Source organism: Oryctolagus cuniculus, chromosome 18, assembly GCF_051225735.1.
Source record: "Oryctolagus cuniculus isolate XC-2025 breed Fujian yellow rabbit chromosome 18, ASM5122573v1, whole genome shotgun sequence".
NCBI classification, from domain to species: Eukaryota; Metazoa; Chordata; class Mammalia; order Lagomorpha; family Leporidae; genus Oryctolagus; species Oryctolagus cuniculus.
In genome coordinates, this window is record NC_142884.1 from 44,076,545 (window position 1) to 44,280,628 (window position 204,084).

Sequence of the window (204,084 nt, forward strand, 5' to 3'; positions counted from 1 at the left end):
TCTTACGACCGCTACCGAGACTCCAGTTAACCCAGTGAGAGAGCTGCGAGCCCAGGAAAGGCTCAAGGAAGGAAGGCTCTCAAACCACGTCAAAAACCGGAACAAACTTGGTTATGATCAACAAGGGAGCGGGGCAGTTAAACATTTAGTGTTCTCGGTACCCCAGATCAGTTCCCTTTTAACTTATTTCCCCCCAAAACCCCAAAGGGCTGCTGAGAATTTTTCAGCAAAGCTGCCTGTAGTGTGGTGTGCAGTGCAGTGGGCTGCAATGCACAGTAGGGTCTGATTTACTGTTAGAGGAGGGACCCATGAACTATGTAGATGGATCTAGAACTGGCCCGCATTTATTGTTTTGAGTAGTGATGACCCGAAAACACAATCCACGAGAACCACTAGGATGGTGGTGGGGCCGGGGCAGGGTTCCCTTGGGCACGGACCCTGAAGCACAGGTTAGAGTGGAGGTTGGGAGGTGATCCTAAGCAGGGGGGTAGGGAAGTGCGACCACCATGCAGAAAAGCCAGTGGAGTAAGGGGATGCGTGAGCTGACTCCATGGAAATTACAGCCATCCCAGCATCCCAGTGGGAGGCCCTGGAAGACCCTGTGTGCTGGAGGTCTTGGAGCTGAGGAGCTGGCCATTGATGTGCCAGTGCCCATCTGGCAGTGGCTGGAGACTGTTTCTGTGGGAATCAACACACACACAAGCACTCCCCGTCTGTGCTCAGGGTCAGCACAATCCTCCTACTGGGGGAAGCCCTCAGGCCGTCATGGGAAATACAGCAACAGGAAATGCTACGTGTGTGCGCGAGGCCCAGGCACTGCAGCCTATGTTACATTATCAGTCACTCGGAGAATTCGAATCAAGTAGATCCTCTCGCTAAGAAAAAAAAAAAAAAGCCGTCTTTGGGGATTTATGCTATCTATAGAAAAATTTTATCTTGTCTCAGCATGCTGGAAGACGAATTCGGGATGGTTGGGCCCAGCTAGGAAATTGCCAGCATCAGATGATCTTGTAGAAGACAATATAGGCCAGCGCCGCAGCTCACTGGGCTAATCCTCCGCCTTGCGGCGCCAGCACCCCGGCTTCTAGTCCCAGTCGGGGCACCAGATTCTGTCCCGGTTGCCCCTCTTCCAGGCCAGCTCTCTGCTGTGGCCAGGGAGTGCAGTGGAGGATGGCCCAAGTGCTTGGGCCCTGCACCCCATGGGAGACCAGGATAAGTACCTGGCTCCTGCCATCGGATCAGCGCGGTGCGCCGGCCGGCAGCAGCGGCCATTGGAGGGTGAACCAACGGCAAAGGAAGACCTTTCTGTCTCTCTCTCTCTCTCTCACTGTCCACTCTGCCTGTCAAAAAAAAAAAAAAAAAAAAAAAAAGACAATACTGTGAGCTCTCTTGGTAGACTGCATGGTTAATACTAAAACACCATGCTCTTGATGAAGGAATGGAGGACTTTCATAGCAAGACTCAGAGAAGTGAGCAGGGAGATGCAGGTGCTGGTGTGGCAGGTGTATAATGAACTTATTGCTATGAAAGTGTGCCAGAGAGAGACCTCGAGACTACAGAGCTATCTCCCCCACTCCGGTAGACTGGCAAGGCTGATTCAATACTGGCAAGGCCACCTAAAGTTTCTATGGCAACAACACAGCCGCCCATTTGATTTTAGAGTCCGTCTGCATAGCGTCAACTTCAGTGGGTGTAAAAGGTTATACGGTAAACATTCTTTCCTGTGCCTCGCTGCCAGTCATCTGGAATCCCTCCAGAAGCAGCAGCTACCATCTGGTCACGGGGAAAGGAGCCATCATTGAGGCAGCAGCCGCGATTTCTGTGATGGAACAAAGGCAACCACATCAAACCAGCAAGTACGGCGCACCCCACCCCTGCTCCAGGGGAAGAAGGGCGCCTTTTGGTTTCCTGGAGAGATTTACGGGGTGGCACAGACCTTGCAGGTTGTACCTGTTAGAACCTGTTAGGCCAGTGAGGCCGAAACCCCCAAACCCAGTGAAACCCATATGGGATAAGGCAGGCAGCTAGGCTAGCACCATGGAGCTGGAAGTCACAAGCCACCCCCCACCCCTGTCCCCGTCGTTCTATCATTCTACTTGTCCATCAAACTGCCCCCTCCCAGGATGCATCTCTTTCACCTGGGACCTGGCGGGGGGGGGGGGGGGAATGCCATGTAGGTAGGTAGCCATGCCCCCTTCTCTTCTGACCTCATAAAAGAGGGCCACAGCTGGGAAGACCTCTCTCTGCAGATCAGGATAGGAGAAGGTGTGGGCGCTTATGCTCAGGTGTGTTTGTGTGTGTGTGTGTCTGCTTTTTCACCTTCTGAATACCATTTATTTTATATATGCCAGCATGAAGAATTCCTCTCTCCATGCATGGCAAGGGTATGGAATAAAAATTAAGTCCCCTAGTCCTGGTCGGGGCGCTGGATTCTGTCCCGGTTGCCCCTCTTCCAGGCCAGCTCTCTGCTTTGGCCCGGGAGGGCAGTGGAGGATGGCCCAAGTGCTTGGGCCCTGCACCCCATGGGAGACCAGGATAAGTACCTGGCTCCTGCCATCGGATCAGCGTGGTGCGCCAGCCACAGCGGCGGCCATTGGAGGGTGAACCAACGGCAAAAGGGGGACCTTTCTCTCTGTCTCTCTCTCTCTCACTGTCCACTCTGCCTGTCAAAAAAAAAAAAAATTAAATCCCACTCCCCCCACTTCAAAACTGGGTGCAGACGGAGAACCTCCAGGCCGGTGGGATGCTTACGGCCAGGCAAAGCCCACACCCGGGACATTCCAAACTGCTAAGCCAGTGCACCAAGGAGCCTCTCTGCACCTCCCCCCAACCTTCTCGGGGTCCGCGTGGCCTCCTGCCCCTCCCCCAGCAAGCTGCTTGAGAGGGGACTCTGCCTGCTGCCCACGCCAGAGGAAGCCTGGCTTCAAATCCCTGTCCTCTGCCCGGCCAGCCCGAGCCTTCACTCTCTTTACCCCGATTCTGTCGCCCGGAAATAAAATCTTTTCTCCACACCTTCTTAGAACGCTAAAACTCCTAAAATCCACAGTACCACGTGTGGTTTCTCGTTGTGGTGAATGAAACATCCCTGTGGTCGGGTTACATAGAAAATGCCTAGTGACCCATTGGTTGGGATGGCAGCAAGAAGTTCCTGGTCCGGCACACCCTGGCGCGCTGGAGAGGCAGCAGTCTGGCCTGATCCCTCAGTAAGGTTGGCAGGGTGGCTACCATATAACTCTCGAAGATAAGACTCCTGTGATTTTTTTTTTTGGGGGGGGGGTGTATTTATTTATTTGAAACAGAGAGAGACAGAGGGAGACATACACACACACAGAGGTATTTTCCATCTGCTGGTTCAAATGGCCACTATAGCCAGGTCTGGTTCAGACCAAAGTCAAGAGCCAGGGGCTTCTTCCGGGTTTCCCACGTTGGGGCAGGGGCTCAAACACTTGGGCCATCTTGCTCTGCCTTCCAGGAGCATTAGCAGGGAGCTGGATCAGAAGTGGAGCAGCTGGGACTTGAACCAGCACTGGAATATGGGATGCGGGCACTGCAAACAGTGGTTTAATCCACAGTGCCACAGCGCTGGTCCCAAGAATTCTCTGATTTTTGTTTCTCAAGAGGACCTGCAGAGCTAGGGGCCAGTGTATGTTCCCTCAGGCCCTGGGTCACGGGACTCAAGATGTAGGAGATGGAACCGTGGCTCTGATTTTTTCAGCGCCAGGAATCTGTCTCAGGAAGTCAGGCCAAGGGGCTGGCGCTGTACTGTAGTAGGATAAGCGTGCAGAGCCAGTACCCCAAATGGGCACCGGTTCGAGTGCCAGGTGCTCCTCTTCCCATCCAGATCTGTTTATGGCCTGGGAAAGCATTAAAAGATGGCCCAAGTGCTTGGGCCTCTGCACCCACGGGGGAGACCTGGAAGAAGCTCCTGGCTCCTGGCTTCGGATCGCCCAGCTCCAGCCATAGTGGCCACTTGGAGAGTGAACCAGTGGATGGAAGACCTCTCTCTCTCTGCCTCTCCTTCTCTCTGTCTGTAGCTCTACCTCTCAAACAAATAATAAAAAAAATTTTTTTTAAAGAAAGGCTAGAAACATACTAGGAACTGATCCCATTTCTTGAGTAATTGAACTAAGTTATGGCATAAACAGAACAATCACCATCCACGATTCAGCTTCTCTATGGTCTGCCAGTGCTCGTGCTTCTTTATCATCTTTTTTTTTTTAAGATTGATTTATTTATTTGAAAGTCAGAGTTACACAGAGAGAAAGAGAGGCAGAGAGAGGCAGGTCTTCTATTGCTGGTTCACTCCCCAGATGGCTGCAACGGCCAGAGCTGGGCCGATCCAAAGCCTGGAGCCAGGAGCTTCCTCCAGGTCTCCCACATGGGTGCAGGGGCCCAAGGACTTGGGCCATTCTCCACTGCTTTCCCAGGCCATAGCAGAGAGCTGGGTCGGAAGTGGAGCAGCTGGGACCAGCACCAGCGCCCATATGGGATGCTGGCATTGCAGGTGGCGGCTTTACCTGCTACACCACAGCGCCGGCCCCAGTCGTCTGTTGTAACTTCCCCCAAGAACCACCATCAAGTCCCCAAGGCCTACCTGAGGGCCAAGGAGTTCTGGCTTTTGGTTGGGAATATGAGAGCGTTTCTTGTGTGTGACAACTTTGATAATTCTGACCAAAATGATTTAGGGGGAAAGGTGCACCCAGGATTGAAAAGACAGATGATGGACATGTGGTATGTGATTTAGGTCCTTCAAGAAGTTGATAGGAAGAGGAGATTTGAAGTATAAGAAATTTCTTGGTGGGGTAGAGGAGCAGCCTGGCATTGTGGCATAGCAGGTAAAACCCCTGGCTTCAACACCGTATCCCATATGGGTGCCAGTTTGTATCCTGGCTCCTCCACTTACGATCCAGCTCCCTGCTAACGGGCTGAGAAACACAGTGGAAGATGGCCCAAGTGCTTGGGCCCCTGCCATGGATGTAGGAGACCTGGATAAAGCTCCTGGCTTCAGCCTGGCCCTGTGGCCATCTGGGGAGTGAACTAGCAGATGAAAGCTCGCTCTCTGTTTCTCCCTCTCTCTCTGTAACTCTTTCAAAATAAATAAATACAGTTTTAAAAAGCATTTCTGGGGAAAATGCCTGTGAGGGCAAATGGAGAGGGAAGAGAGCAAGCTGCAGACACAGGTAATGAGAAACGCAGATTGAGCCTGGTGATTGGCAGGAACCCTACTTTTACTCACCCCCAGGACCAGTGTGTGCTGTGCCTTCCTGCTTAGCCAGCTCAGGGGCCTCCTCTCCAAGAATCCCCAGCCCCTGACCCTCCTAAGAGCTGCCCATTCCCCACCAGCCAGGGTTACAAGGCCCAGGACCTCTCGGCTCTCTACCCCACAGCCCAGTCTTTCACCTGCTGTAGGCAAATGACATTACAGGCTGCTTGGCTGAGGGCCGGAAAAGGCAGCCCTGAGAAGCCTCTGCAGGTGTCCCCAGGGAGGAGCCAGGGCTAGAGCTCTTTATGGGACCTTCCTTCCCAAGTTTCTCCCTAGTGGCCTTGGGAGATGGGGCAGTAGGCAAAGAAGTGTTTGTGTGACTGGGACTCAGTACATGTTCCTATCCCTGTTTTTTTTAATTATTAATTTATTTGAAAGGCAGAATGAGAGAGAGGGAGATAGAGAGATCTTCTATCCACTGGTACATTCTTCAAATACCTGCAACAGCTGGGGCTGAGTCAGGTCAGGAGCCAGGGTCTCCTACATTGAGTGGCAGGAACACAAATACTTGGACCATCATCTGTCTCTCGGGTGCATTAGCAGGAAGCTGGATCAGAAGCAGAGGAGCTGGGATTTGATCCCAGGCACCCCAGTATGGGATATGGGTGTCCCAAGGGGAAGATTAACCTGCTGTGCCACACTGCCCAACCTTGACTCTCCCAAAGGATTCAAGTATTATTGGTCCCATTGCATAAATTAGGAAGCTCAGGTCCTGAAAAACAAAGTATCTGACTCAAGTTGGCTGGATTGCACAATTGCTGTCTGGAGTTAAGTCTGTTTATAGACAGGTGAGTATTCCATAATCACTTGTTCAAAAAAGTGCCTGTCTTACCACACCCAAGTAGAGACAGATGCTGTCCTCTATGCACCATTTCCAAAGCCTTGGTTTGGGGGCAGGGAGAGTGTGGAAAAGACCAAAGGACAAGCAGCAAAGTGTTTGGAAGATAAGATCCATCACTGGCCACCATGCTCACGGTCAAGGCAGGAGATAAGTGGTATCCACGCAAGAGGTTGTTCCTGCAGCCCAGAGCCCCAGCTCACCCTGGAGCGGGGTTGCTATTCCGCCTTCCACCGTCTCCACGTCTCCACGTTCTCTCAGTCAGAGACATGCAGCTCAGCAGGTGCGTGGGGAGCACCTGCTAGAAATGTTCAGTAGTTACTCAGTTACTCGGTGTCCTTGCTGCCCTGCGGGGGTTGGGGAGAGCAGGTGCAGAGCCATCCGGGGTCTGGGCTCAGTCAAGGAGGTTCGTTTCTCTTTCTGCTCTGGAAGATGTTCACATTCAGATTTGGTGTGTATTACCAAGTCCCTTCTTTAGGCTGAGGAGACCTCGGTGGAAACAGCAGTGTCCACTTCTTCCCACTGATGCTCACTGGACTCCAAACCGTGGACCTGTTGGCCTGGTATACTGGTGGAGAGCTAATGGGCAAAGATCCTGGAACAAATCTGCCCTTTCCCAGTCCTGCTGCTCAAACTCTTGCTGAGTCTGGACCACCTCTGGGAGAGGGGGGTCCAGAGGCGGCCATGCTCAGCTGAGTTAGTCCCAGGAAACTGGCTTGCTCTCAGCACCTGCCCCTTAGAAAGGGACTCCCAAGTGACCACAGGCCGGCTGGGTTCAGGTGCCGAGCATCTACACAAGCATTCTGCTAGACCTCAGGGTACTTCCACAGGCATGGGAAAGGTGATGAGGGCACCCCCTTGCCTAATGCCTCCCACATTGTGCCTAATGGGACAAGAAGCAACAAGGGAAGTTGGGGAACAGGCCCTGAGCCTCAGTCTACTCCAAAAGATTGGGTTTGGTGCTGACTTGGCTGTTTGTGAGAGACCCAGTGACAAATTGCAGAGGTCTGGGTTGCCCATGAAGAGGCCCACAACTGAAAAAGAACTTTGGAGACTAGGGTTGCCAGCCTTTAGATACCCCACCAAAATGATTTTCTTGGAGCACACACAGGAGCCCCACAATTGTCGCTTGTCTTTTTTTTTTTTTTTTAGATTTTTTTATTTATTTGGAAGACAATGTTAGAGAGGCAGAGGCAGAGAGAGGTCTTCCATCCTCTGGTTCACTCCCCAGTTGGCTGCAACAGCTGGAGCTGGGCCAATCCAAAGCCAGGAGCCAGAAGCCAGAAGCCTTTTCTGGGTCTCTCATGCAGGTGCAGGGGCTCAAGGACTTGGGCCATCCTTCGTTACTTTCCCCGGCCATAGCAGAGAGCTGGATCCAAGGTGGAGCAGCCGGGACTCACCCATATCGCGCCCATATGGGATGCCAGCACTGCAGGTAGAGGCTCTACCTGCTACACCACAGCACCGACCTCTGCTGCACACCTCTAACAAGGCAGTGAACTCACAGAGCATCTGGACAGTAGGCACTTTTCTAAGACAGGCTTTTGAGTTCAAGTCATTTGCAAGATACTGGTTTGCAGTGAACTAACAATGATTTGTGGAGACTAATGGCCTATATAGATATCAAGCTTTTTGATTCCTAGTAAAAGTCAGGATTGAAAACAAATTAATGGATATATACACCATGGAGAACTACCAGTGGTATAAAAAAATGAAATTCTATCATTTGCAACAAAATGGATGAATCTGGAAAACATCACACTTAGTGAAATAAGCCAGATCCAAAAATACAATATGTTCTCCCTGATCTGTGGTAACTAAAAGAGTGCCTAAAAGGTATTCCATGGATGTGAAATTAACACTTCAGGATGCAATGACTTTGAACAGCACTTGTCTAGACTGCTGGGGAATAGGGTTTTTTCCCCCATACAATTTGTTGAACTCTTTACTTAGTATAATTGTGTATGTGTAAGGTTAATTAAAAATAGATCTTAATAAAAAATAAGAATGGGATTAGGAGAGGGAAGAAGAAAAGGGGTGGGAGCGAGAGTGGGAGGGCTGGTACAGTGGCAACAATCACTATAGGCCTAAAGTTGCACTTATGAAAAGCATGAAGTTGTTAAATAACAAAAGGTTTCTGGGGGAAAAACCCGAATTCAATGCTGAAATTTCTACATGGCTCTATTTTTACTTTGGTTTTCTGTTGATGAGAATGAGGAAGCACACTGTCCTTTACTAAGTTTAACTTTCTTCTCTGCTGGACAGATTTTAAAAAATAACTTTTTATTTAGTGATGCAGAGAGAGGAGGTGGGAGGTGGGGGAGAGGACTCTCTTTCATCCACAGGTTCACTCCCAAAATGCCTACAAGAAGTGGGCCGGGCCAGGTGGGGCCTGGGAGCCGGGAACTCAGTCTAGGTCTCCCACATGAGTGGCAGGGAACCAGTCACTTGAGTCATCACTGCTGCCTCCCAGGATGCACATTAGCAGGCACTTGGAATTGGAAGTGGAGCTGCAACTCAAACCCAGGCACTCCAATGTGGCATGTGGGCGTCCCAAACAGCATCTTAACTGCTAGGTCAAATGCCCACTCCATGTGCGATAGATTTTAAAGAACCAAGAGAATTAGGCCAGCGCCACAGCTCACTAGGTTAATCCTCCGCCTTGTGGCGCCGGCACACCAGGTTCTAGTCCCGGTCAGGGTGCCGGATTCTGTCCCGGTTGCCCCTCTTCCAGGCCAGCTCTCTGCTGTGGCCCGGGAGTGCAGTGGAGGATGGCCCAAGTGCTTGGGCCCTGCACCCCATGGGAGACCAGGAAAAGTACCTGGCTCCTGCCATCGGATCAGCGTGGTGCGCCGGCTGCAGCGTGCCGGCCGCGGCGACCATTGGAGGGTGAACCAACAGCAAGGGAAGACCTTTCTCTCTGTCTCTCTCTCTCTCACTGTCCACTCTGCCTGTCAAAAAAAAAAAAAAAGTCCATTTTAGCTAAGGTATTTTCTTTTCTTAAAGGAGTTCATTTTCTAGAACAGTTTTGGGTTGATAGCAAAATTAGGAGGAAGGCACAGAGATTTCCCACATCCCCCCAGCCCCAACCCATGCACGGCCTCTCCAGGTATCGACAGCCCTGGCCAGTGTGGTACTTTGTTGGAGCTGAAGAACACGCGTGACACATCGTCACCCATGGCCGTCGTTGACGCCAGGGTTCACAGTGCTGTGCCTTCCAGGGAGGCGGCCAAACGTGCAGTGACACACAGCCACCACCGCAGCCTCACACAGAGTGGTTTCATCGCTCTGAAAATCTTCATCGAGTAAAGGTTTCTGAACTATTTTTTTCTTGCTCATCCCACAGTAGGAGAAGCAGCAGGAATCTGTTTTTAATCTCATCTAAATATTCATTTTTTCCCATCTACATTGTATGCCCTACATTCCTGATTACCTCATCTCCAATCACTCAAGAAATTGCATGCCTATTTTGTGCAAGGCCCTGGACTAGCGCTGGGGATACAGTGATGTGTGAAAATGGGCCTACAGGGGAGGTTATTCACCTGGGGAGATGGGCAATTTTGTAACTGTACACAATGAAACTGAAGATCACAATTGCAATTTTGACTTGGGCTTTGAAGCAAAGGAACACAGCACATGCTGTCTCAAAGGAGAATTGTCCCTGACTTCAGGGAGCCCTGGGAAGAAGTGACGCTTGCATTTCCTGGCTTCTGCGGTGGGAGCTGGGGCCTAGGCTGAGGCTTGAGGCCCCATGGAGGATGGCTGAAGGGTGGAGTGTAGAGGTGAGAGAAGATGAGGCTGGAGGCTGGGGACATCTTGCAGCCCAGCAAAGATTTTTTTTTTTAAGAATTATTTATTTGAAAGTCAGAATTACAGAGAGAGGGAGAGACAGAGAGATATTCCATCCACTGGTTCACTCCCCAGATGGCCACAATGGGTAGGGAAGGGCCAAGCCAAAGTCAGGAGTTAGGAGCTTCTTCCAGGTCTCCCATGTGGGTGGCAGGGACCCAAGCACTTGGGCATCTTCTGCTGCTTTTCTCAGGCCATTAGCAGGGAGCTGAGTCAGAAATGGAGCAGCTGGGACTCGAACTGGTGCCCATATGGAATGCCAACCAGCATTGCAGGTGGCAGCCTTTTTTTTTTTTTTTTCTAATTCATTTGAGAGGCAGAGACTGAGTAGGAGTGGAAGAGGGGAGTGGAGATGGAGCAATCCCATCCACTGGCTTACTCTCCAAATGCCTGCAATGGGCAAGGCTGAGCCAGGCTGAAGCCCAGGAGCCAGGAGCCAGAAACTCCATCCGGGTCTCCCACGACATGGCAGGGATCCAACCATTTGAGCCCTCACCTGCTACCTCCCAGGGTACACATTAGGAGGAAGCTGGAATGGAGCAAAGCTGGGACTCTGACCCAGGCACTGCGCTATGGGATGCAGGTGTCCAAGTAAGCAGCTGCTGCCTTTTTTTTTTTTTCCAAAGATTTGTTTATTTGGAAGGCAGAGTTACAGAGAGGCAGAGACAGACAGAGAGGTCTTCCATCTGCTGGTTCACTCCCCAGATGGCTGCAATGACCAGAGCTGTGCCGATCCAAAGCCAGGAGCCAGGAGATTCTTCCGGGTCTCCACATGGGTGCAGGGGCCCAAGCACTTGGGCTACCTTCTACTGCTTTCCCAGGCCACAGCAGAGAGTGGATCAGAAGTGGAGCAGCTGGGATTCACCAGCACCCATATGAGATGTTGGCACTGCAGGCGACGGCTTTACCCACTATGCCACAGCACCGGCCACCAAGTAAGCTTCTTAACCACTAAACCATCCACCTCCAGGCATGGTTTTGATCTCTACCCAAAGAGAAAAGGAAGCCATTGAAAGGTTTTCAGCAAGAGTGTGACATAACCTGCAGCTCTATAGTGGGGGATGGGCAGGGTGGGGGCGTGTTGCTGTGGATTCCTTCTGAGAGGAGGAGCATGGTGAGGGAGGCGCAGAGTCACCACACAGATCCCGGGAGCCGGGAGCCGGTGATAGTGGGCCAGTGGGCCACAGGCGAGCAGCCCACAGACTGCTACAGCAGCTTAAATAGCCAAGGCAGCCAATCTGGTCAAGGGGCGGTCTATGCCCTAACCAATCACAGCCTGTTGCCAGGCAGTTTCCGAAGCCATCCCATCACAGCCTGTTGCCAGGCAGGCTCCATAGCCATGTGGTTTCTGAAGTCATCCAATCACAGCCTGTTGCCAGGCAGGCTCCATAGCCATGTGGTTTCTGAAGCCATCCAATCACAGCCTGTTGCCAGGCAGGCTCTGTTGCCAGTGGCCATCTTGGCATGGCCTTCTCATACCACCACATTTCCCCCTTTTCGTTTATTTTTGAGCAACAGGAGGCATGATTCTTGGCCATACTATTGTTGACCCCGTTTTCATGTGGTCTCTGTAAGTGGCTGTGCCTGTCTTAGGTTGTCCCCCAGAGGATCTTACCCGTCATTGACTAACCAGCGCTCAAAACAGGAGACCACAGGAGTGCTTGCTCAGATAGGGGGAGGAATGAGGAACAATGGTAATCAGGAATGGCATGACCGCACACAGGCTGTGGGCCATTCGAGTGGCTGACCAGAGCTAGTGGGGTATAAAGCAGTAGCAGATGTGGCTATGGGCAGTTTCTCAGGGTAGGATCATAGGGCAGGTGCATCTGCTAACAAGGCGGATTCTCAGTCTTGTTCAGCTGGTTCTGGTTGACTGTCAGTTGCAAGCTTGATGTTTCCAGCTGGTACCCAAATGGGCTGGTCCGCATTCTCTGGAAAGACACAAGCATATCCTTGGCCCTTGGTTAGCAGAGGGTGTGGTCCTTTTCATTCTCCTGTCAGGGGGTCTTTCCACCTAGCCACAGGGGCTGGGGTCTGGGATGGGAAGGATCCCAGTGTTTATAAGCTGGGCTGATCCCTTAGGAATCAAAAGTAAGAAAATTGATAGTGAAAAGGACCTCAGTCAAAGCAAGCCATGGGTCTGGGGGCATATGATTTTTTTTTTTTTTTTGACAGGCAGAGTGGACAGTGAGAGAGAGAGACAGAGAGAAAGGTCTTCCTTTTGCCGTTGGTTCACCCTCCAATGGCCGCCGCGGCTGGCGCACCGTGCTGATCCCAAGCCAGGAGCCAGGTGCTTCTCCTGGTCTCCCATGGGGTGCAGGGCCCAAGCACTTGGACAATCCTCCACTGCACTCCCTGGCCACAGCAGAGAGCTGGCCTGGAAGAGGGGCAACCGGGACAGAATCCGGCGCCCCGACCGGGACTAGAACCCGGTGTGCCGGCGCCGCAAGGTGGAGGATTAGCCTAGTGAGCTGCAGCGCCGGTGCATATGATTGTTTTTCTGTCTTTGTAAGAGATCTTTAATTGTCCTATGAGTTCTTTCAATGATTGCCTGTCCCTGTGGGTTGTATGGGATACCTGTGGCAGACTGTACGTTCCAGGACCTCAGGAAGGAATTAAATTCCTGTGATGTATACGCTGGCCCGTTATCAGTCTTTATGGTCCAGGGGACACCAAGGACCAGCATGGCTGACTTAACCGCCTTTATCACATTTCTAGCCTTTTCTCCAGATTGGGCTGTTGCAAATACAGCCTTTGAATAAGTATCTACCACCACATGGACAAACTTAAGTTTACCAAAGGAGTTCATATGGGTGACGTCCACTTGCCAGAGCTTATTAGGAACAAGGCCTCGCGGGTTCACTGCTGCTTGTTGCAGTGGGCCTATGGGATGAGGGGTGCACAATTCTTGCAAGAGTGCAGTAGGTGTTTACATTGGCTCATTGTTAGCTTCGGGAAAAGCAATTTTATGTTGCTTGCTGACACATGAAATTTTTGGTGTAGAATACGGGCTTGTTCTAGGTGTTCAGTGGAAGCCATGTTGCAGGAGATAAGACGATCAGCCTTTTTGTTGCCTTGGAAAATAAAGCCAAGTAACCCAATATGTGATCTTACATGTGAGATATACCATGGGTATTTTCTGTTCTCAGCTCTTCAAGTGTTGTGAACATCTGGTCAATTGGCTTATTGGTCAGTTTAAAAACTGCAAAAGGGATCGTCTTTGCTACCTGTACTGAGTATTTGCTGTCCAAAAATATATTTACCGGCCCATCCTGGCTAAGGAGTAGAACCTTGACTATTGCTCTTATTTCTCCCAACTGCACTGATCCCCTGTGGGGTTCTACATGGATCTTATTTTTTTTCTGTTGAGGATTTGATCACTATTCCAAACAGTGACTTGTTGGCATCCAAAAATGCACACAGTGCCATGGGTATAGGTTGATTAGCGGGGAAAGCATGTTTTGGATAGTCTATTTCCAAGGTTTATAACGTCTGGAGTAGCCTGTCTACTGGCAGGTGATTGTCAACCTGTCCTGGGAAATGTATCATTAAAGTTTGAAAGAGCATGCTATTCTGCATCATTGTGGACAGTTCTAATTGCGATAGGGGTAGGACCACTATGTCTGGCTCTGTGTTAAATATCTTATTGGCATAATATCTTAATTTAAGTCCCATCATAAGGATGGCATCTACTTTGTTAACTATTAGATATGGTTATGCCAATAGAGGCACCTGAGGTTTTTAAATTTGACAACTGGGTGTTGATCTTTTCTATAGTGGATTTGATTTGGCTGCTGGTGTCAATGTGATTTTTGAAGAAGTGCTGTTCCCCTTAGTAAATCAAATAGCGGTCTAAGCTCTGCAGGTGTTAGGGGAAGGAAGGGCTTCAGCCAATTGTCCACATAGTTGCTGAAGTTCATTAACTGAGTATTTATGCTTGACTTTTAGGTTTGGGCCCATTGGAGATACATGGGAGGAGATTTGATAACTCAAGAACTGAAAGGGAGGAAAATGTTGTACCTTTTCTGTGGCAATAGACAAACCCAGGAATTGTAAAGTTCTTACTGTCTCACTTAGGCCTTCAGAGTTGCCGCATTCTCATGAGCAAGTAAGATATCATCCACATAATGTATGACCAAGCACTGATCTTTAAGTGTGCTGGTCGCATGAGAAACGTATCTTTGGCAAATGGCAGGACTATTTTTCATGCCTTGTGGGAGTACTGTCCACTGAAATCTTTTTGCGGGGAGCTGGAAATTGGGCTCCCACACTGTGAAGGTGAAGTAGGCCTTATCCTCCTCCGTGATGGGAATAGAAAAGAAGCAATCTTTGATATCAATGGTAACTATGTGGTATCCGTTAGGAATGGCCCCTGGATGGGGAATGCCAGCCTGGAATGTTCCCATCTTTTTTATGATTTTGTTGATGGCTCTCAAATCCTGTAGTAGCCTATATTTTCCCTGTTTCTTTGGTATCACAAAATGGGTGTGTTGTGAGGGCTAGTGGAGGGCCCTATGTGTCCCTTTTCCAATTGTTCCTGTTCCAATTCTCTAAGGATGCCAAGTTTGGGTTGTAATATTGGCCACTGCTCTACCCAGATGTTTCCTATTTTTCCCATTCAATGGGGATTGGGTCTGGCTTTTGTATGAGGTAAGCAGTGTCCTCTAGAACTGGGGGTGAATCTTACTTGTAGGCTCTCCATTAAAGCTGTTGGCTCGTGGAGATTTGTGATCCGTAGTGAGGACTGCTTGCATTTGTGAGAGCACATCTCTCTCCCATAAGGTTATGGAAACCTCAGCAATTAGTGAAAAGATGGTTCCCATATCTCCATTGTCATCTCACCACATTACAGGCGTGATGACCTTATTAGCCAATTTTAATCCTCCAACACCTTGGAGGTCAGGCCCAGGCGCTGGCTTCCAATGTTACATTTTTCTTGCATTCCCAGCTTTTAAGACAGTGGCATCTGCCCCTATATCAATTAAACCCACAAAGACAATGTCATCTAAATAGAGGGTCAATTTTGGCCTCAGATTGAAGATAGGCACCGACCAGTTAATGGTGGTGTGACTCCCTCTTACTTGCTGGACTGAGGGCCGCCCTGCTGGGAGTTTAAAGGCTTGGCCTTGCAACCCTTTGCCCAATGAAAGCCTTTTTTACATCTGGGACACAGCGTTTTGGCCTTGCCCCATCTGTCAGCGTTTGGGCAGTTTTGCCATAGGTGTCTGGATTCCTGACATCCCCAACAAACCAGAGGGTCATTAGACTTCCTTGTGTTCAGTTTGTTAATGGCCGCAGTTAGGGCTTGTATGGGTGTATCAGCAGGGTTTACCTCCTTTGTAGCTACTATGCATTTAGAAATGTCTTCATTTTGGACTGGGGCGATTATAGCTTTTGCCTTTTTGGTAGCACCTTCCCACGCTAATTGTTTGACCAGATTGTCTTGATCAGGGCCAAGCGGTAATCTTTTCTCTACTGCCTCCAAGACTCTGGCAAGGAAATCGGGGAACTATTTGCCTGGGCCTTGAGCTAGGTTTCTAAAGAGCTGACTATAATTAGAAGGATTTATATTTTTTAAGGCTCTAAATGCCAAATATCTGACCTGATCAAAATAGGCAACTACTCCAACGCAGGCCTGTTCATGAGGACATATGTAGGTGCCGTAGTCTGTAAGCACATCAAAGGTTACTGCAATTCATAGGCAGCATTAGTCCTCACCACGGTTTCAGCCTCTTCCTCGTAGGAGGCTTTCCACTGTGAGAACTGTGGTCTCAACAAACATGCTTTGAGCTGTGCAACCCAGTCAAAATGAGTTTGAAGGCTTGCTGCCCATTGTGTGAGCACTTGTTCAAAGTAGGAGAGTCAGGACCTGACTCTTGAGAAGCCTTTTTTAGCATAGTGAGGTCATTTATGGGCGTTGGAATCCAGGGTCTGAATTCTGCATCCACTTCTACATTAACAGCAAATATGCAGGTGGGATGGGGTCTAGCGACTGCCCTGAGAGCCTGGGGTACCCGGGGACCGCCACAAATGTAGGGATCCTCACTGGGTGCGGATGGGATGACCTCTCACGAGTTATTGCCTCGAGGTCATCTAAATTCATCCTACGGATATTTGGGGGGTGACTGACTAGGCACTGCTACGTTGTCTGCTGTCACGTCATTTTCACTGTCAGAGCTCTCTCTCCCTAAGTCATCAACTGTTGCCTGCGAGGCAGTGGCCTGGAGTGTCAGGCTCTTAGCACTCACAGATTCATTATGTTTGGTAATCTGTGTGGGTTTCTGAGAGGGGGGTATCTTTTCCATGTTTGAGCGCTTAAGAGCAGTATGCCACACCAACTCTAGCCAAAGGAAAGACACTCACAGCACTGCTGCCATAACAAAGCAAATTCCTAGCACCTCAGTGGCTGATGATATTCTGCAGGGGTTCCCTACGTTAGAGGAACAGACAGTGGTGTATCAGATCATAGTATGTCCTGTGCTTAGTGGGGGACTTCCTTGATTCGTTAGGTCAAGGCCGTATGCCCACACGGTGTCTCCGGAGCGTCACCTCTCTCGAGTGAGGGAAGATGACTTGGTTCCGAATTCTGGGATGATCAGTCCCTTATGTGAATTCGCCAGGAGAACCAAAAGTAAAAGGAGGAGCCGAGAAGTGGCATTACGCTTCTGGGCGGTGTGTGCCTAACCTGGGGGCACTTTGACGGAGGACAAGGACGAGGAAAGGGGCATAGGAGGGGGTTCTGTGCTCACCCTCACAGAATCTAACAGCACACAAAACACCGAGGGGCCTACTTGCCGAAATCCAGGGGGACCTTGTGGAGTCCAACATGCTGTCTCTCTCTCAGTTACATTGGGCACCAGATGTTGAGGTGGATTCCTTCTGAGAGGAGGAGCATGGTGGGGGCAAGAGGCGCAGAGTCACCACACAGATCCCGGGAGCCGGGAGCCGGTGATAGTGGGCCAATGGGCCAGAGGCAAGCAGCCCACAGACTCGTTTATTTCAGTTGCTACAGCAGCTTAAATAGCCAAGGCAGCCAATCTGGTCAAGGGGCGGTCTATGCCCTAACCAATCACAGCCTGTTGCCAGGCAGTTTTCGAAGCCATCCCATCACAGCCTGTTGCCAGTCAGGCTCCGTTGCCAGCAGCCATCTTGGCATGGCCTTCTCATTCCACCACAGGGGCGGAGACACCCGAAGCCATGCGGTCAAGGGAAGTGGAGAGAGCACCTCAGAGAAGGGAGGCGGCAGGCCCTCAGCGGCCAGAGGAGACGTCTAGGAAGCAAAAAACCCACCAACACATAGACTCGATCTTCAAGAGGATCACGCAAAGACTGCGCATGCATTTAAAAAATTTTTTGCACCAAAATAAAATTACTTTTGAACTCCATTTTTCACAAACCTTTCATTTTTAAAAAAGGTTTTCTGTTCATTTTTATTTATTTGTAAGAGTGAGAGCTAGAGAGAAATCTTCTGGTCTTCTGGTTCAGTCCCCAAATGCCTGAAACTGTCAGGCTGGTCCAGGCCTAAGCCAGGAGCCAGGAATTCCATCTGGGTCTCCTACGTGGGTGGCAGGGGCCCAAGTACTCGAGCCATCACCTGCTGGCTCCCAGGGGTGCACTGGTAGGAAGCAGAAGCACATGCAGAACCGTCTGGAACTGCACTCTGACACGGGACCGGGCATCCCAAGTGGCGTCCCAACCACTGTGCCGAACTTTCTGACAGACAAGACCCTGGTATCTGGCGGCTCCAAGGTTTCCTTGCACCTATCGTCGGTCATGGGGAGGCCCCAGCCTCTGTAAGCCAATCACACCTCTGTTATGCCAGTTAATGTTATTTCCTTTATTAGACAGTCGGTCTAAAGGGTAGGGTCGCCAAAGAGCAAGGTTTTCTCCCATACACAGTGACCTGATAGCTATGCACCTAGGCGGACGTGAAGTCAGCATCACCATTCAACATAGTCCTCTGCTTCCTTGGAAAAGCCACAGGACCCCGCCCCTCTCCCGGGCAGGCCACGCCCACGCCGCTTCCACGCTTGCGCGCTCCCCGCGCCAGCCCCGCCCTCACCGCCGACGCGCGGCGCGCGTGCGCGCTGCCTCACCATGTGTGCTCGGGCCGTCAGGCGGCCCAGCTGAGCGGGGACCATCAGCAGCCCCCGGGGCGATACGACGGTACCGCCAGTCCCGCAGTCTCCGCCGCGTGCTGCTGCCCTCCTCTCTGTGGCTGTCCCCGCAGTGCACGTCGCCATGGGCAAGAGCCGAACCAAACGCTTCAAGCGACCTCAGTTCTCCCCCACCGGCGACTGTCAGGCCGAGGCGGCGGCGGCGAACGGAACTGCAGACGAGGAGGACGACGGGCCGGCGGCGGAGCTGCTGGAAAAAGTGAGGCGGGGGCTCCGCGGGGCGGCGGGGGCGGGCGCGGGCGGCCCCCCGCGGCCCCGGGGGCGCGTGCGCACTGGGCCACCTCTAACCTCCTCGTCCGCGTCCCACAGCTCCAGCACCCGAGCGCTGAGGTCCGCGAGTGCGCGTGCGCGGGCCTGGCCCGGCTGGTGCAGCAGCGGCCGGCGCTCCCGGGCCTGGCGCGCCGGGATGCGGTGCGTCGGCTCGGGCCGCTGCTGCTGGACCGCAGTCTGGCGGTCAGGGAGACGGCGGCCGGCGCGCTGAGGTGAGCCGGGAGGACGGGTGCGGGACTTTGTCGCGTGCTGTGCGTTTCGTTGCAAGGGGCTGGGGAGGGCGGAGAACCTGGCGGCGGTCTCCCGTCTGCGGGTGTGCGGGCGGGCGGGCGGGGAGGACCGACCCCGGGACTCTCTGGCCCCACGCAAGTCCCTGCGGGTGCTGCTAGACGTCCTGCCCCGCAAACCGGCGCACTTTGCTATGCTCTCCAGGAAGCTTCCTTAGGGCCCCGTGGTTGGATGATCTCTTCCACCCAGGGGTTGTAGATGCGAGGGCTCTACACGGAACAAACAACACAGCCCGGTCTTCCCAGAAGCTCTGTTGATGCGGAGACGGAAAACTAGAACAAGGTCAAGCGTGATGTTAGATAGTGAGAAGCGCTAGGCAAGCCAAGAGGGTGCTGGGCTGGGGGTGCTCTGTAGATGGCAGTGGTGAATTCAGCCTTGCAGGATGGGGAGCCAGGCGTGGGAGTATGGAGCAAGAGGGTTCCCCGCAGAGAAGTGAGACAGCGAAGGGCGTGGCGTGGCTACAGAACTGAGGGTTAGGAGAAGGGTTAGGAGATGAGGCTGGGGAGGGATAGTAGGGTGGGGTGGGGTTTATTCTAAGAAAGGGAGAGACCTCATCCATTTACCTTTGGAAGAGGCCATTCTCTTGGTTGTGCAGAGAATGGACTGTAGAGGGGGCAAGAGTAGAAGTTAGTACTTGTAGTTCTTGTGTTTACGTTGTGCTCACTGATGTCAGCGTGCTCTGGGCATGGGGTCGTGAGTAACAGAGACTTCCAGGGACTCTCCAAGACCGCCGAAGCAGACAGGCGTTCGCCAGCTACTGCGCTGACCAGCCAGTAGCAACCACACAGGTGCTCCAGGATTCGGGGGAGACAGACCTGAGCAGTGATGTTAGAGTTGAGGTCCGAGGAACGAGGGGCACTGACCGCTTTATGGGGACGGGGTGGACATCCCTCCCCGGCGAGGAGACACGCGCACTGTGAGCTCCTGAAGACGTGGGAGCGGCCTGACTTCTCTGCACGCTCTTCCTGCCTGGCCGTGGCTCAGGAGTGTCTTCCAGTGAAGCTTAGCCAGGGCTGAGTCAGGGCGTGTCCTCCTCAGGGGCCTCCCCTCACCGCCCTTAGCGTGTTGATGGCAGGGCAGGGTCCCTCCGTTTAGGATGTGAAGTGGGTGCCGTCGTCTTCCCTGGCCCATCCCTGTAGCCGTGTGCCTGTGTGCTTAGACCTGAGAAGCACGTGGCTGCGTGACAGTCACCTGCTCGCATCTGGTAGGACAAGGATCAGGAGCGGTGGGAAGCTCTGGATTGGTTCTGTCGCATGTGACAGAAATGGCAAACCGTGTCTCCTGGGAAACCTTAGGTCTAATGAAAGGAGAAGTAAATGTGAGTGTGGGATAGCGTTTTATGACGTGTGACTGAAAATAAAACGTGATCGAAACTTCTTGCCTAGAAATCTGAGTGCCTGTGGAGGTTTTGAAGTTTGTGACGACATGGTGACGAAGGATATCATGACTCCGCTGGTTGCGCTTCTGAAAGAGGTAGGCGCTCTCGGGGCGCGTGCATTTAGCTGAGTGCCTGGGGTGCCTGTGTCCCGCCTCGGGGTGCCTGCCTGGCTTTCCTTCCCAGCTTCCTGCTGACGCAGACTGTAGAGGGCAGTGATGACGGCTCGGGTGATCTGGTTCCTGCCGCCCACTTGGGAGACCTGGGTGGAGGTCCTGGCTCCTGGCTCCAGACCTGGCCCAGCCTCAGCCTCAGCATTTGGGGAGTGAACCAGTGGATGGGAGCTCTTTCTCTCAGATGCTCTGCTTCTCAAATAAAACAATGAATAAAAATTAAATGTTGCATTTAGGATGCAAACTTGGGTAGCTTTGAAAAAAGCACTGGTGTTACTTTTCTTCCCTTAAAGCATCCTGTGGAATTTAATTTCTTTTCTTGGAAACAGTGAACTACTCTGTGAGTGATAATTTATTCATCCTCTGTTCCTTTATTTATATGATAGTTAGAAGTGACCTTCCTAAAGCCCTGCAGACTTTTGTAGACCTTTAATTTCATACAGTGACAATAACTAGTAGTTACTGATTGCTTGTTTATGTGGCAGCTACTGCTTTTCTGTTTTGCAAATTACTTACTTTCATCCTCAGAGCAGTCCTGTGAGCAGGCTTGTTCCCATTTCACAGATGGGGAAGCTGGACACAGACATTCCGCACTTGAAGGCTGCCTGCAGTTCTCGACTGGATGTCATGCCAGTCTTCTGCATACCTCATTCAGGGGTTACGCAGTGCTCTCTCTGCTTCCCTGTTCTGTACTGACGGGTAATTTACAGTTAAGCCTGTAAAAAGCATGTCCAGTGTTGAGTGGAGGCATGGTTCTCAGCAGGTCGTGATTTTGCCCAGACGTTAGCCAATGTTTGGAGACATTTTTGGTTGTTACAGGAGGTAAGAACTGTGGCTTGCATGCCGTGGGTTCAGGCCAGGGACACTGCTGACTATCCTGCTACGCACAGGACACCCCCACAACCAAGAATTGTGCAGGCCCCAGTGTCGGTAGTCCCTAGAGTGAGAAGCCGCGCTGCGGAGGGTCCCGGGGACTGTCCTAGAAGGGCAGTACTGCAGCGCTGCTGGGAGCACTGACTCGGAGCCAGGATGCCTGCCCTTGAAGCCCAGCTGTGTGCATTCTCGCTGCACCCTTCAGCAACCAGGGTGCCCCCTGTGCCTGCCTTCCCTCAGGGATGAGAGTTTGTCTCAGGTTTGCTGTGGGGATTACTGACTTACTATGTGTAACACACTTACAATTGTGCCTGACAAGGCACTGTATAAATTTTAGCTCTTACACTTTATCTTTCTTTGCCTTCTTTGTCTTTTATCTCATTAGGTCAAATGTTTTGTCCAAAATGTTTTGTATTGATTTTGTACTTTCATGTAAAATGTGAATTGCTTTATCTCGAATTTTCACGGTGACTCGGGGAAACCTTCTCTGTATTTCTTGCCAGAAGGCAAGCAGGGTTGTGGGAATTGTTCAGCTTCTGAAAACTTGATGGGCTTGTTAACCACTATAATTGCTGATGTTTAGTTTTTTTGACTCTTCAGTATCATTAGCCTTTTTGTTTAATTATTCTTTGCTAATCATGATGTTTGGTTACAGTGTAGTGCTGGACTGGATTCAAATGAAATTTCGCCACAGGAGAAAAAAGATCAGAACAGAAATTCTGTTGAGAACATAGCCAATGAGGCGGTGAACGTGCTGTGGAATATATGGTAAGATGCTTGCCAAGCACAGCTCCTGCTACAGCGCTGCCCAGGCTGCTGCTTTCTGTTCAGCTGTGTAGTGGTCTCTGTTCTCCTGGGGAGGCCTGTCTCAGTGAGGGTGGTAGTTGGTAGGAGGTAGTATCAGGTGACCTGGGGTGAACCATCTTTGAGGCCCCTTCCTCATAGTTTCGTTCCTTTTTAAAGACAGTTCTTTCCAGTTATTGCCACTGATAAAAATATGATGGATCATACCATTAACACCTCCTGTTCCTGCTTTGTCCCCCACACCGTCCACATACCTAGGCAGCAGTTGTCTTAAACCTTGTTAAACCCCGGTGCAGTAGCAGCCTTGGTTTGGCACTGGAATGAGACAAGGACCACAGGTCTTGGCTGGTACTGATTCCCCTTCCCTGGCTGTTATCATTGGGGTGGGCAGTGGGTGCCCAAGGTGAGGTCCATTGACCCTAGTAGGAAGGAGGCCACTCTCCTTTCCTGATTGTAGCAGTGGTGAGGGGGGAGTGGCTAGAAACATGACCTGGATTTACTTTTTTCCGTCTCATTTTATGTCCCACAGTCGTAGCACGATTCCAGCATGAGTCCTCATTTTCAGTCAGTGGTTATAGTGGCTGATGGCAGAGCGCAGGTGTCCCTAGAATACAGGATTGTGTTGGATCCTGTAAAGCTGCCTCCCGGCCAGTCTGCACCTGCCTGTGCTTGCATCGTGGGCTGGTGGACGCCTTCCACCAGCTGTGCCGGAGAGACCCTCTGTGGAGAAGTGGGATCTGAGCAGACTGCTGGGTGCTGTGCACCACATACCTTAATTGGGTCCATTGGCAAATTTTGGAAATTAAAAAAAAATTATTTGGAAACAGTCCTAACCTAATATATTTCCAAGATGATTTCTCTTTCCTGAATGCCTATGAGTCTTACATTTTTGTTTCATACTTGATAATTCAAACTACCTTCACATATGTATGTCTGGGCTGTTTCAGTGCCGCATTAACAGATTGCAGAAAGTGTTTTTCTTCAGGTAACAAACTGAATAATTGGGTCAGATCTGTTAGCTGTTAGTGCCCATGTGTGTATGCAGTATGGATGGAGAGACACCTTTCTCTAGAAACATGATGCAGTTACCATAGTTACTGTGTGTGCTAGTTAATAACTGACGGCTTGCTTAGTCTTATTAAAAGAAAGTGTGATTTCAAAAAGAATTATTGTAGTGATCTCTCTGCAAACTGTAAATCCTCCTTGATGAGATGACAGTTGCAGTCAGGGAGGAATGAATAACATGTTTTATTTCCTCTTGCACTTTGTGTGGTAAGTCTAGAGACTGTTTGTCCTAACTTTACCGTGCTGTTTCGGCACAGTGAAGAGAGCAGGAGGCTGGACCCAGGGAGCCCAGGTGCACTGGGCCTGCCTCTGCCTCTAACAGATGGTCTGATCTCCTCGTGGGCCACCTCACCCTTGGGGCCTGGGTGTTCTCATCTGTAAAATGGGGAGTTGAATTAACTGATTTCTAAGAGTTCTTCCCACTCTACCCCCTTCTACGGGGAAACGCATACGGTATAGATTGCCTTAAAGGCCCCCCATGATAGGAATAAGTTAAAGAAAGCCGGTTATCACATGTGCAGTGGCTGTGAATGGGCGTTCGTTTCTTCATCTATAGGCATGGTGGGTGTTTGACTCCAGCTCTTTGGTTCTGTAAAGCCTAATTTGTTTTTGTCATGGATTCCTGTGATTGATTTCCTAATGTTAAAATGTGACTAGTAAAACTCTTTTTCCCCCCTTCAATTTAGTGAATGCAGTAGTAGAGCAGTATCTATATTCAACAAAGAAGGGTGTTTGGAGATTGTATTAAAGTATTTAAGTAGATTTCCCACCAATGTTGACCTGGCTATCTCAGTAGGTAAGTGAAGAAAAAGTGATGATTTATTAAGTATGTGTAGTCTTATTCAAAAATTGTTATTCAGATCTAGTATGTTAATTCTACAGAAATGGTTTTTTTTTCTCATTGTATATATGAATTTAGCCAAGGAGTTCTGTTTGTTCTGAATCCTTTTCGGTCTGACTGGTACTTTTCCTCACTCAGAATTTTCCTGCTTTTTGCTCTGAAAGGCAGAAAGGTAGCAATGTGAGGATATGTGGTTTCCAATCTATTACCATTCTTAGAATCTTGTGTTAATTTTTGATGTTTTCATTTTCATTTAAATATTAACACACAGCTACCAGGCCTTTGAGCCAGTTAATTGGAAGCTAATTGTACTTAAACGACTTGTACTGTTTTCTTACACTTCCATCAGAAAACTGATACCTTCAGTTTTTTGGAAGAAGAGAAGTGATTGAAATTTCACTTAGGCCTGTGTCCTCCCCATGGGAGGCATGGGAAGCAGGGACCTGCAGCTGAGCTGCCCTGGCTCCCTGGTCGTTTCTGGACGAGGGCAGGAAGCCTCTGAGACCCTTCGCTCGCCAGGCAGGAGGCAACGGTCTAGAGGGCGGGCAGCTTGGCAGAATTCTGGGCGAGAGCAGAGGAATCCGATGAAAAACATTTCTAGCCCTCGTGACGGCAGCCATCCGGCTGTCCTTTCACTTAACTGTGCGTCTCCCCGGCAAGGCAGGGACGCCTTCTTCCTACTAATGCTTCTCTTGGCTCCAGTGGAGACTTGCAGGAGAAGAGAAAGGTGGGAGAAACAGCTGAATAAGTACCACTGGGAAAAACTGAAAAATCAGCTTCAAAATTTGGTCTTGGAGGAGGAGTGTGAATAAATGGGGATTTTAAAAACACTTCAGCTGTTTTTAGGAAATTGGTATGTGACTTTCGGGACAATTTTTATTATAATAGAATTTTCAGGAAAGTTAATTTGTAGTTTTTACAAGGAAACATTCTATTTTTGTTCCTTTAGTCTTGTAGATTCAGTTGTCTAGTTTTTTTCCTCTAATGAACTTTTTTGAAATCAGAATAAAATCATTTTGCATTGTTCAGTAGTATTTATCTTTTTGCTTTTAGCTAGGTTCATGATCTTTTTAAACAAGTGCTGTCATTTCTATTTTGAAAGTTCAGTACAATTAATTTAATAAGATCCCATCCTATATGTATTAAGAGTTTTTTTTTCTGAATTTGCATTGTCTTTATGGTAGCAATCACAGTTTATCTTGCCTTTTTGCTAAAGTAAATATTTGATTTTAAAAAAACTTAACACATTTGTTGTATGTGTGTATATTTACAAATATGTGGATTTGTATGCAGATGTATTTTGGAAACCAAATTAGATGACAGCAATAGCATGTATTTTGGCTAATTTGGATGGGCATGATCTTTTTCATCTGGAAAGAAATGGATTTATATGGAATAAAATACCTCAGGAAAACAAATTTGGGCTTGCTCCTCTGTGTTTCAAATATCTCTTCTGTCAGACTTTTCAGACAATCCTAAGTGTATACTACTAGTTAATTAATTTTTATATATAGATTGTTATCCATTGTCTTGTTTTAATGCTAGGGAAGGAAGTTTATTGCTACATGGATCATATGTCTATTAATATTTTATCCATCCCTTAATTTGTTCATTATATATGTATATATATTTTTTAAAGATTTGTTTATTTATTTGAAAGACAGAGTTATAGAGAGGCAGAGGCAGAGAGAGTGAGAGAGATCTTCTGTCCTCTGGTTCACTCCCCAAATGGCCGCAGTCCAATGGAGCTGGACTGATCCGAAGACAGGAGCTTCTTCTGGGTCTCCCACATGGATGCAGGGGCCCAAGGACTTCGGCCATCTTCTGCTGCTTTCCCAGGCCATAGCAGAGAGTTGGATTGGAAGTGGAGCAGCCAGATCTTGAACCAGCACCCATATGGGATGCTGGCACTGCAGGTGGCGGCTTTACCCGCTATGCCACTGCACAGGCCCCTCATTTTTTATATTTTCATATAAAATACCCTTTTTCCTTAAAGAATTTTATTGTTTCACCAGGAATAGCCCCAAATTTTGTGATTGTGATGAATTGAATTTAAAGGAAGCTAGAATTTCACCAGCCTGGCTTGTTGTTGGCAACAGAACTAAGAGTTTATTTAGTCCGGGGACTGCCATTTGCAGTGGGTCCAGGACAGGTGTGTTAATTGACGGTAAACCTTTATAAATATTCACTGTGTGCCGGCGCCGCGGCTCACTAGGCTAATCCTCCGCCTTGTGGCACCGGCACACCGGGTTCTAGTCCCGGTCGGGGCGCCGGATTCTGTCCCAGTTGCCCCTCTTCCAGGCCAGCTCTCTGCTGTGGCCCGGGAGTGCAGTGGCAGTGGAGAATGGCCCAAGTGCTTGGGCCCTGCACCCCATGGGAGACCAGGATAAGTACCTGGCTTCTGCCATCCGATCAGTGCGGTGCGCTGGCTGCAGCGCACCGGCCGCAGCTGCCATTGGAGGGTGAACCAACAGCAAAGGAAGACCTTTCTCTCTGTCTCATTCACTGTCCACTCTGCCTGTCAATAAATAAATAAATATTCGCTGTAATCCAACACTGGCACAGTATCTAAGAGCCTGTTAAGTGGTATTTATAAAAGCACAGTTGTGTAGGGAAATAGAATTTTAAAAAGAGAAGGGAGAAAAGCAGTGAAGGTCTGGGAAGTCTCCTGTGCGTGCACCATTGTGGAGGTGTAGCCCTACATCCTCCTAGGGCGACCTGTTCACAGCAGGTGTGAAGATGCAGATTGTTAGGGAGCTATGTTGGTATAAGTGACCCTGGGCAGAAGCCTTGTTTCTGAGTGTTTGGTTTTTGTCTTGTAGCATATTGTTTGCAGACAGTGACCGAAGATAATCCTGAGCTATTGCAGTCTTTCAATGCCACGGCCTTGCACGTGCTGGAATCTGTAATGATTGCCCCCGTCAGTTCCATGGAGTACCTTCTGTTAAAGACACTGGTGGCAGGTAATGGATAGACGTGGGGGGCACAGTTTATTTGTTGCTTCATGTGACCACCTACATCAGGGTGTCTGTGCCTGTGTCTATTCTGACGTTTGTAATGTTTAAGTGGAGACCTTTAATTCAAACAGTTGTCCATAGTTATGAAGCCTGCTAGAAGAGAGCTGTTTTCAATTGAACAAACTACTATTATCTGATAAAGAAATGCTGCGGTCAGGAGCCCCTCTTTTTATGAACCAGTGAGTTCAAAAATTGAGTGTGGGCATCTGAGACCCAACTGCTTGTTTTACCATAAGCTCTTTGCCCCCAACTCTCCTCCTCAGAGTCTCTGAGCACAGAAATGGGAAAGGATCTGACCATCTCTCATGTGAGCAGTATGTGCTTTATGTACTGCTGATGCATTGTTCTCTTACCTTTTGGCTTTTCAGAGGTAAGTTCTTTTGAAAGATTTTTAATTTTTTTATGAGGATATTTTTAATGCAATCTCATTTTTTGTTGGTTGTCTCAAGGTGGAGCCAGGCCAAAGCCAAGAGCCAGGAGCTTCATCCAGGTCTCCCACATAGGTGGCAGGGACCTAAGCACTTGGACTGTTTTCTTCTGCTTTCCCAGGCACATTAGCAGGGAGCTGGATTGCACATGAACTTGTGCCCATATGGGATGCCAGTGCTGTAGGTGGCAGCTTTATCTACTAGGCCACAATGTCCCCCCTCCCCCCTTTTAAGGTTTATTTATTTGAAAGGCAGAATGACAGGGAGAAAGAGGGAGAGATTCCCCCATAGTTGCCAAGGCCAGGGCTGGGCCAGGCCAAAGCCAGGAGCCAGGAACTCCATCTAGGACTCTCATGTGGGTGGCAGGAACCCAGAGATTTGGCCCATCTTCCACTGCCTTCCCAGGCCCACCAGCAGGGAGCTGGATCAGAAGTGGAGCAAGGGGACTTGAATTGGCAATCCAGTAGCTCAAGCTGCTGCACTACAACACTGGCCCCAATTTTTTTTTTTTTAATTTAAGGTTTATTTATTTATTTTTATTTACTTGAAAGACAGTTAAAGAGAGAGGTAGAGAGAGAGAGAGAGTTCTGGGTCTTCCATCCGCTGGTTCACTCCCCAGCTGCGCCAATCCAAAGTCAGGAGCCAGGAGCTTCTTCCGGCTCTCCATGCGGGTGCAGGGGCTCAAGGACTTGGGCCATATATCCCAGGTCATAGCAGAGAGCTGGATCGGAAGTAAAGCAGCTGGGACTAGAACTGGTGCCCATTTGGGATGCTGGTGCTTCAGGCCAAGGTGTTAACCCACTGCGCCACAGTGCCAGCCCCCCAATTTTTGTTTTTAATTGTGGTAAAATACACATGAAATTTGCCATCTTAATCACTTCTGTATGTAGAGTTCGGCGGTGTAAAGTATGTTCACGTTGTCCTACAGCAAATCTCCAGAACCTTTTTCTCCTTATACAACTGAAACTGTACCTATTTAACAACAGCTTTTCCCACATGGTCACGTTTTCCCCTCCTAGACCCTGGCAACCACTGGTCAACTTTATGAATTTGACTGCTTTAAATATGTAAGTGGATTCAAGCACTCTTTTTGTCACTGGCTAATTTCAGGTCACAAGATTCATCCATGAAGTCGCATGTGTCAGGATCTCCTTTTTAATACTGTCTGTCTGTGCGGCATTTTGTTCTCCTTTTGGCCGTTGTGATTAATGCTGCCGGGGACGCAGCTGTAATGCAGTCAGGTGTCTGCTTCAGTCCTGGGTACGCACCCAGGAGGTGTTTTCACTTTGGCAGCCCCCCTCTTTTTTTTTTTTTTTTTTTTTTTTTAATTAACCGGACTACTTAGTGGTAGCTCCTGTTCTATTTTGATAGGCAAAAAGCCACGATCTACACTCTCGTTTGTGTACGAGGCCTTGGGATTTTAGGACATTCCACTTCACTCTTGGAATATAAGCTGCCGAGGAGACCAGCTTAGGTTAAGATGAAAGGAAGCGAAGCTACGCCGTCATCTTGAAAGAAACTTGAGCAGTCTTCTCTTGGTCTGCCGATAGGTAGTGCATCAGAGAAAGAGGTGATTGTGAGGGGCTGTAACGAGGAGCACGGCCCCTGTGTAATGCTTTTTCAGGCTTAAAAAATGAACAAAGGCAGTAGGGTTGAGATGTTTTGAAACTGCACCTGAGCTTAAGGAACCAGTCCTGTGGAAGCCGTTCTTGAGATGAGATAAGATTTCACGGACAGTTCCTTTGTCCTTCTCCATTTTTCCCAGGCACAGTTTGGAACCTAAAGGATATCATTCCATCCAAGAGTCAGGCAGAAATCATAAATGCCATCCTGAAAATCTTATCCGAAGTTTTGGAAATGGATTCCGGTGAAACGGTTGTTCAGATGAAGGAGGCTGAAATTCAGAGGTTAAAAACAGCTGCAGAGACTGAGGAGCTCCTAGAGAATGCGAATGGTGGTGATTTCATTGAAGACGATGACATGGAAGAAATTCCCCATAAAAGAAAAGTCAGAAGGAAAACTTTCATTTCAGATTTACTTCCAGTAAGTTGGTTTGATGCTCTCAGACGTGGATTAATACAGCTGTTTTCTTCCCACAGGTATCATTATCTTAATAGGAAAATGTTAGAATTAACTACGAAGTGAATTTCAGTAAAAAGCAGTGGTGATTTCCCCATTGACTCTTATAACGTTAGAAATATACTCCCAACAGGTTTAAAAAAAAAAAAAAACTGCTGTGTAAAATGAAACATTTTGGAGACAATTTTTCTTTTAAAGATTTATTTATTTATTTGAAAGTCAGAGTTACACAGAGAGAGGAGAGGCAGAGAGAGAGAGAGGTCTTCCATCCGCTGGTTCACTCCCCAATTGGCCACAACAGGCCAGAGCTGCGCTGATCTGAAGCTAGGAGTCAGGATGCTTCCTCCAGGTCTCCAATGCGTGTGCAGGAGCCCAAGAACTTGGACCATCTTCTACTGCTTTCCCAGACCATAGCAGAGAGCTGGCTCGCAAGTGGAGCAGCCAGGACTTGAACTGGCACCCGTATGGGATACTGGCACTGCAGGCGGCAGCTTTATCTGCTACACCATAGCGCCAGCCCCGGAGACAATTTCAAATATAAAATAGGCCACCCGCCAGCGCCGTGGCTCAATAGGCTAATCCTCCACCTTGCAGCGCCGGCACACCGGGTTCTAGTCCCGGTCGGGGCGCCGGATTCTGTCCCGGTTGCCCCTCTTCCAGGCCAGCTCTCTGCTATGGCCAGGGAGTGCAGTGGAGGATGGCCCAGGTGCTTGGGCCCTGCACCCCATGGGAGACCAGTAAAAGCACCTGGCTCCTGGCTCCTGCCATCGGATCAGCGCGGTGCGCCTGCTGCAGCGGCGGCCATTGGAGGGTGAACCAACGGCAAAGGAAGACCTTTCTCTCTCTGTCTCTCTCTCTCACTGTCCACTCTGCCTGTCAAAATTCTAGAGCACTACAGAAGTATATGGTTATCTTCCTAACTTTTATGTCTTGCTTCATTCTACACCATCTCCTAGATTGTCTTCAAACTGAAGGAGAATGTACTTTGCATGCTTCTCTTAGCATTCAGCCTCACCAGAGTGGCATGGGAAGCCAAACCTCCACTTACCCACCACTGCTGGGCAGAAGAGGTTGGGTGATGTGGTCTGATGTTTGTTGGGGTGCAGTTGAGCAGTCTTGGATTTGGGATTCATTCAGCTGAGACATCAACAGAGATGGTGCCATCCTCAGGGAGAGCATTTCCCCCAAGGAGGAGAGAAAACAAAGACACAAAGGACAGTGAGTTGGGCTTTACTCACCGGTATGTTACCTGCGCTCCTGCTGTGTGCCAGGTGTTGTGCTGGTTGCACATACAGAAAGGTGGTTAAGATGCATTTCCTGACATCAGAGAAGTCAGATATGCATCTGGCTGTCCCACCCATGCTGAGAACCGTGGTGGGGCTGTGTACAGCTTTCCAAGGGAGATGCCTCTGTAGGGTGGGCACATGTGTTTCATCCTTGATGGGAGAGCAAAGGGAGAGGCCGTCTCAGGCGTCTGGGACAGGACACCTGTGCTGTCATAAATGATGAAGGAAGAAGCAGGAAAGCAGCTGGCGTGGCTGAGCAGTCTCACTCCGGCTGGCGTGGCTGAGCAGTCTCAGACGGCTGCACCCAGGCGAACAGAGAGCCTGGCGGGGGAGGCAAGTCAGGAGGCTGCTGCAGAAAGGTGGTGACGAAGCCTGAGCTGGGAGAGTGGTTTGCGTCCTCCACAGTTCCGTAGGTGGCTTCTCCTGCTCGTAGAAAGTGAACTGAACCGGGGAGCACTCCTGAGTCTGTCTGCTAAGAGTTTTGATAGATTTGTGCCCAGTAAGAATTAGTTAACTGGAATATAACTGAACATAAGTACTCAGGTAACAGTATTACCACGTTTTGCATTCTTGATGTCTTGTGAAGCCTAAATTGGTGGTGGTTTAAGGAAACCATGATTTTTGTAGCATGAACCAGTGTGAATCTAGACACAGAACATGGTGTTAAGTGCTGGGGTGAATATAGAAATGAGAAGACCATCCTGTCAAGTTGCTTGCAGACCAAAAAATGGCTTAACAGTCATGGCACTTCCTTTCTGACCCAGAGAATGAGCAGAATGTATCATCAATAAAATGACACGGAGGAAGGCATTTCTGTGCACCCTGTTCTCTCAAAGGGATGTTGATAGAAAACTCTAGCAGCAGCAGCTGCTCAGATACTGTGGGAAGGTGAGTGGTCAGGGCCGTGCCGGGTCTCGTGGCCCTGTGTGGAAAGCAGGGATGGAATAGTCGGTGCTTCGCAGGCTGCTTTCCCGCTGTTCATTGGAACTGCCACGGCTGTGCTTTGTTTGACCTGTCCACTCCATATTCTCGTTGGAGCAGAGATGGGAATTACAGTAAGGCTGTTGGGGAACTCTGAAGGATTAAAAAATTCTGTTTTTTTATTTTTGATAGATTTTATTTATTTGAAAGAGTTACAGAGAGAGGTCGAGACAGCTCTTCGATCTGTTGGTTCACCCCACAAATGGCCACAGTAGCTGGAGATGAGCCATTCCAAAGCAGGAGCCAAGGGCTTCTTCCAGGTCCCCCACATGGGTGGAGGGGCCCAAGGACTTTGGCCATCCTCATTTGCTTTCCCAGGCACGTGAACAGGGAGCTGGATTGAAAGTGTAGCAACCAGGACTCTAACCACACCCATATGGGATGCCGGTGGTGCAGGCCAGGGCTTTAACCCAGTGCGCCATAGAGCTGGCCCCAGGAAATCCTCTTTGAGAATAGGCAAGTGATGTTCTTGTGGTTATGCCCATCTCCTACCTGGCTTCCAAAGGGAGTAGGCAGAGGTTGAGGCTCAGTTCTTACCAAGGTTAGGATAGAAGTGCCACTGTTTAGAAACTCTGCATAGTTAAGAGTTAGATGGAGATGTATTTTCTGAAGCAGTTTTTTTTTTTTTTATTTACTTATTTATTTGAAAGGCAGAGAGAGAGAGAGAACAATCTTCCATCTGCTGGTTCACTCCCCAAATGGTCGCAATGGCTGAGGCTGGGCCAAGCCAAAGCTAGGAGTCAGGAACTTCTGGGTCTCCCATGTGGGTGCAGAGAAAACCTTGGGGACTTGGGCCAACTTCTGCTGCTTTCTCAGGCACATTATGGAGCTGATCAGAAGTGAAGCAGCGGGAACTCAAACCTAGTGCCCATATGGGATGCTAGAACAGCAGGTGGAGGCTGAACCTTCTCTGCCACAGCACCAGCCCCCTGAAGTGTTATTTAAAAATGGAATTTTAGTGCTTATACAATGAAGTGCTTTATCATAGCAAAAACTTATTTTTTCAAGTCTCAACTTATGGGAGTGGACTGGATCATTAACATGCCGACAGTCAGCCAGCAGTGGTGAGTGCCAGTGAGTGCCAGGCGGTGTGCCTGTCTGTGCCAGGAATACAGATCTATAGTCAGCTGCAGTCTCGCACACTGTCCACTGGCTTTTGCAAGTGGCCCTTAGAATCAAAGCCCTTAATTGCATTATTTAACTGAAGCCACTCATGAGAAAGTAGAGTATCCCCTATCCAGATTCCACAGTTGTCACTTAGGAAATGGTGCTCTGTTTTACGTCATCTGTTTCCTGCTCACTCACCTTTCTACTTACTATTTTGAAACAAATCTTAGATATGATAACATGTCACCTAGATTGGTTCTTTATGTCAGCTTGACAATGATAAGCAGGGAAATGTTCTGAGCAGGATAGTTACATAAAGAAGTGGAACCTGATTTCACAGTTTCTTTTAAGCTGGGTCTTCAGACATTTTAAGAGCATGAGAACTCAGTGATGCGTCTTATTTATTAGCTTGAGTCTACTCTATTAAAGATGAATATAGTTGGATCCCACATAGACACAAAACATGGGAGAGCTATATTTTTTAAGTATATTCCTTATTTTAAAGATTTTATTTATTTAAGAGGTAGAGTTACAGACAGGGAGACAGAGAAAAAGGTATTTCATCTGCTGGTTCACTCCCCAAATGGCCACAGTGGCCAGAGCTGGGCCGATCCGAAGCCAGAAGCCAGGAGCTTCTTCCAGGTCTCCTATGCAGGTTCTGGGGCCCAAGGATTTGGACCATTTTTGACTGCTTTCCAGGCCATCACAGAGAGCTGGATCAGAAGAGGAACAGCCAGGACTTGAACTGGCAGCCATATGGGATACTGGCACTGCAAGCAACAATTTTACCCGGTACACCACAGCACCAGCCCCAAAATATATATTTATAGTAATATATATTTATAGTATATATATTTATATATTTTATATATATTTATTTTATATATTTATATATATTTCTAGTAATAAATATAATACAAACCTAGAAAATTCTGAGTTGTATCTATTAAATCAGCAGTTTACTTTTTTTTTTTTTTTTTAAGATTTTGTTTATTTATTTGAGAAGGTACAAGGAGGGAGAAACAGAGAGAAAGGTCTTCCATCCCTGGTTCACTCCCCAAATGGCCACAATGGCTGGAGCTGGGCCGATCTGTAGCCAGGAGCTTCTTCCAGGTCTGCCACGTTGGGGTAGGGGACCAAGCATTTGGACCCTCTTCTGCTTTCCCAGGCCATGGCAGAGAGCTGGATTGAAAGAAGAGCAGCTGGGACTAGAACTGGTGCCTATATGGGATGCCGGTGCAGGCATCCGGATGCAGGCAGAGGCTTAGCTCACTACTTACACTGCTGGCCCCAGCAATTGACTTTTCAAAGTAGCATAATTTAAAGTTGTAGTTGAACTGTTGGATAATGAAATTGTTGGTGAAATTGTAAATGAATATGAACATCTTGGAAAGGAAAATAGGACAATTACAGGACCTACAAACCTGTTTTTAGCCTTTGATCCAGTAAACCTAACAAAGTAAAATATCCAAGTGTCGTCATCTCTCGATATGAGTTCCTAGACCCCTGTGGATACCAAAATCTGAGGCTGAAGTCCCTTACGTAAAATGACACAGTATTGGATGTAACCTGTGTCCACCCTTCTGTATACTTTGTCATCTCAGGACTATTTATGATACTTGATCCAGTGTAGACACTATGTAAATACTTCCTTTACTGTACTAGGGAATCATGACAAGAGACAATAAGAGACAACCTGCACCTGGTCAGTACAGGCCCAGTGGTTTTTTTTTTTTTTTTTTTTTTTTTTACCAAATGTTTTCCATCCTCAGTCGGTTGGATCTTGGAATGTGGAACCCATGGATATGGAAAGCTGACCGTAATTTTTAAATTGTAATTTGTTCATTTGGTGGGATATAATGTAGCCATTAAAAAGAAAATACAGAATTTTGGAAACATTTAGATAATACACTGTGTTTTTAGCTTATGACTATTTTGGAAGATCAGTGTGACTATTTCACTTTTTTAATAGGTATTTTGAGAATTAAGGTGATAGAAGTATATACAACCCATTTTAAGAAATGTTAATAAAGTTAAGTTCATTTCTCATTTTCAGAGAAAAATACCCCTTTCTTCCTTCAGTCTTGTAGAATTCCTTTTTTTTTTTTGACAGTGGGAAAGAGAGACAGAGTTATAGATAGTGAGAGAGAGACAGAGAGAAAAGTCTTCCTTCCATTGGTTCACTCCCCTAATGCCTGCCACAGCCGGCGCTGCACCGATCCCAAGCCAGGAGCCAGGTGCTTTCTCCCAGTCTCCCATGTGGGTGCAGGGGCCCAAGCACTTGGGCCATCCTCCACTGCCCTCCCGGGCCACAGCAGAGAGCTGGACTGGAAGAGGAGCAACCGGGACTAGTACCTGGCGCCCCAACCGGGACTAGAACCCAGGGTGCCGGTGCTGCAGGTGGAGGATTAGCCAAGTGAGTCATGGTGCCGTCCTGTAGAATTGCTTTAAGAAGCTGCTGCCTGCTGTTCAACCAGGCAAGCTTGGGTGGTCATATGAGGTCTCAGTAGTAGTGTTGGCTAATGCTGTCTTTGCAAGAGGATGGCTAAGCATCTAAAAGCAGGTTCATTGTGTTTAAGTGCCTGGTGTTTTAATCTTAGTGTGCTGAGTTGCTTCTTAATACCTTGGGTTAAGTTTCAGGGTGAATTCAGTTCAGGATTCCTGAATATCTGCCGGTTCTTTGCAGCTAACTAAGCAACACTTAGAGAATAGCCATGCAGATAGATGGCACTCTAGTTAACCGGCACGCGGCACCGTGCCAAGAGCGCTAGAAAGCTTGTTTGTGCTTCTAGCAGTGTACGACTTTTCTTCCACCTTCCCCACCGCCTGTGATGCATTCTAACCAGAAACATCTTCCAGTAGGCTTTAAAGAAATTCACACACATTTTCTGAAACAAAGCCGTTTGCTTTTTCTTTTAGCCCACTGACAAGGAGCTGAGAGAGACCATAGCGTTGCTGACAGCTCAGCAGACTGCCCTGGAAATTATCGTCAACATGTGCTGCACTGAAGGTTTGTCCCCACTTTACATTTGGACATTTTCCTCTGGGGTCTAGAGGGCTGCTCCCCTGGGGAGTCTCAGCCATGTTGAAGGTCAGTGTGGTTTGCCCTCTTCCCAGATCCCTCCGATGACGAATGGGAAGAGCTCTCTAGCAGTGACGAAAGCGATGCCTTCATGGAAAGTTCCTTCAGTGAGTGCGGTGGGCAGCTGCTGTCTCCACTCTGCCTCTCCCATGAGGTTCACACCGCGCTCACCAACTACCTCATCCCCAAGAAGGTACTCTCTGTACTAGGCTCGATATGGAACATGGGAAGGGCTTAAGACAGCTATTTGTTCTCTCTGTAAAATATCACACTTGCAGTTATAGGTGATGGTAAGATCTGGGTCACAAAACAGAACCAGCAGTCCTAGAAATAGGCTGAGGAGGCCTTCTGTCTTGGTGAAACCTAGCTATTTCACTCACGAGTAATGTGCTGACATTTCATAAGGAAAGCATGCTGAAGGTGATAACTCGGTGCTGCCTTTTTTGATCTAGGTTTTTGAGAAAACTGCCTTTCCCAACAGCGTTGCAGTCGACATATGTTCCAGGAGCCCCTCGTGGAAACCTTTGATCAGAAAGTAAGAAATTTTCTGTTGTCAAAACCATCTGTTGTTATGTTGTCGTGTGAACTGACAGGCCATGCAGAAGAAGATAGCAATACCTCCCTAGAGCCAGGGACCCTGACCCTGGGAAAGTGTGTGCATGGGCCAGTGGGGTACCTGCACGAGAACGCCCCTGGGTCCTGTCTCCGGAGAAGCGTGTGCACGGCCAGTGGGATACTGCATGAGAATGTGGTAGTGTGCTTCACAGTTTCCCCAGCCTAGAAGCAACTAGGGTGTGCCTGAGAGAGAAAATGCACAGAAAACTTTTGCCACAGTCATACAGTAGAACAATACAGCAGTGGAAAGAATCTGAAATGGAACTATTCACAACCTGGATGAAACTCAGTGTTGAACAGAAAAGGCAACATACAAAAGAATATACACACTGTGATTGCATATTTAGAGTTTGCAGCCAGGCAGCACAAAACTGTTTTGTTCAGGGATATATACATAGGTAGTAAACCTATGCAGAAGGGGAAGGAAGGGCGTACCATACAGGTTAGGGTCGAGGCTGCCTGTAGGCATCAGGGAGTAGGGATAAAAAGAATACGAGAGCTGTGAGGTCTCAGCAGTGTTTATTTCTTATCCAGCTCCATGAGTGCTTGCTCTATAAATTATTTTTGTTACACTTGCAAAGAGTTCTTTTAAAAGTTCAGGGAAAATGCAAATTATGAAAAAAACTAAGCATGGATTTTAAAAATTTTGTACACCAAAATACACCCATTTTTAAAAAGAAGACGTTTCTTTATTTGAGAGTAGAGCCACAGAGAGAAAGAGACAAAAATTTTCTATTCACTGGTTCACTCCCCTAAATGACTGCAATGGCCAGACTGGCTCAGGCCAAAGCCAAGAGCCAGGAACTACATCCTGGTCTCCCACGTGGGTGGCAGGGTCCAAAAAAACCTGGGTCAGAAACGGAGTAGCCAGGAGTCAAGTGGTGTCAGAATCAGCAACTTAATGCCCTGAGCTGCAAGGCCAGCCCCTAAACCTATCTCTAAATCCATTTTCCATGAACTTTTTAAGGTATCCTCATAGGTATATATGTGTGTGTCATATTTCACAATGAAAGATAACCTTAAAGATGCTACCTTGCATAGAAATTTTTCTAAAGCACACTCTCTTGACTTATGAGTGAGTTGTGCATCAGGGGCTTAGAGTACGCAAGCACTTGGTAGATTAATAGCTTGCTGTATGATTATTTGATACCTGCTGTGGACCCCCTGTACTTCCAGATGTTCCCAGTCAGAACCTGAGGCTTAGGTTAAAAGTTAATACTGGGGTGGGGGCCGGTGCCGCAGCTCACTAGGCTAATCCTCTGCCTTGCGGCGCCGGCACACCGGGTTCTAGTCCCGGTCAGGGCGCCGGATTCTGTCCCGGTTGCCCCTCTTCCAGGCCAGCTCTCTGCTGTGGCCCGGGAGTGCAGTGGAGGATGGCCCAAGTGCTTGGGCCCTGTACCCCATGGGAGACCAGGAGAAGCACCCGGCTCCTGCCTTCGGATCAACGCGGTGCGCCGGCCGCAGTGGCCATTGGAGGGTGAACCAACGGCAAAAGGAAGACCTTTCTCTGTCTCTCTCTCTCACCGTCCACTCTGCCTGTCAGAAAAAAAAAAGCTAATACTGGGGCTTAGTGGTAAAGCCATCGCCTGCAGTGCTGGCATCCCATATGGGCGCCGATGCAAGTCCAGGCTGCTGCACTTGTGATCCAGTTCTCTGCTATGGCCTGGGAAAGCAGTAGAGGGTGGCCCAAATTCTTGGGCCCCTCCCTGCACCAATGTGGGAGACCTGGAAGAAGCTCCTGGCTCCTGGCTTTGAATGGGCCCAGCTCTGGCCTCTGCAGCCATTTGGGGAGTGAACCAGTGAATGGATGATCTCTCTCTGCATCTGCCTCTGCCTTTCTGTAACTCTACCTTTCCAATAAATGAATCTTTAAAAAAATAAAGTTAATACTGAATTCTGATGGGGAGCTCTTTCACTTCCCTTCCAGAATGAACACTGTGCAGTGGAGAGCCCTTGTGTGTCTCCAGAGTCTCCTGTCGCTCCTGGACGTGGACCACCTGGGAGGAGCTCCAGCCCTTCAGACGCTGGCACAGCATCTGTCACAGCTGATTTTTGCTCAGCCAGGTAAATGCTGGAGCTTATTGTAAAAGACTGTTAGGACGGGGCAGCACACTGAAGGGCAGGAACTTGGATTTTGCCACTGGGTAACGATTATCATCCAGTCTGCAGAAACCTTTCCCAGACACTAACAACCATGTATAAGGATGCTTCAAGAAGTTTGTGGAAAGAGGATTTAATAGATGATTCATTTAGGTGCAAAAAAATTTGAGACCCCTGTATATGAGCAGTCTTAAATGTTCATAAAAAATGCATAATATGAAAAAAAATTCATGACTTTAAAAATTGTTTGCAGCAAAACAAATTTTTAATTCTATTTTAAGTTTATTTATTCATTTATTTGAAAGGTAGAGTTACAGAGAGAGGGAGACACAGAAAAAGAGATCTTCCATCTACTGATTAACTCCCTAAAAGGCTGCAACAGCTCAGGCAAGGCCAGTCCAAAGCCAGGAGCCAAGAATTCCATCCGAGTCTCCCACATGGATGGAGTGCCATCTTCTGCTGCTTTCCCAGGAGCATTAGCAGGGAGCTAGATCGGAAGTGGAGCAGCTGGGACTCAAACTGGTGCCCATATAGATGCCAGTGAGCAGGCAGTGGCTAAATCCACTGTACCACAATGCTGGCCCCTTCCACAGCTTTTCGAAGTACCTATGTATTTATAGTTGTGAATGATACAGTCAAAAAAAGGTATGCAGGGTAGGTGTTCAGCACAGCAGTTAATACACCACTTGGAGGCCGGCGCCGCGGCTCACTAGGCTAATCCTCCGCCTAGTGGCGCCGGCAGCCCGGGTTCTAGTCCTGATCGGGGCGCCGGATTCTGTCCCGGTTGCTCTTCTTCCAGGCCAGCTCTCTGCTGTGGCCAGGGAGTGCAGTGGAGGATGGCCCAAGTGCTTGGGCCCTGCACCCCATGGGAGACCAGGAGAAGCACCTGGCTCCTGCCATCGGATCAGCGCAGTGCACCGGCTGCAGCGCGCTGGCCGTGGCGGCCATTGGAGGGTGAACCAACGGCAAAGGAAGACCTTTCTCTCTGTCTCTCTCACTGTCCACTCTGCCTTTCAAAAAAAAAAAAAAAATACACCACTTGGGATTCCTGTATCCTGTGTTATATTTGGGTTGGATTCTCATCTCTGCTCCCAATTCCAGCCTCTTGGGTGGCAGCAGATGATGGCTTAAGTAGTTGGCTTCCTGTCACCCACATGGAAGACCCAAGTTGAGTTCCTGGCTTCAGAGTGGCCCAGTCATGGCTGTTGCAAGCATTTAACAAACATACTGGTGGAAGGGAGATATTTATTATCTGTCTCTCTGCCTTTCAAAAAACAAAACAGATATGCCAGAAGAGTTTTTTTTTTTTTTTTTTTATTAAAATTGTATCCAATTATGTCAAGCCAATCAGGGCTGAATCATAAATATCATAAAGTCTTCATTCAGATGTTTGGTAGTTCTCTGTTTGGGTAATACAAATATGTGATAGAAAATTCAAGTTATATTAGAGGACATAAACTGAAAAACTACCCACCCAGTTCCTCTCCTAGAGTTAAATCACTATTGTACTAGTTTTCTTCCAGAAAGAATCTCTGGGTGTGAGAGGTGTGGGGTGTGTGTGTGTGTGTGTGTGTATCTGTCTGTCTGTCTGTAAGGAACGTGGCAGGATGCCTCACAATTTTACCCCTTGCTTTTGTCTTATGTGTATCTTTCTTCAACTACCTTCACATGGTAGGAGCCAAATCTCTTGAAAGTCACAAGTCTCTGACACAGATTAATTTCACTTGCACACAAAACACTTAAGAGAAATATGTTATTGGGCTTGGTGTTGTGGCGTAGCAGATAAAGCTGCAGCCTACAACACCAGCATCCCACATGGGTGCCAGTTTGAGACCCGGCTGCTCCACTTCTGATCCAGCTCCCTGCTGATGTGCTTGGAAAAGCATTGGAGTTTGACCCAAGTGTTTGGTCCCCTGCCACCCATCTGGGAGATCTGGAAGAAGCTCCTGACTTCTGGCTTCGGCCTGGCCCAGCCCCAGCCGTTGCTGCCATGTGGGGAGTGAACCAACAAATGGAACACATTGCTCTCTCTCTAACTCTGCTTTTTGAATAAAATAAATCAAATCTTAAAAAAAAAAAAAAAAAGTTACAGGGAGAGGAGACAGAGATATCTCCCATCCACTGGTTCACTCCCTCAAATGGCCACAATGCCTAGGATGGGACCAAGCCAAAGCCAGGTGCCAGGAGATTCATCTGGCTCTTCCACATGGGTGGCAGGGGCCCAAGGACCTGGGCCATCTTTTGCTGCTTTCCCAGGCCATTATCAGGGAGCTGAATTGTAAGTGGAGTAGTTGGGACATGAACTGGCACCCATATGGGATGCCAACATTATAGGCAGAAGCTTTACGTACTACGCCGCAACACCTGCCCTGCCGATCTTTTTAAGTGATCTGGCTTTACAGGATTTGATACATGTTCTTCTAACGTATTTTTCATAATTCATATGGTAGAATACCATTTAACCTGATTGAATTAAATTAAGAGCACTCAAACCAAAAACAACAGAGTGAGGATGAGCATTTGGCCTAGGAGTTAAGATTCTGAGTTGGGACACTTAGATCTCTTATCAGAATGCTGATGGTTGAGTCCCGGCTCTACTGTCCATTCCAGCTTCCTGGCGATAGGGGGAGGCAGTTGTAGTGGCTCAAGTACTTAGGTTCCTTCCCAGTGTGGGTGACCAAGATTCAGATCCCAGCCTTTGGTTTCAGCCTAGCCTGTGTCTAGCTACCTTGGGGAGTGAGTCAGCAGGTGGAAGCTCCCTGTCTCTTTCTGTCTCTCAAAAATATAAATATTTAAGATAGAGACTGAGAGAGAAGAGAAAGAAATATCTTGTATAGGAAAATTCTCTGTTACTCTGCATGTATTCCTGGGGTGAGACTGATTATGAGAATCTGCTCTTCTGTCAGCAGTTCAGATGGAGAATCTTTGAAAAGTTTGCTTTCTCCATTAACTTTAGAACCTCATGAGCAAATATCTAACTCTAGTGTCATATACACTGTATCCGGAGTATCCATATGTATCTTTGCTAACTGTTTACCATTTATCCTTCTCAGACACAACATTAAATCCAAGAACTAAACTCTTAGAGGTTCTAAAATTGTCACTGTCATTTTTTTTTTACTCAGTAAATAAATGTTCAGAAACCCATATTTGGCTGTTGACCTGCCTCTTCCACCCATCTGCACTGGTCAGTTCAGAGGTGTTTCCAGGCGCCCCAGGCTGTGTGTGTGTTCATTGGCTAGGATGGTCACATGAAAGCCATGCCTAAGAGAGGGCATGGTCAGGATAGGAGCAGCGCTGGCCTCATTGCATCCTAGGCCAGGACTGGACAAGCACAGGAGTACACAGGTGGCTGCTCTAGACTGAGCTGGCCAGTTGACAACTGCAGTTTCTGGTTTCTTTCCCAGTCTTCTTAGAAATCTGGAAGAAATCTGCATGATAGGAACACAGGAGCTTTCCCCTACATCTGGCCTCTGGCTCCCATCAGCCCAGCAAGACGTCCATAGGGTGGGGCAGGGGAGAGCTGCTATTGCTCATCCCCACTTCCATCCTCCCACTCCTGGGGGGAGGCAGGGAGCAGAGCCAAGTCAGGCAGTCCACAGCCAGCACCCCTGGGGAGCAGGGCCTGCCCACGTGACTTACTGCCTCCAGCACCTGCCCAGCCATGAGTTATCGCTGTCAGCCCGAGTTCTTTACAAGTTGCCATCTCTTGCTTCTGAGCTGTTTCTCTGTAAGTCTAATCAAGGTACTTCAGCCCTGTCTGTCCACAGCCAGCAGTGGGGAGAGTTTATTTGACTTGAAATTAATGCACATGCTGTGTGCCTGTACTACAGGGAAAACACTTGGGTCTGTTTCCCCCATTCAGCTGCCTGTGTGTGGGCCCTGAGGTTTGCACATTCATTAAAGACCCCAAGAAAGGTCGTGCCACACTGAGCACCAGAGAAATACTGGGTAGTTTTGAATTGTGGGAAAATGTAACCAACTGTTTTGATTTTAAATTGATTTCAGTTTTGTGGCTATTTTTGACATAATCTTTCTGTTAAATCCAGAAATGTGACAAGATGCAAGATTAAGAGCACATTCCTGTGTCCTGAGAGCCATGATGTTGTTTTTATAGATACCAAGGATACCCAGGGGACAAGACACTGTTAGAACAGCAGGGTGTTTTGTTTGTTTGTCTTTAAGGTTTATTTATTTATTTGAGAGACAGAGTTACAGAGAGAGGGAGAGACAGAGAGTCTTCTGTCTGCTGGTTCACTCTCCAAACAGCCACAACAGCCAGAGCTAGATCCAAAGCCAGGAACCAGGATTCTTCTGGGTCTCCCATGCGGATGCAGGGGTCCAAGCACTTGGGCCATCTTCCACTGCTTTCCCAGGCACATAAGCAGGGAGCTGGATCAGAATTGGAGCAGCTGGGACTCGAACTGCTGCCCATACGGAATGCCGGCACCACAGGCAGAAGATTAACCTACCAAGCCACAGCGCCAGCCCCCACCAGCAGTCTTAAATTCATTCATCTGATGGTGTGGACTCTCTTGCCTCCAGGGATTTGTAATTTGAATTGACCTTCCACATGCATTAGGCTTGCATTGCAAATGATAGGAGAAAAGTTGTTACAGAGAAAGAAGGGTATTAAAATGCTCCTGGACTGTCCCCGTTGATCAGGACCCTTCCTCGTATCCTGTGTGTGGCTTTTGTGCCTGTCACTGGCATTCGGAAAAAGCGAGACGGGAAGCATATCAAAAAGTATTACAGAGCCGGCGCCGTGGCTCAATAGGCTAATCCTCCACCTTGCGGCGCCGGCACACCGGGTTCTAGTCCCGGTTGGGGCGCCGGATTCTGTCCCGGTTGCCCCTCTTCCAGACCAGCTCTCTGCTATGGCCAGGGAGTGCAGTGGAGGATGGCCCAGGTGCTTGGGCCCTGCACCCCATGGGAGACCAGGAAAAGCACCTGGATCCTGGCTCCTGCCATCGGATCAGCGCGGTGCGCCGGCTGCAGCGGCGGCCATTGGAGGGTGAACCAACGGCAAAAAGGAAGACCTTTCTCTCTCTGTCTCTCTCTCTCACTGTCCACTCTGCCTGTCAAAAATTAAAAAAAAAAAAAAAAAAAGTATTACAGCCGTTGCTTATTTTAGGTTAACAGTAAATTTTCTTACAAGAAGGAAATTTTGATAAAGGATAATTGCTGATCCAGTATTTAGAGATGATTTTCTAATACAGTCCGAAACATTAGGATATATTGAGTAACATAGTCCGAGTTCTACAAAGTGTGGCCTGTGACTGGAGAATTTGGTGGGGAGGATGGGGTTAATGGCTTTCCTGTGTCACCGTGTTTGAGAGGGAAATGACTGAGGATCATACAGCCCTGTCCAACTTGTTTACATTTTAATGCCAAAACGCAATTCTAAATCATTATGAAATTTAGTATGCTTTCTGTGTATGTGAGGATGCATCAACACGTGGGTGCATGCTCACCTGCTGTCATTGTTTAGGGGCAGTCAAGTCCCCCAACCTTCCCGTTGGGGTGTCTACCTCCAGCCAAGCTTCCACTGCTGTTGAGGGGGACTGGAGAGTCACCTCCTGAGGTGAGGGCTGAGTCAACCCTGTCGTACTCTTCCCAGATTGTGACATCTGAGCTGTGGCCAGAAGGGAAAGGGGCCCTCATGCGAGGACACTGAGCTGGAGGGAGGCAGGAAGAAAGGGACCGAGCTGAGAGCAGGAACTGAGAATATACAGGACCCTTGAGTTCTGACCTTGATCTGTCTGGCCCTGGTCAGCTGCTGAAGCCTGAATTGGGTCTCTCACTTGGGCACTTCTACTTCCTGGCTTCTGTCCAGGTGCCAGAACCACAGTTTGTTTTTAAGGTTTATTTATGGGGCCGGCGCTGTGGTGTAGCTGGTGAAGCCGCTTGCCTGCAGTGCCAGCAATCCATATAGGCACCAGTTTGAGTCCCGGCTGCTCCACTTCCAATTCAGCTCCCTGCTAATGTATCTGGGAAAGTAGTAAAAGATGGCCCAAGTCCTTGGGCCCCTGCACCCACATGGGAGACTTGGAGGAAGCTCCTGGCTTTGGATCGGCACAGCTGCAGCTGTTGCAACCAACTGGAGAGTCAACCAGTGGATGGAAGATCTCTCTGCCTCTCCATCTCTCTGTGTGTAACTCCAACTTCCAAATAAATTTGAAAGGCAGTTAGAGAGAGATCCTCCATCTGCTGATTCACTCTCCAAATGTCTCCAACAGCCAGGTCTGGCCAAGACTGAAGCCAGGAGCCCTAAGCTTCTTCCAGTTCTCCCACGTTGGTGCAGGGGCCCAAACACTTGGGCCATCTTCCGCTGCTTTCCCAGACACATTAACAGGGAGCTGGATCAGAAGTGGAGCAGCCAGGACTCAAACCGGTGCCCATATGAGGTGCCAGCAGTGCAGGCAGTGGCTTAACCTGCTATACCACAGTGCTGTCCCCAAAGAACCACAGTTTTTGATCAGTGAGCTGTGCCTATCAGTGATCCGAGAGTTGAGAAATTAGCCATCTCAAAACTTACCCAAAAAAATGGAATTAAAAGATAGTGCTTGGGAATGGCATGGTAGTATAGCAGATAAAGCTGCTGCCTATGACATTGGCATCCCCTGTGGGCACTGGTTCATGCCCTGGCTTCTCCACTTCAATCCAACTCCTTGCTAATGGCCTGGGAAAAGCTGTGGAAGATGGCCCAAGTGATTGGGCCCTTAGCACCTGCCTGGGAAACCCAAATGATACTCCTGGCTCTTTGGTTGAACCCGACCCAGCCTTGGCTGTTGTAGCCATCTGGAGAGTAAACCATTGGATGGAAGATTGATTTATCTCTGACTTTCAAATAAATTAATTTTTTTAAGAATTATGTATTTTATTTGAAAGAGTTACACAGAGAGAAGAGAGGCGGGGGGGGGGGGGTCTTCCATCCGATGGTTCACTCCCCAGTTGGGTGCAATGGCCAGAGCTGCGCCAATCTGAAGCCAGAAGCCAGGTGCTTTTTCCGGGTGCAGGGGCCCAAGAACCTGGGCCATCTTCTACTGCTTTCCCAGGCCATAGCCCAGAGCTGGATCAGAAGTGGAGCAGCCAGGTATTGAACCAGTGTCCATATGGATGCCAGCGCTTCAGGCTAGGGCATTAACCTGCTGCTCCACAGCGCCAGCCCCTAAATAAATAAATCTTTAAAAAGGAAGAAAAAAAAAAAGATAATGCTGGTGAGAGCCAGTGTTGTGTTGCTGCAGATGAGGCTGCTGTTGTAACACCAGCATCCTATATTATTATATCAGATTGCTGTTTCAGGTCCTGCCTGCTTTGCTTCAGATCCAGCTCCCTGCTAATGTGCCTGGGAAGGGAGTGGAAGATGGCCCAAGTACTTGGGCCCCTTGCTACCCATGTGGGAGACTAGGATGGAGTTCCTGACTCCTGGCTTCAGCTTGGCCCAGATGTGGCTATTGCAGTCATCTAGGGAGTGAACCAATGTGTAGAAAGTCAGTCTGTTTCTGTCTGCCTTTAAAATAAATAAATAAATCTTTACAAAAAATTTACCTTGTGGGGCTGGCGATGTGGTGTAGCAGGTGAGGCCACTGCCTGCAATGCCGGCATCTCATCTGGGCACGGGTTCGAGTCCCAGCTGCTCCACTTCCGATCCAGCTGTCTGCTGTGGCCTTGGAAGGCAATAGAAGATGGGCCAAGTCCTTGGGCCCCTGCACGCATGTGAGAGACCCAGAATAAGCTCCTGGCTCCTGGCTTTGGATCAGCCCAGCTCCGGCCCTTGCAGCTGTTTGGGGAGTGAACCAGGAGAGAGAGGTCGTCCATCCACTGATTCACTCCCCAAATGGCCACAACTGCTGGGGCTGGGCTGGCTGATCTGAAGCCAGGAGCTAGGAGCTTTCTCAGATCCCTCTACTGCTTTTCCCAGGCCATTAGCAGGGAGCTGGATTGGAAATGGAGCAACTGGGACTGGAACTGGCACCCACATGGGATGCTGGTGCTGCAGGTGAGGCCTAACTACTCTACCACAGTGCCAGCTGCCTCCCCCCAGCCTTTTTTAAAAGAGTGATTTATTTGAAAGGCAGAGTGACAGGGAGAGACAGAAAAAGAAGTCAACCTACTGGTTCATTCTCCAAGTGGCTACAATGGCCAGGGCTGAAACCAGGAACTTGGAACTCCTTCTGGGTCTCCCATGTGGGCTGTAGGGACCCAAGCATTTCAGCCATCTTACACTGCTTTCCAATGCGTACTGCAGAGAGCTGGAGTGGAAGTGGAGCAGCTCCAGCTCAAAAATACTCGCTTCTACAAACTTTGAAGATCCCGTGTTCATACTGTTACATCAGGGATAACAAGAAAGTTTTCATTAGAATCTCTTTGTTGGCTTAATCAAGTTTTATGTGCATTCCAAACGCTTTTTATCTTTGTCTCCATCGAAGACTATTGGTTTTCCAGACATCAGCTTTTCAGCAATGTTATGTTTTCAAATTGAAGCACGTCTGTTGTTTTGCTCCAAGTTTTTAAATTATGTATGAGTCTCCATTTCTCCAGTGTTTAGAAATTAGAAAGGTCTTTCTTGTTGCAGTTCCGATGGTAGTGTCCCATTCTGGGATATATTTCCCGTTCCCTATCAGAATACTGAAAATAAACATGCAGAAGTCACCGAAATGTGATCTGCTTGATGTCCTCTGTGCCAGGCCTGTTACAGCCCTTCTGCTGTCAGAATTGGTGCAGGGGGAGGGGGTGGCATTGGCACCTCCTCCCTTGTGTAGTTCTTTTGACATTTACTTAGTTTCTTTGACAATACCACATCCATTGACCTTTTGCTGAGAGTTTGGCAAAAAGGCACAGTGGTTTGGAGTCCTTTCCAAAATTGGGATAAATGACCAGAAATGTGAACTAAGTAAAAAGTAAAAATTGCCCAATTTTTTGCCTTTGGGGAAAATCTGGCACATAATGAGAAATGTTAGTATAGGTTAGCTTTTGAACCTCAGGCAATGGTTGATTCCTAAGAAGGAAGGGCAGAAAGCCCTTCTGAAATATGTTTTGTTGGTATTGAGTTCATTCTTTCTAATATAATTTGGCTTAAATCTTTTTTTTTTCTGAGCATTATTATTTTTTATTTATTTATTTATTTTTAGCTTTATTTAAGTTATAAAAGTTTCAAATATTTCACATGCAGATTTAGGAACATAGTTGGCTTAATCAAGTTTATGTGCAATTTGTGAATTTTTGGACTGCATTTAGAGCTTTAACCAAATACCACATTTCAGGGCCAAAGCGATAACTTTTTTTTAGATTTATTTTATTTATGTGTAAGTCAGAATTACAGAGAGAGGGGTAGAAACAGAGAGAGAAATCCATCTTCCATCACTGGTTTACTCCCCAAATGGCTGCAACAGGTAGAATTGGACTAAGTTGAAGCCAGGATCCAGGAGCTTCTTCCTGGTCTCTACCTGGGTGCAAAGGTCCAAGCACTTAGGCCATTCCCTGCTGAAGATTTATTTATTTACTTGAAACTCAGAGTTACACAGAGAGAAGAGAGGCGGAGAAGAGAGAGAGAGGTCTTTCATCTGCTGGTTCACTCCCCAGTTGGCTGCAACAGCTGGACCTGTGCCGATCCGAAGCCAGGAGCTTCTTCCGGTCTCCCACATGGGCGCAGGGGCCCAAGGACTTGGGCCATCTTCTACTGCTTTCCCAGGCCATAGCAGAGAGCTGGATTGGAAGTGGAACAGCCAGGACTAGAACCAGCGCCCACATGGGATGCCGGCACTTCAGACCAAGGCATTAACCTGCTGCACCACGGCTCTGGTCCCACTTCACACCAATTTTTTAAAAAGATTTATTTTAATTATTTGGAAGACAAAATGATAGAAAGCTTCATCTGCTGAGTCACTCCCCAAGTAACTGGAGTAACTGGGGCTGCAATGTGTCAAAGCCAAGAGCCAGGAACTCCATCCAGACTCCCATGTGGATGGTAGGGACCCAGGTTCTTGGGCTGTCTTTTGGTGCTTTCCCAGGTACATTAGCAAGGAGTTAACTCAGAAGCAGAGCAGCTGGGACTCAAATCAGTGCTCCTATATGGGACAGTAGCTTAACCCACTGTACCATAAGATCAGCCCCTCGCACCAATTTTTGAGTGTTTGTTAATTACCAGGCTTCATAAAAGGCATTTTTTACCGCATCTTCCTGATGCAGAGATTGAGATGTAAAGAGGTCAAAGAACCTCTTCAAAGTCGTTCATTCTTTCAGCACCTATTTATCGGGCATCACTTCATATCACATGCTGTTCCAGATCCTAGGGATGCAGGTGTGAATCGGATGGGCAGGGTCACTATGTTCACGGAGCTTGCATTCTAATGCAAGTAAATAGTTTACACTGTTTTGGCTATGAAGAAAAAATACAGGAAGCAGGGTTTTTGTTTTGTTTTTAAGGTTTATTTATTAGACAGGAGAGACAGAGAGAGAGGTCTTCCTCTCCAACCACAATGGCTGGAGCTGTGCCAATCTAAAGCCAGGAGCCAGGAGCTTCTTCTGGATATTCCACACAGGTGCAGGAGTCCAAGGACTTGGGCCATCTTCCACTGCTTTCCCAGGTGCACTAGTAGGGAGCTGGATTGGAAATGGAGCAGTAGGGACTCAAACCCATGCCCATATGGGATGCCAGAGCTGCAAGCGGTAGCTTTACCTGCTACACCCCAGCGCTAGCCCCAGAGAACAGGTGTTTACCCTCGCAGTTAAGATTCCCACATCCCACATCGCAGTGCCTGGTTTCATTTCTGGCTCCGGTTCCTGATTCCAGCTTCTTGCTCATGCAGACTCTGAAAGGCAGCGGGTGGTTGGATTCCTGCCACCCACGTGCAAGAACTAGATTGTATTCTCGTCTCCTGGTTTTGGCTTTAGCCCAGCCCCTGCTGTTGCAAGCATTTGGGCAGTGAGCCAGTGGATGGCTCTCTTGCTCTGTCAGCCTCTCAAATAAAAATAAATGTCAGAAAACTTTTTTTCAGGATTTATTGTATTTATTTGAAAGGTAGAGTTACAGAGAGAGAAGGAGAGATTTGGAGAGAGAGAGAGAGTGCACGTGTGCTTTTATCCACTGATTCACTCCCTAAATGGCTACAATAGCCCGGGCTGGGCCAGGCCAAAACCAGGAGTCAGGTCTCCCACATGGGTGCAGTGGCCCAAGGACTTGGGCCATCTTCCATTGCTTTCCCAGGCACATTAGCAGGGAGCTGGATTAGAAGTAGAGTAGCCAGAACTCGAACTGGAGCTCATGTGGGATGCTAGCATTTGCAGGTGGCAGCTTAACCTGTTACACCACAATACAGCCCCCAGAAACACTTTTTAAAAGAAAAGAAAGAATGGTATGAGATGCTATGTTAAGTTAGTATGGAAAGACCTCTCTGAGGAGTTAATATTGTAGCAGAGACTAAAATGAATTTAGGGGTTGGGAGCATTGTGGTGCAGTGTGTTAAGCTGCTGCTTAGGTTGCCCTTGTCTCATATTCGAGTCCCTGGGATTGAGTCCTGCCTTGACTTGCATTCCAGACTCCTGCTCAAGTACATGGCAGGCTGCAGGTGATCACTTAAGTACTTGGGTTCTGCTACCCACATGAGAGACATGGATTCAGTTCCTGGCTCCTGGCTTTGACCTGGCCCAGTTCCAGCTGTTGTGAGCATTTGGGGAATAAACCAGCAAATGTAGATCTTTTGTATTTCCCTCTCTCTGTCACTCTGCTTTTCAAATAAGTAAATAAAACTTCTAAAAAAAAAAAAATTAAGTGAGATGGGGTAATGTCAGATGCAGGATTCCATCCCAGGTCTGCCTGATCCTAAAGACTTCTTACCTGTTTTGTGGCAAATACAGGGACACTTTGCTTTGATATATAATATACAAGTATATCTGAAAATGAGAAAGCCAAAAAGTATGAGTCTTAATTAGGTTTGTGCAGAAGCTGCCCCTCTTGCACCAAACAATCTAAGAAGAAGGGATCAGTGTACAGGCTTTGGGCGCAGAGGTTAGGATGCTGTGTGGGATCCCTGCGTCCCGTAACAGAGTGCCTGGACGAGTCCCAGCTGCACTCTGAGTCCAGCTTCCTGTTGTGTATCCTGGGAGGCAGCAGGTGATGGATCAAATATCTGAATCCTTACTCCCCACAGAAGAGACCCAGACTGAATGCTGGACTCCTGGCTTCAGCCTCGCCCAGCCCTTGATATTGGGAGCATTTGGGAAGCAAGCCAGTGGATAGACGATCTCTCTGTTTCTTTCTCTGTTTCTCTTTCTAAATAAAATTAAAACAGACCTACTCCAGTGTCCTTCCATGACAAGTCAGGGCAGGAAGCCAAGATATCTGTTGCTGTTTAATGAATTGTGGCTCAAAATAATAACAATCATTATTTATTTATTATTTCCCACGGATTCCCTGGGTCAGGAGTTCAGACAAGGTGCAGTGGAGATGTTTGTCTCTCTTCCACACTGTCTAGGGCTGTGGAAACACTAGAGGGAGTTTTGCTGCCTTGTTTTCCCCCGGGGATATTTGCAGGATTCAGTGGAGGCATTTTGGGTTGTTGCAAATTGGAGGTTGCTGCTGGCACTAGGAGGGTAGAGATCAGGGATGCTACTTAACATCCAGGGCCCGCGCTGTGGCTCAGCAGGTTAAAGCCCCAGCCTGCAGCACCGACATCCCACGTGGGCTCTGGTTCGAGTCCCGGCTGCTCCACTTCTGATTGAGCTCCCTGCTAATGTGCCTGGGAAAGCAGCAGAGAGATCATACAAGTCTTTGGGCCCCTGCACCCACATGGGAGACCCAGTTGAAGCTCTTGGCTTCGGATCAGCTCACCTCCAGCTGTTGCAGCCATTTGCAGAGTGAACCAGTGGATGGAAGACCTTTCTCTCTGTCTATCCCTCTCTCTGTAACTCTTTCAAACAAATAAAATAAATTTTAAAAACAAAACAAAATGCAACATCCTGCCATGCTGAGGAAACTCCTGCACACCCACAGCAAATAAGGAGCTGTTCCAGACTGCTGATGTTGCTGAGGTTGAGAAGTGCAGGTTTAGGTCCTGTGGGCAAGCTCAGAGGCCGGGAGCTGGGATCGTCTGAATCTTGCTCGCTGGCATGTTTGACAGCCCTGAGGTTGTCGGGCACAGCACCCACAAGTGACCTCTGCTTCCTCGTAATGTGATGGCTGGATTCCAGAAACAGCACACAGAAGTCGGGTAGAAGTCCTGCTGCCTTTCCTGACCCCTCCTGTCAGTCACTTCCTGTGTCTGGTTGAAGAAGTCACAAAAGTCCCACCTAGGTTCACCGAGTGGAGAAATAGACTCCACAGCTTCATGGGAAGTGGCAGATGGCTGTAGCTATTTTTGGAATGTATGCTCCAGCACACCAAGGGAATTGCTTTCCCTCCCAGTAAAAAGGGTTAGGGAGCCTACACACCTGAATGACCATAATCCTTAGGTGTGGCAGTATTGGCGTAGTTGTTCATTGCTGCTGTTCTGTTTGTCCAGTTGGAAAGAAAGGTCAGAGAAGAATGAAGATGTACAAGCGTGAGAAGGGAAAATTGGGTCAGTGAGAAGCACAGAGAGGCAGCATGGCCCAGCCCTCCACACGCAACTGTTCTTGGACTTGGGACTGACAAGGAAACGCTAACTTAGGAGGTGGATGACTGCCCAGCACCATGGCGGAGGCAGTAGGCCTGCCCAGCACCGTGGTGGAGCTCTGCGAAAGGCTGAATTCCCTCTGGAGCCAGCTCAGTGTTGTCACGTGCCGAAGCACGCGTCAAGTGGAGACTGTCTGCTGCCCTGCCGAGACCCTGCCGCCGCGGTCTTCATACACGAGATACGGGGGCTAGGAGACAGTTGGGCATAAGCACGAAAGGTTTTTATCAATAGCATACGCTGACATTTAGCATGTTTTGATTCTCGTGATTCTTTTTCTGCAAAACAGCTTGTGATGAAGCAGGAGAAATCTTAGATTTCATGTCTCTGTTTTGTGGTAACTCCTTGTGTTTCAGATTTTGCCAAGCATGCTGACTTCCTAGAAGCCGTCAGTAGTGCCTTGAGGGCACTTTTACAAACGATGGCCTCCAAGAACATTTCTCAGGTAAGATTTTTTTAAATTTTTATGTGAGACTGGCAAAGATTCTGTATTGTGGAGGCAAAATTCATTACTTAGCTTTTTAAAAAGTCTTTATTACTAGAATAATGTATCATCTTTGTAAGAAAGTAACAGAAGTGCGTAACATTTCTCCCTCTTCCTTTCCATCAGCAACATGGTTTTTTTCATTCATAGAATTGTTGTGATGTGTGTGTGGTCAATAATTTATTTCAGGAATTTGTAGTCATCCCCTCCTGATCCTCCACAGTGGTCCACCTATACCTGATAAAGCCCTTACCTTACCACTTCTGTTACCTTTTTTTTTTTTTTTTTTTAAGATTTATTTATTTTGTTTGAAAGAGTTACATAGAGAAGGAGAGGCAGAGAGAAAGAGGTCTTCCATCCGCTGGTTCACTCTCCAGTTGACCGCAATGGCTGGAGCTGTGCCAATCCGAAGCCAGGAGCCAAGAGCTTCTTCCAGGTCTCCCACGCGGGTGTAGGGGCCATCTTCTACTGCTTTCCCAGGCTGTAGCAGAGAGCTGGATCGGAATTGGAGCAGCCAGGACTCAAACCGGTGCCCATATGGGATGCTGGCACTGCAGGCAGTGGCTTTACTCGCTGTGCCACAGCACCGGCCTCCCCGTTACTTTTTCATAAGGACATTTTCAAACTTTGCTCAGAGCAGAAGTTCTTGATGCAGTGAATCCACATGCACTATCACTGAACCTCAGCAGTGTGGCAGCGTCTCCTCATTCCTGTTTCATTCTTCTCTGCATTTCTGTCTCCTGGATCCTATTAAAACAGATAAGGACAAGTGTGTGGAGCAGTGGTTAAATTGCCACTTGGGATGCAGGCATGCCATGTCAGAGTGCCTGGTTTGGCTTCCTGCTAAGCACACCCAGCAGGCACCAGCCAACGGCTCAAATACTAGGATCCCTGCTGTCCACATGGGAGACTCAGATGGACTTGCAGGCTCCTGACTGAAGTCTAGCCTAGCTCTGGCTGTTGCAGGTATTTGGGAAGTGAACTAGCAAATGTAAAATCTCTCCAACTGTCTGTCCTCTCTCTCACAGCCTTTGAAGTAAAATGAAAACAATTAAACAAAATATTTTGAGAAGCAAATCATATTATTTTGCCCATAAATATTATATTTTATAATATACTTTATATATATATATGTGATAAAATTAATTTTGGGGGGAAGATTTATTTGTTACAGAGAGGGACAGGCTGAGGCAGAGAGAGGGAGAGAAGTCTTCCATCTATTGATTCACTCCCCAGATGGCCACAACAGCCAGAGCTGAACTGATCTGAAGCCAGGAGCCAGGAGCTTCTTCCACCTGTCCCATTTGGGTACAGGGGCCCAAGGACTTGGGTCATTGTCCACTACTTTCCCAGGAGCATTAGGAAGCTGAACTGGAAGTTAAGCAGCTGGGACTCGAATTGGCATCCATATGAGATGCTGGTGCTGTAGGCAGTGGCTTTGTCCACTCTGCCTCTCAAATACATTTTTAAAAAAGTATTCAAATTGTCTTAAAAAAAATTTTTGTCAAATCAGGATTTGAGCAAGGTTCACACATGACTTTTGATTGCTATTTTGTTTTTTTATTTTTAATAGATTTATTTATTTATTTATTTGAAAGGCAGAGTTATACAGGGTGGGAGGTATGGGGGTTGACAGAGATTTTCTATTCTCTGACTCACTCTCTAAATGGCCACAACAGCTTGGACTGGGCTGGGCTGAAGCCAGGAGTCAGAGCTTTTTCCTGGTCTCCTACATGGTACAGGCCCCAAGCACTTTGGCCGTCTTCCGCTGCTTCTCTTAGCCAGCTGAGCAGGGAGCTGGTCAGAGTAGAGCGGCCAGCACTTGTACTGGCGCCCATATTGGGTGCTGGTGTCGCAGGCAGTGAGTGCCTTTACCAGGCCTGCCGCAGTGCTGGCCCTAATATTTTAGTTTCTTAAATCTTCTTAATAGCTTGCTTGAGGTGTTTTTTTTGTTTTGTTTTGTTTTTTTTTTTAAAGATTGATTTATTTATTTGAAGGGTAGCGTTACAGAGGCAGAGGCGGGACGGGATGGAGGTAGGGATCTTCCTTCCATGGGTTCACTCCCCAGATGGCCACAACGGCCAGAGCTGCACCGATCCAAAGACAGGAGCTGGAAGCTACTTCCAGGTCTCCCACACGGGTACAGGGGCCCAAGGACTTGGGCCATCCTCTACTGCTTTCACAGGCCACAGCAGAGAGCTGGATCAGAAGTGGAGCAGCCGGGACTCGAACTGGTACCGATGTGGGATGCTGGCACTGCAGGCTGGACTTTTACTCGCTACACCACAGTGCAGGCCCTGCTTTCTTGAGTTTTGATTCACAATAGTGGCTTTAGTTCACTCACAGATTCTTAAAACCTCAGAGTCTGTAACATTTTCCTTCTCTGCTGTTCTTCCCTTTACCCTTTGTTCATTGAAGAAGTGTCATTTTGTTTTCTAAAATGTTCCCTACGATCAGATTTGGTTAGTCCGTCATTGAAAATGTTGTTTGTTTAGCATGTTACTACGTCCCATGTTTCCTGCAAGCTGAGAATTACATCTACAGCCTTAATCATAATTTTTTGGCAAGAAACTCCGTACCACTATATGTATTTCTTTTGTATCATAAACCATAAAATAGTGATTTAGAGGTTAATTAGTTGGTTCACGTGGTTTTAGCAGCCAGTGATTATGGTTCCCTAGATCCATCATTTCATTAGGGGGTTACAGAGTAGAGATAATTCCAATTTTGTCTTTCCTTTTAAACATTTATTTATTTGAAATTCAGAGTTATACAGAGATAAGGAGAGGCAGAGAGAGAGAGAGGTCCTCCATCTGCTGGTTCACTCCCCAATTGGCCACAAGGGTCGGAGCTGAGCCAATTTGAAGCCAGGAGCCAGGAGCTTCTTCCAGGTCTTCCACGTGGGCGCAGGGGCCCAAGAACTTGGGCCATCCTCCACCGCTCTCCCAGGCGGTAGCAGAGAGCTGGACTGGAAGTGGAGCATCCGGGACTTGAACCAGCGCACACATGGGATGCTGGCACTGCAGGCAGTGGCTTTACCCATGACGCCACAATGCTGGCCCCTTTTACCTGTATTGGCTGTGAATCTGTAAATGTGAATTTTCATCAATTTTTAGTAGCTTTGAAATAGAGATCATGCAAAAAAAGATAGGGTAGGTTTATGCTTGTTCTCTGATTATTTTTTCCAGGACAGTGAACTGTTGTCCTAGCACTCCCTGAACATGACCAGCAAGGTTTTCTTTTTCAGTATCATTATGCACTCGGTTTCAGAGTGTGTGCTCATATTCTCGGATGCAAAAATCATCCCACCTTAGACAGTAGAAATTGCTGTAATTGGTTCCTATATCTCTTTGACAGAACCCCACATCAAAACTCTAGGTTGTTTTTGTTTATCATTTGAAAAGTAGAGAGAGATAGAGAGATAGATAAAGGGAAGAGTTCTTATCCACTAGTTCACAACCCAAAAACCCACCCCAGGGCTTTTTGTTTATTTGTTTTTGCTTCCAGACACAGAAAGATGTCCCAAGCTCCACTTGTACTTTCCATGCTTAAAACCTAGAATGAGTTGTTTATCCAGGAAGGCCTGATTTCTTTCACAAAAAAATTGAATATTGAAGTACTTAAAACTTCCTACCATGTTGTCATCACTTCTAAACCTTTTAATTAAAATATCTGAAGAAATATGTAATTCTTAGGAAGAGGAAAATAAACCATAAGTTCATATTGATATTTCCAGCTTAAATAGATATGGTGTTTTTACTTTTAATTATATTTTATATCTTTTGTGTGCTGCAGTGTAGCTTCTTATTGAAATTAAAATTATATTCTTTATCCTACAGAATGAATTTAATAGTTTGAAAATATAATTTTAGCACTATTGCATGTAGTATAAGGTTTCTTTGTGATTGTCTTGATTTTAATATATCCCGTTAGGGTTGTGCAAATTACTATTTTTTTTTCTTTTTCTTTCTTTCTTTTTTTTTTTTTTTTTTTGACAGGCAGAGTGGACAGTGAGAGAGAGAGAGACAGAGAGAAAGGTCTTCCTTTTCCATTGGTTCACCCCCCAATGGCTGCTGTGGCCAGTGTGCTGCGGCCGGCGTACCACGCTGATCCCAAGCCAGGAGCCAGGTGCTTCTCCTGGTCTCCCATGGGGTGCAGGGCCCAAGCACCTGGGCCATCCTCCACTGCACTCCCGGGCCACAGCAGAGAGCTGGCCTGGAAGAGGGGCAACTGGGACAGAATCCGGCGCCCCAACCGGGACTAGAACCTGGGGTGCCGGCGCCGGCCACAAATTACTATTTCTTAAAGTTACCTGAAGAAATGCACTGCACACTTATTATAAAGTATCAGTTTGGGCTTTTTTTTTTTAAAGATTATTTTATTTATTTGAAAGAATTACAGGGAGAGGTAGAGACAGAGACAGAGAGGCCTTCTATCCACTGGTTCACACCCCAGACGGCTGCAATGGCCAGAGTGGAGCCGATCTGAAGTCAGGAGCCAGGAGCTTCTTCCAGGTCTCCCACATAGTTCAGGTGCCCAAGGACTTGGGCCATCCTCCACTGCTTTCCCAGGCCATAACAGAGAGCTGGATCAGAAGTGGAGCATCTGGGACTAGAACCAGCACCCATGTGGGATGCTGGTGCTTCAGGCTAGGGCTTTAACCCACTGCACCACAGCACCGGCCCTTAATTTTACTTTTTAATCACATAAAATAATTACACAGAGTTAAAACTGTGAAAAAAAGATAATTCAAAAAAAATTGGTAAATCCATATAATGGAATATTATTAAGTCTTTAAAAAGGAATGGAATTCTGATACATGGTATAGCATAGAAAAACCTAGAAGATGTTTATCATCAGATAAGTAAATCAGTCACAAAAAAACAACTGTAGTGAGAGTACACTTATGGGAGGTATCTGGAGGAGATAAATTCAGAGAAAGAAGAACAGTGGTTACCAGCAGGAGGGAGCCATTGTTTAGTGGGTACAGCTTCATTTGGGGAAGATGATAAAGGTCTAGAAATGGATAGTGATGGTCATATAATAATGTGAATATACCTCATGTTACTGAACTGTAACTTGAAGATGATTAAAATTGGTTGTGGCACAGTGCATTGGGTTATTCCACTGCCTGCCATGCGGGCATCCCATATCAGTGCTGGTTCAAGTCCCAGCTGCTTCACTTCCAGTCCAGTTCTCTGCTAATGTGCTTGGAAAAGCCGTGGATAATGACCCAAGTGCTTGGGTCCCTTACACTCAGGAGACTTGGATGGAGTTCCAGGCTGCTGACTGCGACCTGGCCCAGCCCTAACTGTTATGGGCATTTGGAGAGTAAACCAGCAGATGGAAAATCTCTCCGTCTCTGTCTCTTTGCCTTTCAAATAAATAAATAAATAAATACTTTTAAGATGATTAAAATGGGCCAGCGCCATGGCTCACTAGGCTAATCTTCCACCTAGCGGCGCCGGCACACCGGGTTCTAGTCCCGGTCGGGGCGCCGGATTCTGTCCCGGTTGCCCCTCTTCCAGGCCAGCTCTCTGCTGTGGCCCGGGAGTGCAGTGGAGGATGGCCCAGGTGCTTGGGCCCTGCACCCCATGGGAGACCAGGAGAAGCACCTGGCTCCTGGCTTGGGATCAGCGTGGTACGCCGGCCGCAGCACACTGGCCACAGCAGCCATTGGGGGGTGAACCAATGGAAAAGGAAGACCTTTCTCTCTGTCTCTCTCTCTCACTGTCCACTCTGCCTGTCCAAAAAAAAACATGATTAAAATGTTAGACTTTATATTTTTATCACCACCACAACCAAAAAAAAAAAACCTCCCCAGAATCAGAGAAGTTGGTTTGTTTGTTCCCATTCTTTCATTTCTACTATATTGCCAATCATCCTTCTTAAATATTTTCTATTTGAGGATGTGGAAATACATATTTGTTTATTCTTAAAAAGTATATATTTGTATTTCATCTTATTTTTAATGTTTGTTTACTCATTGGAAAGGCAGAGACTATCCCCTGGTTTAGTCCAAATGCCTGAAACAACCAGGGCCGGGCCAGGCTGAAGCCAGCAACCTGGAGCTCCATCCAGGTCTCCCGTGTGGGTGGCAGGGACCCAAATACTTGAGCCATTATGTGCAGACTTCCAGGAAACCGGACTGAAAGCAGAGTAGCTGGGCTAGAACCAGGCACTCTGATACTGGAGGTGTGGGGTGTGGGGCGTCCCAAGTGATAGCTTAACCTGTTGTGCCACAGAGCTCACCCTTCACTCCTTTTCTTAAAAGTGGTGCTTCTGCACCTTGCTTTTCTTTTTTCCATTATTGATCATTAGAGCACGTGAAGATTTTTCTCATTTCTTCTTTCAGCTTCATCACACTGTATTGTGTAGATGTTGCGTATTTGTTCAACCTGCCTGCTATTGATGGATATTTGGATTGTTTCCAGTCTTTTCTTATTACAGATAGGATATCTTTTTCATGTTGTTTTGTATTTTTGTCTCTGTGTCTTAGGAAGAGAGTCCTGGAGGGGGCTTGCTGGCTCAGAGAATGAATGGGTTTGTAATTTTCTAAGTATTGCAGTGGTCTTATCCTTAAGGTATGAGCCATTTTGCATCCCCACCAGTGGAGTTTGGAAGTACCTGTTTTGCCACAGCCTAGCCAGCAGAGTCTGTTGTCAGATTTCTTCCTGGTATGTGAGGGCGTGTTCCAGGGCCACACCCTGACCTGAAGCAGAAGCCTTGAGGAGGGGCCAACCTGTCCTCCAGGCGGATCTGGTGCAAGCTGATGGTTCAGGCCATTCTCCCTCCTTTGTACAGTGCTGCAGTTATCAACGTATTATTTGGCTGCACCACCCACTTTTGGGTGGGTCGTGCTCTCCCCCTGGGGCACCCCTCGCCCTGTGCAGTTGTTCTCACTAGCCCTGTCACAGTTCTGGGTGACTCCGACCCACATCTAGGGGACCCTCCAGTGGCTTGCCCTTGCAGATCTTAGCCTTTCTTTTCTTCACTGATCTTGTCTTTCTTCTCTACCTCGTCCCTGCACCTGCAGAGCAGTGCTCCCCCAACTGCTGTGCTCTAGGGTTTCAGGGGAATGTCTTAGATTTCTTACTGTTAAATGTAGTAGGTGTTTCATATAAATATGTACTCATTGTTACTTAAAAATCTTTGTATATTAGAGATTTTTTTTTTAAGAACATAAGTTTGGGCCGGAGTGTCTACAAGATGAGAATGCTAATAGTGCCTGGCTGCCCCATGGCTGTGGGGAGGATCAGAAAGCCCTCTACTGTAGATCCAGTGGACTGGATCAGTTAATGGTAACTCAATCAAAAAGCTGTCATATCTATATCAGTTTGAAAGGCCGAGTTACAGAAGGGCAGAGGGAGAGAGAAAGTCTTCCATCTGCTGGTTCACTCCCCAAATGGCCGCAACGGCAGAAGCTGCACTGGTCTGAAGTGAGGAGCCAGGAGCTTCTTCCGGGTCTCCCATGTGGATGCAGGGACCCAAGGACTTGTGCTATCTCCCAGTGCTTCCCCAGGCCAAGCAGAGAGCTGGATCAGAAGTGGAGCAGCCAGGAATCAAACCAGCACTCATATGGGATACTGGCACTGCAGGCAGCGGTTCCCCAAAAAATTGATATATAAAGATTGGAAATTTAAGACTGGAAATTCCCAGGATAGCTGTATAGCGGCTGTGAGCATAGACTGTCAGAGCTGGAAGAACCCTGGCTCTCATAGTGCTTTCTGGGGAGGGGAAGTCTACAGCTTGACCTGCTGAGTGACAGCATGGAGACTGGGCGTACAACTTTTCTGCCTTGCTTCCTCTTTACCTAGTGGGCTTGTGCACCCCAGACAGCTCCTGTGAATTGCTCTGGTAGAAACGCAACATGGTGGTGTGGTCCCCGGCAGCCGCGGCCTGGCCAGGAGGAATCCTGTCATTTGTGCAGTTTTTGTCATTAGAGTGTTTTCTGAGATACCTGGCACATTAGCTGTTAGCTGGTTGGCAGTAGTAGAGCAGATGATTCAGAAAGGAGTTCAATGATTTGGAGCTGTTCAGTTTTTGGTTTTTTTTGTTTGTTTGTTTGTTTGTTTTTTTACAAATGATGGTATTTAATGCTTAGTGAGTGTTTTATGTGCATTTCTCAGTCCCCATGGCAACTCTGAGATGCATACATTCATCATCCTCATGTTACTGATGGAAAACTGGGAACATGGTTGGATTAAGTTCTGCTGGGTTCCTGAGTGGCACCAAGTGCGCTAGAATTGGGACCAGGGTGACGGACTTCAGATCAAGCCCTTCCCCACTGCGCCACACTGCTTCTTGCTGGAGATAGCCTGGGAACACAATACTTACATTCTCTGAGGACACCTGCACCAAAAATGTGTGCTCAAACCCCTTAAACCCAGAATTAACACTCCACAGCAGAAGCACTGCACCAGGGGACTTCAGAAAGTTCATGGAAATTCATATTTTAATTCAGTTTTTCCATGTGAAGTCAAGATGTAATGATTTTAACAGTCTTTAGTAATTATCCATTTGTTCTTAGGGTTTGAGGAACATATGCTTGTACTACCTTATATATGCTCAGCCAATTTTTATTATAGCTACATGACCCCATTTACGTTTGTATCGAGTCGTTTGCAAATGAAACTCTAAGGACAGGAAGTCCCTTGTAGAGAGGAGCAGGGCTCCTCTTAATCCAGAGTTGCTGGCTGTCTTTGGTATGATTAGAAAACATAACTTCCTGCCAGCGGTGAATGCCACTCTTAGAATTGTGCACTCTCCAGACCTGCAGAAGAGGTTCTGTCAGTCCTGTCTGCACTCGCTCCTGCAGTGGAGTTGAAGGCTGCTGACGCTGTGCTCTCTCTCTCAGTGCATGACTCCTGAGCAGCTGATGACACTGTGCAGAGCGGGCGTCCACAGCAGTAATACGGGGGTTAGAGTGAACGTCGTGAGCATCTTGGGAATCACTGGCAGCGTCCTAGCCAAAGAAGATGGAACACTCGAAACGCTAAAGGTAAACCAATTTGCTTCCAGCCTGTAATGTTGAGTGAGCAGAAGGGAGGGAAAAGTAACCATTGGTACAGGATTTTTAAAAATTTATGTGGACAGCGGGCGCTGGTGCGGCCCGGGCGGTCGTGTGCGCCGAGATGTTTCAGAGCATTGTCAAGAACGTCTGGACGCCCATGAGGCCCTACTACACGCAGGTCTACCAGGAGATCTGGATGGGCATTGGGGCTCATGAGCTTCATCGTGTACAAGATCCGGAGCGCCGATAAAAGAAGCAAAACGATGAAAGGTTCCAGCGCTGCCCACGGCCATCACTAGCCAGCTGTGCTGGGGGTGTGAGAGGACGCGTCCACCCGCTGCGGTCGCCGTAGCTCGCCCGCGCCCCGGCTGCCCTGTGGCATGAATAAAGCATCTGTGAGCTGCGCCAAAAAAAAAATAAATAAATAAATAAAAAATTTCTGTGGACATATGAGAAGAAATGTCAAGAAGTCACTTATTAAGTTCTGTTACTAGACTGTGTCCTTTGGCTTAATCTGTCTGCTTGTATTAGATATGTATTTGAAAAGTTGAGCTATGTTTTGCCTTTTAACTTGACAGATAATTTTTCAAGAACAAATAATTTGTCTTCAGTGAAAGACCAAATGTGAAATTTTAAAAGATGACCATTGCCTTTGCTATTGCATAAAAAGCACACCTGTTGGGGCCAGCACTGTGGTATAGTAGACTAAGCCTCTGCCTGCGGCACCCCTGTGGGCACCAATTCATGTTCTGGCTGCTCCTATTCCGATCCAGCTCTTTGCTTATGGCCTGGGAAAGCAATGGAAGAGGGCTCAAATGCTTGGGCCCCTGCACCTGCGTGGGAGATCCAGAAAAAGCTCCTGTCTCCTGGCTTCGAATTGGCTCAGCTCCAGTCATTGCAGCCATCTGGGGAGTCAACCAGTGGATGGAAGGCCTTTCTCTTTGTCTCTATAACTCTACCTCTCAAATAAATCAACAAATCTTAAATATATAGATATCTATTATATTCTCCTGCTTACAAGGAGTAATCTATCCAGTTTTCCTTACATAGGAGATAAATTCTGAAAATACCACACCATCAGTTCTGTTATCACTCCATACATTTTAAGTAGTAACTCATACTGCCAATACAAAAGGAATCCACTTGACATATTTGCTTTAGCACTTTTTAAAGATTTCTTTATTCATCTTTCTTTATTCTTTCATTCTTTATTCATCTGAAAGGCAGAACAAGAGAAAGAAAGATTTTCCATCCCCCAGGTCACTCTAGATCACTTGCCAAATGCCTACAATAGCCAGACCAAAGCCAGGAGCCCAGAACTCTACTCTGGTCTTCCACGTTGGTAGCAGGAACTGGGCCATCATCTGCTTCATCTCAGGGTACATTAGCAAGAAGGTGGATCAGAAGCAGAGCAACCAAGACTTGAACCAGCCCTGCAGTTTGGGATGCAGGAGTCCCAGTCATTCAGTGGCTTAACCTGCTGGACCACAATGCCTGCCTGCTCCTGTTTCAGCACGATTTCAGTTCATTTGCTTAGTAACTGCATTGCTAGAGGTACAACATCTCTCGAAGGGCAGTATTGGTCGAATTACTCTTCATGGTCTTATCAATGCTGAAGTATTGACTACTGACTAATGGGCAATAAATTATTTGTATAGACTGCTAATTTTTTAAAGATTTATGTATTTATTTGAAAGAATTACAGAGAGAGGAGGAGAGACAGGGATTAAGAGAGAGAGAGAGCTTCCACCCCCTAGTTCACTCCCCAAATGGCTGCAATAGCTGAGGCTGGGCCAGGCAGAAGCCAGGAACCAAGAGCTTTATCTGAGTCTCTAATGAGGGTGCAGGGACCTAACCACTGCTTTCCCATGTGCATTAGCAAGGAGCTGGATTGGAAATGGAGCAGCTGGGACTCGAACTGGCACCCATATGGGATACCCGCATTGCAGATGGCAGCTTAACCTGCTATGCCACAGCACCGGCCGCCAATACCAAAATCTTCTAAAAAGTACTGAAGTGTAGTATATGGTGAAATTCACTTCCAGTCCTGTGCTCACCTCTGGAGAGGCAACCACATTACCGCGGGATTTCCTGATAGACTTAAGAGAATCTGCCTGCCTGGCTCGTGTGGGTGCACATGCACAGATGCGTGCATCAGTGTGTACCCACTCCCGGTCCCTTACGACTGGAATTTGCAAGATCAATCCAGTAGAACAGCAAGCCTCTCAGATGTAGGACTTTAATTTCATCACAATTCCACACCCCAGCAAAAGTAGAGAAAGTGCAATGAATTCTTTGTACACATAAGCAGATTTAATAGTTATTAATAGTCTATCATATGTACCTCATGTACTGGCTTATGTTAGAGTAAATTAGACTTCATGGTATTTGTGTTTCTATTGGCTTAGTATAGGTCTCTTAAAAACAGATATTTTCCTATAAAACTGCCATTATCATGCCTTAAGCAATTAAGTCATTTCTTATGAGTAATACCTGGTCCATATTCACAATTTTCTAGTTGAAAAATGTCTATTTACAGATAGACATTTTGTGTTTGGGCGAGGTCCTCAGGTCCTTTTTAACTTAAAACAATTCTCTCCTAGCACCATTCATTAACACTTTTTTTTTTTAAGACTTATTTATTTATTTGAAAGGCAAAGTTACAGAGAGGCAGAGACAGAGAGAGAGGTCTTCCATTTGCTGGTTCACTCTCCAAAGAGTTTTGTTTTGTTTTGTTTTGTTTTTTAATTTGACAGGCAGAATTAGACAGTAAGAGAGAGAAACAAGAGAAAGGTCTTGCTTCCATTGGTTCACCCCCTAAATGGTCGCTACAGCCGGAGCTACGCCTATCCAATGCCAGGAGCCAGGTGCTTCCTCCTGGTCTCCCACACGGGTGCAGGGGCCCAAGCACTTGGGCTGTCCTCCACTGCCTCCCTGGGCCATAGCAGAGAGCTGGACTGGAAGAGGAGCAACCGGGACTAGAACCCAGTGCCCATATGGGATGCCATTGCCGCAGGCGGAGGATTAACCAAGTGAGCCACGGCACCAGCCCCTCACTCTCCAAATAGCTACAACAGCCGGAGCTAGGCTAATCCGAAGGCAGGAGCCAGGAGCTTATTCCGGATCTCCCACATGTGTGCAGGGGCCCAAGCACTTGGACTATCCTCCATTGCTTTCCCAGGCCATAGCAGAAAGTTGGACGGGAAGTGGAGCAGCTAGGACTCTAACTGGCACCCATGTGGAATGCCAACACTGCAGGCAGCGGCTTTACCTGCTACACCACAATACCGGCCCCTCACCTATATTTTTATTTATTTTCATTTTATTTGAAAGGCAGAGAGACAGAGATTTTCCATCTACTGGTTTACTTCCAGAAAACCCCTAATAGCCAGGACTGAGCCAAGCCAAAGCCAGGAGCCCAGAACTCCATCTGTGGTGGCAGAGAACCCAAGTACTTGAGCCAACAGCTGTTGCCTGCCAAAGTTCACGTTAACAGGAAGCTGGATCGGAAGCAGAGATGGGACTTGAAACAGGCAGTCTGATATGGGATGCAGGTGTCCCAGTCAGTGTCTGAACCTCCGCACCAGAGAGCTGCCCCCTTGCATTACACTTATTCTTTATCCTCTGTTTTTTTGGTTTTTTTTTTGTTTTGGTTTTGTTTTTGTGGTGTGGTTTTTTTTTTTTTTTTTTTTTTTTGACAGGCAGAGTGGACAGTGAGAGAGAGAGACAGAGAGTAAAGTCTTCCTTTGCCGTTGGTTCACCCTCCAGTGGCCGCCGCGGCCGGCGCACTGTGCTCATCTGATGGCAGGAGCCAGGAACTTATCCTGGTCTCCCATGGGGTGCAGGGCCCAAGCACTTGGGCCATCCTCCACTGCACTTCCCTGGCCACAGCAGAGAGCTGGCCTGGAAGAGGGGCAACCGGGACAAAATCCGGCGCCCCGACCGGGACTAGAACCAGGGCTGCCGGCGCTGCAAGGTGGATGATTAACCTAGTGAGCCATGGCGCCGGCTATCCTCTGTTTTTCTTGTAAACTGGAAGTTAGATCCAAAGGCTAAATTAGATTCATTTCAGATCAGTTCTTTTTTTTTTTTTTTCCTAAGACATTAGGTGGAGTTGGCTGTTGCGAGTAACTTTTTTATTGTCTTGGCCTTTATTTTTTAATGAGATTTATTTATTTGAAAGTGTTAGAGATCTTCCATCCACTGTTTCACTCCCCAAATGGCCACAATGACCTGCCTGGGCCAGGCTGAAGCCAGAAGCCAGAAGCTGCTTCTGGATCTCCCACATGGGTGCAGGGGCCCAAGGATTTGGGCCATCTTCCACTGCTTTTCCAGGCCATCAGCAGGGAGCTGGACCGGAAGTGGAGCAGCCAGGACTCAAACCAATGCCCATGTGGAATGCCTGCATGCAGGTGACAGCTTAACCCACTGAGCCATAGCACTGGCTCCCAGATCAGTCCTTCTTTTAAAAGATTTATTTATTTGAAAGTCAGAGTTACACAGAGAGAGAAGAGGCAGAGAGAGAGGTGTTCCATTTGCTAGTTCATGGCCACAATGGCCAGAGCTGGGCCAGTCCAAAGCCAGGAGCCACGAACTTCTTCTGGGTCTCCCACAGGGGTACAGGGGCCCAAGGACTTGCACCATCATCCACTGCTTTCCCAGGCCATCAGCATAGAGCTGGATTGGAAGTGGAGCAGCTGGTACTTAAACCAGCACCCATATGGGATGCCAGCACTGGAGACGACTGCTTTACCTGCTACACCACGGCACTGGCCTTGAGATCAGTCCTTTTCAATAAGACTACTTCACATGGGGCTAGCACTTGGCATAGTGGGTAGAGCTGCTGCCTGCAGTGTTGGCATCCCATATGGACGCCGGCTTGAGACCCAGCTGCTCCATTTCCGATCCAGCTCTCTGCTGTGGCCTGGGAAAGCAGTGGAGGTTGGCCCACGGACTTGTGCCCCGGCAACTCCATGTGGGAGATGGAAGAATCTCCTGGCTCCTGTCTTCGGATCGGCACTGCTCCGGCCATTGCGGCCAATTGGTAAGTGAACCAGCGGATGGAAGACCTCTCACCTTCTCTCTCTGTGTAACTCTTTCAAGTAAAATAAGTAAATCTTTAAAAAAAATAAGACTACTTCACAGATGTTGCCATGTGTTCTTAATACATTATAGGGTATCAAATCTGAATACTATCTTCAAGTTTACCTGTTTCACTACATTGAAATGAGAAAATTGCAGCTCAGAGAGATTGCCTAGGTGTCTAAGAGTCACTCTGTTATTTATGGTGGCACTGGACTTGGTGCCCTCAGCATTTCCACCCTCCTGCCTGTAATACCAGATTGCATATCACTCTTAAAACCTAAAGGTAGGGCTGGTGATGTGGTGTAGTGGTAAAGCCGCTGCCTACGGTGCTGGCATCCCATCTGGGCACCAATTCGAGACCCAGCTACTCCACTTCAATATAGCTCTCTGCTTAGCCTGGGAAAGCAATAGAAGATGGCCTATGTCCTTGGGCTCCTGCACACACTGGGAGACCCGGAAGAAGCTCCTGGCTCCTGGGTTTAGATTGCCTGCTATGGCCATTGCAGCCATTTGGAGAGTGAACTGGTGGATGGAACATATCTCTCTCTAACTCTCTCTGCCTCTGCCTCTCTGTAACTCTGCCTTTCAAATAACAAATGGATAAGTCTTAAATAATAATAATAATAATAAACAACAAAAAACTTAAAGGTGATGCCAAACAACCAAGCTTAAATGAGTTTGCTCTGAAACAGTTCTTTGCAGATTGGAAATGGTCTGTTAGCTGGCTAATTGTAGAAAACAAATAAATGGGTATTAAAAATTGTGATGCTTTCCCAGGCCATAACAGAGAGCTGGATTGGAAGAGGAGCAGCCGGGGCTAGAACCAGCACCTGTATGGGATGCCGGCACTGCTGTAGGCAGGGGATTAACCTATTGTGCCACAGTGCTGGCCCCGATAACATTCTTCTATCTGCTGGTTCATTCCCCAAATGCTCATGACAGCCAGGATTGGGCCAGGCTGGCGTCAAGAACTCAGTCTGGGTCTCCCAGGTAGGTGCAGGAAACCAACTACTTGAATGATCACATGCTGCCACCCAGAATCTGCAGTAACAGAGCTGGGACTTGAACCCTGGCCTTCTGATATGTCCCACTCAGTGGCTTAACCACTGTTCCAAATGCTCAGCCTTTGATTTTTTTTTTTATATGTCATTGTGGAGTATTTTTCATAGGCTTTTTTTTTTTTTTTTGTAATTTTTTAGGGATTTATTTATTTATTTGAAAAACAGAGTTACAGAGAGGCAGAGACGGGGGTCGGGGGTCTTCCATCCGCTGGTTCACTCCCCAAATGGCCACAATGGCAGGTACTGTGCCGATTGGAAGCCAGGAGCTTCTTCCAGGTCTCCCACGCAGGTGCAGGGGCCCAAGGACTTGGGCCATCTTCTACTGCTTTCCCAGGCCATAGCACAGAGCTAGATCGGAGTGGAGCAGCCGGGATTCAAACCAGCACCGAATGGGATGCTGGCACTGCAGGCGGCAGCTTTACCAGCTTTGCCATAGTGCCAGCCCTCCTATATATTTTGTCACCATGGAGAAAATCTTTGAGTAGAGGAGAAATTTTAATGATTTCCAAAAGCATTTATATGTCTTATGGATCTTATTTCACTTTAGGAATATAAGTTAGAATATGTTCAATTTATCTTGCTCATATTATACTTGGTATATTATACTATATATATTATAATATAATATATATATAATATATTATAATATATATTATACTATATATACTTGGTATATTATACTTGGTATATTTGTATTTGGTCAGATCTAGTCTTTTAAGGGTTCTTTTTCATGACGCTTTACATGAAATAGTATGCCTGTGTGATTTCCACGTCTAAATCAAGTATTCACGGGAGACTGTTCTTAGTGGTGCTGCAATGTGTTCTGTCCTTTCCAGACCATTGGGTGTTTTCTGCTGGAGGTTGCCACCAAAGACCCTTCCCTTGTAGTGGCGGGAGAAGCCTTGGATGCTCTCTTTGATGTTTTTGCAGACGGTCAAGAAGCTGAAAGAGCCGCAGTTCAAATCAAATTATTATCTGCTCTGAAAGAATTCCAGCCAATCTTCAAAACAAAGGTTTGTATTCATAATTGTGTGTGAGGCTCAGCATTCCATGGGGATGAGAGTGTGTGTGTTGCCACCATGCATGACGAAGTCCCGTAGCCCTCAGTGATTAATATAGCACCTATCCCCAGGACTTTGAAATATTTGTCGACTGAGTCACGGCTCAGCAGTGTCACTGTTGAATCACTGCAATTGAAGCCGAAATGGGATCTGACAAGTTCCTGTTCCTCTAACAGTGTAGTAATGCTAACAGTGCTTGATTGATACGAATACTATATTCTGTTGCTTGCAAAGCGCTTGGATAAACGTTTTGAATTTAGTTTTCATCATGGAATACAGAATATGTGGCTGTCCCTCAGTGTTAGGGGTGTGGGTGGCGCATTCCAGGTTGTTCTGTGCTGGAGCATGTAGCTGCTACCTTTATGAGTCATTTTTATTTATTGCTTTATCAGAAGCATCAGAGCTAGCTTTGAGTCAAAAAGTAACTTCAAAAACTGTCTTCACGGAGGGGAAGGGGAATTTTCAGCAGATTTGAATCACATGTCTACTTAAGTTCATAATTTTTATCATATCTGAAACTCATTTTTGCAGACATATGATTTGGGGTCTATCATGGTGGTACAGTGGGCTAAGCTGCTGCCTGCAACACCAGTATCCCTTGTCAGAGCAATGGTTTGCCTCTCGGCTGCTCTGCTTCCCATCCAGCTCCCTGCTAATGCACCTAGGAAAGCAGTGGATGAACCGGATGGGGTACCAGACTCCTGGCTTTGTCCTAACCCAGCCCTAACTGTTTGTGGGCATTTGGGTATTAAACCAGCAGATGGAAGTTATCTCTCTCTCAATCTCTCTCTCTCCACCCCTCCTCATGTTTGCCTTTCAAATAAATAAATTAAATATTTTTTAAAGTGTGATTTTGAGTACTGCAGATTTAAAAAAATATATATTTATTATTTATTTGAGTGAGAGAGAGAAAGGGAATCTTTTATCTTCTGGTTCATTCTCCAGAGGGCTGCATTGGCCCAGGCTGGGCCAGGCCAGTGCCAGGAGCCCAGAGCTCCATCCAGGTCTCCCACACAGATGGCAGAGGCCCAAGCACTTGGGCCATCTTCCTCTGCCTTCCAAGGCTCATTAGCAGGAAGCTAGATCAGAAGTGGAGCAACTAGGGGCTGGCATTGTGGCCTAGTGGGTAAAGCTGCTGCCTGCAAAGCTGGCATCCTATATGGGCACCAGTTCGAGTCCCAGCTGCTCCACTTCCCATCCAGCTCCCTGCTAATGCACCTGGGGAAGCAATTGAAGATGTCCTAAGTATTTGGGCTCCTGCCATCCATGTGGGAGACCTTGAAGAAGCTCCTGGCTCCTGGCTTCAGGCTGGCCCAACACTGGCCTTGCTTTGCAACTACTGGGGGAGTTAACCAGTAGATGGAAGATTGCTCTCTCTGTAACGCAGACTTTCAAATAAATAAGTAAATCTTAAAAAAAAAAGTGGAGCAGCTGTGACTCAATCAGCTCTCCAGTGTGGGATGCTGGCATTGGAAGCAGTGGTTTACTTCGTTGTGCCACATGTTGTTGGTCTCATATATCTGTAATTTTAGATTTTGAATTAAACATTTACTCTTGGGGCTGACGTCGTTGTGTAGTGGGCTAAGCTATCACCTGTGATACTGGCATCTCTTATTGGAGCACTCGTTTGAGTCCTGGATGCTCTGCTTCCAATCCAGCTCCCTGTTAATGTACCAGGGAAGGCAGCAGAAGGTGGCTCAAATGCTTGGACCCCAGCTACCCTTGTAGGGAAACCAGGAAGGAGTTTTTGGCTCCCAGCACTGGTCACTGAGGCTATTTGGGGAGTGAATCAGCAGATGGAAGATCTCACCCCTCGTTTTTCTGTAACTGCCTTTCAAATAAATAAATAAATCCTTTTTAAAAAATGAGGTTCAAGGGGCCAGTGCCGTGGCTCACTTGGTTAATCCTCTGCCTGCAGCGCTGGAATGCTATATGGGCGCTGTGTTCTAGTCCTGGTTGCCCCTCTTCCAGTCTAGCTCTCTGCTGTGGCCCGGGAAGGCAGTGGAGGATGGCCCAAGTGCTTGGGCCCTGCACTCGCGTGGGAGACCAGGAGGAAGCATCTGGCACTTGGCTTCGGATCAGCGTAGCTCCAGCCGTGGTGGCCATTTGGGGGGTGAACCAACAGAAGAAGACCTTTCTCTCTGTCTCTCTCTCTCTCACTGCCTGTCAAATAAATTTTAAAAAATCAGGTTCAAAATCTTTTTGAGTAGAGATTTTGGTGAGAAATCTTGTTTATTTTTCTTCTTGTTCCCAGTGTTTCAGCTAACAAGCTCCTAGTCAGAATTCAGTTGTCATTGAGAAAACTCTGATAGATTTTTAAGTGAATATGATTATATGTTAAGAAATTTAAATTTTCTGGAAGATTTTTAGTGCGTAAAATAATTTCTCTTCCAGAAGAAAAGAAATACAACAACACACGCTGTGCAGTCTCTGAGGACAGGGTTGGTTTAAAAACACTGATGCTGGCTTGTTTTTGGCATTTTCATGTTTTGGCATACTGTATTTTTGAATTTAGCAATAGTGACTACCACTTACTGAGTTAAGCTTCACCAGCTGGAGACTCTCTTGTGGGGGAAAAATGAATAATTTACTCTTAATTATGCTTTGTTTATGCTTGTAGTGTTTTTGCATTTGTTTTTTAAGCAGGGAGACGTTTTATTTCTTCTCATTCCTTACCTCACAGGTAACCAGATTGAGTGCTGCTTGTTTAAATCAGGGGTGGGAAACTTCCAGCCGTGGTCCCTTAAGGCCCACATGTAGGTGGCACTCGGCACTCAGTAAATCTGCAGCAGGCTCATGTTTAACTTGATGATTTTGTATGTTATAAATATCCAACTGGCCCAGAGCACAGACAGACCAGTGCACCTTAGGATTTTCCCCGTTACAACCCAGAGGGAGCATGTGACAGTCTCAGCCCTGCACTGGGTGCTTTTAATCAGTGCTGCATCCTGGACAGACCCCACCCCCACCCCCTCACCCGGCAGTATGCAAAGGGTGTCCACAGTGTTATTTTTCAGAGATTGATGTATTTATTTCAAAGGCAGAGTTGCAAAGACAGAGATCTTCCATCACTGATTTACCCCACAATGGAGGGGACTGGGCTAGACCGAAGCCAGGAGCCAGGAGCTTCTTCCAGATCTCCCACATAGTTGCAGGAGCCCAAGGACTTAGGTCATCTTCTGCTATCCCAGGTGCATTAGCAGGGAGCTGGGTCAGAAGTGGAGCAGCCGGGACTCAAACTGGCGCCCATATGGGATGCCAGCAGTGCAGACAATGGCTTAACACACTGCACCACAGCATCAGCCCACCACCGTGTTCGTAAATGTTAAAGCTGCAAGGAAAACAGGTGCAGTAAGAGTCACTGAACCCTGCAGAAGCAAAGGAGCTGGGAGTCTCTCTGTCTCTGTCTCAGACCTGCAAAATAAATGAATCAATCTTTCAAAAATTAAAATAGGGGCTGGTGCTGTGGTATAGCCACCACCTGCACTGCCGGCATTCCATGTGAGTGCCAGTTCAGTCCCAGCTGCTCCATTTCCAGTCCAGCTCCCTGCTAGTGCAGCAGGGAAAGCAGTAGAGGAAGGCCCAAGTCTCTGGGCTCCTGCACCCACGTGGGAGACCCGGAAGAAGCTGATGGCTCCTGGCTTCAGATCAGCCCAGCTCCCACTGTTAGTGGCCATTTGGGGTGTGAGCCAGTGAAAGGAACATAACTATCCCTCTCTCTTTGTAACTCTGCCTTTTAAGTAAATAAATAAATCTCTTAAAAAAATTAAAAAATTATTTCTTACTTTCCTCACATGATCAAACCTCTTTTATGACCTCATAGCAGGATGTGACCTTTCTTTACAGCATCTTTGGTTTTTTATATTTTTTTAAAGATTTACTTATTTTATTTGAAAGAATTACAGAGAGGCAGATGCAGAGAGAGAGAGAGAAAGGTCTTCCATCCCCTGGTTCACCCCCCAGATGTCCGCAATGGCTGGAGCTGTGCTGATCAGGAGCCAGGAGCTTCTTCTGGGTCCCCCATGTGGGTGCAGGGGCCCAAGGATTTGGGCCATCTTCCACTGCTCTCCCAGGCCACAGCAGAGAGTTGGATTGCAGGTGGAGCAGCTGGGACTTGAATTGGCTCCCGTATGGGGTGCCAGCACTGAAGGCAGCAGCTTTACCTGCTGTGCCACAGTGCCGGCCGGCCCCATTGCAAATACATTTTCACATACTGTGTTGTATTTATCTTGGAAGTAAAAGTGTTTCACTAAATTCTTTCAGCTGTCTTGTTCAGAAAATGGTTTAATACACCCCCAAAAATAAGTAGTTTGTTTAAATGAATCAGAAACACATCCCAAATCACATACAACTCCTTTCCTGGCAGATCCGAAAAGAAGGACGCAGCAAGTACAGTCCCGACCAGCTGTGTGTTCTGGACAACGTGAAGATGAATCTGAGGAGGTTTGTTGCTTACCAGGAAACTGTTGAGAAAAGACTGACCTCTTGAACAGTCGAGAGAGACCAGTTCTGCCTGAAAACGTTGGGTGCCAAGAATACTAAAGGGTTTCCATCTAGTGCCACGTTTCTGAAAGCCATTTTTCGTGCCTATATTCTGCACATTAATTTTGAAGTTCATAAAAACTTCAGAACCTGTGAACAACACTTGCGTACTCCTTAGGGTCTGTGTGCCGTTTCTAGTGCTGTCCCAGCCCTGGCTCCAGCGTCCCACCCCTGGGGACAAAGACGCGTGTGCAGTGTGGAGGACTCGTGGTTCTTAGCTAATTTGTGGTCCGTGAAGAAACTCAAGCAATCATGTTTTCCTTGAATTTTGCACAAAAAAGAAAATCCAGATCATGACTTGAACCAGTATCATTTTATGTTAGCTGGATCTTTGAATTACAAAGATAAACTTTATAAAGTAATTTTTTGGGTATGGAGTACTGTATACCAATTACATTTATTTGTGGAGAAGTGAATGAGTTGGATTTCTATATCACTACTTAGTAGATTATACTAATGAGCTAAAGAGGTAATTGCCATCTGTATCGGTGGATCTGAACAATTACTGCCTCATAACATCACTCCTTGATTTAACTTGATATGGAATCAGACTTGGAAGTATTTTTAAATAAATAACTTTTTAACTTTAAACTTTGTGTCTTGTTTTCAAGATTAATTATTTATTTGAAAGGCAGAATTAACAGAGGCAGAAAGAGAGAAGTCTTCCATCTGCTTGTTCACTCCCCAAATGGCCTCAACAGCCAGAGCCGGGCTGATCAGGAGCTTCTTCTGGATCTCCCACGTGGGTGCAGGAGCCCAAGGACTTGGGCCATCTTCCGCTGCTTTCCTAGGTCATTAGCAGGGAGCTGGATCAGAAATGGAGCAGCCAGGACTCCATTTAGCACCCATATGAGAAGTTGGCACTGTAAGCAGTGGCTTTATTCACTATACCACAGCACTGGCCCCTTAAGATTTCTTTATTTTGAGGGCAGAGTGACAGAAAATGGGAGATATACACAAACACAGAGAGAGAAAAATCTTCCATCCACTGGTTCACTGCCCAAATGCCCACAACAGCTAGGACTTGGCCAGGCTGAAGCCGAGAGCCAGGAGCCCTGTCCTGTTCTCCCGTGTGGTTGGCAGGAGCCCAAGTACGCTGGCCTTCTGTCTTCCCAGACTCAATAGCAAGAACCTGGACTGGAAGCAGTGGAGCCAGAACTCAAACCAGCTGTGGTTTTAATCCACTATGCCTCAGTGCCCACCCATAATAAATTTTTTTTTGAATGCTAAATAATATTTTTCCTAGATGCTTCCTTGTGGTGGATATTGCTTTTGTGGGGAGCAGCCCGGACTGGACTGAGTTACTGGAATTAAGACTTATTCTATGCATCTGCTCTCCCACAATATGGCGCTGGGAGAGAAGTAAACAGCTTCCGCACAGCTGCCTCCAGTTCAACCAATAAACTGTAGGACTTGCTACTGATTGGAGGAGAGCAGCGTACTCGGCGTGTGGGCAGCCGAGTTAGGATTGGCGGAGGAGGACTATAAAGGAGGAGAGAGACGGCGTGCACCAGGAACATCTAAGGGGAACATCTAGCTGAAGGAACACCTGTGCAGCCCCCGAGAAAGCCGGCCGGCAGTGTGCCGCTCCCCTGCGGAAGTGGGGAATGTGGCCAGGGGGAACTGCCCTTCCACGGAGGTGGAAGGGATAGTAGCCAACCCGGGAAGAACCAGCAGCAAACCCGGGGAGGGCCGAGCAGACGAAAGAACAGCGCAGGGTCCTGTGTCGTTCCTCCACGAAGAGGGGGAGCGACAGCTTTAAATATATGTGAGATATTTTTTCAAAAGACAGCATTAGCTGTCAGTGTTGGTGAAGTCACAGAGTACCAGCTGGGGCCCAGGGAGGGACTCTCCGTGGGCCGACTCCACTGTCCATCCATTTGCCTGATGAGAGTCATCCAGGAGTTTTGAAAATTTCTGTAGTTTCTCAGTGCCCTGGCTAAAAGTCTCAGTATCAAGTACAAACCCTACTTTTCTTGTTTTCAATTTTAATTGTATGTATTTACAGAGTACAGGCCACTAATTCAGTACACGTGTGCCGTGTGTACTGACCAAATCTGGCCATTAACTTCTCCTCGCCGTTAGTCTGTATGGAGCCTTCCAGCTGCTTTTTCTGAACGAGAGGTTAGCCTGAAGATCTTTATTCTTACTATTTCTGTAGCTGTGTAAGATGAGCTATTAGTGTTACGCTTCCTCTGCTCTGTGGTGTATTGCACTGCTTTTACCTGTGTGATATAGATTGTTGGGAAGCCGAGGTTGACTCTGCTGAGCCTGTCAGACCGAGCGCAATGACCCGATGCTATTCATAGTGGGCACTGGAAGTGGTCTCCTTCATTCAGGCCTGGCTTCTGCTTCCTTGTGCTCCCGGATCGTGACTTCTGTGGGTTATGGGTTTGTCTAGAGAGTCCTTCAGCAAAATGATTGACCCAAGCTTTTTAAAGCATGTGTCCTTGGAGACCTTTCTTTAAAAAGAAAAAAAAAAAAAAAGACATTTATTTATTTATTTGAAAGGCAGAGTTACACAGAGAAAGATAATCCATCTGCTTGCTCACTCCCAAAATGGCTGGGGCTGACCTGAGCCAGGTCAAAGCCAGGAGCCTGAAACTCCATCCAGGGGTCTCCCAGGTGGGTGACGTGCCCAAGCATGTGGGCCATCTGCTGCTGCTTTCCCAGTAGGAACCCAGGTCAGAAGTGGAGCAGCTGGGGGCTGACCTGGTGCTCTGATGCGATGCGCTCGTGGGCGGTGGCAGCTTCACTCTTCGGACCGCAACACCAGCCCTGTGGAGTTTGTTCTAGTGAGGAAAAGTTGCAGAGTTGCCCTTGCCTTGAACATTCATAGGCTACAATTATTTTCCAGGGGAATAAAATTTCTAATTAGTTCTTTCCCACACAGTCCAACGTATAAACAACGTGCAGAGAGCGCATCTTGCACAAGGCTTAGTGCGCAGTAGACTGTCAATAAACATTTGTGTTGATGATTTTCTTTAAAAAAGAAGATTGATTTATTTGAAAGTTACAGAGAGAGAGGGAGAGACAGATACAGAGATAGAGATTGTCCATCTGCTGGTTCACTCCTCAGATGGTCGCAACGGCCAGTGCTGGGCCAGGCTGAAACCAGGGGCCAGGAGCTTCCTCTAGGTCTCCCTCTTGGGTAGCAGGGGACCAAACACCTGAGCTATCTTCTCCTGACTTTTCCAGATCATTAGCAGGGAGCTGGACCGGAAGTGGACCGGCCAGGGCACGGAGCAGAGCCCGTGTGGGATGCCAGCATCCAAGGCGGCGGCCCCACCTGCTGCACCACAACACCTGCCCCTTTGATTTTCTCTCTCATTATGCAAGCTCCAGGACAGTCACTGGGTCATCCTGTAGAACGGTAGAAGGTGGGTGACGGCCCTGAGAATGGGCCAGCCTCTGCATGCGGTTTCTGAGCGAGCTTAGTTTCACGTGTGTTGCTACCATTCATTCAGTTTTTACACTTAAACGGAGAAAATGGCAAAACAAGCATGAAATATGCTCTCCAGTTTTACCTGTTTACATCATAGGCGTATACTTAAAGTTAGTGGAAATGGACGTAAAAGTTTACTTTAGTACAAAAAAAAGTTTGAAATGTATACATCCATAACATGCAAGTAATTGGGGTCCTGCTGCCTGCATGGGAGATCAAGTTTGAGTTCTGATCTCCTGGCTTTGGCCTTGGCCCATTCCCAGCTGTTGTGGACATTTGGGGAGTGGACCAGCAGATGGGACCTCTCTGTTTCACTAATAAGTAAAATGTATTTCTGTTTTAAAGGCCAAAAAAAAAAAAAAAGGCAGTACATAAAGCAGTGATTTTTCTCCTCCGGTGAACATTTCGTGGTGCCTTCTAGGGTCTGCGTTAGCAGGAAGCTGGAGCCAGGCATCAAACCCAGGCAGTCTACACGGGATCCAAGTGCTCGGAGTCTTAACAGCTAGCCAGTTCATAACGTTCTAATTTTTATTTAAAGATTTATTTTATTTATTTGAAAGAGTTAACAGAGGTCGAGACAGAGAGAGAGAAAGAGCTCTTCCACCCGCTGGTTCACTCCCCAATTGGCCATGACGGCCAAAGCTGAGCCAATCCAAAGCCAGGAGCTTCTTCTGGGTCTCCCACACGGGTACAGGGGCCCAAGGACTTGGACCATCTTCTACTGCTCTCCAGGGCCATAGCAGAGAGCTGGATCAGAAGAGGAGCAGCCAGGACTCGAACCCGCACCCATATGGGATGCCAGTGCTGCAGGTGGCAGCTTTAACCCGCTGCACCACAGCACTGGCCCGCAGGAGGGGCTTCTTAACCGCTAGGCTGAAAGCTCACCTCCACATTTGATTTCAAAAGAGGATTTTGGAATACCAATCAGGTCATTACGTTTCTTTTTGTGGCTTTATCTTGTGAAGGTGGGGAAAGGCCCTCGTCCTCAGTGTGTGAGCAGTGCTAGAAGTGGGTTCACCACACCCAATCTGCAGCATTTCAGGGAAGCAAAAGACCTCCCCTGCCTGCCCCTTTAGAAAACACGGCTTTAGGCCGGTGCCGCGGCTCACTAGGCTAATCCTCCGCCTAGCGGCGCCAGCACACCAGGTTCTAGTCCCAGTCGGGGCGCCGGATTCTGTCCCTGTTGCCCCTCTTCCAGGCCAGCTCTCTGCTGTGGCCAGGGAAGTGCAGTGGAGGATGGCCCAAGTGCTTGGGCCCTGCACACCATGGGAGACCAGGAGAAGCACCTGGCTCCTGCCTTTGGATCAGCGCGGTGCGCTGGCCGCAGCGCGCCAGCCGTGGCGGCCACTGGAGGGTGAACCAACGGCAAAAGGAAGACCTTTCTCTCTGTCTCTCTCACTATCCACTCTGCCTGTCAAAAAAAAAAAAAAAAAAAAGAAAAGAAAACACGGCTTTGTGGTATCAATGCAGTTCATGACGTGCCCCTTCGCCATCTGCCTCACTGCTGGGCTGTGTCTCTGCTGGTGTCTGGAACTGCTGGAATATCTGTTGGCAGCTTTTGCATGCTGAGAATGTTGTGGAAGCCAAGCGGGGTCGCCAGGTTGTTAGGAAACTCACGGCAGCAGTGAGAGACCTGTGGCTGCCCTGGTGTCGTCTGTCCTGGGGCAGCCTCTTCTTGGATCACTCTCCGGCCGCGCAGGGCTCCCTGCACCCTGAGCCCACGTCTCGTGCGCATGCTCGGAGCCCAGTCTTCCTGCTTCTCGTTGCTTCTGTGAGCTGCCCCGAACTCTCACCTTTTGATGCCATCAGCAGTTTCTGTTACTTGCAAACCCAAACCCTGATAGGAGTAGAATCCTTCTAGAAGTTCTGGATGTATCTACCCAAGCGCACCTGGCTACATTGCTTCTGTCATGGACACATGTGTGTTCTGAAAGTTGGCTTTTTTCCTTAGCAGCATTTAGGGGAACCAGCGCCTGGTCAGGGTCATGATTAGGGCTGAGGGAAGCCCTTGTTTCTTGAACAGGAGACTCTATTGGGTCTTGCCTTGACGGGCTGGGAGGAGGTGTCCCTTTCTCAGCCTGTCCTGAAACAGCACTCGCAAACTACCTTTTGCGCCTTCCAGCGGTTTGAAGAATTCCGTCTTCTCCCCTTGCTGGACCTAATCCCAAGCTTGGATAAAAAGTAAACCTGGAGAAAGTATACCAGGAAACTGAGGACCAAAGATTCTTAGCAAACTGGCACTGCAGTTACTTTGTAATTGTTAACCTGATTCTGAGAATGTAATGATAATTACAGATTCCTCAAATACACTACCTTAGCCATTGTGTAACAAATTACCCAGAAACAAAGTGACCAAATGGAATTTGTAGAGGCAGGCATGCCAGTCGATATGATACAGCCGTATCTCACATTAGTGTACCTGGGTTTGCTGCCCAGCTCCGGTTCCTGTCTCCAGCTTCCTGCCAATGCAGACCCTGGGAGGCAGTGGAATTGCTTGAGTAATCAGGTCCCTGCCCCCGACGTGGGAGACCTGGACTGAGTTCCTGGCTCTTGGCTTTGGCCCTGATCCAGCCTTGAACCAGCCCTGGCCACGGTGGGGATTTAGGGAATGAATCAGTGGATGGGAGCCCACGCTTGCTCGCTCTCTCTCTGGCTGCATCTCACAAACAAACAAAACCAGTGCCCCCATTCAGACATTAAACTGTGCAGCCGGCCAGCGTGTCTCGCCCTGCTCGGCCCCTGCCCTCTCCTGCTCCGCTGTCTGCCTTCAACTCAGGCTTCAGTGTTCCTTGACTCAGTTGTCTACCAGCACCGTGCTCCTTGCGCACTCATACACGCAGCCTGGCTGCTTTCCCACTGCTGCCCCTTCGCTCCTGTGCGTCCTGCACAGCAGCTCACATGGCAGCTCCATAAGAGGCCTTGCTGGGCTCCCGGCTGAGAGCACAGCTCTGGGGGGTGGATGCTCCACCATGTCCTGTACCATCCACCCTTCCTCCCCCGCCCCCTTTTGTTTATTTACTTATTGGAAAGGCAGAGGGAAAGAGAGCGAGAGAGATCTTCCATCCTGCAGTTCATTCTCCAAATGACTGCAACAGCCAGAGCTGTGCCGGGCGTGATCCAGGAGCCAGAAACTCCAGCCAGGTCTTTCATATGGGTGTCAGGGACCCAAATTCTCGAGCCATCACCTGCTGCCTCCCAGGGTGCCCACCAGCAGGAAACTGGATCTGCAGTGGAGAAAGGACTCGACTCAGACCCAGGCATTCGGACAGGGGATACAGGTACCCAGTGGTGGTTTAACCACCACACTGCAATGCCAGCCCACTATCTTTCCTTCTTTAATCATTTTTTCAAATGCTTATTTCAGTTTACTTGAAAGAACGACAGAGAGACAGAAATCTTCCATCTGCTGCTCTACCCCCCAAATACCCACAACAGCCAGGGCTGGGCCACACTGAAGCCAGGGGTCTGGACCTCCATCCTGTCTCCCCGATGGCAGGCAGAGGCCCAAGTGCTTGAGCCACCATCTGCTGCCTGCTAAGATTCATCAGCAGGCAGCTGGCTCAGAAGAGGCGTAGCTGGGACTTAAACTGGCACTTCACCATGGGGTGCTGGCATCCTAAGTGGTGCCACCATGCCTGCCCCCTCTTCACCAGATTTATTGAAGCCCTAACTTTGCACCAGGCCCTCTTGTCACTACTGAACTGAGACCGCCAGCATAGGCAGAATAGGCATGGGCCTTGTCTTTGCAAAGCTTCCAGGAGATTCAGACACCATCAATGCCAAATGTAAAAAGCAACGGGTAGGAACAGTTGTGGCCCAGTGCACTAAGCCACCTGTGAGGCAGGCAGACCCCTAGAACACCGGTTTGAGTCCCGGCTGTTCCACTTCCAACCCAGCTCCCTGCTAATGTGCCTGGAAGGCAGCTGATGATGGCCCAAGTGCTTGGGCCTTTGCCACCCATGTGGGAGACTAGTACGGAGTTACAGGCTCCTAGCTTTAGCCTAGCCCAGCCCTGGATGTTGTAACCATTTGGGAGTGAACCAGCAGAGGGAAGGGCCCACGTGCTCTCTCTCTAGCTCTCTCTTTCTTTTTCTGTCTCTCTGTCACCGTCTTTCAAGTCAATAAATAAATCTAAAAAAAAAAAAAAAAGTCAACAGAGGTTATAAAGAAAGGGCTCATGCTTCTCTGAGCCCATCAAAGAGGCTGACCTGGGGCCGGCACTGTGGCATAGCGGGCTAAGCCTCCGCCCGTGTGCTGTGGTGTGCCAGCATCCCATATGGGCGCCTGTTTGAGTCCTGGCTGCTCTACTTCCGATCCAGCTCTCTCCTATGGCTTGGGAAAGCAGTGGAAGACAGCACAAGTCCTTGAGCTCCTGCACCCACGTGGGAGACCTGGAAGAAGCACCTGGTTCCTGGTCTCAGATCAGCGCAGCTCTGGCCATTTCGGCCAACTGGGGAGTGAACCATCAGATGGAAGACCTCTCTTTCTGCCTCTCCTCTCTCTCTGTGCAACTCTGCCTTTCAACTAAATAAATAAATCTTAAAAAAAAAAAAAAGGAGTAGCAGTGAGCCCAAGGAGAGGCAGGTGGACCGGCCAGGGGGTTCCTCTGGGGGCTAGGGGGTGTTGCTGGTTTTGTTCAGTGTGATGTTAGTGAGGAAGAGGGATGAGACAGCAGGTGGTAATGGGTTAACAGACACCAGGCAGGAAATGCTGAGACTGAGGGAAGTGCCAAGGTTGACTCAGGGTTGTGGCTCACGTAACCTGTTGGATAGGGTTGTGTTTGCCCAAATAGGAAACACTAGCAGAGGATCGGGCTCGGGGGAAGCTGATAAACTTATTTTTGAAATGTTGCTCTATTAGAAGATGGCTTTGAGTACAAGGAACAGAAAATGTGAGTCCGCTATCTTACATTATAAAGAATTGCTCTAACTAACTTTATAAGAAATCCAGTGAGGGAGGCGGGCGCTGTGGCATAGCAGGTAAAGCCTCCACCTGCAATGTCCGCATCCCTTTCGGGCACTGGTTTGTGTACTGACTGCTCCACTTCTGATCCAGCACCCTGCTAATGTGCCTGGGAAAGCACTGGAAGATGGCCCAAGTGCTTGGGCCCTGCACCCACATGGGAGATCAGAAGAAACTACTGACTCCTGGCTTCAGCCTGGCTCTGTCCCAGCCATTGCAGCCATTTAGGAGTGAACCAGAGAATGGAAGGCCTCTCTCTCTCTCTCTCTCTCTCTCTCTCTCTCTCTCTGTAACTCTGCCTTTCAGATAAATAAATAAATGAATCTTCATCCCACATCAGAGGGCCTGAGTTTAGTGCCCAGCCCGAGCTCCCGATTCCTGCTCCCTGCTAATGCAGACCCCGGGATGCAGTGTTGATGTCTCAAGAAGTTGGGTTCCTGCCACACGTGAGGGAGAGCTGGATGGAGGTCCTGGCTCCTGGCCATCAGGGGCACCTGGGGAGTGGGCCAGTGGGTTGTAGCTGTCTCTGTCTCACTCGCTTTCTCTCTATCTGAATCTCAAATTAAAAGAGGCCGGCGCTGTGGCTCACTTGGCTATTCCTCCGCCTGTGGTGCCGGTGCCCCGGGTCTAGTCCCGATCAGGGCGCCGGATTCTGTCCCGGTTGCTCCTCTTCTAGTCCAGCTCTCTGCTGTGGCCCGGGAGTGCAGTGGAGGATGGCCCAAGTGCTTGGGTCCTGCACCAGCATGGGAGACCAGGAGGAAGCACCTGGCTCCTGGCTTCGGATTGGCACAGTATGCCGGCCACAGCGGCCATTTTGGGGGTGAACCAATGGAAGGAAGACCTTTCTCTCTGTCTTTCTCTCACTAACTCTGCCTGTCGAAGGAAGGAAGGAAGGAAGGAAGGAAGGAAGGAAGGAAGGAAGGAAGGAAGGAAGGAAAGAAAGGAAAGAAGGAAGGAAAGAAGGAAAGAAGGAAGGAAAGAAGGAAAGAAAGAAAGTCCGGCAGGAGGGCGGGCTGACTCAGTTGGCCTCATCAAAGACCCAGGAAAGAAGGAAAGAAGGAAAGAAGGAAAGAAGGAAAGAAGGAAAGAAGGAAAGAAGGAAAGAAGGAAAGAAGGAAAGAAGGAAAGAAGGAAAGAAGGAAAGAAAGAAAGAAAGAAAGAAAGAAAGAAAGAAAGAAAGAAAGAAAGAAAGAAAGAAAGAAAGAAAGAAAGTCCTGCAGGAGGGCGGGCTGACTCAGTTGGCCTCATCAAAGACCCAGGTTCTTGCCCTGCCATCCCCGTGCCTGCTGTAGCACACATTCTGGCTGTCTGCTGTGGCTAAATGAAGGCTGTGTCAGTGTCCAGGGGCAGAAAATGGCCTTTCCCTGTCTGCTGCCTCTGGTGAAGAGCTAACCACGTTTCCCACAAGCCCCCAGGGTCTCCTCACTCTGTGGTAATTGACATTATACGTGGTAACAAACAGCCCGGATGTCCAAGTGTCCTAGAACAAGAAACATTTATTCCTCATTCACGTCACGGTTCCGTGTAATTTGGGTGGCTTTCCTGGGGGATCTAGGAACCATTTTTTTTTTTTTTAATTAAAAAGCATTTTTGTGGGGCTGGCGCTGTGGCACAGTGGGCTAAGCCTCTGCCTGGGGTGCCAGCATCCAATATGGGCACCAGTTCACGTCCTTGCTGCTCCTCTTCCAATCCAGCTCTCTGCTATGGCCTGGGAAAGCAGTGGAAGATGGCCCAAGTCCTTGGGCCCCTGCACCCACGTGGGAGACCCAGAGGAGGCTCCTGGACCCTGGCTTCGGATTGGCGCAGCTCTGGCCATTGCAGCTACCTGGGGAGTGAACCAGTAAATAGAAGACCTCTCTCTGTGTGTCTCTTTCTCTCTGTAACTCTACCTTTCAAATCAATAAACAAATCTTTAAAACAAAATTTTTGGTTTCTTTTTCTCCTTTAATTTGAGAGGCAGAGAGAACTCCTATCTGTCCGCTGGCTCCCCACATGCTCTTGGCCATGCTGTGTTTCACTTTTCCTGATCTTACTGAAAAGGTGGAGCAACCGACTCAGAGTGGTAGCATAAAGCAGGACATAGAGATCAGTGGAACAAAATTAAGTCCAGAAACAGACCTCTAATTAAATGGCCAATTGATTTTCCACTAAGGCTCCAAGTTTAATTCAATGGAGAAATAAGTCTTTTCTATAAATGATTCTAATTAATATCTATATGGAAAAAAAAAAAAACCCATCTACTCAAAAGTCAAGGTTTGGTTGGTCAGTGTTGTGGTATAGCAGGTAAAGCTGCCATCTGTGACGCCAGCATCCCACATGGGCACTGGTTCATGTCCCGGCTGCTCCTCTTCTGATCCAGCTTCCTGCTAATGCACCCGGGAAGGCAGCAAAAGATGGCCCAAGCAGGAGCCCCTGCCACTCACATGGGAGACCAGGGTGAAGCTCCTGGCTCCTGGCTTTAGCCTGGCCTGGCTCTGACTGTTGTGGCCAAGTGGGGAGAAAGTCAGCAGATGGAAGATCTCTCTCTGTCTCTCTCTCTCTCTCTCTCTCTCTCTCTTTCTCTGTAACTCTATCTTTCAAATCAATCAACCTTTTAAAAAAAGGTTGTCCCTGCCATCCATGGGAAACCTGGCCCAGCCCTGCAATTTGGGAGTGAACCAGTGGGTAGGAGATTTCTCACCATCTCTCTGCTCTTTTTTTTTTTTTTAGGATTTATTTATTTATTTGAAAGAATTATGGAGAGAGAGAGAGAGAGAGAGGGAGAGAGAGAGAGGTCTTCCACCCACTGGTTGACTCCCCAGCTGGCCACAACGGCCAGAGCTGAGCCGATCCGAAACCAGAAGCCAGGAGCCTCCTCCGGGTCTCACACGTGAGTGCAGGGGCCCAAGGACCTAGGCTATCCTCTACTGCTTTCCCAGGCACATTAGCAGAGAGCTGGATCAGAAGTGGAGCAGCCAGGGCTAAAACCGGTGCCCATATGGGATGCCGGCACTGCAGGCGGTGGCTTTACCTGTTACGCCACAGCGCCAGCCCCAGTTATGGGCATTTGAAGTATGAACTAACACCGACCCCTCTCTACTCTTAAAAAAAAAAAATAAAAATACCCACTGCTTTAATGACTTGGACGTCATTGATGATCTTAGCAAGAGCTGGTGATCAGCTTGGAAGTCATGAAGGCAAATCCATGAAGGGGAAAGCAGAGAGAAGGCGGCTGCTGCAGACAGGAGTCATGATCGTGCCTTTATTCTTACTGTACAAATCAGTGACTTGCACTGCGTCGGCTGGGACTACAGAGCAAAGGGAAATTCCAAGATGATGCTTGGCTTTCCAGTATGAAGTTCATTGGCACAGTCTGTATTTTTTTTAATATTTATTTATTTATTTTAAAGGCAGAGTTAGAGAGAGAGAGAGAGAGATCTTCCATCTGCTGGTTCACTCCCCAAATGGCTGCAACGGCTAGGGCTGGGCCAGGCTGAAGCCAGGAGCCAAGAACTTCTTCCAGGTGTCCCAGGTTGGTGGCAGGGCCCCAGCACTTGAGCCATCGTCTGCTGCTTTCCCAGGTCATTAGCAGGGAGCTGGATTGGAAGTGGAGTGGTCAGTAGGCAAACCAGCACCCGTATGGGATGTTAGTGTTGCAGGTGGTGCCTTAACCTGCTGCACCACACAGTGCAGGTCGCTTAACTTTTTTTTTTTTTTAATTTTTACTTGTTTTTATTCATTTGAGAAGGAGGGAGAGAGAGAGAGGGAGAGAGTCCCCATCCACTAGTTCACTCCTCAGATACCTCCAGCTGCTGAGACTGGGACAGGCTGAAGCTGGGAGACTGTACTCAACCCACATCTTCCAAGTGGGTGGCAGGGATCCAAGTACTTGAACCTTCTTCACCTGCTGCCTCCCAGACTGCGTCAGCAGGAACTGGACTCAGGAGTGGAGGCAGGGCCTGACTGCAGGCACTCCAACATGGAGTGCATCGTCTTAACCACTAGGCCAAATACCCTCCTCTTACTATCCTGTTAGCTTTTGTTCTGGGGCCGGCACTGTGGCGTAGTGGGTAAAGCCTTCGCCTACAGTGCCGGCATCCCATATGAGCGCCGGTTCGGGTCCTGGCTGCTCCACTTCTGATCCTGCTCTCTGCTATGACCTGGGAAGGCAGTGGAGGATGGCCCAAGTCTTTGGGTCTCTGCACCCAAATGCGGGGGCCAGAAGAAACTCCTGGCGCCTGGCTCCGGCTGTTGTGGCTGTTTGGGGAGTGAACCAGCAGATTGAAGACCTCTCTCTCTCCCTGCACCTCTCTATAACTGACTTTTTTTTTTTTTGACAGGCAGAGTGGACAGTGAGAGAGAGAGACAGAGAGAAAGGTCTTCCTTTTGCCGTTGGTTCACCCTCCAATGGCCGCCGAGGCCAGCGCGCTGCGGCCGGCGCACCGCGCTGATCCGATAGCAGGAGCCAGGAGCCAGGTGCTTTTCCTGGTCTCCCATGGGGTGCAGGGCCCAAGCACCTGGGCCATCCTCCACTGCACTCCCTGGCCACAGCAGAGGGCTGGCCTGGAAGAGGGGCAACCGGGACAGAATCCGGCGCCCCGACTGGGACTAGAACCCGGTGTGCCGGCGCCGCTAGGCGGAGGATTAGCCTAGTGAGCCGCGGCTCCGGCCTATAACTGACTTTCAAGTGAATAAGTAAATCTTTAAAAAGAAGAAGAAGAAGCTTTTGTTTTTTCCCCCAGACCTCAAAGCCTGCTTACTACTGCTGTTGACTAAAAAAACACGCAGAGGGGCCGGCATGGTGGTGTTGCAGGTAAAGCCTCCACTAGCGACACTGCCATCACATACACACGCCAGTTCAAGTTCTGGCTGCTCCACTTTAGATCTGGGTCTCTGTGCACCTGGGAAAGCAGTGGAGGATGGCACAAGTGTTTGGGCCCCTGCACCCATGTGGGAGACCCGGAAGAAGCGCCTGGCCTACCTCCAGCTGTTGTGGCTATTTCGGGAGTGAACCAGTGGATGGAAGACCTCTCTCTCTCTGACTTTCTCTCTCTCTCTCTCTCTCTCTCTTTAACTCTGCCTTTTAAATAAATAAATAATTTTTTTTTGACAGGCAGAGTTAGAGAGAGAGAGACAGAGAGAAAGGTCTTCCTTTTCCGTTGGTTCACTCCCCAAATGGCCACTTTGGCCGGCGCACTGCAGCCAGTGCGCCACGCAGATCTGAAGCCCGGAGCCAGGTGCTTCACCCCACCCCCTCGTCTCCCATGCTGGTGCAGGGCCCAAGCACTTGGGCCATCCTCCACTGCACTCCCTGGCCACAGCAGAGAGCTGGCCTGGAAGAGGAGCAACCGGGACAGAATCCGGCACCCCAACCAGTACTAGAACCCGGGGTGCTGGCGCCACAGGCAGAGGATTAGCCAAGTGAGCCGCAGCACCGGCCATAAATAAATCTTTAAAAAAACAAAAACAAACAAACAAAAAACGTAGAGAGTGGTGTTGTGGCGTAGCAGGTAAAGCCTTCCCCTGTGATGTAGGCATCACATATGGGTGCCAGTTTGAGTCTCAGCTGCTCCTCTTCCAATCTTACTCGCTGCTAATGTGCCTGGGAAAGCAGCAGAGGATGGCCCAAGTGTTGGGCCCCTGCACCCACGTGGGAGACCTGAAAGAAGCTCTGGGCTCCTGGCTTTGGCCTGGCCCAGCCCTGGATGTTTTGGCCGTTTTGTGAGTGAACCAGCGGATGGAAGATCCCTCTCTCCTCATCTCTCTGTAACTCTGCCTTTCAAATAAAGAAAAAATAAATCTTAAAAAAAAATTTAAAAAGCATGAAGTTTCAAGGCCTTAGTTAACACTCTTTTTATCTTGTCCCTTCTTTGAGTTGAAAATATGTATTATTTAAACAATCTAACCAAAAAGATGTCTTAATATAGTAGTAGATTCTCAAATATTGCCCCATAAAAGAAATTTATGTCTTTCATTGGAACTATTTTGGTCTACTTAATTGAGCTTTTTTTAAATGAACAGAATTAAGTCACTTTTTCCTATGCAGAGTAAGAGATTATCAGCAAATAGTTTTCAGCATTTACTTAAATGTATTTTTATCCTCCTCAGTCTCATGTAGGAATCCTAATTGTGAGAAAACAGGTGCCCTGAAATTTTAACATTTTCAGCAATGTATCCTTGTACATGAAAAGAACAAATTCTTTTTGAATTAAGGAGCTACTGTCTTCAGTTACTTCCATTTAGTAAAAGTGAAACCAGGAAAAACAGCTTTCTTACTCTTATTTGTAAGAATCGGTTTCCTGAGTTTATTTAACATAGATAATTAAAGTGGGGCTGGTGCTGTGGTATAGTGGGTAAAGCTGCCGCCTGCAGTGCCGGCATCCCACTTGGTTCCCGGTTCGAGTGTGGGCTGCTCCACTTCCAATCCAGCTCTCTGCTATGGCCTGGGAAAGCAGCAGAAGATGGCCCAAGTCCTTGGGCCCCTGCACCTGAGTGGGAGACCTGGAAGAAGCTCCTGGCTTCATATCAGTGCAGCTCTGGCTGTTGCGGTCATCTGGGGAGTGAACCAGTAGATGGAAGATTCTCTTTCTCTCTGCCTCTGCATAACTCTGCCTTTCAACTAAATAAATAAATCTTTAAAAAAAAGTTTGCTGGAAGATAAATGACTTAATGTTTGTGAACTGCAGAACAGGAACTCACGCACAGTAAATGCTCTACAAATGTTGTGTTCTTTGCATAAATGGGTCTCTAGGTCCTTTTCTCTCTGGCTGCTCAGACACTGCTTCAGTGAAGGTTCTGGTACTTGGGTGGCCAGGCATGGGACCCTAGAACTTGAATTACTAAAGAAAAAATATCTACATATAAATACGTATTATAATGTCCCTTTACCAAAGAGACTCCCCATGGCCCTCACCTCAGACAGCAGGTACACAATATACCACCCCCCCCCCATTGCTGCCTTTAGCACTAGTTATCACTTTTTTATTTTAAAATGTATTTATTTATTTGGAAAGCAGAGTTACAGAGAGAGTGAAACAGAGACAGAGAGAAAATCTTCCATCCGTTGGTTCACTCCCCAAATGGCTGCAACAGCCAGAGCTGGGCTGATGCGAAGCCAGGAGCCAGGAGCCTCTTCTGGGTCTCCCACATGGGTGCAGGGGCACAAGCACTTGGGTCATCTTCCTTTGCTTTCCCAGGTGCATTAGCAGGAGCTGGATCGGCAGTGGAGCAGCCAGGACCTGAACTGGCACCCATGTGGGATGTTGGCACTGTAGACGGCAGCTTCACCTGCTACACCACAGCCCTGGCCCCAGAACATTAAATTTTTAGTTCCGTAGTTAACCCAGATTTATCTCTTAATGTTTGGAAAGAAAAATAAGAATCGAAGGCCTGAAAACCTGGGGCCCCTGTGTTCTAGATTTTTCCCACAGCTTTAAAGGGGCTGGGCACCGCACCTCGCTTGGCACTCACCTCGCTGGTGCTGGAGGGTGAGGAACTCACTGCTTCCTCACGCCTTCCAGAGGCTTGCAGAAAAGGGGGAGGAGCCTGTGAAATACGGGATGAACGTCCTGGAGGAAACGGGAACAAGGAAGCACTGTAGGGCGGGCATCGTGGGGCGGTGGGTCAAGCTGCCGACTGGGACAGGCACATCTTGTGGTGGGCTGACTGCCGGTCTGAGTCCCGGCCTCTCCGCTCTGATCCAGCTCCCTGCTAATGCGCCTGGGAAGGCAGCAGAAGATGGCCCACATCCTTGGGTTCCTGCCATCCGCGTGGGAGACCTGGCCAGTGCTGGTCACTGCAGCCATTTGTTGCAGGAATCTGGGGAATGAATCAGAGTGTGGAAGATCTCTCTTTCTGTCTTTGTGTCTCTTTGCCTCTGCCTTAAAAAGAAAGAAAGAAAGAAAAAGAGACAGAGACAGAGAGAGAATTTTCCATCTGCTTAATTTCACAAATGGTCGAAATAGCCAGGACTGGACCAGGCCAACGAAGCCAGGAGGCAGGAACACATTCAGATCTCCCAGTTGGGTGTTAGGGGACAAGTACTTGGGCCATCAGCGGCTGCTTTCCTAGGTGTATTAACAGAGAGCTGGAAGGCAAGCAGAGCAGCCAGGACTCAAACTGGCACCATATGGGATGCTGGTGTCTCAAGTTGTTTAACCAGCTGGGCCACAACAACTCTCTCTGCCTTCCAAACAAAATGGAAACAAAAAAAAAAAAAATTTTTTTTTTTTTTAAGTTAAAGGGTCAGCATCACAGCATAGTGGATTAAGCTACCACCTACAATACCGGCATCCTATATCAGAGTTTCAGGTTCAAGTTCCGACTGCTCCACTTCTGATCCAGTCCCCTGCTAATGTACCTGGGAAAGCAACAGACAATGGCCCAAGTGCTTGGCCCCCTGCCACCCTCATGGGAGACCTGGTTGGAGTTCCTTGCTCCTGGCTTTGGCCTGGCCCAGTCCCAGTCATTGTGGCCATTTGGGGAATGAACCAGTGGATGGAAGATCATTTTCTCTCTTGCTCTCTCCCTCTCTCTGTCACTTTGCCTTTCAAGTTAAAATAAATCTTTTTTTTTTTTTTTTTTTTTTTGACAGGCAGAGTTAGACAGAGAGAGAGACAGAGAAAGGTCTTCCTTCCGTTGGTTCACTCCCCAAATGGCTGCTACGGCCGGCGCGCTGCACCGATCCGAAGCCAGGAGCCAGGTGCTTCCTCCTGGTCTCCCATGGGGTGCAGGGCCCAAGCACTTGGGCCATCCTCCACTGCACTCCCAGGCCACAGCAGAGAACTGGACTGGAAGACGAGCAACCAGGACAGAATCTGGTGCCCCAACCGGAACTAGAACCCGGGGTGCCAGCACTGCAGGTGGAGGATTAGCCTAGTGAGCCGCAGCGCCGGCTAAAATAACTCTTAAAGGAAAAAAATAATTTTGGTGCAAAAATTCTTAAATCCATGCATAGCTTTTTTTCATGCTATGTATTTTCCATGACCTTCCTGAAGACTTCCCATGTTCATGTGTGTTGGGGGGGGTATTAAATTCCTCTGTATTGCCCACGTTCCCTACTAGACAGTAAGTTCTCTGAAGGCAAGGACTGTTTCACCGGTGCTGTGTGCGTGCTCTCCAGTCTCCTTAGACGCTGAATAGTTATATATATATATATATATATATCCATATATGTGTGTATGGGTGCTTCTTTTCTGTGGTAACAGATATGTAACACAGAACTTGCCACTTTATCCCTTTTTCAGGGAACAGTTCAGAGACATCAAGGCTGTCATTTATTTTGTAAAATGCCTATTGACCACTTCGTGTCAGTCATCACCATCTCCAAGCCTCTCCAGAACTTTCTCAACTTCCCCAACCAAAATTCAGCTTACCCACTAAACATGAAGCCCCTCCAGCCTCCAACAGCCATCATTCTATTTTGCGTGTCTATGGATTTGACTATTTAGGCACCTCATATAAATGAAATCATATATTTGCCAGTTTGTGACTGGCTGACTTTTCTTAGCTGTGTGTTCTTACGTTTCATCCATGACATAGCATGCATCAGAGGTCCCTGCCCTTTTAAGGCTAAATAATATTCCATTTTACATATATATTTATATGAAATATATATCTGATGCATATATATATGAAACATATATGTCTGATTGATCTATATGTGTGTGTGCGCACACACACACACACACACACACACACATATATATATATATATACCACATCTTGTTGATCCTTTCATCTGCACATGAGAACCTAGGTTGGGTGCACATCGTGGCTATTGGAACTCATGCTGCAAAGAGTGTGGTGTGCAAGTGTGTCTGCCTGAGTCCACGCTTTCAGTCGCTTTGGGTGTCTCTTCACAAGGGGAGTTTCAGAGTCATACGCCAGTTATATTTTTAATTTTCTGAGTATCTGCTGAGCTCTTTTCTTTTTTTTGTTTGTTTTCACTTTTCAACATTTAGTGATAGATAATAATCATGGCCTTTCATTGATAGAGTTAACTGACTTATTTCAGAAAAATGCTTTAATTCCCCGGTTGCCTCTCTTCCAGGCCAGCTCTCTGCTGTGGCCTGGGAGTGCAGTGGAGGATGGCCCAAGTGCTTGCGCCCTGCACCCCATGAGAGACCAGGATAAGTACCTGGCTCCTGCCATCGGATCAGCGCGGTGCGCCAGCCGCGGCAGCCATTGGAGGGTGAACCAACGGCAAAGGAAGACCTTTCTCTCTGTCTCTCTCACTGTCCACTCTGCCTGTCAAAAAAAATAAAAAAAAGCTAGATAAAAGATATAAAATCTGGGCCGGCGCCGTGGCTCAATAGGCTAATCCTCCACCTTGCGGCGCCGGCACACCGGGTTCTAGTCCCGGTCGGGGCGCCGGATTCTGTCCCGGTTGCCCCTCTTCCAGGCCAGCTCTCTGCTATGGCCAGGGAGTGCAGTGGAGGATGGCCCAGGTGCTTGGGCCCTGCACCCCATGGGAGACCAGGAAAAGCACCTGGATCCTGGCTCCTGCCATCGGATCAGTGCGGTGCGCCGGCTGCAGCGGCGGCCATTGGAGGGTGAACCAACGGCAAAGGAAGACCTTTCTCTCTCTGTCTCTCTCTCTCACTGTCCACTCTGCCTATCAAAAATAAAAAAAAAATAAAAAAAAAAAAGATATAAAATCTAATTTCTTTTTCTATTTTTTAAAATGTTATTTAAGTTATACAGGCTTCTGCATTTCATATATACAATTTAGGAATGTAGTGATACTTCCTACCCTACCCTCCCTCCCTCCACACTCAAACCCTTCTTCCTCCTCCCTCTCCTATTCCCATTCTTAATTTTTACAGATCTATTTTCAGTTTATTACAGTTAACCCTACACTGAGTAAAAGAGTTCAACAAATACTATGGAAAAAAAAAAAAAAAAAACACTGTTCCTCAACAGAAGAGACAAGGGCTATAAATAATCATCACATTTCAAAGTGTCCATTTCGCTTTTACAGATTATTTTTTAGGTACTCTATTGGTTACCTCAGATCAGGGAAAACATATGGTATCTGTCTTTTGGGGACTGTCTTAGTTCACTAAGTATAATGGATTCCAATTGATCCATTTTGTTGCAGAAGACAGGATTTCATTTTTTATAGCTGAGTAGTACTCCATAGTATGTATATACTGTAATTTCTTTATCCAGTCAACAGCTGATGGACCTCTGGGTTGATTCCCTATCTTAGCTCTTGTGAATCAAGCTGCATGCTGTACTATTGTCCAAGTAGGTACGCCATCTTCATCTCCATAGACCATATGCAAGACTTCCAGTTTCTCCACACCCTTGCCAACACATTCTATTTTCTGATAACAGACATCCTAATGGATGTGGAAAGGTCAATAGTTATTTTTTGAGTAAACAAACTAATATCTCTAAAATTAGGATAATAGATTTTTTTTTGGTATTGTGTCATGTATAAGGATATTAGTGCTATCAAGAGAATATGTAGGGGCCGGTGCTGTGGTTCAGCAGTTTAAAGCCCCAGCCTGTGGCATCAGTATCGCAAATTGAGTCCCTGCAGCTCCACTTCCAATCTAGCTCCCTGCTAATGCGACTGGGAAAGCAGTGGGGGATGGCCCAAGTGCTTGGGCCCCTGCAGGCACCTGGGAGACCTGGAAGAAGCTCCTGGCTCTTGGCTTCGGATCGGCCCAGCTTCGGCTGTTGCATCCATCTGGGGAGTGAACCAGTAGATGGAAGATTCTCTCTGCCTCTGCCTCTGCCTCTGCCTCTCTATAACTCTGCCTTTCAAATAAATAAATAAATCTTAAAAGTGGGGTGGGGGAGAGAGAACATGTATATCCTTTTAAGATCCACTGTCTCTGTTTCATTCAGCAGCAAGAACATTGGAGTGTCCGTTTTATACAAGACATGTAATTGCCTCAAGGCAAATCACATTGTGGAACTCAGATTACTGCTTTAATTAAGACAAATAATATCCCTTATCAATGACATATTGTACTAAAAGACCTTTTAAAGTCCTGTCCCATACAATCTCATTCAGGGCATGTATTAGATATTTAAAACACAATGAAAAGTAATAGTCAATCCCCCAAAAATTAAACATAGAATTACCATATCACCCAGAAATTCCACTCCCACTCCCTGATATGTACACAAAAGAACTGAAAACAAGTGTTTAAAAAAAATAAAAACCAGTACACTGTGTTCGCAACACCAGCACTACTCACAATAGCCAAAGGCAGAAACAACCCACAGGTCCATTCATGGGTGACTGGATAAACAAAACATCGTACATTCATGAAATATTTTTTAGCCATAAACAGGAGTGAAGGGGGTGGACGTTGTGGCTCAGGCGGTTAAGTTGCTGCTTGGGATGCCTGCATTCCCTGTTGGAGTACTGGTTCAAATTCCTACTACTCCACTGCAGATTCAACTTCTTGCTAATACGCCTGGGAGGTAGCAAATGATGGCCCAAGTACTCGGGTCCCTGCTACCCACGTGGGAGACCCAGATGGAGTTCAGCCTGGCTCAGTCCTGACTGTTGCAGGCATTTGGGGAGCAAGCCAACAGACAGAGGATCACTCTCTCTTTCTGCTGCTATGTTTTTCAGATAAATAAAAATGAACAAATAAACATTAAAATACAAATGTCCTAAAGAGGGTAGCTTCAGCTGGACACTGACCTAGTACACAAACTTCTTCTTCTTTTTTTTTTTTTTAAGGATTTATTTATCTATTTGAAAGTCAGAGTTACAGAGAGGCAGAAAAAGAGAGAATCTTTCATCTGCTGGTTCACACCCAAATGGCTGCAATGGCCGGGGCTGGGCCAGGTTGAAGCCAGGAGCCAGGAGCTTCTTCCAAGTCTCCCATGTGGAACAGGGCCTCAAATATTTGGCCCATTTTCTGCTGCTTTCCCAGGTGCATTAGCAGAGAGCTGGATTGGAAGCAGAGCAGCTGGGGCTCAAACCAGCACCAATATGGGATGCTGGCTTTGCAGGTGGTGGCCTTACCCACTACGTCATGGCACCTGCCCCAGTGCACAAACTTGTACTGTTCATGTCTACACAGCTGCTAAACTTTGTCAGGTATGGGGCAGAAAATAGTCCCAGGCATGCACTGATTTTTTTTTTTCTCTAAGACTCATTATATATTTGTTATTTTCTGAAAAGCACAGTGACAAAGAGAGATGAAGAAACAAAGAAAGAGAGATCTTCCATCTGCTGGCTCACTCAACCAAATGGTCACAACAGCCAGGGCTGGGCCAGCCCAGAGCCAGGAAACCAGAGACTCCATCTGGATCTCCCATATGGGTGGCAGGGGCCCAAATGCATGGACCATCTTCTGCTGCTTTCCCAAGCACATTAGCAGGGAGCTGGATCAGAAGCATAACAGCTAGAATTCAAGCCTGCACCCCAATATGGGATCCTGGCGCTGCAGGCGGCAGCTTAACCTGCTGCACCACCATGCTGGCTGCCTGATTCTTTTACTTTCTGAAAACTAATTTCATTAGTATTATTGTAAAAATAATACTGACACACAGCAGTGAGGGCAGGCAAAGTATATGCAGTACAGGTAGTATAAAGGATCAACTTCTTCCTCCTCATCTTGTAGGGTTGCTCCCCAGAGGTGCCAAGTGCCCATGGTGCCTTGTAAATCCTTCCAGAAAACACCAGCTGCTAAACTTTACTGCTCTTACTCCATACATTGGATCGAGGTAGAGATGTTTCCCTACATGTTGTTCTTTCCATCTAATGATGTATTTATTTTATTATTATTATTTTTTTTGACAGGCAGAGTGGACAGTGAGAGAGAGACAGAGAGAAAGGTCTTCCTTTTTTGCCGTTGGTTCACCCTCCAATGGCCGCCGCGGCTGGCGCGCTGCGACCTGCGCACGGCGCTGATCCGATGGCAGGAGCCAGGTGCTTCTCCTGGTCTCCCACGGGGTGCAGGACCCAAGCATTTGGGCCATCCTCCACTGTACTCCCTGGCCACAGCAGAGAGCTGGCCTGGAAGAAGGGCAACCGGGACAGAATCCGGCGCCCCGACCGGGACTAGAACCTGGTGTGCTGGTGCCGCAAGGTGGAGGATTAGCCTAGTGAGCCGTGGCGCTGGCCAACTTGGGACATTTTTCAACCCATATTGGAGAGCCTGGGTTCAAGTGCCAGCTCCTCTCCGGATTCCAGCTTCCTGCTATTGCACACCCGGGGAGGCAGCAGGTGACAGCTCCAGTTGTTTGGTCCCTGAAGCCCAGGTGGGTGACCTGGATTGAGTTTCTGGCTTCCAGCTCTGCTTGGCCCTGTTCTGGCCATTGCAGGCATTTGGAGAATGAACCAGTGGATGGGAGATCTCGGTCTGTCCCCTCTCTTTAAAATTAGGACAAAAAAAAAAAAAAAAAAAAAAAAAAAAACCACAAAGGTACTGCACCAGATTTCTCACTGCATGTGCAATGGAGCAGAGGCCATGTGAGGACACAGTGCAAAGGTTACCATCTACACGCTGGGAAACGGGGCCTCACCAGAAAGCAACCCCGCCCGCACCATGATCTTAGACTTCCAGCCTCCAGAACTTTCTGTTGGTTAAGGCACCTGGGCCGGGTATTCTGCCATGGCAGTCTGAGCAGATTGATACACACTGGGTCAAAGGACATCCACATTTTCAGTTCTGGGACCAGAACTACCCCACCTAGCTTTTGCTCCAGTTTATGCATTCCCCTGGGTCAGCACGACTTGCCTCACTCTCTGCCTCCCCACACCGGGTGTGGCCACAGACACAAAAAAGGGATCTAATGTTAACGTAACCTTGAAGTTGAACTTTTCCCACATATTTGAGTGACATTTAGTGAGTGGACTTTTAATAGGACACAGGAACTTTTTTTTTTTTTTTTTTTTTTGACAGGCAGAGTGGACAGTGAGAGAGAGAGAGAGAAATAGAGAGAAAGCTCTTCCTTTGCCGTTGGTTCACCCTCCAATGGCTGCTGTGGCTGGCGCACCGCGCTGATCCGAAGGCAGGAGCCAGGTGCTTCTCCTGGTCTCCCATGGGGTGCAGGGCCCAAGCACTTGGGCCATCCTCCACTGCACTCCTGGGCCACAGCAGAGAGCTGGCCTGGAAGAGGGGCAACCGGGACAGAATCCGGCACCCCGACTGGGACTAGAACCCTGGGTGGCGGTGCCGCAAGGCAGAAGATTAGCCTATTGAGCCGCGGTGCCAGCCAGGACACAGGAACTTTTAAAAACTGTATTTATTTACTTACTTAGCTTCATCTACTTGAAAGGCAGAGTGACACAGAGAGAGATAGAGAGTGGGAAAGAGAGAGATGGATCAGCTCAGCGTGCCAGCCGTAGCAGTCAATTGGGGAGTGAACCAACAGAAAAGGAAGACCTTTCTCTTTGTCCCTCTCTCACTGTCTAACTCTGCCTGTCAAAAAATAAATAAATAAAAAATAAAAAGAAAGAAAGAGGGAGAAGGAGAGAGAGAGCGCTTCCATCCACTGGTTCACTCCCCAAGCGCCTACAACAGCCAGGGCTAAGCCATGCTGAAGTCAGGCGTCAGAACTCCATCTGGGTCTCCCACATGGCTGTCAGGGGCCCAAGTACTTGAACCAACACCTGCTGCCTCCCGAGATGCATTAGCAGAAAGCTGGATGGGAAATGGGGTAGCTAGGACTCAACCGCACCCCGAGATGGAATACAGGTGTCCCAGGCAGTGGCTTCACCCTCTGCGCTACAGCGCCGGCGCCAGAGTGAACAAATCCTTTATCATTCTTCTCCCCGGTCAGCCAGCCGTGTGGCATTACATGAGAACTGTGCCCAAGTCCACAGGGACGTTTCAAGAAAGTTTGATTCGCTTTCCACTTCTTTTTACTTCTTTTGTATTTCATGGGTTGAAATGACTATAAAAGAAATAAAACAAAGAACTGCTATAATCCAAAAGCTATACTTATCAAGTTTATATTTATTAAATAAAAGTGTTCTATTTAAAAACAAACATTATTTTATTTACTTCCCTTGAATAAAATGATGCCCTCTGATCTAAAAAGAAAGAAAGAAAGAAAGAAAGAAAGAAAGAAAGAAAGAAAGGGAAAGAAAGAAAGAAAAGAAAAGAAAAGAAAAGAAAAGAAAAGAAAAGAAAAGAAAAGAAAAAAGAAAGAAAGAAAAAGAAAGAAAGAAAGAAAGAAAGAAAGAAAGAAAGAAAGAAAGAAAGAAAGAAAGAAAGAAAGAAAGAAAGAAAGAAAGAAAACATTATTTGGGGGTCTATCATATTCGGAGGCAAGATTCTTAATTCTGAGTCATTTGGGAAAATGAGCCATAGGTCATCTAATACCATCAATAAACCCAAGCTTCCACTGGAAACAAATCTCATTCACCTGATGACAGTGTGAAATGGACGTTAACTCTGGAAACATTAATGACAGGTGTCCCCAGCACTGGTAGAAGTAAGAGTGCGAGGCTGTGCAACACTTGTTCTTTGCCTTATGCTGAGCGAGATTCTTCCTGATCAGGTGACTTTCCTCCTTCTCATCACCTGGCAGTGTGAGAATGTGTGACCAGGACCCTGTACCGGGGGCTTCCCACCCCCATTTCATCCTTGCACCCTCCCATGGCTGTCTTCCAGGAGCTTGCACAGCAGTCAATTGAAAAAGGATTTGGGGGGGCTGGCACCATGGATCACTTGGTTAATCCTCCACCTGCGGTGCTGGCATCCCATATGGGTGCCAGCATACCATATGGGCACTGGGTTCTAATCCCGGTTGCTTCTCTTCCAGTCCAGCTCTCTGCTGTGGCCCGGGAAGGCAGTGGAGGATGGCCCAGGTGCTTGGGCCCTGCACCTGCATGGGAGACCAGGAGGAAGTACCTGGCTCCTGGCTTCGGATCGGTGTAGCGCTGGCTGTGGCGGCCATTAAGGGGTGAGCCAACGGAAGGAAGACCTTTCTCTCTGTCTCTCTCTCTCACTGTCTATAACTCTACCTGTCAAATAAAAAAAAAAGAAAAAGAAAAATGATTTGGCTACAGTGACAGATTGACTGGAAATAGACCCCCACAGCCAGGGACCACAGGATTGTGAATAAGGCCCATGACTTAATGCCTCTTTGGACCATAGAGAGAAATGCTCCTAAAATGAACAAATGGTCAAACCAGATCTGCGGTCAAGTATCCAGATGTTCTTTGGATAGGATTTAGTTGTTGTTGTTGTTGTTTTGACAGGAAGAGTGGACAGTGAGAGAGAGAGACAGAGAGAAAAGTCTTCCTTTTCCATTGGTTCACCCCCCAATGGCTGCTACGGCCGGCGCACCACGCTGATCCGAAGCCAGGAGCCAGGTGCTTCTCCTGGTCAACCATGGGGTGCAGGGCCCAAGCACTTGGGCCATCCTCCACTGCACTCCTGGGCCACAGCAGAAAGCTGGACAGGAAGAGGAGTGACTGGGACAAAATCTGGCACCCCGACCAGGACTAGAACCCGGGGTGATGACACCGCAGGCGGAGGATTAGCCTAGTGAGCCACGGTGCCGGCCAGGATTTAGTTTTGACCAAGTGATTGATCACAGATTCCATCTTCTTAGGACTCAAAGTCCTGACCTTGCGGCCACATAAGTGGATGTGTAGCTTGAAGGCCTAGAACAGCCCAACAGGTGTCATTATAGTGTCACCTGTGAGACACTGTAATGTCTTAGACAAATAACACATGTGTGCACACAGGTACCAGTGAAGAAGCTAAAGCTGACCTCTTATAACGCACAGTGTTTTAGCCATCAATTACTGGACATTGACTAATCACTGAGTGGTAATTACACTGTTTTGCAGGTCCAGCTTTAGAACGTTGAGTGAGGTCAAAAGCCTTGAATTGTCATGCTCAAAGTCTCTCGCTAATTACAGGGTGGACGCGATGTGGTCTCAAGAACATCGCACTCACTGCACAATCTCAAGTAGCCCCAAGAGAAGTGACTTTCATTGTATCTTCAGTCAGTTACATGGACCAGTTTCAAGACAGATCAGGGGGACTGGCGCTGTGGCATAGTGGGTAAGGCTGCCACCTGCAGCACTGGCATCCCATATGGGCGCCGGTTCGAGTGCGGGCTGCTCCACTTCCTAGCCAGCTCTCTGCTATGCCCTGGGAAAGCAGTAGAAGATGGCCCAAGACCTTGGGCCCCTGCACCTGCGTGGGAGACCCGGAAGAAGCTCCTGGCTCCTGGCTTCAAATCAGCGCAGCTCTGGCCGATGCAGCAAACTGGGGAGTGAACCAGCGGATGGAAGACTCTCTCTCTGCCTCTTCTCTCTCTCTGTGTAACTCTGCCTTTCAAATAAATAAATCTTAAAAAAAAAAAGCAAATAAAAAGAAAACAGATCAGGGACTACAAATCTGAAACTGTTCCCCCAGCGTGATGTGACAGGGTTGCTTGTGACAAACGGCAGCTTCTGTGTGTGGCACAGGTTGTGTGGCCTCCCGGGGCCCTGTGCTGCACTCTGACTCAGTTTTTCTTGCTGTATAATGGATGCTTCACCGGTGTCCGCAGCCTGTAAACTCTCAGCTGAATAATGAGGCAAACAAATAGGGAACTTCCTCTTCCTGCCCTAAGGAGTTTTGGCCACATTTTTCAAAGCTTACTATGAGACCATCCCAAAACTCTAGGGTAACTCCAGACCTTGTGTTACTCAGATTCTTCTCCAATGAAATGTCTGTTAGGCTGGTTACGCAACAAAAGCTTGGCATCCTTTGTTTTGCATTTTACCTTTGAAGAGGCCCTGGCGGCTTGGCTTTACACATGTCTGGAAACAAAATTTGCCGTTCTGTGTCTTTGTGAGGCAGTCAGAGCATGATGTGCAGGTAGTTCAAACCGCGTCTAATTGTCTGTAGCTATTCTCTGGCTGAAGATGCGCTCGCCAGGGAACACCCTGGAGAGGGAATCGGGTGGATTTGCCTTGGATGTTGCCCGGAAGAGGACTGAGTAAAGGAACCCATGCTGAAGACAGGATTTTCCTTGGGAAAGTTCAGTATTGGCAGTGGTGGGGGCTCTTTAGCTTTGGTGTGTGGGGGTGGCAGCGATGCAAACAGCGCAGGGGATATAAAGTGAAAGCCCCCATGTGCGTGCACTTTTCATTATTTAGTTCTCCCCTCATCCCAGACTTCTGACACTTTCTTGCACATCCTTCTAGAGCTGTTGTGTGTTGGCACTCACTCCCACACTCACACCAGTGGTAGTGTGGTGTAACAGTGTTGTCCCGTGTATCCAAGAGACACACAGAGAACTCTCCGACTAATGCTGTGCTTTTCAAACACCAACACCAGCCAGGGTTGGACCAGATTAAAGCCAGGAGGCAGGAACTCAGTCTGGTTGGCAGATCTTGAGCCACCACCTGCTGCATCCCCGGGTGCACATTAGCAGGAAGCTGGAATTGGGAGGGGAGTGGTGGTGTGGTAACCACTGCACTAAATGCCTGCCCCAGGGCCTTTTCTAATTCCCTGAGCTGCAACATTAAAGGTAGAACCTCTGTTTAGTGAACCCCTGTCAACAGAGTCTGCTACATTCAACTTTCCGTTCCTTAAGTATCCATCTGCACACATTTTTGTCTGTATTAATTGGAAAATGCAAGTAGTTCTTTTGGAATGCAACACACCTCCTTCTGAGTCACACTCTGCTCTTCACCTTGGGTCCTGCTGGGACTTGAGTCTAGTTGTAGGCCCAGAAGCAAGGGGGCTGGTGGGTGTGGGGCCAGTGGAGATCACCATTGTCTCCCCCAGGGAAGGCCATTTAGTTTTATAGGCAGCAGGCAATGCAGAGTTAATTATCTGAGATGGAGCTGAGGCAGGCAGTAGAGGGACTGATACCACTGGAGTTGGGGAGGCTACTTTTCTTCTTCATCTCCTTCTTTTTTAAAGATTTTATTTATTTTATTTGAAAGGTGGAATTACAGAGAGTGAGAGGCAGAGCCAGAGAGAGAGGTCTTCCATCCACTGGTTCACTCCCCAAATGGCAGCACTGGGCAGACCAAAGCAAGGAGCCAGGAGTTTCATCCAGGTCTCCCCACATGGGTACAGGGACCCAAGCACTTGGACCATCTTCCACTGTTTTCCCAGGCACATCAGCAGGGAGCTGGGTTGGAAGTGGAGCAGCCGAGACTCAAAACGGTGCCTATATGGGATGCCAGCTCTTCCAGTGGTGGCTTAACCCGCTACTCCAACAGCGCTGGCCCCAGGAGGCTACTTTTGCTGGAGCTGAGGAGGCCTCTTCCACTGGCAAAAAAGTTTCATCAATAAACACTCATAAGGGGGCTCAAGGTCCCTAATCAGGTTCTTCTCACACAGCTCCATTCCAGCACAGGGGGTCCTACTCTTTCCCAGTCAGCACCCCTGCTTTAACAGCAGACTCCGGAGGTGGGAAGAATGGGAGCTTTCTGCGGGCGGGCTCAGCTATGTGGCTGCAGGAGACAAGCATCTCCTTCAGGGCACACACGGGGTCCTTGGGCCATGTATGCTGTCCTTGAGCTGGGAGTTGGAACCCCTGAATGTACCCTATGATGTTGGGAGCAACCAGCCAACTTCATTGTATTAATTAGTTTCCCAAAAATGTTTGAAAGTATCATTCACTCACCCCACTCCTTCTTATAAGTAGCTAAGAGTATCCAATGCACACATTTTTTGTATCTCTTTCGCTAGGTCAGTGTATGGGCTCTCAGAGGTCTGTTTACCACTAGAAATAGAATCATCAAGCCAGCGCCACAGCTCACTAGGCTAATCCTCCGCTTTGCGGCACCAGCACACCAGGTTCTAGTCCTGGTCAGGGCGCCGGATTCTGTCCCAGTTGCCCCTCTTCCAGGCCAGCTCTCTGCTGTGGCCAGGGAGTGCAGTGGAGGATGGCCCAAGTCCTTGGGCCCTGCACCCGCATAGGAGACCAGGATAAGTACCTGGCTCCTGCCATCGGATCAGCGCGGTGCGCCGGCCACAGCGCGCCGGCCAAGGCGGCCATTGGAGGGTGAACCAACGGCAAAAGGAAGACCTTTCTCTCTGTCTCTCTCTCTCTCTCACTGTCCACTCTGCCTGTAAAAATAAATAAATAGAATCATCAGCATCTTTATGCTTGATCATAAAAAAGCCAATTTTCAGGTGGCTGTTGTGGCACAGTGGGTTAAGCCTCTACTTGCACTGCCTACATCGTATATTGAAGTGCCTGGTAGCAACTCCCCACTCCGCTTCTGATCAAGCCTGCTGCTAGTGTGCCTAGGAGGCAGCAGATCATGGCCAGAGTACTTGGGTTTCTGCCATCCACAGGTCCACAGGGAGCTCCTGGCTCCTTGCTTTGGTCTAGCCTTGCCCTGGCTGTTATGGGCATTTAGGGAGTGAACTGTCAGATGGATGATCCCTCTCTGTCTCTGTCTCTGTCTCTTCCTCTCTCTACCTTTCAAATCAATCAGTCAATAAATCTTAAGAAGAAATGTCAATTTCCAAAACTCAGGAGCCAAATTTAGAAAACACAGTGTTAGTATTATTCCCCTATAATCACTCTCAGGGTTAATTAGGTTAGATAGGGCTCAGAATTAAAACTGAATGCACATACGCTTGAATAGAAACAGTTTATTTTTTATTTATTTATTTTTTTTGACAGGCAGAGTGGACAGTGAGAGAGAGAGACAGAGAGAGAAAGGTCTTCCTTTGCCGTTGGTTCACCCTCCAGTGGCCGCCGCTGCAGCCGGCGCACCGCGCTGATCCGATGGCAGGAGCCAGGATCCAGGTGCTTTTCCTGGTCTCCCATGGGGTGCAGGGCCCAAGCACCTGGGCCATCCTCCACTGCACTCCCTGGCCATAGCAGAGAGCTGGCCTGGAAGAGGGGCAACCGGGACAGAATCCGGCGCCCTGACCGGGACTAGAACCCGGTGTGCCGGCGCCGCAAGGTGGAGGATTAGCCTATTGAGCCACGGCGCCGGCCTGGAAACAGTTTATTATAAAGATCTGGCTGTGCAGTCTGGAGACCCAGGACAGCTGGTGGGGTTGTTCTGAGAACCGGAGGCCCGATGCTGTCAGGGTGGGAGACGAATGTCCCTGCTCCACTAGTGAGGCGGAGGGAGCAAATCTTCCTTTCTCCACTCTGTGTTCATCCTGGGTGATGTCCATCACTCTGGGAAGGGCCACCTGCTTTATTGGTCACTGATTCAAATGCTAATGTAATCTAGAGCCGCCTACCTAGGCACACCCAGGAATAATGTTTAATCTGAGTACCCTGTGTCCCAGTCACCTTGACACACAAAATTAACCATCACATGACATATTCCTAACCACACCAAAGACCGGAGAAAGCAAAGATTTAGTTTCTAAAAGCGTAAGAAGAAATTTGGACTGATCTGAACAAGATACAAGATTGCATGTTGTGCATTATTTTGAAGCCTCATTGGAAAATATTTCCCTGCTTGAAATCCTCCTATATTTATAAAGGAAAAAAATAATATGATATAATGATGTGTACTTTGTACAAAAAGGAGAAATTTTGTAAATGAGGTCCAAGTTCAAGTTCATTAAGACCTGGAGCAAATGCTTCATAACCTAAACACTGGAGATACTCATAACTATATAACCATAACCACATGCTGCCTAAGATTCAGTTATAATGGTAATTATTAATAATAGCATTATCATGTAGTAGTTTATACATGCAATTTCCCTTCTGTTTCTCCAGTTAATAAATCAATACACTTTCAAGTTTGCAGGATTCTTGCAACATTTTCTCTACATAATTTTTACTCTGTAGAACCTTGGTGTTCCAGTAAATCTTGCAAATTAAGAACACGGACACCACATCCCTCTCTCTACCCCCCCCCCCAATAAGACAAGAATGCTGAGACTGACTAGGACCCTACTTATGGAGGAAAGTCTGAGTTTGTGATAGCCTCTCAATCCAATGCCGAAGGGCTTGAAGGATGACATCCATGCCTGTTCTGCTGTTCTAAAGAGCAAGATGAAAAGGTTGGATAATTGGATAATTAAAATTGTTGAAATCAGTGTAGTCTATCTCTTTGGATGCAGTAATAGATTATGTTTTTTCAAACTGTTGAAATCTTTACTTAGTATAGAGTTGATCTTTTGTATATAAAGATAACCAAAAATGAATCTTAATGAAGAATGGGATGGGAGAGGGAGTAGGAGATGGGATGGTTTGCAGGTGGGAGGGTGGTTATGGGGGAAAGAACTGCTATAATCCAAAAGTTGTACCTTTGAAATGTATATTTATTAAATAAAAGTCTTCCATTAAAATAGATTAGAGATAAAATATTGCAGATGTATTGGGGAACGTGAATATATTTTTGTGTATGTGAAATACCCAAATGTTTTCTTTTGGGCTGGATGAATTTTAAAGAACCTTCCAGAAGGCACACTTTATGGTTCTCCACTATGATACACATTTAGCACTCACATTGCTTTATCATCTTGCACTCAATGCATTTTCCTGCCTCAGGTCCTTTGTACTTGCTACTCCCTCTGTCTAATGGAACATTCCTTAGATGGCCATGACCTACTCCTGCACCTAAGTCCTTTCTCAAATATCACTTCCTCAGAGCAGCCTTCCATGATTAGCCCAACTAAAAATAGAAAACTGTCGCTATCCCTTTAGCCTGCTTTTTCTTTACAGCATTTGCCACTGTCTGATTTTATACGTTTGCCTTACCCACTGGAAAACAAGGTCCATGAATGCAGGTGCTTTGTCAGCATTGTTCATTGCTGTATCTCCATAATCTAGCACATAATAATTGCTCAAGACATATTTGTGGAATTAATTGAATGAATTGCGATTTGAGTTTAAATATTTACCTCTTTTGCCTCCCCAACCCGACAGTAAATTAATGGAAGGCAGCCAAAGGCCCTGGTTGATTATTTATCTCCTCTGGAGCAATTAGCTCAGTTCTGCATGGATGACAGACATTCAACCAAGATTTGCTGGGTGCCTTGGAACTCGGATGACTTACGGAGCAGCCAGTCAGCATTCCGTGCTGGTGAATGAGAACACTAATTCCTTGCTTTTCAGCCCATCCAGTACATTGTATGTACTTTGATGGATATTAACTCACTTGTTCATTTTGCCAATATGAGTACTTTAATAGTTCTAACACTTGTCTGAAGGAATGAACACTTAGAAATAACACATTTTTTTTTTTGTCTCAGTGGTATTTAATGTGTACTTGGACATCCAAAGAAATACTTAAAGACTAAATACATACCTGCACTTTGGAATGTATATGTCCATTGAGGGATTTTTGTAAGAATGTTAAGTCTTCACAGTCAATATTTCTGAATGGTGGGAGATTGATAATGTTTACTTTACTGGGCTTCCCGTTTTTATTTTCTGATTTCAATTTTCATAACAAATTTGAAGTTGTAAAAAGAACCGCTATTTCTACATAATGTTTTGTCTGTCAAATGGCAAAAACAACAGTGCTACACACTTCCCCTGCTATTTACCTTTAAGTATCCAGCGAATTTCACTCTGAGAAGCCTTTTAATACTGATTTCTAATAAATCAAACACAATAAAGTAAAAGGAACCAAAACTCTGAAGTTTTTTGCGTTTTCCAAACTAATGGCCTGTTACACTTAGTAAGAAAAAAAAAAGGTGGAACAATGTTTCCCTCTTTGATAAAATGGTTTTTTAAAATTTGCCGAAAAGAAAAAAAAAACTTTTCTAGAATATCGAACTCCCAAAATAGAAGGCCAAAATCAGGTGTCAGAGACTTTGCCCAGCCTTAAAGGGCACGGATGGAATGTGCTCCCTTTTCCTCCTTTTCCCTCTTGATGATTTAAAACATTTTACACGCCCCCTTCCTTGTCTTCCCCCCCCCCCCCCACAGCGATTAGATGTGAAAATGTGAAAATCTCTTCCTTGGGGAAAATCCCTTCATGCTAACAATGTGGTCCTTGGTTTAGGCTGCGACAGCTTTTGGGGTCTCTTGACGTTGACTGTGCCCTTGTGGGTGACTGGGCACCTCAGGGCAAGCGCGGGTTCAGCCCGGGGAGGGGGCGGCTCTGTGCCCGTGCATCTCTGCGCGTGTATGGGCGTGCGTGCCTGTGTAAGGCGGGTTTCCAGTGTGAGCGTGTGTGTGTGTGGGGGGGTGGGTGGTTCCGAGCCCACAGCTTACACGCGCAGGGCCAGTGACCTGCCCCACCCGAACGGAGACGCGCGTGCAGCCCTGCCGGTGGGCGCGGGTTTCGCCTCCGCCCAGGCCTGCGACTCTCCCACCCAGGCCAAGGGCGGCGGGGCGGGGCGGGTGCGGGGAGCGCAGGGGCGGCAGCGCACCCTAGCGCGCAGCCTGGGTCCCGGGGCACATGCTCGGGTGGGAGGTGCGAGTCCGACCCTCTAGGGGTGTGTCCCCACCGCAGCAGAACCGTGTTTCAGGCTACGGGCCGGAGCCCAGCAGCCCGCAGAGCCCAGGGGTCCCGGAGGCCGCGCGGTGGGGGAGGGGACGAGGGGCGGGGCGGCGCCGCCCACAACCTATTCCCTGCGGAGCCGGCGGCCACCTCAGTGCGGCCTCTCCGGTCTCAGCGACCAGGACGCCGAGGCTGGGCAGCGGGGCGCGCGCGTCAGAGGCACCCGGACGGCCAGGTACGTGCGGCCCCCTGCGCCCCGGCGCGGGGACGGTTGGGCCGGGCGGTTGCGGCCCCGTCGCGCCGCACCGCGGCCTCTGTGACGCACGCCGCGGCCTCCGGGCTTAGCGGCCGGCACGGCGCGGCGCGGCGCGGCGCGGCCGGGGCGGGGCGAGCGCATGCGGGCGGGGCGGGGGCGGAGCTAGCGGGGCGGAGCCGGCGGAGGCCCCGCCCCGGGGCCGGAGGAGCGAGGACGCTACGGAGCAGGCGCGTCCCGCCGCCGCTGCCGCCGCCGCCGCCGCCGCTGCCGCCGCCGCCGCCGCCGCTCGCCCTTCTCCGGAGCCGCCGCCGCCGCCGCCACCGCCGCCATTTGCACGGGGACCCGGGTGACAGGGGCTCGGCGGAGGGGCGGAGGGAGGGGGGGAGGGCCCGCGGAGCCCCCGAGGGCGGGAGCGACGCCGCCGGCGCCGGCCGGGCTCCCTGCGCTACCGCGCCGCCCGCGGCGGGCCCCGAGCAGCAGCAGCGGCAGCAGCGGCAGCAGCAGCAGCAGCCGAGGCCGGGCGTGCGCCTGAGGCGGCGGCGGCGGCGGCCCTGCGGGCGGCCGGGAGGGGCGGGGGCAGCGGCCGCCGCCGTTTGATGGATCCGAGGATCGCCTGGTTCCAGCCAGAGCAGCTCGGACCGTCCAACAGTCTGTGGATGCAGATCTGGGAGACGACCCAGGGGCTGAGGAACCTCTACTTCAACCACCACTGTCACAGCAGCGGCGGCGCGAGCGGCGGCGGCGGCGGCGGCAGCAGCACGGCCACCGGCGGGAGCGGCAGCAGCACCGGCAGCCCCGGCGGCGCGTCCCCGGCCCCGGCCCCGGCCGGCATGTACCGCTCCGGGGAGCGCCTGCTGGGCGGCCACGCGCTGCCCGCGGAGCAGCGGGACTTCCTGCCCCTGGAGACGACCAACAACAACAACAACCACCACCAGCCGGCGGCCTGGGCCCGCCGGGCGGCTGCGGGCCCCTCGGCGTCCTCGTCCCCCTCGGCGGCGGCCGCGTCCCCGCACCCCTCGGCCGCCTCGTCGGCCGCCGAGCCCAGCGACCCGGCCTCGGGCAGCAGCAACAAGAGGAAGCGCGACAACAAGGCCAGCACCTACGGACTCAACTACAGCCTGCTGCAGCCCAGCGGCGGGCGGGCCGCGGGGGGCGGCCGGGCCGACGGCGGCGGGGGCGTGTACAGCGGGACCCCGTGGAAGCGGAGGAACTACAACCAGGGAGTCGTGGGGTGAGTGCTGGCCCTGCGGCCTGCCGGCCTGGCCGGTGCACGCGCGCCGCCGCCGGGCACACGCCCACAGCGGGGGTGGGGGGCGCCCGGCGAGGCCACCCCCGCGCCACCTTCGCCGCTGGGGGTGGTGATGATGGCCGTCCCTCACTCCCGCCATCCCCCCCCCCCCCCCCGTGCCATCTACACCTTCCCCCCAACTCTCCCCAGCCGTCCACACCCTCCCCTCCCTTAGTCATCCACCGCTCTCTGCCCTCGCTCTCAGCCGGTGCACACCTGCCTCGGGCCCCCTTTCTCCATCCGCTCGGTCCTCCCTGTCCCCCTCGCCAAGGACCTGCCCCTGAGCCACCCCCACCCCCCACCCCCGGCCGAGGTCGCTTGGCAGAGGCGTATCACTCGTTCCTCCCCGGAGCACGGTCCGTGTGTCTTTTGATGGGCCAGGACCCGGAGGTGCCTTCCTAGCCAAGAATGGAAGCATCCAGAACGCTCCTTCCCCTCCCCCAACCCCAGACAGGAATTGTGTCAGTCCTGGAAGGCATTGCCTGCGCTTGACCCTTTGCCCCATCTTTGTATTTTTTTACAAATTTCCTCCCTCTGCCCTGCCCTGTCCGTGGGCAGGGAGAAGCGGGCTGACAGCTGAGTGCGGGATGGCGAAGGTGGTGAGCTCCTCCTCTGAGGCCCTGATGGAACTTTCTAGGAGTTCACGGTCCGCAGCACCCGGCGCTCACTGTAAAGTTGTCGTCTTGGCGGAGGCGGCCAGCGCCTTTTATTCTCGGGGGTAACTTCATGCTGGCCAGGGAGTGTTGCACCACGGGTGACTTGCTGTTTAAAGTTCAGCCTTCACAGAATGGAATCTTCCCTGACCCTAGTCAATTATGTACACGAGCAGGGACCGGTTCCAGCTAGATTTCCCTTCTGGAAGAGCCCTGTGCTGGATTACGTTACTGACTCATTTTTCTTTGTGCAAAATTAAGCTTTTGGAGTACATGTGCTCTGTGTGTGTGTGTGTGTGTATACAGACACATGCATGCATAGCTTGAGCATGGAAAACCCGCTTCCCAGTTGCTTTTCTTCCTCTGGTCCTGTTTTACATTGAGGACCACAGTACCCCACTGAAGTCACCAGTTAGTGTACCCTCCCTTTTCTCAGGAGTCACCCGTTCAGATGCACCCAGCTTTTGGCAGGGAGAGGCAGTTCTGTGTACCTTTTAGGAGGTCTGGGTGGGTTCCGTCTGCTTGTGGAGGGCTGCTGTCTGGTATGTGCTGCTATTCCAACTCCCACCTTTTTCGGAGAATGCATTCAAGTGCTTCAGCACCGCTGCTGAGGTTCCTGTGCAGTGTGCCCTCGCCTTCCAGAGGGGAACCCTGTAGGGTTGAGTCCTCTGGTGCGAAGCTCCAAGGGCGCTCTCCATGGTCAGCGCGTTGTACTCAAGGCTGTGGCTCCATCCTGTTAGCCTTTCCAAGAGGAAGCTTCCACCTGTGGTTTAGCGACAAGTAAATTGATACCGAGGGCTTCTGGTAGTTTCATTTCGTGGGAATAAGCCCCAGTGAAGTAATCACTGTTGACTCAAGCCTTAACGTCCCCCAGCAGTGTTTTACTAACGCCTCTTTGCATATGTGTCTGGAAGGAATATATTATAAATCCAAAATGCAAAATGCTGCTCGCCTTTTTTTTGGTAGACTAGAACTTGCCCTCGCTTCCGCATGCTGTTTCTTGGAGAGGATACTGCGAAAGTTCACATTTTGAACTTACATAGAAGCGGGGTGTTCTTGTTCCTGATTCAAATATTTTATTGCCCTCAGAGGGATTAGAAGAGGAATTTTGGTTTCCCAGAGGGATTACTGTTTAAAAACTGATTGTTGACCTGCTTCGGAAGGGCTTATCACTTCATCAGACTTTCCGTTCTCTCGCGTCCCTTTGGAGCATGTCAGCTGTTTACAAATTTAAGGGAAAAAATGTTTTTCAATTCTGAGACCTTTTACTTTTGAAAAATTTATTTTTTTAATAAGGTTTTTTGTTTTATTTGAAAGGCAGAGTTAGAGAGAGACTGACAGATCTTCCATCTTCTGGTTTGCTTCCCAGATGGCTGCAATGACCAGGCCTGGGCCGGGCCAAAACCAGGAGTCAGAAGCTTCGTCTGTGTCTCCCACGTGGGTGCAGGGGCCCAAACTCGTGGGCCGTCTCCTGCCCCTTTCCCTGGCGGGCGCATCAGCAGCCCATATGGGATGCTGGCATTGCAGGGGGTGGTTTAATCTGTTAGGCTACTACGTGGGCCCCTTGAAAAATGTATCAGGCGGTTTCTGAGAGTGCTGAAAAATTCTTGTTTTGACTTATGAATTATTATTTCTTAACTTTTAAGGAAGTTCTGCTATTTTTAATATAGGTATTTAAAAAATCTGAATGCAGAGTATATATCAGTGTTAGGCTACTCTGAGATTAAATATAGCAAAACTGTTATCAACATTTTCTGCCTTCTTAGCATGATAATTAGCTAATAGCTTAACAAATTGTGGTGACCCCTGGCCTCTGAACTCAGATAGTGAGAGGAGACATAAACAAACAAAACAAAACAAAACATAACTCTGGGGCGGTTACATATGTTCTCATTTGTAGTTGTCTTACCTGTCGGTGTGCTGTGCATCAGCCAAACCGGTCGACTTATTTCCTGAACACTCCTTCCAGATGGAGTTCAAAATCCTGCCTTCTTATGTTGCCTAAGTTCTTGATTTTCTTTTATTGCATTCCTCTAAACTGTTGATTTAGCTTGCTTATATTCCCAACTCTCCCTTTATGTATATCTTATATGAATGTTCCTTCCTACTCACTAAATGGAAATTTTTTCAGAATAAGATACTTGGATTTCCTCTGAGTCTTTATAGTTTTCTTTCAAAAGGAAACTCCTCTGGCCTCACAGTCTGAGCCTTCTTCCCCATGTTACTACAGGCCCGGCAGTTTATTCATTTTCTTTTAATTTTTTAAAAAAATTATTATTTGAAAAATAGAATGACACACACAGAGACAGATGCAGACAGACAGAGCCTCATCCACTGGTTCACTCCCTAGTTCCCACAGCAGCCTGGGCTGAGTCACGGTGCCCAGAGCTCAATCCTGCTGCCTCCACGGGTACACAGCAACAGGAAGCTGGAGTGGGGAGCAGAGCCAGAACTTGAACCCAGACACTCGGATACGAGATGCAGGCGTCCCATGCAGTGTCTTAACCACTGCACCAAACGCCCATCCCATTCTTTTATTTTTTTTTCTTAAGTTGCTTCCACTTACTCTCTTGGGCTCCATTCCCCTCCAAAGCTGGGTGTGGTGCAGGGTGCAGTCTGCCTTTGTAACAGTGAGCCATAAGACTTTTCCAAGAATTTAATTGTTGATCACCGTGGAGAAAGAAGGGATGGTAAAAAGTAGCAAACACAGGGAAATCACAGGGACTCAGAGCCCTTGGTCCTGAGCCCTGCTGTCCAGAAACTTCTTGTGGGCGGTGCTTGGTGCTGGTCCAAGCTCATGAGGGTAGGTTTGTGCTGGCTGCACTGCGGGATGACTTGTTCACAGCAGTGTTTTGGAATCAGAGTTTGCTGTGGAGGTATCAGGAAGACCCCTTGGGAAACTTGGGTTTCAGGAGTTACTTCTTGAGCTACCTTGGTGGGAATGGGAGTGGGAAGCAAGAAAGAATGTGAGAGCTATTGCGGAGTAAGGATGGCGAGAACTCTTGACTCCCTTCGTGGATTTAATAATCACACCGATGCTTTGAACTTGAGTGATTGGGGAAACGTTGCTGTTACTGAAAATGAGGCTGGAAGGTCTGTTGCTTTGGGCCGGAGACGGGATTGAGATTCTGGGATGGAGATGCGGGTTCTTTACTGCAGTGGGGCAGTATCCTCCTGTAGGTGCCTCTGCCTGGTGCTCGGGGTTCACCATGAGCCCTAGGTGCTGATGGTTTGCTTCAGGCACTGGCGTGGTTTTTTTCTGTGCAATATCATCAGTAGGATTGGTGTTACTCCTGGGCTTCAGAGTGATCAGCCTAGGTTGAGTGTGAATGAGTTTAGAGGCCTTATTCCAAGTGCTTTGTGCTAAGTTTAATTTCTGTGCATTTGCAAATACAGCCCACAAGAATTCTTTAGTGAACTGGGACCTCCAGGTTGTTGAATTTTACTGGGTTTGGTACTGAAATGTGCTTTTAAGGAGACATGAGGTTTCCCATAGTGTAGATTCTACGCTAACTGTAATTCATCTTTGAGAATATCCTAAAGTCTGGTGCAAGGGAGACTCAGAAAGTTCATGGGGAAATGGCATTAAAAAGTGATGTGAATTTGCTGTGAGGTTTTTGAAGTTCCCTCGAATGCTGTGTTCAACTAAGTTATTTTTGTGGCCCATCTTCTGTCTCCTATCCAAAATCTGCGACCATTGAGCACTCAATGATTGGCATTTCAGTGTTGAAAGTTTTCAGTTGTTGAAAATCATAAGGAAACAGTGAGTGACTAGAGCTTTTTCAAGTCCACCTGTGTTTATACAAGAGGTTAAGTATATTGCCAGAAAGACAGGATGGGACAAGATACTCTGAGAGCTGGCAGGCAGAGGGGCGTGTGTGTGAAAACAATTCTGATCCTGGTAGGTGAGGTGGTGAGGTGGGCTTCTATGAGACTGCTAGCAGCAGAGCGTAGCGTGCGGCCAGAAGAGTCCAGAATGGTTTGGGGGAAGAGACGTTACGAACTCTTGCTGAGGTTGGACTGGTCTGGACTGGTCAGATGCTTATCTCATTGCTGGTTCTCAGATGAGCCTGTATTATCACAGGAATAGGACAGACAGACACTGACAGTGAATGGTTATGTATTCTCATACCTGCCGAAGCCAAGAAAAATTTTAAGTCCCCCCCCCCCCCTTTTTTTTTTTTTTTGGTGGAAAGTGGAAAGCAAGCGGTTGTAGAATTGCACACAGCTTCTTATTTCTCCTGTTGCCTCTTAGAGTAAGGTTTAGCGGAGGAGACTATTTCAGGATCACACCCACGGCACCAGAAACCGTCGTCATCACCGACACACACGTAGGTAGGAGCAATCTTGAAGGGGCTGTTGGCCCGCAAGGCTGCTCTCGTGAAGGGGTCAGAGCCAGTGGCCAGCAGCTGGGCCTTGCTGTCTTACAGAGCTGGCTGGCCAGCCCCGGAGCCTCCTGAGAGGTTGAGACTACAGCCAGTAGAATGTCCCTGCAACACTGCAGCGTATTTGCTAGGGGCTCAACTACTGCAGAGCACCAGAAAGCCTTCAGATTGGCTTCACTGTTTTTAAGATTATGCATAATTAATTTTTCACAAGAGATTATGTATTGAATCTGCAGGTGGCCTTTAGCTAGACTTTTTGTTAATTTGGAACCACATAGCAGATGATACATTTATTTCTATCTGATAAGTTACTTGATGATGGAAAAGACTTGTGTACTAAGTAAGGACTTTGCCAGGGGAAGCACCTGGCTCCTGGCTTCAGATCTGCGTGGTGCGCTGGCCACAGTGCGCCGGCCACGGCGGCCATTGGAGGGTGAACCAACGGTGGAGGAGGACCTTTCTCTTTTGTCTCTCTCTCTCTCTCTCTCACTGTCCACTCTGCCTGTCAAATAAATAAATAAATAAGGACTTTGGGCCACACAGAAATTAGAGTTAAAGGATTTTGGGGAAAAAAAAGAGCATAGAGACATTTGCATTGTACACTAGGTCACTAGTTCCTTACTCATTTGAACAGCTTCAAGTCTGAAAAAAATGTTACCACATGCACAAAAGATTTCATGCAGTAACTGTTAACTAATTCAGGGATTCTAGCTTAAGTCCTGTTTCCTTCTGAAACAGTGTGTGCAGTGCAGGAACCCGTCCTTGGAGATGAGTTGATTTAATGAAAGTGCTCACCAAAATGAAGCCTTTATTACCATGTTTCAAATCCTGTGCTGGATTCTTTCCATCTGCTATCATATTAACCTCATACATAGCTGGTTTTTCCAACTTAACTTTTTATTTTGAAATAACTTAAAATATGTAGATTTTTAGGAAGTTGCAAAAACTAGTAACAGAGAAATTCTATGTTCTGTTGGTCATTTCTACCTATTAGTAAACATCTCACGTAGTTATAGTTTAATACCAAACCAGGAAATTGACACTGCTACCATCCATGGCTTCTTTAAGATTTCACCATATATACAAGTTTCACATGTATTTCTCTGTATGTGTATAGTTACATGCAGTACCATATGTGTAGATTCATGTACCCACCTTCAATCGAGATACAGAGCTAGTTTATCACCGGAAAAATCCCTTGTGTACGCTTTGTAGTCGCACACGTCCTTCTCATTCTTTTTTATTTTTTTATTTTTTTATTTTTTATTTTTTTATTTTTGACAGGCAGAGTGGACAGTGAGAGAGCAAGACAGAGAGAAAGGTCTTCCTTTGCCGTTGGTTCACCCTCCAATGGCCGCCGCTGCAGCCGGCGCACCGCGCTGATCCGATGGCAGGAGCCAGGATCCAGGTGCTTTTCCTGGTCTCCCATGGGGTGCAGGGCCCAAGCACCTGGGCCATCCTCCACTGCACTCCCTGGCCATAGCAGAGAGCTGGCCTGGAAGAGGGGCAACCGGGACAGAATCGGGCGCCCCAACCGGGACTAGAACCCGGTGTGCCGGCGCCGCAAGGTGGAGGATTAGCCTATTGAGCCACGGCGCTGGCAACGTCCTTCTCATTCTTAACCCCTACACTGGTCTCTGTAATTTTGCCATTTTGAGAATTTTATATGAATGGAATCATAGAGTATGTAACTTTGGCTTTTTCTGTCTTACCGTATTTATCTGGGGACAGAGCTCTCTCATCTGCTGGTCTGTTTCCCAGATGCCCATTACTATGGTTGGGCTGGGCTGAAGCTAGGAGCCAGGAACTCATTCAGTTCAGGTCTCCCACTGAGTGACAGGAACCCGAGTACTTGAGCCATCACTGCTGCCTCCCATGGTTTGCCTTAGTCAGGAGCTGGATCTGGGAATTGAACCCAGTGTACTCCAGCGTGGGATGTAGATGTCTTAAGTGGCATCTTAACCGCTAGGCTAAATGCCTTGGTTAGTTTTTAAAGAAACTGCGAGACCATTTTTGGCATGACTGTATCTTTTTACATTGCTGCCAGCAGTGTGTGAAAAATCCACTTTCTTTGCCTCCAGTATTGAGTGTTACCACCGTTTTTTATCCCAGCCTTTCTAATGTGTATAGTGATAGCCTGTTGTGTTTTTATCATAAAAAGCCCCTCCTTATTTAACTTTACAATTTTTTTTTAAAAGATTTACTTATTTGTCATAGCAGAGAGAGAGAGAGAGAGACTTTCATCTGCCCAGGCAGAGAGAGAGAGAGAGAGAGAGAGACTTTCATCTGCCCAGGCAGTCCAGCATGGAATGTGTGTGTCCCAGGCAGGACCTTGACCTGCTGTGCCACAGTCTGCCCATTAACTTTAATTTTTATTAAATAAAATTTCGGCAGGATTGGGGATTGGGAAATCTTTGAATTAGAAATCTCTAGGTAAAATTGAGAACTTAAAAGGTCTCAATTTTCAAGTCTTACCCTTTAGCACTATCATTTTAACTTTGAAATCCTTTTCAGTGTTTCCATTACAAACTGCTTTTTATAGATGTTACTTATTAGCATGAAGTAGATCTTTAGTCTCAGTTTTTTACAAAATGATTTTTTTGAAAGGCAAAGTTACAGAGAGAAAGAGAGAGAGAGAGATCTTCCATTCAGTGGTTCACTCCCCAAATGGCTGCAACAGTCAAGGCTGGGCCAGGCCAAAGGCAGGAGCCAGGAGCTTCATCTGGGTCTCCCAAGTGGGTGCCAGGGGCCCAAGCACTTGGGCCATCTCCTGCTCCTCTCCCAGGCACACCAACAGGGAGTTGGATGGGAAATGGAATAGCCAGGACTCAAATCGGAGCCCATATAGGATGTCAGTATTGCAGGTGGCAGCTTAACTACACCACCATGCTGGCCCCTGTATGATATTATATTATCTGTTGGCTTGGCAGTATTTGTGGTTAGAGATGATTTGCTGTTGGTGGAGAGAGAAAAATTATTTACAGTTTATTTACATTTTAATAACTTTGGACTGTGTAGAGTAAGTTCTTTATCTTCAAATCTGTATTTGATTAAACTGCTTCATCTGAATGTCTTTCTGGACTGAGAGTTGGGACTTGGTCTATCATTTTCCCCCTACTAGCCCCTTGTATTTGTCTGTTTTGAGTCTGTCAAGGTAATATAACTCTTAGTACTGTCAGGTATTGTAAATTTCTGCCCAAGCAAGGATGAGAATCCATTAGATTGTGGATGTGGAGTTTTTAAAGTTAATTTTCAGTAATTTGGATTTTAAAAAGTATAAGCAATGGTATTTGAAATGTTAATATTTTTATTCCTTAAAGTTAGTTATTTGCTCTCATTTTCTTGTTTGTATGAGGTACTGATAACACTGTCTCTTAAGAATACTTATTCAGGGGCCCAAGCTATGGCATAGCTGGTAAAGCTGCCATGTGCAGTGCAGGCATCCCATGTGGATGCTGGTTTGAGTCCTGGCTGCTCCACTTCCAATCCAGCTCTCTGCTATGACCTGGGAAAGAACTAGAAGATGACTCAAGTTCTTGGGCCCCTGCACCCATGTGGGAGACCTAGAGGAAGCTCCTGGCTTCTGGCTTTGGATCGGCCCAGGTCCAGCTGTTGCGGCTATTTGGGGAGTGAACCAGTAGATGGAAGACCTCTCTCTCTCTCTCTGCCTCTGCTTCTCTGAAACTCTGCCTTTCAAATAAAAAATAAATCTTAAAAAAAGGAATACTTATTCATTGTTAAAATCAACATTTCTTTTATTTTTTAAATATTTATTTATGTGAAAGGCAGAGTTACAGGGAAAGATGAAGAGAGAGATCTTCCATTCTTTGGATCGCTCCCCAGTTTACTGCAGTGGTTGGAGCTGAGCCATCCTGAGGCCAGGAGCCAGGAGCTTCTTCCAGGTCTCCCACATGGGTACAGGGGCCCAAGGACTTGGGTCATCTTCTGCTGCTTTCCCAGGTGCATTAGCAGGGAGCTGGATCGGGAGTGGAGCAGGCGGCAGCCTAACCCACTGTGCACTGCGCCAGCCCCAACATTGATTTTATATAGTACTAATAAATGCTGGTTGATAAGAATCTAATAAGGCTAAACCAAAAGAAAAAATAACCTGTGTAGTATTATTACCAGGATATAACTACTGTTAACCTTTTGGTATAAATATTGTTTGTTGGACTTTTCAATGTATTTACACATATACGAGGGTACTTTTAAATGTTTATGGCAAGGGACTGGTATTGTGACACAGCAGGTTAAACCATTGCCTTTTGATGCTGACATTCCATATTGAAGTGTTGGTTTGAGTGCTGACTGATTCACTTCTGATTCAGCTCCTTGCTAATGTGCCTGGGAAGGCAGTGGATGATGACCCAAGTTCTTTGGCCTCTGCCACCTGCATGGGAGACCCAGAAGAAGCTCCTGGTTTCTGGCTTTGGATCAGCGCAGCTGCAGCCATTGCGGACTGGGGAGTGAACCAATGGATGGATGACCTTTCCGTCTGTCTCCCTCTCTCTCTCTCTCTGCCACTGCCTCCCTGTAACCGCCTTTCAAATAAAAATAAATCTGTAAAAAAAAATTTGTGGAAAAAGATACCTATATTGGAAAATATACATGGACCTCAAATTTTTTTGCACCAAATTAAACTTATCTTTTAATTCCACTTTCTCATAAGCATTTTTAAAAATGATTTATTTATTTATTAGGAAAACAGAGCAACAGAGAGACAGAAGGAGAGGGAGATGCTCCATGGATCGGAAATGGAGCAGCCGGAACTTGAACCTGTACCCATATTGGATGCCGGCACTGCAGGTGGTGGCTTTACCTGGTGTGCCACTGCACCAGTCCCCAAAATTTTTGAATACCCCTCCTGTGCATGGATTTCAGGATCTAGAGCCAGAATTGAATCTAGGTACTTACATGTGGAATGCTGACATCTTAACTGATGTCTTAACCATAAGGCTAAATGCCTGCCCTGTTGTTTGTCTTATTGTTGAGCTGTAAGTTTTCTTTTTATTCTCGATACTAGACTTTTATCAAATAGGTAATTTGCATATATTTTCTTCCATACTTGAGTTTTTTAATAAGCAATTTTCTGATTTTATGTTTTATGGTTGATAGTTTCTATGTTTTTTAAAGATTTATTTATTCATTTGAAAGGCAGAGTTATAAGGAGGCAGAGGCAGAGAGAGAGAGAGAGAGAGCTTCCTTCTGCTGGTTCACTCCCTAAATAAATAGCCACAATGGCTGGAGCTGGCCTAATCTGAAGCCAGGAACCAGGAGTTTATTCCAGGTCTCCCATGTGGGTACAGGGGCCCAAGGACTTAGGCCATCCTCTGCCGCTTTCCAGGCCATAGCAGAGAGCTGGATCAGAAGAGGAGCAGCCAGGTCTAGAACAGGTGCCCATATGGAATGCTGGTGCCCAAGTGGAGGCTTAGCACACTAGGCTACAGTGCTGGTCCCTGCGTTTTTTCACTTTTTCATAGTGTCCTTGAAAATGCAGAGTTTTAGGAGGCAAATATTGTGGTGCCATGGGTTAAGCTTCCACTTGGGACACACACAGTCCATATTGGAGTGCCTGGAATTGAGTCCCACTTCCACTTCTGACCTGGCTTTCTGCTAATGGTCTTAGGAGGCAGCAGATGATGGCTCAAGTCCTTGAGTTCGTGCCACCCATATAGGGATCCCGATGGAGTTTCTGATTCCTGGCTTTGGCCTGACCCAGCCCCAGCTATTGCAGGCTTTTGGGGAATGAGTCAATGAATGGAAACTCTCTTTCTCTTTTTTTTTTTTTTTTTTTTTTTTTCTGACAGGCAGAGTGGGTAGTGAGAGAGAGAGAGACAGAGAGAAAGGTCTTCCTTTTGCCGTTGGTTCACCCTCCAATGGCCGCCGCGGCCGGCGCGCTGCGGCCGGCGCACCGCGCTGATCCGATGGCAGGAGCCAGGAGCCAGGTGCTTTTCCTGGTCTCCCCATGGGGTGCAGGGCCCAAGCACCTGGGCCATCCTCCACTGCACTCCCTGGCCACAGCAGAGGGCTGGCCTGGAAGAGGGGCAACCGGGACAGAATCCGGCGCCCCGACCGGGACTAGAACCCGGTGTGCCGGCGCCGCTAGGCGGAGGATTAGCCTAGTGAGCCACGGCGCCGGCCAACTCTCTTTCTCTTTCTCTCTCTTGCTTTCACTCTGTCACTCTGCCTTTTAGTAAACTAAAATTTTAAAAAATTGAGAGGAAATGGAATTATAAATTTTTAAAAGGCACACAGTTATTTTTCTGCAGGAAAATCTAGTTTGTCTATTTTTTTAAAGGTTTTCGTTTATTTATTTGAGAGACAGAGTTACAGAGGGAGAGACAGAGAAGAACCTGCAGTCTGTTGTTTCACTCCCCTGATGGCTGCAAGGACCATAGCTGGACGATCAAAAGCCAGGAGTTGGGAGATTCTCCCAGTCTCCCACGCAGGTGCCAGGGGCCAAGCACTTGGGCCATCTTCTGCTGTTTCTCCAGGCCATAGCAGAAAGCTGAATCAGAAGAGGAACAGCTGGGACCTGAACCAGCACCCATATGGGATGCTGATGCTGCAGGCAGAGGCTTAACCTAATATGCCACAGTGCCGACCCCTGTCTATTTTTCTTTAGTTGCTTATGATTTAGGTTTCATATCATTGCCCAGTTTCAAATCATGAAGAATTACATTTGTACCCTTCCTTCTTCCTTCCTTCATTTCTTTTTTTCCCTTTCTCCCTTCCCTTCCTTTCCCTTTCCTTCCCTTTTTTTTTTTTTTTAAATTTATTTATTTGAAAGCCTGAGTTACAAAGGAGCAAGGGAGAGGGGAGAGAGAGAGAAGGGGAGAGAGGTGCCTTCTATCTTTTTTTTTTTGACAGAGTGGACAGTGAGAGAGAGAGACAGAGAGAAACCTTCCATCTTCTAGTTCACTACCCAGATAGCTGCAATAGCCATGGCTGGACAAGACAGGAGCCAGGAGCTTCATCCAGCTCTCTCATGTCGGGGGCCTCAGACACTGGGCCATCTTGCACTGCTTTTCCCAGGCCGTGAGCAGGGAGCTGGATTGAAAGTGGAGCAGCTGGGACATGAACCAGTACCCATATGGATTCCAGTATCATGGGTGGCGGCTTAACTCACTGAACCACAATGCTGACCTCTGTACTGTTTCTTTCTAAGAGTTATATAGTTTTAGCTCTTAACATTTAGGTCTTTGATCATTTTTAATTCATTTTGTGTGTGTGTGTGTGTACAATGTGAGGTGGGAGTCCAGCCTCGTTTCTTTGCCTGTGGGTGTTCAGCTGTCCCATTTGTTGAAGAGACTCTTCTTTCTTCATTGAGTGGTCTTGGCATATGATTGTTTTTTGAGAAAAAAGTGTTAGGGGTGGAGTGTATTTGTATTTTTGCTTTTGCTGAATTTCTGTGTGGATAGATTGCCATTTACCCTTACATCAGCAACATACAAGAGTCCCAGTTTTCCTAATGTCCTATCAGATCTAGTAAATATAATTCAAGGCAGAGCCAACACAGAACAAAAGATCTTTGCCAAATTTAAGTGTTTTACTGATTTAATTTGTACATGTGTTCACATTTGTTAGCAATTTTTTTTAAAGCAGGATTTTTTTTTTTAGATTTATTTATTTATTTGAAAGAGTTACACAGAGAGAGAAGGAGAGGCAGAGAGAGAGAGAGAGAGAGAGAGAGAGGTCTTCCATCCGCTGGTTCACTCTCCAATTGGCCGCTGCAGCTGCACTGATCTGAAGCCTGGAGTTAGGAGCTTCTTCCTGGTCTTCCCATGGGGGTGCAGGGGCTCAAGGACTTGGGCCATCTTCTACTGCTTTCCCAGGTCATAGCAGAGAGCTGGATTGGAACTGGAGCAGCCGGGACTCGAACCTGGTACCCATATGGGATGGTGGCACTGCAGGTGGCAGCTTTACTTGCTAGGCCCTGCAACTTGTTACTTTCTAACGGCTGGTAGTATATTATCACTTGCATCTATAGCAATTTGTTAATCCCTTGTTTAAGGCCAGTAGCATTTTTAAACATGTCCTCTGCTTTTGTTGTTATGTCACCTGTTTGACAACTTGTTTCTGCACGTGCCAGAACCCATCCACACCTGCCCTTGTAAAGCACTGTACAGTGGGCTTTGTATGGGAGGTAGGGAGGACAGGATGTACTCATTCCTCGCCTTCTAGGAAGTTGTGGTCTGGGTGGATAGAAGTGCACAGTGTGGAGAAGTTGCTCTTGGCTGGTCAGGTAAGGGGGCAGACCTTTTAGGCTGTGAAGGATTAGAAAGGAAGAACTTTTATTGGTTTAAAATGAGTAACTCCAAAGGGACAGATTAAATGTATACTGTTTAGCATCCCTGAGATAGTGAACAGAATTTACCAGCTGAAGATCATTCCCTTGACCTCTGTCTCGAAGGAATTTTGAGATCTGAAAGTATTGCAATTGATTTCTTTAATCTTTTTCCAAAATGGAAATTAGACATTAAATACAAGTAGGGAGAATACAATAATGAACTTCCACATGCTCATCATGTAGTTCCAATAATTATCAACCCAAATCCATTTCCACACCACACTATTTTGAAACAAAGTTCATGCATTTTTGTTTGTGCCTGTAGATAAAGATTTAAAAAGAAACAGTAACCTTATTATGATTGTTCACCTAAACAAGTTAACAATAATCAGTTAATTGTATCAAATATCCAATGTTCATAATTCTCCCATTGACCCACAATACTGTTTTTAACAGTTTGCTCAAGGCAGACTCTAAATAAGGTTCTTTGATTACTGTTGGTTGAAATGCATTTTTAAAAATTATTTTCTCTTTCTCTCTCCATCTCTCTCTCTCTCACTGTCTAACTCTATCTGTCAAATAAATAAAAAAATTATTTTCTCATTTATTTGAAAAACAGAGACAACATGATCTCCCCTCTGTTGGTTTGCCTGCCAAATGCCCACAAAAGCTGAAGCCAGGAGCTGGGAACTCAGTCTTGATCTCCCATGTGGGTGGCAGGGACCCAGCTGCTGGAGCCGTCACCTCTGCCTCTCCGAGTGTGCATTAGCAGGAGGCTGGAATTGGGAGTGGAGCTGAGTGAGACTGGAACCCAGGCACTCCCACACGGGATGTGGGCATCCCAAGCGGCATCTTAACTGCTGAGCCAAATGCCCACCCCTTGAAATGCCCTTAAAATCTTTTTAATCAATAGGTGTCTCTGCTGTGTTCCTCCCTATTAATGTATTTGTTGAAGAAATTATTTTTCTATAGATTTTCCTCCTCTCTCAACTTTGCCGATGGCACCCTCATGGTGTCAGTCTGATACGTATTATTCCTTTGCCCTCCTGTGTTCTCTGTAAATTTGTAATTAGATCTAGAGACTTGTTTAGATTTATTTTCCCCGCAAGAATATTTTATAGGTGGTGGTTTGTACTTCTCAGAAAGCACATAATGTCTGAATGCCTTTCTTTTTGTGAAATTAGCTACTGTTAATGATCATTACCTATATTTATTAACACTTTATTAGGATTATAAATTTGCGGTATTCAGGTTCTCTTGATTTTTTTTTTTCTGTGTGTGGTTAGCTGGAATGTTTCTAAAGGCAAAACTTCCCTCCTCAGTTATTTGCTTATTATTTATTTATTTAATTTATTGAGTGAGAGCTTGCATCTGCTGATTCATTCCCCCAGTGCCTGCGACAGCCAGGGTTGGACCAAGCCAAAGCCAGGAAGGAGCTGGAAATTCCAACCAGGTTTCCCATGTGGGTCACAAGGTTGCAACTACTTAAGCCAACACCTGCTGCCCCCCATGGTCCACATCAGTAGGAAGCTGGAACTGCAAACAGAGTCAGGACTGAGACTCAGGCACTCTGATGTGGGATGTGGCCTCTTAACTAGTAGACCAGATAAATGCCTACCTGTGCAGTTCTTGTAAAAGAATGCAGGCTAAGAGTGAGAAAGGAGATAGGGTTTCTAGCTGGATTTGTGAAGGAGCTATCCCTAAGTGAAGAGAAATGAGGTGGCTCTGGGAAGCCGAATAGGCCTTTTTGGTGTGGGATAGAGAAGTTAATTTTCCCTGTTGTGAACTTATTGTGGCCTTTGGTCAGCGGCTGGGACCATTGAGGAGCCCTTGGCCTGCAGCCATCCTGGCCTTTGCTTTCAGCGAGTGGTAGCTGAAGGAAGCCATGATGGGCCTCTGACCTGTGAGCCTCCCTCTGCAGAAGTCAAAGTTCTCACAGCCATAAGTCGGTAACCAGGAGCTACGGGTCTATTTTTACCATGAAATTAAACTTGGATTCTTTCTTTATCCTGTACTGCTGTAGTTAGCGTTAGCTTGCATAGTTTGTGCCCTCAGACTCGCGTAACCCATTCAGCCTTGCAGGAAGGCTGCCCACCTACTAGGATTAGCTCTATCGAGTGATTCCCCCCCCCATCAATTTTTTTTTTTTTTTTTTTTTGTTGACAGGCAGAGTGGACAGTGAGAGAGAGAGACAGAGAGAAAGGTCTTCCTTTGCCGTTGGTTCACCCTCCAATGGCCGCCGCGGCCGGCGTGCTGCGGCCGGTGCACCGCGCTGATCCGATGGCAGGAGCCAGGAGCCAGGTGCTTTTCCTGGTCTCCCATGCGGTGCAGGGCCCAAGCACCTGGGCCATCCTCCACTGCACTCCCTGGCCACAGCAGAGAGCTGGCCTGGAAGAGGGGCAACCGGGACAGAATCCGGCGCCCCGACCGGGACTAGAACCCGGTGTGCCGGCGCCGCTAGGCGGAGGATTAGCCTAGTGAGCCGCGGCGCCGGCCCAAATATTTATTTTAAAAGCTACTGTTTGCATGTAGAAACTGTGCAGCAAGCATGGTAGCAGCTGTGTAAAGAAAGGGCAGTGTGGTCTTGTGAAGGAGGTCTCCAGCAGGTGGACTCAGCCAAGCTTCTCGGTTATAGTTTGGCTTCAGCTTCCTTGGGAGTCTGTGGGGCCCCTTGTTGAGGATATCAGCAGACAAGACCTCTCTGAGACCTGGGCAAGATAGGTGCTGTCATGGGCTTTTCTACTCTATTTGCTCTCCCTAAAGCGTATATATTTGAATTTATTGTTTTATCAAGTTTAGGCTTATGGAAAACGAGCAGAAAGCGCAGAATTTCTAGATCCTCTGAAGAGAGTTAGAGTAATGCCTTTGTAAAAATTGCTTCCCCAAATATTGATACATTACTGTTAACCAAAGTCCACAGTTCATTTTGGGTTTACTCTTAGTGTAGATTCTATGGGTTTTGGCAAATATATAATGACGTGTGTCCACTGTGATAGTAACACATAGAACAGTTTAGTTGCCCTGAAAATCTCCTTTGTTCCATCTTGTCATTCTTCTCTCCCCTGAACCCCTGGTCCTTTGACTGTTTCCTTAGTTTTGCCTTTTCCAGAGTGCCGGATAGTTGGAACCATGCAAGATGTAACCTTTTCTGATTGGCTGTTTCACTTAGCAGTCTGCGTTTCGGCTTCCTGCATGGGTTTCTGTGGCTTGGATAGCTCATTTCTCTTTAGTGCTGAGTAATACTCCGTGGTGTGGATGTACCATGGTGTTTATCCGTTCACCCACTGAAGGACATCTTGGTTGCTTTCAAGTTTTGGCAGTTATGCATAAGGCTGCTATAAATAGCATTGTGCGCTTTTCATGAGAATATGTTTTTAGCTCCTTTTAAGTAAATACCAAGGAGCTTGCTTGGTAAGAGTATGTTTGGTTTTTCCAGAAACTACCAAGTTTTCTCCCCAAAAGGCTGTATGATTTTGCCTTCCTGCCAGCAGTCAGTGCCACAGCATTTGGTGTTACCAGTGTTTTGGCTTTCCATTATTCTCGTAGACAGTGTAGTGATACTTCATTTTAAATTTGCAGTTCTGTTGTGACATGAGAGCATGTTGTTGAGCACCTATTGCGATTTGAATGTGTCTCTTAAAGTTCTTAGGTTGGAAAATTAATCACCAGCGCAACAATGTGGAGAGCTGGAACTTTCTTTTTAATTTTTGACAGGCAGAGTGGACAGTGAGAGAGAGAGAGACAGAGAGAGAAAGGTCTTCCTTTGCCGTTGGTTCACCCTCCAATGGCCGCCGCTGCAGCCGGCGCACCGCGCTGATCCGATGGCAGGAGCCAGGAGCCAGGTGCTTTTCCTGGTCTCCCATGGGGTGCAGGGCCCAAGCACCTGGGCCATCCTCCACTGCACTCCCTGGCCATAGCAGAGAGCTGGCCTGGAAGAGGGGCAACCGGGACAGAATCCGGCGCCCCGACCGGGACTAGAACCCGGTGTGCCGGCGCCGCAAGGTGGAGGATTAGCCTATTGAGCCACGGCGCCGGCCTGGAACTTTCTTTTTAAAAGATTTATTTATTTATTTGAAGGCAGAGTTACAGAGAGCGAGCGCGCATTTCCATCTGCTGGTTTACTCCCCAGATGACCACAACAGCCAGGACGGAGCCAGGCCAAAGCCAGGAAGCCAGGAGCTTCTTCCAGGTCTCCCACAGGGGTGCAGGGACCCAAGTATTTGAGCCATCCTCTGCTGCTTTCCCAGGCACATTAGCAGGGAGCTGGATCGGAAGTGGAAGAGCCAAGACTTGAACTGGCACCCATATGAGATGCTGGCACTGCCTGCGGAGGCTTAAGGTTCTGTGCCGCAATAATGGCCTCTGGAACTTTTTTTTTCTTTTTTAAAGATTTAATTACTTATTTTGAGAGTGACAGAGAGAGAGAGAGAAAGACAGAGATACCTTCCGTCTGCTGGTTCACTTCCCGGATGGCTGCAATGGCCAATGATGGGCCAGACCAAAGCCAGGAGCCGAGAATTTAATCTGGATCTCCCTCCGTAGCACCTGACTTCAGCCCAGCCCAGCCCTCGCTGGGTGGCAGGGGCCCAAACTCTTGGGCCATCTTTTACTGCTTTTCCTAAACCATTAGCAAGGAGCTGGATCTGAAGTAGAGCAGTTGGGACCCAAATCAATGCCTTTATGGGATGCTGGCATTGCAGGTGGTGGCTTTACTTGCTATACCACAACCCAGCCTCAAGAGTGGGAACTTTCAAGAAGTGAGTAGGTCATGAGGCTGCTGCACTTATAAATGGATTTATGTTGTTATTTGAAGAGTGGGTTTGTTGTAAACACAAGTTGGGCCCCCTCTTTTTCTTTCTTCCATGCTCTCTGGCCATGTGATGCTTTCCATCATGTTATGATGTGCAAGAAGGCCCTCACCAGATGTGGCTCCTTGATCTTAGACTTCCCAGCTTGCAGAAAGAACTGTGAGCCAAGTAGACCTCTGTTGTATAAATGCTCCAGTCCGTGGTGCTGTGCTACAGCTGCAGAAAGCAGACTGAGACAGCGTCTTTTTCACTTCCTTAGTTGCTGTGAATGTGTTTGTTTGGTGAGGTGCCTGTTCTAACGTTTTGCCCATTTTTTAATTGAGTTTTTTCCTTGTTGTTGAGTTTCACGAGTCCTTTATGTATTGATACCAGTCCTTTATCAGTGTTGTGTCTTGCAAATATTTTCTCCCAATCTGTGGCTTACTTTTTCATTTCCTACCAGTGCCTTTGGCAGAGCAGAAGCAGTCCAGCTTAACAATTCTTTCATGGCTTGTACTTTCAATATTATGTCTAAAAAGTCATTGCCAAACCCAAAGCCACTTAGGTTTTCTTTTATGTTGTCTTTCGGCAATTTTGTAGTTTGTGTTTGACATTTGGGTCTGTGATGCATTTTGAGTTAATTTTGTGAAAGGTCTGAGATCTGTATCTAGATTGCATTTTTTCCTGTGGATGTGCACTTGTGCTGAAAATACTGCTGCTTCTCCACCCAGAGATGCCTCTGCACTCCTTTGTCAAAGGTCAGTTGACTGTGTTTTGTGAGGGTCTGTTTCTAGGCTATCTGCTCTGTTGATTGATCTACTTGTCTTTTACCAGTTGCACAATCTTAATTTGTTTTTTTGGCTTTTTAAAAAAAATTTGAGGGGCCAGCACTGTGGCGCAGCGGGGTAAAAGCTGCGGCCTGCAGCGCCGGCATCCCGTGTTGGCACAGGTTTGAGTCCCAACTGCTCTGCTTCTGATCCAGCTCTCTGCTATGGCCTGGGAAAGCAGTAGAAGATGGCCCAAGTCCTTGGGTCCCTGCACCCGTGTGGGAGACCTGGAAGAAGCTCTTGGCTCCCTGTTGTGGATCAGCTCAGCTGTGGCCATTGCGGTCATTTGGGGAGTGAACCAGTGGATGGAAAACCTCTCCTCTCTCTCTCTCTGGCTCTACCTTTCTCTGTAACTCTGACTTTCAAATAAATAAAATATGAATCTTTAAAAAAATTTATTTGAGGGGGCTGTATGGTATAGTGGGTAAAGCTGCCACCTGCATTGCTGACATCCCATATGGGCAATGGCTTGAGTCCTGGCTGCTCCACTTAAGATCCAGCTCTCTGCTATTGTGCCTGGAAAAGCCCAAGTCCTTGGGCCCTTGGACACATGTGAGAAACCCCAAAGAAGCTCCTGATCCTGGCTTCAGCCTGGGCCAGCCCCAGCTGTTGTGGCCATTTAAGGAGTGAACCAGCAGATAGATGATATTCTCTCTCTGTCTCTGTCTCTGTCTCTATCTCTTCCTCTCTTTGTGTAACTCTTTCAAATAAATAAATAAATCTTAAAAAAAAAAAAAAAGAAATTTTATTTGAGAAGCAGAGAGAAAGACTGAGAAAGTACTCCTCCATCTGCTGGTTCACTCTGCAAATGGCAGCAACAGCCAAGGCTGAGTTAGGCTGAAGCCAAGAGCCAGGAGCTTCATCCAGGTCTCCCACGTGAGTGTAGGGGCTCAAGTACTTGGGCCATCTTACGCTGCTTTCCCAGGCACATTAGCAGGAAGCTGGATCAGAAGTGGAGCAGCCGGGACTTGAACCAGTGCCCATACGGGATGCCATCATTGCTGGCAGCATCTTTACCTGCTGTGCCATGTCACTGGCCCTCCATATAAATTTTAGAATCAATTTGTCAATATCTATGAAATATCTTCTGTGTATTTATTTATTTATTTATTATTATTTTTTTTGACAGGCAGAGTGGACAGTGAGAGAGAGAAAGGTCTTCCTTTGCCGTTGGTTCACCCTCCAATGACTGCCGCGGCTGGCGTGCTGCGGTTGGCGCACCACGCTGATCCGATGGCAGGAGCCAGGTGCTTCCTCCTGGTCTCCCATGGGGTGCAGGGCCCAAGCACTTGGGCCATCCTCCACTGCCTTCCCTGGCCACAGCAGAGAGCTGGCCTGGAAGAGGGGCAACCGGGACAGAATCCGGCACCCCGACCGGGACTAGAACCCGGTGTGCCAGCGCCGCAAGGCAGAGGATTAGCCTAGTGAGCCGCGGCGCCGGCCCTTTGTTTTTATTTTTAATTAGAACTGCATTGAATTTCTAGATAAGTTGGGAAGAAATGACATCTTGAGATTTCCTATCCATAGGGATATCTCTATTTTCATTTTCATTTTATTTGAAAGGCAGAGAGACAAATGGAGAGAGATCTCCCATATGCTGATTCATTTCTCAAATGCCCACAATAGCCAGTTCTGGACCACCCAAAGTCAGTAGTCTGGAACTGAGTCTGAGTCTTCCATGTGGGTGTCAGGGATCCAAATACTGGAACCATCATCTGCTGCCACCTAGGGTGTGCATTAACAGAAGATGCATTGGAAGCAGAGTAGTGAGACTTGAACCAGGCACCCAATATGGATATAGACATCCCAGCATTTATGTAACCACTGTGCCAAATGTCTGCCCCTCTCCATTTGCTTAGGTTTGCATTTCTTTCAGAATTTTGGAGCTTTCTGTATATAAATCTTGTGTGATTTTTGTTAGACTTATACCTAATTATTTCAGTTTTTTTTTTTTTTTTTTTTGGTGAGGGTGCTAATTTAAATGGGATTGCATTTTAAATTCTAAGTTCCTTTATTTATTGCTGACATAGAAGAAAGCAATTGACTTTTGAACATTAATGTTGCAGCCTTTGTTATAATAATTTATTAGTTTTAGGAGGTTTTTGTTGATTCTTTGGGATTTTCTGCAGTTTTGTTTCTTCCTTTTAAGTATGTATATCTTTTATTTCCTTCTCTTGTCTTGTATCAGCCAAGATTTCCAGTATGATGTTGAGTAGGAGTGGTGAGAGCAGATTTCACTTTTGTTGAACCCTTTGATTCTCACCATTGGGTGTGAGGTTAGCTATGGGTTTTGTAGATGTTGTTTATCAAGCTGAAGAGCTTCCCATCCCATCCGATTCTGGTTTGCTGAGAGTTTTTATCACGAGTGAGTGTTGGATTTTGTCAACATTGCTTTTGCGTCTGTTGATAGGATTGTAGTAATTTTCTTTGGATATCAGTATTTACATAATTTTTTTAACTGTTTGAAAAATCTTAATCAATTTTTAATCAATTGAGAGGCAGAGAGAGACAAAGAGAGAGAGCACACCCAATCATTTGGTGCACTCCTCAAATGCCCACAAAGACTGGGGCACTAACGCTGAGAGACTCCTGTTTCAGTCCGGTCTCTCACGTGGCTGGCAGGAACCCAATTACTTGGGCCATCACTGCTGCCTCCCAAGGTCCACATTAGCAGGAAGCTGGAATTAGGAGCTGCATACAGGTATCCTAACTAGCTTCTGAATGAGTAGGCCAAACTCCTACCCTGAATTAATTTATTTTTGAATGTTGAACCAGCCGTGCATACCTGGAATCAATCTCATTTGGTCGTGGTATATGATTCATTTTGCGCACCGTTGGATTGAGTTTGCCAGTGTTTTGGTCAGGATTTGTGCATTTGTGCTCACGAGAGATACTTGTCGGGAGTTTTCCATTCTTTGTCTGCTCTCTTTCTCTGTCTGGTTTGGGGATTAGGGTAAAGCTGGCTTCATAGAATGAGTTAGGAAGTATTCCATCTGCTTCTGCTTTCTGAAAAAGATAATAGAGAATTGAGATAATTTATAACATAAGTTTGTTGGAGCTCACTAGTGAATCCGTATGGACTTGGTGTTTTGGAAGATTATTAAGGAGTCAGTTTCATTGATAAATATGGGTTTATTGAGCTTATCCTCTGCTTCTTGTGTAAACTTTGGTATTTTGTGTCTTTCTAGGAGCTGGTCCATTTCATGTAGGTTATGGAATTTGTGGACGTAGAATGTTTCATAATATTACTTTATTATCCTTTTAATGTTCATAGGATCAGTAGTGATTGCCTTTCTGTCATTTCTAATATTAGTAATTTATTTATATCTTCTGTCTTCCCCCTTATTGGTCTGGCCAGAAGACTTTCAATTTCATTGATCTTCACAAAGAATAAGCTTTTGGCTTAATTGATTTTTCTGTATTGATTTCCCATTTTCAATTTCATTGGTATTGGACCTACTAAGTTTTTTGTTTGTTTGTTTTAAAGATTTATTTGAAAGGCAGAGTTACAGAAAGGTAGAGGCAGAGGCAGAGGCAGAGGCACTCCCCAAATGGCCGCAATGGCCGGAGCTAAGCCGATCTGAAGCCAGGAGCCAGAAACTTTTTCTGTGTCTCCCATGCCATACAGCTTCAGGGGCCCAAGGACTTGGGCCATCTGCTACAGCTTTCCCAGGCCACAGCAGAGAGCTGGATCAGTGGAGCAGCCAAGCCTCGAACTGGCGCCCATATGGGATGATGCCACCATAGGCAGAGACTTAGGCCACTGCTCCATAGCGCCGGCCCCTCTACTAAGTTTTGTTATTTATTTTCTTCTTGCTTTGGATTTAATTTACCCATCTTTCCTCTAGCGTCCTAAAGTGGAAACTTAACATTATTCGGTTTTAGATAAATTTTTAAAATTATTTATTTATTTATTTTTTGACAGAGTGGACAGTGAGAGAGAGAGGTCTTCCTTTGCTGTTGGTTCACCCTCCAATGGCCGCCGTGGCTGGTGCGTTGCGGCCGGCACACCATGCTGATCCAATGGCAGGAGCCAGGTACTTATCCTGGTCTCCCATGGGGTGCAGGGCCCAAGCACTTGGGCCATCCTCCACTGCACTCCCTGGCCACAGCAGAGAGCTGGCCTGGAAGAGGGGCAACCGGGACAGAATCCGGCTCCCCGACCAGGACTAGAACCCGGGGTGCCGACGCCGCTAGGCGGAGGATTAGCCTAGTGAGCCGCGGCGCCGGCCAGATAATATTTCTAATATTGCATTCAGTACTAAGGATTTTTCTATAAGCACTGCTTCCTCTGTATTCCATAAATTTTGATTGTATTTTTGTTTCCATTTAGAAATATCTTTTGAGACTTTGACCCATCTGTTATTTAGAAGAGTGTTGTTTAATCTTCAAGTGTGCATTTTGGGATTTTCCAGCGGTCTTTCTATTATTGATTGCAAGTTTTACTCCGTTGTGGTTTAAGAATGTACTTGTCTGATTTAAAGGTTTATTTATGTGTCTGAAGGAGTTGCGGATAGAGGAAGAGGCAGGGAGTGAGGATAATGGTATTCTGCTGAGCGGGCTTCGTCAGAGGGACTCCTGAAGCAGTTACTTCAGAGTGGCATGCTCATTCTGAGGAGATTAAAGACAAATTCCTGCTGACCTGATGAATTGGCCTGTAGGGGTGGCAGGTCTCATATCATATTTTAAAAAATAATCATCACGTGTGGCACAGTTCGAGCACTGGTACGCAAAGGATCTATTGAGGTGTGGGCTCCTACACCTGGCTGATGGTCGCAGCCCCTTGGGGGACTCAGACCTCCGAGACCCCACTCCTGTAGAGGGGACTCCAGTTGGGGAGGAGGAGGCGATGCTGGGAGTCCACCCAGGTCGTGCTCAGGATGGAATGGCTGTGCTGCTTCCAAATAGCAGTGCGACCTACAGATATTATTGTATTTTTTTAAAAAAGATTGATTTGAAAGACGGAGTTACAGAGAGAGGTAGAGAGAGAGACGTTTTCCATCTGCTGGTTCACTCCCCAATTGGCCGCAATGGCCAGAGCTGCTGATCTGAAGCCAGGAGCCAGGAGCTTCTTCTGGTTCTCTGTTGGGTGCAGGGGCCCAAGGACTTGGGCCATCTTCTACTGCTATCCAGGCCATAGCAGAGATAAGGATCGGAAGAGGAGCAGCTGGGACTAGAACCAGTGCCCATATGGGATGCCGGTGCTTCAGGCCAGGGCGTTAACCTGCTGCACCACAGCGCTGGCCCCACAGATATTATTGTAATGTGATTTGGATCAAGCCTTGTGACATTGTTTTTTGGATTAAAAGTGAAAGTACCTATTAAGGAATTTGAGATTTATATGTAAAAAACCTGCTCTTGCGCTGGAAGAGCTGATGTTTTCTGTGTGTGTTTTGGTTTGCTTGTTTGTTCATTCTAGAGAGACAAAGCACTCACCCTCTGATTCAATCCCCAGTGCTCGCAGTGGCCTGGATTGGCTCAAGCCAAAGCTGGGAGCTCAATCCATGTCTCCCAGGCAGGTGGCAGGAACCCAGTTGCTTGGGCCATCACCGCTGTCCCTCAAGATCTTCGGTAGCAGGAAGCTGGAATTGAGAGCCATAGCCAGGAATGGAATGCAAGCATTCCAGTGGGAGATGCTGTTGTCCTCTTAACCAGTGCCGGAAGTGCTAGGCCAGACTTCTGCCCCGCTACTTTTTGTTTGTTTGTTTTTTGTCTGTGTTTGCTTTCAAGTAAGACAGAGTGCAGTGTTAGAGAGGCACAGAGGGGCCGTTTGTATATTTAAATGTGAAGACGTGTACCTGGGATGCCCTTTACCCTGCTGATTGAAGCAAAGGTACTCAGATGGGTTTGAATTCCCTTAATGGAAAGTTAGATATAGCACCTATAATTTGTGATCCACAGGTTTTTCTTAAAATTAAGATTTAATTATAAAAGGAAAACATGGGGCGCTGGCACTGTGGCATAGTGGGTAAAGCCGCCACCTTTAGTGCTGACATCCCATTTGAGTGCTGGTTCGAGTCCCGGCTGCTCCATTTCCCATCCAGCTCTCTGCTATGACCTGGGAAAACAGTAGAAGATGGCCCAAGCCCTTGGGCCCCTGCACCCACATGGGAGACCCAGAGGAAGCTCCTGGCTCCTGGCTTCAGATTGGCACAGCTCCAGCCTTTGCAGCCATTTGGGGAGTAAATCAGTGGATGGAAGACCTTTCTCTCTGTCTCTCTGCCTCTGCCTCTCTGTAACTCTGCCTTTCAAATAATAAATAAATACATCCTTTTAAAAAAATGGAAGCATTGATTTATTGTGTGTAAAGACATTAAACATCGTAGAAAAGGCAGATATTTCATATAACCACCATTTTTAGTCCCAAACTCATCCAGTGAGGTTGGGATTGTTTCTAATGTTCTGTGAATTCTCCCAGACAGGTGGACCAACCAAAGAAAATGCATATTATTTTCTAGATGTTTTATATAGACTCCGTGTCACAGTATGTGTTTTGCTTTGCAAGTTTTTTTCCACATAATATCTCTTAGCCATTTTTTCCACCCAGGACCCTGGTGGGTGCTGCGTAGACTTCAGCTGTACTCGGTACAGAAGAGCCCTTACCCCTCACCTCTTATCTGCAGATGGTGTGCTCCAAGACTTCCAGTGGATCACAACTAACCCTAAATACGCTGTTTTTCTTTTGCATCCATAGCACTTTATGATACAAGTTTAATTTATAAATTAGGTACAGTAGGAGATTAACAACATTATCTAATTTTTCAGTCCAAACCTGTTCCTGAGTCTGTATAACCATCCCTTACTTGCAGTGAGTGTCTTGGTTTCTGGCCCATTATACTGTCATCAGTTGGAACATGTTTTCTGTTCATGTCTTTGACCTACAAATTTAATGCCTTTTCCATCCTAACTAAGCAGTGTGGCTGTAAATTTTGCAGTTTATACAGCAAAACTAGGCTGAACTTATTTTACTTTTTTAAAAAGATTTATTTGAAAGCTACAGAGAGAGAGAGAGAAATCTTTTATCTACTGGTTTACTCCCCAAATGGCTGCAACACCAGGAGCCAGGAGCTTCTTCTGGGTCTCCCCCAAGGATGCAGGGGCCCAAGCACTTGGGCCATCCTCCACTACTTCTCAGATGCATTAGCAGGGAGCAGGTTTGGAAGGAGCAGCTGGGACTCAAACCGGCACCCTGCAGGTGGTGGCAACAGCTCCAGCCTCTAGCCTGAAATTCTTTTTCCTTTTTTCTAATTTTGATAGAGGATTTTTTTTTCTTAGTGTAGATCTTAGCTACCTCAGCATTTGATTGTTTTTCTTTCTTTAAGAACTTTCACCTTTTCATGTAAACACTTCTCTTTGGTATATCCAAATCGGCAGCATCATTTCCCCTTTGTGACTGTTGTTAAGTAGGATAAGTGTTACTTGAATGCAAATACTGTCTTACCCACCTGTCTGATAACTGAGAAGTCTGCTTGGTGGCTCACGGGAGGGTAGCGTATGCAGCCTGGACACTCTGGACAAGGGGCTGATTCCTGTGCTGCCTGGCTAGGAGTGCAGGAACAGATTTCCCATGTTTACTCAGAACTGTGGGCCACTTAAAACTTAGGAATTATTTCCAGAATTTTCCATTTAATAATTTCAGACTGTGGTTAGCCAAGAGTAATTGAAACCAGCACAGTGTAAGCTGCAGATAAGGAAAACTACTCTATCATACTTTTATTTTTAAAGATTTATGTATCTGCAAGGCAGAGTCACAAAGGGAATGGGGGAGGCAGAAGGAGAGAGGTCTCCCATCTACTGCTTCAGTCCCCAAATGGCTGCAGCAGCAGGTCTGGGCCAAGCAAAACCAGTGCAAAAGAACTCCATCCTGGCCTCCCATGTGGATGGCATGGGCTGTCTTCTGCCTTCCCCGGGCCCATCAGCTGGGATGGCTGGGATGGATTGGCTGGGACTCGAACAGCCAGTCTCCTGTGGATGCTGGCTGCTGAAGCAGCAGCTTCACCTGCTACACCACAACAGCGGCCTCTGTACCATTCTGAGATTTAAAGCCATGTTCTTGTTGATGGACGCAAAGGTTATGTCCGGTTCCAGTGCTGCCGTTGATATTCTTGTGCGTGCCTCTTTGTGCGCGGTGCTATTTGCTGGGACGAGAGGTGGATGTTTAAATATTGAAGAGATCTGCTCAGTGGTCCTGCGGCTAGCCTGTGTGGCAGAGGTGAGCCCTGCGGGGGGTGGGGGGGCACTCGGGATTGGCTGCTCTTCATTGATCTCTCAGACATTTAATTCAAGACACAACGTAGCAGGGCACATTTCCATTTTTCCTGTAGTAAGTAGCAGGAATGTCTTTGGGTGGGCCATGCAGACTTTACTGTGCCAACAATGCCCAGTGCCAGGGTGCTGGGTGCTGAACTCGGAAACATTTTATAAAAAGGGCTGATTAAGTTAGTCATGCAAAGGTGATTGACACGTTACGGTAGCCAGAATAACTGTGTCAAAACACCAGCCATCATCATGAGAACTTAATTTGATGTGTTCTGCATTTTCTTTAGAGCTTACCTTTTGTACGTGGTAGAAATTTTAGGTTGTCAAGGTGTCCGTTATCAAATGAATGGATAAAGAAAATGTGTTGTGTATATATACACAATGTGATATTATTCAGCTATAAAGAAGAATGAAATTCTACCACTTGTAGCAAAATGGACACAACTGGATGATTTCATGTTGTGTGAAATAAGCCAGACCCAGAAAGATGAATATCGCATAGGATATATATATACATATGGCAGCTAAAATTTAAAAAACAAACAAAAAAAGAAAGAAAAAAGAAATGCCTGTGTCTGTCAGTATTATTGCAATGCAGTTTTGTAAAACTTTGTTTTATACCTTCATGAAACCTGTGGTTAAGAATGTTAATGATCTGTGATTACTTTAAAATTAAAGAAAGAAAAAAATGAATTTTAAGTTGAATATTTTATAATTTCCCTTGTATACTTGTTCAACTTGATTACAGAATAACATCAAAAATACCAAGAATTTCAAAGAACCTCTTGAATATAAGCATCAGCTATTGGTCTCCATAAACTCTTAATTTGTGTTTTGTGTTATTATAAAAGATCCATTTTAGGGGCCGGCGCTGTGGTACAGCGGGTTAAAGCCCTGGCCTGAAGCGCCAGCATCCCATGTGGGTGCTGGTTCTAGTCCCGGCTGCTCCTCTTCCAATCCAGCTCTCTGCTATGGCCTGGGAGAGCAGTCCTGCACCCGAGTGGGAGACCCAGAAGAAGCTCCTGGCTCCTGGCTTCGGATTGGTGCAGCTCCAACTATTGCAGCCATCTGGGGAGTGAATCAGCTGATAGAAGACCTCTCTCTCTGTCTCTCTCTCTCTGTAACTCTGTCTTTCAAATAAATTAATAAATAAAATCTTTTTTTAAAAAAAGATCCATTTTAGGATTTTTTTTTTCTGTTTATTTGAGAAGCAGAGACAGGTCAGGTGGAGGGGAGAGCCAGCGAGCAAGTGAACAACCGTGCGCACACGTTCCCATCTACTGGTTCACTCTCCATTAAACAACCAGGGGGCTGTTGCTGGGAAGTGGGAACTCAGTTAAGGAAAAGATCCATTTTAAAAAATACTCAGGGGCTGGAGCTGTGGTGTAGTGGGTTAAGCTGCCGCCTGTGGTGCCAGCATTCCATATGGGCACCGGTTCAAGTCCCAGCTGCTCCATTTCCCACCCAGCTCTCTGCTATGGCCTGGGAAAGCAGTGGAAGATGGCCCAAGTCCTTGGGCCCCTGCACCCACTGGGAGACCCAGAAGCAGCTTCTGGCTCCTGGCTTTGGATTGGCGCAGCTCCAGCCATTGCGATCTCTCTTTTCCCCTCCCTCCCTCCCTCCCTTCTCTCTCTCTCTCTCTCTCTCTCTCTCTGTGTGTGTGTGTCTCTCTCTCTTTCTTTATTTCTGACAGGCAGAGTGGACAGTGAGAGAGAGAGACAGAGAGAAAGGTCTTCCTTTGCTCTTGGTTCACCCTCCAATGGCCGCCGCGGCTGGCGCACTGCGCTGATGGCAGGAGCCAGGTGCTTCCTCCTGGTCTCCCATGGGGTGCAGGGCCCAAACACTTGGGCCATCCTCCACTGCCTTCCTGGGCCACAGCAGATTGCTGGCCTGGAAGAGGGGCAACCGGGACAGAATCTGGCGCCCCGACCGGAACTAGAACCTGGTGTGCCCGCGCCGCAAGGCAGAGGATTAGCCTAGTGAGCCGCGGCGCTGGCTCTTTTTCTTTCTAACTCTCCTTCTCTCTCTCTGTGTAACTCTGATTTTCAAATAAATAAATATCTTTTAAAAAATATTCATTTCTGCCATTGTTGTGGCATAGCAGATAAAGCTGCTGCCTGCAACATCACTGGTTCAAGTTCCAGCTGGTTCACTTCCTATCAGCTCCCTGCGGATGGCCTGGTAAAAGCAGACGGAGATGGTCCAAGTGTTTGGGCCCCTGCTGCCCACGTGGGAGGCCCAGAAGAAACTCCTGGCTCCTAGTTTTGGCCTTTCGCTGCCTTGGCTGTTGCAGCCATTTATGTATTTATTTGACAGTCAGAGAGAGATCTTCCATCCACTGGTTTACTCCCCAGACAGCAGCAATGCCGGGGGCTTGGCCAGGTCGAAGCCAGGAGCCAGGGCCCCCATCCAGGTCTCCCAGTTGGGTGGCAGGGGCCCAAGCATCTGGGCATTTTTCCGCTGCTTTTCCCAATCCATCAGCAAGGAAGTTGATGGAATGTGGAGCAGCTGGGACATGAACCGGTGCTCATTTGGAATACTGGCATCGCAAGCAGTGGCTTTACCCACTACGCCACAAGGCTGGCTGCCCCAACGTGAATAGTGTTAATGCTTCCCCTAGTTTGCATCTTGCATAGTCTTTCCCATTTTTTATATAGTCTGCACATGCAGTTTATTTCTGCATGAATGTATTTTCCTGTACAAATATGCCAAGCTTTACTTAAACTTTCCCCCACTGTTAGACATGTAAATTACTTTTCATTTTCTATTGTAAATAAGCTCTAAAAGTCCTTTGCAGAATTGTTGTTTACTTTTCAGCTAGTGTCTCCATCTGTGTTCCCCAAAATAAGATTGCGGGGTTTCTTGTTATATGCTGCCAGAAGGAGTGCGAGGGTTAACAGTGAGAGAGGAAAATCTAGCCCTTAAGCTCAAGCTCCCCGGGCTCCCTGCTTCTCCTGAATTCAGTTAGGTTTTGTGTTTTGCTTCTTTGTGTCTTGGTATAGTGGTTCTGAGACTCTGCCCCTTGGGCTTATTGGGCTGGGCCTGTGTGTGTGTGTGTGTGTTGAAGTCTTTGATGTTTTACTGGTGTGTTAGTGTTTTAATTTTCCTCATTATGCTTCAACACGTATCTGAGAGTGAAGTAATCGTATCCTTGGCACCAGTGAATTAGAAAACTGTCCGTCCGCACTTGGCCAGAGGATCACATGCTCAGGAAGTAGATAAGGGGAAGGGATAGCAAGTCCAGCGTGAGCACTGTATCTTCCGTGGCGAAGAACCTGCCAAAGAATCCTTCGTATCTGTGTAACTTTCCATAAATGAGGGTGGATTTAAGGACATGTAGAACACACTCGTGGGAAGGAGATTAGTGGTGAAAAGGGTTGTTTGACCTTGTGTGGACTCTGGAAGGTTCTCCTGTGAAAGTAGCAAGGCCCAGGAGGGGCTGAGGTGGGCAAATGCACATTCGTGGATTCTCTGGTGACTTGCGCAGAAGCTGTTGGGACGCGATGAAGAGATTGCTCTTACATTAAAAGCTTTCAGCAGTGCTATAAATTATCAGTGGCCCTGGGATTCCCGGATCCCCTGTGGATTTTAATACAGAGTTGTCTAAGTGTTTTTATATTCAAGAAGGGGTAACAATTTGCCTGTTAACTAAAATCCAGATTTGGGGGGGGGGGTGCGTGCAGGCATTTGTAAGTTGTATTCCCCTAATGCACAAATCTTCTTTTCATTGACTAGTTTCAGTGTCTCCTGATCTTCCGATTTTGGGGTAGCCTACAGGTGGAAGTTTAGGCACAATCTCTTTAGTGGCTGTAGTAGCACCTCGTCCTGCCTTTTTGAATTGAGATGTAATTCACCTACTTTAATTATACAGTTCCAGTGGGTTTTGAGCATATTCGTAGAGTTGTGCAGCCATCACAACAATGAGTGCACAACATTTTTCATCACTCCAAAAAGTTCTGTCTCCATTAGCACTCGCTTCCACTTTCTCCTCAAACCCCTAGTCGTAGACAGTCAGAAGTCTACTTAGTGTGTCTATAGATTTGACTGTTTTTGACATTTCATATTTATGAGATACTTATGTGATTTATGGCTTTCTCTGCCTGCCCTTTTTTTTTTCTTTTACTTAGAATCACGAATTCAAGATTCATTATGTTGTAGCATGTGTTAAATAATATTTCATTATACGGTTATACTGCATTTTGTATATTCATCAGTTGATGTCATTTGGGTTGTTTCTAATTTTCGACTTACAAATAATGCCACTATGAAATTCATGTTCACGTTTTTATGTGAGTATACATTTTTAGTTCTGGGTAGATACCTAGGAGCATTCCCGTTTTTGGTTCTTGGTGTAATTTTGAGGCTTGGTGTTCATATTCCCTGTGCGTAGACAGAAACAGTGTTTTGGCTTTAAAAAACAGAAACCCTGGCCGGCGCCGTGGCTCACTAGGCTAATCCTCCGCCTAGCGGCGCCGGCACACCAGGTTCTAGTCCCGGTCGGGGTGCCGGATTCTGTCCCGGTTGCCCCTCTTCCAGGCCAGCTCTCTGCTGTGGCCAGGGAGTGCAGTGGAGGATGGCCCAGGTGCTTGGGCCCTGCACCCCATGGGAGACCAGGAAAAGCACCTGGCTCCTGGCTCCTGCCATCGGATCAGCGCGGTGCGCCAGCCGCGGCGGCCATTGGAGGGTGAACCAACGGCAAAGGAAGACCTTTTTCTCTGTCTCTCTCTCTCACTGTCCACTCTGCCTGTCAAAAAAATAAAAATTAAAAAAAAAAAAAAAAAACCACAAACCAGAAACCCTGTCGTGTGTATGCGTGTGTGTGAGTGTGTGTGTGACAGAGAAAGAAGGAGGATGACTCTGGGGTTGTTTCTACCCTGATATTTGGACAATTTTGGTATAACTGGCAAAGTAGCAAGCTCCAAGTTACAGTTGCTCTCAAGTTCCTGTTTTCTGTAGAATTTTTTTTAAAGATTTATTTATTTATTTGAAAGGCAGAGTTACAGAGAGGCAGAGGCAAGAGAGAGATCTTTCATCCGCTGGTTTATTCCCCAAATGCCCAAATAGCTGCAATTATCAGGGCTGGGCCAGGCCAAAGCCAGGAGCCAGGAGCATCTTCTTGGTCTCCCAAGGTGGGTGCAGGGACCCAAGGACGTGGGCCTTCCTCTGCTGCTTTCTCAGCTGGATCGAAAGTGGAGCAGCTGGGACTGGAACATGCGCCTATATGGGATGCTGGCACTGCAGGCCATGGCTTAACCTGCTACACCACAATGCAGCCCCTACGTTACTTTTTTTTTTTTTTTTTTTTTTTGACAGGCAGAGTGGACAGTGAGAGAGAGAGACAGAGAGAAAGGTCTTCCTTTACCATTGGTTCACCCTCCAATGGCCACCGCGGCCGGCACACCGCGCTGATCCGAAGGCAGGAGCCAGGTGCTTCTCCTGGTCTCCCATGGGGTGCAGGGCCCAAGCACTTGGGCCATCCTCCACTGCACTCCCTGGCCACAGCAGATTGCTGGCCTGGAAGAGGGGCAACCGGGACAGAATCTGGCGCCCCGACCGGGACTAGAACCCGGTGTGCCGGCGCCGCAGGCAGAGGATTAACCTATTGAGCTGCGACACCGCCCCTACGTTACTTTTAATGAGAATTAATGTTTATTTAACTTGCGGTTTTGGAGGCAAGCAAAAATTGTAGTGTCAGTCAGTCGTGGAGTGAAATATACTCACTCTGATTGCCTGCTGATGTATCTTAGATTTGTGGAGAGAGAGAGGAAGGAAGAGAAGTCCAGGGTGATTTTATTACTATTCTTACCTGAAAGGCTGAGAGACAGGTATCTCCCGTCTACTGGTTCACTCGTCCAAATGTCCTCAACCAGGGGTAGAGGGGAATTTGTACCGACCAAGGGCGGGAGCTGGGGCCCTGATCTGGGTTCCTCATAAGGGAGGTAGGGGACCCAGCTACCTGAACCGTCACCTGCTGCTTCCCAGTGTGCACACAGCAGGAACCTGGAATTGGGAGTCCAGCTGGGATTCATATCCAGGTGCTCCAGTGTGAAATGTGGGCTTCCCAAGGAGTGACTTAACTGTTGTATCAAATATCCACCCTGAGATGCTCTTTATGGTAGATTCTGGAACATTGCTCTGTGTCAGTAGGCCATCTGTTTATTTGTCATTTAAAAGAGCTAAAGGAGACTGCCGCTGTGGTGTAGTGGGTAAATCTGCCACCCTCAGTGCCAGCATACCATAAGGGCGCTGGTTCAAGTCCCAGCTGCTCTACTTCTGATCCAGCTCTCTGCTATGACCTGGGAAAGCAGTAGAAGATGGCTCAAGTCTTTGGGCCCCTGCACCTGCATGAGAGACCCTGAAGAAGCTCCTGGCTCCTGGCTTAGGATCAGCTCAGCTCCAGCTGTTGTGGCCAATTGGGGAGTGAACCAGTGGATGGAAGACCTCTCTCTCTGGCTCTGCCTCTCTGTAACTCTGTTTCGAACAAATAAACAAATCTTTTTTAAAAAATAAGAGAGCTGAAGAAAACTTTAATTCCTCATCATGTAAACTTTTGACTTTTAATCTTATCAAATTTAATGAGTATTTTAATTTTTATTTTTTCAACTTACTTGAAAGGCAGAGAGAGACCTTCTACAGGTTGACTCCCCAAATGCCCACAACACCTGGAGCTGAGTCAGGCTGAAGCCAGGAGCCCAGATCTCAATAATCCGGGTATCTCAGGGGTGGCAGGTGAGTGGCTGACTCCCGGGGTGCACATTAGCAGAAAGCTAGGTCCGAAGTAGGATAGCTGGGACTCAAACTGGGCAGTTCCGTTAAGGAATGCAGACATCCCCAGTGGCAACTTCATTGCTGTGCCAAACGCCCACTCCAGTATTTTAATTATTAATAACTGTCTCAGATTCGTGGAGAGGATTCAAGAGTAACATATCAAACCCTTGAGAACCCACCACTTGGATTTAACGAATTTGAGTTCCCTTTTTTGTTTTCTTCTCTCCTCTTCTCCTTCTCCGTTCCCTTCAAGGAGTACAGCTTTTCAGACTCGCTTGCCTGCCCCTCGGTACCGCGCCTGCGCACCTCCCTCCTCTCTCCGATGTGGCCACTCCTGTGAGACCCACGTGTGTCTTTCTGTCTGTGTTTTTATGCTCTCATCTGTGTTTATATCCATTAGCAATATACACCCTTATCGGTATTTTTAAACATTACATAAAATGGCTTAATTTTAAATTCTAACAGCAGCAGTGTTTCTCATTAAATTCTGCATAAAACATTTTACAGATATCCAGTGACAGCTTACATTTTTTCTTACTGTGGTAGAATACACATCACACAGTTCATCATTTTAACCATTTTACCTGTGGAATTCAGTGGCATTAAGTACATTTCCATAGTGCATCTGGCGCCACCATCCAGTTCCAGAACGTTTTCATCTCCCCAAGCGAAATTCTGCATGCATTAAACGTGGACTCCTGAGCTGCTGGTAGCCCTCGTTCTCTCTGTCTCTATGGCTTGTAGATCCCTCCTGTAAGTGGGATCTGAAGATACGTGTCCTCCTTTATCTGACGTTTTTCACATAGCATGGTGACTTCAAGTTTTTCCCATGTTGTAGCGTATATCAGATTTTCATTTTTTTTAAGGACAGTTAGTATATAATTGTGTAATATCACATGTTGTTTATCTCTTCCTTCTTCATGGGCATAGACTATTTCTACCTTTTGAGTAATGTGAATAGTGTTGAAAATACCTGTTTGAGTCCTTGTTTTCAAGTTTTTTTTTTTTTTAAATATTTATTTACTTATATGAAAGTCACAGTGATAGAGAAAAAGGGAGAGACAGAGAAGGAGAGAGATGTTCCACCCACTGAATCACTCCCCAAATGCCCACCACAGCCAGGGATGGGCCAGGCTGAAGTCAAGAGCCAGGACTTCTGTCTGTGTCTCCTATGTGGGTGACAGGACTCAAGCCCTGGAACCATCTGCCATCTCGCAGGTGCAGTGGGCAGAAGCTGACTCGGGAGCAGCCAGTCTCAAACCCTGCTCTCCAGTAAGGTGTGCCTGCATCCCAGATGGCAGCTTAACCCGCTGGGCCACATGCCTGCCCTGCTTTCAGTGGTTTGGATGTCTACCTAAGAATGGGATTGCTGGATCACACGGCAATATCGTGTTTAATTTTTGAGGAACTCCCATACTTTCCATCAAGGCTAAATAATTTTACATTCTTACAAGCAAAGTTTGAAAATTTCATTTTCTTTCCATCCTAATGTTGTTATTTTCAGTTTTTTTGAATGTAGCCCTCCTAGTAGATGTGAAGTGATATCTTATTGTCGTTTGATTGTAATTCCTGGAGTGAGTAATGTTGAGTATCTTTTCATGTACTCAACAGCCATCTGTCTTTTTTTTTTTCTATCTTCTTTGAAGAAATTCAAGTCTGTTGCTCATTTTCTAATTGTTTGCTTTTTGTTTTTGTGTTGTAGGAGTTCTTTACGTGTTCTAGGTATTATTTCCAGAGCTGATACATGATTTGCAAATATTTATCTTGTAGAGTATTTTTTTACTGTCCTTTGTTGAAAAGAGCTTTCAATTTTGATCAAGAAGTCCAATTTATTGTTTTTGTTTCATTGTTTTTACATTTGGTTTCATATCCCAGGAATCTTTGCAAAATGAATGTCATGAAGCTTTTCCTTACTGTTTTCTTCCCAGAGTTTTACAGTTTGCGCTCTAAAGTTTAGGTCTCTGATCCATTTTGAGTTACTTTTTTGTATTACAGTAAGGGTCAAACTTCAGTCTTTTGCATGTGGTTATGTAGTTTTTGCAGTACTCTTGAATAAGCCATTTTTCCCCCTCCTGAATAATCTTGATACCCAGTAACGATGTTTTTTAGGATGTGCACATGTGGGTCTGGTGTGGCATAGGGGTAAAGCTGTTGCCAGCGATGCTGGTATCCCATGTGGGAGCCAGTTTGTGTCCCAGCTGTTCCACTTCCAATTCAGCTCCCTACTAATGGTGTGGGAAAGGCAGTGGAAGATGGTGCGAGTGCTTGGCCCCGCCACCCACCCATGTAGGAGACCTTAATGAAGCTCTTGGTTCCTGGCTTTGGACTAGCCAAGCCCTGCCCATTATGGGCATCTGAGGAGTGAACCAGCAGATGGAAGATCTCTCTCTGTTTCTCCTTCTGTAGCTTCAAATAAAAATAAATTTTCAGGAAAAAAAAAGAATGCACACACATATAAACTTCAATTTTTTTAAAGATTTATTTATTTATTTGAAAGAATTGGGGCCGGCCTTGTGGTGTAGCGGGTTAAAGCCCTGGGCTGAAGTGCCGGCATCCCATATGAGCGCCGGTTCTGGTCCCAGCTGCTCCTCTTCGATCTAGCTCTCTGCTATGGTCTGGGAAAGCAGTAGAAGATGGTCCAAGTCCTTGGGCCTCTGTACCCACTTGGGAGGCCCAGAAGAAGCTCCTGGCTTCAGATCGGTGCAGCTCCGGCCGTTGTGGCCATCTGGGGAGTGAATCAGCAGATTTCCTCTCTCTGTCTCTATGTCTCTCTGTAACTCTGTCTTTCAAATAAATAAAAATAAACCTTAAAAAAAAAGATGCAAGTCAAACTGCACAGAGAGTCAAGGAGAGGCAGAGAGAGAGAGAGAGGTCTTCCATCCACTGGTTCACTCCCCAATTGGCTGCAACGGCTGCAGCTGCGCCGATCTGAAGCCAGGAGCCAGGAGCTTCTTCTGGGTCTCCCATATGGATGCAGGGGCCCAAGGACATCGGCTGTCTTCTGCTGCTTTCCCAGGCCATAACAGAGAGCTGGATCAAAACTGGAGCAGTGGGACTCAAACCGGCACCCATATGGGATGCCGGCACTGCAGGTGGAGGCTTTACCCACTATGCCACAGCACCGGCCCCTTCATTTTCTTAAAGATAATAAAAAGAAAAGAAATTTGCAGGATAAATGATAAAACCAATGACATCAAAATTAATTTTATGGAACAGGTGATACTTTACTGGATCGCCGCGCTCAGTGGGAATGTGGTGTTGGCTGCTGCATTCCCTTCCCACTCATGTCTCTTCTGAAAGCTGTGGCATCTTGCGGGGCTGCCCTTCGCCTCTCAGATGGGTTTCTGTCTCTTCGGCACAGGTTGGATCTTGCTGTCTGAAGTCCTGTTGTTTAGCTTTGCCTAGTAGTAAGCACAGCCACGTGGTGGGCTGAGAATCCTGGGGCAGCTGTTTGCAGGGAAGTGCTGGATGACCCACAGCAGGCTGCTGCTGATGTCTTCACTGTCGTCTTGAAGTGCAAACACACAGACGTCCTCACAAGGAACCTGCAGGCCTGGGGAGGTCTCTGCAGACCCTGTCTAAGGTTGCCCATTGTCGTGTTTCCTACGCTGCCTGTACAGTTCATTTTTTCTCCCAGGTTAAAACAGTGATGCTGCTGTGGCTGCACTCTGGCTGGGCAGGGGGAGCTCTGCTCTCGTTGTCCACTGTTCTCACTAACGGAGCATCTTCCTGTACGGGTACACCCTGTGTGCTGTCCCTGCTCTCTTTCCCGGTGACAGGTCAGGGAATCCTCCTTGGAATCCCTTAGTGTGAGCTGGGGTCCGTATCTTCATCGTCTAACTCCAGCTTTGCTTACTGTTGTTTCCATTGAGTACAGCCAAAATAAAAGCTTATATTCTTTATCTTAGATACGATCTTTATGTTTAAAAATAGTTTTACTGCCAGAATTCTGTCAAATTGGCCTTTGCTATATTATTTTGTTTTATGTGGTTTACATGACCCTGGAGGACCTTGTCTTCTCACTGTTAAATTCTCGACTGAGTTGTCCCTATTTAAAGTGTGAAACTGTGCCAATTTGGTTTTGAAATGTTGGAATGAGTTATGGTGAGAGAAAGCTGTGAAGAAAGAGCTTTCATGTTCCTTTGGTATTAAATGCTTTTGACTTGCTTCTACTCAAAGATAGCTCCTTCCCAGTGCTTTTTCGGGGGAAGAACCTCGACTCTTCAGATAGGTCTGGGGGCAAATGGCTGAAACAGGAACCGAGGGCCTGGGCTGCCTCCTGGGAAGAAATCCCTTTCACATGTCTGGCGTGTTCCCGTGTGGGATGCTTTTCTTAATAGTGTGAATGCCTATATATAACACCCCAGAACAGACTGTTACTTATCTTCTGGGTGACATGAAGAAGTACCCCAATCGAATACCAGGGTGTGATTCAATGTTTCCATTAAAAAAAATAATGGTTTTCTAAGTTTATGCCAAGGAATAACCAAAGAATTACATTTATTAAAAAACACAGTAGGCTGGGGGTTGTGATCCTGCAGGTGGAGTAACTGCCCGGGATGCCTGCATTCCCCCATCAAAGTGCCTGGTTCAGGTCCCTGCTATCTCTCTGTCTGCTAATGCGTGTGAGAGGTAGCAGCGGATGGTTCAATACCTGGGTTCTGATCACCCACATGAGAGATCTGGATGGAGATTTTGGCTTCAGCCTGGCCTTTAGCCCTGGCTGTTGTGGGCTTTTAGGGAGTGAACCAGTGAATGGCAGATCTCTCACTCTCTGTCTCTGTCTCTCAGTCTGTGTGTGTGTGTGTCACTCTGACTTTCAAATAAATATAGATCTTTAAAAAGATGAGGCCGGTGCTATGGCATAGTGAGTAAAGCCGCTGCTACCTGCAGTGCTGGCATCCCATATGGGTGCTGGTTTGAGTCTTGGCTGCTCCACTTTTGATCCAGCTCTCTGCTATGGCCTGAGAAAGCAGTGGAAGACAGCCCAAGGCACCCATGTGGGAAACCCGGAAGAAGCTCCTGGCTCCTGGCTTCAGATCAGCTCAGCTCTGGCCTTTGAAACCTTTTAGGGAGTGAGCCAGCCAATGGAAGACTTCTCCCTCCCTGCCTCTGCCTCTCTGTAATTCTTTCAAGTAAATAAATAGAATCTTTTTTAAAAGTGCATCTTTTAAAAAAGTAAACTTACTTAGAAAAAAAGATAATGGTATTTTTGGTATTTCTTCTAACCAAACTAAGAGTATTTATGTGAAATTTATTGCTGTGTTTAGTAGTAGGATAGAACTTAGTTCTTCAGAGATGTGTTCGCTGATTAGCTGCGTGACATCAAGTGTACTATTGTACATTTTTAAATGCTTTTTAAAATTGATAAAATACACAAAACATAAAATTTCCTGTTGTGACCATTTGAAAGTGCCCAGTTGAGTGGCGTTAAGTACAGTGTTGTGGTGCAGAGGGTGAAGCCACCAGTAGGGACAGCTGCATCTTGCACTGAAGAGCTGGGTCCGGTCCTGGCTAATCCATGCTCTCCATGCTAGCCCAGCTTCTTGCTAACGCATGTGAGAGGCCATGGGTGCCGCCCCAGGCGGTTGTGTTCCTGCCACTCTTGTAGCAGACCAGAATGTCGTCCCTGGCTCCTGTATTCGGCCTGTCTCAGCCCTGGCTATTGCGGGCATTTTGGGGAGTGAACCAGCTGGTGAAAGATTACTTTTTCCCCCCTCTCCCTCACCCTCTCCCTCTCCCTCTCCCTCTCCCTCTCCCTCTCCCTCTCCCTCTCCCTCTCCCTCTCCCTCTCCCTCTCCCTCTCCCTCTCCCTCTCCCTCTCCCCCTCTCTTCCCTTCTCAGTAACCCCCCACCCTATCTCTTTCTCCCTGTGTCACTCTATCTCTCAAACACATAAATAAATCTCTTTTTTTAAAAGGCACAATCACAGTGTTGTGGGATTATTGCCACTGGCTACTTCTAGAGCATTTTATCCCCGGATGGGAATTCCATACCTCAGTAAGCAGTCACTCCAGTTTCTCCTGGTAACTACATAATCCACTTTCTGACTCTGTAGAGTTACCGATTCTGCATATTCTTAGAAATGGAATCATACATTTGGTCTTTTGTGTTTGGCTTCTTTTACTGAGCATAATATTTAAGAGTCTTCTGTGTTGTAGCTTTCTTTTCTTTTTCTTTCTTTTTTTTTTTTTTCAAGATTTGCTTATTTATTTGAAAGGCAGAGCAGAGAGACAGAGAAGAGAGATCTTCCATGTGTTTGTTCACTCCCCAAATGGCCACATTGGCCTGTGTTGGGCCAGGCTGAAATCAGAAACCAGAAACTCTGTTCAGGCCTCCCACGTGGGTGGCAGGGGCCCAGGCACTTGGGCCATCTTTTGCTGCTTTCCTAGGCTCATTAGTAGGGAAACAGATTGGAAGCAGAGCAGCTGGAACTCAGACTGGTACTCGTGTGTGGGATGCCAGTGTCCCAAGCAGCTGCTTAACCCACTGTGGCACAACACTGGCTGCCATTTTGTAGCATGATTATTTTTATATCCATTGTATGACTATTCCATGCTTCATTAATGATAAATCTTTGATTAGCTGAATTTTAAAACATTGTCATGAAATATATAATATAAAAAATTTACTGCTTTTTTAAAAATTTATTTTTGTCTTTTTTTTTTTAAGATTTATTAATTTGAGAGGTAGAGTTACAGACAGAGGGAGAGACAGAAAGGTCTTCCATCCACTGATTCACTCCTCAAATGGCCACAATGGCGAGAGCTGAGCTGATCTCAAGCCAGGAGCCAGGAGTTTCTTCTGAGTCACCCACACGGGTACAGGAGCCCAAGCACTTAGGCCATCTTCCACTGCTTTCCCAGGCATATTAGCATGGAGCTGGATCGGGAGAGGGGCAGCCGAGTCATGAACTGACGCCTATGTGAGATGCTGGCTCCTCGGACGGAGGCTTAGCGCACTATGCCACAGTGCTGGCTCCTTTTCATGTTATTTGAAAGGTAGAGAAGCACAGAGAGACAGATGGAAAAAGATCCTCCATTTGCTGGTTCACTCCCCAAATGCTCGTGACAGCCAGGACTGGGCCAGGCTGAAGCCAGGATCCTACAGCTCAGGCCAGGTTTTCCACAGGGATGGCTGAGACTCAAATATTTGAGCCATCATCTGCTGCCTCCCAGGGTGCACATTAGCAGAAAGCTCTATTAAAAGTAAAGTACCTGGGATTCAAACCAGCACTCTGATATGGGATGTGGGCATCTCAAGTGGCGGTTTAACCTGTTTTGCCACAGCACCTGCCTCAAGGTAGAATAATACCCTATCATATTGTGTATCACATTTTGTTTATTCATCCCTGGATGGACACTTTGGTCTTGCTACCTTTTGGATATTGTAAATTGTTGCTGTGAGCATGAACATACGAATACATGTTTGAGTCTCTGCTTCCAGAATTGCTGGATCATATGGTGGTTTTGTATCTTTTTTAAAAAAATCTAATTTATTTGAAAGAGAGACAGACAGAGATCTGCCCGCAACAGCTGGGGCTTGGCCAGGCCCAAGCCAGGATCCCGGAACTCAGTCTGGGTCTCCCACATAGATTGCAGGGACCTCACACTGTCCCCCAGGGTCTGCACCAGCAGAAAGCTGGAGTTAGGAGCTAGAGGAAGACGTTGAATCCAGACACTCTAAAATGGGATGTAGCCATCTTAACCAGTAGGTCAAATGCCTACCCCACACATGCTTGTTTAGTTTTTATATGGCCAGGCTGAGAGTTTTCAAATCTTTGCATTCTGTTACACTTTTAATTATAAGTGTTCTTTCTTTCTGAAAGGCAGAGTGACAGAGAGAGACAGACAGACAGACATCTTCCATCTGCTGGTTCACTCCCCAAATGGCTGCAATAGCTGGGACTTGCCCAGGCCTTACTCAGGAGCCAGAATCTCCAATTCAGGTCTCCCACATGGGTGTCAAGGGACCCAAGCACTTGTGCCATCATTTGCTGCCTTCACAAATGCATTAGCTGAGAGCTGGATTGGAAGTAGGATAGCTGGGACCCGAACCCGTACTCTGATAGGGGATGCTGGCATGCCAGTGGTGACTTTACTTGCTATGCCACAATACCCACTGCTAAAATTTACTCTTTAAGTAACTTTTCTCTTAACTCATTTTGCCATATGCAGCTGCAGCCATGCAGCACCAGGATGGCTTTGCTGCTTAGATTTTTTTTTTTTTTTTTGCCAGATATCCTAGTTTATCAGTCTTAAGTTCTGCTCTCCACAAAGTCTTGGGACATGGACAGGATTCCAAGTTCTTTGCAACTACTTAAGAGTACTTCAGAAAGTTCATGGAAAATGCATCTTATGAAAAAAACTACATGAATTTCACACTTTTTACATCAAAATAAACTTGTATATTTTAAAAAAGTTTATTCATTTTTGTTGTTGGAAAGGCAAAGCAACAGAGAAAGAAAGAAAGATCTTCCATCTGCTGGTTCACCCCCTAAATGCCTGCAACAGCCAGGGCAGGGCCAGCTGAGGCCAGGAGCCAGGAGCTCTGTCCACAGCTGTGACGTGAATGGTAGGGACACATGTACTTGGACCATCATTTGCTTCCTGGGCTCATTAGCGGAAAGCTGGCTTAGAAGTGGAGATGGCAGCCGGCGCTGCGGCTCAATAGGCTAATCCTCCGCCTTGCGGCACCGACACACCAGGTTCTAGTCCCGGTCGGCGCGCCGGATTCTGTCCCGGTTGCCCCTCTTCCAGGCCAGCCCTCTGCTATGGCCCAGGAGTGCAGTGGAGGATGGCCCAAGTGTTTGGGCCCTGTACCCGCATGGGAGACCAGGAGGAAGCACCTGGCTCCTGGCTTTGGATTAGCGCAATGCGCCGGCCGCAGCACACCGGCCGCGGCGGCCATTGGAGGGTGAACCAACAGCAAAAAAGGAAGACCTTTCTCTCTGTCTCTCTCTCTCTCACTGTCCACTCTGCCTGTCAAAAAAAAAAAAAAAAAAAAATGGTGATGGGACTGGCTGGACTCTCTGATAGGGGAGTCCCAGCCAGTGGCTTCACCCTCTGCACCACAACACCCACTCCAAAATAAACTGGTCTCTTTTTTTTTCCCCAAAAGATTTATTTATTTATTTATTTGAAAGTCAGAGTTACACAGACAGAGGAGAGGCAGAGAGAGAGAGAGAGAGGTCTTCCATCTGCTTGTTTACTCCCCGGTTGGCCACAACAGCCTGCGTTGAGCCAATCTGAAGCCAGGAGCTTCTTCTGATCCTCCATGTGGGTGCAGGGGCCTAAGGACTTGGGCTGTCCTCCACTGCGTTCCCAGGCCGCAGCAGAGAGCTGGATTGGAAGTGGAGCAGCTGGGACTTGAACTGGTGCTCATGTGGGATGCCAGCAATGCAGGCGGCGGCCCTAACCGCTATGCCACAGCGTCAGCCCCATATACTTGTATTTTGATTCCACCTTTCCCATGAGCTTCCTGAAGTGCCCTCGAATGACAGCATGGCCTTTGCCCCAGTTTCCAGTACTTTCCTATGCATTTTCATCCTGGGGGCTCGTTAGAATGGCCTTGACTATCCATATTTCTACTGCTGTTTTAGTCACAATCACTTCAGACTCTCTAAGAAGGTTTGGTCTCTGCTTGCAGCTCTTATCTTCCTATCCCTCGCCAGAATTGCTCCCAGCCGGGTGAGTGTTTGGCAAAGAAGTTAGGATACCATGTGGGATGCCTGGGTTCAAGTTCTAGTTCCCTGCCTGATTTCAGCTTCTGGGAAGTGTGCACCTGGGAGGCTGTAAGTGATAGCTCAGATACTTGGGCTCCTGCCACTTAGCATGGGAGACCCAGGTTGAGTCCTGAGCTCCTGGCTTCTGCCTGGCCCAGCCCCGACTGTGGCAGGCATTTGGGGAGTAGACCAGTGGATGGAAGATTTCTATCTGCCTCTCTACCTTTCAAAAAAATGAAAAATAGTAATAGTCATTATTAAAGAGTAAAATACATTAAAAAAAAAAAAAAAGAGTTGCCTCTAACGCTCCATTCATGACAGTCTTGATTTTTTCTAATCTGAATTTTAAATTCTTCCAACTGTTGCTAGTTGCCCAGTTCCAAAGCCACTTCCACATTCTCTGGAGTTGCTTCAACATGTTTGGGTGTTTGTTGTACCAACTACCCCTGCTTGGTACCAGATTCTGTGTTAAGGTTCTCTAGAGCAACAGCACTGATTGGATGCAATAGGATGGATGGACAGACAGACTGATGTAGATAGATAGGTGGGTGACACGGGATTAATTAGGCAAAATGGCTCATGTGACTATCTAGGCTGAGAAGTCCCACAGCAGGTTGTCTGCAGGTTGGAGATACTGGTAACAGACTCAGCCCAAAGTCCGAAGGCCTCAGGACAGGGGTGGGCTACCTCTCAGTCCGAGGCCAGAGGCCTGAGGACCCCAGGTGCTGCTGCAGGGTGAAGCCTGGAGCTCCTGGAGTTCTGATGTCCAGGGACAGAGGAAGTTGCCTTTCCTTCGCCTTTTTTTGTGCTGTCTGGCCCCTGGCTCTTGGCAAGGCTTCGAACAGCCCATCCTAAGCAGGGATCTTCCCCACCAGTCCTCTGACTCACAGGCCAGCCTCGCGCTGACACTCAGAAATAGTGCTCTGCCAGTTCTCTGGGGATTGCTCTGTCCAGCCACGTGGACACCTACAGTTAACCAGCACAGTTGGTAACTTTTGAAAAGTCACTCGGCTAGAAAAGTTGGGGCCAAGCTTTGAAAATAATTTTACCTCTGTGTGCTTGGTCTGTTGAAGTGAGAGCATCTGTTTGGTATCATTGGTTTTCTGTGTGATCTGAGGGGAACTGATGGTTCCCTGTTACAAACTGTTTCGATTGGAAATTAACTTCTGCCTGGATTGCCACACAGAATTACTGTAGATGACTGAGTCGTAATGGAAGAACCTAAGGTACCATCTGGAAGTTAGGTGCTCTGTCCAGGGTAGGCCCCTCGGAAGCACAGCTAAGGGAGTGTACAGGGCGCTGCCCTCTCACTTTCGCTTTCCAAGCCCAGCCCCAGAACTGTGAGCTTGATTCTCTTCAGGAAGCCGTAGGTTCACAGTGAATTTGCTTTCCTTCATTAAACAGAGTAGAAACTGAAAGAGGGAAGGGGGGACAGTCATGATGACAGGACGAACGGGTCAGTTGCAGAGCCTGGATTCTGATTCCCAGCTGCTCGGAATGGTTCTGGACGTTTATGGCTATGTGTAACAGTGGCGCTTAGTTACAAAGACAAAAGGAGAGCTTTACATTATGTCTAGTGTCATAGCATATTTTTTGAAACTTTTATTTATTTAAAAGGCAGGCACAAGAGAGAGAAAGAATTTTTCATCCGCTGGTTCATCCCCCAAATGGCCACAGTGGCTGGGGCTAGGCCAAGTTGGTTCCGGGAGCCTGGAGTTCCATTCAAGTCTCCCATGTGGATGCAGGGGCCCAAGGACTTGGGCCATCTTCTGCTGCCTTCCCAGGTGCATTAACAGGAAGCTGGGTTGGAAGCGAAGCAGCTGGTACTCAGACCGATGCTGGGATTTATAGGCAGCGGCTTAACCCACTGTGACACAACACTGGCCCCAATATAGCACATTTAAAATAATATTTATCTTATTTGAAAGGCAGAGCAACAGAGACCGTCTGTCTGCTGATTCATTCCCCAAATGCCTATGATAGTTGGGGCTAGGCCAGGGCAAAACAAGGAGCCAGAAACTGCATCTGAGGCACTGGAGCCATCACTCCCCTGTGGAGTCCACATGGATGTCCAGGCATCAAAGTAACTCACTGTGCCACAGTGCCCACCCCATATTTTTATTATTGTAAAGCATGTAGAGAAAGAAGTTCTGTAATACTTGCATGTTTTTACATTTTCTGTTAATAAAGCTACATGAAGCAATTATAGAGCATCTTTAAAATGAACAAAGTGTTCATAAGTATCTTCCCCAAAATATAGGAATATGTATATACCATATACCCCTATGTGTATAAAAAATAGTCATACATTTAAATTGGGTAGAATAGATCTCTTCTTTTACCCATAGATCCTCAGAGATAAGTGTGATTTTAGTGGGACCCTTCATAAGGTTGGTGAGTCAGTGTTATTTTGACACAGTGCTATATTGTCTAGTGTAGACCCAGGAGACATATTCTTGGACCAGTCAGCCTCCTAGGCTTTGCTTTGGAGTTGAAGAAATAGTCAGTGTAGAACTACTACTAAACAGCCCATCCTACATAAATGTACCTGCTAATACCTTCTGGGACTGTAGACTTTAAGAGAAGTTAGGTGGTAAATGAGACATTTGTATCTAAAATAGTTTTGATCTGAGCTGTTTATATGAAATAGTGTATGGTTCAGATAATTTTAATCATCTCAGAATTATAGGAAAATCTTCAATATTTAAATTTGTTTTGTAGTGTTCACAAAATATCTTCCTGAATTCTGCTGTTTATCTGCTCAATGAAAATATCAACTGTATTGTTACTTATCGTTTAGTTTGCTATTTATTGGGTTAAAGTTACCTAATTGGGAGTATGAAAAAAAAAAGGACTTGAAATAGTAGGGTAGAAGGAGTAGATGGCACAGCTGTTAGGATCCACTTGGGACACCCATATCTCATACCATCAGAGTGCCTGAGTTCAAGTCCCAGTCCCACTCCCCGTTCCCACTTTGGCTAATGGAGGTCCCTATCACCCATGAGAGTTCCCCGTTCCTGGGCACCTGGACCAGCAGGTGGGAACTCTGTCCCTTTCTTTCTGCCTCTCAAATAAAAAGGATAATTAACTAGAAAAAGAAAATATTAGGTTGTGGGTTTCAGTTTGACTTTAAACCCTTCTGTTTTTACTACTGGCTTAGATGTGAAATTTGTTCGGGGCAACCCACATGCCGAGAGCTGTAGCTTTTAGTTTCTTTATCATCATCATCATCATCATCGTGGCCATCAAGAAAGGAAAAACTACCATGTCGCTCTATTCTGTGAACTGTTTAACAGATTCTGTAGAAGACAACTCTTGCGTGAGGTCCTAGCTGACATGGGTCTTTGTACACTAGGACTATGGAGGCCCCTTCGTCACCTGACGCCGAGTAGCACTTGGAATAGTCATCATGTGGACCTTCACCAGTGTGCTGTGACCTTATTCTAGTAAATCTAGCTGTTGGAGCAGGGCAGAGACATAGACAGAAGTCATTTGTTTCTCTATATAGCAGCTAAAACATGTAATTAAGAGAAAAAATCCAGTCACTACAACATCAGAAAGCCAGAAAGGTGAAGAAAATAAAAAGCTTTACAGTGGATGAATTAAAAATGCCAGAGTGACTCAGTAATTTGTTAATTAATGTAATTCAAATAAAAATCTCACTGAATTTTGGGTAGGAGGGAGAGCATCTTGTTAAGATGATTCTAAAGAACATTTCAAAGAATAAATAGGGAAGAATAGCCAAGAACATTCGAAAACTAGAGGTGGGAGTTTGGGGGATGATCGATTTTTGTATGATCAACTATTTCTAGATTTATACAAGAATTTTAAAGGGAAGTCCAGACTAGAAACAGATAGCCACAGATCTGTTTTCTTTTTTTTTTCTTTTTTTTTTTTTTTTAAGATTTATTTTATTTATTTGAAAGAGTTACAGAGAGAGGTCTTCCATCCACTGATTCACTCCCCAGATGGCTACAGTGGCCAGAGCTGTGCTGATCCAGGAGCCTCCTCCAGGTCTCCCACGTGGGTGCAGGGGCCCAAGAACTTGAACCATCCTCTACTGCCTTCCCAGGCCACAGCAGAGAGCTGGATTGGAAGAGGAGCAGCTGGGACTAGAACCGGCGCCCATATGGGATGCTGGAGCTTCAGGCCAGGGCTTTAACCTGCTGTGCCACAGCGCTGGTCACTATAAGTTTTTTTTTTTTTTTTAAAGATTTATTTGTTTGTTTGAAAGGCAGAGTTACAGAAAGGCAAAGGCAGAGAGTTCGGGCCCCTCAAAAGTTTTAAATTGCATGACAATAGCAATCTTATGGTCATCTCAATAGATACAGAAAAGGTATCTGGAGCTGGTGCTGTGACTCAGAGGGTTAAACCCTGTCTGTAGTGCTGGCATCCCATATAGGCACCAGTTTAAAAGTCCCAGGTGCTCCACTTCTGTTCCAGCTCCCTGCTAATGTGCCTGGGAAAGCAGTGGAAGATGGCCCAAGTGCTTGGGCCCCTGCACCCATGTGGGAGGCCTGGAGGAGGCTCCTGACTTATGGCTTAAGCCTGGCTTAGCCCTGGCCATTGCAGCCATTTGGGAAGTGAACCAGCAGATGGAGGATCTCTCTCTGTCTCTCCTTCTCTGTAATTCTGACTTTCAAAGAAAAAAAGAAAGAAAAGGCATTTGATAAAAATTAAACATCCCTTCATGAAGAAAACAAAACAAATTAGGTATGGAAGGAACATACCTTAAGATCATAATGGCGATTTGTAACAAGCCAACAGCTAATATCACATTGAACGAGGAGAAGCGGAAGGCTTTCTGTCTGAGGCTTGGAACGAGGCTAGGATGCCTGCTTTCACTAGTCAGCCAAGTCCTGGATGATCTAAGCCAGAGGAATTAGGCAAGTGAAGGAAACAGAGGGCATCCAAATTGGAAAAGGAAGTCAAATTGTCGCTGTATAGGGAAGGCAAGATCTTCTATGTACGAAACCCCAAAGATGCCACCAAAGAACTGTTAGAACTAGTAAAATCAGAGTTGCAGGATTCAAAGATGACACGAAAGAATCAGAAGACTGGACACTAGTGAACCATCTAAAGAAGAAATCCAAGAGAGTAGTCCCATTCCTAGTAGCTGCAAAATTATGTAAGTAAAATACCTAGGAATAAATTTGACCAAAGGGGCTGGCATTGTGGCATAGCGGGTAAGAATGCCGCCTGTAGCGCCAGCATCCCATATGCCAGTTCAAGTCCCCACTGCTCCACTTCTGATCCAGCTCTCTGCTATGGCCTGGGAAAGCAGCAGAAGATGGGTTCCTGCACCTGCATGGGGGACCGAGAAGAAGCTCCTGGCTCCTGGCTTTGGATTGGCACAGCTCCGTTGCAGCCATCTGGGGAGTGAACCAGCAGATGCAAGACCTCTCTCTCTCTGCCTCTCCGTCTCTCTCTGTAACTCTTTCAAATAAACAAATAAAAAAAATTTTTTTTGACAGGCAGAGTGGACAGTGAGAGACAGAGAGAAAGGTCTTCCTTTTGCCGTTGGTTCACCCTCCAATGGCCGCTGCGGCCGGCGTGCTGCAGCTGGTACATCGTGGTGATCTGAAGCCAGGAGCCAGGTGCTTCTCCTGGTCTCCCATGGGGTGCAGGGCCCAAGCACTTGGGCCATTCTCCACTGTACTCCCTGGCCACAGCAGAGAGCTGGCCTGGAAGAGGGGTAACCGGGACAGAATTCGGTGCCCCGACCGGGACTAGAATCCGGTGTACCAGCGCCGCAGGCAGAGGATTAGCCTATTGAACTGTGGCGCCGGCCTATAAATAAATAAATCTTAAAAAAAATTTAACCAAAGAGGTGCAAGATCTCTACAATAAAAATAATATAAATCACAGATGAAGGAAATTGAAGACACAAAGAAATAGAATGTTTATGGACTGGAAGAATCAACAGCATTAACATGTACATACGGCCCAAAGCAGTTTACAAATTGCAATGCAATCCCTATCAAAATTTCAAATATTTCATAGCACTAGAAAAAAATACTACTAGAATTTGTATGGAATCACAAAAAATCCTGAATAGCCAAAGTAATTTTAACAAAAATAACAAAGCAGGAGGCCTTAACACTACCCGACTTTAAAAGTATTTCAAAGCTGTAATAATTAAAACATAAAAAAGCATAAAAACAGATACATAGGGGCTGCTGTTGTGGCATCATGGGTAAAGCCAGCATCCCTATAGGTGCTGTTTCGAGTCTGGTTTGCTCTACTTCCGATCCAGCTCCCTGCTAATGAGCCTGGGAAAAGCAGCAGAGGATGGCCCAAGTGCTTGGGCCCCTACTACCCAGCCACAAAGGATACCTGGAAGAAGCTCCGGCTCCTGGCTCCCGCCTGGTCTAGCCGCAGCTGTTGCCACCATTTGGGAAGTGAACCAGTGGTTGGAAGACCTCTGTCTGTCTTACTCTCTCGCTTTCCCTCTCTCTGTAGCTCTGACTTTCAAATAAAAATAAATAAATCTCTAAAGATAAAATAAAAGATCCATAGACCAGTAGAACAGAGTTGAGACGCTGGAAGTAGACAGATACATCCATAGCCAGCGGCTCTTTGACCAAGGTGCTTAAGAACCTGCATTGGGAAAAGGACGGTCTCCTCAGTAAGCAGTGCTGGGAAAGGTGCGTATCCACAGGCTGAAGAATGCAGCTAGACCTCTGCCTTTCACCACGTGCAGAAAATCAGCTCGAAGTGGATTAAAGACCTGATTGTAAGGGTGCCAGACCCTCGGTTTTCACTTGCTTTATAGTTTACATTACGGTCACTGTTGCTGTGGGACATTGTCTGAGCTTTGATAAATGTATAATGGCCTGTATGAGCTACCATAGTGCCATATAGAAGGGTCAGAATTATTACTGCTCTAAAAATCCTCTGTGCTCTGCCTCCCAACCAAACCTTGGTAACCAATGATTTTTTTTTTTTTTAAGATTTATTTTATTTATTTGAAAGAGTCCCAGGGAGAAGTAGAGAGAGGGAGAGGTCTTCCATCAGCTGATACACTCCCCGGATGTCCGCAATGGCCGGAGCTGAGCCTGTCTGAAGCCAGGAGCCAGGAGCTTCTTCCTGGTCTTCCCACATGGGTGCAGGAGCCCAAGCACTTTGTCCATTTTCTACTGCTTTCCCAGCCCATAGCAGAGAGCTGGATTAGAAGAGGAGCAGCTGGGACTAGAACCGGTGCCCATTTAGGATGCCAGCACTGCAGGTCTGAGGTTTAACTTGCTGCACCACAAAACCGGCTCCAACCAATGATCTTTTCATTTTTGTGTCTGTGTTTTGGCTTTTCCTGTAGTTGGAACCATACAACACATTAAACTTTTCAGATTGGCTTCTTTTTCTTTTTTATTTTTTTCTTCTTAATTTATTTGACAGAGATAGAGAGAGAGGTCTTCCCTCCATTGGTTCACTCCCCAAATGGCTCCTATGGCCGGCGCTGCACCTGTCCAAAACCAGGAGCCAGGTGCTTCTTCCTGGTCTCCTATGCGGGTGCAGGGGCCCAAGCACTTGGGCCATCCTACACTGCCCTCCTGGGGCACAGCAGAGAGCTGGACTGGAAGAGGAGCAACCAGGACTAGAACCCAGTACCCATATGGGATGCCAGCGTCGCAGGCAGCGGATTAACCAAGTGAGCCACAGCACCGGCCCCGTGGCTTCTTTTTCTTGCAGTCTGCTTTTAGGATTCTCTATGTCTTTTTGTGGCTTGGATAGCTGGTTTCTCTTTAGTGCTGAATAATACTCCATTGTATGGGTGTGCCAGTTTACTTAGGCATTCCCCTACTGCGGGACATCTGGGCGCTTCCAAGTTCTAGCAGCTATACGTAAAACTGCTGCAAGGATCCGGGTTTTTGTGAGGACATGGTTTTAATCCTTTTGGGTAAATAACAAAGAGCAGGACTGCTGAGTTGTATGCTAAGAGTATGTTTGTTTTTGCAAGAAACTGCCAGGCCGTGCACTGCAGTGGCCGAGCATCCCCACCCCCACCCCCAGCATTTGGTGCTGCCACTGCTTTGGATTTTGGCCATGAGGATAGGTGCGTAGTAGAATCTCACTGTTTTAATCTGCAATTCCCCAGCACCTTTTTTAAAAATATATTTGAGAGAGAGTTATAGACAGGGAGAGACCGAGGGAAAGGTCGTCCATCTGCTGTTCACTCCCCAGATGGCTACAGTGGCCAGGGCTGTGCCGATCTGAAGCCAGGAGCCAGGAGCTTCTTCTGGTTCTCTCACGTGGATGCAGGGGCCTAAGCACTTGGGCCATCTTCTGCTGCTTTCCCAGACCAAAGCAGGGAGCTGGAACCAGCGCTTCTATGGGATGCTGGTGCCGAGTAGGAGGCTCAGCCTATAACACCATAGTGCTGGTCCTGGGCATCTTTTTAATGTGCTTACTTGCCAGCTGAATATTGTCTTTGGTGAGGTGTCTGTTTAGGTCCTTTGCCCATTTTAAAGCTGTATTTATTTATTTGGAAGACAGCAGCAGAGGGAGGGAGGAAGACAGGAGAACCTGAACTCAGTCTGATCTCCCACTTGAGTGGGCAGGGACCCAACCACTTGGCTATCGCCTGCTCCCTCCCAGGAAGCTGGAATTGGAGCGGAGCTGATGCTGTGACGCAGACCCTCTGATACGTGTTCCAGGCAGTGATTTAACCACTGTGTCAGATGCACATCCTGCCCCTGCTCAGTCTTTAATGAGTTGTTCATTTTTCTTATTGTTGAGTTTTGTATATTTTGGATACTAATATTTTGCAAATATTTTCTTTTTTATCTTTTTTAATCTTAATTGCCTTTATTTTCAATTCTAGAATTTGGCAGCAAATAGAGTAAGTGCTCCTTGAAATATTTTCTCCGAGCCCGTGGCTTGAAAGATATTTTTCTGTCAAGGTGAAAAAGCCCTTGGAAATACATAGGAAAGAAACACTTAACAGCCAAGTTCTCAGATTTATGGCCTGATGTCTCACTCAGACCCGCACATGTGTTATGTTTTGTCTATACTGTTTTGTTTTAAATTTATATTTGGAATTAAATATTTGTTATTAATTAGTGATAAGTGATATTTATTGAGGGCTTACCTTTGTGCTAGGTAAATAGTAAACCCTGTGCTAAGCCCTTCATACTTTTGTTTAATTCCTACAGAAATCCTCTAACACAAGTATTGCTATTATTTTTTTTTTTAAGATTTATTTATTTGAAAGGCAGAGTTACAAAGAGAGAAAGAGAGTGTTAGAGAGTGCATCTGTTGGTTCATTCCCCGAATGACTGCAATGGCCTGGGATGAGTCAAGCAAAGCCAGGAGCCAGGAGCTTCCTCCGTGTCTGGGGGCCCAAGCACCTGGGCCATCCTTTGCTGCTTTCCCAGGCGCATTAGTAGGGAACTGGATTGGAAGTGGAACAGCCTGAACTCGAACCAGCATCCATATGGGTGCCAGTGCTGCAGATGTTGGCTTAACCCTCTGTGCCACAGTGCTGGCCCCAAGACAAGTATTACTATTGTCCTTGTATCGGTGGGAAACAGGGTTGGAGAGCTAGAACACTCGCTGTGCAGTAAGTGGTGATGCTGAGGTCTGATTCCAGCTCATGCTCCTTAAACTATTGCGTCAGTTCCCAGCAGAGTTTATTGAAATGAACTGAAAGAGAATACAGCTGTCCAGTAAGCTGGAGAAAATTCCCACCTTAAGCAAGAGTCAACGAATAAACATTGGTGTGGAGGTTGGGGAAGGAGCCTTTTGCATTTCCCTGGGGTTTGTATCAGCATCCTTTCTGGCGGAGGACATTTTGGGAGTATTTTCAAAAAGTATTAATGTTCACACCCTTCTCCCAGGGATTCCACTTCTAAGAATTGATTCTCAGAGAAAAATTAGAGTTGATTACAGATCTATGTGCAGATACAAGGATTGTAATGTTAATTATATTCTGAGTGAAGAACTGGAAGTGACCTAAATGCTCCACAGTGAGGGCCTGTGGCAAATGGCGCGTGTTCCTATGCTAGAATGATACGCAGTGCTGAAGTCGTGTTTATCATATCAGGTGACATGCCTGGTGACCGTGATAGGGCCACTGTGCTTTCTGCTGACTCTCACATGGCATAAAGCAGTTTCATCAGGTTTTTGGCCTGGAGTCACCCATGGCTATGTTTGCTGCTGTTAAGGGGATAGGCAAATAAATGATTTTTATGTTTTCCAAACAACTGTAAATTTACATACTTCTTTTAAGAGTTTATCATTTTTAAAAAATATTTCTTTATTTGAAAGAGTTATAGGGTTGGAGGTAGGGAGATAGAGAGATCTTCCATCTGCTGATTTATTCCCCAAATGCAATGGTCAGAGTGAGGCCGATCCGAAGTCAGAAGCTTCCTCTGGGTCTCCATGTGGGTGCAGGGATGACCCAAGTTCTCCGGTCATCTGCTGCTGCTTTCCCAGGCACATTAGCAGGGAGGTGGATCCCAAGTGGAGCAGCCGGGACTTGAACTTGCGCCCTGCTATGTGGGATGCTGGTGCTGCAGCTATGCCACAGTGCCTGCCCCAAGAATTTATCATTTTTAAAAAAATACTAGGGCTGGGGGTGCTGGCACTGTGGTGTAGCAGATAAAGTCACCAGCCTACAGTGCCAGCATCCCATATGGATTCTGGTTCAAGTCCCGGCTGCTCCATTTACGATCCAGTTCCCTGCTAGTGTGTGTTGGGCCCCTGAACCTGCTTGGGAGACCCGGAAGAAACTCCTGGCTTGGAATTGGCCCAGCTCCCACCATGGTGGCCATTTGGGGAATAAACCAGCGGATGGAAAACAACTCTCTCTCTCTCTCTCTCTCTCTTCCCCTGCCTCTCTGTAACTCTGCCTTTCAAAATAAATAAATAAATCTTTAAAAAATCAAATAAACTGGCCGGTACTGCGGCTCACTAGGCTAATCCTCTGCCTGCAGTGCTGGCACCCCGGGTTCTAGTCCTGGTCTGGGCGCTAGATTCTGTCCCGGTTGCTCCTCTTCCAGTCCAGCTCTCTGCTGTGGCCCGGGAAGGCAGTGGAGGATGGCCCAAGTGCTTGGGCCCTGCACCCGCATGGGAGACCAGGAGGAAGCACCTGGCTCCTGGCTCCGGATTGGCACAGCGCGCCGGCCGTAGCAGCCATTTGGGGGGTGAACCAATGGAAGGAAAACCTTTCTCTCTGTCTCTCTCTCTCTCTGTCTAACTCTGCCTGTCAAAAAATAAATAAATAAATAAACACCTCCCGTGTGTTTTGGACGTTGGGCCACTTGGGGAATGAACCAGTGGATGCAGGATATTCCATGTGTGTGTCTCCCTTTCTGTAACTCTTACTTTCAGATAAATCATTAAAAGAATCCCGAGGGCTGGCCACGTCTGTGCTTTATTGCTGAGTTTCGGGCTGTGGCGGATTGCTGCAGAATTCACTGTTCTCACTGGCATTTGGGCCTGGTGGCTGAAGAGAGGATTCGCTCTCCTGTGCGTGTGGTTTCCCCCCACACCCCACAGATATTTGAGGGCCTCCCGTTTGAGGAATACATGTGTTAAGTGACGTTTCAAGATATTTGAGATTAGTAGGGCAATACTGTCAGCTATTCTGCTTGAGGCTTTGTAACTTTGCACTGATTTGGCTGGGCTACTCAGCCGTGGGAAGCTGAGAATTTTTACTGGAAAGGGGAAAAGAATTATTGACTAGAATTAGGCACAGCAACTCGCGGCTAAGGATTTCTTTTCCTTCTCTCTCTTTACTTAGCTCGTAATTGATTGGAAGTAGTGGCAGGCCTGGGTGGCAGGGAGAGGGCCTTGGGGGTAGGAAGACAGATGGTTTCCATCTCTCTGGCCGTGGCTGTGAAGCGGGGGGGGCGGGGGGGGGGCGTGCAGAGAGACGCCAGCTGAAGCCATCTTCTGGAACATTGGCCTACAGAAATGGAGAGCAACAGGCAGTGGCATTGGAAGGGAATGCTCTCATCTCTAGGAAAGCCAGGACCAGCACCTCAGAAAAGAAGGACGAAATGAAAACTTTGTCATCTGGGAGACAGGGACCAGTGTCCGTTCTCTGCTCTTCTACTCCCACGTCTTAATAAGCAGGGGGCGGGGCGGCTGTTAACACAGCGGGCAGGGCGGTCCTTCACTGAATAGCCATTTGTGCCAGCCTGCAGCACTCCTGGAAGTGAGATGTGTGGGCTTGATCTTTTTAAGTAATTTTACCTCATCATCCCTTTCATTTTTAAAAAAATCTTGGGCGATAGTGAGAATTATCTGGAGGTGTGAATAAGCTGCTTGCCCGCAAATAGAACAGGGGAAGGGTGTTTTCCTCTGAGCTCCGGGCTGGTGATCTTTCCATTTAGCCAGCCGTGGCTTCTTGCAAGTGACTGGGATCGTTCCCAGCTCTGGAGAGAACCAGACACGCCGTGCAGACCTTCACATACGGAGCAGTTAGGGCATTTGATTCTTGAAATACTTGCACACCTTGGCTTGTAAAAACGTCACGTGCTGCTTGTGGGTTGCTTCCTAGGACCCCGCCTCTGAGCGCGGGGAGACGGATTTCCCCGGGCTACCTCTGAGAAGGGGCTGTGCTCCTTTCTGGTGCTGGCGTTCTCACCCACTGCATGTCCGTCTCCCTTGGCGCCATGTGGACGTGGGTGGGGATAGATGTTCCCCGCGAACGGGGGCAGGGTCCCTTCCCGAGGAGGCGCATTTCTGGGCCTGGGCACACGGCCACCGCAGGGGTGCCGAGTGTGATGGGGAAGCCTGTCATTGCAGGGGAGCAGGGGCCTGGTGCTCTGAGAGGCACTGCGTAGGCTCTGAAGCCACTGTGTCCCTGGCTCCCACCAGGAAAGGAAGAGTAAGAGAGGGGGGCTGGCGCTGTGGCGTAGCAGCCTAAGCTGCCGCCTGCAGTGCTGGCATCGCATATGGGCACAGGTTCGCGTCCCACCTGCTCCTCTTCTGATCCAGCTCTGTGCTATGGCCTGGGAAAGCAGTAGAAGATGGCCCAAGTGCTTGGGCCCCTGACCCATGTGGGAGACCCAGAAGAAGCTCCTGGCTCTTGGCTTCGGATTGGCCCAGCTCCAGCCATTGTGGCCTTCTGGGGAGTGAACCAGCGGATGGGACACCTCTCTCTCCATCTGTAACTCTACTTCTCAAATAAATAAAATCTTGAAAAAAAAAAAAAAAAAAAAGAGTAAGAGAGTCTCCCCTGGCTCTGGCCTGCCCATGTGAGCCTGTTCTGGAAAAGGCCGTGCAGGGAGAAGAGGGGTCGGACTGGAGGTGACTGTGACAAGGAGTTAAGAAGTGACCCCCATGAGGAAGGGGACCTGGGTGGGCACACGGAACGGAGAGGGCCTAGCAAAGGGAGAAGTGAGTGGAGGGACACAGCTGGGTGGCCGCTGCAGAGTTAAGGACCTGACCCTGAGTAGTGGCAGGGAAGATGCAGGGACAAGGTCTGATGGGGAGGTGTTTGGGTTTCGGTAGAGGATTGGAGGCCCAGGAGCGGTCTTCAGAGGGTGGGGAGGAGGGTGAGCCAGGGCAGGTGCTGAAGTGTCTGGCAGGAAGTGGGAACTCCCGGAGGGAAGGAGGTGCAGCAGGAGTAGATCTGGGAGAAAGATAATTGTGTTTTGGACGCTTTAGTCCGGGTGACATCTCAGACAGGTGTCTGCTGGTAGCTGGCCGCGTGTGTGTGACAGCTTCTTTGTAGAACACTGCACACTGCAGTCCTGAAGGTGGCGCTCAGGTCGTGTGGCGATCACCCTCGGGCTGCCAGCCTTGGAGCAGGTGCAGTGTACCAAGGGCTGTAAATCCCTGTCACTCCAAGGCCATATCCGGTGCAGACCCTTATATGCTGCCAGAACTGAGTGCCTGTGTGTGCGCACATCGAAGTGTGAAAACCTCCAGAAAGGATGAGCCACAGAGCAGCAGAAACGCCACTCCACACGCGAAGGCACATGGCAGCTTCCCAAACTGCAGCGTGGAGTGTGCTGTCCCACTGCCCGAGCCTGGGGGCCCTCTGTGTCACCAGGGGCCAGCGCTGCCCACTGGCCACCTGCTGAGTCCCTGCCACAATTGCTCATGCTCCCCAGTTGTCAGGTGTGTAACCTTTTGGTCTCTGAGGCTAGGTTGTTCGAGTAATTTGAGTCTTTCTCCTTTAAGTGTGTGTGTGTTTTAAATATTTTTATTATTTATTTGAAAGAGTTACACAGAGGAGAGGCAGAGAGAGAGAGAGGTCTTCCATCCGATGAGAGAGAGAGAGAGAGAGAGGTCTTCTATCCGATGGTTCACTCCCCAGTTGGCCACAACGGCCGGAGCTGCACTGATCAGGAGCCAGGAGCTTCTTCCAGGTATCCCACGTGGGTCAGGGGCCCAAGCACTTGGGCCATCTTCTACTGCTTTCCCAGGCCATAGCAGAGAGCTGGATTGGAAGAGTAGCAACCGGGACATGAAGCAGTGCTGCAGGTGAGGGCTTAGCCTACAATGCCACAGCGCCAGCAGCCAAGTGTTTTTCTTATTATAAAGTCTTGTTTTAAGCATACATAATGGAGGCAGGTACTGTGGTGTAGTGGGTCAAGCCTCCTCTTGGTGTGCCCACATCCCATATTAAAGTACCTGGTTTGAGCCCCAGATACTCTGCACTTTGATTGGTTTGTTTATTTTGAAAGAGAGAGGGAGAGACACACAGAGATCTTCTATCCACTGGTTCACTTCCCAGGTGGCCATAATGGCCAGTGCTGAACCAGGCCAAAGTCAGGAGCGAGGAGCTTCTTCTAGGTCTCCCATGTGAGTAATGGGGGCCCAAGCACTTGGCCATCTTCCATTGCTTTCCCAGGCTATAGCAGAGAGCTGGATTGGAAGTGGAGCAGCCAGGACTTGAACCGGTGCCCATATGGGATGCCAGCACTGAAGGCTGTGACTCTACCTGCTACGCTAAGGTGCTGGCCCGATGTGTAAAGCCACCATCTGCAATGCTGGCATCCCATATGGGTGCTGGTTCAAGTCCTGGCTGCTTCACTTTCAATTCAGCTCCTTGTTAATGTGCCTGGGGAAGCAGCAGAGGATGGCCCAAGTGCATGGGCTCCCACACCTGCGTGGGAGACCTGGAAGAAACTCCTGGCTCCTGGCTTCGGTCTGGCCCAGCTCTATTTCAGCCATTTAGAGACTGAACTCAAATGGGTTCTGTAATTCTCCCTTTCAAATCAATAAAATAAAAATCTTAATAAAATTTTTTATTTTACTTATTTACTAAAGAATTTATTTAATAAATATTTATTTTATTGATTTGAAAGGCAGAGTTGCAGAGAGAGAAAAAGAGGGAGAGACAGTAATTTTCTGTCTTCTGGTTCACTCCATTAATGGCCACAGTGGCTGGAGCTGGACTGATCCAAAGCCAGGAGCTTCTTCCTAGTCTCCCACATGGGTGCAGGGGCCCAAGTACTTGGGCCATCACTCTGATGTTTTCCTAGGCACATCAGCAGGGAGCTGCATCGGGAGTGGAGCAGCTGGGACTCAAACCAGAGCCCATATGGGATGCTGGCACTGCAGCTGGCAGCTTTACCTGCTACACCACAGCACCGGCCCCAAAATAAAAATATTTTTTAAAAAAGTTAATTTTTATCCCCTTGAATCATTTCTTGGATGTGATCGTTGTTAACAATGGCGTGTAGACATTTCATTTCAGGGTAAGGGCAAAAATGTCAAGTGAGGACACAACCTGTGACCATAATCTCACCAGTCAATAATCTATTAGAAAAGCAGAAAAATAAATGTGTGTTGGTGGCTTAAAAAAAGAACGACAATAGTACAGAGAGATGCAAGATAAAAATTGATCCTCCACACTCTCCTGCAGGTGCCTTCCCCTGGGCAGGATTCTCTTCCCTAATGTAATCTGGGGTAACAGGTTTTTGTTTTTGTTTTTTTAAAGATTTATTTATTTATTTGAAAGGCAGAATTACAGAGAGACAGAGAGAGAGAGGTCTTCCATCCACTAGTTCACTCCCCAGATGGCTGCAACAGCCGGAGCTGTGCCAATCCGCAGCCAGGAGCAGGGGCCCAAGGACTTGGGCCATCTTCCACTGCTTTCCCAGGCCATAGCAGAGAGCTGGATCAGAAGTGGAGCAGCCAGGACTGGAACTGGTGCCCATATGGGATGGCAGCACTGCAGGTGTCAGCCTTACCCGCTGTGCCACAGTGCTGGCTCCAGGTAGCAGTTCTTCAGGAAAACGGTGGTGCAAACAGAGACATACCTTGGGGCTGTTTGTGTGCATCGTGTGTCTTTTTAGTGCCCACAGACGGGATCCTGCCGAACACACTGTTCATGGTTTTTCTTTTAAACTTATCTTCCCTCTTTCTCTGTCAGCCTGCATAGCTTCACGTTCTCTGTAATGAGGTCTTGGCTGTAAAGGAAATCGCTGAGTGTGTCTGTGCTTGCTGAATTGGATCCACTGATGGGGTTTCTCAATTTTTTAGTTTTTCAGAGAATTCTGTGGTGATCATCATTTGTCAGATATCTCTGTCTTCATGGAAATATTTGTGGAAGATGGAAAGAAGGAGAATCTTTTTAAACATGAGGCCCAGGCACTTGAGCCATCTTCCACTGCTTTCCCAGGCTATCAGCAGGGAGCTGAGTCGGAAGTGGAGCAGCCGGATCTCAAACCGGCACCCATTCGGGATGCCCGTGTCATAGGCAGCAGCTTTACCTGCTGTGCCACGGTGCCAGCCTCCCATTGGCTGTTATTGAATGGCATTTTGTCAGCACCTCCACGCAGATGCAAAATTGATAATAAAAGGGTGGGGTGTTGGAAAGCCACAGCTGTGGGGTCGCCCGGGGCAGGTTCCACACTGGACAGGTATCTTGTGCTACCTTCAGTAGATACTGGCAGGCGCTGCAGAGGGCCAGGGGCCAGTCACCTGCCTGCCCTGGCCTCCCGGACATCAGAGAGGCCGCAACCCTGCCTGAGCAGCACACCCCCGCCCCAGGGCAGCCCGGCCAGGGGGGTGCAAAGTGGGCTCTTGCCTTTGAGGGCCGTTCGGTAGCTCAGCACTTCCCCTCTGTAGTAGGGTCTCCGCAAAAATGCAAGTCATGTTTTCTCATCTCTGTATTTTGCCCTAAATTATCTGTAAGTCACACTTTTTTCTAATGTGGAAAAATGCTCTCATGTGTCTTTCTTATCTTTTTGTTAATAATTTTTAGAATAATGGAAGTTTTGTCTCAGCAAATTAATTATGTTTCTCTTTGGCATACTCTACAGTTCTGGCTGGTACTTACTTCATCATACTGCTTTGATATTATTACTTTTCCTTTATAAATGGGAAACTTGTGTCCTTTTTTTTAAAGATTTATTTATTTATTGGAAAGGGAGAGTTGTAGAGAAAGGAGGAGAGATCTTTCATTCCCTGGCTCACTCTCTGAATGGCCACAATGGCCAGGGCTGGGCCAGGCCAAAGCCAGGAGCCTGGAACTCCTCTAGGTCTCCGATGTGGATGGCAGGTGCACAAGCACTTGGGCTATTCTCCACTGCTTTCCCAGGCGCATTTGCAGCGAGCTGGATTGGAAGTGGAGCAACCATTGCTATCCAAATGGGATGTCAGCATTGCAGGCAGCGGCTTAACCTGCTGTGCATAGTGTCAGCCCCAACTTACGTCTTTTTGCTTACTTTTCTTTTTATGTACAAAATACTGATATCCTAATAGAAGGTGCGTGTGCAGGAAGAACAGACTCTGGTTCTCCTCTTGTACACTCACAAGACAAAATGCCCGTGAGTGCATTCCTCCTCACACCGAGCGAGCCAGCGGTTCTGGGCCGCAGCAGCCGGGCGTCCTGCAGCTGCTGCAGACCCCGCGGCCGGAGAGCTTGGTCCCCAGCACCTCCCACTCCTGATGGCGCTGTCTCACAAGCCCCACGTGTGTCCCGCGCTTCTGACCCACCAGCTTTAAACTGGGTTTCATTCATTTGCTGGAGAGCCTCGCAGGACTCAGGGAAACAGTTATGCTTGCTGCTTTATCATAAAGGGGATTTTTAAAGGATACAGATAAACAGGCAGCTGAAGGCACCTGAGAGTGAGGTCTGGAAGTGTCCCTGGGTGCCTGCCTCCTGGCCGCCTTGTGAAGCTGCCCACAGCTCCTGGAAGCCAGCACAAGCACAGCTGATTCCATCAGTGGCCACTAGGGGTCACTTTAGCCTTCAGCACCTCTCCCCTCTGTGCAGTCCCAACTCCCCGAACCAAGGCCTGCTCCTCCTGCCCCATCCTGCGAGTCACCATCTCAAAGACCTCACTTTGGAGATCCAAGGATGGGAGGAGCTGTGTGCCGTGGTCACAGCACTGTCGTGGGCTCATGCCAGAGTGCAGGTCACTGCAGGGTTCTGCTTTGTAATTTCGTGTGAGAAACTGTAGGCCTGGGTGTATGGTGGTCCCCATGGTTACTCACACTGGGTTTTGAGGCAAACCTCAGGGGAACAGGCAAAACAGTTATGAGTTATTCCTTAGCAGAGGCCTGGAGAGACTCCTGCTGGCCAGCCCGTGTGTTGTACCTGATGTGTCCCAGGAAACACAGCTGCCCTCGGGCACAGCCTGAGTCTGCAGCGCAAGCCTTTTGACCCTCGGTCCCAAATAAAACATCAGGGGGGTGGAGACTGCTGATTGCTTAATCAGTCACGTTTTAAAAGTCATCAGAATTCCATGTAGTGAACGCCACAGCCAGTAGGGATGGGAGACAGACTTTTTTCTTCCTCAAAATCATTTTTGGTCTCCTGATGTTTTCAGCTTCCTGCCTTGGACCCTGTGTGGGCTGCACGGCTGCTGCACAGGTCCTCCTGCTGCAAGACTGCTATGTGTGGCGGGGTGCTGCGCACCCACTGATGGGAGCGCCCGGCCTCCCTCCACATGGCTCGCGGGTCTGTCCCGCTGGGCTCGACTGCGAGACCCCCTGAGCTTCCCTTCTCTCCATGGGGCGCGGACCTCTCGCAGGCAGCACTCTCCCCTCGTCACGGGCTCACCCACCTTGCAAGGAGTCCTGCCTAAAGCCCTCACTCTGCCTGCCTCGTGCCTTCCCCAGCCTCAGCCCGGGAAGGCAGCCTTGCCCTCGCCCTCGGGGCTGGTCAGGCCCTGGGCTGGCCGTTGTGTGTGCGTGAGAGTATGTGAGTGTGTGTGACAGTATGTGTGTGTGTTGAGTGTGTGTGCGAGCGTGGGGGGGGGGGGGGGCTTTGTCCCATCCTTCTTCAGCTCTGACTTAGGGCCTATGCTCCCTGCGCCCAGTCTTGCCCCTTTGCTGCCACGTTCTGTGCGCAGTTGCCAGTGTCATCCTCTTAAAACTGCATTTCTGAAGGCAGTTTCTCCCCGCTCCCTCTAGAAGCATTTAAGCAGCTTCCTGTCTCACGGGGAGAGCTTGAACTTCTGACGCGGGGCCCGCCTCCTCTCCAGCTGCTTCTCCCCCTTGCCACCCGTGCACCCCGCGTGCCTGGCTCGCTGCCTCGTCCTTGGCGGTCCCTGGAAGCCTTTAGCTTCGTCACGGTGCCGCTGTCCGCCAGCCTTTCTTCAGGACTGTGCTGCTGCTGGCGTGGCCCTGAGCCCAGTGAGCAGGCGCTAGGGAAGGCAGTGTGGCTCACTGGGAGGGCCATCACCCCACGGCCCAGCCGTGCCCCCTGGGTCCCATGTCGTGGATCCGCGGGTGAAGGAGAAGGCAGGGCCTGTACTTAAAAAAATTTATCACCGGCACCCAGCAAGTCTTCTGCTAAGGGACTTCTTGATTCATTTAATTTGTTGGGCTTATTATTGTTGTTAAATCCCACAGATTGTCGTTTTAGCTGGAGTTGCAGCATTAGAAGGGTGGCCTCTGAGTGCACGATCATCAGCTGAGTTAGCTCTAGGACGTCATCACGTAAGGCTGTCTAAGGTCGTGATTCCTCGTGAGATTGGCCCTGCTCATGTTAACTTCTTGTCTTGTCTTCAGCCTGCATGAAGAAATCAGTGATTTTTATGAGTACATGTCCCCGAGACCCGAGGAGGAGAAGATGCGCATGGAGGTGGTGAACAGGATCGAGAGCGTGATCAAGGAGCTGTGGCCCAGCGCTGACGTGAGTACTGCCGCCTGCTGGCGCCGTGGGCCACGGCCTTGTCTTTGGGCGCCTGTGCAGAGGCCCCACTTGCATGTAGGGTTATGGTCTAATGACATTTTTTTTTTTTTAAGATTTATTTGTGGCCAGCGCCGTGGCTCAATAGGTTAATCCTCCGCCTTGCGGCGCCGGCACCCCGGGTTCTAGTCCTAGTCGGGGTGCCGGATTCTGTCCCGGTTGCCCCTCTTCCAGGCCAGCTCTCTGCTGTGGCCCGGAGGTGCAGTGGAGGATGGCCCCAGTCCTTGGGCCCTGCACCCGCATGGGAGACCAAGAGAAGCACCTGGCTCCTGGCTTCGGATCGGCGCAATGTGCCGGCCAGGGCCGCCACTGGAGGGTGAGCCAACGGCCAAAAGGAAGACCTTTCTCTCTGTCTCTCTCTCTCTCACTGTCCACTCTGCCTGTCAAATATTTAAAAAAAAAAAAAAAAAAAAAAAAGATTTATTTGTTTATTTGAAAGAGTTAGAGAAAGAGAGGAGAGATCTTCCATCCTCTAATTTAGTTCCCTGATGGCTGCAACAGCTGGCACTGGGTTAGGGCATGCCAGAAGCTTCATCCACATCTCCCATGAGGCCACACACTTGGGCCATCAACTGCTGCTCTTCCCAGGCACATTAGCCAAGAGTTGGATCAGAAGCGGAGCAGCTGGGACTTGAACCGGTGCCCATATGGGATGCCAGTATCGCAGGCAATAGCTTTACCCACCATGCCGCAATACTGGCCCCTCTAATTACATTTTTCAGAGTTACAGAGAGAAGTAGAGCCAAAGAGAAAGAGAGGGGTCTTCATCCGTTGGTTCACTTCCCAAGTGGCCACAACGGCTAGAGCTGTGCTGATCCAGAGCCAGGAGCCAGAAGATTCTTCCAGGTCTCCCGCATGTGTGCAGGACTTGGGCCATCTTCTGCTTTCTGAGACCACAGCAGAGAGCTGGATCAGAAGTGGAACAGTCGGGACTAGAACCAGCACCCATACTGGATGCCGGCACTGCAGGCCAGGGCTTTAACCCAGTGTGCCACAGTGTGGCCCCTCTAATTACTTTTTTTAAAAGACTATTTATTTGAGAGGCAGAGACACCGAGAGACCTCTATGTGCTGGTTTACTCTTCAATTTCCTGCAACAGCTGGGGCTGGTCAGGGGTTGAAGCCGGAAGCTGAGAACCCGGTCTCGCCTGTGGATGGCAAGAACCCCCTCACATGAGTCATCACCACTGCCTCTCGGGGGGCTGCACTGGCCGGAAGCCGGAACCAGGTGCCAAACCCAGGCAGTGCCGGGGGGTGTGGATGTCCTCACCGCCAAGCCCCATGCACCCCCCCCCCTTTTCCTGTTTTAAAGGCAGACAGGTTGTGCAGTCTTTCCAGTGTGGGGCTTCCTAGTTATTTTCATTGGATCGAATGACTTGGAGTTTTTCCCCCCATGCTGACTGTTCAGGACTGATTGGCGTTTAAGGGAAGAAAGACGAATCAGCCCTCAGCGTGCTGCTCCGCTACTGGACATGATGGAACCAAACCTCATCGGTGTTTTGTGCCAGCTTGTTCCATTCTTTTTTTTTTTTTTTTTTGAGAGAGTTACACAGAGAGAGGAGAGGCAGAGAGGTAGAGAGAGAGAGAGGTCTTCCGTCCGCAGGTTCACTCTGCAATTGGCTGCAATGGCTGGAGCTGTGCTCATCCGAAGCCAGGAGCCAGGAGCTTCTTCTGGGTCTCCCACATGGGTGCAGGGGCCCAAGGACTTGAGCCATCTTCCACTGCTTTCCCAGGTGCATTAGCAGGGAACTGGATCGGAAGTGGAGCAGCCAGGACTAGAACCAGCGCCCCTATGGGATGCCGGCACTGCAGGCCAGAACATTAAGCTATTGGGCCGCAGCGTTGGCCCTCTGTGTCGTTCTGTGTAGCTGAGTGAATGGCCAGCCCTGGAAGTCTGTTTTCTTGGCCCGAGTCCTGGCGCGGCTCTCCTGAAGCTGCTGGTTTTGTTTCCTGGCGCAGCCCCGCTCAGCAACACCACAAGTGCCCAGGGTCTCTTTGCCGCTTTGTGGTGCTTGTTCCTGGCACGTCACCTTTTAGGCTTCTTTGAGGGTGTGTCCTACGGCTTTGTGCGTTCTGTGGTTTTCTGTGGACTGGGTCCGGGGCTGGCAGCAGGGCGGCCGGGGAGGGAAGGGGCTGACGGGGCAGCTGCCGTGTCTCTACCTGCGGCCTCCGGCAAGGCTGGGACGTTTCCCGGGGACGCTGCTGGCATTGCGGGTGCCGAGGCCAGTGCCAAGGCCGCCGTGGTGAGCGGCACAGCCCCCCGCAGCGGGCAGTTCCCCAGTGGCCCTCACCCTTTGGAGGGGCCATTTCATCCGTGTCCTTTTTCTTTTTATACACATGAGGAGCGCAAGGCTGTGGATGGGTTCCCGGGTCTGTTTGACCTGTGAGGCTGAGTGTTGGTCATCACCGATGCTGTCTTGCTACTGCTGTTCTCCGTGGATTGAGATGGCTCGGGTCCTGGTTGCATGGCTCGGCGCGGGGTTGCGGTGACAGTGCCTTACACACCCTGAGGAGCTGGCCTCCAGGCCAGGGCCGGTCCTACCGTTCATGTAGTATGACCCTCGTTTAATCCTGCTTGGAGACAAAAATTAAAGATCTGTGATCCCGTCTGAATTATAAGGGAACATTAGTCATCTGAACTTTACTTTGACAGTTTTCTACTTTAGTCTGTGTTTCATGTTTGAGCCGGATTACATTTTAATTACATTCTGCACTGTGAAAGGAAAAATGTTTTTGCAGTACTGAGGAAGGCCAGTAGAGGGTAGCAGAAGCCCACATTTGCCCCCTAATTTGGCGTGTTATAGCTGATACCTTACTTGTAACTTCTTTTTCTGTTTCAGGTCCAGATATTTGGAAGTTTTAAAACTGGCCTCTATTTACCTACTAGGTTAGTACGTTTATGAAACTTTCAAGGGGTTGCACATTTTTCCAGGGTGTGTTAATTTTGGCTGTTGAGAGTATGACTAGAAGCCCAACAGATCTATGAAACAAAAATGTATTTACCTGTGTTTTATTTGAATGACTGAAGCAGAATGTCCCTTCAGATGCAGCAGGGCCACTGTAGCAGTGGACTCAAAACAGTTCCGAGCGTGAGAAACGGCCCGCTCTGCAGAGAGCCCACCATGCAGGTGTTAGCCTGGGGTTGCGCTTGCTGCTGGCTCTGGTGCCCTGGTGCTGAACCTGTGCGCGCTGGACACAGCTCCGCCCTGAGGCGGGACCTGGCCTCCCTGGCCCCTCCATCTGCCCTGGTCCTGGGGCTGGCGGGGACCTGAATCCTGATCTCTGAGCATAAAAGTGGTGTGGGGTGTGGCCTTCCCAGGGGGAATCACTCACTCGGTCAGGGGTTTTTTGTTTTTGTTTTTTTGTTTTTTTTTTTTTGGCAGGCAGAGTTAGACAGTGAGAGAGAGAGACAGAGAGAAAGGCCTTCCTTCCGTTGGTTCACCCCCCAAATGGCCGCTACGGCTGGTGCTGCGCTGATCCAAAGCCAGGAGCCAGGTGCTTCCTCCTGGTCTCCCATGCGGGTGCAGGGCCCAAACACTTGGGCCATCCTCCACTGCCTTCCCGGGCCCCAGCAGAGAGGTGGACTGGAAGAGGAGCAACCGGGACAGAACCGGCACCCCGACCGGGACTAGAACCCGGGGTGCCGGCGCCGCAGGCGGAGGATTAGCCTTGTGAGCCACGCGCTGACCATGGGGTTTGGACCGTGGTCCGGCTCCTTCCGCGTTGAAGTGGGTGGATCCCGCGGAAGCCTTGACATACTCAGTGCTGAGTTCCTTAACATTTTTCTTTGTTTAGGTTCTGAACGTCAGCACAGTCCCCCCAAAATCAGCCTCTCTTAAAAATGTGATGGAATTTTAGGAGTAGGTAGTACTTTGACATAGTGCGGATTGGGAAGGGCACAGAAGTACTGGCAGCAGGAAGCCTCGGCCTCCCCGCTGCCCACAGTTCCCACCGGTAGTGGCTTCCGGCCTGTCCGCGCACACGCCGGGGAGTAGGCCTGTGTTTACGCGCTGCATACACTGCCGCAGCCTGCTGTTTGCACTTACTGGTATTTTTGAGTCACAACCTTACCCTAGGGGAAAGCCTTGAGTCTAGGAGCAGAAGCCGGTGTGAAAAGGAGACGGTAGCTGGTGGGGTTCTGAGGTTTTACTTCTTTCAGAATCACGCTGTTTCCTGAGGCCGGGGTTCTGTGAAAGACTGGCGAGGGGAGGGGGTGATGAAGGTGCCGCCTGCACTTCCTGTGTGTTAGACCACTGTCACCGGCGCATCTCGCGCCTGGCCTGCAGCGGGCGGGGGGAGTCGGTCGCGGCTGGCCTGATTGGGTGGTGTCGGAGCCCTCACCCCTGCGTGTGTTGCTTTGTGCTCAGCGACATCGATCTCGTGGTGTTTGGGAAGTGGGAGAACCTGCCCCTCTGGACCCTGGAGGAAGCGCTTCGGAAACACAAAGTTGCAGATGAGGACTCTGTGAAGGTTCTAGACAAAGCAACTGTAAGTTCTGCAGCGTGGCGGCTGCCACCTCCAGTTATGACGCAGAAGTCGTGAAATTTAGTTTTGCTGAGCAGAGGTGAATTGTGAGCAAATGATTTTGTTAATGTCACACTGCACATACCAAAACAATGGTTTTCTGTTTGTAAAGTGACTTTCTCTGGCTATACGTTTCTTTAAAAAATACTGCTCAATTTTATCATGCATAATACTCACCAAAGAAATATTTTTTACATGTGAAATAGGGATTTAAAAATTTTTTAAAATTTTTTGGGTTGGCATTGTGGTACAGCGGGCAAAGCCTCCCCTGTAATGCCAGCCTCCCTTATGGGTGCTAGTTCATGTCCTGGCTACTCCGCTTCTGTTCCAGCTCCCTCGCCGCTGATGGCCTGGAGAAGTAGCCCAGGAGGATGGCCCAGGTATTTGCCCCTGCCACCCCATGGGAGACCCAGATAAAGCTCCTGGCTCCTGGCTCCGGCCTGCCTCAGTCCTGGCCACTACGGCCATCTGGGGAGTGAATCTGTGGATGGATGGAAGATCTTTCTCTCTCTCTCTCTCTCTCTCTCTGTTTCTCCCTCTCTTTGTAAGTTCAGTTTTCAAAATAAAAAAAATTTTTAAAGCATTTTAATTTTTAAATATAAAATAGGGATTTGATATAAAACAGGGATCTCAGAGAGTTTTAGTTACACTGATGTTGGCATCCTTCATCTTCGTCTTGTGTCCCTGAACAATGGTGTATAATATTGAGGTTTTGTAAAATTTCAGCATGTCTTGGATGGTCATGAAAGAACCTTCATGAGGCTCACTGTAGAAAATAACTATTTGTTTCCGAAGCTTGGATTTCAGCATGTTAGGTCTTCTTGGAGTGAAATAACTTTGGAGATGCAGTTCTGCACACCAGTTTTGCTTATTGGGAACGATTTGGTGATATGAAACATTCAGGGTCTGGCAGCCATAATGTTTTGTAAAGATTCATTCATTTACATGAAAGGCAGAGTCAACAGACGGGGTGGAGGGGTGGGGAGATCTTCCATCCATCCGCTAGTCCACTCTCCAAGTGGCCTCAACAGCCAGGGCTGAGCCAGGCCGAAGCAAGGAGCTAGGAACTCCATCCGGGTCTCCCACAAGGAGTCAGGGGCTGCTGCCTCCCCAGGTGCAGTGGCAGGGAGCTGGGCTGGAAGCCGAGCCGCTGGTAGTTGAGAGGGCGCACGTGTCACAGGCAGCAGCTTAGCCTGCTGCACCCCAGCACTGGCCCCTCCTAGTTGTTGAGCTTACACTGAGTTGGAAAATGATCTTCAAAGTCTGTGATGTTGATAACGGTTTTCCTTAGATGGTTCCAAAATCTTCCGGGTGTTAATTTTCTGGACTGAGTGGTCACTTCAGCCTGAGCCTGTAGCGTGCCTCCTCCCGAGCCTGGCATTTGATTTGGTTTAAGATTTTAATTGGACCTTTCTTTTTCTAGGTACCTATTATTAAATTAACAGATTCTTTTACTGAAGTGAAAGTTGATATCAGCTTTAATGTACAGAACGGCGTGAGAGCAGCCGACCTCATCAAAGATTTTACCAAGGTCAGAGGATTCGCAGCATGCACGCTGTTGTTTTGAGATTCTGCTGTGGTGGTGTTCTGTATACTCAGCTGCACTATTTTCATATGCATGTTGCTGACAGGTGCTCTTTCCCGGGCCATGGTTCTGCTTCCCTTGAATCCGCTCTTAGTGATCGGTAATGAACTTAAAATGTGACCTCAAGTCCAAAGTAAGGGCTGAGGAAGCTCTGGAAGAAGTTCTCTGCTCTAGATCCTTCCTCCCAGGGCGCTGCACCACTGGTTGCTGCCTGGTTTGATCTCCCAGAGGTCAGGCTAGGCGCCTCCCTGGGTGTGCGTCTCAGCCTTTAATCCCCAGGTAACCCGGGAGGCGATTCCTGCAGGTCTGCGCACTTGACCGTGAAGTGATGTCCATCTCTGCTTGCTACATTTCCTTCCAAAACAGGGAAGAATCGCCCGCCTGGTCCTGAGAACGTGGCGTGTGCTGTGGCCGTCGGCCTTTCCCGGGAAGCTAGACGTGAACCGCTGTGGCTCGCGTAGATCCTTTTTCCCCTCCCATTCACAAGTGTTTTCTTCAGCAGCTCTACAGTTTCTACCCATTCTCGTTCTTAAGAAAAAGTGTTGCCTACTGTATCGTGTTGTACGTGTTATATTCTTGTATAGACTGCAGAGGGCAGACAAGCAGGAAAAGCAAAGTTGTTTGTCAGCTTCCCAGTCTTTGGGGTGGGGGATATGCATGTGAGCCTCTTGTCCTTGAAAAGAAACTGCGTAGAGACTAACACACATGGTGGCAGATCCCAGGCTGTGGAAGGACGGAGCACGGTCGCTCGCGCCTTAGTGGCTGGGTCAGGCGTGCAGGGTTTGCTCTCGGCCCTTGTTTGTCCCGGCCTTGTTAAACCAAAGGGCCGGCATGTGGCCTGTGCCGCCTCAGGCTTCCTTCATTTGACGGCTGTAGAGGTTTTTCCCATCAGCACAAGCAGTGAGTCCTTGGCGGGGCGGGGAGGGGGGGCTTCCCCGGGCAGCTCCCCGGTCTGTGACAGGAGTGGGGGGGGCCTGTCCTCTCATCCACACACACGCATCTATGTGTGCACCTGCAGGCCGCTCGCAGCAGGAGTCTGAACGCAGCATTTGGAGTCCGAGCACAGTTCTGTCGCGGTCGGCCTGAGCGTTCATTAGACTTGATCCAGTCTGACTTCAACCATAATGCCCTTTTTTTTTTTTTTAATTTATTTGAGAGTTACAGAGAGAGAGAGGTAGAGACAGAGACAGATAGAGGTCTTCCATCTGTTGGTTCACTCCCCAAATGCCATAATGGCCGGAGTTGAGCCGGTCCGAAGCCAGGAACCAGGAGCTTCCTCCGGGTCTCCCACGCGGGTGCAGGGGCCCAAGCACTTGGGCCATCTACTGCTTTCCTAGGCATGTTAGCAGGGAGTCAAATCAGAAGTGGAGCAGCCAGCACTTGAACCAACCCCCGTGTGGGATGCCAGTGCCACAGGCTGGGGCTTTAACCCGCTGCACCACAGCACCGACTCCAACCTAATGCCTTTTATTTATTTTTTTAAAATATTTATTTATTTGAAAGAGTTACACAGAGAAATAGAGGCAGAAAGAGAGAGCTTCATCTGCTGGCTCACTCCTCAAATGGCCACAATGGCTGGAGCTGGGCTGCTCTGAAGCCAGGAGCTTCCTCCAGGTCTCCCACGTGGGTGCGTGCAGGGGCCCAAGCACTTGGCCATCTTCTGCTGCTTTCCCAGGCCATAGCAGAGAGCTGGATCGGAAGTGGAGCAGCCGGGACTCAAACCGGCGCCCATATGGGATGCTGGCGCCACAGGCGGTGTCTTTACGCACTACGCCACAGCGCCGGCCTCTGTAATGCCTTTTAAAGATGCTTGTTTCTTCGTGCCTTGTTCTTTTCCTTGCTTGCTTACTTTTGATAGATCTGCACACATGTAAATGTTTTTCTTTCTCTTGGAGGCCGTACTGTTTGCTGTAGTAAGTCTAGAAAACGGAGAAGAAAGTAGCGCTCGCTGCCACCCCGCAGTAATGGCTGCTGAGGTGTCTGTCTCAGGGCCCCTGCCCTAGGGCCTGGCTGGGAGAGAGAGGACCGAGCGAGCGCGTGCGGGAGGGAGCGAGGGGTGGACTCCTCAGGTGCGGCCCTGCCCCGCTCTCAGCCCAGCACACGGGCCTGCCCTGGGGCTGACGCAGAGCAGTGTGAGGGACCCTGCGCTCCCGCGAGCAGCACGGGGAGGAGTGGCTCTGCGGAGCCCCGACGTGCACGGAGGTGCCGAGAGACAGGGTCCTCGCACTCTGTTGTCCGTTCACAAGTGAGCGGCCCCTGGTCACGGTCCCCGTGGGCGCCGTCAGGTGTGTGACCTCCAGGGGCCGCCCAGGGCCATCCCATGCCTGTGCACGGCTTAGGCTTCAGAGGTGAGGCGAGAACCTCTGGTGTCTTGCCCCTTTGTTTATTGCTTACTCTGAAGACGGAAACTTGTCATCTTTCTCACTTCTCAGCTTTGTAACGTACTACTACTAATACTTAGAGGTATTCCGGGTGCGAGAATACACTGGACATAGAATTTTGTTTCTTTTTCAGAAATATCCTGTATTGCCCTACTTGGTTTTAGTATTGAAACAGTTCTTACTCCAGCGGGACCTTAATGAAGTATTCACGGGTGGAATTGGTTCTTACAGTCTCTTTTTAATGGCGGTCAGTTTCCTTCAGGTAAGCCATCCAGGGGCACCGGGCGCGTGTATGGGAAGAGTTGGGCAGGAGTCCACTGGGGGGCGCTCTGGACCGAGGCCTTCATCTCATCCCAGTGCTTCCTTTGAGTGCTTGGGGCTCCGCCTGTCAAACTGGGTACGCTGCTAGCACTTAGCACACATGTGTTTAAAAGCCACATGGGCCAGTGTTTCCAAGACTTTGCACTGGCAATGTGGACATGCAAAGGTGGGTCCTGGATCCCCTAAGTGTATATGGAAGTAAAAATGCCAAACATGAGAACCACTCTTAGCAGCTGAGTGGAGACCTGCTGTTTGGGTGGGACGAGTGAGCCTTGGTACTTGTGCCACTGTTAGTGGCGCTGTTCACGTGGCACGGGGCTGAGTGTCGCACTCTGCCGCCCCCCAGGTTGTGTGTGACGGCAGTGCGGCCTTCTGGCGCTGTGCTAGACCGGAATGACGACCGTGTTGCTTACAGAGGTCGGGGCGAAAATTCCCAAGTGATCTCGTCCTTTTTTCTGTTTTCAGTTACACCCCAGGGAAGATGCCTGCATCCCCAATACAAACTATGGTGTTCTCTTAATAGAATTTTTTGAATTATATGGACGACACTTCAATTATTTAAAGACTGGCATCCGGATAAAGGATGGTGGTTCGTACGTGGCCAAAGATGAAGTACAGAAAAATATGCTGGATGGCTACCGGCCGTCCATGCTCTACATCGAGGATCCTTTGCAGCCAGGTATTGACATTAGGTAAATTCGCGGGTTTCCAAGGAGAGGGCATTGTCAGGCACCTTGTACCTTAAACTCCCCCGAGAGAAAAATGAAGGACTAACTTCCTACTGTGGTCATTCTTTGTCCATCAAAATACTCCGTAAGCAAACGTCCCCGAGAGGACAGGGGCGCATGCCCGGGGAACGCGCTCGGCCTCCCACGAGGCTGAGGCCGGGGCCCATTGGCGGTGCCTAGCAGAGCAGCCTAGGTGTGCCCTGTGGGGGCGGCCCGGGCGCCTCCCCGGTCGGCCTTGCTCTGTTTCCGTGGGTCCTCACTGCCCGGGGTCGCAGCCGGTGTTGTCCAGGGCACCCTGTGGGGACTCTGAAGCCCCTGGACACAGAGAGTGGGCTGTTCTACCTGCGAATCCGGCAGAAGCCCCCTCGGAGACCCTCTCTTCTCATTTTGGACGGCTCTTCCTCGTTAATTTTGCACGGTCTCCTGGTGCTTTCTTCAGCTTTGGGTTGGCTTGAAAGTGAGCAAAAAAGTAAATTCTTGCTTGCTTATGTCCTGTTTTTCGGGTCAATATTTTTTCCTGATACAGTTGTGAAATAGTCTGATTCGTCATTATCGGACTTCAGCGGAAGTGCTTGTAGCCGTTTGCTTGAAAATGTGTAAACTTTGAAAGTGAGTGAGGGGAGGGTGTGAGGAGATGTGTCGTTGGCTGGGCCCTTTCTTCCTGGCGTACTGAGCTACCCCATGAGCCTCCATCGTCCCGTGGGGCCGTTCATGGGCCACTATTCATAGGGAGTGCGGAGGACATGAGGATTGTTGTGTTTTTTAAAGAACTTAATCCTTTTCTTTTTTTGACTTTTTAAAAATATTTATTTATTTTATGTGAAAGGCAGAGTCACAGAGGGGCAGAGAGAGAGAGAGAGAGAGAGAGAGAGAGGTCTTCCATCCCCTGTTCATTCCCCAAATGGCCACAACAGCCAGAGCTGAGCTGATCCAAAGCCAGGAGCTTCTTCCGGGTCTCCCACATGGGTGCAGGGGCCCAAGGACTTGGGCCTTCTTCTTCTGCCTTTTCAGGAACATTAGTGGGGAGCCTGATCAGAAGTGGAGCAGCTGGGGTTTGAACCGGTGCCCGTATGGGACGCCGGCACTGCAGGCGGTGGCTTTATCCACTACGCCACAGCGCTGGCCCTGACATGAAGATTTTTTAGCAAGACAGCCTTGCTTTTTAGGAGCTTACAGTTCCATGTGGGAAATGTGTGGAGCTGATGGAAACCTAGGAGGTAGATATTGCACCTGTAGCTTGGTTTCACTCTTGGAAGAGCCTCCTTTGCCTTTGGTTTGCATGAGTGTGGGTAGGGCAGGGTAGTCCTTGTTGGGCCAGAATGCATTTAGGCGGGTTGGACACCGACTGCGTGCACACAGACCCGGAGCCTGGGGAGCTGGGGGCAGGGGGCGGGGTGGGGGGACTGGCCACGCAGCCTCTGGGTACAGCTCTGGCGCACCGACAGCTGACTGTGTAATATATGCCTTGCTTCTGAAGGGAACGATGTCGGAAGGAGTTCCTATGGGGCCATGCAAGTGAAGCAGGCCTTCGATTATGCCTACGTCGTGTTGAGTCATGCAGTATCGCCAATAGCAAAGTACTATCCCAACAACGAGACGGAGAGGTAAGCGCCTCACTGCAGTCGGCCCCTTGCGTCGGGATTGGGGGTGGCTTCTCGTGTTTGTGAACTAATGTCTTTCCCCCTCCCCCTTTTTTTTTTTAACTCTTCCAGCATATTAGGTAGAATAATTAGAGTAACGGATGAAGTCGCCACGTACAGAGACTGGATCTCAAAGCAGTGGGGCTTGCAGAACAGGCCCGAGCCCTCGTGCAATGGTGAGTGCGCGTGTTTTCTCCCCGTCGATCGCCCAAGCCTCAGCGGCTTTTCTGTGTTGTGTGTGTTTAATAGGAAGCAACGTTTTCCAATCTTCTGCCACTCTTTCAGGAAACGGTGTTACCTTGATAGTAGATACTCAGCAGTTAGATAAATGTAACAATAATCTGTCTGACGACAATGACGCCCTTGGAAAATGTAGAAGTAAGACTTCGGAGTCTCTTAGTAAACACTCTTCAAACTCTTCATCAGGTCCAGTGTCGTCATCCTCCGCCACGCAGTCCAGCTCTAGCGACGTAGTAAGTATGTGGGTGGGGGGCGCTTCCCTTCCCTCTTCCTCCCTAGAAAGTTCTAGTAACTTCCAGGCTTGTGCTTTTCTCAGCATTTTATAATGAAAATTTTCAGGCCTACAGCAAACAGGTAAGAATGTTAGCAAACACCCGTATGCCCACCATTTACTTGCTGACCACGTCCGCCTGTCCGTGTTGTCATTCGTTCACTTTATTCGTTGATCTCTTTCAAAGGAGACAGCAGACACCTGTACACTTCTCTCAAAGTACTGTATTTTTCTTCTGCTACAAAACTGGCGTATAAGGAAATCTTAATTGCACGCTCACTAAATCTTGGTAAATGCACATGTGACCCAGAGCCCTAAGAAGGTCCAGAACGCGTCCGGCACCCCGAGAGCTTCCTCGTGACCCTTGCTGGCCAGCCCTGATCCCCGCCTCCCAGGGAGCCGCTGGCCAGTTTCCAGATGCCACAGCTGAGTTTGGCTGTTCCCGGGTGTCGTGTGGACAGAAGCCCGGCACGTGTAATCCTTGGTGCGAGGCTTCATCCACCACAGAATGGTGTTTTTGAGCTTCCTGGTTGAATTTGGAAAACTTGAGTTATGATCTGTATAACCCAGCTCACAGTTTCAAAATGTGCAGCTCAGTGACTCTCGGCACAGCCCCAGTGTGGTTCTGTCACTGCTACCGAATTCCGGAACACGCCCCTCACCCCGCTTCTCCCGTGGCCCTTTGCAGCCCTGCCTCCTCCGCCCTGACCTGCTTCTGCCTCTCTGCAGATTGAGTTTTGAGTGACAAGTACATCTTAAGTACTTTTCTTTGTCCAGGGTAATTTTGAGTCTATTTAAGATCTAAAATGGGCTTGCCCCTTGTTTGCAGTTTGACTTCTGTTAAACATATGACATAAAAAAGCAGCCCAAGTGAGTGCGGAACCTCGTTTTGTGCTGTTAAGGGGTGACCACGTTTTCCTCGGGGAGTCAGATCCTCGCGTGCCTGGTAGGATCTTGGAGCAGTGCTGCAGGACAGGGTGCTAAGCGAGGCGTCCCCGACGCAGGGGACAGCAGCAGAGGCTTCCTCGCGAGGGAGAGTTGGGGACTGAGAGACGCTGGGTGGACTGCCAGGGAGAAGGCAGAGACAGCCTGGCCCCAGCAGCCCAGAGGCAGGGAGGGCTCAGCCCGGGGTCTCTGGGAAGTTGGGACCCATACAGTGCGGCTGGCTGGAGGGGTCTCCGAAAGGCTGAGGCCTTCAGACCACTGGTGTGGCTGGAGCTGCCTCTCTTTACCCACTCCACGGTGACTCACTTTCTGTAAACGAGGTGCACTCCCAGCTGGCCCAGTCCCACGTGGACGGCGGGTGCAGCGCTGAGCGGAAGCGCGAGGATAGAACAAGGTGTTCGGATGTTGGGAGGAAAGCTGAAGCAGTGAGCTCTGTAAATGCCTCCGGGCGCTTCCTCCGACGCCCGGATGTTCACATTCAGTCCAGGGAGCGCTGAGCTGAAATCGTCTCCCTTTCTGAGGGTTATCTGGATTGCTCTGTGTCCCGTGCTAACTCGTGTGACTTGTGTTAGGATTCAGACGCGACGCCATGCAAAACCCCAAAACAGCTGCTCTGCCGTCCATCCACTGGGACCCGGGTAGGGTCGCAAGATGTGTCTTTGGAGCCAGCACAGGCAGCTGGGAAAACGCAGAGCACCCAAACCACCAACACACCCAGCAGCACCAACAAATCACAGGTGGGTAGGAGTCGTGGTTTTAATCCTTAGTATTTGATGCAGGCGGTTCAGGGTTTCTTACGTGCAAATAGTGCACTTCCTGAGTTCGACGAAAACTCTCCGAAAAAGAGCGACCTGTTTCATTCCATGAAGTTCCATGGCAGGCAGCACACGCAGTGATGGGATGTCCCCAGGACAGTGTCCCGTGAGCCTCTGTGGGTTCGTAAGAGGTCTTGGGCAGCCCGGCTGGTAACAGATGCAGCAGCAAATTTTGCATCAACTTAGCAGATTTCCCTTGCGCCTGATGTACCCTCGTGTGAAGATCTTGCAGGACCCTGCAGCCGCGTTGCACAAATGTGAGGGTGGTGCATCCCTTTTCGGTATCTCAGGGTTCGATGCCTGGTGGCCTGCGTCGAAATGATCCGGTCATTCCCAGGCACACTCTGCTGACTGTCAGCTTTGATTTCAAAAGGCCATGGAAGCACTTTAAGTTTTCTAGTTCCCTGAGTTTGTCATTAACTACAAGCAACGAATGAAAATGAGAGGAGGAAGCCGCCGATACCGGCCCCCAACCTCAGGCCATCTCACCCTCTGTGGGCCCAGCTGACCCCGGGGGAAAGGCCTCTGGCCGTGGAGGTCCCTCCCTGGCTGGCAGACTTGTGTTGGACTTGACTCAGGGAACCTGCCTGAGCTGCACAGCCATGGCGAGGCTGGAGTCAGAGTACTGGAGGTGACAGGGCTGACGGGAGAGACAGGTGTCAGGACAGCGCTCCGGGGAGACCAGCTGCGCCGCCCCTAACCTGCCCCGTAGCCCTGTGTGCCTGAGCTGCTTCCCTGAGAACAAGTGTACATCCCCATGTTGTTCAGAAGGCAAGAGCGTGGCCTGGGTTTTCAGTGTTTCTGCTAAACATCCATGTAGCTGCAGCCTTAGCGGTGGGCAGTGCCCGCGCGGGGTGGGGGCAGGGCGGGCGGGGCGGGGCTGGAGGGCTGTGGGCTCAGGAGGCCCCATTCGCTGGCACGGGGTGGGGGCCGCTGCGGTGCACGGTGCTCACGCCTTCCGACTTTGTTTTCCCGCAGCACGGGGCGGCAAGGCTCTTCCGTTCTTCCAGCAAAGGCTTTCAAGGTACAGCTCCAACAAGCCATGGTTCCTTGATGACAAACAAGCCACATCAAGGCAAATCCAATAGTCAGTATTACCATGGCAAAAAGAGGAGACACAAGAGGGACGCGGCCCTGTCTGACCTGTGCAGATAGTCGGCGCCGGGCGGCGGACCGGCTTCTGTGTGCAGTGACCCGCGCTCAGGACAGGTGCGCAGGGACTCCTGGGGCCAGCCAGGAGCCGCACGCCGTCAGACACTGATTTAGCAACTGCGTTTTTTCCCAGCTCGCCACGGAATGGATCATGAAGACTGACAACTGCAAAAGCAAAAAGCAAGCAAAAACGGGGAAAAAAAAAAAGGCTGCTCATTTGATAAGTCACGTGCTACAACAGGGTCATTTTGAGGTTTAAAGCTTGAATGTAAAATAAATCTATTTCTCATTGGCTTTATGCAGAGTTCTAGGGGATAGTATTCAGTGTGGGTAGGGAGGTAGAAGCAGAAGGCGGTTTCAGAGGAGGGGTGGGAAGGGCCAACAGTATCCTATAGGAAGTCCAGATTCCAGCGGGGAAGTGCTCTGTGCATGTTGGGGTTTGGTTTTTTGTTTTTTGTTTTTTTTTTTTTAATATTTTTGCATATATTTGCCATTTTATTGTGTGTACATATAGAGACCATATAGGAAATTGATATTTGTAATAGTGGGTTTGTTAATACTTTTTACATAACATTACTGTTTAAATTGTAAACAGGTTTTTTTCTCAGGATTAGTTTGAAGAATCTGACTTGTCATCCTGACATCCACATGTAGGAAGTGCTTAGCTCTCTTGCCCGTTCGTTTTCCTCCGCATCGAAATGACTTCATAGAACCCTTGTGGCCTGCTGCAGAAATTTTTTCCTCTAAAGAAAAGGTTTATGGTGGCAAATGACATTTATTTTATTTTGTAAAAAAAAAAAAATGTACTATGTACTTGACGTGAACACTGACAAATCCAGAGCCATCTCAGAATCGGCTCGCAGCGGCGTCTGTGGTGATGTCGTCCTGGGCAGGGGCAGCGGCGTGGCCTCGTGTTTGTTTCCCCGGCAGTGTCCCCACCCTTCCTGATAGGGAGAGAGAGAGAGAGAGAGAGAGAGAGAAAGGCCGCGGCGCCTGCGCGGTGACGCCCGCGTGCGCAGACCTTGCATGCTGGCTCCCCCCGCTCCCCCGGCCCCCGGCCCCCGGCCCCCGGCCCGTGTGTGTGCGTCTCTCATCTCCCCCTCCTCTTCACATCCATGCTTCATGACTGTGGGAGAGAGTAACTGTAAACAGCTTTAATTAAATCATACTTCTAAAAAAACTATTTTCTTATACTCCACTTTATGCTTTTGGTATTGTTGATCTTTAAAAATTAAATGGTCTTTGATAATGGATCTATTTTGTATTGCCTTATTAAGACCAAATACTTCTTGTCATCCCTTTCTTTAGCCTCTCCTTTCATGGAACTGTTACCTTTAATTAAAACGTTTTTAAACATTGGCTTGTTTTAATCATACTGTAAATTTTGGTTGTATTCAGCTCTGAGTGCAAATGAGGTGTATCCTTGTGCTACTCGTTACCTGTGGAGTCTGACACTCAGGCGGGAGTTTAGTGCGGAATGTCAGCGCGAGTTGTGAAAGCAGACGCCTTCCGTCAGGGTGCAAGCTCTTACGTTTGGCATCAGTGTGCGTGGCTCTGTTAAATGCAGCCATTTCTGAGATGAGATTCTTTTATATATATATAAATATATATAAATACATATAAAGTACTATTGGCTTTTAGGAATTTCTTTTATATACATTTATGAAATATTGAAGACCAATCAGACCATGAATGGACACTTAGTGCAATTTTTTATAAAGAAAATAATGCTAAAGTAAGACCAAAACTGATGTCATCACTGAAATTAATTTTCACTATGTTCGTATTTTAATTCACAACGGAAAAATGTGTTCCAAAACTGGAAACTCATAGTACTTGTGTAAAGTGTGGAAGATTTTAAATGTGATGTTCTTTTGACAATGTTTTAAATTTTGGAGTCACATTTTATTCTGATCAGGATTTTTATCAAGATGTCGAGCTTTTGTTTTTTGAAGCTAGTTTGTCATAACATTGTGCCTAATCACAGTATTTATTTTCTAGGACTATTGTGAATGTGTAGACTTATGTTTACTGCTAAGGGAACAATTATTTATAAAGTAATATTAAATCCAGTATTAGCTGCCTCTTTCAAACACTTACTACTTGCAAAGATCCATGTTACATTCACCACACGGAATTTTTTTTTTAAAGAATCACCCTCATTGTCGAAAGTTAATGTACTCTTAGGGTGCGAATATTCGTGTTCCAATAAGCATGTAATTATATTAAGGTGGTGGTAGCGGGAAGATCATCTTGATTCCATTGGGAATCTTAGGTTTTCGTAAATTTATTGGGAAAATAGTTTTTCCTGTACTGCTGAAGTTTCTTTTTGGTAAACAGTATCTTTCTAAAAGAAAAAAAGCATGAAGGAGAAATTGAGGTGTGTATCCATTTCCTCAGATGACCAGCGTTGTACTCGTGAATACTGTGTATCTTGCAATGAACAGTGTGGAAGCTGCTCATTTTTCAATCTGAAGTAAAATACTTTCAAGAACTTTCAGTTTGCCTGCTCATTTGTTTTGTGCATTTCATCTCTGTATTTGACTCCTGTCTGATTTCTTTGTTGGGTTTGCGACACTTTGTGTAAAGACGTCGTGAGCACGTCGGAAGTGCGTCATCTTAAATACGGCCGCCCATCCCCATCCATGACTCATATAGGACCTGCCTGTGCTGCCTCACTCTGGTGACATCTCTCTGGACCTGGTCGTAAGCAACATTGAGATCCTGGCTTTTGGAGGTGCTGATGGGTTGCAGGGGTGTCGGCCCAGAAGCCGGGTGGTTACGTTTTGATGATGGAGGTCGTCCAGTTTCGAGGTGTACGGGAGGTGCCTCGTTTTCAGCATCTTGTCCGCTTGCTGCTCACATCCGGGAGCTGCAGCTTTTCTGTGTGGTTCCCCCCTAGTCTGCCAACAGTTGATCATAATTCCATTTTTTTGTCCTAATTGTGTGTATTTGACCTTTGCTTGCATTTTGAGCCTCGATGGATTTTGTTCGGCTTTCCACGTACTCCGGATGAATCTTTGTAGGGCAAAGCAGGTGTAGGGAGATCGGTTTTCATAGTGGCTTTCCTCCAGAGGCCTGCGTCTCCTGTTTTCCGTTCTCATTCCCTTGCCCACGTGTTGGTAAGCGGGAGTTGTGTTTGCCATCACCCATAGCCTAGGGTTTCCGGAGATGCAAGACAGTCAGGAGAGAGGAAGATCCCCTTGACGTCAGGACACCTGCTCCTGCCGAGGCCTCCCGGTGGTTCGGAGGTGTTAGCATTGCTCTGTGGAAATCTCTAGAAATCACCACGATCAGGTGTCCCCGAGAAGCGTTGCTGATATTTGTCGTTCACGACTGCATGTCTCAGCTGCTTTCCACGGTGATGTGCAGTTGGTGCCTGCCTTGGGTTCTGCCGTGTGGTTGATGGCCCAGCGTCTCAGGCCTTCACGTTTCCAGGGAAGGGGTTGCTTCCCAGTTAGCTTTTCAGAAATTAAATGGTAAGCTCTAAAAGAGACATTCCAGTTTTGCTGCGACAGACATTGAAATATTAGAATTAATTATGACAATAATTTATTATTAGCCATCTTTTTTTTTTTTTTTTACAGAGTTAGAGACAGACAGGAAGGTCTTCCTTCCATTGGTTCATCCCCCAAATGGCTGATACGGCCAGCTTGCTGCGCCCATCCGAAGCCAGGAGCCAGGTGCTTCTCCTGGTCTCCCATGCAGGTGCAAGGCCCAAGCACTTGGGCCATCCTCCACTGCCTTCCCGGGCCTCAGCAGAGAGCTGGACTGGAAGAGGAGCCACCGGGACAGAATCCGGCACCCCAACCAGGACTAAAACCCAGGGTGCCGGCACCACAGGTAGAGGATTAGCCTAGTGAGCCACGGCACTGGCCAGCCATCTATTCTTAAATTCCTGGCTCAGAAAGTATTTTGTGAGCAAGGTATTCTGTAAATGGCACTATTAAAATGAATTGAGGGGCCGGCGCTGTGGCTCAGTGGGTTAAAGCCCTGGCCTGAAGCACCAGCACCCTATATGGGTGCCAGTTCTAGTCCCGGCTGCTTCTCTTCCAATCCAGCTCTCTGCTGTGGCCTGGGAAAGCAGTGGAGGATGGCCCAAGTCCTTGGGCCCCTGCACCCACGTGGGAGACCCAGAGGAAGCTCCTGGCTCCTGACTTTGGATCGGCTCTGCTCCAGCCATTTTGGCCATCTGGGGAGTGAACCAGCAGATGGAAGACCTTTCTGTCTCTACCTCTGTAACTCTGTCTTTCAAATAAATAAAAATAAATCTTTAAAAAAAAATGAACTGAGGAGAACAGTTATATGTAACAGTTACTCGTTCAGGTGGTTTTCCTCAGTAGCAGGCTCAGAGGGCCGTGTAGAGTGGCTGGTGGTGAGTGGGGGCCAGAGTGAGGCAGTGGTCCCTGGCGGTGTCAGCTCTGCCCTGTCTCTACCTTGTGAACTTCAAGCTATAGCTGCCTGCCATTTTGTCACGGCGTTTATGGGTGGCATAAATGTTGAACAAATTTTATTTATCTTTTTAAAAGAGTACCTTTGATTTATTTATTTGAAAGGTAGAGTTACAGAGAGAGAGGTCTTCACCCTCTGGTTCACTCCCCAATGGCTGCAACAGCAAGACCTGTGCTAATCTGAAGCCAGGAGCCAGGAGCTGCTTCTGGGTCTCTCACATGGGTGCAGGGGCGCAAGCACTTAGGCCATCCTCCTTTGCTTTCCCAGGCGCATTAGCAGGGAGCTGGATTGGAAGTGGAGCAGCCAGGACTTGAATTGGTGCCCAGATAGGATGCTGGCACTGCAGATGGTGGCTTTATCTGCTACGCTATGGTGCCGACCCTAAAGAACAAGTTTTTTAAGCTCTTTGATGCTTCGCACAGCTGACACGAGCCAGACTGTACTGTGGACTTTATTTGCATGGCTCAAGAATGTGGCATATCTGGAAACTTTCTCTCGAGCTATCTTGACTTCGCGCCTTAAGCAACTTTTTGGTTTGGGTCAAAGATCAGGAGCTGGCTAGGCTGGACATCTGGCACAGCGGACCGGATGCTGCCCAGGACGCCTGCATTCTGTATCAGAGCAGCAGCTTCCAGTCCTGCTTCCGATGCCAGCGCCCTGCTCATGCGCACCCTGGGAAGCGGCGGGTGAGGGCCCAGGTGCTTGTCTCCCTGCCACCCGAGTGGGAGGCCCAGATGCAGTTCCAGGCTCCTGGCTATGGCCAGGCCTGGCAGCCCCTACTATTCTGGGCTTTTGGGGAGTGAAGCAGCAGATGGAAGATCTCTGTTTCTCTCTCTCTCCTTGTTTGCCTTTCAAATAAAAGAAGGAAAAGAAATGAGCTAAATGTATGTATACACTGAGTTGGTAAAATTATTAGGAAAACTGCTTTTTTAAAAAAAAAGATTTTTTAGAGAGGCAGCGTTACAGACAGATTTTCCATGGGCTGGTTCACTCCCCAAATGGCCGCAATGGCTGGAGCTGGGCTGATCCGAAGCCAGGAGCTTTTGCCAGGTCTCCCACCTGGGTGCAGGGGCCTAAGCACTTGGATCATCTTCCTCTGCTTTCCCAGGTACATTAGCAGGGAGCTGGATCAAAAGTGGAGCAGCCGGGACTTGAACTAGTGTCCATATGGGAATGCCAGCACTGCAGGTGGAGGCTATTTGAGATAGAGTATTAAATTTAAAAAAAAAAAAAAGATTTATTTGAAAGAGTGACAGAGAAGGAGCTCTTCCATCCACTGGTTCACTCTCCAAATGTCTGCAACAGCCAGGGCTGGGCCAGGCTGAAGCCAGGAACTAGTCTCCCAAGCAGATTTAGGGGCCTCCCCCGCTGCCTCCACTTCCGTTAGTAGGGAGCTGGATTGGAAGTGGCATTAGCCAGGACTGGAACAGAAGCACTCAGATGTGAGATACCAGTGTCCCATACAGCGGCTTAGCCCGCTCTGCCACTGTGCCTGCCCCCTGGAATCGAATGCTTATTTAAGGATAGTTTCAAGTTCGTAAGTTGCTAATGTTTATCTTGCTCTATCAGGTTTGGTTTTTTAAAAAACCATATTTGGTCTTTCCATTTGCTGCTTAAGTCTGTGCCGGAATGAGTTTAATCCAGTTCAGAGTCTCCCAGCCTGAAGAGGGAACACTAGAGAGGGCCCAGCAGAGATGAACTGGTGGGTGCGTCCCTTAGCGTACTGGAAGCCGGCTGTCTCCCGGGTGCACTGAGAGGCCAGTGGCCGTATGGGTTCAGAACAGAGGACCATGTGAGAGTCAGGTGTTCTCTTGGGTATGCAGTGAGAGCTGTGCTTGGCATGCACACATCATTTTATTGCTTCCATTTTAACTGAAGTCCTGTGGTCCCGCACCCTTGGCTCCTTTTCCCTGGCCCAGCTTCCGGCGGGCCTGGTAGGAGGGAGGGTCTTCCCAGGAGACACTGGGCGGTTTTTAGAAACAAAGTAGCATGCAGTATCTTGCCTGGGAGCCGGGCGGAGGAGCAGGGCTCGGAGAGAGGCTTTCTCTAAAGCCAGGAACACTGTGGCCAGCAGGCAGCCCGGTGTGGGGTCTCAGCCACATTCTTGGAGTTTAAGATCGGCTTCAGCTTTCGGTTTGGGTTCTGTTCAGTCCATGGCTGTTCCCCTAAGGTCATTTCATAATCACCTTTTACATTTACCTGTGACTTAGTGCAATACCACTTTGTTCTTGAACCCCCAGTTGTTTTGGGAGCAAGAGAGCGAGTGAGCATGTGCTCCTATCCAGAGAGAGCACATATCTCCTAGTATTTTTTTTAAATATTTATTTATTTATTTGAAAGAGTTACCCAGAGAAAGAGAGACAGAGGGAGGGAGGGAGGGAGGGAGGGAGGGAGGGAGAGAGGTAGGTCCTCCATCCCTGGGTCACTCCCCAATTGGCCACAATGGCCGGAGTTGCACCGATCCGAAGCCAGGAGCCAGGAGCTTCTTCCCAAGCACTTGAGCCATCTTCTACTGCTTTCCCAGGCCATAGCAGAGAGCTGGATCGGAAGTGGAGCAGCTGGGACTAGAACTGGTGCCCATATGGGATGTCGCACTGCAGGCGGTATCTTTACCTGCTACACCACAGCGCTGGCCCCAAATATCTCCTAGTTTTAGTCCCCAAAATTTCTGCGGTGGCTGGGACTGAGCCAGGCCAGCTGGGATCACAAGCCTGGTCTCCCAAGGGGGTGGCAGGAACCCGATCAGAGGAGTCTTACCCACTCGGCCAAAAGCCTGCCCTCTAATCTCCAAATTTTAAGATTCCCTCTCTCTGGGGTTCCAAGTGCCCGAATCTTCACCCGTCACTCTTGCAAAGGTTGTAGCCTGTTACAGGTGACAGGTGAGGGGCGCCAGTGTGATTTCAGGATGGAAAATTGGAAGGGCCGTGGGGATAAGTGTTTTCTGCTGGAGTAGACATAGATAGGTGGGGTTGGAAAGCTGAGTGAAGCCGAGTCCGTTGTTAATAACCTTATTTATTTCCTCTTTTGATTAGCGTTGCCGTCCGTGTTAAGGAATGCGGACTCCTGCGAGGTGCTGGAGGTCTGAGCCGCCTTGAGAACTTTCCAGTCTTTGTCTAGTTCCTGCCGCAGAGGGAGGCACTCAGGAATTTGCCAGAGAAAAGATTTGATACAAATGATTGATGAAGTCGCCACATGTCCTGGGGCCCTGTCACTGGGCCCCAGTTCTGAAAACTCAGTGAATTGCACACACCTGCAAAAATTTTTTTTTTAAGTTCATGACTCTTGTCTTCAAGAATGTCCATTATCTGCCTTGGAATTTTTATAAATTGCATTTCTATGCACGTCTGCTTCCAGTGCTTACCACGGGGTTTATTTATCATCATCTACAACTCAATAAAGGCCTTGTGCTTTCATTCCTGCTATGAGCCTTTATGTAAAACCTGAAGGACTACTTTTTTTTTTTTTTTTAATTTTAATTCTAAAGACAGCCCTATTTAGGCAAATGGGAGGTTTTCCTGTGCCCTTAGCATTTCTGTGGCTGGTTCTGGAATAATCGCTAAGCGAGTTTTCACCTTTGCTTTAATGCCAGCAATGAAGAGTGGGGGTACTTTGGGGTGCTCCTCTGTCCTAGACAGTTGTGTCTCCCTGACTGCCCCCCCTCCCCCAGCCATTGCAGGACCCTGGAAAGTGACCGGCAGAGTTCGACAGTCTGCAAACACTGGCCCCTTTTATGCTTGGCTTCAACATTGGGCTGTGCTCGCTGTGGTGAGAAAGTGACTTTCCCGAAGGTTCAGGCAAGCCTGAGCCCATGGGCTGTGACCATCGGGTGATGGAAACAGTTCAGAGGCTGCAGCCCCAGCGCGGCCCGAGCCGTGTTTGCACAGAATCGGCCTGGTGCTTTGGGCTTGGACTGCGTGTGGGGGCCTTCCAGGGTCCCAAGTGAGCGGTGGTCCCAGCCGTACAGGAGACTGTAACCCGGGACCGTGGGACCACAGGGGGCAAGGTGGAGGCTCAGGCCCTCCTAAGACAGCCTTCCCTCACCTCTTCTCCCGTCCGCTCCCAGTGTTTGGGGATGATGTCTCCTTCACTTGTCTTTCTTAACATTTATCACAATTTTAGGGGTCTTTTTTCATTTAACATAAATGAGCTCATACTGTAGTAGAAAACTGAATTTTTTATAAAGATTTATTTATTTGAAAGGCAGTGGCCGGGATGGAGGTAGAGAGATCTTCCATCTTCTGGTTCACGCCCCAAATATGCCCAATGGCTGAGGCGAGCCCAGGCCTAAGCCAGGGGCCAGGAACTCCGGCCAGGTCTCCCATGTGGGTGGTAGGCACCCAAGTGCTCGGGCCATCATCTGCTGCCTCCCGGGTGCGTTAGCAGGAGCTGGATTAGAAGCACGGAGTAGCCGGGACTCTGATTATGGGGTATGGGTATCCCAAGCCCATGAGATCTTCTAACCCCTGGTTCACTCCCCAAATGCCTGCAGCAACCCCGTGTTTGGCCAGGCTGTGGCCAAGAGCTGGGAAGAATCCAACTACTGGAGTCCTCGGCTGCTGCCTCCCGGGGTGCCCATTAACAGGGAGCTGGAATGGAGAGCGGAGCCGGGGCAGTTGGGCGTGGGATGTGGGCGTCCCAAGCATCGTGGCTACCACCCGCCTCCAGGCCCCAGGCTCTTTCTGTGTTTTCCTTCCACGTTGTAGCAGAGGCTGCCCTTGCAGAGCCGTTGAATGTTAACTGATTGGGGCCGGCACTGTGGTGTGGTGGGTAAAGCAGCCGCCTGTAGTGTCCACATCCCATATAGGCGCCGGTTCAAGTCCTGGCTGCTCCACTTCCAATCCAGCTCTCTGCTATGGCCTAGGAAAGCAGTAGAACATGGCCCAAGTCCTTGGGCTCCTGCACCCACTTGGGAGACCTGGAGGAGGCTCCTGGCTCCTGGCTCCTGGCTTCTGGCTTCAGATTGGCACAGCTCTGGCCGTTGCAGCCAATTGGGGAGTGAACCAGCGAATGGAAGACCTCTGTCTGTCTGTCTCTCTCCTTCTCTCTGTGTGTAACTCTGACTTTCAAATAAATAAATCAATCTAAAAAAATGTTAATCGATGATTGGCCCTCACCTGCCCCTGAAATGCAGTCTTTTAAGAACTTGGACAACGGTGGCAGCAGCAAGTCCCAGTCCCTCCCATCTGAAATTGAAGAGGAAGAAGCCAGGCAGCGAGGGGGGAGGGGGGCCGAGGGCCGAGCAGCCTGGGTTTGGTTGGGAAGTCTGGGGAGCGGGGTAAGGGAGCCTCGGGAGGTTCCAGGCAGCGGCTCCCTGAGCCTCCTGGCACAGCATGGCTTGGTTTTCCTGAAAATCGCCCTGGAGCCACTTCCATCCCTAGGCGATGTTCTGTGTTTACCAGCTCAGCTTAGGGATGCTTTGTTTGAGTTTTAAATTGGGAACATTTCCCCTTTTAAGTAAAATGTTTATACTTCTTGTCAAAGAAAACCATTTTAAACTCTTATTAATAATATGAAATAATCCAACTGTGTGTGTGTGTGTGTGTGTGTGTGCTTTAAAGCATGTACCTGCTGTGTGAAAACATGAGGAGCGGGCTGGCCTGCGGCACAGTGGGTTAAGCTGCTGCCTGTAACGCTGGCTTCCTGTATGAGCACAGGTTCCAGTCCCAGCTGCTCCACTTCTGCTCCAGCTCTGCTGATGTGTCTGGGAAAGCAGTGGAAGACGGCTCATGTGCTTGGGGTCTGGCACCCCCATGGGAGACCCAGATGAAGCTCCTGGCTTCTGGCTTCAGCCTGGCCCAGCCCCAGCCTTGCAGCCATTTGGGGAGTGTACCAGTGGATGGAAGATCGATCTCTCTCTCTCTCACTCATTCTCTGTTGCTCTCTGCCTTTCAAGTAGATGAAAATAAGCAGGGTGGCCCGCGCCACGGCTCACTAGGCTAATCCTCTGCCTGAGGCGCTGGCACCCTGGGTTCTAGTCCTGGTCTGGGTGCCGGATTCTGTCCCAGTTGCTCCTCTTCCAGTCCAGCTCTCTGCTGTGGCCCGGGAAGGCAGTGGAGGATGGCCCAAGTGCTTGGGCCCTCTACCTGCATGGGAGACCAGGAGGAAGCACCTGGCTCCTGGCTTTGGATCAGCGCAGCGCGCTGGCCGTATCAGCCATTTGGGGGGTGAACCAACGGAAGGAAGACCTTTCTATCTGTCTCTCTTACTAACTCTGCCTGTCCAAAAAAAAAAAAAAAAAAACAGGGGGCTGGCACTGTGGCGCAGCGGGTTAGGGCTCCAGCCTGCAGTGCGGGCGTCCAATATGGGTGCTGGTTTGAGTCCCAGCTGCTCCACTTCTGATCCAGCTCTGCTGTGGCCTGGGAAAGCAGTCGTTGCACCTGTATGGGAGACCTGGAGGAAGCTCCTGGCTCCTGGCTTCAGATCAGCTCAGCTCTGGCTGTTGCAGTTATCTGGGGAGTGAACCAGCAGATGGAAGACCTCTCTCTTAAAAAAAAAAAAAGAAAAGAAGCATTTTTAAAGTGACCATATTGTTAAAAAATACGAATAAAACTGTATTGAAGAGGAACCATGCAAAGCTCAGAGGAGAATAGATGTCAGTGTTCAGATGAGGCCAGAGGCTTATTAAAGGCATCAAGTTGCCTATTCAAGTGGTGCCTCTACGCCCTGCAGCCTTGGAGCCACTTGGGTAGTCGCACCCAGCAGGTGGTCAGGAATGGGACTTTGCCCGAGCGCGGAGCAGGTCTCAGAACACGTGGTGATACTTGCATCTTTGTTTTCAAAAATCCCAGCAACACAGGGCTTGTGCGTGTCGGGCGTAGGAAGGCGAGCCGTCACAGGGAGGTGATGGGTAAGGCTGGAGATGAGGTTGGTGAGGCAGCCGGGCAGTGCTCAAGGGACCCCCGCCTGGGGGCTGGGCTGGGCCCTGCGAAGAGAGTAAGGGGCAGGTGGGTAGGGCAGATTTCTGTCACTGTTTTGAGCTAAATCCTTTTTTTTTATTATTATATTTATTTGAAAGAGTTATAGAGAGGCAGAGGCAGAGAGAGAGGTCTTCCATCTGCTGGTTCACTCTCCAGATGGCCGCAACAGCTGGAGTTGGACTGATCCAAAGCCAGGAGCCAGAAGCTTCTTTCAGGTCTCCCACGCAGGTGCAGGGGCCCAAGGACTTGGGCCATTTTCCACTGCTTTCCCAGGCCACAGCAGAGAGCTGGATGGGAAGTGGAGCAGCCGGGTCTTGAACTGGCACCCAAATGGGATGCCAGCACTGCAGGCGGCAGCTTTACCTGCTTTGCCACAACGCTGGCCCCAGCCACATACTTCTAAAACTGTGTCCTCTCTCCTCTCTCTCCACCCCCTCCCCTGCCCCCTGCCCCCTGACCCCGCGCAGCCACGTGCAATGAGTGGTGGTTTCTGTGGAGAGACACAGGGGTCTCAGCAGTACACCGCCAATGCCAGTCCTTGCCTTTGAGTTCCTGAAGCATTCACCTCCACCGCCTGGATGGTCTACACCCCAGCCTCCCAAGAGTTTTACCCAGCACAATATTGAGTGATTGCACAGTTGTGCCAGTGCCACAGCCGCTCTGATCAACCGACAACAGGTGTTTCTGATGTTTTTGCTTTCCCAGGTTTGCTGTTCCAGTTTTCCACGCGTCTGGCGAGCCCCCCCACCCCCCAACTCTGCAGTGTTTGAGCCCTGGGAATGCTCAGCAGCCTCAGGGCACTTGCACTTCCATCTGCCCAGCAAACCTGCTGGCCCAGTGCACAGCTGTCATCCTGGCCCCGCCCCTTCCCCCCCCCCCCCCGGGAGCCCCTTCCCCCACCCGGGCCATGGCCCCGTTCTCTGGGCCCCTGCTTCCTTCTTTACTGATGAACTCTCCGCGGCCCTTGGTGCACATCCTCCAGGAGCTTCTGGAAGTGCACAGGCGGTAAACAGCCGAGACCCAGCGTGTTCTTCACTGATGTTCAGTTGACAGTTTGGATATGAAAGTCTGGGTTGAAAGGCTTTTTTTTAAAGATTTAAAAAATTTTTAATTTATTTGACAGGTAGAGTTATAGACAGTGAGAGAGAGAGACAGAAAGAAAGGTCTTCCTTCCGCTGGTTCACTCCCCAAATGGCCACTATGGCTGGCGTACTGTGCCAATCCGAAGTCAGGTTCCAGGTGCTTCTCCTGGTCTCCCATGGGGTGCAGGGCCCAAGCACTTGGGCCATCCTCCACTGCACTCCCGGGCCACAGCAGAGAGCTGGCCTGGAAGAGGGGCAACCGGGACAGAATCCGGCGCCCTGACCAGGACTAGAACCCGGTGTGCCAGTGCCACAAGGCGGAGGATTAGCCTAGTGAGCTGCAGTGCCGGCCGAAGACATTTTTCTTAAATGTTGATTTCTTTTCCTCTTTTGAATGGCAGAGTGAGAGGAAGAGAGCTCTTCCATCTACCAATTGGCGGCAACAGCCAGGGCTGGGCCAGGTGGAAAAGGAGCCTGGAACTCTCCCAGGTCTCCCATGTAGGGGGGTGGCAGGGGCTGGAGCACTTCAGCCGTCATCTGCTGCCTCCTAGGATACGTTCACAGGAGGCTGGATCGGAAGTGGGCACTCTGTTTTGGGATGAGGGCGGCCCAAGCAGTGGCCTAACCTGCTGTGTCACAACCCGCACTCCAACATTTTCCTTTTAGAAAGTGGAAGCTCCCGGTGCTACGAGAAGCCTCAAGGGAGTCACCTTGTTTTCCTCTTGACACTTGTGGGGACTTGGTTTCCATACGAGATGTCGCCTCCACGGAAGTTAGGCAGGTCTGTTGTCATCTGCTGTTCTGGGCTCGGGATGCAGCTGCATTTATCCGGTGCCACGTGTCCTTCAGTCCCTGGAAATCTGGAATTCTTATTTTTTTAAAAATATTTATTCAAGAGTGAGAGTTACACAGAGAGAGGAGAGGCAGAAAGAGAGAGAGAGAGAGGTCTTCCATCCCCTGGTTCACTCCCCAATTGGCTGCAACGGCCAGAGCTGTGCTGATCAGAAGCCAGGAGCCAGGAGCTTCTTCCGGGTCTCCCACATGGGTACAGGGGCCCAAGGACTTGGGCCATCCTCCGCTGTTACCCCAGGCCATAGCAGAGACTGAATTGGAAGAGGAGCAGCCGGGACTAAAACCGGCGCCTATACGTGATGCCAACGCTGCAGTCCAGGGCATCAAGCTATCGCGCCACAGCGCCGGCCCCCTTGGGCTGTCTTCTACTGCTTTCCCAGGCCATAGCAGAAAGCTGGATCTGAAGTGGAGCAGCTGGGTCTCGAACTGGCGCCCATATGGGATGCCAACATTGCAGGCCAGGGCGTTAACCTGCTGCACCATATAGCACCGGCCCCTTAAATTCTTATTTTATTACACACTTTTTTTAAAAAAAATAATTTTTGTAGGTATTTATGTATTTGAAAGGCAGAGAGATTAGTCATCCCAAATTCACACAGTAGCCAGGGCTGCACTAAGCCCAAGCCAGGAGCTGGGAACCCATCCGGGTCTCCCACACTGGGGGCAGGGACCCAATTACTTGAACCATCCCTGGATACTTTCCAGGGAGCACATTAGCAGGAAGTTGGATTTGAAGCTGAGACAGGACTTGACCCAAGGCACTTGATACTAGATAGAGACATCCCACGAGGTGGCTTAACCCCCTAGGCCATAGCGCTGGCCCCCAAAGATTTTATTTTTTTAAAAGAAATGGCTGGGGCCTGTGCTGTGGCATGCTAGGTTAATCCTCCGCCTGTGGCGCCAGCATCCCATATGGGCACTGGTTCTAGTCCTGGCTGCTCCTCTTACGATTCAGCTCTCTGCTGTGGCCTGGGAAAGCAGTGGAGGATGGCCCAAGTCCTTGGGCCCCTGCACCCACGTGGAGACCTGGAGAAAGCTCCTGGCTCCTGGCTTCGGATCAGCTCAGCTCCGGCCGATGTGGCCATGTGGGGAGTGAACCAGCAGATGGAAGACTCTCCTTTTCGCCTCTCTCTTTCACTGTGTCTGTAACTCTATCTCTCAAATAGACAAAATATTTTTTTAAAGAATCGCATTGTTGACATTTTAGTGGCCTTCAGGAAGCGACACACATAGGTAATGGGCTCAATCTACTCTGTCCTGGCCATTTTTCTGACATAAAATTTTTTTACAGATTGATTTGTTTATCTGAGAGGGAGAGAAACAGAGGGACAGGGAAGGGGAGAGGAAGACACCTTACATCCCCTGGGTCATTCCCCACATGATGCTGACAACCAGGGCTGGGTCAGAACTCTATCCGGGTGGCAGGGACTCAAGCCCTTGCGTCATCGCCTGCTGCTCCTTGGTGCATTAGCAGAAGCTGGACGGGAAGCAGAGGCAGGGCTGGGTCCCAGGCACTCTGATGTGGGACACCTGTGTCCCCAGCAATGGCTTCACCCACTGCGCCACAACCCCTGTTCGTCTTCTGACGTCAGAGTGCATGGCCAGGGGAGAAGGGTGTACTTCAAAAGGTTTGTGGAAAGTGGAATTAAAAAGTTTGTGGAAAGTAGAATTAAAAGATTTTTTTTGGTGCAAAAAAAAAAAAAAAACCACTTTGGAAATCCCTGCATAGTTCTTTCCTGAAATGCATTTTCCATGAACTTTTTTTTTTAATTTATTTATTTATTTGAAAGTCAGAGTTACACACACACACACACACAGGTCTTCCATCCGATGGTTCACTCCCTAATTGGTCGCAACAGCCAGAGCTGCGCCGATCGGAAGCTAGGAGCCAGGAGCTTCCTCCTGGTATCCCACACGGGTGCAAGGGCCCAAGGACTTGGGCCATCTTTGACTGCTTTCCCAGGCCATAGCAGAGAGCTGGATCAGAAGAGGAGCAGCCAGGACTCGAACCAGTGCCCGTTTGGGATGCCGGCGCTTCAGTCCAAGGTGTTAACCCGCTGTGCCACAGCGCCAGTCCCTCCATGAATGTTTGAAGACTCCTCAGAGGACTCAGAATCTGGCATCTTGAGGAGTCGAGGAGCGGGCTGAAGGAGCGGCTGAGACGGGGGATGGGGCACAGGCCCACTGTGGACAGCAATTCTTATCTCTCGGGCCTATCAGCTTCTACTCCAAAGGGCCTATCTCTGTTCAAATTAAAAACCGTGAGCCAGAAACAGGCACTGTGGTGCGGCGAGCTGAGCCGCTGCTTGGGACGTCGCATCCCATGTCAGAGTGCCTGGTGCGAGTCCTGCTTTTCCACTTCCCATCCAGCTCCCTGCTAATGCACCTGGGAAGGCAGCAGACGATGGCCCCAGTGCTGAGATACCCGGATGGAGTTCAAGGCTCCTGGCTTTGGCCTGGCCCAGACCTGGCTGCTGTGGCCATTTGGGGGAGTGAACCAGTGGACGGAGGATTTCTCTCTCTCTTTTAAAAAACCATTGGCGGCCGGCACCGCGGCTCACTAGGCTAATCCTCCGCCTTGTGGCACTGGCACACCGGGTTCTAGTCCTGGTCAGGGCGCCGGATTCTGTCCCGGTTGCCCCTCTTCCAGGCCAGCTCTCTGCTGTGGCCCGGGAGTGCAGTGGAGGATGGCCCAAGTGCTTGGGCCCTGCACCCCATAGGAGACCAGGATAAGTACCTGGCTCCTGTCATCGGATCAGCGCGGTGCGCTGGCCACAGCGCGCCGGCCGCGGGGGGCCATTGGAGGGTGAACCAACGGCAAAGGAAGACCTTTCTCTCTCTCTCTCTCACTGTCCACTCTGCCTGTCCAAAAAAAAAAAAAAAAAAAAAAACCATTGGCTGCATTGCCCATGCCTGTTGCTCCCAGAGCGTCTATGGCAAGGTGAGCACCCCTGGAGGACCCAAGGCAGGGGAGGAGGCCCCTCCCTCCATGGGGGCAGTGGCGAGGACCTTCTGGGAGGCAAGCAGCAGCCCACACAGTGCTCTGCACGGGGCCTGGAGATGGTGGCCAGGACAGCACTGGCTTGGGGGCCTCGCGTGCTGTCTGCCTTGGCCCTAAGTCCTACTGCTGAGGAAAGTGGTGGGATGGAGACACAGTGGCGCAAACCAACTGCCAGTGCCTCCAGGATCTGCACACCGCACATAATGAAAATCACAGGCACAGGTGGTGGGGGCCTCCGGAGCCCTCCTCATGGGATGGGGAGGGTGAGCGGTGAGCAGCAGCCTCCAGCGTGGACTCGGCTTCCTGTGCTGACTCCTTCAAAATGAGTACAACTTCTCTCCTGGAAGTTTTCAAATAATCCTCTTCTTAGGGGTGGCACTGTGGAGTAGTGGGTAAAGCCACTGCCAGCAGTGCCAGCATCCCATATGGGCGCCAGTTCTAGTCCCGGCTGCTCCACTTCCGATCCAGCTCTCTGCTATGGCCTGGGAAAGCAGTAGAAGATGGTACGACTCCTTGGGCCCCTGCCCCTGGGTGGGAGGGAGAGAGACCACAATGGAGTTCCTGGCTCCTGGCTGGAGCCAGGAGTTCCAAGCCCTGGTTATTGCCATTTGGGCAGTGAACCAGCAGGTGTAAGACCTCTCTCTCTGTCTCCGCCTCTCTGTAACTCTGCCTTTCAAATAAATAAATACATCTTTTTTAAAAAGTCTTATAAT

At 48.4% G+C, this 204,084-nt stretch overlaps 2 protein-coding genes across 10 annotated transcripts; both read left to right on the forward strand.

Annotated features, from left to right (window-relative positions):
• Positions 1-18,004: 18,004 nt before the first annotated feature.
• On the forward strand, positions 18,005-106,308 carry HEATR3 (HEAT repeat containing 3). Of its 3 annotated transcripts, none has more exons than XM_008275057.5 (15): positions 18,005-18,326; positions 18,437-18,609; positions 20,071-20,158; positions 21,762-21,874; positions 23,662-23,771; positions 26,639-26,779; positions 29,027-29,304; positions 35,634-35,724; positions 35,832-35,989; positions 36,249-36,331; positions 38,339-38,475; positions 52,520-52,608; positions 61,505-61,648; positions 68,643-68,819; positions 73,234-74,000. In XM_008275057.5, exons 1-15 carry the CDS (start codon positions 18,192-18,194, stop codon positions 73,354-73,356), a joined length of 2,040 nt encoding a protein of 679 aa, XP_008273279.3. In that variant the 5' UTR covers positions 18,005-18,191; the 3' UTR covers positions 73,357-74,000. The 3 variants fall into 3 exon arrangements, with proteins under 3 accessions (XP_008273279.3, XP_051689857.3, XP_089175180.1); XM_051833897.3 differs by lacking the exon at positions 73,234-74,000 and adding an exon at positions 105,598-106,308 and having other exon boundaries at positions 18,024-18,326; XM_089319054.1 differs by lacking the exons at positions 68,643-68,819; positions 73,234-74,000 and adding an exon at positions 61,839-62,058 and having other exon boundaries at positions 18,025-18,326.
• Positions 106,309-107,247: 939 nt separating this feature from the next.
• On the forward strand, positions 107,248-189,561 carry TENT4B (terminal nucleotidyltransferase 4B). Of its 7 annotated transcripts, none has more exons than XM_089319055.1 (13): positions 107,248-107,357; positions 108,100-108,609; positions 172,286-172,409; positions 175,306-175,352; positions 176,833-176,953; positions 178,413-178,520; positions 181,089-181,217; positions 181,742-181,955; positions 183,482-183,608; positions 183,717-183,820; positions 183,930-184,117; positions 185,673-185,837; positions 186,894-189,561. In XM_089319055.1, exons 2-13 carry the CDS (start codon positions 108,209-108,211, stop codon positions 187,068-187,070), a joined length of 1,905 nt encoding a protein of 634 aa, XP_089175181.1. In that variant the 5' UTR covers positions 107,248-107,357; positions 108,100-108,208; the 3' UTR covers positions 187,071-189,561. The 7 variants fall into 7 exon arrangements, 5 of the variants coding, with proteins under 5 accessions (XP_089175181.1, XP_051689852.1, XP_051689851.1 ...); XM_051833892.3 differs by having other exon boundaries at positions 107,256-107,357; positions 108,002-108,609; XM_051833891.3 differs by lacking the exon at positions 107,248-107,357 and having other exon boundaries at positions 107,608-108,609.
• The last annotated feature ends 14,523 nt before the right edge of the window (positions 189,562-204,084 follow it).

Excerpts from the sequence above, each read along its gene's own strand:
- HEATR3 (XM_008275057.5), top strand. The coding sequence starts at position 18,192 with ATGGGCAAGAGCCGAACCAAACGCTTCAAGCGACCTCAGTTCTCCCCC. Across the intron at positions 52,609-61,504 it reads CCTCCAAGAACATTTCTCAG|TGCATGACTCCTGAGCAGCT; the intron begins GTAAGATTTTTT and ends TCTCTCTCTCAG. Across the intron at positions 68,820-73,233 it reads AGCCAATCTTCAAAACAAAG|ATCCGAAAAGAAGGACGCAG; the intron begins GTTTGTATTCAT and ends CTTTCCTGGCAG.
- TENT4B (XM_051833891.3), top strand. The coding sequence starts at position 107,975 with ATGGATCCGAGGATCGCCTGGTTCCAGCCAGAGCAGCTCGGACCGTCC. Across the intron at positions 181,956-183,481 it reads CGAGGATCCTTTGCAGCCAG|GGAACGATGTCGGAAGGAGT; the intron begins GTATTGACATTA and ends TTGCTTCTGAAG. Across the intron at positions 184,118-185,672 it reads AGTCCAGCTCTAGCGACGTA|GATTCAGACGCGACGCCATG; the intron begins GTAAGTATGTGG and ends GACTTGTGTTAG.